The sequence below is a fragment of the Symphodus melops genome, assembly GCF_947650265.1.
Source record: "Symphodus melops genome assembly, chromosome: 7".
NCBI lineage: Eukaryota > Metazoa > Chordata > Actinopteri > Labriformes > Labridae > Symphodus > Symphodus melops.
The window spans coordinates 4,581,260-4,859,176 of NC_136697.1; the positions used below are offsets into that span (position 1 = coordinate 4,581,260).

At 42.6% G+C, this 277,917-nt stretch overlaps 12 protein-coding genes and 2 long non-coding RNA genes across 21 annotated transcripts in view; 9 read left to right on the plus strand and 5 right to left on the minus strand.

The window, feature by feature from the left end:
* Positions 1-3,860, plus strand: part of tox (thymocyte selection-associated high mobility group box) — a 37,139-nt gene extending 33,279 nt beyond the window's left edge. Inside the window, 1 exon segment of the mRNA XM_079347915.1 lies at positions 2,335-3,860. Within this exon segment, the coding sequence (XP_079204041.1) occupies positions 2,335-2,371 (37 nt within the window). The 3' untranslated portion in view covers positions 2,372-3,860.
* A 12,309-nt stretch (positions 3,861-16,169) lies between these two features.
* Positions 16,170-23,294, minus strand: cryz (crystallin, zeta (quinone reductase)). Its single transcript, XM_079347919.1, has 8 exons — positions 23,032-23,294; positions 19,235-19,387; positions 18,277-18,440; positions 18,152-18,203; positions 17,866-18,015; positions 17,559-17,660; positions 16,945-17,040; positions 16,170-16,731 (listed from the first exon to the last, which is right to left on the minus strand). The coding sequence occupies exons 1-8, from the start codon at positions 23,137-23,139 to the stop codon at positions 16,570-16,572; spliced, it is 987 nt and encodes a 328-aa protein (XP_079204045.1). The 5' UTR covers positions 23,140-23,294; the 3' UTR covers positions 16,170-16,569.
* Positions 23,295-23,343: 49 nt separating this feature from the next.
* Positions 23,344-30,616, plus strand: dars2 (aspartyl-tRNA synthetase 2, mitochondrial). The gene is made up of 17 exons (XM_079347914.1): positions 23,344-23,796; positions 24,102-24,201; positions 24,671-24,737; positions 24,816-24,917; positions 25,483-25,578; positions 25,660-25,783; positions 25,874-25,920; positions 26,220-26,326; positions 26,418-26,487; positions 26,753-26,932; positions 27,242-27,349; positions 27,435-27,497; positions 28,052-28,204; positions 28,288-28,506; positions 29,254-29,364; positions 29,462-29,537; positions 30,032-30,616. Exons 1-17 carry the CDS (start codon positions 23,637-23,639, stop codon positions 30,223-30,225), a joined length of 1,977 nt encoding a protein of 658 aa, XP_079204040.1. The 5' UTR covers positions 23,344-23,636; the 3' UTR covers positions 30,226-30,616.
* Positions 30,617-31,621: 1,005 nt separating this feature from the next.
* Positions 31,622-39,793, plus strand: bpnt2 (3'(2'), 5'-bisphosphate nucleotidase 2). The gene is made up of 8 exons (XM_079347916.1): positions 31,622-32,172; positions 33,233-33,305; positions 34,014-34,160; positions 36,619-36,775; positions 37,806-37,901; positions 38,097-38,258; positions 39,046-39,180; positions 39,418-39,793. Exons 1-8 carry the CDS (start codon positions 32,030-32,032, stop codon positions 39,558-39,560), a joined length of 1,056 nt encoding a protein of 351 aa, XP_079204042.1. The 5' UTR covers positions 31,622-32,029; the 3' UTR covers positions 39,561-39,793.
* Positions 39,794-42,163: 2,370 nt separating this feature from the next.
* ankrd45 (ankyrin repeat domain 45) lies at positions 42,164-45,405 on the minus strand. Its single transcript, XM_079347926.1, has 4 exons — positions 44,991-45,405; positions 43,349-43,516; positions 43,159-43,244; positions 42,164-42,735 (listed from the first exon to the last, which is right to left on the minus strand). The coding sequence occupies exons 1-4, from the start codon at positions 45,220-45,222 to the stop codon at positions 42,586-42,588; spliced, it is 636 nt and encodes a 211-aa protein (XP_079204052.1). The 5' UTR covers positions 45,223-45,405; the 3' UTR covers positions 42,164-42,585.
* A 1,457-nt stretch (positions 45,406-46,862) lies between these two features.
* Positions 46,863-54,723, plus strand: trnau1apb (tRNA selenocysteine 1 associated protein 1b). 2 transcript variants are annotated; one of them, XM_079347917.1, is made up of 9 exons: positions 46,863-47,058; positions 48,258-48,355; positions 48,648-48,747; positions 49,523-49,575; positions 50,315-50,443; positions 50,879-50,995; positions 51,780-52,068; positions 52,153-52,198; positions 53,340-54,723. In XM_079347917.1, the coding sequence occupies exons 1-9, from the start codon at positions 47,023-47,025 to the stop codon at positions 53,474-53,476; spliced, it is 1,005 nt and encodes a 334-aa protein (XP_079204043.1). In that variant the 5' UTR covers positions 46,863-47,022; the 3' UTR covers positions 53,477-54,723. The 2 variants fall into 2 exon arrangements, with proteins under 2 accessions (XP_079204043.1, XP_079204044.1); XM_079347918.1 differs by having other exon boundaries at positions 52,156-52,198.
* A 703-nt stretch (positions 54,724-55,426) lies between these two features.
* fitm1l (fat storage inducing transmembrane protein 1, like) lies at positions 55,427-59,293 on the minus strand. The gene is made up of 2 exons (XM_079347920.1): positions 58,383-59,293; positions 55,427-57,250 (listed from the first exon to the last, which is right to left on the minus strand). Exons 1-2 carry the CDS (start codon positions 58,559-58,561, stop codon positions 56,572-56,574), a joined length of 858 nt encoding a protein of 285 aa, XP_079204046.1. The 5' UTR covers positions 58,562-59,293; the 3' UTR covers positions 55,427-56,571.
* A 13,417-nt stretch (positions 59,294-72,710) lies between these two features.
* On the plus strand, positions 72,711-88,123 carry LOC306826155 (myosin-7-like). Its single transcript, XM_079347290.1, has 39 exons — positions 72,711-72,745; positions 72,907-72,967; positions 73,108-73,315; positions 74,478-74,621; positions 75,992-76,148; positions 76,234-76,261; positions 76,371-76,473; positions 76,702-76,794; positions 76,896-76,959; positions 77,060-77,158; positions 77,296-77,399; positions 78,204-78,342; positions 78,425-78,543; positions 78,691-78,840; positions 78,930-79,100; positions 79,187-79,496; positions 79,577-79,656; positions 79,741-79,946; positions 80,077-80,200; positions 80,303-80,439; positions 80,526-80,781; positions 80,861-81,103; positions 81,185-81,361; positions 81,453-81,598; positions 81,685-81,775; positions 81,845-82,234; positions 82,705-82,831; positions 82,912-83,030; positions 83,121-83,317; positions 84,313-84,496; positions 85,368-85,533; positions 85,643-85,767; positions 85,877-86,185; positions 86,261-86,464; positions 86,556-86,852; positions 86,946-87,050; positions 87,132-87,227; positions 87,317-87,451; positions 87,709-88,123. The coding sequence occupies exons 3-39, from the start codon at positions 73,115-73,117 to the stop codon at positions 87,727-87,729; spliced, it is 5,817 nt and encodes a 1,938-aa protein (XP_079203416.1). The 5' UTR covers positions 72,711-72,745; positions 72,907-72,967; positions 73,108-73,114; the 3' UTR covers positions 87,730-88,123.
* Positions 88,124-93,661: 5,538 nt separating this feature from the next.
* Positions 93,662-109,941, plus strand: LOC306826154 (myosin-7-like). Its single transcript, XM_079347289.1, has 39 exons — positions 93,662-94,345; positions 94,438-94,476; positions 94,619-94,831; positions 95,439-95,582; positions 95,675-95,831; positions 95,922-95,949; positions 96,847-96,952; positions 97,048-97,140; positions 97,226-97,289; positions 97,381-97,479; positions 97,571-97,674; positions 98,434-98,572; positions 98,689-98,807; positions 98,924-99,073; positions 99,167-99,337; positions 99,431-99,740; positions 99,849-99,928; positions 100,022-100,227; positions 100,489-100,612; positions 100,957-101,093; positions 101,176-101,431; positions 101,528-101,770; positions 101,856-102,032; positions 102,146-102,291; positions 102,394-102,484; positions 102,567-102,956; positions 103,057-103,183; positions 103,336-103,454; positions 103,554-103,750; positions 103,990-104,173; positions 104,984-105,149; positions 105,259-105,383; positions 105,462-105,770; positions 105,853-106,056; positions 106,883-107,179; positions 107,570-107,674; positions 108,286-108,381; positions 108,706-108,840; positions 109,833-109,941. Exons 3-39 carry the CDS (start codon positions 94,631-94,633, stop codon positions 109,851-109,853), a joined length of 5,820 nt encoding a protein of 1,939 aa, XP_079203415.1. The 5' UTR covers positions 93,662-94,345; positions 94,438-94,476; positions 94,619-94,630; the 3' UTR covers positions 109,854-109,941.
* On the minus strand, positions 108,980-145,732 carry LOC306826156. Its single transcript, XR_013779376.1, has 9 exons — positions 145,598-145,732; positions 135,993-136,135; positions 127,494-127,574; positions 127,230-127,398; positions 118,607-118,743; positions 111,620-111,716; positions 111,252-111,356; positions 109,773-109,911; positions 108,980-109,214 (listed from the first exon to the last, which is right to left on the minus strand). It is a non-coding gene; the product is annotated as an uncharacterized lncRNA (long non-coding RNA).
* LOC306826153 (myosin-7-like) lies at positions 113,208-125,206 on the plus strand. The gene is made up of 38 exons (XM_079347288.1): positions 113,208-113,395; positions 113,558-113,604; positions 113,981-114,189; positions 114,282-114,425; positions 114,518-114,674; positions 114,762-114,789; positions 114,866-114,974; positions 115,101-115,193; positions 115,284-115,347; positions 115,429-115,527; positions 116,068-116,171; positions 116,267-116,405; positions 116,508-116,626; positions 116,706-116,855; positions 116,962-117,132; positions 117,244-117,553; positions 118,314-118,396; positions 118,559-118,764; positions 119,182-119,305; positions 119,511-119,647; positions 120,062-120,317; positions 120,397-120,639; positions 120,725-120,901; positions 121,007-121,152; positions 121,238-121,328; positions 121,442-121,831; positions 121,925-122,170; positions 122,249-122,445; positions 122,526-122,709; positions 122,944-123,109; positions 123,186-123,310; positions 123,415-123,723; positions 123,799-124,002; positions 124,096-124,392; positions 124,467-124,571; positions 124,667-124,762; positions 124,848-124,982; positions 125,082-125,206. The coding sequence occupies exons 3-38, from the start codon at positions 113,989-113,991 to the stop codon at positions 125,097-125,099; spliced, it is 5,823 nt and encodes a 1,940-aa protein (XP_079203414.1). The 5' UTR covers positions 113,208-113,395; positions 113,558-113,604; positions 113,981-113,988; the 3' UTR covers positions 125,100-125,206.
* Positions 130,360-143,388, plus strand: LOC306826152 (myosin-7-like). 2 transcript variants are annotated; one of them, XM_079347287.1, is made up of 38 exons: positions 130,360-130,440; positions 130,531-130,578; positions 130,976-131,184; positions 131,275-131,418; positions 131,511-131,667; positions 131,755-131,782; positions 131,859-131,967; positions 132,094-132,186; positions 132,277-132,340; positions 132,411-132,509; positions 133,647-133,750; positions 133,829-133,967; positions 134,058-134,176; positions 134,248-134,397; positions 134,491-134,661; positions 134,821-135,130; positions 135,266-135,342; positions 135,951-136,156; positions 136,285-136,408; positions 136,496-136,632; positions 136,825-137,080; positions 137,160-137,402; positions 137,488-137,664; positions 137,740-137,885; positions 137,965-138,055; positions 138,141-138,530; positions 138,622-138,867; positions 138,946-139,142; positions 139,223-139,406; positions 139,578-139,743; positions 140,994-141,118; positions 141,223-141,531; positions 141,607-141,810; positions 141,908-142,204; positions 142,312-142,420; positions 142,526-142,617; positions 142,963-143,097; positions 143,268-143,388. In XM_079347287.1, exons 3-38 carry the CDS (start codon positions 130,984-130,986, stop codon positions 143,286-143,288), a joined length of 5,820 nt encoding a protein of 1,939 aa, XP_079203413.1. In that variant the 5' UTR covers positions 130,360-130,440; positions 130,531-130,578; positions 130,976-130,983; the 3' UTR covers positions 143,289-143,388. The 2 variants fall into 2 exon arrangements, with proteins under 2 accessions (XP_079203413.1, XP_079203412.1); XM_079347286.1 differs by having other exon boundaries at positions 134,821-135,342.
* Positions 145,733-149,378: 3,646 nt separating the features above from the next.
* LOC306826563 (uncharacterized protein) lies at positions 149,379-236,181 on the minus strand. Of its 6 annotated transcripts, none has more exons than XM_079347950.1 (17): positions 235,963-236,181; positions 219,592-219,791; positions 207,396-207,482; positions 206,697-206,774; positions 205,502-205,633; positions 197,755-199,101; positions 171,233-171,594; positions 170,350-170,541; positions 169,334-169,448; positions 168,400-168,459; positions 166,440-166,690; positions 162,697-162,756; positions 158,963-159,055; positions 157,711-157,792; positions 157,527-157,636; positions 157,047-157,236; positions 149,379-155,374 (listed from the first exon to the last, which is right to left on the minus strand). In XM_079347950.1, the coding sequence occupies exons 2-17, from the start codon at positions 219,779-219,781 to the stop codon at positions 155,370-155,372; spliced, it is 3,354 nt and encodes a 1,117-aa protein (XP_079204076.1). In that variant the 5' UTR covers positions 219,782-219,791; positions 235,963-236,181; the 3' UTR covers positions 149,379-155,369. The 6 variants fall into 6 exon arrangements, with proteins under 6 accessions (XP_079204076.1, XP_079204074.1, XP_079204077.1 ...); XM_079347948.1 differs by having other exon boundaries at positions 205,394-205,633; XM_079347951.1 differs by lacking the exon at positions 170,350-170,541 and having other exon boundaries at positions 205,394-205,633.
* On the plus strand, positions 192,703-193,644 carry LOC306826564. The gene is made up of 3 exons (XR_013779451.1): positions 192,703-193,003; positions 193,060-193,490; positions 193,550-193,644. It is a non-coding gene; the product is annotated as an uncharacterized lncRNA (long non-coding RNA).
* Positions 236,182-277,917: the final 41,736 nt, after the last annotated feature.

Below are 277,917 nucleotides of genomic sequence, written 5' to 3' on the forward strand. Positions count from 1 at the left end.
AATGAAACAATGAGACTTGAAACAATGAGACTTAAATGAAACAATGAGACTTAAATGAAACAATGAGACTTAAATGAAACAATGAGACTTAAAACAATGAGACTTAAATGAAACAATGAGACTTAAATAAAACAATGAGACTTAAAACAATGAGACTTAAATGAAACAATGAGACTTAAAACAATGAGACTTAAATGAAACAATGAGACTTCAAACAATGAGACTTAAAACAATGAGACTTAAAACAATGAGACTTAAATGAAACAATGAGACTTAAAACAATGAGACTTAAAACAATGAGACTTAAATGAAACAATGAGACTTAAAACAATGAGACTTAAATGAAACAATGAGACTTAAAACAATGAGACTTAAAACAATGAGACTTAAATGAAACAATGAGACTTAAAACAATGAGACTTAAATGAAACAATGAGACTTGAAACAATGAGACTTAAATGAAACAATGAGACTTAAATGAAACAATGAGACTTGAAACAATGAGACTTAAATGAAACAATGAGACTTAAATGAAACAATGAGACTTAAATGAAACAATGAGACTTAAATGAAACAATGAGACTTGAAACAATGAGACTTAAATGAAACAATGAGACTTAAAACAATGAGACTTAAATGAAACAATGAGACTTAAAACAATGAGACTTAAATAAAACAATGAGACTTAAATGAAACAATGAGACTTAAAACAATGAGACTTAAATAAAACAATGAGACTTAAAACAATGAGACTTAAATAAAACAATGAGACTTAAAAAAATGAGACTTAAATAAAACAATGAGACTTAAATGAAACAATGAGACTTAAATGAAACAATGAGACTTGAAACAATGAGACTTAAATGAAACAATGAGACTAAAATTAAACAATAACACTTAAAACAATGAGACTTAAAACAATGAGACTTAAATGAAACAATGAGACTTAAATGAAACAATGAGACTTAAATGAAACAATGAGACTTAAATGAAACAATGAGACTTAAATGAAACAATGAGACTTGAAACAATGAGACTTAAATGAAACAATGAGACTTAAAACAATGAGACTTAAATGAAACAATGAGACTTAAAACAATGAGACTTAAATAAAACAATGAGACTTAAAACAATGAGACTTAAATAAAACAATGAGACTTAAATGAAACAATGAGACTTAAATAAAACAATGAGACTTGAAACAATGAGACTTAAATGAAACAATGAGACTTAAAACAATGAGACTTAAATGAAACAATGAGACTTAAAACAATGAGACTTAAATAAAACAATGAGACTTAAAACAATGAGACTTAAAACAATGAGACTTAAAACAATGAGACTTAAAACAACGAGACTTAAATAAAACAATGAGACTTAAAACAATGAGACTTAAATAAAACAATGAGACTTAAATGAAACAATGAGACTTAAATGAAACAATGAGACTTAAAACAATGAGACTTAAATAGACTTAAATGAAACAATGAGACTTGAAACAATGAGATTTAAATGAAACAATGAGACTAAAATTAAACAATAACACTTAAAACAATGATACTTAAAACAATGAGACTTAAATGAAACAATGAGACTTAAATGAAACAATGAGACTTAAAACAATGAGACTTAAATAAAACAATGAGACTTAAAACAATGAGACTTAAATAAAACAATGAGACTTAAAACAATGAGACTTAAATAAAACAATGAGACTTAAATGAAACAATGAGACTTAAAACAATGAGACTTACATAAAACAATGAGACTTAAATGAAACAATGAGACTAAAATTAAACAATAACACTTAAAACAATGAGACTTAAAACAATGAGACTTAAATGAAACAATGAGACTTAAAACAATGAGACTTAAAACAATGAGACTTAAATAGACTTAAATGAAACAATGAGATTTAAATTAGACTTAAATAAAACAATGAGACTTAAATAAAACAATGAGACTTAAATAGACTTAAATGAAACAATGAGATTTAAATTAGACTTAAATAAAACAATGAGACTTAAATAAAACAATGAGATTTAAATTAGACTTAAATAAAACAATGAGATTTAAATTAGACTTAAATAAAACAATGAGATTTATATGAAACAATGAAACTTAAATAAAACAAAGAGACATAAATAAAACAATGAGACTTAAATAAAACAATGAGACTTAAATGAAATAATGAGATTTAAATGAGACTTAAATAAAACAATGAGACTTAAATAAAACAATGAGATTTAAATTAGACTTAAATAAAATAATGAGATTTAAATATAGCGTAGTGCACTTGTTCCTGTGGACTAACTCTCTCCTTCTTTCCTGCAGAGGTCTTCAGAGAGACAAACATCTGTATCTGAGCTAATCTCAAGACAAAGTGACACCAAACTAACAACCATGCCCTTCTACTGCCACACCGAGGAACCTCTAATCTCATCTTCACATGAAGCCCAGGCCAGCCTGCTGCAACCTCAACCCCCAGAGGACTGAGTGGACTCATCAAACCACTTAAAGTGTGCACTTAGGTGCGAGTGCTTCATACTTAAGGCCAAACAGTAGAAAAATCAGCTCATTACTTGTGTGTCTCAAAAGAGACAACTGTGATGAGAACATGAGGAAGTACTTATATTCAGATCCCTACATCCCATGGCTGGTCTGATGACCCGTATTACTTATTTATAGTCTAAGTGCTATGATTCAAATTGAAAATGTGTGTGTGTACATGAGGAGAGGTGGGGCAGGTCCTGTGCTGTGAACCATGATTATAGGTGTTTATAATGCAGCCTCCCTCAAAAATATATTCTGTCTAGTTTCCTGTCTGCCCTTAAAGTTTACATCTAGCTCCTCGAAACGTAAGGACGGTGTTTACCGTCAGTTCCAAAAGGCTCTGTAGAGCAAGTGTAAATCCTGTAACATAATTGTTTGAGCTGTCTATTAAAGCCAGTTGATTTTGAATCTCCTAGTTGCTGTGTACAGCCATAGTCAAGAGAACACACAGCTCATGAACAGACGGTTAATAACCAAATATTACACCAGTTGTGTTTCTCACTGGCAGTGTGGTTCTACGTCCCACACCGTCTGTAGAGACAGAAATCACACTGTGATTCTGATCAGAAAATAATGAATTCATACTGCTTTATTTAGCTGAAGACAAACAGTAGACAGAGGAGGAACGGCACCTGAAGCAGTTTGTTGTTGTAAAGCCAGCACTGACCGTGAGTAATTGTGTACGATTAAAGAACTGTCCTTGTTCTCTGACAGTGAGGCTCAGATCTGCCTGGTAGGAATCCAATGTATTTTAGTCCTTGAAATAATGAAATGTCAAACAATTCTTTGTTGAAAAAAAAAAAATGAAAAAAAGAAACAAAAATATTTCTTTGTAAGATGACAGCCGCTCCTCCTGGCAAATGTCTGTTGATGGTATTGATTTGGATACAGACGGCGTGAGTGTGTGTGTGTGTGTGTGTGTGTGTGTGTGTGTGTGTGTGTGAGAGAGAGTGTGTGTGAAGTGTTAATGAGAAGAGAGAGTGTTTGATTGGTCTGCATGGTCTCTTTTGTCATCTCTTTTTCTCTGTGTACAGAGGCTATTTAAAAAAAAATACTATAACTGTTGCTGGGTGGGCTGTTTTAATGTTGTTCTTTTACTCAAATCAAGTTTTGTTTTAGTGTTAATTATGATGAAGATAATGAGAGACATCTCTTTCGCCCTGTATCTCTTTGTATTATTGTGTTTTTTTTGGCAGATGAAAGGACTCTGGGCAACAACAACCATGAAGATTTTCTTATTTTTAGATTCTAATAATGTGTTTGAGAATAAAGTCAGGGCTGCATTGATGTGCAGCCATTACTCCCAACCCTGCCTCTTTCATGCTGTTTATTTCTGAACACTTGTGACAGCCGCTTTAATTAACTGCACATAATAATGTACACCTTTAGCTCTGCTGCGACACAGCGCACTTTGTTTTTGTATCCCGCTGGCCTCAAGCAAGCGTAGCCGTAATTTCAAAACAAAAGTCTTTGAAGTCTTAAAAATATGTATTTTTAAACTCTGTAAGTTAGCTCGGATCAGGTCCTGTCAAAAAGTTTTAAATACACTTTTTATTGTAGTTTATAATAAAACTTCCACACCGTCTTTGTTGACTTTGTACAAGCATGAGAGACTGTTGGATCACATATTTTACAGATTGTTTGGGAGTCTTTTTGGAAAGGACAGACACAGAGTGACAGGACGTGTTGGGGTAGAGAGTGGGGAACGACGTGGACCTCATGGTGTCAGGAGTCCAACCCAGGTCTGAAGGGACCAGGACTGTAGTCTCAGTAGATTAGATGCCTGAGCCGGCACCATGTGCGATTACATTTGAACTGTTATTTGATTATTTCTGTTGTTGTAACTGTATTTTTTACTTCAGCACATATTTCAAACAATCCTTCATTATGTACAAAACAAATGAAACATTTTAACGCTCCTTGTCGGATGATATAAAATAACGAGAAAATAAAAGTGCAGTGGTCATAAATGTTACAGCTAGACGGTTACACTCTGCAGGTAGCTCCATCCTTTGACCTTTTTTAAGTGAGATGTTTTCGTCTCCTGTGGCGTGCAGTTTTAACATTTTAAAGCTCGACTAGATATGCATCCCAGATATCTGCAACTCTTCCTTGGCAAGATCAGCTTTTCAGATTTCCACAACAACAGTCTTCCTATCCACAAGTCAGACGCAACCTTGAACTTCAGCGTCGACCTCCGGTGGGAAAAATTTAAGCAAAGGCAAAAGTGCAAAAAAAAACTGCACTTCCTCACGTGTCCACTTGAGGCTGAAGTCATGTCCAGGTTAAAGTCACAGACTGTATATGAAATGTATGTCAAAATGACATTACCCGTTTGTTTCTGAAGCAGGCTGTTTACCCAGCGTTCAGCCACGCCCATAAATATACACAACTCTTTATCTCACAAACATGAAAACGATGCTCTGTTGAAATGCCTTGGAGGCTTGACGCTCGCCTCTTCCTCTGTTGCTAGGTTGACAAAAAGTTTGTTTGAGCCAGCGTTTTCAGTTTGGCCTCAGATATCAGATCTGATCATTGAATGGGTGACATCATTGAGGCCACGCCCATGTGTTGTAGAGTCTGTGGTTAAATCAGCACGCAAAGAAGTTGTGAAATAAAGCATTGTCACATCTGATTTCCCTGTTGATGAAAAGAAGATATAACAGCAGTCAGAGTCAATGGCGTGGTGTTAATGGCTATAAGGAGCTCCAGCTCATATCTGCCTGACTGACACGTGCTGGCATAATAATTAATAATCAATACAGCACAAAGAAAGATAAGAAACTGTGTCCAAGATGAAGGGATGCTCATAGTGTTGAATAAATCATAATTTAAATGCAGTTTCATGTTTCTGAAAGAAAAACCTACCTGCAGTGGGCGTGGAGGTGAGTCAGAGCCCGCCAGGCTCTTTTTTTTTTTCTTTCTTTTTTTTTTATTACGGTTAACGTTTGCATCTCACACACAAATGCCTGGAAACCTTACATCATTGCTTTCAATAGATGGTGTCAGTGCTGTAGTCCAGGCGTAAGATCTTATTGAGTAACACTTCTGTATTTTAGGTGAAGCTGTTCCTGAACAAATAGTCCTGTTCTGATAATCACCACAATCAGGACTGGAACAATGTCCAGAAAAACCTTCAGCTCCACATTATGAAGGTCTTCTGATTCTCATGAGTGACAGTCTTGAACATTGGATAATTTGATATTCTGAAAGGTGAGGCCAGTCATCAGAAACTCCACAGCTGAATGAATCAGTCTTTTGTCTAATATTTAGGTCGTCCACACACCCTTTATCAAACAGATCAGCCACTTCTCTTTGTTTTTGTTTTCCAGTCAGTGACATTTCCCTTCCATCTCTGAAAGAAGATATTCCAGTGACATGGAGGCTCAGAAGGCCTTCGCAGGTGAATACTGCCCCCCTGTGGCAACAAGGAGGAGCTGCACTAAATATCTTTTCAGATCGCAAATAAAAGATACATTCTGCTCAAATCTGGTACAAAGATCATTTCAAAGATGTGTGAAATAAAAAAAAACAAGTCAACAATCTGTCTGTCCATCCGTCCGTCCGTCCGTCCATCCGTCCGTCTGTTAATAACACAGACGAGACCTGCTCTACTTAAAGTGTCACAAAGGAGTTCTTTGTAATTTGGCCTGGTATAAATCTTGATCTTGATCTTGACTTGGTTAATTGTTTAATTGATTCTCTCATAGATTGATTTGTTGGGTCTTAATAAATAATAAAACAACGAGTAAGACCTCTTTTGTAAACTGTCTTAAGATAACCTTTGTTATGAATTTGCTCTGTATAAATAAAATGATCGATTGAGAGGTGGATGCTGGCCTGAACTCTAACATCCCTATCGATATGATGGAGATCTTAATATTAATCTACAACACAGCGTGAACAGGAAGTGTACTACACACAGAACCTTTATACATAAAAACATGTTTATTGTTTGTCAGAGTAGCATGAGGAAACATCAGATGGAATAGGTTTGCTTGGTGTACGCTGAAATGCCAGTAGGCACCATTTAGAGGTCGACAGTGTGACCAGTGAAACCCAACACATTGCAAACAGCCCTCTCCATGCCAAAACTGAAACCTTATCCAGCAGTGACACAGAAGTCCCTGCAAGCTGCTTCAGTCAGCACTCAGCTGTTTCAGTGTAGGTCCTGTTCAGGTTGATGCTCTTTCATTGTCTGCTCATGTATTTTGTCTCATTCATCACAGTTTTGGTGTCACATCCCGTAAAGAGTCCATGAAGTCATCCGTCTCAGTTACACGATCAAACTAGATTTGAAATGAATTGCTTCAAACCTTTTTGAAGCATAAAAAGGACACTAGCGTATTTTCCTCTCCAGTGCAGTAGGCGGTCGGCTGGTCGTCTTCTCAGGAAGAACCAGTCTCAGTTTCCTCCTGGGGGAGGATCCTCCTTCCTCTGACAGATACTCCTGTTGCAGCAGTGCAGGAGTAGCAGCTGCATCGCCTGTGGATGAAACACTCTGTGTAGACATGTTGGGTGCTCCTGTACCTGATTCAGGCACATCTGATGAATGCATGCTCCCTCCTGACACCCCTACCGCAAGTCCTTCAGTTAGAGACACACCTTCAGCTTCATGTCCAGTCTCTGTCTGACTCTTATCGTTGGACAGATTCTCCACAGGGATCACTGGTCCAGGAGCCTGAGGGGTAACCCCAGACAAAACCTCACCCCTAAGAGGGGCCTGAGGAGAGTTAGTGGAGGTCTCTTTGGTGGGCAACTGATGTACTCCATCACCAGTCTGAAGACCTGGTCCCTGGCCTGGATCTAAAGTCAGTGTTGCAACAAGAGGAGGGCTGTCAGGAGGCGGATGGCCCTGCAAAGAGGACTGCACTGGTGCAGCAGCAGCTGGGTTTGCTGTGGAGCTGGAGGCGAGGCCTGCAGGCTGGGAGGTATGAACAGGAAAGGTATGCATGGCACTTGATTGTAAAGGGTCAGCATGCACAGTGTTAGCTTGAAGAGAGGTCGCAGGAGGCACGAGGCCTGCCCCGGACTGTCTGATCAAGCTGTCGGGTGCACCTCTCGGAGCCATGCTGGGAGCAGATAAAGTGTTGGGAAAAGGTGCAGCAGATCTTGGGGTCATGGTGTTGAGAAAAAAATTGCCTCCTTGAGGAGAGAGGGCGCTGCCGCTCAGTTGTGAGCCTGCCGGAGCAAGCAGGGTGGGGTTGGTAGATTGATTCCTGTCAGAGAGGGATAAGGAATGGTGAGCACTCCTGAGAACCAGTTCAGCTCCTTGATTCTGAACATTCCCAGCCTGCAGGCTTTGCCCCTGACCGGCAGCAGGAGCTGATCCCGGTGGGTCACCAGCTTCAGTGGCGTTGCCGGGTGCAGAGTTCTGTTCACCCTGCTTAACCTCAGATCTTCCCTTGCTGCTTCGCTCCTTATTGGAAGACGTTCCAGTCTGCTTTGTGGAGTTTTTGCCCGTCTTTCCTTCTTCGCTCTCTTCTTCTTCCCTTTCTGTCTCACCATCCTCAATCGACTCGTCAGCCTTTGAGGACTTTACAATTTTCTTGTTGCTGCCTTTTTTGTCTTTCCCAGAACTTCCTTTCCCACGCCTCTCTTCCATTTCCGTTCCATCATATCTTTTAGCTTTACTCCTCTTCGGGCTGCTCTTGTCCTTGTTGCCCTGCTCAGTTTTCCTCTTCGGATGGACTTTGCTTTTCCCTAATGGGTTTAAGTTTAATTTAACCTTCAGCAACCGACTTGACTGGACTTTGGCTTTGTGTCTTTTTGCTCTTCCTCTCTCCTTGTCTCCAAAGGTCTCCTCTCCCTCCTCCCGGTTGTCCACGTCTCGACCACGTCTCTGCTCTAGTGTTCTTAACCTCTCCAGGTCAAATGTGACATTTCTGGTTTCTCTTCTCAGATCTCGCTGCCTCATGGTTTCAGACGTGTTGGTGTTTTTGTACCTGTCAGTCTGTCTGTACTGAGAGGGGAAGCCATCAAACACAGCAGAGTCTCTGTGATTCCTCCCTTGCCTCATGTTCTGCTCTGGTGGTCTGTACATTTTGTGGCAGCTCTCACAGTGTACGCTCTCCAACGTCCTGCTTTTTCCTGCCATGTCAGTGCGGAGAGACTCAGGTCTGAAGCTTTCTGTCCGTGGGTGAGAGGAGGAGTTTGTGTTGTTATGAGCGTCCCTGCTTAAGATTCCCAGCTGAGTCCCAAATCTGCTTCTTTCTTCCTCCATCATCGCCTTCATTCTCCTCTTCTCTCTTTCCTCATCTCGCTCCATCCCTCCATTTATCCTGTCGCTCCATCCGTTCAGGTTCAGCCCCATCCCTCTCTGTCCGGCAGTGCTACAATCTGGGCACCTTAAGTGGCGGCTTTGTTCTTCATCCCTGGACCTGAACTGCCCCTCGTCACCATCGCTCCTCCTATCCAACATCACGTCTTCTCTCTCCCAAGGCTTCCTGCCGTTTGTTTGCAAGAAGACTTCTCTCCTCTTTTCACTGACGTCGAAGCGATTGACGTAGAGATGTCCTGCAGTGCTTCTTCCCTCCTCTTCTTCTTTTTGTAGTTCAGTTTCTTTCAGCTTCTTCCTGCGATGTACCTGATAGTAGACCAGGACGACGAGCAGGGTCAATCCGACACCACCTGAAGAGCAGCAGGACAGGATCTTACACACTGACGCCTCTAAAGAATAAATACATTCATGTGCACAGCTCTACAGTAGCATTTCGTCTGCTTGTTAAAATAATCGCCAAAGTCATTTTTTCACGTTTTTAAGGAAACACAAAAAACTGACCAGATGTTAAATGTATGACATTCTTAAATAATTTTACTCAACAAGGTAATGAAAACAGATCACTATTACCATACTAATAACAACGATTGTCAATTATGTAACATGAGGAAAAGAAATGACTTTTTTAACATGTGTCTGTGACGTAGGCTGTTTTATTTTATCTAAGTCACATCAGTCTTTTGACTGAGGCAAAATAAAACAGTTTAAGTCACACTCTTGACAGAGGCCATTAAATTAAAGGTATATATCACATGATCTGTTTAACTGAGGTTATTTTACCAGAGGTGGCCAGCGTCATAAGGAGTTGATTTAGGCAAAACAATAATTTTTCTCAAAAAATGACTTGACTGCAATTATTTTAACAAGGTGACGATGATTTTAATATTTGGTATATTCATTTAATTGTATCCTCATATATTGTTTGGCTGTACATTTTATACACTCTTTGTTTTAAGGCAGGGTTGGTCATTTTATAAAACTACCTCCTGTCAGTTCTTTATGTTTACATTTAGTCGTACAAGTAGAGACGATTACTGCTGTGTGGGTTACAACTACAACTGTTGTCTTTATTTCTCTGCTTTATATAAAGACAGATTTTTTAATAATGGGAGACGTCATGGCCTCCTTAAACTCACCATGTCATGTCACTGAGTTGTTAATATTTCTCACCAATAAAACAGATGACTGCAGTGATGGCCAGATCTCGAGCGTACAACTGAGGCGTCACACTTCCTCTCCTCTCTATCTGCACCGTGATGTTCTGATTGGACGGGACACAGTTGGCCTCAGTCAGCTCCAACACTGTCGTTACGGCCGGGTTGTCGGCGCTCACACACACCATCCTGCGCCCATTATACAGAGTCTGAAAGGCACGAGGTCTTTAAACAACATTACAATAAAACTGATCACACAGTGAAACTTAACGGGACGGTCAATAAACCTGCATGATATGCAACATTTGAAATCTGATCAGATATCAAAGATATCCTGAACTAATGGCTGCACTTGGTCGAAGCACAAAGGGTGTCACAGCTTCAGGTAACGGTGTATATTTTATTCTTTCCTGTTACTGGCTTTTTAAAAAATATATAATTTTGATGCATGTTTTTTTTTACATTTTTATCTAATTTAATTTTGCACTCTGTGATTTTTTTCTGCTATCCTGCTTTGCTGCTGTAACACTGTCTGTGTTTGTGAGATGAATTAAGGATTATCTTATCTTAATAGACATATGACAGAAAGCTTAAACAACCTGCACCAGTGATCAAGAATCAGGACGAATCCCTCTGTTTCTCTCTGAAATGGGCTTCAGCACGTTTCTAGTCTTCTGACTAATCGAAGTCATTTCACACCACATGTCACATTCACACACTGATGGAGGCTGCTGTGTGACACACCTTCACACCCTGCTGACACAGCGGGTGGAGCAATTCTGGCTTTGGTGTCTTACCTAAGGACACTTTCTGTCATGTCCATGTGACTGCTGGGAACCAAACCCCCGACTTTCAGACTTTCAGAGACAACCACAGCTTTTGTTTTATGTCTCCCACCGAGGTCACAGTGTATGTATAGTCCCGTTTCCACACAGCAGTCCGGTACGGATCGGTACAGTTTGGTTCGATTAAGCCTGAACCCGTTCGCGTTTCCACAGCCACCCGAACCCTATTTGGTAGGCAGCGTGTAAGCCGGATTACAGTCAATGGTTTAAACACGGCAGAGTTTTGTTTACCGACGTAACACAGGAAGTGACGATTCTTTCAACCAATCAGTGGACTGCAGTGTTTAGCTCCACCTTTTCAGGTCGGCTCCACATTCTTGGCACCCAAACGGAAGGGTCCCAAAAAGTAGGACGGTACGGATCGGTTAGTTGGGAATCTTTCCCGGGATTAGTCTGTGGAAACGCCGCAAAATGCGCGCTGTACCGAGACGAACCGAGCCGGACCGCTCGGTGGAAACGGGGCTCATGAATCATGTTTAAATTTCAAACTCGTGTTATTAGGGCATCAATCATGTATGTGTGTGTGGTGATCCAGAAACAAGTGAAGCTGTATCTAAAATGTGAACAGGCCGCTCCTGCACCTTGCCTGGTTGTTCTATGAAGCTGGACAAGAAGGTGGCCAGCTCCAGCAGCTGACAGGAGCAGTTCCATGTGTTGAGGTCCACGTTGAGGTTCGTGAGCCAACTGAGGTAGTTAAAGGCGTCGACAGGAGCAGAACTGAGACGGTTTCTGGACAGATCCAGAGTGTGCAGGCTCGATAACCCATCGAAGCTGAGACAAAGAGACATGATCAGGACTACACAAGCTGGTGCTGATTCAACACGAAAAAAAAGGAGAATAAACAGAATTCAGTATGTAACAACCTGTTTCTGTCCAGATGATGGATCAGGTTGTCTGATAGATCCAGACTCTCCAAATCGCTGAGGTCACTTCGAGGGAAAGATCCAGACTCAATACTGGTGAGCAGGTTTCCCTCAAGTTTCAGGCTCCGCAGGGCCCTGTTACCTTTGAGCCAGCCGCCTCGGATCTATGAACCAACTCAGAGGTCAGAGGTCAAACTAGGCTTTTTTATTTCAAACATGTGAAGGAATAGCAAAAAAATATTGAAAGAGTTTAACATGTCTGAAAAGACGTAGTAAGAAGAATAAACTTATTAATAAATAAATAAGACCCCTTCTTCATTCTCAGTCTTAATCACATATTAACTTCCATTTCAATTTATAACATAAAATAAAGTGTAGACAGTTTCCTCGACTCTTTTTCTTTGTTTTAGTTTCTTTACAGTAATCTTTATAGGTCCATTCACTCCCTCTGAGGATCTCACGCAGTATGATGGATGTTGGTTTTTATTAGAATTAGAGGATGACAGATTGTACTGACAAACTTTCTCACTCATTATGACGATGAACAGCCCACTGGATCATCCAAATCCTAAAACACGAGATCATTTCAAATATAGTTCCCTGGTCAAGTACACACCATGCTGATGAGGTTGTGGCCCAGAGCGAGGACCTCCAGCTGGGTCAGATTGGACAGAGCGCCCTCCTGCAGAGCCAGGCTGGTCAGGAGGTTATGGTCCAGCAGTAAGGTGTGGAGAACAGGCAGCGCTCTGAAGGACTGCTCACCCAGCCAGGAGATGTGGTTATGACTCAGGCCTGCATGGTGCACATTCAGACCAGAGCTTTAGTCTTTCTACAGTGCAAGTCACACACACACACACACACACACACACACACACACACACACACACACACACACACACAGGCTGACCTATGACTGTAATGTTGTTGAGGTCAGATAGAGAAGCAGACTGGACTGTGGAGATGGATCCCTCTGTCAGCAGCAGAGCCTGGGTTGTTACTGGAGCGACTAGTCACACACACACACACACACACACACACACACACACACACACACACACACACACAAACACACACACACAGGCTGACCTATGACTGTAATGTTGTTGAGGTCAGATAGAGAAGCAGACTGGACTGTGGAGATGGATCCCTCTGTCAGCAGCAGAGCCTGGGTTGTTACTGGAGCGACTAGTCACGCACACACACACACACACACACACACACACACACGTACACAAAGTGAAAACAAAGTCGTGATCAAATTCTATTACTTTCATTTTGACTGGATTAAAAACACAGAAACGGTCCGTACGTGTGTGTGTGTGTGTGTGTGTGTGTGTGTCACTTTACCTATAATATGAGCCAGTCGATGGCAGATGATGGCGTCTTCAGAACAAACCACACAGGAGGCGGGGCATGACGGGACAGGAGACACTATCAGAGCTCTGATTACTGACAGTGAAAACATCAGCAGAAGCCCTGCAGACAAAAACATGTGTGCAAACTCAATTACACTGTTCTGATTTTATTAACAGACAGACGATGTGATTGGCTCATTTCATGATTTTAGAACTTACTGGTCATGTTGTGTTAGGATACAGGTAACATGGTGATGAGGTGACATCTTTCCCATTCGGCTGGAAGCTGATACAGCTGCATCCCAGGCATGATCCTCATCTGTTCAACCAATCAAAACACATCCTTACAAGTACTCATCATCTGCTGTTTCCCCAGTGAGGCTCTGCACAGGTCAATACAAATAACCCAGGTAAACATCCGCTCGCTCTTCTTTTGGGCTCGACTCGTGTTTGAAAGAAGGATCTTTGGTGATGCTGTTGACCTGTCTCACTAACACTCTCCTCACAAGTCCAGGACCAAGTTCACAGACCTCACAAGTCAGCAAGTCCTCATGTTTGTTCATTGTTTGTTCTGAGTTGCTAGGCAAAACTAACAATGGTGTATTTACTGTCACCAAGCTGTGGTGTGTGTGTGTGTGTGTGTGTGTGTGTGTGTGTGTGTGTGTGTGTGTGTGTGTGTGTGTGTGTGTGTGGTCAGAGGTCGTCCCCAGAGGATGCTGACTGATGGGTGGCAGCCAGACCTTGTAACAGAATGAAGCCTATCATGTTTCTGCTGAAGCTCTTCTCCTAATGGACGTGTCTCTAATGCTCCGTCGTCCTCCAGGGACAAACATGAGACCTCCACACGAGTGAATCCACGAAGCATTAATTATAGATTATTAGAGTTTTTATCATGGTCACTGTCAAAGGACTGAGACAAATAAACACAACCTGCAGGAGTCCAAACAGACCTCAGATGACGTGTGCAGTTTGTTAACATGACACAGACATTTCAAGCCTTTCAGTATTTCAAAGCTTATTTGTGATGGTGGAAATCATGAGCTACAGCATTATAGATTATAGATTATTTAAAGGTTCTCTTCTCTGCGCTCCTGAAAAATAAAATAAAAATAAAGAAACAAAGTCATCGAACGTTTTCTGAGGAGCGTAATGTCTCGTTTGACCCAAAACAAACTAAACCAGTAAAGCTCTTCTACTCCTGCTCATCATCCCTCTCAGTTATCTAAACAATCACCATGACAACCGGACTTTCCAGACGACTTCACTGTGAGATGTAACTTGTGTCCATGTTGGAACCATCCCAATAATCATTAGCCGTTAACTCCACCCTGCTTAGATCTACATGATACTTGAATTCAGAGCTGGTGTAACTGGTTTAACTGGTTTAACTGGTGTAACTGGTTTAACTGGTTTAACTGGTGTAACTGGTGTAAAAAATATAAAATCTCAGAATTCTCAATAAAATGTGTGATGTATTGTTATAGTAGCGTGTTAAACTCTTCAGCTAGGCAGAGTTCAGTTTCAGTACCTGCCTGACATGTGGCTGTAAGAGCAGGGGATTGAACCCACGACCTGCAGCTTGAGAGACGACCACCACTAAACCACAGCCGTCACACACACATTATCTCAAGAGCTGCATTGTGATTAGACATAACATTTATTTCTATAATTTACACATTTGTTTGTTTGTCCAATAATAATTTGGTCAATTAAAATCTATCAACTTGTGATTGGTTGATGGATTGTCATCGTCTTCTGACCTCTCATTGCACTCTTTACACTACATGTCACATGACTCTTGTTTCTTTACAGTACATCTTTATACATTCACCTGTGGAGGTGTCTCCCAGAGGTGAAGAGCGTTACCTTCATCCTTCCTCTCTACACCCTGCAGATAAGACGGGTCAAATGTTTCAAAGGAAAACTACACCAAACCTGAAAACTTTTGTCTGCAAGTTCATCCTTCTGATTTCTTCATCAACATCCATACAGCTCTCTACAACTAGATCACCTCGAGGTTCATTGGACAGCCCTGAACACACAGCGTACCTCTGTGACAGAATCCAAAGGTTCACCTCTGCAGATGATTCACTCCTCATTAATCCATCAGAATGACCCGGAGCTGTGTGGGACGGTCTGCTGTCGGAGGTCGGTGCTCCATCATGAAGAGGTTGCCACGGGCGCTGTGGTAGTTACAGTGTGAATGTTTGTATCCAACCTCTGTTACCTGAGCCCGTCTGGAGCACGCTCAGGAGAGCTCGCTGTCACCCGAGAGGCACACATGTCCTGTGGGACTTCGTGTGGGGAGTCAGGATTAAGTCTTTATCGTCCCTCTTTTAACTTACATTATGAGTTCTGCCACAGATTTAGATTTCCTTTCACATCGAAACATTCAAAAGCTGTTTGTTTTTGGTGCTGTTGTGCTTTCTCTGGGATCTCAAACACGAACCACATTTTGGTCCCTTGATTGTTGAACCAGGTAAATACGTTGAATTGAAGAATTTATGAAGTCATAATGGTATTTGTATAGCTAATGTCATTACATTGACTGTTGGGGAAACACTGTTGTGCTTCAGCTGCTCCACAAACAGAGGTCAGCGCTCTCAGAGAAAGAACAAATATAACTCAATGGACTCCTATTCTCAGACAGAATCCAAAGAAAGTACTGGACAAATCAATTAAAAGAAATATTTATTTTGGTTCTTATTTCGTCCTTTAAACCAAAATAAAGGTGCTTTCATTAATTTGTTGGGGCGGTTGTGGTGCTGTTGTTGGAGGCGAGGGTTCGATTCCCAGCTCCTGCAGCAACATGTCTGACGTGTCATTGGGTAAGACACTTTAACCCCCAGCTGCTCCCGCTGCCCGGTCAGTTCAGTCTGACTGTGTATGAATGGGATTAGTTGTTACTTTACATACAGCAGCAGCCTCTGCCATCAGTCTGTGAAGGTGTCAGTGTGCTCCAGTACTGTCATAACAGTCATCATCCTTTTCTTGAAAATAAATGGTGACATCTTTTTGATAAACTGTGACAGATGTGCAATAGGAAAACATGTGTGTGTGTGTGTGTGTGTGTGTGTATACAGTGTTAGTTAGGAGATGAACACACACTACACCGCAGCATCTCTGCAGCCATTTTTATTTTGTGCTTGTGGTCCAAAACTTTTTTAAACCATCTCTACAAAAATCACTCAAACTCATTTAGGATTGTATTACTTTAAAAGTCGACCGACCCACTTTGAGTCCAAAGCCGATCTTACAAAAGTCAGACTCACTAAAAGAAAGCAGAGCACCAATCAGAATCAGTGAAATCAAGGTAGCGGCGTTAATCTGGCAAACATAAAGCATGTGTGAGTTTAAATCTGATCTTGTTTGATGACAAAGGTTGAATTAGCTGTAAACGTGATTAAAGCTCATTTCTGATATTTAATGATAACCATGCTTTGCTTCATCAGGTCCAGAGGGCTCTCGTGCTTTATGAGAATCAAACCCTGACATGGTAACACTTGACCCGTGACGTGATCACATGATCAGGACCATCTTCCCAGCAGCCCCGGGTGACTCGATGATGTCGTGGTGAGCCTGGGCGACTTTGTCGAGCGGGTACTTGGTGCCAACGACCGGATTAATCCACCCAGCTTCCATCCCTGCGTAGAGCAGCGCGGCACACTGCTTCGTCTCCTCCTGAGGGACCAACATTCACTCACTCATTATTCTAAGCACAGAGTGTAAACCGGAGGCCTGTAAGGTGATAGCAGCATGCTGATTGGCTGCTGCTTGTAGTAAAAAACAACAAATGACCACGTACAGAAAGTGCAGCTGTGATTTATGACAGCTTTAAAAAACGACCACACGTGTGTCATCATATTTATGATTCAAACATCATCACTTATGTACCGGTGTAGTGTTGAAGAGGGACACTCCAGTGATACTGCTCTCCTTCACCATCGTGTCTCTGGGGTTTATCTCTATGGGTCCTCTGGAGCCAACGATCTGAAACACAAAAGACATGAAGAAGAATAAGAAATGCACTAAAATGAGCTGCTCTGTGATTCGACTTCAAACGGAGAAAAAAACTGTGAGAGAGACAAAGGCTCCACTGGAGGAGGGGGTACTGCCTGCAGCAGCTGCTGTATAAATCGTATCTGTCAAACTTCCTGGGTTGAAAGTAGAAAAAAAAATAAAAAAATAAATCAAACTGTTCAGAAAAAGTCTGCTAATGAAAGTGAGGAAACTCAGTGTGGCTGTGCGACATCTCCAGGCTGAATGATTAACAGCTGGCGAGCCCCACTCAGGTTCAAGGCACAAGCAGGGACCCGATGGAGGACTCAGGCAGCGGTTAAGCTCATAGGACCACAGAGCCTGCTCATTTAAGGCTTTAAAAAACAAACAATAAGACCTTTAAATCATGTGTGAGGTCATCCAAGAAAACTGTGAGAGAAGCTGGAAAGAGAGAGCTGGTAGTTATCAGAGGAGTCCTGTGGATACGATGAGAGTGGAAGCATACAGACCATAACACGACCCCCCAGGGCCAGCATCTGCAGGTCTGTACTCAGGTTCACGTTTGCCAGCATCTCCACAATCACATCTATGCCCCTGCCCTCTGTGGCCTCCTGTAACAGTGCACACACACACACACACACACACACACACACACACACACCATAGTCCAGCTGCCATTACTAAGATTAAGCTCAGGAAGGATTAAAGATTAGTTTTTTATTTATATATTTGTTTCTTCTTCCTGGTGTTCCTGAAGAGTGTGTGTGTGTGTGTGTGTGTGTGTGTGTGTGTGTGTGTGTGTGTGTGTGTGTGTACCATGATCTTGTCTGTGTAGCCCTCCTCTCTGTGATTAAAGGCCAGGTGAGCTCCGTTGTTGAGGGCCACCTTCATTCCCTCCGGAGTCCCCGCAGTGCCCAACACCTTCAGACCCAGAGCGCGGGACAACTGGCAAGCTGCCACACCAACCTAAACAAACACACACACACACACACACACACACACACACACACACACACACACACACACTTCAGTGTGTACATGTGTTTGTAACATAGTAAGGAGGTAAAAGAAAGACAGAGAAGAGGGGGGAAACGGAGCGTACCCCTCCACTGGCTCCATGGACGAGGACGGTCTCTCCAGCCTTAGAGTGAGCTCTGCAACGTACAAACACATCAGCTGAAAACACGTGTGACGACAAAGCACACGTTTACAGAGGCTGGCTCTTACTTGTGCACCAGAGCTCTGTAAGCAGTGAAGTACGGGATCCCAATGGCTGCACCCTGTGTGAAATCCAACGCATCGGGCAGTTTGTGCACACAGTGCTCGGCTGCTACCGCGTACTCTGCGTAACCTCCGCTCTCTGTGGCAGTGGTGAACACGCGGTCTCCTGTCTGGAACGCACACGCACACACACACACACACACACACACACACACACACACACACACACACACACGCACACACACGCACACACACACACACGCACACACACTCAAGTCAGATTCCGTCTTTGTGTAAATGTACTCTGCAATAAAACAAGGATTCTTCTTCTGAATTGTTCCATCCAGCCGTCCTGCAGGAGCTGTAAACGTGTCATTACAGGAGAGAAAAGCAGGCATGCTGCAGCGCTCCACACGTCTGCATGTATGCTGCTCCCAGCAGCTGGCCTGATTCAAACCTGCCCCAGCAAACGGAAGAACTCTTTTAACTTAAGAATAAATGTGTCATGTCAGATTTCAGAACTTTCACGTTATGTTGAATTCACAACATTTGTCTGTTTCTTAAACCTGACCTAAAGCAGAAAGAGCTTTAAAGAAACGTGTGAAATCAGGAGTTGATTTGATTGAATGTGCAGGCAGTCATATTCTCCTTCAACCTGTTTTAGTGAAAATAATAAACGTGCACTTTTAGGTGATGTGTGAAGTCAGCTGACTGAACTCAAGCTCAGAATAATGTTTGACATTTAAGATCTTGACTTTTTCGATGATTAAATGCTGAAAAGTATTTGCAGGAGCATCCAGAGTGTGCATGTTTTGATTTAAACTAAAAACTCTTTATAACGTCTGCATTATTGCTGCATAACCCGAAACATCAAACTCATCACCAGTGATGGCACGCTCCACACACACTCAGTGTTCATGAACAACAGGCCAGCTCTACTTGATGTTTGGATGTATTTTCACACCTTCAGAGCGCTGACTCCTTCTCCTACAGTCTCCACCACTCCGGCTACGTCTGAGCCCGGTGTGTACGGCAGGGCAGGCTTACGGGCGTACGTCCCAGAGCGGATGTACGTTTCCACAGGATTGACTCCACAGGCCTGGACACGAATCAGAACCTGCAGGATGCAACACACAGACTGGGTTAACACATGCAGAAGATGCAGGACAGCACCTCCATGTACTTTATGTTTACATCTTTTCTTTACTGATTAATCACTAATCACACCGCTCTCTTTGACCAGGACAGACATTTAACTGCATATTAAAAACATTGTCATAAACTATAACAAGTTCAACACAATTTAATCTGATCCTTTTCATATTCAGAATAATCCACACAGTTTCACTTGATGAGTTACAGTCAGAGATACTTCATAGTTTAAAACCTGGAAGGTGAACAAGATCACATCGATGAACAACAGTACACTTCATGAGTTATACTAGTGGTTTGATGCACTACTCCACTTTATCCTGTTTATAATGTTTACTGGTCTGTTGCACTACTCTGTTTATTATTCTATTACTATGTTCCTACTGGTCTGAAGCCACTTCATTCTGTTAGTTATGTTCATTTATGGTCTTAATGCACTACTCCACTTTATTGTGTCTGATATCAGGTCTTATATTGTATCCATCACAGCACTATGGTCACTTTATGGTGTCTGATATCAGGTCTTATATTGTATCCATCACAGCACTATGGTCACTTTATGGTGTCTGATATCAGGTCTTATATTGTATCCATCACAGCACTATGGTCACTTTATGGTGTCTGATATCAGGTCTTATATTGTATCCATCGCAGCACTATGGTCACTTTATTGTGTCTGATATCAGGTCTTATATTGTATCCATCGCAGCACTATGGTCACTTTATTCTTCAGTATTCATCTTGTTTACACAGAGCGTGTATATATTTAGACTGCTGTTTTTCCTGCCATGCACCACTATCACTTTTATTTTGCTAGTGTGCATTTTAGTATGCACACTAACATCCTGACACTTATTCTAACACACTAACATCCTGACACTTATTCTAACACACTAACACACTAACATCCTGACACTTATTCTAACACACTAACATCCTGACACTTATTCTAACCTGTACTAACACACTAACATCCTGACACTTATTCTAACACACTAACATCCTGACACTTATTCTAACACACTAACATCCTGACACTTATTCTAACACACTAACACACTAACATCCTGACACTTATTCTAACACACTAACACACTAACATCCTGACACTTATTCTAACCTGTACTAACACACTAACATCCTGACACTTATTCTAACACACTAACACACTAACATCCTGACACTTATTCTAACACACTAACATCCTGACACTTATTCTAACACACTAACATCCTGACACTTATTCTAACCTGTACTAACACACTAACATCCTGACACTTATTCTAACACACTAACATCCTGACACTTATTCTAACACACTAACACACTAACATCCTGACACTTATTCTAACACACTAACACACTAACATCCTGACACTTATTCTAACCTGTACTAACACACTAACATCCTGACACTTATTCTAACCTGTACTAACACACTAACATCCTGACACTTATTCTAACACACTAACACACTAACATCCTGACACTTATTCTAACACACTAACACACTAACATCCTGACACTTATTCTAACCTGTACTAACACACTAACACACTGACACTTATTCTAACACACTAACACACTAACATCCTGACACTTATTCTAACCTGTACTAACACACTAACATCCTGACACTTATTCTAACACACTAACACACTAACATCCTGACACTTATTCTAACACACTAACACACTAACATCCTGACACTTATTCTAACACACTAACACACTAACATCCTGACACTTATTCTAACCTGTACTAACACACTAACACACTGACACTTATTCTAACACACTAACACACTAACATCCTGACACTTATTCTAACACACTAACACACTAACATCCTGACACTTATTCTAACCTGTACTAACACACTAACACACTGACACTTATTCTAACACACTAACACACTAACATCCTGACACTTATTCTAACACACTAACACACTAACATCCTGACACTTATTCTAACACACTAACACACTAACATCCTGACACTTATTCTAACCTGTACTAACACACTAACATCCTGACACTTATTCTAACACACTAACACACTAACACACTGACACTTATTCTAACACACTAACACACTAACATCCTGACACTTATTCTAACACACTAACACACTAACATCCTGACACTTATTCTAACACACTAACACACTAACATCCTGACACTTATTCTAACACACTAACACACTAACATCCTGACACTTATTCTAACACACTAACACACTAACACACTGACACTTATTCTAACACACTAACACACTAACATCCTGACACTTATTCTAACACACTAACACACTAACATCCTGACACTTATTCTAACACACTAACACACTAACATCCTGACACTTATTCTAACACACTAACACACTAACATCCTGACACTTATTCTAACACACTAACACACTAACATCCTGACACTTATTCTAACACACTAACACACTAACATCCTGACACTTATTCTAACACACTAACATCCTGACACTTATTCTAACACACTAACACACTAACATCCTGACACTTATTCTAACCTGTACTAACACACTAACACACTGACACTTATTCTAACACACTAACACACTAACATCCTGACACTTATTCTAACCTGTACTAACACACTAACATCCTGACACTTATTCTAACACACTAACACACTAACATCCTGACACTTATTCTAACCTGTACTAACACACTAACACACTGACACTTATTCTAACACACTAACACACTAACATCCTGACACTTATTCTAACCTGTACTAACACACTAACACACTGACACTTATTCTAACACACTAACACACTAACATCCTGACACTTATTCTAACACACTAACACACTAACATCCTGACACTTATTCTAACCTGTACTAACACACTAACATCCTGACACTTATTCTAACACACTAACACACTAACATCCTGACACTTATTCTAACACACTAACACACTAACATCCTGACACTTATTCTAACCTGTACTAACACACTAACATCCTGGTACTTATTCTAACACACTAACACACTAACATCCTGACACTTATTCTAACCTGTACTAACACACTAACATCCTGACACTTATTCTAACACACTAACACACTAACATCCTGACACTTATTCTAACACACTAACACACTAACATCCTGACACTTATTCTAACACACTAACACACTAACATCCTGACACTTATTCTAACACACTAACATCCTGACACTTATTCTAACACACTAACACACTAACACACTGACACTTATTCTAACCTGTACTAACACACTAACATCCTGACACTTATTCTAACCTGTACTAACACACTAACATCCTGACACTTATTCTAACCTGTACTAACACACTAACATCCTGACACTTATTCTTCTTTTACACTTTATTCTTGTTGATAGGTTAAATGTTTTTGTATAGTTGCACTGTCGTTATTTGCTGCTCTGTGTGCCCTGAAACGTTTTTTGAATTGAATTATAATCAGCTGTAAACTACAAAGTGTTGACTGATTTGACTTTTCACTGTGTTTTCAGGTATTGAAGAAAAGGATTACATGAGGAGCTTTAAGGTCAGTCTGGACTTCAACCTGTTTGTACTCACCTGTCTGAGTCCAGGATGAGGGACTGACACATCTGAGCACAGTCTGAGAACTGAAGGAGCTCCAAACTCACTCACTCTGATGGCTCTCATCAGCCTGCAGCCTGACATGTCTGCACACACACACACACACACACACACACACACACACACACACACACACACACACGGAAACACAACGTGCAACTTCAACAACTAACAGACACTTCCTGGTAATCTCTGAAAGTGCGACAGTTCAGTCCAGCTCTGGGTCACCATGAGTGGGCGACAGATTACCGATTTCAATGTTCAAGATCGACTACTTTGGTCTAGAAGTAGGCTGACGTCACATCCCCTGACGTAGAGTGGACTCGTGCACGCATGGACGTGCAACGACGTGCTGTGTGATGTCACTGAGAGTCCATCCACGTGAGCAGAGATCAGCGCATCCACTCAGGATGACCGTGAATGGCGGAAACACGAGCACACGAAGTGACAGCGATCTTCAGCTCTCACCTGTGAGGTGATGATAGAATCCCTCCAGGGAGCCGGTGCTGTCTGTGTCCAGGTAAAGAGACACTGAACAGGTGCATTAAAGCCGCTGCTCACAGAGGTCGTGTTCTCTGAGGATGGCAGCAAGGAGCAGATATGTGCTGCACAGACTGTCAGCTGGACTCAGAGCTCACACGGTCTGCGGTCACAGCTCAGCTCTGACCCCGGGTCCAGGACGCCTGCTGCAGAGACCTCCACTCAGACCTCCACTCAGACCTGCGAGCAGCTCCAGCACAGGTACTAACACCCCTGAAGGGATGTGACAGTTACACTTTACAGATTGTACATCTGAACTCATCAGAGGTGTGTCCACACTGGGGTTTTTTGTTTTTTACGGGGGTGGGTGGTCCAACAGGGACTTCTGTAGGACTCATGAAGTCTGTGTGCACACACTCAGGGATGAATATCCAGAAAGACTCCCACATCTGGACACTGGATCCATCAGAGCAGCTCATGAATGCAGCATAATGCAGTCATTGTTTCACCAAACTTTACAAACTGCACGTCATAACACAGTTCATGATGTTGTGTTTGTGTTCCAGGTCCCAGCAGTCTGTCGTTCAGGAGTCACACCTGTGGAGAGCTGCGGACACATCATGTGGGAGAGACGGTCACTCTGTGTGGATGGGTTCAATACCTCAGGTAAGGCTTCGTCTTTCTGTTTCTTCACTCTGATGAGACAGTTTAGATATGAGCAGAGGACGCTGTCACAGCTGCCCTGAACAGAAGGCCTCGCTGAACTCTACATCCTGGTTCTTTGGTGGGAGTGGTCACCTGGACAGAAACGCTGCTGTGAGAAGAGGACAACAAAGTCAAAAGTCTAAAACAAAAAATTGGACGTGTTAAGATTCTCACCTGACCATTAGGCTCCACAGAGGTCGAACCAGTCAGATACTATGTAATATGAACACACTAACCAGATCCTCCCTGCTGAACTCGTCTGCTGCCGCGTCCAGCAGGAACATGTTTAATCATCTGAATGATAGTGTTGGTCAGGCGGTCCCCGGCGTGCTGTGTAAGTGCACGGGTCTGAAGAAGCGTTTGATTTATGAGCTGCTGGTTGTTTGGAGGTGGGCGTGGCTAACGCTACCTCACTTTTCACCTGTTACAGGCAAGATCTGTTTGTCATCCTGCGAGACTTCAGCGGCTTGACTCAAGTTCTGATACCTCAGGATGACGTAAGGATGAACGCCACGTCCAGTTGGATCATCACGTTAAATGAGCTGAAACTCAGAGCTTTGTTTTTCTTCTTCTAGTCTGCCGCTCATTTGAAAGCAGCGCTGTGTGATCTCACTGTTGAGTCAGTCGTCAAGGTGACAGGAACGGTCAGACCACGGCCAACTGGACAAGAGAACCAGGTCAGTGTTCATTAAACCCCCTCTTCTTTCTGTGAATGACATTGAGCACAGATGAACTTATGAAAAAGGTTGTGGACGTGTGACGTTGTCGTCCAGCAGAGGGCAGCACAGAACTGCATGTTTACACGAGAAGCTGTGTGAGAGTAGATCCGTGTGATGTGATGTTTTATCCCCATAAACTCAAGGCAGTGAGGTGTTGTTTAAAATGGTAGAGACTGTGGCTCAGTGGGCGGAGTCAGTCGTCTCACAACAGGCAGGTCGGGGGTTCGATCCCCGGCTCCTGCAGCCACACGCTCTCTTGTACACTTCACCACACATCGAATGTGTAGTGCTTCAAGTAGTCAGAAGACTAGAATAACTGGAGTCCATGTAGCATTTATTTATTCATTAGCTGTAATTCAAAAAACTTTATTTGTCCCTGTGGGCAGTTACAAAAAAAAAAAAGTAGAATCTGATCCCTGCAGGGAAACACAAATCCTCCTCCCAGCACCATGAAGACAGGTACAGAGATGTTCTTTAGACTCAGGTCTTCAGCTTCCTCTCTCTCTGCTGTGCGCACTCACAGGCCATGGCGACAGGAGACATCGAAATCCTGGCAGAGAGCGTGGAGGTCCTCAACGTGTGCCAGAAGTTACCCTTTGAAATTAAAGACTTTGTCAAGGTGAGTTTCGTGTGAGAAAGGAAACTTGATATCATTCATGGCGCTGATGAACGTTTGTTTGTTTTGAACTCCATGGCGCAGAAGTCGGAGTCTTTGCGGATGCAGTATCGCTACCTGGACCTGAGGTCCTCTCAGATGCAGCAGAACCTCCGCCTGAGATCTGAGCTGGTGATGAGGATGAGAGAGTATCTCTGCAAAGTGCACGGTACAGACAGCAGCCAGCAGTCATGAGGATGCAGATGATCCAGAGCTCGAGCCCACTGAGACTTTCATCCACTGTTTTTCTCATTCGCAGGTTTTGTGGACGTAGAAACTCCGACGTTGTTTAAAAGAACACCAGGGGTAAGAAGGTCTTTGCTGTCTGAACGAGCGCAGCTACAACTGGATTAGACTCATATCGCAACAATAATCATCCACTGGATTTCTGTAGCTCCTTTAAAGGAACTGGAGGACGCAGACAAACAGAAACCAAAGTGAGAGTTAGCAGAAGGATGTGAGGCCACTGGAGAGGCAGAGTCAGACAGGTTTAATGAGAGAGTCACCACGTTTAGATTTAGTCTGAGCTGATCAGGGAGCCATTGTTCATAACAAACTACAGCTCTGTTGTGATGGACAGTGTTTGTTGATCTCCTGTGTTTCAGGGAGCCAAAGAGTTTGTGGTTCCGTCCAGAGAGCCGGGCCGGTTTTACTCTCTGCCTCAGAGTCCGCAGCAGTTCAAACAGCTCCTGATGGTGGCTGGTGTCGACAGGTGAGCGCTGACATTAACCAGGGGAACCTCAAGGTTTAGTTCAGCTCCAGTCGTAGTCGTACTAGCCTGACTGTGGCGTGTCACTCCTCAGGTACTTCCAGGTGGCTCGGTGCTACAGGGACGAAGGCTCCAAACCAGACCGACAGCCCGAGTTCACCCAGGTACCTTCATGTTTCCCCCTCCTCCACTGTTCTGTGACAGTAGGTTCTTCTATACGTGCTCCCAAAGCTTCATGTCCATGCTATGAGACAAGGAAACAAGGGCAGGGTTGCTACTCTTTAAACCATGGGACTGGATATGAGCCTCTTGATGTCTGTGCTCGGACGTTTAGCGTGTTCGTTTCCTGCTCCTCTGCTCTTGGTCCTGGATTAGTTTGGATATTTCTTCATCCGGTGTGAATGTTGGTCCTCTGCTCGTCTCTCCCAGGTGGACATCGAGATGTCTTTTGTGGACCAGGCAGGGATCATGTCTCTGGTGGAGGGTTTGATCCAGTCCTCATGGCCTGCACACAAAGGTCCCGTCCAGGTTCCTTTTCAAACCATGACTTATGAGGAGGCCATGAGGGACTACGGAGTGGACAAGCCTGATACCAGGTTCAGTATGAAGGTGACTTTTTGGTTTGGATTTCTTAATTGACCATCAGCGCTGACTCAAAAAGAACGTCAGCACTTGTCATAGTTGTAAACAAATATAATGTGATCGTCTGTTTTTAAACAGCGTATCTTTGTTCATATTCAAAGTTTGAATCTTTCTTGATTTTCTGTGTCACTCTTCATGTCAACCGGCTTCAACCCGCCTTCTTCTCCTCCTCCTGTCTGTCCGTCTGTCTGTCTGTCTGTCTGTCTGTCTGTCTGTCTGTCTGTCTGTCTGTCTGTCTGTCTGTCTGTCTGTCTGTCTGTCTGTCTGTCTGTCCAGCTGACGGACCTCAGCCACCTCTTCTCTTCTACGGACGTTGACTTCCTCAGATCGGCTCTCAGCCAATCAGAAGGCTGCGTTCAGGCCGTGTGCGTCCCCGGTGGAGCGGTAAGGATGAAACCACTCCCGCCCTGTGCTGACGTAGTGAAGTACTGAACCGATGATGAACTTTCCTTCTTGTGTTTGACTTCAGAAACTTTTGGCTGGGAAAGATCTGGAAGGCCTGAAGGAAACAGCAAAGATTCAGTTTGGTCAGGTTGGTCTGTTTCTTCTCCTCCTCTCTGTCTTTATGTCTGTTTGTATTCATCTGTTCTCATCGTAAGAAATGTGATCATAGGTAAAAGATCAGGATGAAAACATAAAAGAATGAGTGGACACGAGTCCACTCGACTTCATACAAACCACTGCAGTCGATCCCTTAGAAAAAAACAAATGTTTTAAAGTCCCTGTGAAATGAGAAATATTTGTTCCTGGTTTCAGTGTTCCTTTTACATTTTCCTTTAGCTTTGAAACTTTTTCAATAAAGAATTATCTGAATATTTTGACACCAAAAAACAGATTTTTTTTCTCTCTTTGTAAAACGTTTCAAATGTGCGATGACTCGTTCTGCACTCACGTTCACTCATTTTACGACCGATTAAAAAACTTTGTCAAAGCTAACGATCCAATCAAATTCATCCGAACGACGTTACGTCCCACACTGTCGTGTGATTGGTTCAGTCCTGTTTCACTGTGTCATGTTTTTCCCTCTGAGCCCAGATATCCATCCTTACTTCCTGCTTGTGCCCTCTGTGTTTGTTTTGTCTGAAGGAGCTTAGCATGGTGCTGGTCAAAGCAGACGGGACGATAAAGTCTCCGCTAAAGAAGCTGCTGTCGGCCTCATCCACAGAGGAGCTGCTGCAGACGACTGCAGCCAACCCAGGAGACCTGCTGCTGATGGCAGCTGGCTCCCTTCACTCTGTGGTGAGACACACACACACAACTAAACAACTGACTGAATGCTGTTTGCAGCGCATTCATTATCACTCCCGTCTCTGCATCATCAGCGGCCATTGCTGGGGAATCTTCGCCTGCAGTGTGCGCAGCTGCTGGAGTCCCGTGGCGTTTCGGTCCGTGACCCCTTGGCTTTTCACTTCCTGTGGGTTGTGGACTTTCCTCTGTTCTTGCAAAAAGAAAATGAGCCGGAGCAGCTGGAGTCAGCCCATCATCCTTTTACTGCTCCTCTGCCAGAGGACACTCAGTTACTCTACACAGAGCCACACAAGGTAGGCACATCAGCCCTGTTCACACCCGCACCCTCATCCGTCTACACCTGCCGGCTGTGTTCTCCGTCTGCAGCACGGACGCTGGAGAGCAGAGACAGAGGAATACCTGCAGTAATTAAACAGAGTCACTTGTGACAGCATGAGAAAATAGGATGCATGTGGTATAAAACTCTATATAGTCCCTATAAACACATAAAGGTATCTGCTCCCGGCTGCCGGAGCTGAGACGCAGCGCAGTGGAGCCCGTGGAAGCACACACACTGAATAAAGTGAAACCTATCAGCTCCTCTGCTGGTGGAAGTCGGTCGTGAGTTGATGTGAGAACGCAGCAGCATGTAATGACCTTCATTAACCTTCAACCGGTGCACCACCATAGACTGTCCGTATGTTCTTCTGCCCACTCATATTGGGACTCTGTTGAACTACACACAGCATCGGTATGAAGGGAAAAACTCATAGTAGTGTCGTTTAGTGGAGTCCCCCCCCCCCCCCGGCCTGTCTTTGCAAAGTGCTATCAATCTGTAAGAATCCAAATGAATTAAAAAAAAGAGTGATTTGAAATCAGAAATGACTTTGAGGTGCACGAGTGAACGACCAGATCAGGAGGATTTCAGGGGCAGACCATCTGAAATCCTGGAGACTGGTTTTCAGGAGAGCGTGTGTGAAGTGGTCTATGTGAGCACGCTGTGTTCTGTCCTTGCAGGTGTGAAGTGGTCTATGTGAGCACGCTGTGTTCTGTCCTTGCAGGTGCGCGGGCAGCACTATGACCTGGTGCTGAACGGCTGTGAGATAGGAGGAGGCTCCATCCGCATCCACAAGGCCTCAGAGCAGCTTCACGTCCTGAAGAATATCCTCAAAGTCAGCTGTTTCCTCACTTTGCCAGAGCTTGACCACATTTGGATTAACTTGAACAGCTTGCTGATCCTAACAGAGTGTGATTGTGTTTCTGCTGCAGGAGGATCCCAGGCTTCTCTCTCACCTGCTCCAGGCTCTTGATTTTGGAGCTCCACCACACGGAGGCATCGCTCTGGGTAAGCTCAACTCTGCAACCTGACCACAGTGTGAAAGACATGAGGTTTATACCAGAAAATGTGTTTTCTATTTTGAGCACAATTGTTCTGGGTAAACACTTGATTTCTGAAAGGTTAGTTAACCCAAATAATGGGATTTGTTTGAACTTTATTTCATTTCTTTGACTCAGCCTCGCACCCAAAGACAGTGGGAAACAGAACAAGTGGTCTAGATGATGTGTTACTATCCACACCGACCTCGGCCTGTCTTTGCAAAGTGCTATCAATCTGTAAGAATCCAAATTAATTTTAAAAAAAGAGTGATTTGAAATCAGAAATGAACTGAACCTACAGTCGTACTGGAGTTAGTCAAAATGAGAAAAAGTCTGTTATTGTCAGGTGGAAGTGGCGCTGAGCAGAGCGGATAAACTGTAAATAAAAGGTTAAGATCTGGAGTCAGACGAGAGATAAGCACAGTTCAAATGATTCTGTATTTATTCACACGTCTCTTCAAGGCTTGGATCGGCTGGTCTCCATCATGGTCGGGGCTTCCAGCATCCGTGATGTCATCGCCTTCCCCAAGTCATTCAGGGGTCACGACCTCATGAGCTGCGCCCCTGATTCTGTGTCAGAGGAGGATCTGACGTCTTACCACATCTCGGTCAAATGGCCGACTGAGCGAGAAGGAGGAGGAGAGGAGGGGAAGTGAGGGGGCGGAGAAGGTTGTGACGCATCGTGCTGCATTCACAGACCTCCGTAAGCCAGACGACTCTGGAAAGACTGGGAAGATGAGGTGACAGAGGAGAAGAGCACCGGCAGGCAGTCTGTGGAGAGATGTTCACATGTGAGGAGGAGAAGAGAAAGTGGAGAGGAGGTGGCTGCTGTCACTCGTTCTTTGAAATGTCTTTGTTCAGTGACTGAACTCTTGTTATTTTACAACCCTTTTTTAATACATGGATTTATGGACATTTCAAAGGCTTCTCTCTCTCTCTCTCTCTCTCAATGAATTGATCATTCAGGTTTGAGTGACATCTCAAACTGGTGTTCTTGATCAGAAACACTTGTATTGTGTATTGTAATAAAAACAAAGGTTATCTTCAGGAGGCTCTTTCTTCAGTGCAGCCCATAGAGACAGTATTGTTCCACATATTCAAGTATTTCTGATAACGGGGGTTTGTTTATTCTTTTTTAAAATGTATTTATTAAGGAAAAGCGTTCTTCACACAGTGGTAATTACACATGCAGCTTTCAAACATTGGAGAACTTTCTTTGCAGACGCAGGCAGGTATGTGCAGAATATTTTTCATATTTAAGTAACATGACATTACATCAGGTTGTGCTGTTTGTGTACAGTAGTTCCCCGTTATCAAGACTTGACTCCACACAATAAGACTCCATAGACTCGGATGGCTCCCGTCTGACTGACACCAGCTACAGTGAATTAACATTACACATGAAGTCATTTCAGGAAGTCCACATCACCTGTCTTCATGTAATATGTGCACACAGGTTTTGTCTTGTCTGTTATCTTCTCACCTTGTTATTGCACACCTCTCGGTGAGCTCTGCAGCTGCTGACGCTCACCGTGTTATTGAGATTCATGTTTCAGAGTACCGATGTGAACCATCACACCTTTAAATCGATTTATCTCGATTTTACGATTCACATTTTAATCCTTACTCAAAAATACTTCATTCCACCCCATGCAGGAGGAAAGTGCCCAAGTTCAGCCACCCGTCGAAGAAGTCTGCTCCCTAAAAAACAATGAAGTGTGATTGTAGTTGTATTTGTTGTAGATCAGACTGAGTGCACAGAAAGGCTGGACCATATCTAAAAAGAGTTACTTAACAGGCCCAGAGACAAATGTTTAATTTGCAATCATATAAATCAGGACTTGACTTCAAAGGCTCATGGTCATTAATAATTACATTTTAGTCCTATGTTAACATATTTTCATAATAATTTAAAGGACTGGATTTGTAAAATAAATAAATAAATAAAATAAAAAGTACGTTTGTCTTCTTCCGGATATGAACATGAAGGAACACAAAAACAACCAATCAAAAAGGAGTGACGTCGTCAGTGTTAACCCGGAAGAGAAGTTTCCAGCCTGTGACCTCTGCTGTGTACGTATCATCAGAAAGGAAAAATGAGTGAACAGAGGTGTGATTGTTCCGGTTTGCCCTCGACAGCAGTGAACTGAACGAGTTCACAGCGACAGCAAGAGACTGTGTCCGTCCTCCGACATGTCTTCAGAGACGACGCTGTGTTTCCATGCTTTCTGCACACAGACGTCCTCACAGGATTCTGCTAACATCACCTCTCTGAGAGTCTACCTGTCTCCATCATCCACCTTTCAATAAAAAATAAAAAACAAACACCAGATGTGCAGCAGTCAACGCTTCTCTATGAGGACTGTGTGTTAGCCACGTCAGCTAACCGGAGCTTCACCATATTTAGTTTGTTTTTTGTTGCTGTGTTTTCCTGCTCATCCTCCATAAACCTGGACAGTTATGGCTCCGATGGGCATCCGGCTGTCTCCGCTCGGTGTGGCGGTGTTCTGCCTGCTCGGGCTCGGTGTCATCTACCACCTGTACTCCGGAGTCATCTCCAGCCGGCTGGCTGCTTTCAGAGCAGACTCCTCTGTCCTCCTCAGGTCACAACATCTCTTATTGATATTATATTAGAAATATACTCTACCATCTGTTATTGATATTATATTAGAAATATACTCTGCCATCTATTATTGATATTATATTAGAAATATACTCTACCATCTATTATTGACATTATATTAGAAATATACTCTACCATCTATTATTGACATTATATTAGAAATATACCCTTCCATCTATTATTGACATTATATTAGAAATATACTCTACCATCTATTATTGACATTATATTAGAAATATACTCTACCATCTATTATTGACATTATATTAGAAATATACCCTTCCATCTATTATTGACATTATATTAGAAATATACTCTACCATCTATTATTGACATATTAGAAATATACTCTGCCATCTATTATTGACATTATATTAGAAATATACTCTACCATCTATTATTGACATTATATTAGAAATATACCCTTCCATCTATTATTGATATTATATTAGAAATATACTCTACCATCTGTTATTGACATTATATTAGAAATATACCCTTCCATCTGTTATTGACATTATATTAGAAATATACCCTTCCATCTATTATTGATATTATATTAGAAATATACTCTACCATCTGTTATTGACATATTATATAGAAATATACCCTTCCATCTGTTATTGACATATTATATAGAAATATACTCTACCATCTGTTATTGACATATTTTATAGAAATATACTCTACCATCTGTTATTGACATTATATTAGAAATATACTCTACCATCTGTTATTGACATATTATATAGAAATATACTCTACCATCTGTTATTGACATATTATATAGAAATATACTCTACCATCTGTTATTGACATTATATTAGAAATATACTCTACCATCTGTTATTGACATATTGTATAGAAATATACTCTACCATCTGTTATTGACATATTGTATAGAAATATACTCTTCCATCTATTATTGACATATTGTATTGTTTTTACTGTGTGGCTTTGTGAAACACTAATCAGTCTTTGTGAGCTCGTGACAGACAAACTTCCCGGATCTTGATGTTTGTTTGCATTTGTTTGTACAGACAGAAGAGAAGTGTGGACCTGAGGGACCTGCTGGCTGTCTCAGTGGAGGCTGCAGTGTTAGGCGGGAAAGAGGTAAAACACACACACACCACTCATTGAACAAATAAGAGAAGGCCTCACAGTTTGCCCGGTGATTGAGGAGCTCACTTTGAGAAGCTCATAATGACTAAACCAGGCGTGTTTGTCTCGATTGATGGTGGTTTCTGAATCATACGAGTACCTGACAGTAACCGCCTGTTTCAAACTGCCAGGCTGAAGGACGGCGTTTGAAGACACACATTTTTCATGATGTTAATCCAGTTCAGATACGCAGAATGAACGTAATCATTCAACATGTTGACCCTATAGACGTGTGCGTACAGGAGGTCGACCACGAGTCTTCGTCAGGACATCACAGCTGGATCTTCTTTTCTTTTTTCTTCACAGCCCAAACAAAACAAACAAGCAAAACCAACATGACAGCTGGACAGAAAAAACAAACATAAAAATAATTTAAATGATTAAGCTTGATCTTTATAAGACAGTGCCTCAGACTTTCATCTGAGTCTGACATGTCTTCTTTCTCAGCCGTTTGACCTCTCTCCCCTGTCCTGAAAGATCACATGACCCCTGTGTATTTGTTTTGTCGCTTCAAACTGTTTCCAAAGAGGAACTTATTGTTTGTACAGAAAGCCAAAGTGTGTGTTTGTCCTTCTTGTGTGCTCGTCAAGCTTCAGGATGAACTCCACAGTGTGCGTCTCTGCTTCAGTGTGGACGATGTGAACGTTTGTTTCTGTCCAGGTGAAGAGTGTGCGGGAGGAAAACAACCTGAATGAGAAGTCAAAGGGCGAGACGAGGGAGGGAGCCAGCGAGCCTCTGACTTTAGGAGACCTGCAGTCCCACAGAAAAATGTTCAACCTCATAAAGAACACGTTCCCTGACATCACGGTAAGCCCTCCACTCGCTGTGATGTTACAGAGCGTGTCTATGTGGTGAAGGAGGATTTCAGACTGCTACTGTTACCTACTGGAAACTGTCGTGAAGAAGCATTTAAGGTGACTGCTGCAGGGCTGCACGACTTACTGTGTCAGCAATCGAAAACACAAAGTGAACAGGCTGTCAAGTGACACAACTTTACTCATAATAAACCACAGTTGAGGCTTTGATGAATCACAAAAACTTAAAAACCTGTATTTAATTTTTTTTGTTATTTCAAGATGTTTGAAATGTGCAAAAATTAAAATCCAAACAAATCTGCCAGCAGCCCAAAAAGCTGATTTAAGATATCAAGCGTGGGCCGAAGTGGCTGCCCTGGACGTGCCCCAAACAGACAGTGTGTGTTGTGCACAAATATGGAAGCTAGCACAGGATCTCTTAGACAACTGTCTTTGCACGTTGCACAATTTCAACCACAGGTTGCCACACACCCAACTGGAGCACATGAGCGTAGTGTTTGAAGACGATGAACGGCCTGTTTGGTGCAACAGAAGGAGCCTCTTATCGTTCAGAAGTCACAGGTCCCATTGAACGACGCCCCCTACATGCATCAGATGTGACCGGCTAGCTTTTTGCAGTGTTTGTCAGTGACGCTGATTATTTCACTGAAGGAGACGGGAGTCTGCAGCTCTGTCCTTGTACTTGCAGATGAAGCAGGAAAGTCAGATGATTCATGTGCATGAACATTGGCTCTCAGCTCTTGAGCCCACACTAACCGAGAGCAGTGCATACAAAGTCTGCTCGTCAGCTGTGACAGCGAACGCCACTCAAATACCTTCATAGGTGGTGTTGCAGTGATGCTTGAAGTGACAGGTGTGTGTTGTCATCTCATCCTGATAACTTTGAGGCGTATGAGGTCACATGTTTCCTGACAGTCAGAGTCTTGGTATGAACTGGCGCTGTGCAAATAAAGACGGATCGATCAGGGATCTATGAAACACGGGCACAAACATCTCAGAGTACCCCGACCTCTGAGCTCCGTTCACCCCGATGTTACTGTAACTTTCAGATGTGCCATTAACACACAGAGAGAGAGAGAGAGAGAGAGAGAGAGAGAGAGAGAGAGAGAGAGAGAGAGAGAGAGATGTTCACACTAATGACAGACAATGCTCTGAGTCGGCTGAAAGAGTTAACAGGAGCTGTGCGGCGTGCTCACGGATGTTTGACATTACCGGGTGGACGTTAAGTTGGCGTGGCCAAAAAGACACAGACTTAATGATAGCAGAACAAACACAAAGACAATGAGAGCAGCAAAAACAAAGTGTGGTTATGTAACACGCCGCCTTTTACATAGACCATAGTCCTCATTGTAGCAGTCGTGGGTTCGAATCTTTCCTGGGCCCTTTGCTTCTTGTCATTCCCCGCTCTCTCGTCTCCGCTGTCTCTCTTTAGCTGCCCTTTCATTGAAAGGCAACGAGGCCACACAAGGAGAAAAGATACAACTTCTGGTTATGTTTGATCTTTGAAAAATAAGGGACTCACAACACCGTCTGTGTTCACACCGTATTGACCAATATATTTCATATACATGCACACTTTGCTGACGCAGCAGCATTTTGGGTTTCTGTTCGGGGTGGGACTTTAACGCGTTAATTACGATTAATTAATTACAAGAAAATTATGCGTTAAATTTTTTTAACGCATTTAACAGTTTGCCTCATAAACAGCGCGGAACTGTTTGTCATTGCTTCGTGCTAGCTTCGTGCTAGCTTCGTGCTAGCTTTGTGCTAGCTTTGTGCTAGCTTCGCCAGAAGTACAAACAAGAAGCGTTTTGTCTTTAGGACCTAAATTAATAATTCATTGTCTGATAAACTTATAAATTCACTCTCTAAATTGGTCGCTCTGGACTGTAGACCACTGTTAGTGATAGAAGATAAGAGGTTAGAAAATGTGCTACAGATAGCAACGTGTGATCCAACTTTCCCGCTGCTGTGCAGAAAAACTATTTTAAACAAGATCCAACAGATTTATGAAACTGAGAAGTCAGTAACACTGGATCCATTGTTTTCATTCATCCACTAAAATCCATTTTGTTGCTGTTTAGGGCAAATATTGTGATGCACATAAAATGTGATTAATTTCGATTAATTAATTAGAAAGCCCTGAGTTCATTAAGATGTTTTAATCAAGTCCCACCTCTAATTTCTTTGTGTTGCTCTTGAACTTGGGACTCAACATCTGGGTATCGAACCAACGACTGTACCACTGAGCCACTGCTGCACATCATGTGTAACATCAGCGAATCTCCCTTGACCTGATCTTCAGAGTGTTTCTTACACTCGACACAGAGTGGAAGCTAAGAGCCACATTAGACGTGAACTTTTGATTTGCACCCTTCACAACCTGTTCAAGTTTCAAACGCGCCCATGACACTGGACTCATGATTCTGTGTGCGTGTGTTGGCTCTCAGGTGAACAGTGAGGAGCACGACAACGTGGTGGACGAGGTGACCTGGAGTCGAGACGTCCCAGCTGACATACTCGACAAGATCAAGGAGGGACAGGAAAGTCCAGCTGAGAGCATCACGGTGTGGATCGACCCCCTGGACGCTACGCAGGAGTATACAGGTGTGCATTGAAGATCCTCTGAACAGTGTAATGTCCACGTCTCCCCGAGCTGAAGCTGCAGCTGTTTGTGTGAAACATGACGCCGCTCTCTAGAAGGAGATGGAGGCCGTCACATGAAAGGAGGAGGGAAGAGCTGTTTCCAGTCAATATGGATTCATATCCAAAGATTATTTTTTCCAATGCTGTAGAAGCCATTCAGGTTATTATATTATTTAAATCCCAATGATTGAATATTCCTGATATTCCTCAAAAAGAAATTCAAAACAGAGTTATTTTCAATAAAGGTAAAGCATAGAAAGGTTTGATTGTTCTGCAGTTTTTGACAGTTGACTGAAGTTTCCAGCTTGAGCTGCATACAGATTTGCATCATTTCCTATTAAGTGATTAGCTTTATGGAAAGGAATGAGGTGTGTGTGCATGTGTGTGACGAAACCCATGAAATATTTAAATGAATTAAATGTGCAAATGCTAAAACCTCACATTTGCTTTGAACATAGGGACTGTATTCCTCTCCTTTTTCTCCTACGTCTTTTCAGTTGTTTCTTTTTTTAGCATATATATATATATATATATATATATTATATTTGTATATGTCTGCGTGTGTGTCTGTCTGTTTATTTATAAAGACATTTCTGCTGTTTTTTTCCTACTTTTTGGTTGTACAGTAGTAGTAGTTTTGTTTTTATCCTCTTAATTCAACATCCTACGTTAAAAACATGTTTGGAATGAAATGTTAACTACATGAATGAAGCAACTCTTGGAAGAAAATAAAAACTAAAAACAAAGTATATTTAAAAAAAAGTATTCAGCTTTAGATTCATCCGTATTGAGCTGCTGTTAAGTAACGAGCAGGAGTTTAATGTGCTCTTTGAAACAGTGTTGTTCATTGTGACGCTGAGCGTAAAGGTTCAATGCATTTATCTTATTATATGAGGCATGTTGTTCTCCTCTTCGTACATCTGTCCATGTGTCGTCAGGCGTGGCTCTTCTTTGGTTTTTGATTGGCTCGCCCTCTTCTTTCTCTCCATAGAAAATCTGGTGAAGTATGTGACGACGATGGTGTGTGTTGCTGTGGATGGTAAACCTGTGATCGGGGTGATACACCAGCCGTTCTCTGGCTTCACAGGTACACGCTTGTGTCCTCCATGTTTGTAGTCACACTCACACAGAGAGTCATTGTTGTTTGGTTGCTGTTATAGGATCTGTGTTCGTCTCTCTTTATTTTGACAGAAAACATGCAAGACCGATGAAAGTAAAGACACGGATTGAGCTTCTCCTGTGTTAACCCTTTAAGACCTTTGTCTCTCTGTCTCTCTCCCAGCCTGGGCGTTTGTAGGTCAGGGGTCAAACGTGCGTCCTCGGCCCTCCTACAGTATCAGCCCTCCTAAGGTGATTATTTCACGCTCCCACTCTGGAAAAGTCAAAAGTTATATCCAGGATGCTTTTGGAAACAGCACCACGGTGATACCAGCTGGTGGAGCAGGTGGGTAAATCCAGAACCTTCCATGGTGAGAGAAGACCTCAGGACATGAAGTCATTTTCCCTTCCAATCAGCCGGTTGTGTTTATAAAGGGAGTCTTTCCTTCAGTGTCCCACCATGTGAGACATTTTCTCACCTTCCTTCTCTGTCTCAGTGGATGAAGGTTTACAGCCATGTGTGATCTAGTCTTTGTCTCCATCTGGCCTACCAGTCAGCAGCTGGCATGTTGTACCTCAGGGGGTCATGACCTCACAGTTGGGTCTGAGGACATGGACATGGCATGGCTCAAGAGCATCTCATTGGTTGTAATGAAAGAGGTGCAAAGTCACTTGTCCTTATTCAGATGGCTGCTGGATGCAGACCTGCATTGTTTTACAGTAAAAGGAGGCTGCAGGAGTTCATCAAAGATCAACCAACAAATCAGCTCGTCCTCCATCTTCTGATGATGAATTTGAACGGGCCTGTTTTTAGGCCATACATTGGAGCTAGCAGTTATTCATAGGAGCTTTAAAAGGATCCTTTCCTGTGTTGACATCAGTTCAGCTTGCACCTTGAGAAACAAAAAGAAATGTGGTATAGAGCTGTCGCATCTAGGAATGGACAGCAAGGATCATTTTAAAGCAGATGATCTGATTTCTAGAGACAAATAAAAAAGCTCAAGTGTCATCAGACGATGTCAGCAGCTTGGCCGGCAACAGTACATGTATCCGAGAGGTTTTGTTTTTGTTTGTTAAAACAGGGATTGTTTCAAAGAGGGAATCATTGACCTCCGCTCTGCTCTCTCACTCAGGGTATAAGGTCCTGTCACTGTTGGAGATGCCTGTAAGTGATGCAGCTTCGACAGACCAGGCGGATGTTTACGTCCACATCACCTTCATTAAGAAATGGGACATCTGTGCTGGCGCTGCACTTCTCAAAGCACTGGGTAATGTTACAAACATCATACTTCACTCATCAATAGCAACTTTTTAGCTGTTTTTTTTAACCATTCAGTTTAGTATGTCAGGTGCAACACTGCCCCCTAGAGGCTGACCTGGTAGACCTGGGCTGAAGCTATTTCACAGTTTTTAAAATCACTTGAAGCTTTTCACTATGACGGTGTTTGAATGATGAAGGTGTGTTGTGTGTTGTGCACTGTGACAATGTGACACTGTGTTTACAGGAGGCAGCCTGACGACCCTGAAGGGAGAAGACATCGACTACACTGATACACCTCTGAACAAAGGAGGACTGGTGGCCAGTGTTGGTGTGGACCATAAGGCTGTGCTGGAGAGATTACCAGTGTGGGACCCTGAGAAGCACTGAGGATCACTGAGCCACCAGTCGACGGCTCACGCTGTGGTAAAGATAACAGAGGTCTGCATGAATTCATTTCACACCGACCACAGAACAGGACTTCAACGACTCTGAACACACACCTCGAGACATGTGTACATAGCAAGGAGAAAAAAAGTTCCATCATGCGTAAACACACAAACAGGCGCCCGCAGTGATCACAAGAGAACGACCAGCTGAGCCCCTTCACCTTCAGTGTGAATACATCCGAAGAGCACTGTGCTCAACTTCACTCCTCGTCGTTCATCTTCTCAAAGCCCGACTTCATCACAAGTTCTTCCAGTGGAAATACAAGAACGAGGTACGCCATGTTTCCAGGAGGAGCTGAGAATCATTGAAGACAACCTTCAACCCCGTTTACCAGCACCAAGAAACCCACTGGCTTCAAGATTCCTACAGTTTTTATTGATTCAACCTTTGACAAATGTATGAACTGAATCTTTGTCATTGTTCAGATAAACCAACTCAAACTGTAACACCGTCCTAACGAGCCATTTTTCACCTGAGAGCGCCCCCTGCTGAGTCAGGAGAGCAACACGTTCTGAAGGTCATGAGAGGGAAACAAAAACAAAGGTCATGTTACAATATTCAATTCTAAAGAAATAGTCCAAAGTCTTTGGCAAGGGGTCTGCGTTACTAATAGATTTATTTTCTTGACTATGTTGCGGCAGAAAAGGAAATGTTGATGCAAAATAAAGAAAAGTGAAACAATGACAGAGAAGGTGAAGGAAAAGTCCACTTTTTAAATCTTTTGATCGTTTCCCTCAGACTCATCTCAAACACATTTGTCAGTAGGCGTGGAGTCGCTGTGATTGGTGCGTTCCTGACTCTTCCTCTGTTGGAAGAGGTCGTAAACACACCACACTTTGATAACTCCAGGGCGAGTCCATCACAAACTACTGCAGTCAGAATCACTCCAAACGTCAGGCTGGCTCTTGTTGTAAATATGACGGTGGACTGAACTGAATTCATTCTCCAGTTTTTCTTGGTCTCAAGATCAAAGCGGTCACGTCTCCGTCTCCAACACAGCCGGGTGTTGTTGATGGAGAAAGAGGGAACAGGTTCTCTCATAATTCATGACTTGAAATCTCAACAGCAGAAGATAAAAACAGTGTGTCATCAAATGTTTCATCACCAAGGCTACGACAGAAGTGTAAAAGAGCACAACCCTCAAGAGGACTTCCTGTCTCCAGATTGTTTCTCTGAATGAACGTTGTGCTGATGAAACTTTGGGAGCAGTCATGTTGGCGAGGAAGTAAACTTGTTTTTGCATGGTTTGAATATTCCTTCGTCTTTGCTCCGCTGACGTTTCTCACTCTGCGGACGATGTTCCTCGCTGTGAGAATTCACCTTTAACCTCGGTTTCTGCAGATTGCTGTTCTTGTAAACAAACATTTCCACAGCCAACAGTTGTGTCGTGTTTGACAACAGTCGGGTTTTCTTGTTGATGTGAAACCAACTACACCAGCATAATGTGAGCTCCTGTCCCAGGATGAAGAAGACACCGTTGAGGTGTGTGTGATTCATGTGTGGGTATAGATGTGTGTGTATATATATGAACGTGTGTGTGGCGTCTGGATGAAATGCTGCAGGCACGTGAACAGCACAGTGTGATGATCTGAGTGCCTTTTAATCTGAACACATCAACACAGTCACAGGATGGTTCTGTTAGCCACCACGTTTAGCAGGGTTTCGGGTGTTGCTATGGTAACAGTGATTGCTATGCAGGGGGAGCGGGAAGGAAACAGCAGTTGAACACATCGGTGTGTGTTTGTAGGTCTTGAGAAGTACTAATGCATGTGTGAAGAAGTTCTATAAAAGATTTTGTCAACAGCAAGCTGTGTGACGTCTCCAACATTTCTGAGTGACAGAAGCTTGATGCTCAATCTGTGAGGGTTTTTTTTTTTTTTTTATGCATCGTCACCCAACGGTGCAAAGATGAGCAGCCTGACAGCAGATAATGTTCAGGTTGAGAATGGGGGGAACAATGTGTTCTTCTCTACACCCCTGCAGACGGATGTTTCTGCAGTCAAACCCCACAATGAGCAGTGAGAAAAATGAGCAACAACAGAGTCCGCCTTACTTCCTGTTTCAGTGACCGTCAGCTGTCCGTGGCTGCAGCGAGACACACGTGTGTTCCAGGTAACTTTAGATACAGTCTTATGAAAGCACTTCTTCTCTTCATGGTGTTTTAAACTCCAAATACTTTGACATTTTTCGACCAGGCACACTGAAAACAAGTTTAACCGTTTCAGACATTTAAATGAGAACTGAGATTTGGTGATGTTTCCTCTGCGTCAGTCCTTTCCTGCTGCTTTTCAGGCACCTCTGCAGCTGTGGAGACAAATAAGAGGATCACACGTGCTGCAGATTCGGGAAATGGATAAAAAGGTAAAAGAAATAAAGGCTATGACTTCATTTTACATTTGAAACCACAGGATTGGTCCAGAGTCGAGGACGAGTTGAACAGAAAAAATGTGTTGCACGGTGAAAATGACATTTGTTGTAAAACAATGTTTCCTCTGTAGCATCTTCAGGCTGGATCAGAATAATCACATGGGCATACACAGGTGTGTTAACGACACATGACCCTTTATTCTGGAAGCGTGCATCAAAACAATAACATCCACGCAGTAAAGCAAAAAGTACGTTTTTATAAATGTATACACAGTAGTATACAATACTAATGGTAACGTGGGCCCATAGGGAGAGGTGAGTCTCCAGGTCTCTTCACACTCCCCTCTTCATGTTTAGCGTTGGAGGGACAGCTGCAGTATTGAGTTTGACTTTTTCCCCTCATTTTTCATTCACAATAAAATGACAGTAAAGTGATTTGCCGCGGTTCATTGTACGTTCCTGCGACAGGCTGTCACCTTGAGAACATACTGTAGGATGGCTGTGCATGTGGTACCGTGTGGGTCTTTCATTTTGTTAAAAGAGAAATGTGTGTTGATTTCAAATATCCGTTCTGAAGGCTCATCGCTGTGGAGGAATATCAATACTCACATTCTGCTGTCAGCTTGGTGAGGATCGGCTTCAGAGTGTCCTCTACACCTTGTCTTTGCTCTAAGAAGTCGGAGACTGTCGGGTTTGTCGCTCTCTTTATCCAGTCCAACTTGGCCGAGCACACAGCCTTGCAGATTTTCTACACAAGAAAGACCAGAAGATGAAAACAAGAAGCACCTGAGCCGATGGGGAACGCGAAAATTAAACAATAAAAAGGTCAAAATAACTCTAATCTAATTGAAGCCACTATTCCTTCATCTGTATGAATGTGAGAGAAGCAGGTCTAAAATGTGTCTCTTATCTCTTCAAGTAATATTTGAAAACAATGTATTTTTCATTTTCATAACAAACCATTTCTACAGCAGCTATCTGGGAAGCAATCCAAACTTGAACTTTTGTTCACAAAGAGCTCAGAGACTCTCTGAAATAACTGCTGACTAATCTCCGACATGATGAAAATACCTTTGGTGGTGCGAGTGGCAGGCTGACGGATGTTTGAGGATAAAACACTTTCTGATAATAAGATGAGAAAATGCTGTAGGCCTTCAAATAAATGTGTCACCTTCTCCTCTTTTGTCAGGCTCTTCTCTGAATCCGAGGTCATGTCTTTAATGGAGGCCACATATGACAGAAAGTCCTCTTGAACTTCTGCAGCACACACAAACACAACGCTTCGTTTATAACAAAGTACCTCTTTAGTAGTACTGCTTTGTTTTGTCCAAAGATACTGCTATGACGCCCGCTGCACACACCTGCCAGGAGGAGACAGTCAGCCAGGTCAGTCTTGGCGTATTTGTGGGCCAGGTCTATAGGCCTCTCCCCTCTGAAGGTCTTTGCCTGTAGATCGGCTCCTAGTTCCAGTAGAGTCCTCACTGTCTCCAGGTGGCCCCAACAGGCCGCGAGGTGTAGGGCGGAATAACCTGCACAACACAGGAGACTCTCATGGCAATCAAATGTTATGACAGATTATATTTGCTGCATGTGCTGTGACTGACGTACTCTCCTGTAGACTTCATCCTTTTCATGCAGCATAATAAAAATACATCCTTCTTCTTCATGGCTTCCCTGACAGAGGTAGCATCCCTATAGTATTTGATGGGATTGACTACATTGTGTGTTTGATTAGATACTGTTTGGGAAGGGTCCAATGTAGAGTTTAATACTGTGATGGCAGTAAGGCTTTATGTTTTATTGTTCCCCCATTGTAAGTTTTTAAATGGTTAATATCAGCCTTACATCAATCATAATATTAAAGTGAATCTTAGAGCTGCTCCTTTATAATCGACAAATCAACAAAGCCTACTTAGTTTTAGTATTAGCCATTATTACTGACATTGTAGCTATATCTGTCTCTTGATGTTTTTGTCGTTTCAGCAGATTGTTCATCTGGTTCTGCTCGAGGTTATTAAATGAAGTTTTCCTTTCCACTGTAAAGTTGCTAAATGTTGCTGAGTGCTCATGAGGGATTAATGTTGGGTCTTTTAAGATAGTGAGAAGGGTTTAGGTATTTTACCTGCTCTCAAGTGTCGTGGGAGAAAATGGGTCATAACTTGGCGATATAGCTCACAAATAAAGACTGATTGTTTCAGGATTATTTATTCCCTGAGCCCCCGGACCAGAAGGGTTCGTAAACTTAGAGCCTACTGTATAGCCTTTATTAGATATTAGACACCTGCGCTAATATAACCTGCTGGAAGTATTATTATTTTTTCAGAATATATTAAGACGCAGTTTAAAGTGCACCACCATTTTGGGACATAACCTGCCCTCGTGGCTAATAATCAGGAAGGTTTATTCAAAGAGCTGACTATAACTTATTTGTTGCTTCTATTATAATAATATAAGGTTGATTTGATGTATTCAGTGTATGAAGTAGCCTCAGTCCAGGTGGTGAAGAACCGGCTCCCTTATAATCCAGACTGAGTGTGAGGATGGACACAGAAAGTATCCAGGAATACATACAATACAAAGATTAAAATTAATGTAAACAATCTCGTTGTAATTATCTAAATAAATAATATTTTCTAAGGTTATATGCTCTCACTTCTTCATAAGATTATAATATAATTATAATAGACTTATAATAGACTTATAATAGACTTCTATCGCCGTATGTCATGATGTTTATCCTGGATAAAGCAGGATATTACACAGTAAGAGTATTTTACTGTGGTTGAAACCTCGTTCAATTTTAGTTGTGATTTTAAAGTTGTTTCAGTATTTAATGGAGGGTGAAAAAGTTGATAGAACATCAAATTTCACTGTTGATTCAACGATTAACGTGACCCAGTTCGTGTTTGCCTATAGGGCCTCAACAGAGAATCTCCACTGGGCCTAAGCCCACACAGCACTTCCTCTACATTAACCTTAATTAATGAATGTATTATTTCTCACCCGTGACAGTCTGCTCGTTGACCACAGCTCCGTGTCGGCTCAGTTCTCGGACGATGGCGCTCCTCCCTAACATGCTGGAGACCATCAGGACGTTCCTCCCCACCTCGTCCTTCATGCCAAACACCCCTTCTTTCACCTCCTCTGTGACTCCATCGCCTTCAAACAGCTGCCTGACGCTTTCCAAGTCACCACACAGCACACATTTATAAATGTCTTGCTGCAGCGATGCCATACTTGATCATTTTTTGTCCACAAGCTGTCCTGTCCTGCACCGCACTGGACCAAGTGAAATATCTCGTTTCCATGGTTACAGCGTCACACAGTCGGTAAACTTAAAAGAGATCAGGTAAACCAGATCAGTCTAGACCTACTTCTTCAGCTTTCTTAGTTACTTTAACCATCTTGGAGACGGACAGCAACTAAAACCCTGTTATTAAACCTGTTATTAAACCCGTTATTAAACCCTGTTATTAAACCCGTTATTATTGGTGTAAGACGACTAACTTATATATGCTAAAACTGCATTCAGAGTCTGAGTTAGGAATTAGTTAAACATATATAACCTAAAATATCTAACTATGTAGCTAAAGAAAAACTGTCTATCCATATGTGCTTTGAAAATCTTTATGGTAATTACAATCTTTTACAATTTGTTACTCATGGAAGTTTTTTTTAAACGCGTCACGTGTGACTCCCAGCGGTTCCATGGTGTAATGGTTAGCACTCTGGACTCTGAATCCAGCGATCCGAGTTCAAATCTCGGTGGGACCTGATTTTAGGCCCCTTGAGAGGACTGTGCTGATCCTCAACGGTAACACAATTAATATGACAAGTATTATATGACGTATCGTTCTAAATTCAGCCCTCCTAATATAAGATGATAAGCATTTACCCTCCTCTCATGACTCTCTAACCCTTTGACAAAGATCATATATATTAATCAATCACAGGGAGCACATTTTCAATGTATATATTTTTATTTTGATTTCATTGTCTTTGCCATGTTTTATAAACATTTACTTGTTATTGGTCGAATTTCTTGGATTTCTAAATCTGCTTTCATGTCATTTGAATAAGTAATCTAACTTGACTGTTTATCTCATGAACTCCTTGCGTCCTATACTTGAACTCATAGTAGTTGTGGGATCGTTTGTTTAATTGTTGTTGCTTATTTTAAATAGTAGGCTATTGTCATTATTTTTGAATTTGGATGGTTGACTTATACAGAACATATGAATTTTGACTGAAGTCTTGATGTTACTGATTTACTTGACAGTTTTGTTTTGATAGTTTATTTTGTGTATATCTTTTCGTTTTGTCACGTTTGGAAAAATAAAGATAAATAAATAATAATAAATATAATGAATGAATCAATCAATTAATCTTTAATTGCAGTGCTAAGTCATAATAATGTTATATTAAAACATTTGACAGCAGGAGGGAAAATAACTTACTCAATGTTATATTATCTATAAAAACTCCAACATTAATCTATTATTCAGTCTACAACAGTGAGAAACATTTAACGTAGAGGAGAGAAATCCTATCCTCCTTTAAGAGGCAGAACCCTCCAACAGAACCAGACTCATTACGAACAGACAGCTGCAGAAACTGTCGAGGTTAAAAAGCGGGCTATAGACAGACAGAAAAACAACAATGAAAATGTTAGATTCACAATCAGTCAGTGTCAGCGGTAACAGCTACGAGACGCACTGATCAGTTTAAGTAATAAACTCATTTTATTAAACCAAATGGGTTTTTTTATCAGCAGTTCTTTTGGTGATTAAGGATCAACTCTGTAAAACAAACTTAAATGGAGAAAAAAAAGTTTGCAAAGAAATTTTTATTGAAGAAAAGTGTACGCAGCATCCCACCGGAAGTGACGTCAGATCACCTCGAAACGGAAGAAGACTCACGAGTGGATTTGTTTTGCGTGAACCTGTAAAGAACTTTCCCTGTATTTAAGATCTCCATAAAAATAAGCCACAAAAGCCGTGTAGAGTTGGATCCCTCCTCTCACAGCGGCCTGAACATGTTTAACAGACAGACGAGTCTGTGGATGGGTGACGTATGTTTGAATTCTTAACGTTAGCTCCGCGTGCTTACGTAGCTAGCTCAGTTACGTAAAGTTAGCTCCAATATTTCACCACTGTCACCCACAGCTTGTGTTTATAAAGTATCTAATGTTTATAAAGTATCTAATGATAATGAATAAGCGTTAAACATGTAATTTAGTGTCTACAGCCTACTTCCACATAATAGTAGTTAGCTCAGCTCTTCAATCCTGAATGCTAACACACGACTCATCAAACATTTATCATAAATGTTATTTTATTTAAATGTAAGGAGAAGTCCTCCTGCTGCACTGAGTGTTTGTAAAGGGAGGTGACTCTGAGGAAGATAGTTTCCGGTTATTAATAAAGATTAGTGAGGGTAGAAAAGGTGTAAATAGAGCTCGGACATGCAACCCCTTTATGTTTGTTTACTTATATCGTTTGAATACCTTCGATAAATAAAGACACAGCAGTGGCTCACAATAACATCTATGATGATATGTTTTATTATAGTATAGCACCTTTCATACAAGTATGCAGCTCAAAGTGCTTTCCATCAAAACAAGACGATAAAAGCACAAACAAAAGCACACATTCCATAAAACAACAGTGACCATAGTAAAATCAAATTTTAAAAAAGGCATTAAAATCAACATCAAACAGTCACTATGTTGACTCATGTTGTGATATTCTCCATGATATGGTTTCAAAGTGCCTGCTTATTGCATTAAAATGCTGAAGTGACGGAGTCCGTTTTAAGCTTTAATGTAGTGAGCCTGCTTCCCTGATGTCTTTGGAGCAGAGTTTATGAAAGCTGCTTCTCCACTGGTCTTTTGGCTGCTGCTGGAAACCTTCAACAGACTCTAAAGCTTCCCTTTCCACAGTGGACAGAAAAGTCCCTGGTGTATAAAACACATCATATGTCCAGCTTTTTTTTATCTTTTTACATTTCAGTGTTATGTTGAGAAATGCGTCCTTGCAAAGAATTGCCTGCACCTGGTGGAAGTGTTAGGTATTACTGGGCGCAGATATTTGATGACTAACTATGTGAAGTTTGAACTTAATCCAGAGACGAGTTTCCTTTTATATTCTGTATACTCGACTGAATACATGCTTTTATTAACCCACGTAAATATGACCAGCACACAGTGTTTGACTCTAAAGGAGAAAATCCAATGTGATCTGATGACTTTTCCTTTCTTGTTGTGTTTAGTTGGACCCATACATGGATGAAAGCTTTATCAAGCAGGCCTTCAGCGCTATGGGGGAATCACCCTTTGGAGTAAAGATCATCACTCACAGGATAACAGGGTAGGACAAACGTGTCAGCTGCAGGGAGCTGACTGTGGGCTCCACACATGTTTATCAGGGTTTTTGTTAAAGCTCGATCTTCATTGGACGGTCGCTGACGGGAGCCAGGGCCGTGTTCTTCCTCTGATGCTTGAAACACCGATTTCTTGTACACAGCAGAGCTCGTACACTTGATCCTGGGACCACGAGCACTTCTGACACCTGACCCTTGCTCCTCACTTTATGGATGATACTGACTGTTACCTGACATGTGAATGCTGTGTTGTCCTGACGTCTCTGTCCTCCTGTCCAGGGGTTCAGCGGGATATTGCTTCGTGGAGCTGGCAGACGAAGCGAGTGTCGACCGCTGTGTCCAAAGACTGAACGGAAAACTGGTCCCAGGATCAAACCCGGTCAGTTTTATGGTGTCATTAAAAGAATCACAAAACTTAACAGCCGTATGTATATTTAACGTTTCTCCACAAATATATGAATACACAAATACTATTGACAATTTAATACTGCCTTCCTCTTTTCCCAGTCTTTAGAGTAATGTGATCGAGCAGTATTTAATTGTTGATTTGAATGTGGATAGTGGAGCTCAACTTGTCTTGGTCTTCCTTTGTTACGACAGTGACTCACGTTAATTGTTGTTAAATGACTCTGATACGGGTTAGTTAATTAGCTCTTCTCGTTAAACAGATCTCTTATTTGGGGTCTGTTAGTGTTGCTATTGCTAACACTGATTTGTGTTGTAATCAGCCCTGACATGAACGCTGAAGCAGTAACTCTAACGTGTGTGTCTGAGGCGGCTGGTAACGCTGAGGGTCTGTGAACGTAAAGTACTGAAAGTCATGCGTGCACCAGTTGTGAGCTTTAGCTGCTTGCTGCACTGTGAGCCGGCCAAGCTGCTGGGCTCCCCTGTCCACTGGCCTGTACCTGCTGCTGAAGGTGGCTGAGAGGCTGCTTGTACATGAATGCACTTTGTTTGAAGCTGGTGAATAGAGACTCTGGTAGGAACTAACTGAGGAATGGGCTAAAGGCTGGTCTGGGTGGTGGAGGAGGTATGTAAACCCAAATAACAACCATAATAACTCCACTTTTTATTTCCAGCAATATCAGTGTAATACTACACGTCTTTGGTGTGTGACGCCGGCTCAGTGTGTGTTTGTTCTCTCCTCTGTGCAGCCCCGGAAGTTTAAGCTTAACTATGCCACGTACGGGAAGCGACCAGAGGCAGGGTAAGATTTGACTCACCGTCCTTTCAGTCAGAGATGTTTTAAAAGCAAACCAACACGGTGTGCTTGTCACCTTATCTCAGGGTAACACGGCCACCCTATTTTCTGTCTGATGATCTTTGTCACGTCAGGTAAACAGGGGCAGTTTGGCTAAAGTCAGTATCTAAATATAAAGATCAAAAAAACCTCACAGTAATCTAGAAAACCAATTGGAGAAGAGCCTCACCGATGTACCGGACAGAGTCCATTTCTTGAAATAAGAAAAGGTTAAACGTGTATTTGGCTCCACGTTAGTCAAGAACTACAAATTTAAACATGAGAAAGATGTCGGACGTCGGCGATGAAGAATTGAGATCACCTCACCAGTCGGATTTTTAAAAATGTTATCCCTGCTGTTTGAGACAACCGCACCGCACTTAATGTCTAAGTGAGCTTTGGGAAGTCAAGCTGCATTATGGGTAATGTAGGCCCCATCTTTTGACAATAAATATACGTATAAGTATTTAAAAAAAGAATCCGATTTCGATGTTTCACACGTCCAGTGTTTAGTGCTGTGGTAGAGTCTTCTTTAAAGGAAGCTAACTGCTGATTAAAAACACTGACAGGGATTTTCAGGGCTTTTGATCTTTTTATTTGTTGACGTTTTCAGATCCCGTTAATTTAAAACCATGATGTTGGATGTTGTTTTCTTCACTCGCTCACTCTGGTCTGCCTAACATTAACATGTCCTCTCTTCTCTCAGGCCCGAGTTCTCTGTGTTTGTGGGCGATCTGGCCTCTGAGGTGGACGACTTCCAGCTTCACCAAGTTTTCAAAAAGTACCTTTCCTGCAAGGGGGCCAAAGTGGTCACTGACCAGTATGGATACTCCAGGTATGAGGACTGACGAGGGTCCAGCTCTACTGTCCATGTGGCTTCAGAGACAGAACATGTGTTGTTTAGTATTGGGCTCTCACTCTGATTGTTAGAACAGTAATGTGATCATGTGTCCTGGATTCTTGTTGCATTGATATTGTAGATAGCAGTGATGTGGAGCACCAGTACATCTTCATCTGTTTCCAACAAAAGGCTGACAAACTGTTTTCTGTACGTCTTATGCTGAAACTATTGTTTTCCCCATATAGGCTAAGCAAGAGCAACTCACAATTCAAGTGATGCTACCTCATGTTAAAAGTAAAACAACAAGTTTCAGTTCTACCATAATAATACCCATTATATTCTGTTTCTCATTATACGTGGCTGTTGAAATGCCCAGTATAGAGCATGTGGCGTGTTGGAGGGGAGGTGTAACTGTCGTTTGACCCGCAGAGGTTACGGCTTTGTCAAGTTTGGTGAGGAGAGCGAGCAGAAGAAGGCCATCGAGGAGTGCCAGGGCACCATGCTCGGGGGGAAGCCGCTCAGACTGAGCATCGCTGTGGCCAAGAGGTGAGAGCCAACGACTCGTCCTCCTTGTTACGCTCTCGTTGTCTTGTCGGGACATTCAGAAGTGTCCACCCAAACACACGGTGAGTGTATCCTGATGACCTGCCTGCGTCAGGTTTAAGGAGCTCCATCTCTATCCACAAACACACCCCCCTCCTCCATGCTGTCCAGAAAGCTCTCTGGAGCACAACATGTGGAGTAATGTGCAGCTGGAAATATGATGCTCCATGTAGAAAGACCTGTCCAGAATCAAGGCCCGCATTAAACGCACACTGTAAGTCCAAAGGGCTCAATCTGACAAGAAATGAGTCTGATTGGTCGCACAGGGATGTTTCTGTGTACATGAAGTGGATTTAATGTTCTGTATGCTCATCATCAGTTAAAGCGTTTTCAGGGAGGGGTCCGTGTGTGTCTGGATCCTTTAGGTCTGCTGGATGACACAGTGTGCTTCAGTGATCCTGGACTTTGTTTTCTACACTTATTTACCACAGCACAAGTGGAATTATATCACTTTTCTTTCTTTACATGTTTCCTCTGAATTATTGGTACGATTGTTATCAACTCTTGAAAGATATGCATGCTCTCGCTCTTCGCTCCACTTCCGCTGTGTTTCGTATCTCTATGCTCTGTGGCTGCTGCTGCGCTCCTCCTCAGAGTCAATGATTGTGATGTCTCATGTTAAATATGGGCATATCATATATAATATCTCTCATATTTCCTGTTTGAGACCCCTCACATCATCCACCCTTCACATGTTAATGATGCCTTTCTCTTTCTCATGCTGCAGCCAGAAGATGAGCAGCTACCATGGGAGTCAGGGCCAGAATTACAACAGCAACTACGGCCAGTCCCCGTCCAATTACTACGGCAGCAATAACAGCGGGGGTCAGGGGGGTTACTACTCTCAGTGGGGCGGCTATGACCAGTACAGCGGCTACAACAGCGGCTACAACACAGGCTACAACACTGGCTACAACTACAACTACGGGCCCTATGGGTACCCCCCACCAGGCGGCATGATGCCTCCCCCTCCCATGGGGGTGCCACCCACGTCCACGGACATGTCGGCTGTGGAGGTGAGGGGGATACTTCCGTGTTCTTGGAGCAGTAGATGGTTCAGTGTGTGTGAAATATTTACCATGGTGTGATGTCTTCCTCAGCAGAGCCACGAGGAGGCTGAAGGTGTAGACGAAGATAATGTTGAAGGTAAAGACTCCGTCGTTTCTTTCACTAGCAAAATGTTCAGTCACTAAACTGCACCTTTCTTTTTCCTCCCAAAACACACTGCATCTTATACACTATCGCTATATACATGTGTGTGTGTATACATATATATATATACACACACACACGCTGTATTGGACTGTGCTGTTAGTTATGAAATATCTTCAGGTACTGAAGGTGAAACAGCTGATGTAGTGTTTTCTGCTTGCAGAGATGGGCTCTATTTAGACGGCTATTTCAAGCCCTGAGTTCATGCCCCTGTGACCTTTCGCCTTCAGTCTGAATGTCAGGCTGAGGAAGGGGACAAAGTCCCCCCCCCCCCGGTCTGGTAACAGGCGATATAAGCCGAGCAGTACTGGGCCCGGCTTCCTCACCGCCGGCAGCTCAGCATGAATTCTCTGAATCAATATGAAAGCCCAAAGACAAGATGACGGCTGAGCTTTAGTGACAAAACTTCAGGGAACAAAAGCAGTCTGAAAAGAGCTTCTGTTACTTCAGGATAACAAATAAGGCGTCCGATGTTTGCGTTATTGTTGAGTGTGTTTACATGGACTTAAGTATCCCGGTTTACATGCTCACAGAGAAACCTGGTTATTTATATCCCTGTATACATGATCAATAATAGTATCCCGGTCATGAAAACACTGTGGCCTATACATTATCATTTACCACTTTATGACTCCAAAATAAACGAAGTCCCGAAAAAACGTAACGTGATCGATGACAGTTCCGTTTAAATTGTCTTTTTAGTCCACAGAAAAAGAAGGAAGATATCTGCCAATGCAGCTGTTTGCTCCTCTAAAACAAACTCAGTCCATCCACAAAAAGTAGAAAAAATAAGTCCAACAAAGGTAGACGGTCGATCACTGATGCAGAATAAAAAAGAAGCCATCTCACCAGGATGCGTGCCGGATCGGGCCGTATTTATTTTGCCCATGTGCTCTATATTATATCCCATCTTCAATTATAGTTTGTTTTATTAACGAAACAGGATACTTAAAACCTTAAAAAAACCTGGGATACTCAAGTCCATGTAAACACACTGACTGTCTGTAATTCAGTCCTTGGACACATAAATATCTGTTCAAATCATTTAGTGGTGTTTTGTTTATGTTTTTCTCAGAGCCCATAGCAGATTGTGACGTGGAGCAGTGGAACAAGGATTTTATGCAGCGCAGCGAGGAGCTTTACGACGCCATGATGGACTGTCACTGGGAACCTTTGGACTCTGTTAACTCGCCTATTCCCTCCCTGTCTTGATGGTTCCTCTTCTTCTCATCCATATACCACCTTCAAATATTTAAATGTCCAATGAGTTTTTCTACGACCCATAATCTGCCATGGTCTAACCACATCCAGAGGTTCCTCTCTAATCACTGAAGTCCACTCAAACAGTCACTGAGTCTGGTGTACAGCTTGATGGTAATATTTATCTGTTCAGTATGAACTGGTTTAAATCAGTCTGAGCTCACTGTTTCTAAACGTGCTCTCTCTGTGGATCAGGCACACTGTAACTAAAACAGACTGAATGTGACGCCTCAATATTCTCCTTGTGATAATGTCGATGAAGAAAAGCCCACTTCCATCCTCTCCAGATTAATAATCACACCAGCTGAAGTTAAGCATTCTTATTATATCCGGCCCCCACTGTAAGAAAGATTGTCTCCAGACAGAAGTTACGACTATGCCTTAATTGTGTTTGGCCATGTATCGAAGAGCGTCGGTAGAATAAGACACAGATTATCATTCTTTCTTTTCCTGTTTGTTCTTAAAGGCAGGTTTGGTCATTTTTTTTAACTAGCATGATTTTAAAAGTAGCATCCCCTCCGTTCTCTGTCTTCACCCCCCTCCACCCCCCTCTGTGCTCCCTCTAAAGCCCCGCCCCCTCACTGACATGCACGAGCGCCATTGGTCCAGATACGGACCTCAGCTCATGCTTTGAGTGTGAGCTCCTGCATGCATGGTGGAGACCGGGAGGCGTGTGATTGGTTCATCAGATTGGCACCTCATGGCAGACATTGGTTGAAGTTTTTATAGGCTTACAAACTGATACAGACGATGGATTTTCTTTGTTCCTTTTTCAGAGAATGTGAGTTATTAATTTCTGTCAGGACCAAAAGACAATTTTATCCAAAATCTGAAAAAGGTGGATCTGGAGGAAATGACCAATCCTGCCTTTAATGAAGGAAATGTCACCTTCTTTAAATGTATCTGACTGGTCTAAGTGGAGACATGTGAGGACAATACAGTGTAACCAACAGAAATCAATCACCACTATCATCATCGTTTTCCAGACAAGAAGCCGTGTTGATTTTTTTTTTATGTTGAAGATGAATGGTACAACCCTGATACTTCGCAGCGCTGTGACGGTGCAGGAAGAGACTTTCTGACGTGGACCGCTTCACTCAGCCACACGTCCAGGCAGCATTTCTCTTCTGCTCTTTGATGTTTTCTGGATCTTTTCTTCCCTGAGACGTTCAATCAATAAAACACATTTAGGAGGATCACCTTCTTATGTCTTCAGAGGGGAGTGTTACCTCACTGTTTTTGGAAGCTGCACCTTCTTTTGTTTGTTAACATATTGGTTTTCACAGAACTCCTGTAAATATGTAAATCAAATATGTAATGCTCCAGATCCTCTCCTGACCTGGTGTTCTCATGCGCTCCTCACAGAGGGAAAAACAGCCTTTTCTGTTTTCTGTTTCTCCCAGCTGAGTGAAACATTTGATTGTTAAAAGAAAGGGACAACAAAATACGTTTTGTACTCTCAGCAGCTATAAAGAAAATATAAAGTCAAAGAAAGGAATACAGCTGTCACAGGAACATGTGACTGCTTCCATTGTTTTAAATTCAGTACTTTCAGCCAGCTGCTGCTAGCAGGGCTCGGAGTGTTCTTTGTTTCTTTATCTTTTCGGATGTCTTATAAATCAGATGCTCGACTAACAGTCTGTCTTTTAACTTTCTTTTGGCCCCATGAAAGCTTGTTTCTTAAAGTTTCACTTTCTCCCAACTTCTAACCTCTGAAGGATTTGGACTCCCTGTTCTCTTGGAATCCAAAGAATGACTGATAATCATATCCTCTATCGTGTTAACAAGCTAGTCCTGGTTTACAGCTACCCTGCACACAACTGAAGTACACCGTGTTCATTCATTCAGTGCTCATCGTTTCTGTCGGAATAAAAAGGCTTCATTCATTTCCTCGGTGTTTAATTGTGCAGAGACGCATTCACAGCTTGTAACCCTGATAATTAGACAATTTATGACCCGTTTATGATCTTCTTTTGTTCACATTTATTTGGGAAAAAGTTGTTTCAATGCTTCACAGGGGAAATGTTTCTGCAGTCTGGATTCAGTGAAAGTGACCAAACAAACACTCATGAGTTCTCCCACCTTCTCTGTCAAGAAGCATCCATTGAGCACCATCTGTAGTCTGGTATCTCTCAACTGGAAGGTTGTGAGTTCGATCCCCAACTCCTGCAGCTACATGTCCCATGTGGCAGCACGTGCACGTGTGTGAATAGGTAAGTTAACATTTCATATTTTCCATCAGGGTGTGAATGTGGAGTTACGACCTAATGTGTAAAAATCACTGAGTGGTCCAATCAGAAGACTCGTGTACGGAGGCTGCAGGCCTCAAAGTGGGCACCCCGGGTTCAAGTCTGATCTGTAGCTCCTTTCCTGCATATCATCCTCCCCACCCTCCCTGATTTCTGGCTCATTCTACTGACCTGTCTCTCTGTGAAGACACAAAAGCAACAAAATAAAATGCGGAGAAGAAAAAGAAGCTTTCAAATTCATGTAGGCGAGTTCATGAGTTTTCTCTTTCTACACTCATTTCCCATGAGTGTTTGGTTTGTTTAATTGTTGACTATCACACCATAAATCCTTCTAATCACTGAAGTTATTGTCTTTGTATGGCAAACAGTAAGTCTGTATTAAACTGGCAACTACTGTCTCTCATTAAGGCTCCTGAACTCTCTCTCTGTGTGTGTGTGTGTGTGTGTGTGTGTGTGTGTGTGTGTGTGTGTGTGTGTGTGTGTGTGTGTGTGTGTGTGTGTGTGTGTGTGTGTGTGTGTGTGTGTGTGTGTGTGTGTGTGTGTGTGTGTGTGTGTGTGTGTGTGTGTGTGTGTGTGTGTGTGTGTGTGTGTGTGTGTGTGTGTGTGTGTGTGTGTGTGTGTGTGTGTGTGTGAGAGAAATAAAAACATGTTTGCTGTAATAGAAATCATTACATGCTGTTCAGAGTTCAAAACAGTATCTTGTCTTTCTGATAAAAGACGACGACACACTCAAACTGGGACTTGTTCTTCAAACCACCGAGAGTGAAACCTGTCGTTCACCTTTGTGTCTGTTTCCTGTTAATTGCAGTGATCTTGACTCAGCTTTGCTTCCTCTGCTTCAGCACTCCCAGTCTTGGTGTTAAGCAGTCCCAGTCCAGGTCTCCCAGGTGAGCACCAGCTAGGCCCGAGGCGGTACCAGCCCTGGTACAGTCCTCTCCAGCTCAGACACCCCAGAGCCCCCCCGAGCAGCTGGGTGGGGAACTGAGGGAAGTACGCTAAGAGGCAGAGCAGCAGAAAGATCCAGAGGCCGAGCAGGAGGACGCAAAAGAGGAAGAGGATCCTGAGAGGGGCGTCTGAGATCCCACCCAGGCTCAGGTAAGGACCAAACACAGACGTTTCCTCCGCCAGCAGGAGGCAGCAGAGACACAGGAGGAAGACATCCTCTGACACTTCATAACCCCTCCACAGCATCCCGGCTCTGAGGCAATCAGACTTACTCTCGTCTTCTCGCAGCACCAGCAGAGGCTGCCCGTTGGTGACCTCTGGACCGCTGAGTAAAGGTTCATAGCAGCTTCCTGTGGCGTTCTCCAGCAGGTCGAGGAGTTTACAGAAACCCAGCCACAACCCGCCGGCCACCCCGAGCCGTGAGAGGTGACGCATGGAGAGGGACACGGAGCGACGGATGGAGAAGGACAGGAGGAAGACAAATGACCCAACAAAGATGCAGGTCCATCCCCAACCTGAGCGCAAGAACATCCTGGAGAGGAGGAGGAGGAGGAGGAGGAGGAGGAGGAGGGAGAGGAGGAGGAGGAGGAGGAGGAGGAGGAGGAGGAGGAGGAGGGAGAGGAGGAGGAGGAGGAGGAGGAGGAGGAGGAGGAGGAGGAGGAGGAGGAGGGAGAGATGGGAGGAAGTTAGATCAGTGAAATCAAGTCAAGTCATTTACAACCAGGAAACTGTCACTACCGTCCGCACTACCTTAATAACCAACAATCAGAGGGATAATAACCTAATAATAATAATAATGATGTATTTGTGCTTCACAGAGTGTCAGATTGAGTTAATCATCAGGAGCCCTGATCCTTTCTCTGTTGTTCGTCTGGAGCTTCTCTCCCTCATGACAGGAAGTTATCAAGTGTTGAAGGGAAGAAGGTTTGTTTGCTGTACATTTGTAATGATGTGATTCTTTTATTGTCTCGACATGACAAAAAACCTGTAAAATCATGATAATGCTGGAGAGGGGGATGTATCTCAACATGAGGCTCAAAGTTTTTTCATTTTGGTCTGAAGTGTCAAACTATGTGCTCAAAATGAAAAAAAAAAGTAATAGTAAGAAATAGTCCTTATTTAACATATGAGTATTGATTTGTTACCATCAGGTTGACTCAAACATCGTTTCGTTGTTTCAGAGATGTCAAAGTGAACAGAGAGGTCACGTGTCAGCGTGAATACAAAGTGTAATGATCCCAAACAGCAGCACAAACACAGTGTTACATCAAACCTGCTGTCCATGCTGCTCTACAGCAGACAGAAGACGTCACAGCTCGAGACGAAAAAGAGAACTAAGGTCCGACGAGCCCCCTTTATTAAGAGGATGATGTTTTTTTGAAACCATTTCTCTACAGTGTCTGTAAAGGGCGATGTTGTTGAAACACACGTGTGCCGTGCAGCCCCGCGTGGCCACAATCGTACGAGTGCATCAACTGAACAAAATGTTCATGTCTGTCTGAGCGAGTCCTAATCCTGCGTACAAGTGACTGAGCCTTACACCAGACAGACGAGAGGGTTGTTCTGTATTTTCTATTAACAGTAACACAGCAGTGCATTGTGGGTACTTCAGTGGCGTAATAATAGCTTTGGTACAAAGAGGACAAACAGAAGGGCCGGCTCACCTGTACAGGAAGTGACTCCTCTTGGCAAAGATGCTGTGCTGCGAGACCCAGAGGCTCAGTGCAGGACCAAACATCACCACTGCTGACAGCAGCAGGTGGAAGTGCTGCCGGAACACGGTGTTACCCAGGAACCGGGCCGCCAAGTCCGTCAGGACCACCAGCACCGTGTTGAGGAACATCTGGACTCAGGACCAAGCTCTGCTCTGAACTGAGCTTAAACTGAGTTAGCTTCACTTTAACAGATGATTGCTGGCTCTGAATGAAGCAGAGGGTTTGTCTAGGTTATCCTCCTTAAACTAAATACAGCATTCACTGTTCCACGTGAGAGGTCTGTAATCCTGCCCAGAATGCACTAAACACACTGGCTGCTGCTGTGGATTACCTGTTACATATGGGAACAAGAATCCAGCTGGTTATGTAGACAAAAATCAATCCTGTCAAACTGCCTGTCCAAAGGTTGAGCGTGGGTTCATCTTTGACATTGGTTGACGACTCCCGGTGTGAGCTGCTAGTGTTGGGCGTCCATGTGTGAAGTTATTGTAAAACATGAATGGAATGGCAGCTGGCTCCTGGACTGCAAATACACGCACGCTGTGATCCTGACTCAGGGGAGAATATAGTCTCTGCTGCACGTTGTTCTCACCTTGCAGACTTCAACAATGCAACTATTCCACCATCCGACTGGTTTTTCTTCAGTCCTCTCTGACTCTGTGCGGCAGGTTCTTCAAGTCTCTCCTTCCGGTCTGCCTCATGTTGTGCAGCAGATTTCTTCCTCTGGATCAGTTCTGCAGAAAGGCCAATGTTTTCCACTCAGCGATGATGGCCTCCTCTCTCTTCCCTTTGAGACGTGAAAGAGTCAATACAGCAGCATACCTGTCCTGTTCAATCTGTGTCTTCAGTTGCTGTCGCTCTTCTGTGTCACTGACACCCCCCCCCCCCCCCCCACACACACACACACACACACACACACATATACATGAAGACACAGGGTAAGTTCTCGCCCTCTCTTGGGCCGAGGTGTCACATTTCTCCTTCTGAGTTCACTGAGGATTCAGAAGGTTGATCCAATGACATGGAGTCCTTGTTGTTGGCTGCGTGTGTTCGGCCTTCACTGTGAGCAGGAGCTGAGAGTAAGATGAGCAGAATCAGAGTCACAGTGAAGTTGTGAATTGAATGTGTGAGCAATGACTCACATTAGATATTAGAAACAGACTGTTACATTATATGTGCTTAAGTGTGTGCATATTAATAGCTGTAACCTTTGTACTGTATCTGAGCTAAGACTCAGCTGCTGCTGCTGCTGCTGCTGCTGCAGGCTGTTTCTGTCACTCATGAAGATACACACACACACACACACACACACACACACACACACACACACACACACACACACACACACACACACACTGTCCCTTCTTACTTCAGCTTTGCTTACTTTCATTAACTGACACTGGCCCAGGTAATCTGATATCGTTGATGGCATTGGTTCCCAACCTGGGGTCCGGGCCCCTCGGGGTGGTCCGATTACCACGGCTGGTTTTACAATGAAAGATAATCAAATGGATTCATCAAAACATCGTATGGTGCTTCATTAGTCTTTTACAGGTGGCCGTGGTTCAGTGGTCGGGTTGGTCGTCTTTCAAGTGGATCAATCAATCAATCACTCTTTATTTGAGCCAATAAATGAAATGTTTATCTCAATACACTTTACCATTAGCAGATAAAAGACTTTCCCCATTGCTGTTTACTTAACTGGAAGGTCGGGGGTTCGATCCCTTCAGCCCCTGCAGCCACATGGGTTAGGGTCACACTGAACCCCAAATTGCAGCCTGCCGTGTGTGAATGTGTGAATGGCAGTTTGGTATTTAGCATAGAATCGTCTTCCACGCCTGTGTGAACGTGACATCATGTGTTGAAATGATGTGAAAAATGTCGTACACATCCATTCACCACTACATATTTTTCCCCTGGCCCTTTCTGGTCTTTATATTTTCCCTGTCGACGTGTCAGTTTGTGTTTAAAAAGCCGGCAGTCACCAGAAATACAGGCTGACCTGGTTTCTGAGTGTAGAAGCCCCTTCTCCCTTTCCAGCAGTGATCAGCAGCTCAGTTCAGTGGCAGATGGCATGCGACATGTGTAGCCTCTCTGTGTTATGTCACCCCCCCCCCCCTCCTGCATTCTCATCATATTACTGCAGGTCACTGTCTTTAAATCTTCATGTGCCATGGAAGTTACTGAGCACATTGTTAGTCGGTCTCCCCCGACACCACATGGCTTTGAGCTCATGATGAGTTATTGTTGGTTCTAGATAATATAACAGTGAGTAAAGTGTCTTGAGATGACATTATTATGAATTGGCGCTACACAAATACAAATTGATTTATTAATTGATTGAATAGATTTTCTTTCTTGATGCTGTTACTGCGATGATGCTTATAGCTTGCTTGTTTTGAGCTTGTGTCGGGTCTCAGTCTGTGTCTTGTTTTTTGCAGTAGAATCAGAGGATTTCATGACAGAACTTCCCAAACTACCAGGCTGCATGAAGAGTGAAAGACGTAGGAGAGGTCAGAATGCTGCAGCAACACTTTGTAGTATGAAGATCAGCTTTACTAAAAAACTAGGCTGACACGTTTCGACTTGTGGCCTTCATCAGGGTCATGAGGAAGAGATTACAAACATCATTTAAATAAGGTCGGTATGAAACTGAAAGAACCAAATTCATAAAAGGTAAAACGAACCAATCAAATATATCCACATATATGTATATCAGCCAATAGGACACATGCACAGGTAGGCTCATTTATTGGCCAGATGACATGGAGGTGAGGGGGCGGATTCAACTGAAGCAGGTCGGGATCAAGGGGTTAAAAACCTGCACAAGAATCATTTAGGACGGCCCAAACAAAAAGAGCAAGATGAGTAAAGAACATTTCAGAGAGGCTTTGGTCACAAAAAAACACATTACAAAATATTCAAAGACCAAGAAAAAAAGGGATGAAAAAAAGTTCTAAAGGAATTAAAACCATAAAATAAAATAAAGCTTTAAAAATACTAAAAGATTAAACTTTAAAACATTATAGAAACTCAATGATTGAACAATCCTCATTGGTCCCCTGGAAATAAACCTTTGAAATATAAAATCCAAAATGCTTGTCTCTTTTTGCTGATTAAATAAATAACCCCACCTCTTAGATTTAGTTTAATGAAGGGGAGATACGGTGTTTGTTTTCCTTTAAATGTCTTGAAACACAAGCTGATGTCGTTTCTCTCTTCTGTTCTTTACGTTTCATCCACATACTTTTCATCACAGGGACACTGAATCACCACAGTTCATGATTTGCTTGTAATAAAATCCTTAATAGTGTTGTCGTTGATGGTGTGAAGCGGTTCTTGGTACGCTGGCTGTCAATGCAGAAGTTTTATTTGACTGTTTACAGAGGGTTCATATGGTCCGACTCACCGTAGATTCTCTCTGACTTCCAACTCCTGAAACAAAATGGTCTTCAAGTGTTTTTTTGTGAATTTTAGGTAAAATATATAAAGAGGCGTTTAGAGGAAACTAAAAGAAGAATAATGTTGACTCTTTTTGTGAAATATCACCATCAAGAAAACCCACTTTAGTTAAATAAGCATATCTTTAAGTTGTTAATGAAAGGCTGTATTTCAAAGTGGATCATTATGTCCATAATGACCATAGCGCCTCCTTTGTCTGCAGCGTTAATTACAATAGATCCATTACTTTCAAGACTTAGACTTTTTTAGACTTTTAGACTTTTTATTTTATTGTCCCCGAGGGGAAATTCTTTTCCACAGTGTACAGTTTTAAGGGCAGCGCGCCGACAGAGGGTGAACACAGGTCAGACAGTGTTTTGACTTTTTAAGATGGTTTTCAAATTCTAGTTCTACAAAGATGCACCATTTCTAATCACATGCAGATACAATTGCTTTAAGTTTTATTTTAAGTATTTAATAAATCCTTCTTTACGTCTGACATCTTTATGTCTGAGAAGAGTTGACCTACTGATGGGGTTGGATTAAAGGACCCTCTTCAAGCAGCTGTGTGGCTCAGGTTGACACCTGTGCTAAGGATCTGGTCCATGGACGCAGGTCTTGGTCTCTTCCTCTTCCCCCGTGGTGTGCGTCGTCTTGTTTTACGTCTGTTTTCTGGGGTTTCAGAGGGAGAACTGGCTTCAGTCTGAAACAAGGGGCCGGGCCTTCTTCTTGTTAGGTGTGATGGATGGAAGTCTTCTTCTTGTGTTTGTATCCTTCAGGTTTTTTTGTTTCTGTGTTGGATGCTGCACAGATGCAGTGAGGACTTTATTTGTTCACATTGGTTCTGTTGGCAGCAGGGATATATCCCTTCTTGTAGCCCTTTAATCTCACGAATTTGTCTTTTTTTAAATATTTAATTTCATTCTGATATTCAGTCAGTTTCATGTCCACGTCCTCCATTTGTTTAGGTTCATCATTGTTTTCTCTCGCAAGAGTTTTAAGCAGCTGGTCATTCTTTGGTCCTGTTCTGTATATTGTGACGACCATCAGGGCAAAGGAGCAACTATCCCATGCATTGATAAATGCTGAGTTGTCCTTCCTATAGGGCGGCGTCTCCAGGATACACCGGCCCCACTGGATCATTTCTTTCCTGATATGCTCAGACACAGTGATTGCGTGCTACTTGTTTCATAGTATCCTCATCTTATTTTAAGTATTTAAGTGTGAGTCACTGATACGCTTCACAACAAATCTTCTGACCAGTTTCTAAAGTCTGTTTCAGTGTTGATCAATCTTTGGTGAAACAGCGCCTCCGAGAGCAACACTGATGTCTTTACCGTGGCTGGGCCTGCCTCAGCTTTATATTTTATATTACTGACATCTACAGGGAGGAGACGTGAATTACATGAAAAACCAAAAACTGCCCACAGTCAACTAGAAAATGTCACGACACATGTTAGAGGAGACACTGTTAGAAAAACATAAACATTGCTCTTTGAATTGATCATTTATTGGATTCCTTTGGTTTGGTATGACTTTATTGTAGAGAAGAAAAAAAGGAACAAGGCCTAACTAAGCACACGGCCCGAGAAGATGCAACATTTAAACACAGTACAGAAAGAAGCTGCATGAAGAGGGACGCAGCACTACTGGGCTGACTGTGGAGGAGGGCGACGGTGTCAGAGAGAAGGAGCCGAGGTGGAGCACCATCATCCCTCTGCACAGCGTCAGGAGGAGAAGCTGATCTGCTGCAGACTGACCACAGATTCATGTAGCTCTCAGGCTGAGGAGTGATTGTCTTCTTTGGTTTTAGATGCTAACTTACTTGATCATTGTGTACAGAAACATTTGGACCTCAAACTTTGCTCAGACCCATGTTGAGGTTTGCACTCGGTGAGTAAAGACACTGCTGTGCTTTGCCAGATAAAAGCTACAGCTGCATAACAGAAGGTCACTTACATTTTTCTTTTTTCTTTTTTTTAAGGGGGGGGGAGGGGGGGGGGGTGTAGGTTTTTATAGTTTTGCAGGGATGACTGATGTAATAAGTCATGTGTCATGTAATCAGACAGATGCTGAGTAGATTTGGACTTGAGAACTGTGAGGTCTGATGCATCACCTTATCATGAGGTTCTGTAAAAGTACAGCACCTTTGAATACACTTACTTATACTGCTCATGATAAACATGGAGCTTCAGAGGATGTTTCTGCCCCCGTGTGGAGGAACTGTGACATTACAATGTCATCTCTACCGGTGTGTGAAGGGTTCATGACACTCGTCACTTGTTGTGTTTGGCCTGAAGAGTATATAACAGCTGAAATGATCATACAGTGAACATCCTTTGAAGCGCTGGGTTTTTTGGATGATCTGTACTGATCAGTCACAAACACACACACATAACATGTTATAAATATTAGCTAACTACTCAGGCCTGTGTGTTGTTTAATTCTCAGTCAGATAATCTGACACAAACGTTTTAAAGCAACAATATTTAACTTGTCCATCTAAAGATCTCTTTAGATATAGATTTGATACAACAGCAGGCAGAACAGCGTCTCTCCCATGTCTGCAGGTCACCTTGTTTACCTGCTTTAGCGCTGCGGGAGTTTGGCAGCAGGCCGCGGTTCTCTTTCAAGAAGTGCGTCCAGCTTTACGACACACTGGTGAGTAGGCCCGTCTCGGTCCTGATTGGTTGAGGCTCAGACATGGAAGAGGACGGTGACAGATGGATGAGGCTAAGAAGACAGACTAGAGAGTGAGGCGCAGAGTGAACATCTCTGCAAATGTTATTCAGAACAGTGTACCGTGACCGGTGTCATCATTATCTCCTATCGTCACAGACTCACATACAGATCAATAAATAATAAATCCATCTTAAACCAAATGTAGGATTTGTGTGAACTCTGGTAATGTTACTGAATCTCGTCAGCCTTTCCAGCCATAACTCACACTGAGCTCCATAAACAGAGATCACACAACAACAAGTCAAGCAAATGTGTTTTATTAAAAAACAACCAGTGAACTGCTGTTTGACGTCAACAATCTGACGGGAAGTGAAGGTGCTGTGAATCTGTGAGTAACAAATCAAGGTTCACCGGGTGCTCTACATCATACATCATCAGATTCATCATTTTGTTGGCAGAGAGCTTTTCTCATCATGACAGGAAATCAAAAGAGATGAAGAGATGTGATCTTCATGGCCCGGGTTCTGAGCCCAGTTATTTGGTAGCTCAGCCAGGTAAGACGGTGTCAGCCATTAAAAGATTTAAAGGCACCTTTTTTTATTATTAAATCTGTAAGGAACAGGAAGGAGGGGAAAACAAGTGTAATGTTGACCCTCTTCTTCTCTTCCAGTCAGGAGGCGAGCGGCAGCATTTTGAACACATGTACAGTGAATTATTCACACTGATGGTAGAGAGAGGACTGTCTTTATGTCTGGGTGACGTTAAAGGAAAAGAGGATGTAATTCCACATAGTCTCCCATCCCTGTTCAGATCTATTAAAGGGGCTGATATCCGTGTGGCGTCGAGGCAGCCCGAGGGATTGTCAGCTGTTGGATTTGACTTCTAATCCTCCATAAAACACTGACTCACAACAGAAACAGCTGCTCGCCTGATCTGCTCTTTTTTGTGCTGCGAGCCAGAGCAGAGCAGACATGAAGGACACGCAGGAGGCCGTTATCTCGACCAATGTTTTATCAATAGACTGAGTTGGCAACTCTTTTCTCTCTAGTTATGTGGAAGTGAAGTCAAAGACTCTGAATTTAATTAATGTTGCTGTGGTATTGACTTACCTGTTTTTTCTTTGAATGAGGGGCAGGAAAAACAAGATGTAGTCTTCTCAGTGCTCCTTTCTGAACATGGGCATCGTTTTCTATGAAGGATGGCGTGTGTTGATATGTGCGGAACAAATAAAATGACATGAAATAAAATGGTGCTTTTTTACAGTGGTACACATTTACAAACACAATGATGTGTTAAGGAAAACACAGGGAGAGGATCACAGGGTAAATTATGTAACTTAAAGATTTCATCTGAAACAAGGGATCTTTATCTACGCTCATTCTATGTCACACCGTCGTAAGTTAACCCTTTGTGTCTGTAATATACAAACCTACGAAGATCATAGTCATAGTATTTTTCTCTCATTACTGTGTCTCATGTAGACGGTTCAGTTCTTATCTCCCGGCTGTCGTCGGGCTGGAAGTGTCACTGAGTGACGGGTAAACAGACTCAAAGAGTGTTTTTTTGTCGTCTGTCTCTGCAGTCAAGGCCGAGTGGGCTCAAACAAAAGGTTTATTAATATCCCTCACACCCAAAGTATTAATAAGCTGCACATGTGCTTAATGCCAACATGATGAGTGAACCATGGGGAGAGCGCCTTTGTGGGCGTGGCTTGTTTCTCTGAGCGTGGTTACAGAACATGATGGTGTGTGTGAGTGAGGGTTAAAGATGTTCACTGCAGGCTGGCTGATCCAAAGACTCCCCACCAGGGCCGAAATATATCAAACCAAACATGTTTACAAGTAAACCCGGTTCAAAGATATCGACAGCTAATTTCTTTATTGGTACATACTGACTTTTGTAAACATCCAACTTAATGTTATTAAATGTCACATATTCGGCTTTTTCTGGTTTTAGATGCTCTCAAGTGTGTTTTCCAGGTGTCTTATGAATGTTTAGGCACTATGTGCACAAATTCAAGTCATTCAAGTCGAGATTCTCGATTCACCGATTCTCAAGTCTCGACTCCAACAGACTCAGTCAGCCCTATAATTTTAGTAACAGTCAGAAACCACTGTTGAAACATGTACAAATATTGTGGCACATTGTCATATGTTTCCTACTGTCAGTGTTAAATTTGAACATTTTGAGCCACTGCTATGGTTTAAAGTTCATTGGCCCTTGGGGGCCCCCTACTGGCCGAGGGCTTGTAGCGGTAGCCTCCCTTATCTGTGGCTTTGTCATGATAGTCAGTGGGCCTCATTGATAAAGAGCCTTTGAAGACCACTGATAAATGATCTACAGCACGTTTCAAATCTTGACTACTCTCTGTGCTTTTCTGCTACATGTCACACACACACACACACACACACACACACACACACACACACACACACACACGCACACACACACTGAAGGCAGACATGTTGCTTTGTAAAGGGCGAGCCTTGACTCCAGCCTGTCCACTGTCCTCTCTCTCCAATAAAGACACAAAAAGCCCTAACATAAAAATCTTTGAAGTTCTATAAAGTTTTTCAGCCATAAAAAGGTGATCACTACAGAGTCTCTGTAGCTAACACAAATACCACATGTCACGTCCTCTCAGGGAAAACAGCTGCTCTTGACCTTCTGATGAGTACACATGAACGTGGCTGTAGAGAAGCCACCAACAACTGCACATCCATTACTGTGAACTGAGCATGTCACCAGCCCATTGGACTGCAGACAGGAGGTCATGACAGAGCAGTCACTAAAGGGTCAGTAATGGATGAACCTCGACCAGCTCTGAGAGACGAGTGTTAATTTACAGGCGTCAGCACATCACTTAACCCTGCTGTTAAAGGAGGAGTGATGGGAGAGAGCTTCTGTCAAGCCCACACTAATCAGCTTATCATCCACTTTCTTTTTATTCATCATTAACATTGTTGGAAGAGCTTTTTAATACTGATGCAATACATAGAGAATGTAATACCAAAAAAAAACAACTCTAAAAATAACTCCCAACAACCAGAGCATGACTAAAGCAGGAGAGGGTGGGGAGACTTTCTCAGTAACAGGGTTCACAGAGTGAGCGCAACAATCAGGGTGTTTAAATAGATACCAGGGATGCAGCTGTTTGCAAACAACATCATCAGCTAACAGCTAACTGCTTCAACTCTTATATTTGGATTCTGTGTTGATAGTTAAATGTGGGCCTTTTTTGAACATTTGATATGACCTTCATAAGATTCTCAGGCGAAAGGCCGGATCCTAAAGGCATGAGTGTCTGCGAAGCTGCTCTTCAGTTTTGAACCATGACGGTCAGGTGGAGGAAGACGTATTCAGGCTATAATTAAGACAAAGATAAGGACACATGAAGCCAGTCTATATCACATGGAGTCTATAATCCTCTTCTCTTGCCTTTTGCAGCATATTGTATCATTTTGTGGATTGAACATGCCCAGATAAACTTCTTCCATTATATTCTGTATGGGAGGAAAATGTAACGTCAGCATGCAATAAAATGTTCATCTGTGGAGTTGTGATCACTTTTACTCCTGTTAAATCTACAAGTCTCTGGAGTAGTTCATTAATCCCAGTCTTGTAATGACATTTGCTGAATGAAAGGGTGATGTACACTCCAAATGAATTTGAGCTTGTCAAGTGTTTTGCACATTTTAGGTCACACCTCACACTCACACACTGATGCTTAGAGGCTACTGGGTGAAATGTCCATCAAAACCAACCTGATCCACACACACATGCTGCCGACGCAGCAGCATGAGCAAGTTGGGGTTTAGTGTCGTGTCTAAGGACTGCAAGAGCTGAGGAACCTCGGACCCCCGGATGAGAGACGACCGACTACACCGCTGAGCCACAGCTGCCGTACCATGAGAGTTAACATATGTAGCCTCAGATTGAGACCAGTGGACTTTATCTCGATATCACAGGGAAAACATTTAGAACTGCCCATATTTCTGTTTCCTGCAGACTCTGCAGGTTTACTAGAGACCAATCAAACACCACCTTCACCCCCCTGTATGTGGATGTCATTTATATGGTAAGAGCATGTGTTCAATAAGTTCAGAGTAAATGGTGATCCCTATCTTACCACATGATGAGAGGTCATAATCCCATTTGTTCATATCGCGATCATTGGATCTGTTTACATTAATTCCTCCCTTTTCCTAAATGTTGGCCCAGATTTAAAGTTTTGTCAATTTGCAAAAAAAAAGACGGTCATTCAATTTCTTCAAATATGTGTATCACACAGAATTCACCATGCCCAGTGTGTTCGTCTCCGTCTTATATAACCTACATGGTGTTCTTTGAAACCTGCATTGATCCTTCTAACTTCTATCACTGAGGCCTGACAATCAGCTGAAGTCTCTAGAGTCTCTGGAGGACCTGAACAGAGTGACGCTGATCACACAGCAAACATTTTCATCGTCTTTTATGAAAAAATGTGAACAATCACCAAAGATAGAGAACGTTGAAGATGAGCAGCAAGAAAGATAAAACTCCTACAGACTTCAGGTGACCAGAACTACTCGAATACATCAGTGAGGCCGTTCTTCTGCAAACCTCACAGCCACTGGTCTCCACAGTTTTCATATTCAAGATGTGAAAACAAAGAGATTCTGAACCTGAATAAAACGTTCCTAGGTCACAAGCTCGCCCTCCTTTGTAAGGACTCATCCTCCACAGACACAATATGTTTAAGGCTGATGAGCAGTCCATGGTCATGACCTCTCTGAACTCACCTGAGTTTATTTGGATGTTTATCTTCCTTCTGGACTAACAAAGTGTCATCGTTTGCTTTTTTGACATCTCTTTTTCCATTGCTGCTTTCCAACGGTGGGGTTTTGGATTTCCCCGATGACATATGTGATTGGCATCGGCTTCTGGATACACAACGGAGGATTTTGAACTGGACCCAAGAGAGACTGCGTGTGTCCACATTCCAACGGGATAAAGCACCAGTTACTAGAGAGGCTGACTTTAACGACCTCGCGGACAGATTGTCCGTCAGATGTTTTCAGATCACCTCTCTGAACATTTGTGTATAATCCCAGAACAGTGTAATAGCCAAGCTATTAACATGATTTTCTGAGTGTCATGGGTCCCCTGGTAGCTTCAGCATTGTCTTGACGTATTTGAAGGCTCACAAACATACTTTTCCTACAGGAATGTGTTTGGGTGAAAATCAACGTCAAGGAGACTCTGCCTTCACAAGGGAAGTCTCAAATGTCCCAGGGATGAGTCAACCAAAGACCAAGTTTCCAGTTTTGTTTTTCTTTTTTCTTTAGGATTTATGTTTTTCCTAATTTTTTTTTAAATTTTGGAGCATTTTTATTGGGTCCCCCCATGGTACTTTATTTCATTTTGTTCAGGGAGACACAGTTGGAAAATAAAAGAACACTACTCTAATTTGTCATATTTTGATATATTTAGATGACAAGTACTTTTTATTGGGTACATTACATCAGGTAAAAATCACCCTGCGTTATGATAATGTTCTGGGGTTAAAGTGTGTCTTATATAAGTTTTGACCACCAACAATTGTTACAACTCTGCTCCTTCCCCACCCAGAGTGTCGAGAGCATCTTTTAAACATGCACCACGTCTGCCACACGGGCTGCATCTCTTTGAGCTGCAAGTGGCTCTTCAGATTTTTTGGTGCTTAAATTAATTTATTACTAACAATAATGTAAAATTATGCACAATATGAATTACTAATGTAAAAAAACACACTATTTCAAATGTTTATTATATCAACACACTTTTATTTATACACTCTACAGAGCAGGCAGTTGTGTTGCATCCTCTCTTCACATCCTTTTCTCTGCCTCTGTGTTGACCTGCACGCTCCTGTTGATACTGTTTATGGCTCTGTTGTATTGATACAAACACTTGATCTGAACAAGTCTCGTTGTCTCCATGTCCCCTGTACAACAACTGAGGTAACATGCACATCCAAACCAAATACGGCAGGTACAAAAACAAAGATGGCTCATACATATTCAATAAAGATAAGGGTGATGTTTTGAGCACAACTACTCCTCATCAGACAACGTCGAGTCTTTGTCTTTGCTTTAGGTCACCCCTCATTAAAGAAAGTGGGACTAAAAATACTTCTTAAATCAAGGACATCTGACTCAACAGAGATCCATACAATATACTAAAGACACAGTAGACAGTGAACATTAATATGTGGCCAGAAATCAGGCTTGCTGACATTTGTCTTCTCCTGTCGACCACACCCTTATTTATGTATCAATCAAACTTTATATGTAGCACCAATTCATAACAAATGGCATCTCATGAGATTTAACAGTAGAGCACAGAGCTTCCTATTTGTTATATTATGTATAAGACAATGCTCTGTCACTGTTGGGAGTTGGGACTTTATTTTATTTTGACTTTGGGTATAGTATTGGTTGTTTTCTGTGCTTCTTGTTTTGCTGCAGAGGCTGCGAGGTGTCACAGGAGGTGCAGTCCCTAGCTGCTGATATACTCCCTCGAAAGAGTGCTCTGGTTGCAAGTTTGTGCCAGATACTTCAGCGGTATCTCAGCTCTCTAATGAATGCCAGTATCACCAGTTTTTCCGAAGTGTTTCGCCAGTGATTGCCAGGAAACCTCGGCGCCTCCCTCTCCGCCCAGCCTCGCTCCAACAGCACAGGTCAGCGCCCTTCTCACCAGGATTCCTGTGAATCCTTTAAAGTCTGTCATAAACCCATTGGCTAACACAGGTGGTATGTTAAATAACCAATCATCCCAACATTTTTCTGAGTCATAGCCCAGAATGTGACTTAATTCATAAAATCTACGTAACACACCAACAAGGGCATTTCCAAAAACAGAACATGCGGATAAAAAACACCAGCTCAGGTAAATTAAACACGATATAACGTCCTCTGCACTACGGCTTACTGAATAAAAAAAGATGAATATAAAAATAAACTGAATACTGCAGCTGTCCCTCTGCTGCTTAAAGTGACTATTACATAGTATTTTTAAAGGCATCGTTGGATTATATGACTCATGTCATGTTGTTTGATGCAGGGCTAAAGTTGTGGTTTGAGGCTACGAACCCAAATTATCTAAAATGTGATGACTGGTCATGTGACCACATGTATTTGTACGCCTGTGTGATTATGCTAAGCCAACCTGAGGGAGCGACAGGCGAAACGTTCATGTTCAAACAAACCCTTTCACCCATCATCCTCGTCATGAGCCTCGCTTTTAGGCCCTGCTCAAGTCATCGTCACACGTTCTCTTTGTTACATTATCTACTAAGACACAAATCCACCATGAGCACTAAACAACATTTAGCACAGTTAAAGGAGCAGAGCCAGACTCACGGTGAACATCTGCTGCAGCTGTGTCAGGGTTGGAAAGTGAGATAGAGGAAGGTGCAGGAAGAAGGAGGATAGAGCAAGAACAACAAAAACAGCTTGTGATGATGTTGTTTATAGAGGTTGAAGCTGAGCAGCTCTTTGATTCACTTTAATATTCATAATGCCCATCAGTACAAGCTTCATGCAAAGGTTTTATGGACAACTCTTCACCTTAAAACTGTGAAAACCGCTTCAAATGAATACTGTGGCTATCAGTGTGCTAAAGCTAATTCACTGTTTCACTCCAAAAATGACCTTTACTGTATTCAATAACACCATTTTATTTTTGACAATCAAGATATTCATACCTTTCATGTTACACTCATCTTGCTTCTCCTGACAGGCAATAAATAGATCCTGGTTTCTGTCAACAACCGGTCCTCACTCGGGGAAAGAATTCAGTACAAGAAAAAAGTGTGGGAGAATTTGAGATAGAGAGGCTGCGCTGTGGTGATTCATAGAAAAGTTATGCTGGCACTGCTCCCGAATAATCACATTATTGGGTTGGGAGCAGAGAGGCAGCCAAACATCATGAGAGCTATAGTGAGCCCTGTCACAAGTGATGGCGATAAGCACAGTTCGTGTGTGTGTGTGTGTGTGTGTGTGTGTGTGTGTGTGTGTGCAGGTCATGATGATGCCCTTGGCCTTGTAAGGAGGGGTTATCAGGGGTTATATATTTGATCCCTGCCCTCCCTGCAGGTCTAGCAGCTGCTTTCACTTCACCTGGCCTCCGTAAGTCTGCACTGCTGTTTGTATTGTGCTGCTGTAAAGGTATTTACATTTTAATGTATCTTCATTGTACAAAATAGAGTTGATGGGGAAGAACAGTTTTTAATAATTAACACAGAGCTCAGACTGGGATGAAAGCTTAACAAGGTGAATTGAAGGTGTTTGTTTGAGATAAATCATCGGTCTCTCTCTGCCCCCTTCAGGTACATCACTGACGAATACTCTGAAGCCTGAGCTCACCTGCCATCTGACCTGAACCCACAGGTACTTTCTCCTTTCAAAGAAATCTAATGTTAAAGAATTAAAAACAAAACAGTTTCATCGATTTTTGAAAAGTTTAGTTGTAAAGAACAGACACTGTATCAAGCTGGTGTGACGTGTTTATCAATCCTGAATTCATTTAGTGCAGCCATGGGGGACGCAGAGATGTCTGTGTTTGGGCCGGCCGCCCCGTACCTGAGGAAGTCGGATAAGGAGCGCATGGAGGCATCCACGCGTATATTCGACATAAAGAAGGAATGCTTCGTCCCGGATGCAGTGGAAGAGTTTGTGAAGGCATCCATCACCAGCCGAGATGGAGACAAGGTCACTGTGGAGACGCAGAATGGGAAGGTCAGTGGCCATTATGTTTACCTTATCAACATCTCATGCTGTTTCCTTTCTCACAACTTTAAGCTTAAAGTGCACAAAAAAGTGTAAATTAGGTTCAGTTTTGTGTTTAATGAGCTTTCAGTTGGGATCTAATTTATGTGTCTACTAAAGTACATTCACAATCACTAATGATAAAAATAACTGTATTTATATAGCACCTTTAAAAACAACTGTCTACAAAGTGCTTTACATAAAAACAAACACATCAGCATTTTAGAGAGGAACAGAGGTGGACGGATGGTCAAATACATCAGCAACGTTTGAAAAAAGTGTCTGTTTTCATGAACTGCCGCTCCATTTAGACTCTCTCATCTGCCTGTATTTCAAACGCTCAGACTCACCCACAAAGAACAAAAAAAAGGGTCCCTTAGTGTGCCAAGTCTGGTCTGATTGGTTGGCAAAGAATACTGTCCGGTGCTTCTCTGTGTGATAAAAACACAGATAAGAAGCAGACTACTGCTAACAGGAGGTAGGAGAATTTGAATTGTTGCACATAGAGGTGCCTAAACATGCACAAGACACCTGGAAAAACACTGAAAAAAAGAATATGGTGCATTTAAATAAATTGTTGTTGTCATTTTAGAATAACCAGAACTGCAAAGCAGGCTGTGGCCTGATTTGATTCAAAGTTATATTTGATGCTAAAAAGGCCTTCAAGATATTACGAGCAATGCAGAAGTCATATCTCGGCCTGCTTTTCATGTGAAGACATGAGTGAGTGTCAGTTTCAGCTTCTCTTTATTTTGTACATTTGAAACCAATCTGTCAAAATAAGTAATTCTCTTTATTCAGTTTGATGGACAGTGTTACTTCAGTTACTATGAAGCAGATAGAGCAGCAGAATCACATCAGTCTGCATGTGAGGGAGTCTTGTCTGCCAGTGTTAATCTGAGTGTTAATCTGTGGTGAATTTAGAGCCTCTCTCCTTGAGCGAGTGTAAAGTGCCAATGAGAGAGTGACTACAGCATTTAAAGTGTCAGTGCGCTGCTATTGAGTGACGAAACAAAGCAATGCTGCCATTATCAATCTCTGAATCTTCTGATTTCATTAAAACATTTTTGAAGTGAAATGAATGTGTCTATAACAAACATTTAAAAAAATACATGCATTCTTTTCCCCTCAGACTGTGACTGTAAAGGACTCACAGATTCTGCAACAGAATCCCCCAAAGTTTGACAAGATTGAGGACATGGCCATGTTGACCTTCCTCCATGAACCTGCAGTGCTGTTTAACCTCAAAGAGCGTTACGCAGCCTGGATGATCTACGTGAGTGCACCTTGGATCCCAAACGATTGTAAAGAAATGGATCAAAACATGTTAAAAAAAAACGAACAAAGAGCAAAAAAGAGCCGATTCCTGTGAGCTAGCTCAGGTAGTCGTCTGGAGCTGCACTGATTTCACACTTGACATGCGATGTTGTCCACAATCACCTCACAAAAACTTCCCTTCAATAGACCGGAAAAGTGATGACGTATTTTTGTAGGCCAACCTGGAAGTATCTTCTCCATGGCTTCAAATGAGAATTCTCCTATGAGATGTTTTCATTGGATTTTGGATGATTGCAGAAAATAATCTGTGTCAAACACACGTTTCTGATGTGTAGCTGTTTATTTCAGCTGGATAATCTTTACAGATGAACATCATTTATATGAAGTTTGAACAGTTAATGCAGCCCAGAGAAGTAAAAAGCTAACGTTATGCTACAAGCTAACTACACCACGATCGGTTGATTTTGACGCCACGACCGTTATGCTTCATCGATCTACTCAGCGGTTTCAACAAGCTAGCTAAACGTTAGCTTAATAAGTTGTTTAATAACCTAATATTTACAAGAGCTCTGAAAAACATGACTAGAGGCTGTAAGGAGGATTAGTGAGAGAGTTCCCGGCATGATGACGTGTAATGTCTCCATGACAACCACTGTAGTCTCAATTAGCCATTATTAGCAACCGCCACTTTAAGTTCACGGAAAAACTTTCTCTTAGCTAACATAGTTTATCTCGTCTAACAAAATGTCAACATCTCTTAAACTTGTATTAAGCACAGATCTTATTTCAGGCGTCTAAACACAAACCCATTTAGAATCCACATTGACTTTTAGAGTCAGGAACCCATGGTGCTAAAACGCTAACTCACTTCCTGGTTTTACTTGTTCCTTTGCCACTCTATTAGCAGTCTATTTAAGACGCAAAATCTCTCTGTGCTCTTTCAATGGTAGCTTTGACCTGCACTCGTGACTGCACTCCAGCTTCCACCTGTAGGCTCTGACTGAAGGGTTAAAGGTTTCACCTCATCACTCCTCACTTTTCTTCATGTAATTCAAACAGCTATAAGTGATAAGGTCGGAGCCAAGGCGCTAAACACCAACCACGTTTTGCTGTGTCACTAAATATTCTAAATATAAACGTGAGTTCTTTGACTGGCTGGAAACTGTCTACATGTGATACAGTAAGCAGTGTAGTTCCAATTTTATCTTTAAGATGTGAAAATAAACAGACTAAGTCATCAAAAAATAAAAAGAAAGAAGAAAAGCTTTGTTGTGAATAAGCTTAACAGTGTGAAATTTAGTTGTTTCTTTTATGAAAGTGAAATGGTTCATGGTGTTAAAACAGTAATATTTATTCTGTGAATCTCAGACCTACTCGGGGCTCTTCTGTGTGACTGTCAACCCCTACAAGTGGCTGCCAGTCTACAACCAAGAGGTGGTCATCGCCTACAGAGGAAAGAAGAGGAGTGAAGCTCCTCCTCATATCTTCTCCATCTCTGACAATGCCTATCAGTACATGCTGTCAGGTAGAAACAGATATGAAATACAACTTTTCTTACCTGACATTTAATCTTCAAAATAGCAAAACTGTGTTCTCTTTAACTTTTTAAGACCGTGAGAACCAGTCGATTCTGATCACGTATGTAATATCTTCCACTTGAACCACGACACTGTATGCTCTAAAAATAAAGAGAACATTTTCTACCTAATGCCAATGTAAATTCTGATCATGGACTTTGTAATTGCAGCGGAGAATCTGGTGCGGGAAAGACTGTCAACACAAAGAGAGTCATCCAGTATTTTGCAAGTATTGCAGCTGGAGCAAAGAAAGACCCCAATGCCAAAGACAAGGTGAATAATTGCTTTGTCAAGATTTTTGAGATACTAAAGAGGTTCAAATGACTCTCGAACTGGTCAAGAAATACAGATAATACATGTTCAAACAGTACAAAGATGTTCGGCTTCGTCTAAAGTTGGATTATGCACTTTCAGGGACTACTCCGGACGTAATTTGAAATTACAGAAATATTTTAAACCTTCAAAAATGCCTTTGTCTTTGTGTATCTTCATCCTCGACAGGGAACCCTGGAGGATCAAATCATCCAGGCTAATCCTGCTCTGGAGGCCTTTGGGAACGCCAAGACCATCAGGAATGACAACTCCTCCAGATTTGTGAGTGTTGAACATTGACTCCATCTTTGGGATTTTACAGTATTTGTTTTCTACAAGTGAAGCTTCGAGGTATCTTCACAACATTAACATGATTCTTTCAGGGTAAATTCATTCGCATCCATTTTGACACGAGGGGGAAGTTAGCCTCAGCTGATATTGAAACATGTAAGACGAATTCCATTGACTCTTGCACTGTTTATTTTAGGTTGTATTACAGGATTATACGAGTTTTGACCCATGATAATTGTATTGTACTACACTTCAGACCTTCTAGAGAAGTCACGTGTCACCTTCCAGCTTAGAGCTGAGAGAGACTACCACATCTTCTACCAGATTTTGTCCAACAAGAAGCCTGAAATCCTAGGTGAGTACATGACTGTGGAGTTTTTTTATTATACAAAAACAAATAAATAAACATACAAAAATGAAACATGACTTTCTTTGGCTTTTCATTGCTGCTGTGTGTCCTTATGACTGAGCTCGTCTCTCTCTGTCTTCCAGAGATGCTGTTGGTCACTAATAATCCGTACGACTACGCCTTCATCTCTCAGGGGGAAACCCAAGTGGCCTCCATTGATGATGCAGAGGAACTAATGGCAACAGATGTCAGGCTCTTATTCATCCTTATAACAGTCTAAATTTGAGGTTACTGTGTTTGGTGATGCAAGTTTTGAGCATCTGGTGAGACTGTAGAGACTTAAGAAGACCACTCCAGCTCATCAGCTACTTCTGAGTTATTAAATGAATTCCGAAACGTTACATAATGTTTTCGATCCCCAGCTCCTGCAGTCACATGTCAATGTGTGCTTGGGTAAGACACTTAACCCCAAGATGGCAGTGTATGAATGTGTATAAATGGGATAGTTAATACTGATGTGTTGGTGTGACCTGGGCTGTAAATGCACTTTGAGTAGTAGAGAAAAACTATTAAGCTCAAGTCCATTTATCATTTTGGATATTACCACTAGTGATATCTGGAATGAACAATTGCATGGATTTGAATGGCCAATAGTGCACCATGCAGGATGACTTGTGTGAAAGGTGAACAATGTTACAGTATTTAATGTTTTTAATAAATTAAATGCAGCTGAGCTGGAAGGACACCGAGGTCCTGAATCTGCATTTAGAAACCCCAAAACTACTCCATTAAAGCTGCAAACTATTGTCTTTATTCTAACCAGCACATTTGATTTCTTACATTGTGTAAGTGGACATTTGCATACAAGTAGTGATTTGCCTTACTTTAAGCTATAAGTTGAGTGGTGGTCTCACTTTACTAAAATGGTTTGAATCATTTTTGGAATGTCAAAAATGACAAGCAGTTTAACAATGACCAATGTTTTGTCTTGGCCTCTGTTAGCTTTTGAATCTGTGTATGTGCATGTAGTTGACCATGTGCTCCTCCACAGAGTGCCTATGATGTGTTGGGCTTCACTCAAGAGGAAAAAAACTCTGTGTACAAGCTGACGGGTGCTATCATGCACCATGGTAACATGAAGTTTAAGCAGAAGCAGCGAGAGGAGCAGGCAGAGGCTGACGGCACCGAAGGTCAGAGACTTTCTCTTTGTCAGGTTGGACCAACAAGAGAGACACTGGCACAAGTGTTACAGCAATCGTTTTCCTTCTTTAGATGCTGACAAAGTCGCGTACCTGATGGGCCTGAACTCTGCTGACCTGATTAAAGGCCTCTGTCACCCAAGGGTCAAAGTAGGAAACGAGTGGGTCACCAAGGGACAAAATGTCGCTCAGGTGAGACACAGGAAAAATGTTCAACTGGATCTTTGCTGAACACTTGAGGATTCTGTCACCAACGGCAGGAACACTCTGTTTTAATGTGATAACTTCAACATGGGCTTCAAGGTTTCATGGCACAACAAATATCAACTGTTACCACAGGTGACCTATGCTGTTGGGGCTTTATCTAAGGCTGTCTATGAGAAGATGTTTCTCTGGATGGTCATACGAATCAACCAGTCACTGGAGACCAGACAACCACGCCAGTACTTCATTGGTGTGCTGGACATCGCTGGTTTTGAGATCTTTGATGTAAGAAATGTAATTACTAAGCGATAATACAGATACACGTTTCTTGTAACATTTCACAGATTAACAGTCTTTGAATTGTCTTTCTTCAGTTCAACACCTTCGAGCAGCTGTGCATCAACTTCACCAATGAAAAACTGCAACAGTTTTTCAACCACCACATGTTTGTGCTGGAGCAGGAAGAGTACAAGAAAGAGGGCATTGAATGGACTTTCATTGATTTTGGTATGGACCTGCAGGCCTGTATCGACCTCATTGAAAAGGTGAGATCGTAGACTATTACATATTCGGACAAATATAAGGACTGCAAAGACAGTCTTTCAAACCAATCACATTTTGATCCCCTCAGCCCATGGGTATCATGTCCATCCTTGAAGAGGAGTGCATGTTCCCCAAAGCCTCAGACACCACCTTTAAAGCTAAGCTCTACGACAACCATCTGGGGAAATCTGCAAACTTCCAGAAGCCCAGAGTCGTCAAAGGGAAACCAGAGGCCCATTTTGCCCTGATGCATTACGCTGGAACTGTTGATTACAACATCGTCAACTGGCTGGTGAAGAACAAAGATCCGCTCAATGAGACAGTTGTTGGACTCTACCAGAAGTCAAATCTAAAGCTACTCTCTATCCTCTTTGCAAATTATGCTGGATCTGAATCAGGTACCCTTCCATATACATTTTAGGTTTTGTCCATCTTATTTGTTGTTAATCTTTAAGGTTACCCATTTCTTTCTATACAGCTATGAGCGAGGGTACTGAGGGCAAGAAAGAGAAGAAGAGGAAGGGATCCTCATTTCAGACCGTGTCTGCTCTTCATAGGGTAACGTACATGACTCTGTACTGATCTTATCTCAGAATGTAGAATATTTCTTGTCTTTAAATGTATGCATGTGTCCATATAAAGGAGAACCTGAACAAGCTGATGACCAACCTGCGGTCCACTCACCCTCACTTTGTGCGCTGCCTTATCCCCAATGAGACCAAGACTCCTGGGGCCATGGAGAACCCTCTGGTGATGCACCAGCTGCGCTGTAACGGTGTGCTGGAGGGCATCAGGATCTGCAGGAAGGGCTTCCCAAACAGGATCCTCTATGGCGATTTCAAACAGAGGTAGAACCTTATTTATAGGTGTTTAGAAACATCATTTATTGAGCCCTCTTTGTAGCCGAGGTCTATACTGGTGCTGATGGGCAACCTTATAAAGAAAGAAAGACACATTCTTATATATTTTTCTTTGCAGATATCGCATCCTGAATCCTGCTGCCATCCCTGAGGGTCAGTTCATTGACAGCAAAAAGGGAGCAGAGAAACTCCTTGGCTCACTGGATATTGACCACAACCAATACAAGTTTGGACACACAAAGGTACCATCTGAAATGTTTTTTTTTTTTAGGTTTTTGGAAAAGTTTTTTAAAAACGGTGATGAGAAGATGGCACAAAGGCTAAATATCCATTGTTCTCTTTAGGTGTTCTTCAAGGCTGGGCTGCTGGGTCTGCTTGAAGAGATGAGAGATGAGCGTCTCTCTAAAATCATCACTGCTATTCAAGCCAGAGCCCGTGGTCTTTTGTCACGTATTGAGTTTCAGAAAATAGTGGAACGCAGGTATCTTCAGTGTCAAGTTTAAGATGCCAAGGTTTGTCATTTGTACATTTAAGTTAACCTGTCTGTTTTGTTTAAAAACCTTTTAGAGATGCCCTGTTGGTGATCCAATGGAATGTGCGTTCGTTCATGGGGGTCAAGAATTGGCCCTGGATGAAGCTTTATTTCAAGATCAAACCTCTGTTGAGGTCAGCTGAGACTGAGAAAGAGATGGCCAACATGAAGGAAGAATTCCTGAAGCTGAAAGAGGCTTATGCAAAATCTGAAGCCCGCAGGAAGGAACTAGAGGAGAAAATGGTCTCTCTTCTCCAAGACAAGAATGACCTGCAGCTCCAAGTTCAATCGGTTAGATTGGCACTCTAATGCCATACATTTCACATGTCATTAAAGTATGTGCTAATAAGATGAAACTATTTTTGTGCAGGAGCAAGACAATCTTTGTGATGCTGAAGAAAGATGTGAGGGGCTGATCAAAAATAAAATTCAACTTGAGGCAAAATCCAAAGAGCTGACAGAGAGGCTGGAGGATGAGGAGGAGATGAATGCTGAACTTACAGCGAAGAAGAGGAAGCTGGAGGATGAGTGTTCAGAGTTAAAGAAGGACATTGATGACTTAGAGTTAACTCTGGCCAAAGTGGAGAAGGAGAAGCACGCCACTGAGAACAAGGTATGACTCTTAATACTATGAAATGACTGTGTGAGTTCTGAGTAATATTCAAACTGAAGTCCTTGATAATATTGTCCATAGGTTAAAAACCTGACTGAGGAGATGGCAGCTTTGGATGAAATCATTGCTAAGCTGACCAAAGAAAAGAAAGCGTTACAGGAAGCTCATCAGCAAACACTGGATGACCTGCAGAGTGAAGAAGACAAAGTCAACTCTCTGACCAAGGCCAAGACCAAGCTGGAGCAGCAAGTGGATGATGTAAGAGGTCCTGAAAATTGTACTGTTTATATCATATATATAAGATTAAAAATCTAATAATTGAAAATGTTTCTACTTTTGTTGTTGTAAGCTTGAAGGATCTCTGGAGCAAGAGAAGAAAGTGCGTATGGACCTTGAGAGAGCCAAGAGGAAGTTGGAGGGAGACTTAAAGTTGAGCCAGGAGACTGTCATGGATCTGGAGAATGACAAGCAACAACTGGAGGAGCGTCTGAAAAAGTATATAGACATATTGACATTATTTTCTAAGTATGGTCCTTTCATAATGTGTTCACAGCTAACATTGATTTAACAAATTGTTGCAGGAAGGACTTTGAGATCAGCCAGCTGAATGGGAGAATTGAAGATGAACAGGCCATAATCATTCAACTTCAAAAGAAGCTGAAGGAGCTGCAGGTAAAAATGGGCTTCATTTAGAAACGAGGTAGGACTATTACTGCATTCTAACGTGTTTTTGGATAATAGGCTCGCGTTGAGGAGCTGGAGGAAGAGCTGGAGGCCGAGCGAGCCGCTCGAGCTAAGGTGGAGAAGCAAAGAGCAGACCTGGCCAGAGAGCTGGAGGAGATCAGTGAGAGGCTGGAGGAGGCTGGTGGAGCAACATCTGCCCAGATCGAGATGAACAAGAAGAGGGAGGCAGAGTTCCTGAAGCTCCGCAGAGACCTTGAAGAGGCCACTCTGCAGCACGAAGCAACTGCTGCCACTCTCAGGAAGAAACAGGCCGACAGTGTGGCTGACCTGGGAGAGCAGATTGACAACCTGCAGAGAGTCAAACAGAAACTGGAGAAGGAGAAGAGTGAGCTCAGGCTGGAGCTGGATGATGTGGTCTCCAATATGGAACATATTGTCAAGTCAAAGGTAGGTGTGCAGAAAGAGGTGATGTTACTTTTACATACTATGACATACACATTACTTTTTTTTCTTTGGCTAGAAGAACAAGTAAGAGAAACCTGAAATAAAATCTGCCCATGCTACATGAGAGAAGTGAATAAATGTATGGAAGGACATGCTATGAGCACTTGCTCATTTGAAGTCTCATGTCCCAATTCGGAAATTGTTCTGGTAGTTTAAGCGATGCCATTTTCCTGGGCACTGTAGAGATTGCAAGACATTGAACTCGCCCCCTTCACCAGCAGCTCGCTGTGGGCAGCCCCATACTCTGACATCCCTCCATTACTTCATGTCAATTATATCCCTGTTTGTGTAGTACGTTCTACAACCCTCCCTAGAGGGATCAATAAAGTACATCTTCTTCTTCTTTTACATTTCCCCAGAGTATTAGAAGCGTGATTTAAAATGTTATAAACTGTGGTTTGTTGCTTTTGAAGACTATCTTGGAGAAGAGCTGCAGAACTTTGGAGGATCAGATGAATGAGTACAGGGGAAGGTGTGATGAATATCAGAGATCCCTTAATGACTTCAGCACCCAAAAAGCTAAGCTTCAAGCTGAGAATGGTCAGCGTTTTTCTCTTTCCCCTTCAAATAATAAATTTGATTTAAACAGAATAAAGCAATTAAAACATTTGCATTTCTAGATGAGTATTCAAGACAGCTGGAGGAGAAGGAGTCTCTGATCTCTCAGCTGACCAGGGGGAAGAATTCCAACAATCAGCAACTTGAAGATCTCAAGAGACAACTAGAGGAAGAAATCAAGGTGTGGATTTGCTGCAAAATGTAGAATATTTTATGTCTTAAAGAAGTTGTACGTCCATGAGAAACAAATACACCATCAATATGATTTCAGGCCAAGAATGCCCTGGCGCATGCAGTGCAGTCTTCTCGTCATGACTGTGACCTGCTCAGAGAGCAGTATGAAGAAGAGCAGGAGGCCAAGGCTGAACTCCAGCGCGGCATGTCCAAGGCCAACTCTGAGGTGGCTCAGTGGAGAACTAAGTATGAAACTGATGCCATCCAGAGGACCGAGGAACTGGAGGAAGCAAAGTAAGTCCAGGACATACAAGATCTGAAACAATCTGAAACATGTGGACTTAAATGGATTTGTACGAACACAATTTGGTGATAGTTAACCAGTTCCAAGAAAATTAAAAACAGCAAAGCAACAGGTGTTGCAGCGATGGAAGCGGGCAGTGGAAGTGCTTCAGATAGAAGTGATTGTACCCGAGCTAAAAAGCCTCTGCATGTTTCTAATAAGCTCCAGCAGCAGAAAGCTGCTCAAACTAGGATCAATGTTGGAGATGCTTTTGAAACATGGAGAGAGGTTAGAACGCAGAAAGCTTTACAGAGCCATGCAGAGCTGGCTAAACACTGAAGCTACAGTGTCCACCACATGCAGAGCTGGCTAAACACTGAAGCTACAGTGTCCACCACATGCAGAGCTGGCTAAACACTGAAGATACAGTGTCCGTGACATTGCAACCTATGGAATAATGACGCAGAAGGGGGCAGCTCTCTCCAATGTTTTGAATTTGATCTGCAGTAACCATTGATTTTTATGGAAGTAGTGTCAATGGGCCAGGCGACAAAAAGAGGATAGACTCTGAAGGCACCAGGTGGGAAAGGTTTCTTCGATGTAGGTGAACTAACTGTCCTGCATCCATGCTCTGTATCTGTCAGCACCCTCCTTCAAGGGCTCAGACGTGTCTCCAAAGTGCAAGTCTCTTTTTTATGTGATGCAGCCCCCTTTATTGGTACAAATATATATGATCAATCAAAGTGAAGTGACTGTCAAACAGCCCTTCAATGAATAGCCACTGCACTACATCTTTTCCATAGGTGACGGTAAAGCACAACCCTCATAGGTTCATAGATCAGGTTAAATTTGATTTATTCATGAACCGGATGTAGATCGCTCTGCAGTAAGCCATAGTGGAAAGTCTATGAAGTCATCTCATCTCATCATAAACTTTTTAATTACCCTGTTCTTAAAACAAAGTCGAATTTGACCCCAGTGAATAGGTCTTGTTATTCCCTTTCAGGAAGAAGCTGGCAGCACGTCTGCAGGACGCCGAGGAGGCTGTGGAAGCAGTGAATGCTAAATGTTCCTCTCTGGAGAAGACCAAACACAGACTGCAGAATGAGATTGAAGATCTCATGGTGGATGTGGAGAGGTCGAATGCTGCCGCTGCTGCTCTGGACAAGAAGCAAAGAAACTTTGACAAGGTAAATGAATGTTCTTACAATCAAAAAAACATTAGAATCAAAAAAGTCTCTCATAAATTAGCAATGTTTGGATCACATTCATGAAAGTGACTAGCCAGCATTAACACGTTAATCATGATTAATCACATGGTAGTTTTTCTTTTAGGCATCATAGACTTTTGTTCTCAGTGTCTCCCTTTATTTATTTTGTCCCTTCATGCTCTCCGTAGATAGTGGTCCTCAGTGTCTCCTTGTAGTCTCAGTGATGTAAAAGAAGGACCCTGCTGCATCTCATTGACCTTTGCTACCGTTCCTTTGAGCTGTTTGACATCAGTGTGTGAACCCTCACCACTTCCTGTTTCTGTGGTTTAGTTACCTTGGTGACCTTTACTCTATTTCATGATAAAAGCAGTTTTACATTCAAACATCAAGTAAAAAATTCTCAATTTAGAACAGAATTAATGCTTAGCAATTTGTATTTCTTATTTTTAAATGCAAAGCTAGTATTATGTAGCGCTTAATTGACAGCCCGTATAGACTCTAGCTCGGTGGCAAACACATGTTTCTAATGTGTAGCTGTTTAGTACAGCTGGATAATCTTTACACAATTTATATGAAGTTTGAAGAGTTAATGCAGCCGAGAGAAGTAAACAGCTAACGTTGTGATACAAGCTAACTACACCCATGGCGCTAAAATGCTAACTCAGTTCTCGATTTTAGGACTCATTCCTGTACCAGTCTATTGATAACTTATACCTTAATGCACAAAGCACTCGTTTTAGATTCTGGGCGTTAACAAGCTGAAACAGTCTCTACAGATTCTCACTTTTCTAAACTGTGGAGCTCATAATAATGTGATGATTTAAACGTTTGATTGCATCTCAATGTTTAGGTCCTGTCTGAGTGGAAGCAGAAGTATGAGGAGTCTCAGTGCGAGCTGGAGAGCTCTCAGAAGGAGGCCAGGAATCTGAGCACTGAGCTCTTCAAACTGAAGAACTCCTACGAGGAGTCTCTGGATCATCTGGAGACCATGAAGAGGGAGAATAAAAACTTACAGGGTAAGATCAACCACAAGGTTTTCTGTTGAAAAACCATGCAGTGCAGAAAGACAATATAATACTCTAAGAATTAAATTGTGAGATTATCATAATGTTTGATTTTCCACAGAGGAGATCTCTGACCTCACTGAGCAACTTGGTGAGGGAGGAAAAACCATCCATGAGTTGGAGAAGGTCCGTAAGCAGCTCGAGCAAGAGAAGAGTGAGATTCAGTCGGCTCTTGAGGAAGCTGAGGTAAACTGAAACTCAGCTCATCCGTTTCTCAAAAATGTACATTATGTGTTGCAAAGTAACAGTTCAAAACCAAGTCGGACAAAAATAATGGCTTTGATTGTTATCTTAGGCTTCTCTTGAGCATGAAGAGGGCAAGATCCTCAGAGCTCAGCTTGAGTTCAACCAGATAAAGGCAGAGATGGAACGCAAGCTAGCCGAGAAAGATGAGGAGATGGAGCAGTGCAAGAGGAACCTGCAGAGGACCATCGACACTCTGCAGAGCTCTCTTGATGCTGAGACTCGCAGCAGGAACGAGGCCCTCCGTTTGAAGAAGAAGATGGAGGGAGACCTCAATGAGATGGAGATCCAGCTTAGCCAGGCCAACAGGCAGGCGGCTGAGGCCCAGAAACAACTGAAGGCTGTTCATGCACATCTGAAGGTATGAACTATATACACAAAGAGAAATTACAGAGCTAAAGTAACTAGCTTAACAACTCAACATGCACTTACCCAGGATGCTCAGCTCCAGCTGGATGAGTCTCTGCGAACAAACGATGATCTTAAAGAGAACATTGCTATCGTTGAGAGGCGCAACAACCTGCTTCAGGCTGAAGTGGAGGAACTGAGGTCTGCTCTGGAGCAATCTGAGAGAGGACGCAAACTTGCTGAACAAGAGCTGCTGGATGTTAGTGAGAGAGTGCAGCTACTGCACTCACAGGTGAGATACAGTATATGTGCTGACATACTTGAATATCATTACATGTTTAATATTTTCATAATGTAACTCCTGCCTTTTTATGAACAACCAGAACACCAGCCTGATAAACCAAAAGAAGAAGCTGGAGGCGGACACTTCCCAGCTTCAAACTGAAGTGGAGGAAGCGGTGCAGGAGTGCAGGAACGCTGAGGAAAAGGCCAAGAAGGCCATTACTGATGCTGCCATGATGGCAGAGGAGCTGAAGAAAGAACAGGATACCAGCGCCCACCTGGAGCGTATGAAGAAGAACATGGAGCAAACCATCAAAGACCTGCAGCACCGTCTGGATGAAGCTGAGCAGATCGCCTTGAAGGGAGGGAAGAAGCAGCTGCAGAAGCTCGAGGCCAGGGTGAGTATGAATTTTCCCTTTTTTTTTAGAGCATCGAAAGTGATGTTAAATAAGTAATTAAGAAATTAAAATGAAAAACATGTCCCTGACCAGGTGAGAGAGCTGGAAAATGAGGTGGAAATGGAGCAGAAGAAAAGCAGTGAAGCTATAAAGGGAGTCCGCAAATATGAGCGCCGAATCAAGGAGCTTACCTACCAGGTTTGAAGAACAAAAATCCATGTGTGCTCATGGTTCTTTTCATAGAAACTTACATTGTCAACGTGTGTCTCATCTACACAGACTGAGGAGGACCACAAGAATATTGTCAGGCTTCAAGATCTGGTAGATAAGCTGCAGCTGAAAGTTAAAGCCTACAAGAGATCTGCCGAGGAATCTGTAAGTTAAGCAACGTGTCAAGTAAGGTCTTCATGTTCCTTCCCCTGTCAATGTGTGGCTCATTTCATTTTTCCATTTCACCTAAACAGGAGGAACAAGCCAATGTTCACCTCAGCAAGTTCCGCAAGCTGCAGCACGAGCTGGACGAAGCTGAAGAGAGAGCTGACATCGCGGAGACTCAGGTCAACAAGCTACGTGCCAAGAGCCGTGACGCCGGCCCCAAGGTTTGAAGCATGCACTCTGTAACAGGTGCACAGCATCTGACCCTGACACATGCTGCCCTCTGTTGGCTGCATTTAATACGTATGCTGCTCTGCTTTTTCAAGTATTAGTCCAGAACTGTGTAAGGTCCATAGCAGTGCTTTGGTCTTTAATAGTTGGTAAACAAGTACATTGCTTTGAGGCTCTAAAGCAGTACTAATCTGAAGACTAAACAGCTCTCTCTCTTTTCTTTTCCTGTCAACTATCCTGGCTGCCACAGAAAGGGTTTGAGGAGGAGTGAACCTGTGGAACCTTTGGAGAAACCCTTTTGGTGTCCTGTGTGCTGTAGATCCCCTAAACCAGTGGTTCTCAACTGGTGGGCTGGGACCCAAAAGTGGGTCACGGAGCGCTTTTTATTGGGTCACGAATGTGTGACTAGAAAACAAAAAAATTATAAAAAGTCCATGAAGCGCTCTGAAAACATGTTGGTTTTGTTACTTCTCTATGATTTACCCATTGGAGGTCTGAACTAAACTATTTTTCATTCAATAAATCTGATTGGTTGAAATGAAACGTAGGTCACAAATTTAATAAACAAGGTTGTTTGTGGGTCCTTAGAAGAGACCAGTTGAGAACCACTGCCCTAAACTATCACTATTCACATCCTGTAGTCTTTAATAAAACCTCATTCAGCATTGTGTTTTTCTTTTTTTTAATCTTTGGGTTTATGAAATATTTGACTGACATTTAATTTTGTCAACTTCAGTTGAGCGATGTCACACAACAGGGAGTGATGTGCTGAACATGAGCTGATGATATTCAGCACATCTGCCCAAACTGGAGTTTGATTTCACTTTAACACAGCAGTTCTGTGACCGACGTGTTCAAGAAATCAACAACCAAACAACAGACTGTAAGATCTCCATCAGTGGTTACCACACTACTTAGTTTGATGTACTCTTCTTTGTAGGTTTTCATTTAGAGGTCCTATGTTCTGCCCTTTTTGGGGTTTGTACATCTAATTTATGTGTCTACTAAAGTAGGTTCACAATCGCTTTGAATCCTCGACGATCAGGATCCCCACGTGGTCCTAGTCTTTTCTGATTGGTTGGCCATTCTGCTCTGTTGTAATTGGTCAGTCACTCAGCACGGATGTCACATAGGCGTGCAGCACCAGCTTGGTCTTGCTACAACAAGCCAATGGGCTTGTATCAGTGATGTCACTAGCAAGACATCACACAAATTTCTTTGGGGGGGGGGAAAAGGACTACTGCTACAGCTAACAGGAGGACGTAGGAGAAGCCGCATTTCCGTGGACTTTGAATTTGTGCAATGATCATTGATCATAGATCATGAACAAGACACCTGGAAAACACACTAAAGAGGATATAAAACCAGAAAAATGTAGTAAATTACATCGAGTCTATTTTGTGAGTCAGGGGCTCCAACTAGATTAATCAGAGTGAAAAGTCCCAGTGACGTTGTACTTGTGCCTTTCGTCCAATCAGAATACTCTGTTGGAACTAACTGTTTAATCTCGCTCTCTATGAATAATTCTTTATTTGTTTATCACCAATTTATAACAAGTCTCTTTTCAAAAAGACAAAGCAGTATAAAAGACCTTACTGTTTAGCTCTCTTGATGAGTTAAACAGTAAGGTGACATTTAACATTTATTCTAAAGCAGCCATTGACTGTGTAAATCATGTTGCTGTACAGAGCAACACCTTTGGGGGGGAAAAAAATGATGATGGTATTATTTGAAGTAAATCAACTTTGTGGACTCCTCAATGACATAGAAAAAGTCAACAGCAGAGGTGGGTAGCTCGTCTGTAGGTGAGTTTGGTCATGATATGGAGGTCTTAGACTTCACAACCATCCAAATTACCGTAGAGCTCAGCTAGCGTACCGGTAGCTAGCAGCTGCTCATGGTGAACACAGAAGGTACTGCAAAGAGCTGCACAGCTAAACAGAAACTCTAAATGTAACTTTTCTGAAGGCTTTGGAAGTCTTAATGCAGAAAGGTGGTTTAAACCTGTTTACCTCTGGGAGACCCCCCAAAAATGGGGGGGGGGGGGGGGGGAACCAATGAAGTTATTGGGAGACTGCCTAGTAACTGAGAAAGCTGAGGTGGGGCCATTGCTATAACAGGCAGAGATAAAACAAATCTCTAGTTCTTAAAATAGTTAAAGAAAGCCAGAGAGCGTCGGACTCAAGGTCAACAATGAGCCAAAGCGAATACCACTCATAATCACTCGCAGCTGTTTGCCAATCCCTGCTTGAGTCTTTTCCTCTAAAGGGTTAGAACGAGTGTTGTATTCAAGACCACACTAACCAAGACCAAGACATAATCGAGACCAAGGTGCTCCAAGACCGAGACAAGACCAAGAACTGTAGGGATCGAAATCAAATCAAGACCAAGATCAAGGCAGACAAGACCGAGACCATAAATATCAATGAAAAATCATCATCCAGTTATGAGTTATTTGTTCTTTTAGAAAGAGGCATCTCCTTCTAATCACAGTCATAATGTGGTCTTGATTTAAATCTAGAGTCCGCCCAGTCTGAGACAGGACTGAGTAAAAACGCTTTTGATACCGAGTCCTTCAAAAAGTGGTCTCAATACCGACTTCAAGTTTGACAACACTGGATAGAATCAATACTGAAACATGAATTTGAAGCTCCTTTAAAAATTCTTTGAAAATAAAATGACGTGATTTACAAATTCAAAGGAGGGCTATTTTCTCCACCCCTGGACATGAAGTAGTATTTAATCATGCTACAAAGAACCTCCTGATCATACACGTTTTCTTTTATACCCTGAACTTCTAGCTGCTGCTGGAGACGACTGTTATAATGATTTATGACAGGAGGAGGTAGACGAGAGGGAAGTCCCAGACTTGTCCGTGCTCTTCTCTTATTACATTTCATGCCCTTTACTCCCAGAGGTGACGAGCAGGTATCTGTTATCTAATAAATACACATTCACACCTCCGGCTAAAGAGGTGCCCCACATAAAGAACGGTATGTGTCGAGGATTATCAGCATGATTAACAGGACATCTGACCCCACGCTCCAACGAATAAGAAGAGAGACCAAAGATGTAACAGGACACCCTCCACTGTTTGTGCGAAACATAAACAGCATCACTGATGCCTTATCTGGGATTAGGAATCATTCAGAGACGAAGATTTAAGGTTTTATTTAATGCAAAAGCTGTAATGAACACTAAACACTAAATGTGAAGTAGACAAACATGTACATCTCTACAAATGACACATGAAACAAACTCACCACTTCTGATGCACATTAAGCACATTTGTAAATCCTTAGGGTGGCTGTTAATAAAAGCTAAGACAAAAATACTTTTACAGCAAGAATCCAAATGACTGTCTTCCTTTTTAAAAAAATGTTAATAAAATGAGTCAGAGGAGTTTTATGTCAGCCGCCACAAACTGCACACACTCTGATCCTGTCATTGTTATTAACCTCAGACAGTAATGTCACTTCACTTAAAGTCATTCTATACATGTTATTCGTATTACCAGTGATTTTAGTCTGTTGGGGCCCTTGACAAAAATTCACTGGAGGCCCCTCCAAACAGCGTTCGTCAGGATGCTGTCAGATGGGGCCCCCTGAGAGAGGTTTCCTACAGTCATTGCAAAATGTGCTGCTATAGTTTAAAGTTGGTCAGGCCTCAGGGCCCCCTGCTGGCCTGGGGCCCCAAGCAGTTGCCTGCCTTGACTGTTGACAAGCAGCACCTCTGAGTGAATCAGTTCTCGATGAACCTTTAGAAATGATGCGTGATGTCTTTATAAAGCATCATTTCACATTACAACACTTCAGACGTGTTGATATTAGCGGGTAGAAATGCTCATTATAAAGACTGTGACATTTATAAGGCTTATGACCAGAGGAGCTGTTTGTCAACAGGCATGGCAGGCTGCTTGGGGCCCCAGGCCAATAGGGGGCCCCTGGGGGCTCAAAGACTTTAAAGCAAAGCAGTGCGCCTAATTGTGCAAATTTTGCAACGACATTAGGAAACCTCCCTAAAGGGGTCCCATCTGCCAGCACTCCCACCTGTTAGCAAAGTTTTCAACAAAAGTCAACAAAATAAAATCAAGAGGAATAAAAATAATCATGTGGATTACAAGAGGGTCCTTCACGCTGCTCAGTGCTTCGCTCCAGAGATAAAAAAAGAACAAGGAAAAAGTGGAGTCACCCCCAATTTCCTCATTCTCCATTATGCACATTTTATTTTTCAGAGCTTGATTATCAAGTACAATGAATTTTAAAATGTGAACCAAACATGTAAAAAAGATTCTTTAAACCTTTAGTTGTTCTGCTGTACTGAACACTACAACGATATCATGACCTTAAAGTCAACAAGAACAAACTGTTTAAGCACCCTTACAGACTGCTCCCTTTGTTAATGACATAAAGGGGGCGTGGTCTTGACAAAGCCCACAGGCACGGGGCTTTACATTCACCCTTATATGTGGACTTTTATACTGTGAAATGACAGCTTTTTCTTGTGACATAAGCGAAGCATCTTGATGCTGTTTTCTTTCATGAATCGTGTTTTGACCTGTAAGGTCACAGTTATCTTCGCCTGGTCTTTAGCAGCGCTTTGGAATCTCTCACGTCCATTCGGCGCCCTGACGCCGGCTGTCAGTAACGGCACCGGGGAAGTTATCAGAATGGAAATAATCTGAGCACTTGTCAGCAGCTGTTGACCCTTCTTTTTATCTCTTCACCTTTAAAGGAGCTTTGATAACTGGTGCTGGGGACAGACTTTACATTACACTCGCTCTGCAGTGATCATGCAGACGCTGTTAGTTATTACTTATATAGTGCAGCGACAAAGGGAGAGCTTATTATTATTACAGATGGACGGCCCGGGTTCAAATACAACTTTCTGCATCTCATTCCACACTCTCTTTCTGCCTGATTTCTGATTTTATCCGCTGATTTATCCCTAAATTACAGCATAAAAAGCCCCAAAACAAAAACATTTCAGATACTTTGAGCTCTGTTCTGTGAGTGTTTCTCTCCTCTTGTATTGTCGGTCAGTATGGAAATGAGTCTCCTGGGAACAACCCTACTCCACATAAGTTGTACCCTTAAACTTAAAGGCTTGAGGGTCAAGCCTGTCAATCTAAGTGTATTTATGTGAGACGAAGCGCAGTGCCAGGCCGTCGTCTGCCACAGCTGATCTGAGCCTCCGAGGCTGTTCTCCTCAATCACAGCCGGCTTTTCTGCAAGAATTTCACACGGTTATCTTTGTCCTCAAAGACACAATGCCATGTCAACAGCACTGTAACTGGGGGGGGGGGGCAGCTTTCGCTAGCTGCTGTGTGATAATGGGAGAAGGCTTCCACTGTGACCTTGGTGTCACATTGGAGCATGTTGTGCCTGCACAGCCCTCTATTGTGTGCCATGATTACTGCCATCCATTGAATCTCAAGCGCGTCACCTGTGGCCGTCTGTGTAGCCTCGCACTTGTCGTCTGGTTAATCTCACAGACTAGCGTTCTTTATTTAGAGCCACCCACTCTGTATCTGATCGTCGTTCGTGTTACCACAGTCTGTTCAATGATCACTGAATAGAGTACATTACCCATACCTCACTGCGACTCCACTTAAGCTCTCTGGGTATTTGACACCAACTCATGACACAGTCACTGTCTTCTCGTGTTTACATTGCGACGCCAGCCGCTTACATTCATGCTATTACGCCTGTTCTCATCAATCAGTCGAGCAATGTTAATCATCCTTTATTGTTTCATTTGTTTCGCTGCTGTTCAAAGACGCATTAATAGTGTCTACACGACAGCTAACCAACGTGTTATTACAGTGTCATCATTCTGACCGGAGGGTCTCATTTTAAATATTATAGTGCAAACGTATATAAAGGAAAATCACGTGCTGTGGTTATTTTCTGCCAAACTGATGTTGAATGTTGCTTTTTGTAGTTTAATCAGTTTATTTAAATCATGGAGAGTGAAGAGAAAAGATGCTTTTACCAGACTGAGCTAACTAGCTGTTCTCTGTGTGACGATGATGGCAACATTAAAATACAAATCAACCAGTCATGCACACACACACACACACACACACACACACACACACACACACACACACACACACACACACACACACACACACACACACTATGAGAGAGAAGAAAGACAGTCAAATATACAGATATTATAAGCATGTAGGAAAGAAAAAATGATCGTGTGATTGTTGTGTTTGCTGAGTTTGTTCATATTTTCCCTCGTTCAAAGCTCACATCTGCATTAACACGTTTTCATTTTCAACAACATCCATGTCTTTAAATCATGTATGCTTCACCCACTAGTGAGAAGAGTAACTTCTAAAATAACCTGTCTCCAAAGTGATTCAAGTAAATGTGAAATTTTGAGGTTTAGACGTCAAGCATATCACCAGGTTAGCTTCTAATTTAAAGACTTGATTGAATTCAACATTCAAAGACATTTGAACGAGTTTTGGATGAGCATCAGTCTTAGTGAGGATGCTTCTGTTTAGCACATGCATCCTTTCTGTAACAGAAGATGAGTTAAAGCTTGGGATGATGACAAAGGAATTCCTGTCTATTTAAAGCTTGAGTCGCAGTCCCCCGGCTGCTTGAGGATACCTATGATTAATCGTTGCACCGCGTAGACCTCCTAATATGGCCTCGCCAGAAGACCCCATCACTGATAACAGCCTGTCCTGCTGATTTCTATATTGCTCTGTGCCACTCATTAACCCCCTCCCTTTATGTTCCTCTAACCTAACTCAGACACAATAACATTCTTGGACCCTGAAACACTCCTCCATATTTGGTAGAGAGGCTTTGTTTATAAAGAGAACTGATGGTGAAACCACCAGTCGGTCACTATTCTATCTCAAGGTAAGGTACTGGGACAATTTACAGCGTTCATACCAAACATTTACCTGTGTTAGCGTAGACTGCTGATGAGTTTCTATTACTTCCTTCCTCAGGACCGTTACACCTCAGTCTTCTCACAAGGGATTAGAAAGGTAAGAACATCTGGAGATAAACATGAAAGTGATAAAAACATATGAGTGATGTACAGGACATGTTTCTTATTCTGCATCTCCTTTATTTGGAGAAAAAAAAAAAAACAAGTTTGAATTTTGATTAAAATGTGATTCTCTGTAGACAAAGTGAAGGATGGGTGACGCTGCCATGAGAGAGTTTGGGGCAGCAGCTCCGTACCTGAGGAAGTCAGACAGGGAGCGTCTGGAGGCCCAGACGCGAGTCTTCGACATGAAGAAGGAGTGCTTTGTCCCTGACCATGATGAGGAGTACGTGAAGGCTTCCATCACCAGCCGCGACGGGGACAAAGTCACTGCTCAGACTGAGAGAGGAAAGGTCAGTGAGCTGGCAGGAGAGCTGACAAGAGGCCCTCTTTCACCTTTAGTCACACAGCAGGGAAACATAAGACAGACTGACATTCAAATGGAATGATGGACTGAAGATCCTGAGCTTCATCACAGGGTTTTTAAAAAGGGGGGGTCCAACATTTGAGGGAAGATCACTTCATTCGTGACAATAAAATCTCCTATATGTCTTTTAAGTTGTGCTTAATCACCGCAGGTTCAAAATTCTTTGTTTTCATTTTCGATGCCGACTCACAACCTTGTAGCCAATCAGCATGGAGCAGCTGCTGCCCTTGATACTGATGTATCAGAGAGTTGCTGCATCCTCAAAAAAAGAGACACATTGAACGTAGTAAATGAATGAAAAGACAGAAAAAAAACTCAAATGTTTACTGTCACAATTTCTGTTTATTCTTGTGAAGACAGAAATAACAAATGAAAAGACACTGAATGAACAAGTTAAATTAAATAATTTTGCAAGAGAGACTTAACATGGCAACTTTCAGAAAGCCCTCCTTCAACCTCCCTTCAGTGTATTTATATTCAAAAAGTAATCATGTTCTGCTTTATTCATTTCAACTGTATATTTCCTCTTACAGACTGTCACCGTGAAGGAGTGTGACGTTCACCCTCAGAACCCGCCAAAGTTTGATAAAATTGAAGACATGGCGATGTTCACCTTCCTCCACGAGCCCGCTGTGTTGTTTAACCTCAAAGAGCGTTACGCAGCCTGGATGATCTACGTGAGATAACTTTTATACCTTCACCTTTTCTTGTGAATGAGACTCCTCAGCATCTGAAGCAACTGTCCTCCATCCCTCTCTTTACATGGCAGACCTACTCGGGACTCTTCTGTGTCACTATCAACCCCTACAAGTGGCTGCCAGTCTACAACCAAGAGGTGGTCGGTGCCTACAGAGGAAAGAAGAGGAGTGAAGCTCCTCCTCATATCTTCTCCATCTCTGATAATGCCTACCAGTACATGCTTACTGGTAATTTGTCTTCAGTGATATAATCAAAGAGAGATGGGAAAAAGTCACCCTGAACCTGAAATGATACCTTTCTTCTTCTTTTTTTCCCAGACAGAGAAAATCAGTCCATTCTCATCACGTGAGTTATGGTTCTTTTTATTAATACGAATGATATGAAGAAAGTAACATCTGATTGTTAATATGCTTGGGTTATCTCAGTCTTACATGTTGTTACCTTAACCAGTTAAAATGTCAGTGAACTATTAAGTACGTTAATGTCACACTGGACCACGAGATCATGAGGAGTTATTAGAGAAAGAAAATAAATAATTTTTACTCTATTGATCCCGAGGGGGAAATTATGTGTTTACATTACATTGAACATGGAGAGACATCAGAGTGCTCCAGAGCTGATGGGGGGGGGGGGATTCGGTACCTTGCTCAAGGGCATCCCGGCAGTGGTCTGGCACCTCTCAAAGTTCTCTTGAACTTTTTGTTGAATAATTACAAAGGCCTTATTGTTGCACATTTGTAAATTTTGTAACAATCTAAATTGAGGTTACAATATGCACCATTAACTAGTTGCTTATTAGCATGATAGTCTCCTATTGGCTTTGTTTGGGGCCTTTTTTTCCTTTACTGGACAGGACAGATGAAGGTGGACAGGAAATGTTGGGAGGAAAGAGTAGTGGCCAACATGAGGTCAGAGGTCAGAGCCAATGGCTGCTGTGACGAGGACTAAAACCCTTAAACCCTCCCAATCACTGCTTATTGATGTTAAGTTAGGAAGTTGTTGTACATAAATTATGATATTAATTTTGCTTAGTTTGGCCCTTATTAGGTAGTTGTTCCACAACAATAGTTTTTCTTCTTTAATAACTTTCATCTTTGTATCTCAGAGTATGTTCCTGTTTTTAAAGCGAAGTTTGTTCAAAACACTTAATAAAGGCTAATAACTAGCCCGTATGCTACTAATGAGTATGCTAATATACAACTAGTTAACGGTAAATATTCTGGCCTGAAATTCTGTCTTCAGTGGAGAATCCGGTGCTGGGAAAACTGTCAATACCAAGAGAGTTATCCAGTACTTTGCCAGCATTGCAGCTGCAGGAGGGAAGAAGGACGCAAGCGCCGAGAAGAAGGTTAAGAGCTGCCAAAAAAAATCCATCTTGTGACACAAGATATATTTTTCTTTAAGGTTTTCTATTAAACGAAAGGATGTTTTCTCTGTTTTTAGGGAACCCTGGAGGATCAAATCATCCAGGCTAATCCTGCTCTGGAGGCCTTTGGTAATGCTAAAACCATCAGGAACGACAACTCTTCCAGATTTGTGAGTTTCTGTCTGTGCGAATGAAGCCTTTTGCTTTTGACTTTATCTTGAATTTGGTGTTGTTTCTTTTTGCTTTAAATTTTAGGGCAAATTCATCAGAATCCACTTTGCAGCCAGCGGAAAACTGGCCTCAGCTGATATCGAAACATGTAATCTAACCTTTCTTACACTTTTATCATGTCTGTTCATTTTTTCAAAGCGAAGGCCTTCCCATCTAATTGGTATAAATGTCTTTAATAGATCTGCTGGAAAAGTCCCGTGTCACCTTCCAGCTCAAGGCGGAGAGAGATTATCACATCTTCTACCAGATTCTTTCTCAGAAGAAACCCGAGCTGCTTGGTAAATAAAAAACACAAAATCTCTGGACCATTTTCAACTTGTACTTATATCCCCAACAGGACTTTTCTAATATGACTGTTTTGCTTTTCAGAGATGTTGCTCATCACCAACAACCCCTTTGACTACGCCTTCATCTCCCAAGGAGAGACAACCGTAGCCTCCATCAATGATGCTGACGAGCTGATGGCCACTGATGTGAGTAGAGACGTATCATGATGTGGTTTATTGGAACAGGAACTCAGTAATAGTAAAGGTAGCACGTCGAGCAAGTCGACTGAGATAACAGTTGAGTTGATGTTGAGTTGATGCTGATGACATCAACATGCCATCAGCGTCTGTTTAAGAGGAAAAGTCAAGAGTTACCTGAACTACATTTTTTTCTAAACACTTACTCAGATCACAGTCGTGTCCTAAAAAAGGGATTTGTTGCCAAACTAAAAAAACTGTTGATGCAGAACCTGAATTTTAAACTAATCCATATCAAAGTCCACCATATAAATATACTGGGTTGAATCATTTTCGGTGTTTCTTTCAATCATTGAAGCCTGTGTGAAATGAACCATGCAGTGATTGTGATTGTGTGAGGGGAAATGATTCTTTAATGGGTCTGTGGATAAGCAGAGTTGGTTAGGGGGGGTCTTTCGTTGGTGCAAGACACTTAACCCCAAGTTTCTCCTGCTGTCAATGTGTGTTTGTGGAGGATTAATTAATACTGATGGACTCTATGTAAGTAAAGTAGTTGTGACCTGCGGCTTAAAAGCACTTTGAGCAGTCAGACGATGAGAACAATGCTTTGGCTTTCACAACCATTGACAGCCTGGGAGTTTGGGTTGAACCTTGGTGGTTTAGAGTTAGACTGCTTGCACTACGCCTCTTCTGTCACTCTATTAAACACCCAGGTTGAACAAAAAGAGACCATTATATTTAAAATATGATAAACCTGTTTTCATTCAGGATGCCTTCGACGTGCTGGGCTTCACTCAAGAAGAGAAGAACGGTATTTACAAGATGACTGGTGCTATCATGCACCACGGCAACTTGAAGTTCAAGAACAAGCAGCGAGAGGAGCAGGCCGAGGCTGACGGCACTGAAGGTGAAGAAACTCAATGAAACCCTGAAGCATGTTCAGCACGGACAGTTCAGGATCTAATGCATCCGTTTTGTTATTCTTCATATGAGAAAATGTGAATGTTTGAATGTATTTTCCAGTTGCGGACAAAGTCGCGTACCTGATGGGCCTGAACTCTGCTGACCTCATCAAAGGTCTCTGTCACCCGAGGGTCAAAGTAGGAAATGAGTGGGTCACCAAGGGACAAAATGTCCAGCAGGTGAGAATGAAACTTCAGATTTAAATGTATTGTAATGTAATGTGTACACTATATGAATGAAGCAACACTGAGGGAAACACAAGGGCCATGAACTTAAGCTTTGAGACTTTCTTTAGGTGTACTACGCTATCGGAGCACTGGCTAAGTCAGTGTACGAGAAGATGTTTCTCTGGATGGTGGTGAGGATCAACCAATCCCTGGACACCAAGCAGCCACGCCAGTACTTCATTGGTGTACTGGATATCGCTGGATTTGAGATCTTTGATGTGAGCGGCACATTTGATTCATTTTATCCAACCCATCATTTTGACTTTAATTCATGTAAGACATCACTTTGTTGTTTTTACCTTAAATTACAGTTCAACACCTTCGAGCAGCTGTGCATCAACTTCACCAATGAAAAACTGCAACAGTTTTTCAACCACCACATGTTTGTGCTGGAGCAGGAAGAGTACAAGAAAGAGGGCATTGAATGGACTTTCATTGATTTTGGTATGGACCTGCAGGCCTGTATCGACCTCATTGAAAAGGTGAGTTATGAATCAGGATTACATTATAGAAGTCAACTTTCCATTTTGGAACAGTGCAATGAGAACTGTCTTTAAACTGTTGTTTCTTTACAGCCCATGGGTATCATGTCCATCCTTGAAGAGGAGTGCATGTTCCCCAAAGCCTCAGATGCAACCTTTAAAGCTAAGCTCTATGACAACCATCTGGGGAAGTCCAACAACTTCCAGAAGCCCAGAATTGTCAAAGGGAAAGCAGAGGCCCATTTTGCCCTGATGCATTACGCTGGAACTGTTGATTACAACATCAACAACTGGCTGGTGAAGAACAAAGATCCGCTCAATGAGACTGTTGTTGGACTCTACCAGAAGTCAAATCTAAAGCTACTCTCTATCCTCTTTGCAAATTATGCTGGATCTGAATCAGGTAAGAATGAACTGTGTGTATTGTATTAATCTCCCCAGTTAATCTTCTATCAAAATGAAAGCTGCAGGGTGTTGATGCAATATAATGAGTTGTACACCGGATTATTAGGTGACGGTGGAAAAGGCGGTAAAGGAGGAGGAAGCAAGAAAAAGGGTTCATCCTTCCAAACGGTGTCTGCCTTGCACAGGGTAAGTTATAGCATCACATTGACTACTAAGAGATATGAGTCACAAATACCACCTTAACTGGCTGTTTAACACAAAGTAAACTTACCTCCACAGGAGAACCTGAACAAGCTGATGACCAACCTGCGGTCCACTCACCCTCACTTTGTGCGCTGCATCATCCCCAATGAGACCAAGACTCCTGGGGCCATGGAGAACCCTCTGGTGATGCACCAGCTGCGCTGTAACGGTGTGCTGGAGGGCATCAGGATCTGCAGGAAGGGCTTCCCAAACAGGATCCTCTATGGAGATTTCAAACAGAGGTAGAACCTCGTTTCTTTAGAAACATTATTTTTTAAAGACTAATTGGTAAAATGGGATTCAGCTTGTATGTTCTGGTCTCCTGACTTTTCAAAGTGTGTTAAACAGCACATTGGTGTCCAGTGTCTTGCCCCGAATACTCTTAGACATATGACTGCAGGAGCCAAAGGGCCTTATGGTTGAGAGACGACTGACTATACCACTGAACCACTGAGCAACAGTCCCATGAAAATATTCTCCACAACATTTATTTTTAATTACAGATATCGCATCCTGAATCCTGCTGCCATCCCTGAGGGTCAGTTCATTGACAGCAAAAAGGGAGCAGAGAAACTCCTTGGCTCACTGGATATTGACCACAACCAATACAAGTTTGGACACACAAAGGTAATTTATTGTTTTCCATTTTTTAATGTTAGTAATGTAAAGTACTGAAGGGAAACAGTGATGAGGGCAAAATGTTTATACAAGGTTAAAAACATTTACCTGAACAGAACTAATTCTGATAACAAGTAACAACATACTGAAGGAGCTTCACTTAAAAGTAAACCAGTAACACCAGTTCACCTGAATAATATTGGAAATATTCATGTAGCTTCCATCTGCCATCATAAACTGGTTATAATTAACCCATCAAGCCTGTCGCTGAAAAACTAAAATATATATATATATCGTGATGCTTTGAAGACACAATGTAAAACGTGTTTGTACGGTGTTACTCGCTCTTCAAGGTGTTCTTCAAGGCTGGTCTTCTTGGGCAACTTGAGGAGATGAGAGATGACCGTTTGTCACTCATCATCACTGGAATCCAGTCCCGGTCACGAGGTCTCCTGGCCCGAGTGGAGTTCCAGAAGATTGTGGAAAGGAGGTACGAGCGATCAGGAATTATAATAAACCAGTAAATGAAATTAAGTGAAGTGAGGGTAATATGTTGTGTTGATCTTTAACAGGGATGCACTTCTCGTGATCCAGTGGAACATCCGTGCCTTCATGGGAGTCAAGAATTGGCCCTGGATGAAGCTTTATTTCAAGATCAAACCTCTGTTGAGGTCTGCTGAAGCAGAGAAAGAGATGGCCAACATGAAGGAAGAATTCCTGAAGCTGAAAGAGGCTTATGCAAAATCTGAAGCCCGCAGGAAGGAACTAGAGGAGAAAATGGTCTCTCTTCTCCAAGAGAAGAATGACCTGCAGCTCCAAGTTCAGGCTGTAAGTGTGGAGATAACACAAAATCAAAATCAAACCTAAATGTAAGGAAATTGCAACTAAACATGTTCAATTTAATGTATGACCATTTCAATTTAGGAGCAAGATAATCTTGCAGATGCTGAAGAAAGATGTGAGGGGCTGATCAAAAATAAAATCCAGACGGAAGCAAAAGCCAAAGAGCTGACAGAGAGGCTGGAGGATGAGGAGGAGATGAATGCTGAACTTACAGCGAAGAAGAGGAAGCTGGAGGATGAGTGTTCAGAGTTAAAGAAGGACATTGATGACTTAGAGTTAACTCTGGCCAAAGTGGAGAAGGAGAAGCACGCCACTGAGAACAAGGTATGACTCTTATTCAGATTTCTATAAAAGACACGAATGAGTAGCATGACAGAAACACGATTTATTTCTCAATGTAATATCACAGGTGAAGAACCTGGTGGAGGAGATGGCAGCTCTGGATGAAATCATTGCTAAGCTGACCAAAGAAAAGAAAGCGTTACAGGAAGCTCATCAGCAAACACTGGATGACCTGCAGAGTGAAGAAGACAAAGTCAACACTCTGACCAAGGCCAAGGCCAAGCTGGAGCAGCAAGTGGATGATGTAAGAACTTTACTTGTCATTGTTTGGATCATATTCAGGTCTGTTTACCGGGGCTTCCTCCCTTCTTCCCTAATGAAGTGTATACATTGAATTTCCATCATGTTGATGTCCAGCTTGAAGGTTCATTGGAACAAGAGAAGAAGATTAGGATGGACCTTGAGAGAGCCAAGAGGAAGTTGGAGGGAGACTTAAAATTAACCCAAGAGAGCCTAATGGACCTGGAGAATGACAAGCAACAACTGGAGGAGCATATGAAGAAGTAAACACATTATCACACTGTTTCTGAAGCACGTCTGTATCTTAACAGGTACATGTGTTGTTGTATGTGTTGTTCTCATTCTGTTTTTTTTTTCCAAAATAGGAAAGATTTTGAACTGAGTCAGCTCAACGGAAGAATCGAAGATGAGCAGGCGATAACCATTCAGCTTCAAAAGAAACTGAAGGAGCTCCAGGTAATGGATGACAAACGGTACAGTAATGACTCAAAGCTGGTTTTATCCAGAAGGTAGTAGATCTAAAACTTTGTTTGTACAGGCTCGCATTGAGGAGCTGGAGGAAGAGCTGGAGGCCGAGCGAGCCGCTCGAGCTAAGGTGGAGAAGCAAAGAGCAGACCTGGCCAGAGAGCTGGAGGAGATCAGTGAGAGGCTGGAGGAGGCTGGTGGAGCAACATCTGCCCAGATCGAGATGAACAAGAAGAGGGAGGCAGAGTTCCTGAAGCTCCGCAGAGACCTTGAAGAGGCCACTCTGCAGCACGAAGCAACTGCTGCCACTCTCAGGAAGAAACAGGCAGACAGTGTGGCTGACCTGGGAGAGCAGATTGACAACCTGCAGAGAGTCAAACAGAAACTGGAGAAGGAGAAGAGTGAGCTCAGGCTGGAGCTGGATGATGTGGTCTCCAATATGGAACATATTGTCAAGTCGAAGGTAGGCTAAACACAAAAAAGAGTTTTTGTTAATTGTCATATTGTAGAGATGTCCATATCTGTGGTATAAAGTGTACTTAAAATACATATTTTCAATGTAGACAAATCTAGAGAAGACATGCAGGACTGTGGAAGATCAGATGAGTGAATACAAAACCAAATATGAGGAGGCTCAACGCTGCATCAATGACTTCAACATGCAAAAAGCAAAACTTCAAACAGAGAATGGTACTTTTTTTTTCTATGATTCCAATGTACATTTGTTTGCACACACTTCACATGTTTAAAAAGTTACAGTTGAAATGGTGTATGAAAAAGACAACGTCTTGGTGGCTGAGGTCTTTTGGATGGTGAAAAATTCAATATTTTGAAAACACCAGGTGAGCTGTCACGGCAGCTGGAGGACAAGGATTCTCTTGTGTCTCAACTGACGAGAGGAAAGATGTCCTACACTCAACAGATTGAAGACCTCAAGAGACAACTTGAAGAGGAGACCAAGGTAACATAAAGATCCAGAGCCAGGGCAGGGACCTGCACAGTTATTATTATTAAAGATTCATATTTCAGTGTCATCAAGTCATAAACCTTTGTTTGATAGGCCAAGAGTGCCCTGGCTCATGCAGTGCAGTCTTCTCGTCATGACTGTGACCTGCTCAGAGAGCAGTATGAAGAAGAGCAGGAGGCCAAGGCTGAACTCCAGCGCGGCATGTCCAAGGCCAACTCTGAGGTGGCTCAGTGGAGGACTAAGTACGAAACTGATGCCATCCAGAGGACCGAGGAACTGGAGGAAGCAAAGTAAGTCCCCTTGAGAATTTTTTTTTTAAAATGTGATATTTTAATCCTCAGGAGATGTTTAACTTCGTCTAGCAGATCAGCTTTTTGTTTGTGTTATGTTCTGATTAAAATGTAAGACGAACAAAAAGTTTGTCTGTTGCGCGACAGAGCAGCCAGACTTTGTAGTTGAATTGATTAAAATGTTTTAAACAAACTCAACTGCAGGATCATTAAAATAGTTTGAATTAATGATTTTAAAGGAAGAAGCTGGCAGCACGTCTGCAGGATGCCGAGGAGGCTGTGGAAGCAGTGAATGCTAAATGTTCCTCTCTGGAGAAGACCAAACACAGACTGCAGAATGAGATTGAAGATCTCATGGTGGATGTGGAGAGGTCGAATGCTGCCGCTGCTGCTCTGGACAAGAAGCAAAGAAACTTTGACAAGGTGAAGTACTGCTAAGTATTCATGGAAGGTATATTCATCAGGGACCAAAAGCTTTAAGGTTTAAACCATTTGGACCAAAAGGAAAATGAATAATCATGGATTTCTTTCAGCTTTCAGTCTGTTATTTTCAGTCAAGCCAGCTCAAGATCGTTACACATTCACTCGCAGTTAGAAGATTATTTTGGGCAATCTCAGCGAAGACACGATGGGTCAAAAAAACATTTTTTAAAAAGGTCTACTTTGGTACGCATCAGATTTTTGGGGCTGATACTGAGATCTATATTAGATAAAGAAGAATCTGATCAATTACAGCAGATATCTTTCTTTGATCTGTGAAGTCTCATAAATATAGATAAACATGTATTGTGTTGATCACTCAAATGCAGTTATCACATGTTTATGGAAAAGCTATATAATGATTAGAACTTGTAATATCAGCATATATCTGCAATAAAACCAGCCGATACCGGCACTCACTTCAATCTTCACAGATTTATCAGTGGGCTCTGGTACTAAACCAGCTGTACTACCGACAAATTATGTATACTGGGATTATTGGGGAAAGTGAAACACATTCCTGCAGAATTCAAAAGACGCAAGTTAATGTTTGAACGATGTTTGAACAAACTCATTAAAGTGCCTTTAAGAGGGGTCAGTAAAGTCATCAAATGTCAAATAGACACGTTCAAAACAACAAATGTGGTTGATGCAACAGGAACATTTAAAGGTTTGGGTGTGATTTTTTTTTAAACAATGGTCGAGACCTCATCTGACACTGAAATACTCACAGTTTGCTTTTCCTTCTGCTAGGTCCTGTCTGAGTGGAAGCAGAAGTATGAGGAGTCTCAGTGCGAGCTGGAGAGCTCTCAGAAGGAGGCCAGGGCTCTGAGCACTGAGCTCTTCAAACTGAAGAACTCCTACGAGGAGTCTCTGGATCATCTGGAGACCATGAAGAGGGAGAATAAAAACTTACAGGGTAAGATCAACCACAAGGTTTTCTGTTGAAAAACCATGCAGTGCAGAAAGACAATATAATACTCTAAGAATTAAATTGTGAGATTATCATAATGTTTGATTTTCCACAGAGGAGATCTCTGACCTCACTGAGCAACTTGGTGAGGGAGGAAAAACCATCCATGAGTTGGAGAAGGTCCGTAAGCAGCTCGAGCAAGAGAAGAGTGAGATTCAGTCGGCTCTTGAGGAAGCTGAGGTACAGGACGCGTTTGATAATAAGTCACTGTGCAGTAAAGCTGCTCAAATGTTTAACTCTGTACCCTCCCTCCACCAGGCCTCCCTGGAGCATGAAGAGGGTAAAATTCTACGAGCTCAGCTTGAGTTCAACCAAATCAAAGCGGATATCGAACGCAAGCTGGCCGAGAAAGATGAAGAGATGGAGCAGTGCAAGAGGAACCTGCAGAGGACCATCGACACTCTGCAGAGCTCTCTTGAAGCTGAGTGTCGCAGCAGGAACGAGGCCCTCCGTTTGAAGAAGAAGATGGAGGGAGACCTCAATGAGATGGAGATCCAGCTTAGCCAGGCCAACAGGCAGGCGGCTGAGGCCCAGAAACAACTGAAGGCTGTTCATGCACATCTGAAGGTAAAAACTGAAAACGGTCTTTCTTTTTGTTGGCTTCGTTGCTATGGTTTCTCTGTAACTGGAGACATTGAACATTTTCCAGGATGCCCAGCTCCAGCTGGATGAGTCTCAACGAGCCAACGATGATCTTAAAGAGAACATTGCTATCGTTGAGAGGCGCAACAACCTGCTTCAGGCTGAAGTGGAGGAACTGAGGTCTGCTCTGGAGCAAACTGAGAGAGGACGCAAACTTGCTGAACAAGAGCTGCTGGATGTTAGTGAGAGAGTGCAGCTACTGCACTCACAGGTGAGAGCTGACTTCACCACTTCTGATGAAAAAGACAGAGCAGAATAGACTGGTTTAGTGATTACAAATTTTCAGCCAACCCGAAAAAATGGCGCTGGTGGTTCCTACAGGATTTTTGCATTGGATTTTGGATCATTGCAGAAAATAATCTCTGTGTCAAACACAGCTGTTTTGTTCAGATGGATAATCTTTACAGATGAACACCATTTATATGAAGTTTGAAGAGTTAATGCAGCCCAGAGAAGTAAAAGGCTAACGTTATGCTACAAGCTAACTGGACCACGGTCGGTTTATTATAACGTCACAACCGTTATGCTTCATCGATCTAATCAACGTGTTTGACAAGCTAGCTAAACGTTAGCTTAAATCGCGGATTTAACAAGCTATCTAAACGTTTATTGACTTAATATTTGCAAGAACACTAAAAACATGAAGAGAGGCTGTAAGGAGGATTAGTGAGAGAGTTCCCGACGTGATGACGTTTAATGTCTGCGACAACCACTGTAGTCTCAGTTAGCTACTCATTAGCAACCGCTGTTTAAAGTTCACGTAAAAACTTTAAAATACACAAGTGGGGTCTTAGCTAACGTAATTTATCTCAACATTGCAACATCTCTTCATCTTGTGTTAACCACAGACCTTATTTCAGGCATCTAACCACAATCCCATTCAAAATCCAAATTGACTTTTAGAGTTAGGACATGGCGCTATAATGCTAACTCACTTCCTGATTTTAGGACTCAAAACTAAAATTATTCAAAAAGAATAACCTTTAAAAATAAACAACATATTATATTCTCTAATCATACACCTCTGAACTTTATAGAACACCGGCCTGATAAACCAGAAGAAGAAACTTGAGATTGATGCCTCCCAGCTTCAAACTGAAGTGGAGGAAGCAGTGCAGGAGTGCAGGAACGCTGAGGAAAAGGCCAAGAAGGCCATTACTGATGCTGCCATGATGGCGGAGGAGCTGAAGAAAGAACAGGATACCAGCGCCCACCTGGAGCGTATGAAGAAGAACATGGAGCAAACCATCAAAGACCTGCAGCACCGTCTGGATGAAGCTGAGCAGATCGCCTTGAAGGGAGGGAAGAAGCAGCTGCAGAAGCTCGAGGCCAGGGTGAGAAAAACTTGAAGTTCGTTTGCATTACAAAAAAACTTTTCATATGAAGCTTCAGAATCTCACAGTTTACGTCAAAAGATGAAACACATAGCCTTCATACAGTGCTTGCCCTTTTAACTCGTCACAACACTCATCGTTGACTGGTGTTTGAACTCCAGTTCAGTCTCCTCATAATTCAAAGGATCATCGTCTCGTCTTTTGTTTTCTGACACTCAGATTATTTCTAAGTGTGCCACTTACTGTCAGCTGGTTGTTCACTGTGGGTTTATTCAACTTTGAGACTGACCCAGGGAGTTCAGACCTTTAGCATATGACATTGTTGTATGTGAAAGTGTAAAGGTTAATCCAGCCGTGAATTTCTAAAGGAGGATGTTGATTGTTTAACAGGTGAGGGAGCTGGAGAATGAGGTGGAGTTGGAGCAGAAGAAGAGCAGTGAGGCAGTGAAGGGCATCCGCAAATATGAGCGACGCATCAAGGAGCTCACATATCAGGTAAGTTTTTTTTTTAAATTAGTAACAAAGAGCAATATTAAAGTCACGTTTGTTAAAGCTATATTAAAGGCTTTTTTACTTGTTGTTTTTCTTATAAATTCTTCTCATAAAACCTTTTCCAAACATCGGGAATATCTCACCTGAGTGTCGTCACTGTAGGATGCTTGAACGACCTTGTCTAAAGATTTTATTTTTAACCCTGTTTTTAAAGAAGCTGAAACATTGGGGTACAATTATTATCATTATTATTTTAATTGTGAATTGCAATAACCCCATACTAAACAGATAGAGGAGAAAAAGTTCTTTGAGAAATAGGTTAAACAGCTCAGCTTATTATATTACTTTTGACTTCAGTCACTTCAGTTTTGAAAATTGAAACACTCGCTGTGGCTCATTGGTAGATCCGTCATCTCTCAACAGGAAGGTTGGGGGTTCGATCCCCAGCTCCTCCAGCCACATGTCCGATGCTGCTTCATCAGCGATGTATAAAAGTAACAATGGAAAGCCTGCTGATAGTTATTAAAGTCTTTCAGCAGTGATTTAGCATTTCTTTCATTTTGCTTCAGTTACAATATGCTGGTGAGTTGATTCATCGTTTCATTCATTTGCAGACTGACGAAGACCGCAAGAACACGGCACGTCTGCAGGACCTGGTGGACAAACTGCAGCTGAAGGTCAAAGCCTACAAGAGAGCTGCTGAGGAGGCTGTAAGTGTGGAAACAAGTCTTTGTTTCAGACTACATTACATTTTATTCACTTTACAAATAATCTCTAGAGGCTTATGATGACTTGTGAAAGCTGTCATGTGAATAGTAACGAGACCAGCACACATCATCTCAAACTTAACCGCTTACTGTGTTGAATGTTCACCGGGAAATTTTTCTCACTCAATGCTGAGAGTTCTTTTAGACCAACAAACCAAACGTCTAATTCTTTACTTCCCAAATGGCTGTGGATAAATCTGCAATGTGATGCCACTTCAACACCACAGAGTCAATCTTAACAATCTGATGCTCTGGTCCTCCCTGTAGGAGGAGCAGGCCAACACTCATCTCGGCAAGTTCCGTAAACTGCAGCACGAGCTGGATGAGGCCGAAGAGCGAGCTGACATCGCCGAATCTCAGGTCAACAAGCTGCGGGCCAAGAGCCGTGACGTGGGGTCAAAGGTCAGGAGCTCCTCTTGTGACACTTCACATACTGTCCCATCATTTCAGTGTCATCAATTTCAGGTCGTGGCTTATGAGGGGTAGGATTCATTTCACACATGTTAAAGCAATAAATAAATCAGACTAGGATTTTAAAGATCAATTTTATTTTAGGTTTTTATTTTTGGATTGGATGATTTGTGTTAGTGGGTTTTAAAAGGTTAGACAGACTGTGTGCCTTTATTCATGAGTTCAGAGGACTGACAGAGGATGGAGTGAGACAGTGTTTTTAAACATGAAAGAAACGAGACTAAACACAGTCAGGGAGGGGCCGGTCTGTGTCGGGAGGGTAGATCAGCATCTTCACCTCGGCGGCACCAAGGTCCATTTTTTTCCTGCGTGAATAAAAAAAACATGTAAATCCTGCGGGGATTCTGAGTAGATAATACAATTTTAATCAGCCACATTTGTCTCACCTAAATACTGTATCTGGTTCTGAATGAAGACTTTAAAGCTGTGATTACTTTCAAATAAATATAGAGGCGATCCAGCAGCTCCAACCTCAGAGAGAAGTCTAAGAAGTGAGATGCTAAAAGCATGCTGAATCATTCTGAGGCTTCAGAGCGCTGATAGCTTAGCAGTAATCTGAAGAGGCTATAATCCTCGTCACAGCGACCTCAGCCCTTTGCTGCATGTTCATCAACACCTCTCTCTCCTGTCTCTCTTCAGCTGTCCTACCCAGTGAAGGCAAACATCTGAGTCCTTGTTCATTTAATAACCATCTCTATAAACAGTATCTAAAATATCAGAATTATTCATCAGGCTTAGAGTTGTACTTCTTGCCTTCCCTCATACATACATAACTTGACCCTTAATTTATTCAGTATGACACACTTGATATGTTTAGTTTCTCTGTAATGTGTTACTGAGGTGATTTCTTGTGTAACACTCACATGGAGTTTGTTATTCCTCTGTGACTAATCTGTCTCTCTGTGTCATCTCTCTTGTCACAGAAAGGACTGGACGAGGAGTGAAACCGCCTCAGACCTCTGAAACTCCTGAGCTGTAGTCCCCTTAGTCTTCAGAGGAACTCTGTAGAATAAAGCACAGTGCATTCAAAAACATTGAGTCGAGTCTTCTTTGATTTCAATCAGGCAGAACTTTTTAAACAGACAGACAGACAGACAGACAGACAGACAGACAGATATATTTCAGTAACCTCTGTCACTGTTCGAGGAAACCTCAAACCTGCAGTCAGTAAAACAACTTTAAATTTGCTTTTGTCCCCTGTTTACAGAATCTGTTTTTCTTAAATCTATTTTAAGGGTCGTCTCAGCCCATCACACACACTCCTGCCACCTCGTGGTAAGCTTCTCCCACTCTTCCGGAGAGAAGCTGCTCGGTCACTCGCCCCCCCAGAATGAATTTTGCCAGTGTGACGTTTTCTTCAGTGTGATGTCACTGGTCCAAGCCCATTGGCTGGTTCTGCCAAGCCTAGCAGTGACCTCGGGAGCCTCAGTCAAAGGGGCGGGACATTTCTGAGAACCGTGCCAAGCGACTGAAAGAACAGACAGGCCGACCAATCAGATCAGACTTGGCACACGTGGGGACTGGGAACATGGGCAGTATTAAACTACTTTGTCGGCAACAACAACTTCGTAGCTGTCAACCAATAAGCAGAAATAAGGAGGGTGAACTCTGAGCTAAAGCCTCTTTAACTTTAGAGTATGTTCATGCAGAACAAGTGCTGAAGGATTAATAGGCCTGTATGCTACTAATTAGCATGCTAATGAGCAACTAGTTAATGATGAATATTGTGACCTTTATTTAATAGTTGTGTACATACTTTAAAGGTTGAGTTAGATTGAAAGAGAAGCAGAGGGGATAAATAACAGTTCTGTTCAGTGAGTGACTCCATAAATACACAGTTATGGTGCACTGATTGGATGAATAAATACAGGTAGATGTTACAGAGGCTGAAAAGATCTCCAGGTTTTCTGTCGATGAGTCGTCGTTACGATTACCATGTTACCAACTTTTCTAAAGTGCTAACAGATTTTCAGCACATCTTTTAACATTTTTATTTGTATAGCACCAATTCCTAACAACAGACACTTTACATAAAGAAGGTCAAAGTGCTTTCTCTTTGTTACTTTATCTACAGAGACCCAACAGTAATCCATCAGGAGCAATGAGTGGCAAAATATCTGCCATGAAATATTCACATTTTTCAAAAAATCATTCCTTTTATTGAAACACATTTTCTTTTAAAAGCAACATAATTTGATTAAAGAATGAAAAACTAAACAAATGTAAATATAAAGCTCAAAGATAAACACACTTATTTCTAAATGGTTTTTTTTTGTAGAGAATTATTGAGAGGTTGTTTTAAGTACATTTATGTTTATTCTAAAACTGGCTGAGAGACTCACCGTGCGTTCATCGTCCTTCCACAGCAGCACAAAGGACGAGTCGATGTTGTCTGCTAGAGGGAGCCAAGTGAAGCTTGACACGGGGCTCAGGATGGAAGGGGAGCTCTGTCCGTTAAGGGATTGGGACATTTAATTAGATTTTAAACTCGTAGAAAAACAAACACACAAACAAAGCTTAGCAGAAGCTCTGGTTTTGATTATCTGTCTCTTGTAGAACAACCTTTAAGCCTCACTCTGTTTAACAGAGAGTTTACACACCAGCAGGACTTTGGTTTTCGGAAATGCTTCTGGACTCATCTGCAGATGGCACACACCATGATAGCACATCAAGGTGACGCCATTTGTTCTTCGTTGACAGTTGGCCTTACCTCACAGGAGTCTGGTTATAGCTATGTTCCCATACATCGAGGGAGAGCCGGGGAGGAGACACAGGTCAGAGGACGACTCCCACAGGGATGGAGACAGCTGAGAATGAGAATTAGATCAACAATATCAGAGCAAATTCAGATCATGATTTGAAAGCTCCATTGGAAAATGGTCATTATTCCCATTTTACAGGAGTTATTAAAAAATTACATCTTGCACTGTCATAGCTAAATAGTGACAGTGCTAGATCTGATGATAAACAGTCAAAACTATCCAAAAGTTGTTGTTTTTTTGTTTTCCTTGAACTACCAGCACACTAAATCTAAGTGTCCAAGTGGGGCTAACAGGTTCAAATCCAACCCTACTTTCCAACAACTATTTAAACTATTTTAGTTTAAACTATCTAAAAGCGTCTTTTTGAGTAATGTGCCATAAAAGGCAGAGATAAAGTTGCATGCTCTGAAATCAACAACATCAATTAATGAAGTCACAATAGGATCAAAATGAAGATTTCTTTAGGGTGGTTAAAAGGTGTATTTTTAGTGTGATGCACCTGTTCCTCCTCATCCATCATGACATCAGACCGTCTCAAGCAAAAGAGAATCCAGACCAGAATTTCACAGGGTTATCTTTGTCCTCAAGGACAAAGGAAAGTTAACAATGCCATGGACTACAGCACGTGACACAAAGGGTGTCAGAGTGCGGGCCGACAGTGATGAGTGATCATTTAAAGTCTCTGACCTTCGCTTTCACTCGACAACAGCTGCAACTCTTCATCGTCTGAGCAGAGGCCGAAGGAATGTATTTCATCCCCTCTCACATGACTGACCCCAGATGAACTTTTTCTTTTTTATTAAGAATCCTAACGTGATAAGTCATGAGCTGTTATCACTGCACAGTATGCTGATCTTACTGATGTATCAGCCTCTGTTTAGGATGCAGAAAAGAGACACTGACGTGAGCGGGATTTCTTTTTTTAAACAAGAGTTGATCAAATCATTTGATGATCAGCTGCTAATATTTCAATATTTGTTTTTTAAGATTTTTCAGCTCTGGTAAAACATAATGAGCTGCTCTGTTCCTAAAACGTTGAAGAGAATGAGATCATCCCAGCCAAATGTGCAATATGTATGCTCATATAAAGTTCAGGTGGTTTGATATCAGCTCAATATTATATCATTAGATACATGATTCCAATCAAACAATAATGATGTACTTTATGTAACAACACAATACTGCAGATACAAGGTTTGAAAAGACAGAGAGACTCTAATGTGTGAGATAACAAGGGCAACAATAAATAACAATATACATTCACACGTCCTGTAGCGTAGCTTATGGGGCATATTAACCCTGCACCCTGACTGCCACACTCCATTAACATGTGAATGTTGAAACTTAAAAGAAAAAAGAAAAGAAATATATATATATAGCCACTGAATCAAAGAAGTGGTGGGATGAAAGAACACAAATGACCTGACAGGAGCGATGTGAATAAAATAAGAGACACTTGATATCTGCCCTTGATCCCCACCTCTGCCCCCCCCTTACATTTTACCGTCCATTGTCCTCGCCTTGTTTGTCACAAGGTGAAAGCAACAAATAGCAGCCGTACATCCTGCCTAATTAGGAGCCTTTTTATTTTTTTTTTAAATGGGAAGCCTTTCTCCTTAAATTCATCCCATATTTGGCGGATAAATCACCTTTATTAGTGGAAGAAGGGCTGCTGTCAGCCTCAGGGTTCATCACTTCACTTGGTTCTGGGTTGAGAGTTAAAGGTAAGCAAAACATTTGTACCGGTCCTTTCAGATAGAATGTGTTGATGTTTCCTGCTGTAGCTGTAGAAACAATATCCTTTTAGTTTGATTCTTCCAACGTACCTCTGCTGGTGTTTGTACTTCTAAGGGAATAAAGCTTTGCCTTTGTTTTGACAAGTATAGAAATAACCGACTGAGCCGGATTTCCTTTGGATTGCAACGCACCCTTGGTAAAAAAGTGTTTTTTTATTCTCTGTGAAAAGTTTTTTTTTTTTTTTTTTTTTTTTAAATGACTACAACATGTAATCTTAACTTAATAATTTAATTTAAAATCTGGTCACTACACTGGTGGCTCAACTGGTCAATCAATCAACCAGTCTTGATTTGTATGGCACCAATTCATTCCAATGTTTTCTCAACCCGTTACATAAAGACCTTACTCATTGTAATGTTCCAAAGATCCAACATTAATCCATGATGAGCAATAAGCGACATTGCAACGACTTGAAGCGATTCTTATTGCACATCCATCACTAATTATCCATAATGCTTCATGAAAGTTTGATCAATTCACTGAGAAGGAATGCTCTAACGTTTGTTCATCAGGTTGAAACATGGGTGACGCTGTCATGAGAGAGTTTGGGCCCGCTGCTCCTTATCTGAGAAAGTCAGATATGGAGCGTCTGGAGGCTCAGACCCGACCCTTCGACATGAAGAAGGAGTGCTTCGTTACTGACCCTGCGGTCGAGTACGTCAAAGCTTCCATTGTCAGTCGTGATGGTGACAAAGTTACTGCTCAGACTGAATTTGGAAAGGTAGACACGAAAGCTTGAGCAGGGGTGCATATTAGTGGCAGTCTACCTTTGCTTAGTGTGACAGTTAAATTGATATATGTTATTTTTCTTAGACTGTCACTGTGAAGGAGACTGATGTTCACCCTCAGAACCCGCCAAAGTTTGATAAAATTGAAGACATGGCGATGTTCACCTTCCTCCACGAGCCCGCTGTGCTGTTTAACCTCAAAGAGCGTTACGCAGCCTGGATGATCTACGTGAGATAACTTTTATACCTTCACCTTTTCTTGTGAATGAGACTCCTCAGCATCTGAAGCAACTGTCCTCCATCCCTCTCTTTACATGGCAGACTTACTCGGGACTCTTCTGTGTCACTATCAACCCCTACAAGTGGCTGCCAGTCTACAACCAAGATGTGGTCGGTGCCTACAGAGGAAAGAAGAGGAGTGAAGCTCCTCCTCATATCTTCTCCATCTCTGACAATGCCTATCAGTACATGCTGTCAGGTCAATAATCTACTTTCACATTTATGTTGTGGAAATATTCATTTCAACTTAAATACTGAAAATGTGTCACATGTCTCCCGCTCACAGACAGAGAAAACCAGTCGATCCTGATCACGTAAGTAAACCAGCCTTAAAGCTCTTCATTTGATCTTAAAGGCTCTACCTTCAACTTCCTGTCTCTGTTTTCTCAGCGGAGAATCTGGTGCTGGAAAGACTGTCAACACCAAGCGTGTCATTCAGTACTTTGCCAGCATCGCTGCTTCCCCAGGTTTGAAGAAAGATCAAGCTGCTGAGAAGAAGGTGTGTGTTGTCATCATTTCTTAGAAGGGGACAACCAGCTAGTGAATTTAAGTCACAGCTTTGTGAGGACCTTGTCAGTAATAATTGAAAGAATCCTGAAGTTGTACCTTTAATGAACAAAATCAGGGAACCCTGGAGGATCAAATCATCCAGGCTAATCCTGCTCTGGAGGCCTTTGGGAACGCCAAGACCATCAGGAATGACAACTCTTCCAGATTTGTGAGTGTGTGTAGCTGCATCGAAGCAGCCTGATAATCAACAGTGGAGTCATTACTCTTTCTAATAAGTGAACATTTGCTTTATTTTAAGGGTAAATTCATCAGAATTCATTTTGATAACCGAGGGAAACTGGCCTCTGCTGATATTGAAACTTGTAAGTAAACGCTTATGAATCAGACTTGAAGGCATCCAATATCAACTTACCAGAAACACTAATAACAGTTTTGCTTCCCAGACCTTCTGGAAAAGTCTCGTGTGACCTTTCAGCTCAAAGCTGAGAGGGACTATCACATTTTCTACCAGATCTTGTCTCAGAAAAAGCCTGAGCTTCTGGGTGAGTATCTGACATAAATTCTGTTGTTGTCAAGAGCCCTTAATAACTAAACTCTAAGTATATATTACCGGACTCCACCAACTTAATGTGCAAACATACTTGGCCCACTGTCTTCCTTTGGGAAACCTTGTGCAAAGACCCTGTGCGTTTGGATTCAACCTTCAAATTCGACAAATAAATAAACTCAGTTGTTAAAAGTTGTTTCTTCCAACTACTAATCCTAATAAAAATAAAACCATTTATGTCATTCCAAGACACAGAAAAACATACTTTATTACATCCTGCCTGGACTACTGCAACTCTCTCTATATGAGAGACAGCCAGTATTAGCCAATGAACGTGTGAATGTGGGCATTTGTATGTAATTCTTATGTAGGCTACATGTGTATATTGTCTTTCTTTTTTTCTTTGGTTCTGTTTTTTGCACTGCCTGTAAAACACGTTGGTTAGCTGAAGCTGCTTTTAAATGTGCTAAAACAAAAAAACTTGACTGTTCACAGAGCAGGATATTTGGACTAATTTTGGTCATTCCCTCTATAGAGATGTTGCTCATCACCAACAACCCCTTTGACTACGCCTTCATCTCCCAAGGAGAGACAACCGTAGCCTCCATCAATGATGCTGACGAGCTGATGGCCACTGATGTTAGCTAAATCTTCAAATACCAGTCAACAATACATGAATGAATTTATCTTTATAACGCTAGTAGTACCCTTCTGATAAATTATATCAACTTCAGGATGCCTTTGATGTGTTGGGCTTCACTCAAGAAGAGAAGAACGGCATTTACAAGCTGACTGGTGCCATCATGCACCACGGCAACATGAAGTTCAAGAACAAGCAGCGAGAGGAGCAGGCCGAGGCTGACGGCACTGAAGGTGACCGATGTTCTTTGAAACAACCAAATGCTAATCATGCTTAAAAAAACAAAAACAAAATAAGAGTAATGAGGAGTTGAAAATGACACAATTGCTCAACAGATGCGGACAAAGTCGCGTACCTGATGGGCCTGAACTCTGCTGACCTCATCAAAGGCCTCTGTCACCCGAGGGTCAAAGTAGGAAACGAGTGGGTCACCAAGGGACAAAATGTCGCTCAGGTAAGAGATGTTTCAGTTCAATTCCAGAAATAAATTCCAGTTTTTTTAACTAATCAGATTGAATGTATTTCCATCTTAGGTGTACTACGCTGTTGGTGCACTTTCTAAGTCAGTGTATGAGAAGATGTTTCTCTGGATGGTGGTCAGAATTAATAATTCTCTGGAAACCAAGCAGCCACGCCAGTACTTCATTGGCGTACTTGACATTGCTGGATTTGAAATCTTTGATGTGAGTTTCAAACAATACATACTATGAACTAAAAAGTGTGTGAAGTAGTCTTTAAATCAAGGAGAAATCCCCAAGAGTGGCCTTACTGTGGACCATTTCATTACAGTTCAACACCTTCGAGCAGCTGTGCATCAACTTCACCAATGAAAAACTGCAACAGTTTTTCAACCACCACATGTTTGTGCTGGAGCAGGAAGAGTACAAGAAAGAGGGCATTGAATGGACTTTCATTGATTTTGGTATGGACCTGCAGGCCTGTATCGACCTCATTGAAAAGGTGAGTTATGAACAATTCTTTATCAGGATTTCGAGTACATTATAGAAGTCAACTTTCCATTTTGGAACAGTGCAATGAGAACTGTCTTTAAACTCGTGTGTGTCTTTACAGCCCATGGGTATCATGTCCATCCTTGAAGAGGAGTGCATGTTCCCCAAAGCCTCAGACACCACCTTTAAAGCTAAGCTCTACGACAACCATCTGGGGAAAACAAACAACTTCCAGAAGCCCAGAGTCGTCAAAGGGAAACCAGAGGCCCATTTTGCCCTGGTCCACTACGCTGGAACTGTTGATTACAACATCGTCAACTGGCTGGTGAAGAACAAAGATCCGCTCAATGAGACAGTTGTTGGACTCTACCAGAAGTCAAATCTAAAGCTACTTGCCAACTTGTTTGCAAATTATGCTGGATCTGAAGCAGGTAAGAATGAACTGTGTGTATTGAATGAATCTTTCCAGGGGGACGTTAATCTTCTATCAAAATGAAAGCAGCTTTTTTAATGCTTATTGACGCAATATAATAAGTTGGACTTTACCAGAAGTCAACTCTAAAGCAACTTGCTACCCTCTTTAGGCTGACACATTTAGCAAAAGAATTTTCCAATATTCTTGGAAATTGAAATTAGGAAATTAAGTTTAAGCTCACCCCCTTCATGTGGTCATTTGTTGTTCATCAGTTTTCACTGCATGGTCAGGTAGACCTTGAAAACACACTTGGATAGTTTCAGTATCAAGCCTTGAGGAAGTCAACCAGATAAAAAAGACCCACTGAGAAATGTAAGCTGGTCTACCAGCACAAACACATCTAAATGGGTTTTAAAGGTCCACATGACCATGCTGTGAAAATAAAGTCATTTTATTTGTTCAAAAGAGAGTGCCTTGGAGTTTTTCTTGGTTTTTTTCTTTTCTTTCAATGACTCCTTGTTGGTTGAGGCTCAGTGGTAGTCTGTCGTCTTTTAACCAAAACCTTTAACCCCAAGGCGAGTGATTGGTATGACTGGATGAGTTAATACTGATGGATGCTTTACATAGAAGCCTCTACCATCAGTGAATTTGAATTTTCCACTTACCATTAAACCATTTTACCATTTTGGTCCAAATAGCATCTCAAACCTAAGCCCTCCTTTATGTTATACTGTATATTATTTTTCTTGCTTCTTCTACAATATTTTCTCTTTTAGCTCAAGAGTCGGGGGGGAAGGGAAAAGGTGGTGGTAGCAAGAAGAAAGGTTCATCCTTCCAAACTGTATCAGCCTTACACAGGGTAAGTTCAATACAAGTCAGTTTTTGTTCCTCATAGATTCCCTAACTGTATGTCCATGTGGTTTTTTTTGGTTGGTTGGGTTTTTTTTTTACAATTGCAAAGGAACCACTTTGGAAATGGTAATTTGCCCTTCAATGTTGTCCGATGTGATGCATTCTACAGGAGAACCTGAACAAGCTAATGACCAACCTGCGGTCCACTCACCCTCACTTTGTGCGCTGCATCATCCCCAATGAGACCAAGACTCCTGGGGCCATGGAGAACCCTCTGGTGATGCACCAGCTGCGCTGTAACGGTGTGCTGGAGGGCATCAGGATCTGCAGGAAGGGCTTCCCAAACAGGATCCTCTATGGAGATTTCAAACAGAGGTGTCCATCAGATAAACTAATGGGTGACAAATTAAATGTAAAAACAGCAAGTTTCTTTAATGACAAGTTGACTTCTCATTGATATTCAAAGACTCTGCTGTCCTGCTGGATGGACGGAAACCATTTTATATAATAAAGAGGTCAAGAGTTTTGTCAAACGAGTTGCTTCAAAAGCTTAAAAAATTAGGCCAAATTGTGTTGAGATGAGACTAAGAACAAAGCACAACTGAGTATCATAACATTCAGTGATCCTTTTTGCCACATGAGCATTAGTTATGGTTTTCAGGTAACTTTTTCCATTGATTAGTCCCCACTTAGAACAAGAAGTACCAAATTATGATAGTATGGTATACAGTAGTTTGTATATTCTGGTATTGTATAAGGTAGGAAATAACATATTTCTTCTTCATTGCAAAGATACCGCATTTTGAATCCAAGTGCAATCCCTGAGGGGCAGTTCATCGACAACAAAAAAGCTTCAGAGAAGCTTTTGGGATCCTTGGACATAGACCATAATCAGTACAAGCTGGGGCACACCAAGGTAATTGCTGCAGAATAACTTGAACAACTGTATACTTTGGAAACATAGGTTATGACTGCATATATTAGTAATAATAAAGATTTAGCCATAAACAGGTAGGTATGAGACATACTACTTAATACATGTCCAACCCATAGACTGTAAAAAAACCCTACCACGACCAAAATTGTGCTTGCAGCTGCTCATGTCATCTGTTTTTAAAAAGGTGTTCTTCAAGGCTGGGCTTCTTGGTCTGCTGGAGGAGATGCGAGACGACCGTTTAGCTCTAATCATCACCAGGCTCCAGGCAAGGTCTCGAGGTGTTCTGGCAAGAATTGAATTCCAGAAGATTGTGGAACGCAGGTAAATACACAAAAAAGAAAAAAATTATGAGTATCCAATTGATTTCAGTGACTTGGGCATACAGAGGAGCAGCGGGATGGAGGAACCAGTGCACTAAAATCAAAATGGAAAATTAGCCTTTTTAAATGGATATTTTTATTTGCAGTTGACAAAATGACAGTTCCTCTGGAACTCACTAAGCAAGGGAAACTAACTTTTCCTCATGATACAACGATACAGTATATTTTAACATATAATACTTTCAACAGTGGTCAAACATTTTGAGACACTTTGCATTCTTAATGTGTATTAAGCTGCATCGACTAACCTGTACTATATATGCACAAATAGCTGATTGTGTAAAACTGGTGAAGAGTAAATAAATACTCTTAAAGTTCCTCAACACTGAAACCCTTTATGTGTTAATGCATGCAGGGATGCACTCCTTGTGATCCAGTGGAACATCCGTGCCTTCATGGGGGTCAAGAATTGGCCCTGGATGAAGCTTTATTTCAAGATCAAACCTCTGTTGAGGTCAGCTGAGACTGAGAAAGAGATGGCCAACATGAAGGAAGAATTCCTGAAGCTGAAAGAGGCTTATGCAAAATCTGAAGCCCGCAGGAAGGAACTAGAGGAGAAAATGGTCTCTCTTCTCCAAGAGAAGAATGACCTGCAGCTCCAAGTTCAATCTGTATGTTTATAATCAGTCAGTGTTTCATCTGATATAAGAATCAAGCTGTTGCGTGACTGTTTGCCTCATCCTGTAATAGGAGCAAGATAATCTTTGTGATGCTGAAGAAAGATGTGAGGGGCTGATCAAGAGCAAGATACAGCTGGAAGCCAAAATCAAAGAACTGACAGAGAGGCTGGAGGATGAGGAGGAGATGAACTCTGAACTTACAGCGAAGAAGAGGAAGCTGGAGGATGAGTGTTCAGAGTTAAAGAAGGACATTGATGACTTAGAGTTAACTCTGGCCAAAGTGGAGAAGGAGAAGCACGCCACTGAGAACAAGGTATGACTCTTATTTAGATTTCTATAAAAGACACGAATGAGTAGCATGACAGAAACACGATTTATTTCTCAATGTAATATCACAGGTGAAGAACCTGGTGGAGGAGATGGCAGCTCTGGATGAAATCATTGCTAAGCTGACCAAAGAAAAGAAAGCGTTACAGGAAGCTCATCAGCAAACACTGGATGACCTGCAGAGTGAAGAAGACAAAGTCAACTCTCTGACCAAGGCCAAGGCCAAGCTGGAGCAGCAAGTGGATGATGTAAGAACATAATAGTTAGAGAGTTGGTTCTTGAAGAAAAACTTGTATAATTTTTATTTTTATATGTACATTAAACTGGACTACTGTAATCACAATTCGTCACAGCTTGAAGGCTCCCTTGAGCAAGAAAAGAAAATACGGATGGACCTCGAGAGAGCAAAGCGCAAGCTTGAGGGAGACCTGAAGTTAGCTCAAGAAAGTGTCATGGACCTGGAGAATGACAAGCAGCAGCTTGAGGAGAGGCTGAAAAAGTAATAAGAATACTGCACTTAATAAAAATGAATGCATTTGGAAGTTTGTATCATCAGGTACATTACTCGTGTATTAAATCCACAGGAAAGACTTTGAAATCAACCAGCTTAATAGCAAAATAGAAGATGAACAAATGATGAGCGCCCAGCTCCAGAAAAAGCTGAAGGAGTTGCAGGTAATTTGAAATAATGTGAAAAAAGAAAATGTGCTTATTCAGCATGCGTCGTTTCACATTTTACCACATTTCATTGGATATACAATATTAGAATATACTTGACTTTGTTCTAGGCTCGCATCGAGGAGCTGGAGGAAGAGCTGGAGGCCGAGCGAGCCGCTCGAGCTAAGGTGGAGAAGCAAAGAGCAGACCTGGCCAGAGAGCTGGAGGAGATCAGTGAGAGGCTGGAGGAGGCTGGTGGAGCAACATCTGCCCAGATCGAGATGAACAAGAAGAGGGAGGCAGAGTTCCTGAAGCTCCGCAGAGACCTTGAAGAGGCCACTCTGCAGCACGAAGCAACTGCTGCCACTCTCAGGAAGAAACAGGCCGACAGTGTGGCTGACCTGGGAGAGCAGATTGACAACCTGCAGAGAGTCAAACAGAAACTGGAGAAGGAGAAGAGTGAGCTCAGGCTGGAGCTGGATGATGTGGTCTCCAATATGGAACATATTGTCAAGTCAAAGGTAATATATATATATATGTATATATTAGTATTCTCTGTTTTTGTATTCATTGTTTAATTAGTACTAAGCCGTTCATGTGAATTTTATTTTCAGACTCATTTGGAAAAAATGTGCAGGTCTCTTGAAGATCAGATGAATGAATATAAAACAAAGTCTGAGGAGGGGCAGCGTGTCATCAACGACTTCACCATGCAGAAAGCAAAGCTTCAAACTGAGAATGGTGAACTTACAAGGCAGATTGAGGAAAAGGATTCCCTGGTGTCTCAACTCACCAGAGGAAAACAGTCCTACACTCAACAAGTTGAAGACCTTAAAAGACAACTGGAGGAGGAAGTGAAGGTAGCAAATCAATGGTACATCATTTTATTCAGCTGAAATGTTGGACCAAGAGAAGCATTCAGATGTTTTCCATTTCAGGCCAAGAATGCCCTGGCTCATGCAGTTCAGTCTTCTCGTCATGACTGTGACCTGCTCAGAGAGCAGTATGAAGAAGAGCAGGAGGCCAAGGCTGAACTCCAGCGCGGCATGTCCAAGGCCAACTCTGAGGTGGCTCAGTGGAGAACTAAGTATGAAACTGATGCCATCCAGAGGACCGAGGAACTGGAGGAAGCAAAGTGAGTGAAATATGTTGACTTGATCATTGACTCCGATTCTATAACAAAGAATCCTGATCCTAAGTTTGATCCCCATCCAGGAAGAAGCTGGCCCAGCGTCTGCAGGACGCCGAGGAGGCTGTGGAAGCAGTGAATGCTAAATGTTCCTCTCTGGAGAAGACCAAACACAGACTGCAGAATGAGATTGAAGATCTCATGGTGGATGTGGAGAGGTCGAATGCTGCCGCTGCTGCTCTGGACAAGAAGCAAAGAAACTTTGACAAGGTAGAATTGCTCGTCTCTCAACCAGAAGGTCAGGGGTTCAATCCTCAGATCTTGCAGCTACCTCTCTGATGTATCCTTGGGGAAGACCCACGTTGATCCCATTACTTTAGTTGGTGGTGTGTAAATCTGTATGAATTGATTATTTAATACTGTTGGACCATTAGTGTGTGAGTGAATGGAAATGTGTAGGTGTGACTTTTACCATTTGATGAACCTTAAAAATGCATTTTTCAGGTCTTGGCAGAATGGAAGCAGAAGTATGAGGAGTCTCAATGCGAGCTGGAGAGCTGTCAGAAGGAGTCCAGGGCTCTGAGCACTGAGCTCTTCAAACTGAAGAACTCCTTTGAAGAATCTCTGGAACAGCTTGAGACCATGAAGAGGGAGAATAAGAATCTGCAGGGTACGAGTCGTCCAAGTTCAAGCCAGTTTTACAAAATTAGTTTCAACTTTTGCTCATGTCAGATTTTCTTTCTCAGAGGAAATATCTGACCTCACTGAACAAATCGGTGAGGGGGGGAAGAGTATTCATGAGCTTGAGAAGATTCGAAAACAACTGGAACAAGAGAAGTCTGAGATTCAAACAGCGCTCGAGGAAGCTGAGGTACAGCATGTTCAAAGTTCTCAAGGTGGACTTTAGCAACAACAACATACTCAGTATTACTCACATCCAGTCCCTCTCTCTGTTTCAATCCTCTTTCATGAAAGGCCTCACTGGAGCATGAGGAAGGAAAGATTCTCAGAGCTCAGCTTGAGTTCAACCAGATCAAGGCTGATATTGAGCGCAAGCTAGCCGAGAAAGATGAAGAGATGGAGCAAACCAAGAGAAACCAGCAGCGCATGGTGGATACTCTGCAGAGCTCTCTTGATTCTGAGACTCGCAGCAGGAACGAGGCCCTCCGTTTGAAGAAGAAGATGGAGGGAGACCTCAATGAGATGGAGATCCAGCTTAGCCAGGCCAACAGGCAGGCGGCTGAGGCCCAGAAACAACTGAAGGCTGTTCATGCACATCTGAAGGTATGAACTATATACACAAAGAGAAATTACAGAGCTAAAGTAACTAGCTTAACAACTCAACATGCACTTACCCAGGATGCTCAGCTCCAGCTGGATGAGTCTCTGCGAACAAACGATGATCTTAAAGAGAACATTGCTATCGTTGAGAGGCGCAACAACCTGCTTCAGGCTGAAGTGGAGGAACTGAGGTCTGCTCTGGAGCAATCTGAGAGAGGACGCAAACTTGCTGAACAAGAGCTGCTGGATGTTAGTGAGAGAGTGCAGCTACTGCACTCACAGGTGAGATACAGTATTTGTGCTGATTCATACTTGAATATCATTACATGTTTAATATTTTCATAATGCAACTCCTGCCTTTTTATGAACAACCAGAACACCAGCCTGATAAACCAGAAGAAGAAGCTGGAGGCGGACACTTCCCAGCTTCAAACTGAAGTGGAGGAAGCGGTGCAGGAGTGCAGGAACGCTGAGGAAAAGGCCAAGAAGGCCATTACTGATGCTGCCATGATGGCGGAGGAGCTGAAGAAAGAACAGGATACCAGCGCCCACCTGGAGCGTATGAAGAAGAACATGGAGCAAACCATCAAAGACCTGCAGCACCGTCTGGATGAAGCTGAGCAGATCGCCTTGAAGGGAGGGAAGAAGCAGCTGCAGAAGCTCGAGGCCAGGGTGAGTATACCTTTGCACTTATTGAAATAACTAACCCAATCTAAGTTGGCTGACTTCTGCTGCGTCTGCTTCAGGTCAAGGAACTTGAAAATGAGGTTGAAAGTGAACAAAAAAAGGCCAGTGATGCTGTTAAGGGAGTGAGAAAATATGAAAGACGCATCAAGGAGCTTACCTATCAGGTAATAACGTGATGATTTGAATCTACTCTGCCAATGAAATTAGGTTCAGAATCAAAATACGATCATTACTATTTATTTTATGTTTCATGATTTAGACAGAAGAAGACCGTAAAAATCTTGCTCGACTTCAAGATTTGGTGGACAAGCTGCAGCTGAAGGTCAAATCCTACAAAAAGTCCACTGAGGAGGCTGTAAGTACACACTCAAACTCTTTGCAGTGAAAACTAAGATTTGTTTCTCAGTGAATGTATAATGTGTGGTGGGTCTGCGTTACAGGAGGAACAGGCCAACAACAATCTGACCAAGTTCCGTAAGCTGCAACACGAGTTCGATGAAGCTGAAGAGAGAGCTGACATCGCTGAGTCTCAGGTCAACAAGCTACGTGCCAAGAGCCGTGATGTGGGGTCAAAGGTCAGTTTGGTGTCAACACAAGAGTTGAAATGAAAGTAAATGATCCGAAAAACATGGTCGGATTATCTAAATTTCACTGATTGTGTTTGTGTTTTTCAGAAAGGACATGAAGAGTGAAGTTCTCTCAGATAGGATCCATTTCTGAGGCACCTGTTTCCTGGGTTACAGTGTCTCCCTAAAAGTGTTGTTTGTTCAGTAGATTAAACTTTGAGCATCTCAAACTGTTTCTTGACTTTTCATTTAATATATTAAGAAGGCCCTTGTTGGCTAGATCTCTGACTCCATGCAGTACATTTATATTAACCTGTTCTTAAAGGAGCAATCTGTAAGATATGTTGAATGAATTTACTATATCATCAGAGAAGTGCTGCCTTCTTCGACAACAATGCAGCAGCCAGTTTGTTCTCCTCCTAAGTTTAGATAGCTCTGACTCGAGAAGTTAGGAGATGTTAAGGCAACCCCACAAACCGGCGCTGAAAACCGGCATGCAAACTGGTTCAGATAGAAGTGATTGTACCCGAGCTAAAAAGCCTCTGCATGTTTCTAATAAGCTCCAGCAGCAGAAAGCTGCTCAAACTAGGATCAATGTTGGAGATGCTTTTGAAACATGGAGAGAGGTTAGAACGCAGAAAGCTTTACAGACCCATGCAGAGCTGGCTAAACACTGAAGCTACAGTGTCCACCACATGACACATCACCTGTGTGAGCATCCACTAGAGGGGGGGGGGATATGAAAGTAAATCTGACGGCACAGATTTACTTCCATAGGGGTGGTTTGAATTTAGACTGCAGTACCGATCTTTAACAGTAGGTGTCATAGTTACATATTGATCCTTTAAGTATGAGAGAAAAGTATTTAGTTTTTTCATACATTTTTGTGTCACTGATGGAAGTTTCATCATCAAAAACATCAGTTATAACTCAATCAATAAGTGACTGTGTGTTTGTCTGTGTGTGTTTTAAAATGTAGAAAACTTAAATCTCAGCATTGTCCGGTCAATAATCTGTCATTACATTTATTATAAGCCTAAATATCCAAACAAGACAAAACTGATTTGAGTTCCAGTTTTCAAGGTACAAAGTCCACTGGACAAAAAAACACAAAGAAAATGACAGAAGAAGACAAACTCTCATGATCGCAGGGGAAATGCACTTTTTATACTCCTACTACTACTAAGGGGCTGCACGTGGAAGCCAAGGTTGCTCAAGGGCACCTTGGCAGTGAGCTGGCATCTCTCCAACAACAACACCCAATTCCATGCTTTAGTCGACTGGGACTTTAACCGGCGACCCTTTGGCTTTTGAGCTACTGCGGCTTCGACCGGTTAAAGCTGTTTTATTTCTACAGTTTCAATGTGAAGTAAAGATGATTGATTTGAGCGCGGTAAAGTAAACTCCTTCCAAGGTTTATTCGGTGTGTCCTATTCAGTTGATCAGGGCTGGAGCTGATACGAGCAGTGACTGAGGGAGAGAGGCTGATCAGGTGTACGGATAGTTTAAAGTAAAAAAGAAGCTAACAGGTCTTTGGACTGAAGGACGAAGCCAGAGTACACAGAGAGAAACCACTTTAAACAGAGGAAGTGTGTCCCAGTGTTTCATGTTTGGCCTTAAAATTAAATGTCAGAGACTGATAACTAAAAAAATATTATTTAAAGTATTTCGGTAAAATGAGAAAATTGAATAAAGAAATGTTTACATTTCTTCAAGAAAAAAGTTAAAAATGAAGTCTGTTCCCCAGAGCAATGAGGCAAAATATTTTTTTTAGTTAACATGTGGGCACACAAACACAGACAGAACTGAACAACAACATGCTGTGCCCAACAAGTTATAATAAATGCTTTTGTTTCACTGTGCTAAAAATGTGAATGAATATTTTATTTATTCTGGTCACTTCACTTATCCCACATGGAACTGTTTAAACAAATTAGCTGAAAAGGATGTCATTAAATCACGTCGCAATGAGAAGCATTAACACGAGCTGCCCGCCAAACATTAATACTCCAACCAAATCCAAAACGCCCCCCAACACACTGATGCTAAACCAAATGAAGTCTTAGTTCATCGCTTCCAAACATTTCCAGACTCTCTCCTCTTCTTCTCCTCGTTTTAAAGAGATATCCAGACAAATCAAACACATTACCAAAAAGATTTAACTAAATATCAAGAATTTATTTTAAATTGCACCTTCGTCTTTAAAGTACATGTAACTCATCATTTTAATGATTTAAATGTAAAGTTAAAACTCACCTTTCTTATGAAGAGGAGGCCAGTCCATCTCAGTATGAAGCGGGTGGGTGGGGGGAGGGGGGGGGGACTCGTTTAGAAGAGGAGAAAGATACAGATGTGATGAAGATGTCGGACTGACATCAGATACTCTGGATCGCTGTATTCAGGAGAAGAGTCCTTTGAGACACACCTACAGTATCAAGAAACACATTTATATCAATTAACAAAGGTCATGGTGAGTTGTGTAAATCAAACATTGGTTAAATAATTCTAACAAACACTCACCAGAATCCATTTTCTTTCTGTCCTGGTCGTTGCGTTATGAAGAGACGAGCAGCACTCAGGACTTCCTCCCAGATCCACCGTCTGAGTATAAGTGAAAAAAACCCAAGAGAACAATCAAGTCCTGGACTGCACCAGAGCTTTACACCCCCTTAGAAGTGACCTTTCCCAATAACATAGGGCAAGTACTAACAATAGCTCCACTGGCTTCAAGCTTTAATCAGACAAGGTGCCTCACACCTTCCCTTTGGATCTCATGCTACAGTCAAAGACATAAGGACTAAGGACAGCTGGGAATGAGACCTGACATGCACGGCTGAGTGGAGCTTGGAATAGACAGAGGGATTAAATAAAGGAGATGAGAAACAAGCAGGGACAAGACCAAGTCAGACCTGAGAGAGCAGAGTCTCAATTTATTTGATTTCAAATTCAGGGTAGTGAAAGAAAAGGATGTCATGTGTAGAAACGCTGCTGCCTTTCTTTGTGATTGAACGTATTATCCCTCAGAGTTTGACACACTGAACGATGGAGATCTGGTAGTGAAATTAGAAAAGTGAAACAGTTCAATGCTTGATTTTCTAAAGTACATACAGAAATTAACTCAAAGGAAAAAAAAGTGTGTTCCTGAAACTGTTTGGAAATGAAAAGTGATAAGTACTACACGAGAATAACTTGTGTAGTACCTTCAAACAGTGTTAAAGGGAACAAAATGTTTACACACAAACTGTCTTTGTGTTAAAGGGAACACAAAGACAGTTTGTGTGTAAAGTTATGAACATATAACACAGAAGCTGTACACTTCTTGAACTTTCACATGACTTAAACTCCATATTGCACCTTTAAAATGTGGATGAACACGAGGTCATGGATGATTTTTCTTGTAATATTTGGCGTCGTGTTATCTCAGATATCAAAGCTGTTTTTCTTCTTGAGATCTCTGAAAAACAGCTCCTGAAAACCAGCCGAGATGACTGCATAAATAAGTCTAGACCTCGACAAATCAACTTGACTGTATTTGTTATCACAGGAAAACGGAGAAAAACGGCTTTAGGATTCCTCAGCCGATGTAATATTCAAAATATAGTTTTTAAATGTTCTCTCTCAGACTCTCACCTGTCGCTGCTATTCAAAAAAAAAAACAAAAAAAAACCTGTCCTGGCTTCCTGCGTCACAAGCGGTCCCTTAGCGGTTCTCTGAACCAACACCAAGCCCTGAAAGGCAGCCAGCAGGAATTTCACAAGTTATCTTTGTGCTCAAGGACGAAGAGAAGGAAACAATGCTCCAGTAACAGAAGCCGGCCGCGACCACGTGCAACCGGCAACTTTTTGGACCCAAGCCTGGAGTACGAGTAAATAACTGTGACTTTGTGTCAGAGCACAAACATACATGCAATGTTTTCTTTGCATAAAAAACATATATACAGTATATATATATACAAAATTATATACAATTACCATTGCAACAGTTCAAGATTTTATTTGACTAGTAAAACGAAAAATACTAATCTGCCTACCTGGTCTCCTAAAAACTCTGGTTAGACCTCGAACATCGACCACCAACGTGACGGCAAGCTGAATGGACACTTTCTAGGTTCTAGGGTTGTGGACGAATATCTGACTATGTGAATAAATTTGTCACCCTGCCAGCAACAGAATTACTCATCAGTTCAACTGAATGTGAATGTCTTTATTAATTCGAGCCCACAACGTTTGCTTAATGTTACATCCTGTTTCTGTCATTCTAAAGACTCTTTGACTATTTCACAAACTATTATACTTCCTCGACCTTGGGCCCATTATTTATCACGATGTGTTGTTTTTATTTGAATTAGTATTCAGTACAGACTGTTTGCGTGTTTGCAGTCTGGGTTGTTGCGAATGCACTATGCTTCAACCATTAACCAATAGTGTCTGTTTGCCAGCGGTTGCTTGGTAACTTAGTCTCTCACCCGCCTCCAGATGTAAAGTCCCCCATATTACATGAACTCTATCAGAGGTTGATAGAAGAGAGTTTTTTTCAAGTGGATTTCACAGAAGTGGTGGTATTAACACCAAAGGTCCATTGGGTTAAATACAGTATGGATGTTTGATTAAAAATCAAAGAAAATCTTCACTGTGTTATCTACTTCAATACAAAAAAAGGAATCGGAGCTCCAAGTAAGACGGGTTGGACCCAGGGTGTATATCTGTGAACAGTGGTGAGTGTTAATAAAGGGATCCCACAGCTGTGACCTTGGCCTTGTCTTGCCTCTCTGTAGACGACAGCTGCAGCTCTTGATTGTCCCTCTTGAAATGTATTTCACACCCTGTCACTTGACCGACTATTGTTGAAATCAAGAACCTTGTTTGCCTGCTCGCCTCCTTTATTAGCCTGTGATACGCCAAGTGTCGATAATATGACCATCATCATGCAGCATCGTGTTCATTGATCTAAGCAACACAGGCGTCTGCAAAAAGATATGTACTATTCTGGTGCAGACACTAGTTCAGATGTAATGACCATGACTTTGTGACTTGATGTTCGGGTTTATAATCGTGCTGGATGTTTTCTACACTCTTGTGTTGTGACCTAAACAAGACAAATCTCAATTCTGAATTTCTTAACAGGTTTTTTTGAGCCACCGAGTGTAAATGTCATTTCTAATCTGCTTCATATAACGTAGTGAAGCAGGAAAGAAGAACTCAAAGGACTGACCCCCCCCCCCCCCTCCCCCCCCCATGCTGTCATGCCTCATCTGCTGTAATAGGCTGTTGTTCACAAGGTGAGCGCAACAAATAGCAACACAAGGCACTACCCAATTTGGAGAACGCTTTTTGTGATAGGAAACCTGGATGTCATCTCTCTGATATTCATCACCCATATTTGGCTGACAAACAGCCTTTATTAATGGGGGCAGACTGGTGATGCCCACTTGATCCATCATTTCACTCCAGCAGATTGACGGTCAAAGGTAAGAAAAATAACCTACAGCAGTCTGTTTGAACTTTATTTGTCTTGCTTGCACTAAATATGACATTTGGTTTTCTCTCCTGCCCACTAGTTATAAAAAGCACGCAGATCTAATTTCCATTGGAGCGACTCACCTGAGGTAAAACTCAAGACTTCATTCAAGTGAACATGCTTCTTTTATTTTTTATTTTTCATAACTTTTGGACTTCTACAACATCTAGTCCAGTTTGAATTCAAAGTGGCATCTACATGCATGTTAGCAACTAATACATGAGCTTTGTTTTCTGCCATGTGGGGAGATTATTGCTGCGTTAAAAGGACAAGAACAGCCTCAAACATTCAATATGTCCTTCATTTAAAGGACCCCTGACTGAGTTATCCATCATCTAGGAGTTTTATTGATTTACTCCTGCACTTGTTCAACAGGCAATTAGGTTTCTCTTTTTTGAAAGGATACATTATCTTCTGATATGTTCAATCTTATATGACAAAGAAGACAGTCGGTGGCTGTAAAAGACATTTTATTCTGACTGCAGGTTGAAACATGGGTGACGCTGTCATGGCAGAGTTTGGGCCCGCTGCTCCTTTTCTTCGCAAGTCAGATAAGGAGCGTCTAGAGGCCCAAACCCGCATATTTGACATGAAGAAGGAGTGCTTCGTACCCGACCCCGAGGTTGAGTATGTCAAGGCATCCATAACTAGTCGTGATGGTGACAAAGTCACTGCTCAGACTGAATTTGGAAAGGTATGACCACGTTCATGCTCTCGTTCTGTTTAGGAAGGCTTTTAAAACTCTTGAGCTCGTAAAAGAAAGTTTTTGTTCTCCTCCTGACAGACTGTCACCGTGAAGGAGATTGATGTTCACCCTCAGAACCCGCCAAAGTTTGATAAAATTGAAGACATGGCGATGTTCACCTTCCTCCACGAGCCCGCTGTGCTGTTTAACCTCAAAGAGCGTTACGCAGCCTGGATGATCTACGTGAGATAACTTTTATACCTTCACCTTTTCTTGTGAATGAGACTCCTCAGCATCTGAAGCAACTGTCCTCCATCCCTCTCTTTACATGGCAGACCTACTCGGGACTCTTCTGTGTCACTATCAACCCCTACAAGTGGCTGCCAGTCTACAACCAAGAGGTGGTCGTTGCCTACAGAGGAAAGAAGAGGAGTGAAGCTCCTCCTCATATCTTCTCCATCTCTGACAATGCCTATCAGTACATGCTGTCAGGTCAATAATCTACTTTCACATTTATGTTGTGGAAATATTCATTTCAACTTAAATACTGAAAATGTGTCACATGTCTCCCGCTCACAGACAGAGAAAACCAGTCGATCCTGATCACGTAAGTAAACCAGCCTTAAAGCTCTTCATTTGATCTTAAAGGCTCTACCTTCAACTTCCTGTCTCTGTTTTCTCAGCGGAGAATCTGGTGCTGGAAAGACTGTCAACACCAAGCGTGTCATTCAGTACTTTGCCAGCATCGCTGCTTCCCCAGGTTTGAAGAAAGATCAAGCTGCTGAGAAGAAGGTGTGTGTTGTCATCATTTTTTAGAAGGGGACAACCAGCTAGTGAATTTAAGTCACAGCTTTGTGAGGACCTTGTCAGTAATAATTGAAAGAATCCTGAAGTTGTACCTTTAATGAACAAAATCAGGGAACCCTGGAGGATCAAATCATCCAGGCTAATCCTGCTCTGGAGGCCTTTGGGAACGCCAAGACCATCAGGAATGACAACTCTTCCAGATTTGTGAGTGTGTGTAGCTGCATCGAAGCAGCCTGATAATAAACAGTGGAGTCATTACTCTTTCTAATAAGTGAACATTTGCTTTATTTTAAGGGTAAATTCATTAGAATTCATTTTGATAACCGAGGGAAACTGGCCTCTGCTGATATTGAAACTTGTAAGTAAAACAAATCCATGCATACTGTATTTTTACGTGCGTATATATCATTATATTATCACTTTTACAGACCTTCTGGAAAAGTCTCGAGTGACCTATCAGCTCAAAGCTGAGAGGGACTATCACATTTTCTACCAGATCTTGTCTCAGCAAAAGCCTGAGCTTCTGGGTGAGTATACACTGTATAACATTATAGCTACAGTTGTGGTCAAAAGTTTACATACACTTTGTAAAGAACAAATTGTCATGGCTGTCTTGAGTTTCCAATAATTTCTACAACTCTTGTTTTTCTGTGAGTAATTGGAACACATGCTTCTTAGTCACAAAAAAAGTTTGCTTTTCTTCTGAATTTATTATGTATCAACTAAAAATGAGACCAAATCTGCTGGATCAAAATATACATACAGCAACATGAATCAGTAATTTTGGCTGATTTAGAAAGTTGTGTCAATGAAATTAGCTTAATAGCAATGCCTCTTTTTGTGAGTGATTATGAATGATTACAGCTGGTGACTTCTCCAAGCCCATTTAAATAGGGCTCATTTGATACAATCATAAGACCTGCCCACAAACACTACAATGGGCAATGGGATCTGAAAAAGCAAATCATTGACTTGAATGATTTAGTGGTCGTAGTATTATGCTCTGTGGCTGTTTTGTTGCCGATATGCCGAACATTTTTTCAGGATAACCTAAAATCATCAGCCTGAAGGTTGGGTCTTGGGCCCAGTTGGGTGCTCTAACAGGACAATGACCACAAAGACACATCAAAAGTGGTAATGGATGTATAAATCAGGATCGAATTGAGGTTTTAGAAAGGCCTTCCCAAAGTCCTGACTTAAACCCCATTGATAACATGTGAACAATGCTAAAGGAACAAGTACATGTCAGAAATCCAACTAATTTAGTTGAACTGCACCATAACTGTCAAGACAGGTGGTCAAAGGTTCCACCAGAAGCTTGTGGACGGCTACCAAAAGCGTCTAATTGAAGCCAAAATGGCCAAGTGACAAGCTACCAAATATTAGCATCAGTATGTAGCATCAGTATGTAGCATCAGTATGTATATTTTTGACCCAGCAGATTTGGTCTAATTTTCAGTTGATCCATAATAAATTCATAAACGAACCAAACTTCATTAATGTTTGTAAAGTATGTGTTCCAATCACAGAAAAACAAGAGAAACTCAAGACAGCCATGACATTACGTTCTTTACAAGTGTATATAAACTTTTGATCACAACTGTATATCTCTAATGTATTGTACCACAAAATAAACGTTTTCTATTTTCTAAACATCTTTTCAGAGATGTTGCTCATCACCAACAACCCCTATGACTACGCCTTCATCTCCCAGGGAGAGACGACCGTGGCCTCCATCAATGATTCTGAGGAGCTGATGGCCACTGATGTGAGTTGAAGTTTTTTTCAGTCACGATCACTAATGGTTATTAAGGAACACCCAGGAATCATTTTTTAACATCTTCAGGATGCCTTCGACGTGCTGGGCTTCACTCAAGAAGAGAAGAACAGCATTTACAAGCTGACTGGAGCCATCATGCATTATGGAAACATGAAGTTTAAACAGAAGCAGCGAGAGGAGCAGGCCGAGGCTGACGGCACTGAAGGTGAGATGTTTGTTTTGAGATAATCACTATTACTGCCGTTGGTGGTTTTTGCACAGTTTTTCTAACTTCTGTATATTGTCTCTTTAACAGTTGCGGACAAAGTCGCGTACCTGATGGGCCTGAACTCTGCTGACCTCATCAAAGGTCTCTGTCACCCGAGGGTCAAAGTAGGAAATGAGTGGGTCACCAAGGGACAAAATGTTGCTCAGGTAATGACCCGAAATAAACATTTAGTCTTAAATCCACATGTAGTGCTAAAGATGTTTCTTTTCCTCCCAAGGTGTACTACGCTATCGGAGCACTGGCTAAGTCAGTGTACGAGAAGATGTTTCTCTGGATGGTGGTGAGGATCAACCAATCCCTGGACACCAAGCAGCCACGCCAGTACTTCATTGGTGTACTGGATATCGCTGGATTTGAGATCTTTGATGTGAGCGGCACATTTGATTCATTTTATCCAACCCATCATTTTGACTTTAATTCATGTAAGACATCACTTTGTTGTTTTTGCCTTAAATTACAGTTCAACACCTTCGAGCAGATGTGCATCAACTTCACCAATGAAAAACTGCAACAGTTTTTCAATCACCACATGTTTGTGCTGGAGCAGGAAGAGTACAAGAAAGAGGGCATTGAATGGGAGTTCATTGACTTTGGCATGGACCTGCAGGCCTGTATCGACCTCATTGAAAAGGTGAGATCTTTTAGTTCACCCAGGCCAATAAGTACAATTTGTTCTTCACAGATTTCACCCTTGGGTATTGTAGTACTTTTTTTTTTTTTTTTACCCAGAAACCCTTTATTTACTTTATTTGCTTTTTCGCCGCTTTCTTTACTAATTATTTTCCCTCAGCCCATGGGTATCATGTCCATCCTTGAAGAGGAGTGCATGTTCCCCAAAGCCTCAGATGCAACCTTTAAAGCTAAGCTCTACGACAACCATCTGGGGAAATCCAACAACTTCCAGAAGCCCAGAGTCATCAAAGGGAAACCAGAGGCCCATTTCTCCCTGGTTCATTACGCTGGAACTGTTGATTACAACATCAACAACTGGTTGGTGAAGAACAAAGATCCGCTCAATGAGACAGTGGTTGGTCTTTTCCAAAAATCAAACCTCAAGCTTTTAGCCTTGCTCTTTGCTGGATATGCAGGATCTGATTCTGGTACGTTGACACAAAGACTATCCACTAAAGGACAACACAATCTTAGTCAACATATTGATGATGCAGGTTGTTATAATGTAAAGTTTTTGAATAATTGTCTGTTGACTTTCTTATTTTGTTGTGCTTTTTATTCAGTCCAAGAGTCTGGTGGAAAAGGGAAAGGTAGCAAAAAGAAGGGTTCCTCTTTCCAAACTGTTTCGGCTTTGCACAGGGTAAGATAACAAGTCTTATTCATAAACATGTTTCAAATAATGGAGTCTACAATCTAAGTTTTGTCATAAACTCTGAACTCTGACCAAAGGCTATTCCTGGATAGGACACCATCCCGGTCAGATGGACCCAGAAATGGCAGGAAAATAAAGTCTGAAACTCTGATGACAATTTTGATTTTAATACCACTGCTTATTGTGTTTGTCATGACCACAGTATCAAGTAAAGAGCGGAGATGAACAGACTAGCAAACAGAAAACCTGATGGAGCAGTTTCATGTGCACAGAGATTGCAGGTTACAAGTTATAAATATCACCATTGCAAGTGAATTTAACTGCTTCTGTCTCACATGGGCTCGCCCTGACTTCATGCTTTATTAGAGCAATCCATTTGATTGGCAGGAAAACCTCTGGGTGAAGTTGGACTGAAAAATGTGCCTCAGGATGTTTGTGTTCACATATTCAGCTCTAACCAAAAATGATGTTTTAAAGGGTTGTCTTGCACATGTGAACAGGGATGATGTCTATTGAACAATATTGGCTCGTCTTAAATGAAGTAAAAGCAAATCCAAAAGGAAAAAGTATCCTAAATATGTCTGTATTGCTTGTAGGAGAACCTGAACAAGCTGATGACCAACCTGCGGTCCACTCACCCTCACTTTGTGCGCTGCATCATCCCCAATGAGACCAAGACTCCTGGGGCCATGGAGAACCCTCTGGTGATGCACCAGCTGCGCTGTAACGGTGTGCTGGAGGGCATCAGGATCTGCAGGAAGGGCTTCCCAAACAGGATCCTCTATGGAGATTTCAAACAGAGGTTTGCTTATGCCATTCAATCACACACAATTCCATTTACCATTGAACCCATACAGAATAGTTGCAGTGACTTCTAAGATATTTCAAGAGTATGCACTGATTGTCAATATTTTGGATCTTTGTCAAAAGGTACCGAATTTTAAACCCCAATGCCATTCCTGAAGGGCAGTTCATTGACAACAAAAAAGCTGCTGAGAAACTGTTGGGTTCTCTTGATATTGACCACAACCAGTACAAACTGGGACACACCAAGGTAAGAGTTTAAAATGCTGATAAAGGTAGGTTCATTTAGCACAAAGATTTGTCATTACTGACCATCAAATCTACCAATACAAAAAAGGTGTTCTTCAAAGCGGGACTGCTAGGTCTGCTGGAGGAGATGCGAGATGACCGACTAGCATTAATTATCACCGGCATCCAAGCTCGCTCACGAGGTCTTCTGGCAAGAATTGAATTCCAGAAGATTGTTGAACGCAGGTACTTGCTTCTGAAACAACCACATTATGTAAATCAGGTCAAGCCAAGTCACAGTAGTTTTTCTCCATATAGCTCTATGACAACAAACAGGGGGGGAAATGGATTTTAAAAAACAAAAAGTTTTCCATTCTGTCATGACTGTCTTTCTCTCCTGCAGCATACTGTCATACAAATGTGATCTGTTGTCTGCAGGGATGCACTCCTCGTGATCCAGTGGAACATCCGTGCCTTCATGGGGGTCAAGAATTGGCCCTGGATGAAGCTTTATTTCAAGATCAAACCTCTGTTGAGGTCAGCTGAGACTGAGAAAGAGATGGCCAACATGAAGGAAGAATTCCTCAAGCTGAAAGAGGCTTATGCAAAATCTGAAGCCCGCAGGAAGGAACTAGAGGAGAAAATGGTCTCTCTTCTCCAAGAGAAGAATGACCTGCAGCTCCAAGTTCAATCTGTATGTTTATAATCAGTCAGTATTTCACGTGATATAAGAATCAAGCTGTTGCGTGACTGTTTGCCTCATCCTGTAATAGGAGCAAGATAATCTTTGTGATGCTGAAGAAAGATGTGAGGGGCTGATCAAGAGCAAGATACAGCTGGAAGCCAAAATCAAAGAACTGACAGAGAGGCTGGAGGATGAGGAGGAGATGAGCTCTGAACTTACAGCGAAGAAGAGGAAGCTGGAGGATGAGTGTTCAGAGTTAAAGAAGGACATTGATGACTTAGAGTTAACTCTGGCCAAAGTGGAGAAGGAGAAGCACGCCACTGAGAACAAGGTATCATAAACTCTTATTCCTATGAAATGACTATGTGAGTTCTGAGTAATATTCAAACTGAAGTCCTTGATAATATTGGCCATAGGTTAAAAACCTGACTGAGGAGATGGCAGCTTTGGATGAAATCATTGCTAAGCTGACCAAAGAAAAGAAAGCGTTACAGGAAGCTCATCAGCAAACACTGGATGACCTGCAGAGTGAAGAAGACAAAGTCAACTCTCTGACCAAGGCCAAGACCAAGCTGGAGCAGCAAGTGGATGATGTACGAAATCCAAACTTCAGGTGGATTTGAATTTGACAGTAGTAGACAAATCCTTGACATTTTTACATCCCACAGCTTGAAGGATCTCTGGAGCAAGAGAAGAAAGTGCGTATGGACCTTGAGAGAGCAAAGAGGAAGTTGGAGGGAGACTTAAAGTTGAGCCAGGAGACTGTCATGGATCTGGAGAATGACAAGCAACAACTGGAGGAGCGTCTGAAAAAGTAAGGGCAAAAGAAAGCCACCTCTAAAAAAGGGGAATATTTGTTTTGTGAAATGATTAATATCAATTTTTTCCCTCAGGAAAGATTTTGAAGTCAGCCAGCTCCTTAACAAAATTGAGGATGAACAGGCAATGAGTGCACAGCTCCAGAAAAAAATAAAGGAGTTGCAGGTAATAATACGTGAATATTTCATGTTAAGATCACAACTTGCGTCTTTGAAATTTGTACAAAGCTTTCCATTGATTATTCTTCTAGGCTCGCATTGAGGAGCTGGAGGAAGAGCTGGAGGCCGAGCGAGCCGCTCGAGCTAAGGTGGAGAAGCAAAGAGCAGACCTGGCCAGAGAGCTGGAGGAGATCAGTGAGAGGCTGGAGGAGGCTGGTGGAGCAACATCTGCCCAGATCGAGATGAACAAGAAGAGGGAGGCAGAGTTCCTGAAGCTCCGCAGAGACCTTGAAGAGGCCACTCTGCAGCACGAAGCAACTGCTGCCACTCTCAGGAAGAAACAGGCCGACAGTGTGGCTGACCTGGGAGAGCAGATTGACAACCTGCAGAGAGTCAAACAGAAACTGGAGAAGGAGAAGAGTGAGCTCAGGCTGGAGCTGGATGATGTGGTCTCCAATATGGAACATATTGTCAAGTCAAAGGTAATATATATATATGTATATATTAGTATTCTCTGTTTTTGTATTCATTGTTTAATTAGTACTAAGCCGTTCATGTGAATTTTATTTTCAGACTCATTTGGAAAAAATGTGCAGGTCTCTTGAAGATCAGATGAATGAATATAAAACAAAGTCTGAGGAGGGGCAGCGTGTCATCAACGACTTCACCATGCAGAAAGCAAAGCTTCAAACTGAGAATGGTGAACTTACAAGGCAGATTGAGGAAAAGGATTCCCTGGTGTCTCAACTCACCAGAGGAAAACAGTCCTACACTCAACAAGTTGAAGACCTTAAAAGACAACTGGAGGAGGAAGTGAAGGTAGCAAATCAATGGTACATCATTTTATTCAGCTGAAATGTTGGACCAAGAGAAGCATTCAGATGTTTTCCATTTCAGGCCAAGAATGCCCTGGCTCATGCAGTTCAGTCTTCTCGTCATGACTGTGACCTGCTCAGAGAGCAGTATGAAGAAGAGCAGGAGGCCAAGGCTGAACTCCAGCGCGGCATGTCCAAGGCCAACTCTGAGGTGGCTCAGTGGAGGACTAAGTATGAAACTGATGCCATCCAGAGGACCGAGGAACTGGAGGAAGCAAAGTGAGTGAAATATGTTGACTTGATCATTGACTCCGATTCTATAACAAAGAATCCTGATCCTAAGTTTGATCCCCATCCAGGAAGAAGCTGGCCCAGCGTCTGCAGGATGCCGAGGAGGCTGTGGAAGCAGTGAATGCTAAATGTTCCTCTCTGGAGAAGACCAAACACAGACTGCAGAATGAGATTGAAGATCTCATGGTGGATGTGGAGAGGTCGAATGCTGCCGCTGCTGCTCTGGACAAGAAGCAAAGAAACTTTGACAAGGTTGGATTTTAAATATACTAATTTTAATAAACTACGATGATAGAGGTGCCAGCTGTCTCTCATTAGGAGAGTCAGCTTCAACCAGAAGATTGGGGGTCAGAAGACTAGAGAAGTGCTCTCCAAGCTCAAGTCCATCTACCATTCAATGAACCTTAAACGTTCACTTTACAGGTCTTGGCAGAATGGAAGCAGAAGTATGAGGAGTCCCAAACAGAGCTTGAGAGCTCCCAGAAGGAGGCCAGGTCTTTGAGCACTGAGCTCTTCAAACTGAAGAACTCCTTTGAAGAATCTCTGGAACAGCTTGAGACCATGAAGAGGGAGAATAAGAATCTGCAGGGTAAGAGTCGTCCCATGGTCACCCCATGGTTTCCATCTCAGAACCCATCTGAACTCAAGATCGACGATATGTGTCCCTGGGAACGGATGCTTATTTCTCAGTCATTTAAGCCCCGTTTCCACACAGCAGTCCGGTACGGATCAGTACAGTTTAAAGGGCCCTCAGATTAAGCCCGATCCCGTTTGTGTTTCCACAGCCACCCATGCCCTCTTTGGTAGGCGGTGTGTAAGCCGGATGACGATAGCCGCTACGTAAATAGCGTCATATTATAGCAGTTAACAGCTAACCGCTAACTACTAAATTCAACAAAGGAGAAAAACGCTACACAAACGAAACCAACAACGGAAGACATCCAGCAGTTCATCGACTCTGTCACTGACATGTGACTCTTTATAATAAAAACTCAATCAAGCTTTGTTTCAGAGAAGGCTGTGTGCCACGAGGAGAAATACAGATGTAAACAATCGGCTGCGTGTTACAGTCAATGGTTTAAACACGGCGAAGTTTTGTTTGTCACACGGGAAGTGACGATTCTTTCGACCAATCAGTGGACTGCAGTGTTTGGCGCCGCCTTTTCGGGATGGCTCGATATTCTTGGCACCCCAATGGAAGGGTTCCAAAAAGTAAGATGGTGCGGATCGGTTATTTGGGAATCTTTCCCGGGATTAGTCTATGGAAACACCGCAAAATGTGCGCCATACTGAGACAAACTGATCCGATCCGAACCGCTCGGTGGAAACGGGGCTTTAGATGACGCCAGATGACGCTACCTCCAACATTCATGTCTTCAACACTAACACCTTCATGTATAGGTCCATAATATCCTGGAGTTACCACTGTGCAAGGGATGTTTTTTTCTGGGGATGTTCTTGCAAATAGCAGGAATTAAATTTGCTGAGGGAACCTGACTGCTGATTGGTTGTTGTAACAGAGTGGCAAACATATTTTTGGCTCAAAATAAAATTGTTGATCTGTAATTGATTGTCAGCTGGACTTTGTTGTAGAAAAATGTTTAAAGAGACATATTAGTCTATGGCGCAGATGGGTGTTAGCATGTTCAAGAGTGCTGATAAGTAGTTGGTAAATAAAGCTTGGATTACAAATGTACTACAAGTGGAAACAAGAAAACTTTGAGAAAATCCAAACCACCCTGTCCTGATTCTGTCAATAGAGATTAAACCATTTTAAGCTTCTTTTGTAGATACATTCAAATGACAATGTCACTGATTTCTAACACTTTCCTTTCTCAGAGGAAATATCTGACCTCACTGAACAAATCGGTGAGGGGGGGAAGAGTATTCATGAGCTTGAGAAGATTCGAAAACAACTGGAACAAGAGAAGTCTGAGATTCAAACAGCGCTCGAGGAAGCTGAGGTACAGCATGTTCAAAGTTCTCAAGGTGGACTTTAGCAACAACAACATACTCAGTATTACTCACATCCAGTCCCTCTCTCTGTTTCAATCCTCTTTCATGAAAGGCCTCACTGGAGCATGAGGAAGGAAAGATTCTCAGAGCTCAGCTTGAGTTCAACCAGATCAAGGCTGATATTGAGCGCAAGCTAGCCGAGAAAGATGAAGAGATGGAGCAAACCAAGAGAAACCAGCAGCGCATGGTGGATACTCTGCAGAGCTCTCTTGATTCTGAGACTCGCAGCAGGAACGAGGCCCTCCGTTTGAAGAAGAAGATGGAGGGAGACCTCAATGAGATGGAGATCCAGCTTAGCCAGGCCAACAGGCAGGCGGCTGAGGCCCAGAAACAACTGAAGGCTGTTCATGCACATCTGAAGGTATGAACTATATACACAAAGAGAAATTACAGAGCTAAAGTAACTAGCTTAACAACTCAACATGCACTTACCCAGGATGCCCAGCTCCAGCTGGATGAGTCTCTGCGAACAAACGATGATCTTAAAGAGAACATTGCTATCGTTGAGAGGCGCAACAACCTGCTTCAGGCTGAAGTGGAGGAACTGAGGTCTGCTCTGGAGCAAACTGAGAGAGGACGCAAACTTGCTGAACAAGAGCTGCTGGATGTTAGTGAGAGAGTGCAGCTACTGCACTCACAGGTGAGATACAGTCACGACACCATGCACTATTTGCACCACGCACTTTATTGTTGACAATTTATCAAGCAGTTCCAAAATCAAATGTCTATGCAACTAGAACACCAGTCTTCTAAACCAAAAGAAGAAGCTGGAGGCAGACACCTCCCAGCTTCAAACTGAAGTGGAGGAAGCAGTGCAGGAGTGCAGGAACGCTGAGGAAAAGGCCAAGAAGGCCATTACTGATGCTGCCATGATGGCGGAGGAGCTGAAGAAAGAACAGGATACCAGCGCCCACCTGGAGCGTATGAAGAAGAACATGGAGCAAACCATCAAAGACCTGCAGCACCGTCTGGATGAAGCTGAGCAGATCGCCTTGAAGGGAGGGAAGAAGCAGCTGCAGAAGCTCGAGGCCAGGGTGAGTCCCATTATTGTTCAAGAAAATGACTTAAAAGTAGCATTTATGAAAATAAATCCTCAAGATCTGTTCATATTAAAGTGTTTGTTTTGATCTTTCCTCAACAGATCAGAGAACTAGAAATTGAGTTAGAGGCTGAGCAGAGAAAATCAAGCGAATCTGTCAAAGGAGTACGAAAGTATGAGAGAAGAATCAAAGAGTTGACCTATCAGGCAAGTTTGACCCTTTTTTTTTGTTTTTTCCTTACAGAATGTTTTCTCTGTTTGTTTGCTTTACTATCTTAAACGATTGTTTTTTTGTTTTGTTTGCTTTTACAGACAGAAGAAGATCGTAAGAATCTGGCCCGTCTGCAAGATCTGGTAGACAAACTCCAGCTGAAGGTCAAATCGTACAAAAAGTCTGCAGAGGACGCTGTAAGAAGTCTTTTTGTTCCTAAAACAATTTAATAGAGAATCAACTTATAAAAGCACCTGTGCATATTTAATACTATGGCAATCAGCTGACATAATAAAAATAAAGACGTGATGTTAGGCCTGTTTTAGACGCTTCTAAGTGCAAGCAGCACTGTGATGCAGAATTACGTTCCTTTCGGCTTCTTTGGACTGGGAACGTCAAATCACAATTGAAGCTCATTTTGGGGGAAATGGTCACAACAGTATATTTATACTGTCCGGGCAACACCAACTTAATGGACCAAATCAAAATATCATCCACTGTGATTCGAAACATGCCTCACAGATGTTCAAATCATTCAACAGGAGGAACAGGCCAACAACAATCTCACCAAGTTCCGTAAGCTTCAACACGAGTTTGATGAAGCTGAAGAGAGAGCCGACATCGCCGAGTCTCAGGTCAACAAGTTACGTGCCAAGAGCCGTGATGTGGGGTCAAAGGTATGTCAGGGGCATCAACCCTTATTGTGTGGGGAACACTGAATGGGCAGTCAGTTTCTGACTAATGCATTGGTCAATTCATGATATAGAATTATTGATGGAATCTTATAATGCATAAAATACCTTTAAAATATCAATGAACTATGTTTCTTGTTCTTCTCTTGTTTCAGAAAGGACATGTTGAAGAATGAAAGTCATGGGATCTAAGGAGTTTCTGAGGCACCTGACGTCTCAAGTGTCTCCCTAAGCATGTTGTTTGTTCAGTAGAATAAAGTCGAGCTGCATCTCAAACAGTGTCGTGGAGTTTTGTTGACCTTCACCCTATGGGATGACCCCTTATAGTCAAATATTTGGCAATTGCTTTAATAGAGCCTCAGTGGACTGCCGGCCTCCCAGTGGAGCGCAAGGATCACTCCATTCCAGCTTAATGGGGGTGATTAAAGTCTAATTTGATATGGATTCACCTGAATTCTTTAAATCATTCATGGCTCAAAGCCTATCTCAGAGTTCAAGGATATAATTTGGACAACTTAGAATGGCACACATTTGAAAAAAAATATATGCATCTAGTGAAAATGTGCCATTAAACTATGAATACACCGTGTTTGGAAACAGCTCTATTCTGAAGTGTAAGGATCATTTGGTTTGCATCCATTTTGGTGCCTGTGTGGGCAAAGTGATGTCACTTGCTGGTCGCTGATCTGGTCCTGGATTTACATATAATTTAAAGGTGACATAATGCAAAATTCACAACATTATGTAGTTCTACAAACCCCCTAACCATCACGAGAAGAGTCCAGCCTCTCCCTCTTCTGCCTGCTCCACTTTTCAGATAATGTGTGCTCAAACAGGCCGTTTGGAGATTCTCGCTTCATGACATCACAAAGTGCAGTAGCCCCTCCCACAGGTGGGTGACACTCCCACAGCTAGGTGTTTGTTCTGCCCTCTGAGTCCGTCTTCTCAATATAGACTCAGACAATGAGACATGGAGCGAGAAAGCAGCGAGCCCTTCCAGAGAGGGCGTGGTCAGACACAGCTCATTTACATATTTAAAGCCACAGACACAAAAACAGCCTGTTCTGAGCAGGGCTGAAATAAAGGGGTTTATAGACATGATCAAATACAGGATCAGAGTGAATTTAGAACAAGAAACTTTGTTCTGTCTCCGACTGCTCCAATGACAAACTCATGCTTGCTAAAGGTTCCTAGGTATGTACTGAAAGTGCATCAACCGGCAGTGGAGGAATACAGACGCTATTTTGGCTGCATTTGGAGCAGAAGCAGTTTAATGCAAATTTGCGACAATAAAGGGGTTAAAGAAACAGTAACATTATTGTTACTATTTTTGTGTTGCACCTCTGAATACTCACCCAGTATTACTGATGTGGTTATGAGTGTACACTGTGGTGACACACATCCCAAAGTAAACCAGTAAGTCAACACTGAGGGATGAAAACTTAAACCACTAGAGGTCAGCAGAGTCTTGAGTTCATTATAGATGCTGACCACCAACACAGTAACAGCTGCCTGTGATGTTATAAGCTATATTATATAACAGGTAAATCAACATTGGGCTGAGCTGCTTAAATCAGGTTTTGCTGTTAAGTTCTTAAAGATGATAATTCAGATAATTCATGACGTGATTGTAATTAACGCATAGGTCATTCCTATGAGTGATTTTAGCTGCACGGACCAAAAAAGCCTTCTGATACATGTCACAAAAATTTAAATGAATAAGAATTATCTAAATGCCAACTAAAATAAAGATTTATTCTGGTATAAATCCACCACAGAACATTTTGTGTTTTGTGTTTGATCATGAACTCTAACAAAGATACATTTTATGATAACTGACCCCATATGGACTTGTTGCATAAAAGACAAAGAAAACATTATTTGACATAAATCAGAACTTATTTCATAATTTTATCAGTTAAAAAAGGCTCTCTTGTTGGGTGAATGGGTCATTTCATCATGTGTGTCACTTCACAGTAATGGCCTGTGGTTGGTTGGAAAAGAAAAGAAATGCTGAACGTTAATCTCAGCTGTCCTGCTCCCCATCACGCTCTCCACCAGTCTCCACTGTAGTAGTTTTACTCTTTCTACATCATCAGCAATGCAGATTTCATTCTTAATTAGATTTGGTTACTAGTGAACATCAAATTAGTACTCATTAAGTCGAAGGACGTGTGCCTGTGTTGACATTTGACGGACACTGGACGGGAGTGGCTTCCATTCATGCACTGCAAAGATGTAAATCTTAAAAGTGTATCAGTCTCAATCCCAGTGAAAAACTATAAAAAAATATTAGCAACAGAAAGAACCCACACAAACACCTCATTTTAAGATATTATTACTATCAATTAAAAAGTGAATGAGTAAAACTGGCTGACAGAGCAGTAAACAAAAGTTTCTTGTTAAGTTTCTTTTAATGGGCTGAACTACCGGTAGGTCTTATTTAGTCAAGTTTATTGAAATATAAAGGAATCCAAAGCCCTACCTTTTTGTCCTTTTTATTCTCTGTGATGTTCAATGTTTGTCCCTCCTCAACAGAAGAGCCTGCTCGTGTACAGGTCTCATTGTCCCCCAGCTCTGACTGCAGACACACTGACCACTAACTTCACTGTCTGAATGGAGACCAGCAGAAAGGACAAGACAAGACAAGGACACACGAAGGCATGATCTGATTCTTAACACCTCCTCAAGTGACCTTCAGTAAATAACAAGCAATCTAACAATAGCCACTTCATGTGAACACACAGCCGTCTCTGATTTCAAACTTAAGAGAGACAAGGTGGCGCACACCTTCCCTTATGTGTGCATGTGATGCAGAAGGCCCAGATACAAGGACTAATGGACAGCTGAGAATGGGACCTTTGACTGAGGGCTGATTGCTCAACTAATGCTTCGAATAGATGAGAGCTAAGAAAAGGAGTCCAGAGTTCTCTGCTATGAAGGCACACAGCAGCACTGGTTACTGTATGAAGGACAGACTGAAGGCCTTCTTACTGTTATCGTAGCCAAGCAAGGATCACTGATAGGAAAACGGTACATCCAGGCCTTCATAGCTCATTAATGCTCATTGAGGCGGTTGTGGCTCAGTTCGAAGAGTCGTCTTCTCACAACAGGAAGTAATTGCACTTTGGCCGTGGTGTGTGAATGTGTATGAATGAGATGCCTTACATCCAGGGGGTCTAGGGGGGGTCTGAGATTGACACTTGAGCCCCCCTGAAAACCTCAAAAAAGCAACATGTTGGGGGGTCTCTGATTGGTCTCTGGTTGACTTTATCACTGGACATTAACTCTTTAAAATGTCCAGTATCAGCGCCGTGCAGCCAAGTATAAGTGTGTGTGTCATTGAAATGATCCCTCCAGTCCACATGACTGACTAACACTTGGAAAGTTAATATAAAGATTGGATCATGATTGTTTTTCAGAAAATGAACAAAATGATGCATCAAAACTGATCAGAATGCAGGAAAACGAACGTTAGGTGTCCTGGTTACATCTAACAGTGTGTGAATGTGTCGGAGTGACCTGCGGAGTAAAAGAGCTTTGAGTCATCAGACAACTAGAAAAGCGCCACACAGTACAAGCTAAAGTGCATTTGCCATTGATTTAATAGAGTTTCTTGTACGTGTGAAACTATTTGACAATAAACCTGATTGTGAATCTCGCGCATGTTTTCTTCCATATCTGATGAGTTCAATGATAATCTTAAAATCATTGCTCGAGAATCATTTATTATCAGACACCAGAGCTGTTGTCCTTTTTTCACAAGTACTTTATCTGTATGGGAATGAGCTCTGAGCCTGATGACTTTCTATTAATAATCTAAACATTTAAAACGGTAAGACTGGGAGAAAAACCCGTGAAGGGGCAGATCTTCAGGTTCTGTTAATTCAATGGACATTCATTTTAAAATGAGGGTCTTTAATAACTGCATATTAAGTGTCTCCCACTCTGCCTCGTAATACAGTCTGATATCTATCTTGATTCATAGGCAAAGATCTGATTCATTAAAATGCTGTAGTCTATTCTATAAGTCTATAAGTCTATGAGTCTATTCTTATTGATTATGGTCAAGTTGCTGGTTATCTTTTCTTTAAAGCAGGTAGTCGTGGTCAGAGAGCACACACTCGCCTCCCTGCTTGCAGACCGCCTGACCAACACGTGTTTGTACATTATGATGTACATTCATACTCAAACACTCACCAGCTCACTCGCTGTCTTCCATTTTAACAACTCCATTATAACATCCATCTTTCGGCACGTACTCCTGAACCAGGTCGTGACAAGCCAAATCTAGCAGGTGCATGGATCCTTCTCACCTCAAAGACATGAGTGATTATAAATAGTTTGACCTTAAGGCTATTGTCTAGTGAGAAATATACCGTGTGTTACCAGAACCTCACTGTGAATCAATGGAGAGGAAGTAGCGAGGATAAACTCAAAGAGTAATGTTTCTATGTGGAATAAATGTGAAAGGTCACTTCCATGGTGCTGACCTTTCCTCCTGCTTGTTGGTCCTTAGACGAATCAAAAGATGTCACAAAAATCTCAAAGCTATAGTTCCTGCCAGAAAAAAACAAACAAAAAACGTTTGTTTAGACTTTGTCCGAAACTCAGAGAAACTCATCACAAGCTACTGAAGAAAAACACAAAAAAATATTTTTTCCATGCGAGGCTGACTTGATTTACAGCAGCATATTTGTTGTCTGTTTTAGGTGGTTGTGCAGTGAATCATTTTCTGTCTTTGGCTTAAAAACCTGTCGCTGCTCATCTTCATATAAGAAAAAAAAACAACGTAGCTCCTCTGCCATGCATCATAAGCTGTCCCCAAACTGTCCTCAAGCTGTCCCCAAACTGTCTCCTAAATCATCCGAGCTGTGAAGACAGCAAGCATTTCACAGGTTATCTTTGTGCTCAAGAATTAAACGCCACGCCACAAGGCACACACAAGGGTCGACGCAAATTACAACTGGCCTGCAGATACAGCACATACCGCTGAGCTAATGACGCTATGTTGCATCATACTGTGCATGTTTACTAATTAGCACACAAAAAATCTATTAAATCACATCAGTTTAACTTTACTTTTAAACACTAAACTTGTCTAAAGAGCTCAAATTTAAAAACAATTATTTCACATTTTTAGACATTAAAAAAAAAAGCTTTTTGGAGAGAATGTCAGACCGGGACATTTTCATCTCTCAGTGTAACTTCAGTGCCTTCTCCTGACACAGGGTGGCACCTCTCACGTCCCTGTCGTTTGTTTCATTCCAGTTATCCAGAGATGTTTGGGCTTCATTTTTATCATGGCACCATGAGTTCATCAATATCTGCCGAGGCCTCTGGCAGGCTGGCAGCCATGTACCACTTGTCTCTCACTCCGCTGACCCCCATCTTCCATCATTATGAGCCACAGCTCAGTTGGTTGAGTCTGTCAGAGGGTCCCCAGCTCCTGCAGCCGTGTCCAGTGTCTCCTTGGCCAGGACACTTAACCCCAAGTTGCTCCCGCTGCTTTGTCAGTGGCGTCTGAAAGTGTGTGAAGGGGATTGGTTACTTCTGCCTCGACCTTCACTGTGTGAACGTGTAGGTGTGCGCTTTGAGTAGTCGGCAGGTTACGAAAGTGCTCGAGCTCAGTCCCTCAGTGGTTCTGCATTTACCGCCCAAGATGTGTTTGTTTTTATATCTTTCGACGATGTGACTAATCCCAGCTAACAAAGTTAGCCTAGCAACCACAGCCAGTCAGAACAGTCGATAACAGAAAGAGGGAGGTCCCACGTGTGTGCATCATTAAAACCTCTGTCAAGAGGTTCACAGACATACAGTATTTGTGAGAGCCTGCATATTTATGACCCCTCATATTATAATGTAGTATAAGCTTTGTCGCTACCAGGAGCTTGCATGATACGGAGCCTCGACCTGTTGAAAGTGGCAACACTGTTTGGGCAGCGATGACCATGTGGTGTAAGTAGATATGATAAAGAAGCTGTGGGTGTAGGCAGTGAGAACTGGGATTAAGGGGGGTGGTTCTGGGACTGTCCGGCCCCTTTGAAGTGTGGTGGTACAACTTGTACAAAACAATGGTGATGGGAGGAATGTACTTGACAACCCTTAGAGAGACACGTTTTTGCATATTATGTGACCTTCAAGACTAAAATACTGAGTGTTTACTTCAGGTACCCGTTGTAAAACAGTGTACAATAAATCCTCGGTTAAAGGAGTGGAAGTGTATAATGTGCATTCATGAGGAAGAAATGACGCCACTCTGGAACTGTGAGGTATTTTGCTCATCTTTTTATTTTATGATTAATATTCACATCACTGGTTAACAATGAATCACAATGAACATCTCTTTCATACCAAATATTCAGAATTGAAGGGGGGAGATGAGCTCTATCTAAAAGGGCAGATGCCTCTAACAACCAGCAGATTGTTCCTTGTCTTCTGCATGCTCTTGCTATGGTGTTGTGCCCTACTGCGTAATACAGCACACACTACAGTGGATCCACTGCACAGGACTGAAAAGTACACTCTTCTGCTTGTTTGTTATCAATTTGTAAAGTCAGCTGTGGGCATGTAGACGACACCCCTGACTAAAGTACAGTAAGCATGACAAACACAGTCCTTGATTACTCTCACTGGACCACCATCTGATCGTTGCACAGTGCTACTTTTCGGTGCTGTGATTCTTACAGGCCTCTGTAGGTGGGAGACATAGTTAGGGGCTCCGGCTGCGTATCTACCAACACTTTATTTGAATCTCTCTCTTTATATGAATGTTTTTTCAATAGTGTAACTTTAAACACTTCTTCCATTATTGGCTTTGTAACGGACACTGAGAAGAGAATTTGCTCCAAAACGTCCCTTTTTTCAGTCCTGTGTTGGTAGATACGTCAAGGTGTCTATAAAGGAGCGGTCTAATACAGAACGGTATTTTCTACCACATGCCAAAACGAAGGCCGGTTAGTTTGCCGGGGAGGGGGGGAGGAGTGGTGAGTAGGCGGGAGAAAGGTTCTGACCTGTGTGTGTCTTGTGTAACATGTACAGTAGTGCATTTCAAACAGACATTGAAAGCCAATCAGATTTTGATTTTGACGTTTTATAAATGGCTGCCGACTATTTCAGAACCGCTTCTTTAATTTTTTCTGATTCCAAGTTTGTGCGATGCCCCACTTCAGTCACATATCTGACCGTATACAGCAAACACGACACACACCGTCTCCCCCTTCCTGCCCGTCACTTTGAATCCGGTAAACAGTGTTTCCATGTGTGACCTATCTTCCAAAAACAGAACAGAGACAAACCTCGTACATGTATTCATAATCTAGCATCTTTAATACATTTTAAAAACATTCTTGAAACTTCAGGAGCCCTTTTCTTGGAGGGAAAAAGGCAGACTGAAAAAAGAAAAAGTACACTTTTCCTTTCTTTTCCTATCAACCCTATAATAATACCATTATTGATCTTAAACGTAACAGGTTCATGAACGCCAAAGCTCATCTGTCAACATCCACAACACCCTGTTAGGAAGTCAGGTTTTTTTGTCTTTTTTTTTGTTCTATTATTATTTATTCGAGATACTTCTGGGGTGATAAAAACATGGTGGGACTATATACAAGGGCTGGTCAGGTACTGGTGAAAGGAGGAGGGTAAATCAAGCACTATTACGGGGGTGAGTGAGTCTGGTTCTTACTCTTTGTCCAACAGGCTGCTGCTCAGGGATGAGGCAGCAGGTGAGTCAGATCACATCACCTGTCATTACAAAGTCACAACAAATCTTTTTATGCATCGAGATTGACGGATTTCTGTTTGATGCAGATTGATTTTGCATTTCGTATTGCTTCCCTTTTTTCCGGCTAAAAAGTGATAACAGTCTTTCCTAAACCACACACAGTCATCTCTAAAGTCAGAGACATGTGTTTAAGTAAATTTAATCAATCAATTTTAAATTGCAGATTTCATTGCTCTCTATAAGTGTGAATAAAATGGTTGTGTGTGAGTCACGCTGAAAAAGATCTCTGCCCACCTGAATGTGTGGCAGGTGCGTCTGAGGAGGGTCAAACATTAACGACAATTAGAAAGGCTCCCGCTCACGTTCTGATCGTACAACGTGTTGGTCTCGTAGTGACGGTGTGCGGGAGTCAAAACTGCACCTGAGTCTAAGTGATGACCCTAAACTGGAAGTGTTTTAAATTCATGAACTGTAAAACAGATTCAAAAACATCCCTTTCAAAACACCTGTTAGCTGTCCGGCTAACATCACCCACTTTCACACGTTTGACTCAACCGTGAGTCCGTTTTACAGTTTGCAGTTCTTTTTTTCTAATGGGAGACAGAAACCCGCCCAGCCGGGCCGGAGTGTGACTTTGCAGCGTGGTCAAACAGTAATAACCAGTGAATGTTGAGAGAAACCACATGAGGGCAGACTGGAGAGTGTTAAAACATCAGAGCCAACAGAACAACACTGATGAATAAAGCTCCACTAGAATGAATCCTCGAAGCCGACCCCGGTGAAGGGACACGCGACCTCCCATCATCCCTTCACATGGTAACACACCGCGCTCCTTCCAACAAACGTTAAGACTACCACTCCTTCCTACTTCATACAGACGACTGTCTACTATTTTCAAAGTGCTTTCAACCCTTTGTTCTTCTTTCCCCCCAAAGAAAGATTCACATCATCGTCGTTGCATATGATCCACACGCGTCATGTTTCACATAAGTCAGGCAACTCTCATGGGAATGATTGGGAAAAACAGGACAATAATCAATATTCTTATGTGGCATTTTAAGTAGTCGAGTTTTTATTGAACGCTTGATCATCGCCTTGTTGATTATAATAACTTATTCTAGCTACCAAGACTGTTTAGCCCCCAGAAGCACACGTTTACAGTACACAGCTGACAATGTTGGACCCATATACAGTAAAGCAGCTTTTAGAATCACGTCGGTGCGTCGAGAAGGGAACAAGACTGTGTTCAAGGTGCACAAAGACTTGAGAGTTCGAAGGGGAGCTGTACATTATTCATATGATTTAGATACCACTAAGTAATCCAGACACAATAATATAATACACCAAAGCTTGTGTGAATGAGAACATTATACGTAACTCTACTGAGGCGTCTAGTGGGGATGTTTCTCAGCAAGCCTTTGTTAAGTCTCAGACTATCAGTGTTCCAGAGGCTAACAGCGCTCTCTACAGGATGGATGCAGTAGTAACACTTCACACATCTGACAACTACGGCAAAAAGTCACAAACACGTCACTAATCCTTCATCGTTTCAGTGAAGACCTTCAGACCAGCGATGCAAAATGCATAGAATTACAGTGAGTAGATATGACCTTCTCCATTACATTGTCTGCTTTTACGTATTCTACGAGAGTGACACGCGACAGCGCTCCTGGCCAGTAAATCAGAGTCGGTGTACTAAGCTGGCTTTCTAAATCAATACAAACAGGTTGGGAAAAAAAAAAAAAAAAAAAATCTTCTCGATCGATCGCTGAAGATGTTGAACGTCTGTGAAAGCGGATTAAAACGCACTGATTAACCATCGCTGTAGATTTCCAGTGTACTGCCAACCTTGTTTTCGAATTGTTCCTTCGCCGTTGGTGCTTCTGCCTTGCTGACATATTGCTGCATTCATGGCATTTCCTGGCTACGCAGTTCATGTACTCCAGTGAAGTAACTTTACTCATTTTATTTTAAATACATTTTGAACCTTTAGAATTCCAATGATTTTTGTATATCAAGTTATAGTCTATAAAGAACAGAAAAAAGAGGAAACAGTGCATTTATAATGCGTCTATTTACACTACAGATGTTGAGTCAAACACTCGAGACACTAGAAACTACTGTTACCGCGCCGTAGTCACCTTACGTGGCGTGGAAAAAACCCCTCAGTTCAATCGACCACACAGTCACGAGTCAAGAAATCAACCAATCACTAAAAAGCTGCTAATAATGCCGACTTCACACTTGCCATGAATGTAACATTAATCCATTAAACTTACAGTTTCTCCCGCAAGTAAACCCCCTCGTCTCTTAACTACCCGTCAACTCCCGTGGTCGCTCTCCGCCTCCGTCTGTCTTTCTCTATCCGTATGAAATCTGTCTGCTGGGCCGACTACACTCACTGTATTGCTGTCACAAAGTTGGAGATAAAGAGAGACAGAGGGAGTAGATAAGAAAGAGGCAGGATGAAGGCGAGCGATGATGAAAATGTGTGACGATGACTATGAGAGGAGGAACACACCGACACAGCTCATCGTTGTTTTTAACAATATCAGCAGAAAAACCACCGAAAACACGAGAAAGAGGCGGTTTCCTTCCAGGACGGAGAAACGAAGCCATGAAGAGCTGACTGGTGTTAGTGTGTGTGTCTGTGTCTGTGTGTGTGTGTGTGTGTGTGTGCATGCACACTAACAAGCATGTGTGTGTGCTTTCCTGTATATATATACTGTATATATATATTATAGATCTGTGCTTCTGTGTTAATGTGTTTGTGTGTGAAGAGAGTCAGCAGGTCTCCCACGGAGGATTCTGACGCACTGACTCGAGGGAGGACTTAAAAGAGGGTGAAGCTCTTACAGCCCCGCCCTCTCTTCGCTGGGGTGAACCACATGACCAAGAAGTGAAGTGTCACAAGAGAGAAGAAGAGCACCGCGTGTGTGTCCGTCTGCCGTCTCTCTGCCGGGCTCGCATACTGTAAGGGTGCAAGGGTCCAGATCGAGTGATTAGTCATGTTGTTATCGAGCATGAGGACTGTGATCCTACGCTGAAACTCCGTATGACGACACTACACGCCGTGCATGCAGAGTTGGTCCTGATATAAAGAGTAGTGATAGACTGAAGAGGCTGAAATGAGTCTTTGCATTAAAGTGCCTTTTTGATGTCTTTTCAAACTTCCTGCAGCGATTTTAGCCGAAGACAAGGATACTGGGACTAATGACAGACTGGTTATAAAATCACTGAAGAAGAAGAGATCACGTGCTGCAGCTCTCTGAGCTTCTTCCAGTCTCCTCGTACTTTGCCGTCTCTTTCCTTTTAGACCTTTAGTTCACAGGACTGTAAATGAGTTCTACCTTTTCAAGAGAGGAAAAACTTCAACGAGCTGCCAAACCTGCTAAGTGACAGTTAGCATGCTCGGTTGGACCTTAGCTAACCGTTTTGTTCTCTTATGTTGAGCGGTTCTTATTTAATCAGAGGTGGATCATGTGACGCAGCGTACGAGCCGTGACAGCTTCCTACTTGTTCCTTCGATAACTCAGAGGAGCTACGATTACTCGCTTTAGGTCAAAAGTCAAAATGAATGTGTCAAAGTTCTTGACTTCATGCAAACATTGCATGTTAGCTTGTATGCATACATCTAATGTAAATTATGTTGTTGGCCATTTCAGTCCTGGAGTGACCTCATGGGTCAGCTGTTGTTACTTTGTATTAGAGTCCAATGGTGCCGCAGGAAGCATTTACTGTAAGTGGCTTTTAAAGGGGGTTTTAATATTTCCCTTTTCAGCTCGAGTTTGTCTCTTGAAGGTCAAACACTGGAGCGTGAAAGTGCCAAAAATGACCAAACAGGCAACAGAGCTCCCACGTCACCCAACCTCGGACTTTTTTGACGACGATAATGTCGAGCCTGAACGTTTCCTAGTAAACACTGTCAGCGATGACCTCTTTACTAACACTGGACCTTTGTAAAAAGAAAACTTCTGCACCGATTTACTCTGTTTCCATACTTCTGATCTTTCTCTGCACTTTCCAATAAGAGCTTCTCTACGCCTGTCCCTACACATTTTACTGCTGCTTGTGAGAATCATGACATCAGTAAACCACAGGAGAAGGATGCTATGCTTTAGGGATAAGCGAGGGAGAAAAAAGTGGATCAGAATAATTCTGTGCAGTCATTTTAATTTGAGTGATTATTTAGCTGAGCTGTCTGTTGGGGAATTATATGAGTGGAGAAAATACTTGAACCCTGCACAGAGACACACGGACAAAGACACCGAGTGCTCTTCTCTGTTGTGGGCAGAGCCACTGGTTAACAGAGTGGCGTCTAGAGGTCAAAGGTCAGGGTTGGTAGCAGGAAGCTTGTAGGTGGACCCCAGAGAAACACTGAGAGGCGGTCGGTCAGTTCGGTGCTGCGGTGGGCGAGATGAAGGGCGGGGCCAGAGGAAAGTGACTGCGCCGTGGTAGGTTGGTCGGTCGGTTGATTGGCAGGTCGGCGAGGATCATGCCGGTCCCACCCAAATCTACATGTCACTGAGACTCAATCTGTGGAGGGGAAACAGGAAGTCAGGAAACTGGTCAAAAATGATGCAGCGTCAGGATGGGAAACTAATAAAACTGCTTCAGGCAGGTTCATATGAATTTATAGGCTACATGATGAAACACTTCAGCCATCCCAGTTTGTAAACCACATGGGTGGCAGGAGTCTGTGGTCCCTCTGTACTCAGGGGATCTGGAGCTCAGCTGCAGATCCACACATGAACTTGTCCATTCAGAGGGGCGAGTCTCGGCTCTGCAGACCGGTCTGTGATTACATTTAGGAACAAAAGCTATTTTTATCACCTCACTCCTGCAGACAGCTGGCTGGGAGCACGTACACAGGAACATACATGCACACACAAACTCAGCTTTTTCTTTGTCAGACGTTACTGTCGTTGGTTAAATATAACCATCAACATTGAGTCGAGCATGGGAAGGTTTGGATTTCTACACAAAGTGAAGCAGTGCAGATTGTAAGAACTCTGGGCCTGATTCTCATCTAATCCACCTGAGTGAATGACAGAACGACACCATCTCATAAAGGGTTCAATGATCCTCTCAGCCTGCAGCAGACCAAACAGTGTGCAATAAACAATCATTGAAACGAGCATTCGTGCATTCAGAGTCTAAATGGACCATTTTATGCAAAATGAGTCAGTGTAAAAAAACCCATCATATTCACAAGCAGCCGCACTAATGGACAGGTGCACTAATGTCAGTGACAGACGGTGGTAACTTTACTCAAGTACTTCATGGATGATGTGCTCAGATCATTTCCACACTTCAAATGAAATGATCTGTAAAATGTTCCTTCACATCACGATCCTTCAGTAAGGAGACGAGCAGGTTAAATCAGTCAGTGGTGATGTGGAACGTTTTTAAACTGGAGGCAGATAAGTGATAGCGGATGTTTCACATGTACAAAGACTATATTTGTTATATTTGAAGGTTTTATTAGACAGGAGAACTGAAGAGTGACAGGGGGATGACATGCAGCAAAGGGCCGAGGTCAGATTTGAACCCATGAACTATAAGAAAAAGAAATACAGCTGACAACTCAACACAGCCGCCAGGCTGTCCAGCGTCCCAACTTCAACGGTCTTTTGAAAAGATAGGTGAAGCATTTTAAAAATCAAGCCCTGAACAGAATCTGTATTCAGACTGTCGTTTCAAGCTACGTTTTGCCTTCACCTGTGCACCATCTTCAGAGGTGGTGACAGAGGTGGTTCGAGCTGTGTGACCGTGTGTGGATGAGGAGCTCCCACTGTGTCGCGCTTCAAACCCACTGTGGACTCTGACAAGAGCTTCTGTGTTGCTTTGTCATCTGCAAAACTAAACGTTCAAATTCTCCAATGTTACGTTGGAGCTTCTAACATGTCATCAATATTCTCATTCAGCTGATGAGAGAGCTTGAGTGTAAACTGTGAGGTTAAATTACAGTTTATAAAACCTACAAGCAGCATGTTTGTTTGTTTGTTTGAGCACATCGAAACCACTGACTTTAAATAAGAAACCCTCTAGAGCTTTATCGTCTGAAATGTTTAAAATTACCTTCAATATTTAGGCGGTGAACGCGCCTCTGTTATCTGCTAAACTGCTGATGAGCAAAACAAACAGTCCCTAAGGGAGGGTTACTCTGCTCCAATCACAGACGAGCATTCAGTGTCTTTGTACGTACTTGTCTCAGTGATGCGTTTGTCTAAGCTAAGGGGCTCCCTCAGTCCGTCTCCCCCGAAAGGATTAGTCGCAGCCTCCTTCACCCCGTTCTCCTTCGAAACACCTCCTGGTGCGGTTGCCTTGGCAACGCCTGCTGGTCCTGTTGTTGGAGCGCCACTCGGGGGTGAAGATGTCTTCTCTGTTTTCTCCTCCTGTTTCCAAATATAGACACGCAAGGGCATGACACACACACACACACACACACACACACACACACACACACACACACACACACACACACACACACACACACACACACACACACACACACACACACACACACACACACACACACACACACACACACACAGGTTATGCTTCTCTTTTAGAGAGTAATACCTCATGCTACCACACCATCTAGTGGTATTTGGCGGTAAAAGCACAATGAGTCAGCAGTAGTAGGGAAGCGAGCCGTCTGTCAGGATAAATCATGAAGTCTGACCTTGTGTCCGTTGGTCTGTCCGTTTCCTGGCCCAATGTTGTCCATGGATCCAACCTTTGACTTGGCTTTAATGTTTAACTTGTGAGACTCAATCTTCACATCCCCTCCACCTGAGGCCAAACACACAGCTGTGACGTGATACTGAAACCAAGACGCGGAAACAGCAACAGAAAAAGAGACCGACCTGGCTTATACTTCATGTTGTCCTTGGAGCCACATTTGGACGTCACCTTGCTCAAATCAACCTTCTTATTCAGGATCTGCACCTGAGGGAGAGATCCACACTCATTAAGAGCCCTCATCCTCCACAGTGCAGCTGCACTTCCATCCCACCATGCACCTGGAGCATTTATAAATAGACTTTTCTAGACGTGTTGCCGCTCGACGACAGGTACACAGTTTAGCTTCTATGCAAAGCAATGCAACACCAGGAAGAATGGATAAAACACAGCAAATGCAGGACAGTGTAACAGTGCCTTACTCCCTACGTTGACGTGCTGTTGTTATCGAGGCGCTTTAAAAAAAAAAAAAAAAAAAAATTTAGGCGAGTAAATGAGCTCCTAACCGGATTTACAGCAAATCAAATAAATCAAGACAAGCTAAATTGTGAGGATGGGAGAAGGCAGTTATTAAACTATCGTCACATCACGACAGTGATGTGCTCAGGATCACCAGGAGGAATCCTAATTAGTCTGACGGCTGCTGTTATGACGGGTTTAAAGAGCTGGTTAGCGACCAGGCCAGTGTGTGACACTGACATCTTTGATAACATACAGGAGCACGAACAGTGAGCGTCAGAGCAAACAGAGGCTCTGACTGCCTCTGCAGAAATGCCAGGTATCTACAGTATTAAAAGAGAATCTCTGCTGATTGTTGTGAAACGTGTTCATATTAGATAACAGGACTTATCTTTCGTTCAATCGATCATAGGCAGCGAAGTTGTGATTGTGAAAGCAGCGGCAGAGACAGAGTTTGATAGTGCAGCAGGTGTTTGGAGCAGCTGGTGAAAACATCTGGAAGGGTGGGCAGAGCGACCTCTAATCTGTTCACTTAAGCTTGAAATCAATCGCAGCAGCAAACAGAGGGAGCCGAGAACATGCTGATCTTAGATACTCTCCAAATCATCAACCTTGAAATGTTTGATATTCAAGGAAACATTTTGCCCGCTCTTACACGAGGGCTGTGTGTGCGTGTGTGTGTGTGTGTGTGTGTGTGTGTGTGTGTGTGTGTGTGTGTAATGTTGGTTTGTCCTCACGTCACTATGATGGAAGCTTCACATCTTTGGATGTATTTACAGCCCAATGTTAGAGGTTGATCATGCACCCACACACCCTTATTCACCCCTTTAAAGCAAACATGTCTTTAAGCTGAATTGGCATGAAGTTGTATATGCAACCACCCTAGCAGAGTCTGCCTCCAGCTCCAGCAGTACTTACTTTGCCACCTCCAGGGACATGTTTGATATTGTCCTTGGAGCCACAGCGAGACGTGACATGGCTGAAGTCCAGCTTTTTGTGCACTATCTGAACCTAAAGACAAGCAGGCAGACACACGAAAACACACAGAGACAAGCAAGGAAGTGAGGAGATAGAGAGGGAAATGAAAGGAGGAAAAAAAAAAGGGGGAAAATATAAAGAAAAGGAATGACAAGCGGACAGACAAGAGCAGCAGAGAAGAGCGGATCAGCTGGCAGCTTCAGGTAACAGGAAACAAGAGTAGCTCTGCTCTGCAAGTATGGAAGAGATTCTGTCATTCAAATCAAACGATTCCTCTTCACACAAGTTGAGTGACTGTCTGCAGTATGTGATTACTCAAAACATGGCACTGTTTGATGGCTTATGGATATAATATGCAACGGACGAGATTCTTCTGGAAAACGTTTGTAAGTTCTAGTACAAAAAATAAAAAAATGAATGCAGGAGTACAAGTATAAGATGAGGAAACTAAGTGATTAACAACAGAGCGCTTCCATAAACACCAAACTGATCAAGCACAGGACAAACACCGGAGGAGGAGGAGGAGGAGGAGGAGGAGGAGGAGGAGAGAGAGCACATGCAACACGGTACTACACATTACAGGTCAGTGATTGGTGTTAACTCATGCTGCTCTATTCAGAGAAAGCGACTGCGCATGAATGTTACTGAAGAATGAAAGACAGAAGATGTTCCAGGTGGACGCTGCCATGACAAACAGCATGTTGTTCTGCCCTGCCACCAGTCCTACAGTTCGAACAGACAAACGAAGGATGCTCGAGGGAGAGATACTCTTTAAATGTTACACATTCACAAATCAACTTGGTCCAGGGCAAGAAGACCTTTTGCCATGAGTCGTTTTTTTTTTTTTTTTAATCAAAACGACACTAAAAGAGCAAGAAAAGGATAAAACACAAAACGACAAAACATCAATCAGTGACTTCACGAATAAAGTCAGCTGATCAACTACATCTACCAAAAACACAAAGTGCAGATGAAGTGACGGGTAGGGTTAAAATGACTTGCAGTTCAGCCTTGTCACTGTAAAGAGGGTACATGTGAATCAGTGCCTGTTGGGTATCTGAGCAGGTTTTTATTATCTGTGTCCAGATTCCTACGTCAGCTGGTCCCAAGATACAGGAGTGTCTAAAGGAAGCATTTGAGTGCTCGCACGCTGCAGTTCATCAGTTTGATTGCAGAGACTGGACATGAGGCAGACTAACAGGAGACACCCTCTCCTCGTCTCCTCAAGATTAGCTTCTTGAAATTACAGTGTCAGAGATCCTTTGTGTTTGTACTCCTGATTATATTCAAGACACCAACCTTTTTTTTCTCCAGCTACAGTAATTTAGGGACATACACAAGCACTTTACATCCCGCCGTCTGAAGCATGATACGCCCCTCGTTACGCCTCACGCCCGATGTGCAGGTTGGGCAAAGTCGTTACCCCTCCGCTCCACCGCGCTGGTTAGTTAGAGGAGGGGGGATGTTTAACGTGGAATAGCGCTCTGTGTGTGTGTGTGTGTGTGTGTGTGTGAGGACCTCCTGCTGTGTGTTCACACGCCGTATCTCTGTCTGTGGGGATGCAATGTGTGAGTACAAAGGCAGAGGATGACAGCGTTATTCTGTCTCAGCGATGTTATCAAACTGCAATCTTTAAAGTGCTTTTCTCCAATCAGCCTTAGTTCACTGAAATCAGTCACTGGACAACTAGCATTAGCATTAGCATCAGTTTTTAGCTGGCTTCCAATTAAGGTAATGCATGGTGACAGGCAGCATGCGTCACTGACCTACCATAAACATGTGGACAGTCTGACTCCCTCTAATCTCACCATGGTGGCTGTTTTAATAGCTCAGTTAATTAGGAGCATGTGTGCTTTCATCAGACAAGCTCCCATCAATCATCCCACCTCTCCCCCCCAACCCACGACGGCATGATGACGACCACAAGCTTTTGTTCATCTTGTTGTGATAGCAGTTTCATGTTCCCTGCAAACAAAAAAAAAAAAAAAAAAAAATCTAAGGTGTCTTCACCCCCCCCCCCTCTCTTAGTCTCTGTCTCTAGGATGAATATGGTGGAATGACGCAGGTGGCACCCGCAAAGGATGACTCACTAAGAGCACGCACACACACACACACAGAATCTATGGTTTCCCTTTCGTTCGGATTTCACATTGTAAACATCCTTATTGAGTTATGTATACCTGTGTCTTTGCTTCACCATGCTGCCTTCTTTTCGGAGAGTTAAAGGGAAGCTGCAGGACGCTGAACAAAGGGCTAAAATGACCTTTTTTGTTTTTTTTGTAATGCAACCAGACTTACATTACCAGAGAGAGACTACTCAGGTCATTCAGGTCTGAGTTGCTTTTGTAACCATGTGGACACTGTCTGTAATATTTGATGTTTACATACTACAGATTTGTAGTGTGCTGTCCCTCCCTGCCAACTCCTCTCTAGAGTGGACGCTCATGCAGGTCAGCATGTGGTGGACACTGTATCTTCAGTGTTTAGCCAGCTCTGCATGTGGTGGACACTGTATCTTCAGTGTTTAGCCAGCTCTGCATGGGTCTGTAAAGCTTTCTGCGTTCTAACCTCTCTCCATGTTTCAAAAGCATCTCCAACATTGATCCTAGTTTGAGCAGCTTTCTGCTGCTGGAGCTTATTAGAAACATGCAGAGGCTTTTTAGCTCGGGTACAATCACTTCTATCTGAAGCAGTTCCACTGCCCGCTTCCATCGCTGCAACACCTGTTCACCTGATAACTGCTCTCATATCTGGCAAACCCAGGGGCGTCCAAAACGGCCTTCAAAGCCCCGCCTACCTTCTCTGGTCCAATCAAATCCAGAGCATTCAGGAGCAGGATCTAAAGTTAGAAGGATGACATACTGGCTGCTGCTTTGTTGAAGAGAAGCTTCAACACAGCACGTTTCCTTCATGTCTGATGGTATATTAAGCTCACTTTATTATTTAATTCATAAGACTTCTTAGAGATTGGACCTTTAAAGTCACATCAACATTAGAAGCACTTTCTTTACATTTTGTTCCATATTTCTTTGTCTCTGGTATTCTCAACATATCTTCGATCTAATTTCAGCAGAAGTCCCTCGAGCAGCTCGAAGATATGATCCTTATTGTTCCAGTGAGGGATCAGTGCCACAAAGGCTGGCTACACCTTAGACGGTTTTAGTCCTGAAAAGATCTGAACCGGAGCTTTAATTTCCTGCCTGATTCCTTTGTGTGAATTAGTTTTTTTTTTTTTTAAATGTATTTTAAAGAGAGTTAAACCAAACTTAAAGAGGTTTCCTATTTAACCACTTGTTTACTTTCTCTGGTACTGATTTCTGGAATCTTTACAGTCACATAAACTAAACCTTGTGTCAATACAGGAGCATCATTTCCTTTAAACATTCAAAGGTAATCATTGAAGTAAGTTCAATCCTTGTGGCCACAGTGACCACTCACGAGACGTTCATCTAAATAAAACCCATCAAGATGGAGAGATGGAAAGTGTATTTCAGGTCGAACAATCTCGACATACGGTGCAAACTACAGTGCTACCTTTTGACTGGTGTAGAGTTAAAGATAGAGACAACAGGGTGTGTCCAGAGAAGATGTAGAGTGGGCTGTGTATGCAGTGAATGCAGAGAGAAGGTGCGAGGATGTCCTGGTGTGTGACGGTGCAGATGGGAGGGACTCACTCTGGCCTTGGCGGCAGGGTTGGAGGGGTCTGAGGTCTTGTTGTTCGGGGTGGAGGAGACCTGTAGGGGACAAGCACCCCTTGGTCAATAGAAGCCGCCAACCAACCACACACCACAACACAGGGTGCAAAAGTAGGTGGATGGGTGGTGACAGGGGAACGTGTGCTAGTGAGCAACTCGACCAATCAGATGAGTGGATGGGTTAGTGCGGCCAATCAAACGGGGAGTATTGGACTGAATTGAAAACATTATCAGCAAACGGAATCAAGTGTTATAATCACGATCAATAAACACATGTCATTAAAGGAATACAACCCATTAAACCCACAACCTCGAAATGAAGGACTTAACCACCGGCCAATCAAATGACAGCAATAATAAACAAGTATGTGACATGTGTTTGAAGAGTGGGCCAATCAGATGCACAGTGTATCATTGATTTTAATAAGCAATAGTAGTCTGAGCAGGTGAAACACGACATGGAATATAATATAACATAACATAATATAAGTAAATTAGTCACAATTAAATAGACATTTTCTTCAAATATGAGCACAAACAGGAGTTCAAGGAAAATAACAAAAAATCAGAAACAACAAAATCACAGCTGTTGAGTTTGTCTCATTCAGACACATAACAACCAGTCCTATAAATAAAACGGATGAAGAGGTTGTTAGAGCTCCTGTCCAAAGGAAAATATGAATAAATCTAATAACCTAACCAGGATGTGTTCGCCGGGGTGAGTCAGCAGCAGATATTGTGATGCGGAGCAGGAATGTGTTTGTGAGCGCTTCACTCTTCAGGCTGATTACAAAAAAAGAGCAGCATCGTGGTTTTGTAATGATGGAGAAACAACACAGCACGAGCAAAACCTGCGACTGCTAAACACAGTGTGGTTAGGCCAATTTCACAGAAACAGCTGCTTCTCTTCACTAACCCCACTTCGGTGTGCCATGTGATCGGGTCTAAGCGATACAGGTTGAGGAAGAGAGCAATCTCTGTGATCTTGAAACAAGGTGCTGCTAAACAGGAAGGTGAAGGAGCTCTACTAAGCAGATTTAAATACACACATGTACAGGTAATGTGACATGACTGGATGTCCTGCTGCTCTGAACGAGACGTTACGAGAACTGGGCGAGACCTGACCAGAGCCCGACGTATTAGAGCAAAGCATGGAGCGCAGCTGTAAGGACACGCCCACCACAGCAGCTCCCTGCGACTGCAAACAGAGCTGGCCAATTAGAGAACAGTGGGCACATGGGTCTTAAAGGGACAGCAGCTTAAAATGCAGCGTCTGGGCAATTAGGGGATGCTTACTGACGCTAGCATCAGATAAATAAAGATGTTTATTTAGCTGCGCTTCTTAAACAGTTTTTTAATCATGTACTGTTTATCATGACGTGTGCTGCTGCTGCCTTCTTGTCCAGGTAATGATTAGAAAGTTAATGGTGCGAGTGAGTATAATAGTTCTCCTTTAATGCGATAAGGATGGATGCATCTGGATACAACATAAACACCTAATGAGTGTATCAGTATCTTACAGCAGAACAGGAAGACGCCTGTAAAACACAAACATAAAGGCATCTATCCCTCACAAACAAAAGAGCAACATCTTTAATCTTTTGACCTTTAAACGCAGATCTTGTTCCTTCGGATTATACTGAGCATGAAAGCAAGACGCTTCATGTTGCACATTTATTGTTTGATGAAGAAGAACTCCGTGGAGATGGAAACCTGATAAACCTGACAGACAGACAAATCACATCATGCAACAGGACGGATGGAGAGCAGCTGATCCACACAGCCTCCACCCCAGGCGCCCCCTCACAAGCATTAGCTATACAAACACCATGACGTGCTTTGCACATTCATCCCGAGGGAGTGAAGGTGGCAGTGTGCGTTCTCCTGGACCGTTCACACTGCGTGTGTTCGTGGAGCTGCACAGGGGACTCTGACACTCTGTAAGAAAGGTGGGTCTTGCAGGATGGTGGGAAGTGTGTGAGAAACTGTTTCTCATCATCAGGAAGTGATGGAAAAACAAAAAGGACGATGCAACATGCTGACTTCATAAACAGACAAAGGTAGATGGAAGAAACCGTTAAATAAGGAGAGATTAGAGGGACGGTCATGTTGAAGGCAGCATGGAGACACGAAGACCAAAATAGAAACACAGATAGTTTCCATCTCCTTCATTAGTATGCAATGTTAATGACCTCTAAAAACAATGTCTGCAGGCTGCAGATGAGGTATTTCTGACTCATGTGAGCTGTGCACGTCTGGAGGGGGCTGAGGATGTTTACCTCTTGCATTTTCACGTCCTCTTCATTTCAAAAACCCATTTGTTCAAATTTGAGGAAAACTCCTCTCCTCTATCTGATGTTCTTTATAAGTCCTGCAGCCACACATAGACCAACTTAAGATAGAGAGTGCTGCATCTGTTCATCTGTTTACTGTCGTCAGTATATACTGTAGACTCTGTTAGAAAGGGAGCGGCTCATTGTGGACTGAAAGAAAAAAAGATGTAATATAAAACTTTGATTTATCGTGAAGCCAAATGTTCCTCTGTGGAGTACTGTGTCAGAACTACCCTGCTGACTGGACTCTATACTGTTAATGAAACAGACACAAGGCGAGCGTCATTGATCACACATTGACAATAAAACCAGCTTTTCTTCCCACTTTGAGTGAGATTGTAAAAGTGTCTCATTACGGTGCTGCATGTGAAGTTATCACAGCAAGTGGAGCCATTACATCATAGCCACCTTCCCATAATAACTCCATAAAATAATATAATAGATAAATAGATAATAGATAAATTAACTCCATATGTAAAAGCAACACTTTGCTTGGTGCAATGTCTCAAAACGCTGGTAAGGTTAGTTAAACACAAACTGGGTGGTGTAAGTGAGTTTGACTTGCTTCTGCGAGGAGATATAAACGTCTCATCAACAGTTAGGCAGATGAGCACGTCTGTCAAATGTCTGACACCAGAGTGCATGGACGCTACGGTTTGATGTGTGACCCTGACAGCTGGCCACTTTGAGCCGAAAGCCTCCGAGCTTTTCGACAACAGCTGTTGAAAACAAAAAAGTCCTAATGTTGTCCGCTTCCTGTTTTCATGCCTCTGAAAGTGGCACAGTTAACATGGTGACTCTTTAAACCGTAACACCTGTCAGCAGAGAAACATGAACGAGACCAGCTTCTCCAAAGTGGAGGTCATAATGAGGGGAAGGACAGTTCAAGGACGGTTCAACAAGCTGGGCTAAAATCCCGTGACTTGAACGACTTGTTGAACCCGTCGATGTTGTCGAGTCCTGTGATGTTCTGCTGATGTTGAATTGGATGGAGTTCGCCTCTGGCTATCATTCAGGTGATTCTTTCCTTGAGGCCTTAGGGCTCTAGTTTTGGACTTTTAATTTAAGATCAGGTTGATTAGTCTTTTGTTCGGCTTATTTGAAAGATGTCGTTTGTTTGCGTACCCTTGTCTTTAGTTTGTTCATAAATCCTTTTGAACTTTTCCTGTATTAAGTTGCTCCTTCTTTTCTCTGGGTCATATTTTATTGTTAATAAAAACCCCTCTAAGCCTCTCAGGGAACATAACCAGTGTGCAGCCGTGCTGAAAAGAAGAGCGTTATTGTGTTGTACAACAAATAGTCACGTGCCAGAGCTAAAAGAAGAAGGTCCCTGTGCAGCAGGCCTGAGTTATTCACAGACCTTTGTCCGTACTGGCGGGTTTGTCTTACCTTTCCTCCACCTGGCTGGTACTTTATGTTGTCGATCGATCCGATCTTGGAGCGGACGTTCTTCAGGTCAGGTGTCGGGGCGTTGATGGGTCGGGGGGTTCGAGGAGCACGGGGCACTGGCGGCTTCTTTTCCATCGGGGTCTGCTTGGGCACAGGGGGTTTGGTGATGACCCTGCGGCGGTGGCTGGTTTCCCCGTTGGTTGAAGCAGCCTGAGAAGCCGGAGTGGTGGAGGAGGCCGGGCGAGGACGAGCTACCGAGGAAGAATGAATTCATTTCATGTGAAAGAAAAGATTTATTTTGGTTGTGATGAACTGTTTGAAAGTTTAAAAGTAAACTGATGAGAAAACAACATCAGCTTGGCTCAAGAGTGATGAATATGAATTACATCAAGACATTCGTTCATCTTCTCACATGTTCCTGTGATGTGTGACATCGTCACATTAAATTCTGTCTCGTGAGGGAAAAGAAGAGGAGCTTTTGTCTTCGTGACACACTCAGTGGTATTCTGTGACACATGTTTCTCAAAGACAGTTTTGTAATAAGTTTTTATCCTGATTGTTTGGGTTAATCTTTTTTTAAGTTTCTTTTGTATCAGTCATTCGATGTTTTAAAAAGGTCTTAAATCCTGTGATTGACAGCTCTGTGGATGAGCTCCCGCGGCGGAGTAGAGCAGAACACATTGGACTTCTATAACCGTGAGCGCCTACTGCACACTCTCTGGATCAAAACCCACAAACTGTCAGCGTGCCGTGTCATTTTAGTACAACACGAGTTGGTATATTTATATACAGTTCATAGCATAGACGGGTCTGGAAACAATATGCAGGTCTGGGATTATATGATGTACTGGTGCTGGTTCACTCTTGAAGACGAGGCTCTCCTACAGACAATGAAGCGGACATGTCATCTCTGGAGATTATAAACTGGACTCGTCACAACTCTTCCTGCACGACTCGTCATCTATCTGGGGGTGGAACTGAACTCTGCCAGCGTGAGGTCTTGCAGCGGAGAGTGGAGGTGTCGACAGCTCTACTTGGCAATCAGTCACATGACAAGAGCAAAATGTGGCCAGCCCCCCTCACTCCGCCAAATCTCCATTAGTGCGTGTCAGTAGGATCCAGTTTGTTGAACAACAGAGTGTACAAAATTGAATTTCTCCTCGCAGGATTTAATAAAGTCTGTCTTCTTTTAGCACAAAGGGGACACGGGTACGCTGAGCAACCCGAGTGCCTCATCATATCCCCCCAAAAAGTGATGAAAAACATTCTAACGGTCTGAATCCATCATTCAGTCAAACATAGTTTTCAGTCTTTCTACATGTCCAAAGCAACTCAACACATATATAATGTTCTCATCGATAAGCGACTGATTTTTTTTCTCACAAACTGGAAAGTGTCTGCCCAGATGTTGTACCCAGATGTGCTCCTAACAGCTTCTTAACTGGGTATATATGCCTCTTAATAACCTTATTATTATTATTTTAAAGGCAGGGTAGGTAATTTCCTCCAGATCCACCTTTTAAGATTTTGGTTGAATCCTGACAGGGATTAATAATAATAATAATAAAAAAAAAAAAACCCACAAAAAAGTATCTGTAAAGTCATCTGTAGCAGCTGTAAACTCGTAAAAACTTCAACCAATGACGGCACTCGACCACGTTTTATAAACCAATCAAGCCTTTCTACTCCATGCATGCAGGAGCCCACACTCAAAGTATGAGCTGAGCTCTGCTTCTGGACCAATGGCACTGGTGCATGTAAGTGAGGGGGCGGGGCTTTAGAGGGAGCACAGAGGGGAGGAGGTGAAGACGGAGAACGGAGAGGATGCTACTTTCTAAATCATGCGAGTTTTAGTAAATTACCTACCCCGCCTTTAAAGGCCATGAAGACTTATAAGGACACAAAGTGCGAGTAAAGTTGTGTTCTCACTGACTGTGTATCTTTTCTTTTGGGTCCTTACCTGTAGTCCTGGGTTTCTTGGCCTCTCCTGTCTTACTCTCGTTCTTCTCATTCTTATTTGCTGTAGGAAGAAAAAACAATGAATTTAGAAACGGTTGAAGTAAAATTTGGATCCTTCACTTGAGTACCAGAGTCAACAATTTTAGTGTAGCTCTGGTCTGGTACCTCGTGATCAGACTAAAGAACGCAGGGTTGATGGGTGCCAAGAATCTACTGCACTTATCGTATTGTGATGATAAATTACCATTTGGACATTTAAGGCTCCTGAAGATGTGACCTCAGGTTCTTTCACTGGTAATGTCGGTGTCACGGCAGGTACATTATTAAAAACTGTTCTGTATGTCATCATGCAACTGTAACTTTACTGAATCCAGAAACAAACTGCTGCCATCAGGGAAACAGTCCCAAAAGTAATACAGTTCACTCATGTAATAAATGAAATATGCACCTTCCAGACCATCACTGTGAAATCGCAGAATGAATAATATCCTCAGAGGATGCTGAGCTCAAATGCACAAAAAGCACAAAGCCTGTTTGACTAACAGCACTCAGACTGAGTCATAGCTCTGTCGCTTAGAGAGGTGAGATAGTGTTTGGGATGCGCAGATAAAAATACCCGACTGCTGTCTTCCAAGCTTCCGCCGAAATCTGATAAAGTGCAACATATGGCAGCGACTCAGTTAGCCTGCTGCCTCCAGAGGTGCCAGTCTACATGTGAGTCACTGTTCCAGCTCCTGCAGCGAGTTCGGGTCCTGTTGTAGAGGTCATGTTGCTCTGGCACTGTTATGAACTAACGAAGGCTCAGTGGGGATTCTGTCTGTGACAACATCCTGGCTATCACACAATCAGGGATAGAGGGCAGACAGGCACTGGAGATTTAACACAGAGGATTTTTATTTAACAAGCTGTGTGTGTGTGTGTGTTTATCCACATACCTGCAGGTTTACTGGCAGCATTTGCAGAGGAGCCATTCTTATTGGCCGTCGGACGAGGTGTGGGCGTGGCCTTTTGCGCAGGTGGGCGTTTCTCAGCTGCGCCGTTTTCTGGAGTCTGAAAATCAGAGGAGAGACGATAAAAAAAGCTGTGGGTTGTGTTTTGACAGGTTTAGAGTTCCTGTGTATGTAAACATGTAAAGTGCTGCTGTGTGGATGAAAGCTTAGTTAGACTCTTTTCGACGTTATGAGGCGACGTAAACCAAGACGGAGGAAGAGAATGACAGCAATGCAAAGAAAGAAGGGGCATGTGAAAAACAGGAGGAAAGGATTGAAGGACGGAGGACTTTGGAAAAATTAAACATAACAGAACCCTTCAGTCAAAAAAAAGCCTTTTTCAGGTAGTTTGTTTAAAACATGAGTGAATACATCAAATACTCTAACATAAAAAAAACAACCCTGATTTCTTTGGCTGTTGAAAGCTTGTTCTGATTAGTCGCTGATCTGCCTGTGTAGCAACTTGGCTGCATTCCCCTGATGTGCTCATCGTGCAGAGTGTTCTAAAAAGCGAGGATGCTAGGATGTTGGCTAAAGCTAGCAGGCAGGCTGAAGAATTGGCAGAGACAGGTAGCTTGATGCCATTACGATAACAACGACAACAAAGGCCTGTGCTCCTCTCGTCAGTCTGTCTTTTACACTTGACCTCCACCTGTAGTCACACAGAGGAGGTTTACATGTACTTCTTCTTGTTCCTCCAAAGACTCAAAGTTTAATTATTTGGCAGCTTCACTGAGAGGACTCTGAAGTCATGCCGTGTGCTCCAGTCAGGTGAGCCAGGCTCTGGTGGATCAGCACAACTGTTCAAGATTAGCCAACGCTGTGCAGAATCTCAATCATCGTTGCAAATGTAGTGCCTTTGAAATGTGTTTGACTTCCTCTGACGCCACGCTTACACATGAAGTAGTGCATTCATCCGCTGTGCACACACAAAATACATCACTCATGTGTCTTTAACTTACCTTAGCAGCCTTGGCAGAGCCAGCTGGTGGCCGCTTGGCAGCGGTGGGTGTGGTCGCCTTGGGGACAGGACTTTTTTTATTGGCTGGGGCTGTGGAGGGGGAGGGGTGTTTGGCTGAAGTGGCCACGCCATTGGTGGAGAGGGTGGATGGGCGGGAACTGGCTGAGTTTGGTTTGGATGAAACCGTCTCAGGCTGGTGATAATGGAATGGAAAAGCGTAAAAGGAGTAGAGGGAAGAAAAGAGTAAAACAAGGGGGGCAGATAGAGACAGGAGAGGGGAGAGCAGACATGAAACCACTGATTGCAATGACAGTGTGATATTGCAACACAGCCATTTAACAATCTGAAATCAATTCTGAAATCTGAGAATCAGAATTTTTCACCTGGGTTGTGAATCATAAAGTTGAAAGTGTCAAATCTGATGAAATGAGCAGCAGTCCAAACTAAATGCATGATATAGAGACCATGTCTCAGTTTATGTGAATGAACATCTGATATCGAAGACAGGCACTCAGGGGCCTGTCCAACAGGGGTCGCTTGGGCCCCCCTTGAAATGTGATTGGCCAGCCCAAATTCCAAATCTATGAAGGAAAATGTTCTGCTGCACAAGCTTGAGCCTGAGCGTCTTTGAGTGTGTGTGTGTGTGTGTGTGTGTGTGTGTGTGTGTGTCTGGGCAGGGTTCGTGAGTCCGGCTCAAGGACACAAGCTGTTGTTGGACACAGGCTGTGGTCGAGTTCACAGCTGGGAGCTTTCCGTGACTGGCCTGTTTCTGTAACCACTGGACACTGGCCCTTTAAGTGTGTAGATCAGCCTGCAGGAGATGTGTGTGTGTGTGTGTGTGTGTGTGTGTGTGTGTGTGTGTGTTTGGCATGAGCGTGACCCACCTTGCTCTTGCTGTCAGGGCTCGGCAGGGTTTTGCCACCGTTTCCTGTTGGGGACTTGGCTGTCCCTTTCCCTCCCTTCTCCTCCTTCTTCTCCGCTGGCTTCTTCTCCTCTTCCTTCTTCTCGTCTTTGTTGCTCTTCTCCGGCTTGTCGACTTTCTCCGCCTTCTCGTTGGCCTTGTTGTTTTTCTCCGCGTTCATCTTGTCCATTTTTTCATCATCTTTGACGATCTTCTCGGACTTCTGATTTTTGTCCGCGCTGTTGTCCTTCTTCTGCTGCTCCTCTTTCTCTTTCTTGTCGAAGGTGTCGGTCTTGCTGGACATGAAGTCCGTCTTCTCTTGTTTGTCCTTGTTGTCAGATTTCACTGTGAGAGAAAAAAAAGTTGTTTTCATGATGCAGCACGTGAATAGAGTTGAAAGCCCATTGACATCAAACATTGGTTACTAAATAGCATTCTAAAGCCTGAAGTATATCATCCCCATCTGGGCTCTTTGGGACCAAATGGGCCGACGCTATATTGTCTATAGTACACTAATTGACTGCATCATTTATAAAGTGAAGATAACATGGATCGAAGAAGACTTGCTACATCTACAAGCAAGTTAAGGCAGGCGACACGCTCACATGCATCCTTCAAAACAACCTCACAATCACATCCTTCCACACTGTTTACGTTGAGTGTTTCCAGCTCCGCCCGGCGACAGTACTGCAGCCCCACCAGCAGCGTTACACTCCTGTGCTTTCTTCACTTCAAACGGGGAAATGAGTGGCAAGAAACATCCTTAACAGAACCCTCCATCTACTCTCAACCTTTTGACCCTTTCTGCATGATAACAATGCACATAAGTATAATGTTCCTTTTTCAACGGGATGCCATTAGAGATCCTTGTCACGTTTACTAAGAGAAGGTTGTTTAAGGGGTTTGAATTCCTGACAAACACTGAAGCGCAGAGTCAAGCAGCTGACTAACATGACGCAGTCTGAAATAAATATGGAAACCAAAAAACATCAAATACTGTATTTTTCTTTTGTTTTCATTGATTAGATTGAGCTGGTGGATGATTTGATGAGGGTTGCGTCAGTAGATATTTCAGGGTCTGTTTGATTTGATTGCTGTGCATTATTAAAGTGCCCACTGTGGTGATGCTGTATCCTTTAAGTCCCTGTCATTGACAAAACGAAGGCGCTGAACAGACTGTTCTACTGTATGTTTCTCACCTGCACACAGTGCACAGCTCAGAAAGCTTTAGGACTCTTTTCCTACGTTTCAAACTCTGACCCTCCTCTGTTCTTCTGCACCCTCTTTTTTTATTCCATTTATTACTTTGCTTCTGTCGTTTCTTCTCTTGTAGGGTGCTGAGCAACAAAAGCAACTTCCTGTCTCTCCATCGACTTCATCAACATGGACATAGTCTCAGTGACATCACCCACTGGTTTAGGAAGTAGACTTTTGAGGCCCATCAATGGGGGTCGCCATACTGAACATATGGTCTCAACTTTTGGTCAACCTAGTAACAGATAAAGAGTTTTATCTGAGGCTTGTTTTTTTTATACCAGGCAGTGAACATGTTTATGTAAAAACAGGGTTTTCAATGGGTGTGTATGTGACTTTATGTATGTATGTATTTTACAGCCAGCCTCAAGTGGACACTAGAGGAACTGCAGTTTTTCCGGCTTCAGTGTTCCTCGGAGGTTGAAACTTGTTCCCCTCAAAACAAATCCTTTCATAATTGTTCAAACTCCTCTTGCAGATGGCGTGGTCCTTTGTTTATGATTGTTTTGACTCGTTGTAGCAAGTACCAGCTCCCCTCGGACTGATCGTAGCATTCCCAATATGGTAAAAGGGGCGGGACATATGTGAGGACAAAGACGAACGACTGACTGACGAGAGAGCTGATCGGCCGAACCAATCAGATCAGACTTGGCACAGGTGATGTGTTCGAAATACAGGGAGATGAGAGACGCTGCATGGAGAGACAGTACATGAAAACAGACTTTCTTCAAACATTAGTGATTGTGAACGTACTTTAGTAAACACAAAGATTAGATATATGAACCCCAAAGAGGGCAGAATATGGGAGCTTTAAAACCCTTGTTACTGCAGTAGTGATATATATTTTCACGTGACCTCTGAGTGTTTCTATGATCAAACTGTTGTCGCACTGCAGGAAGTCAGAGAGGTCTCCTTAGACTTCAGGGTTCTGTCTTGTCTTTATGTTGTGGTTTTGAAAATGATCTGTCCTTTCCGTGTTCTTAATCTTTGTGCCAGGATTATAAAAACACCATTTGGGGACATCCATCCTCCTCAGCAGGTCAAACTGAGCGGCAGCACCAAGCCTGCCAACAGCTGATTCATGAGATGAGCAAGAGAAGAAGAGGACGAAACGAACGAGGGAAACATGACGGGAGAAAGAACATGAGCGGAGGAAAACCGAAGCCAAAAGAGTTCATGGGGTTAAGGACACAGAGCCGGCAGACTGAGGGACAGACAGGGACTCTTTGTTGCCACCAAGAAAACTCTTACATAAGAATGACCGCGGCCAGGCCCGGCTCGCTGCACCCTGATGTCCCCTCGTTTCCCGTTCCTCTGACGTTTTCTGTTCGATAACTGCTCTTGCTCCACTTAAACAATGCCAATTTGCTGCTGCTTGTTGTGTGATGTCAGGCAGATGGCGTGAACAAGGTCCCTTTTGAACAGGCGCTGCCAGCTAACAAGACGCATTTTGTGGTTTATGCTCTGACATGTTGATCCTGGAGCCCAAATGAGACACAGGCGACGATGATGAGCACCTGAAGGCTCACATGCAAAGAAAGTCCACATACAGAATGACTCATTACAGGTATCGAACACGACACCAGTGTTGTGTTTAATCAGGCTGTGAGGTGAAGACGATGTTCATACAAACTCATCACTTAACGCAGCTGCAGAGCCACTAACTTGTTTCATTAATTTTAATGTCCCTTTGTCAAAGAGACTTGCAGGGTTTTGCTCATGACTCATGCTTGGTGTCTAACAGGGAAAGTTGGAGTTGATCTGTTATCCCACAGCAGTGACACATTTGAAAATAGCTCTATTCTCTCTAATGCGCATATCGACAGCGATCCTTTGATGCTTCTGGTTGGTCACGACGACGGAGCATGCTCGCTCTACTCATGTGCCTGCAAGTTGAATTTTTCCTCACTGCCAAAGTTAACAAAGATTACGTGGGATAGGTCAATCTTTGAGACAACACCGTCCTTATTAAAGGATGTGTTGACAGAGTCTGTAAATGGATTAAGGGTTGACAGTACTTAAGGATTAAAACAACATTGTGCCATTTTAATTATGAGCTTCTGAGATGCAGATCGATGATCTCACAGGTTGATTAATTCATTTATTTATAAGAACTGAAACTGTACTGACATTTTACATCCATTACAGTTCACTGACTCCCTGCCTACCTCAACTTTAAAGATATGTGATCAAATGTGAATTTAAATCCAAAAAATGTCCGACCTCAGCACCGGTCTGTCAGACTGAAACAAAACTTTGTCAGTACACCACGTCCCCTGAAACCCTGCCTCTCCCGTATGCCTCCGAAAAGGATTCTGCCATTCTTCCAGTCTTATAAGTTTATTGCAAGATGAACTATGCACGGTATCATGATGTTGGGTACATCATGTATGTCGAGCAAATGCAAATGCAAATGATTTCAGTGGATGCATAGCAATACTAAACATGCCCCTTTAGTGTAATTATGAATATGAATATGGGATGATTTTACTGTACTTTTGGAGTAAAATATGGTCAAACTTGACTCATAAGATGTAATGGAATTGTCTTTTCCCAGTTACACTCAAGGACATGTCTAGGATTGAAACAGGAGCTGCTGGTCGCTCGCCTATTTGTAGAGCGACTCTGGTAGTTCTGTTATTTAACCCATAAAAACAAGTGTGAAGTGTTCATGTTTTATTGGGCATTAATGTGAATTTTTAGTAACATAGCTGACTATGTGGCACAATAACAAGTGTCAAATATTGATGTGAATTTAGGTTACTCATCAGCATTGTCTTATACAATGGCAGGAACAAGCAGCAGCTTCATTCAGCTGACGTGTGCTATCATAGGTAAAGAAATGTTGGAGACCCCTGATGTACATGATGAGGAGCCAAGTGATTCGTACGCAACATCGTCAGTGTGCATCAACCTGATCGAGCTGAGGTTGTCATGGCGGCCGGCAGAAAGCGAGCTCCTGCCGATAATGTCAATCATGTGCATCAAAAAGAAGAAAGAGGAGGGATAATTAATGTGGGCATCGTCGTGGCAACAGGTGGGATCTAAAGAGAGCTTGAAGTCTGGCACCGGAGTCCTTGTGCTGATCATGTCATGTTGCATAAACGTGCATCGCAAACATGTTGAATTCAAGAAGAAGGAGTAATCTCTTTCACCTTGTAGTTTAATAGATAGACGTGCCAATCGTTTCTTATCATCTCAAGAGCCTGTGACCTTACAGTTGGGTTGTTAAGTCACTCTGTTAGCTAAAGAGCACGAGTTAGTGGTTTGAAGGTTTGTACTTTGAATTTGTTTTTTTTTAGACCCAGAGTTTAACAGGGAGACACAGCCAGGCCCGCTGTCCTCTGGGACCCAAAAGTGGGTCACCGAGCTGTTTTCAGTGGGTCATGAATGTGTGCCTGAAAAAAAAATCAAAAATCTATACTGCGTATATTTAGTTCAATTTCAAGTGCAATCGCCACCATTTTTCTCATGAAGATACATTTGCTTGGTTGAATTTTCTCATTCTGAAGGAGGTGGCGATCAGTCATGGTGCCAAGACCTGTCCAGAACCTCTGCTCAATGCAGTCACTTTATTTTTCAAGTCAGTTAAAATTGTTATTATTTTACATAAAAAGGAAAAAAACTAAAACAAATGTGCAAAATATTTGAAAGAAGCAATAGCAATAAAAGAAACAAATGTAGGGCTTTGGCTCTTCTTGCTGCTCGATAAAGAAACAGAGAGGAGGCTTTATCTCTCATGCTCCAGTATCCCTCATCACTGTATCACCACCCTGCAACACCAGCAATGTGACTCATCTAACATGAAACTGCTGGCTGAGAACACACTGGATCCATCTAATACCACGCTACAGTACACAGCCACTGGCAACCAGCTGGGTGTGTGTGTGTGTGTGTGTGTGTGTGTGTGTGAGAGCGAAAGGCAAAGAAAAATAGTGAGTTGACTGTCACATAATTCAGAGCATGACGAACATACACAGACATTGAACTGGTGGGAAGATATTTTACTGCAGGGCCAGTGGCACACATACTCAAACACACACACACACACACACACACACACACACACACACACGAACGCACGCACACACACACACACACACACACACGCACACACACACGCACAAACTCAAATGGATTATTGAGCGCCATAGCTCCTGCTTCCTAGCATGATAGCTATCAAAGCAGCCCTCGGACAGACAGGACAATCGATAGACACAGAAATAGTCCATGTGACTTTTCACTCCTAAACAGGACACACAAACTGATCTTTTGCTCTGTGACACAGCGTAGAAAAAAAAAAAAATATTAACTGGCTTTTATTTTGAAGAAAAAACAATGTTATGTACAGAGTTTGTTTTTCTCACTTTGTATGTAAATAGTTTTGTTTCTTCCCTTCAGCCTGTGAACAAATAATAGTAATTTAGCAAACCAGTGTATGAGAGACATGCTAAAAGCCATCACTACTCTATAACACACTAACATTAAAAGTAACACACTGTATTCGTATTGCACTTTTGTTGAAGTTAAAGCACACACCGATTCCTCAGCACTTTTCAGAGTAAAACGATGAAGATCTATTCAGTGTATTTACACTTGAAAATGTTCTCACTTCCAGCTCGTTGCATGAAGCAGCTTCGGAAGACGTCCCACACTTTACAATCCGAGGATGTGGATATCGCTACAGTGTCAGTTTTACACTTGCAGAGAAGGTGTCATGACAGTTTTGATTTCCTGTTCTTGTTTTAGTTCTCATTTTTTCCATAGTGCGTTATTTTGAAACCTTCGATGTTGTCTGTAATATTGTTTTGTGTTTAGGTTCTTATTTTAAAGTTTAGTGTTCTTTGCTACTTGTGTGTTTCCCGCCTGTCTGATTGTCCTGATCCTCCTCACCTGGGTTTGATCACCCCTGTGTTTATTTAGTCTCCGTGTTCATTCCCTTCTGTGTCATTGTGTTTTTTTGTACATGTCAGATGTTCCCTCGTGTTCCCTGCTCCTGTGTCTTTTGGTTTTTGGATTATTATTTAGTAAGTTTCTGTTGTTGCCTTTTGTTTATATAAATCATGAGTTTTACCTGCAAGTGGCTCCTCCTCCCTGTGTTTCTACCTGTGTCTTTGGTTTTTAAGAAGTTCTGATGTAATTCAAGCAATAAACCTGTCGTGTTACGTACATTAACAAAGTCACAAAGACGTCCGTGAAGGCTGCTCTCATGCCTACATGTTCCGCCTCTTCTCCTTAAAGCAACAATAATACACGTCTTAAAATAGCATCTTCAAAGTCCATCTACAACTCTTTCCCACAGGGAGAGTTGCTGATCTCATTACCACGGAGCAGCACAGTCGCCTGTTTTCAGCACTACGAGCCTTTGGGAACCTTAGTTCACACAGCAGCCCTCGGTACTGTTTGATACGCTAGCTGAGGCTAAGAGACGGAAGAGGACGATGACGGATGAAGCTATCAGGAGACAAAGAGAGCGAGTAAGTGCTGGTTGTGTGTGGAGCGGTGAAATCAAACTTTAGAGCTTTGCTCTTATTAAACCTTCTCTCGACTTCACTTTGGTTTAGATGAGATGCGTGCTAACCCTGTAGCTCATGGTGGGTGGCATAAGTCTGATGACATCACGACTTCTGCTGTGCTATTACATGCTAATCAGGCTAATGTCAGATGTTTCCTTGTGTTCCCTGCTCCTGTGACTTTTAGTTTTTGGATTATTATTTATTAGATTTTTACCTGCGATTGGGTCCTCCTCCCCTGTTTTTCGACCTGTGTCTCTCTTACTGCTCACTATTACTCTCCAACCACATTATCGTGTTGTCAGTCTGACTTTAAAAAAATGCATTTATTACAGTTTCAGCCAAACAAACAGTTTTACTTGCATTTTAATAGTCTGGTTTTAGTGGAGTTAAACTTTTTCTGACAGCATAAGCGTACTGAATAACCCAGCAAGAAGCTGGACAACAGTAAATATTTGACTTGCTTTTTCATGTTGGCGAGAGCTTCATGAAACTGTGGGCTCAAAGTCGGACACAGAGCAGGCGGAGTCAACACACTGTTTTATATGGTTGCAGAGAGAGACAGTCAGGATCCCCCAAAGTGCACCAAATCCAATTCCTCCATTATGTTGCTTTGAAGAGCACTTTTTTTTTTAAATCAGGTTGTTGTTTTCTATGATTTCATTTTTTTCGAGATTTTCTATCCCCTTACCCTCCCTGCATGACTCAAAGAAAGGGTCCAACATAAAGCCTTTCAGATCATGACTGCTCATTTGTCTTCGTGTAAACATGGTTTAAATTCTGTTTTCTGTTCGAGCTGTGAGACTCTCACTTGCCTCCCTCTTCTCTTACAGCTGTGCACTTCGTTGTGCATGTGCGTGTACCTCTGTGCAGCTGGGTTCTATTTCTGTTCAAAACGACAAAAAAAAACAAACACCTGAAGTTGCAGACTCCCTGTCTACTGTCAATGTGCCAGTGGGGGCGTGTGCCTTTAAAATCTGGAGGATTCACGTCAGTTTAAGCTCTTAACATACACACACACACTCACCCAACACACACACACACACACACAGGATGCTTAAAATAGCTGTTCTATATTTGAATGAGTACAGTCGGAGTCAATGTCTAATCAATGCCCCAGCTTTTCTCTGTCTAACTGCAGTCTGAAAATGCAAACACACTGCTGGATGAACTTACAACTCGTTATTTGGCCAAACGATATTTAATTTGTGAAGAGAATATATTAAAATGTAGAGGAAAAAGCAAAGATGAATTGTCTTTGAACTACTTTGTTAAATATAGTCCTAAAGACTTCAATAATCCAAATCCTTTATTTAAAATTCTAAGCCCTAGGTTTGTCATTTCATAATCCCCTGCAGGCTCTCTTATTATATCCAATATCGTCTTTTTCTGAGAAATCAACATCGACTTCATCCAGCGAGAATTTCATCCACGTGTCCTTCAAATCATCAAATGTCCATTTCAAAGAAAGCAATAAAGAAAAGATGCAATTTCTGACAGATGTTCTTGAAAAGGAAATCAGGGAAAACCTAATTAAACAACCAATATTGACTGGCCTTATTAACAACCCTGTTAGAGCAGGAGAGAACGATTAAAAGAGCATTAACCTTGGAGCAGACTGAAATGAAGACAAGCCTCATTTTCTGATCTGAGTCAATCAAGCACAGAACTCATCACACCCAAACAAGTAAAAAGCAGTGTTGAAGGCAAGACCCCACTAACCGAGACCAGTTACCAAGACTTGTCGGGATCGAGATCGAGTAAAGACCAACACCATGAATGTTGATAAAAATCATCATCTTATGTGCAGCAGAAGTGTCACTCACTGAAACACCAGGAAGGTTGCAGCTGTGACCGAGGGTTCAAAATCAAACAATTTGTTCTTTTAGAAAGAGCCTTTTTCCTTGTAATCACAGTAATGACTTGGAAAAATAGCCTGCCAGTGGTGATCTTGACATATCTTATCTGGGTTGGCAAATCTGGAGTCCGCCCAGTCCAAGACAGAAACAAGACCAAGTAAAAATGCTTTCCATTTTGAGTCTTGAGAGCAAGTACCACAACATGAGTAGTGTAAGTGCGACTCATCTGACACCAAGATTATTGGGTTCTTAGTTATTTAAAGTATTTTTGAGCAAACAACATATTTGTATATTCTTTGGGTTGGAAAGTCTGTTGGTTCTCCAGCAATTATTCACTTCGAAGGAGGGGCTGACTTAAAGAATATGTGAAATGTGGAACAGGTTTTAGCATGACAGACATGAACATGCTAACCGCTAGGCTCCAAACTGTCCATTGATTAAAAATGACAGCTAATACCAGGAGGATGTCACCAGTATCTTCTAAGTTGATAAGTCTGTGTAAAAAAATGTTTCAAACTTAGAACAACAACAGTTACATCATTGTCAAAAATGCTGTTTTAATCTGCTCATGTGAAACGATGTGAGGCTTTCCTCCGAAGCTTTGCCATGTTTCTGTTCTCGGTGCATAGTGCGAGATAATGAAAAGAAAGTAATGGCTTAAAAGGCTCTTTTACATCCATGCGAGGTGCCACCATCTTAGCAGGAGGATAAATCCAACTGTGGCAAAGAGAAACAAAAAGAAACAGAATGGATATCCACAGGCGGATAATGATGGTGGGCAGCCCTGGAAGTGGCTCCTATAAAGACGTACAATAGAAATCTTCAGTGCCAATTACCTTACCCAGAGACAGCGTGTTACAAGCATAGTGTATGTGTTTTCTACCGAAGAGGCAACCAGCATTGTGGCAGCCTCCTACTGATACAATAACAAAAACAACTTCTATTTTTAGGTTTAACTTATGTTGGAAAATAAGGACTAGCCAACAGCCGACACTTCACCAAATGCAGACTGAGGTTCGATTCCATGGCTCGCAACATGCAAAGGACGAAAAATATACCTGCAGGCACGACCAATCTCACCTGTATCATCATGATATTTACTTTCTATACAACCCCTTATGAAGAAAACATAAATACAAACCCCAGGACTTTAAATTCTTCAGTTAGATGTAAGTGTAAGAACAAAATGTGCATTTAAAAGTAAAATTACCAAAAAAGACAATGGGTCATGTTATAGCAACACTGTGAAACTACACCTGCTTAAAGCTGTTGGGGGTTAGTTAAGATTATTTGATTTAAAAAAAAAATAGTGCCTTTATGTTAAAAGGGCAGAGGCATACTTCTGTCAGAGCGTACGTTTCCAGAGTGAACTAAAGTATAACGAATAACCAAGAAAAAATGATGTCTTAGCCCTGCTGAAGACGCATACAAGCATTACTTTGTTGTGTCATTGTCTTGAAAACAAGAAGAAGTTAGCAGGCGAAGAGTGATCAATGGAAATGTGTTTCCTGCACGCATTTACATTTCTGAGCTCCAACTGCTCAGTCAACTCAGTCGACAACTAGCAAAACTATTATTGCTGCAAATCAAACTTCCTCTGTATCACTGTGAACGGAAGAACTTAGGATAGATTACAAAAGCAATCATGAATACACATAGACGTACTGGGACATCAATCTGTGTTGGGTTTTTCATTTGCATATCAGTAGTGTGAGTCATTTTGGAAACAGCGATCAAGTAGCTTCACCCCAGACCTCGATGACTCCTTGAACAAATCAGGAATCTGTGCAAGGATTCACAGATGGGTAGCTCTACCATCTGTGCATCAATCTACTGGATATATCAGTTCTACATTGACCTACACACAGAGACTAGAAGAAGCTCTTACCCGCTGTGGTCAGTTTACTATCCTGGATGCTGTTTGCTGATGCTCCTGTAGGGGGAGGAACCGGGAGTAAGACATTGTTCTCACAGCTTCCAAGATGCCTCTTAGGAGGAGGCGATGAGGGCATCACGGGTGATGTAAATAACGGTGATGACATCATTGTCATCATTGCAGCTGCAGCGTCGGTGCTGTCGGTGACGGTGAGAGAGCGTCGGACGGCCACGTGTGGGTACGGCGCCCTTGGTGGGCCAACAGTTCCCATTAGGGAAAAGTTTTGTATGTTGGGTGTCATTCCTGATTGGACACCCATACAAGTAGGGTATGCTCCCGTCATTACCATGGGAACAGACAGGTGAGAACAGTCGGACATTGCACGCCTCACCGCAGTCCTCTGTGGCAGTTCACTGCTTTGGCTAGGTTTTGTCTCTCTGTTTAAGGTACCACATGATCCCACTCTCCCATCCTCATCCCGATTTAAATTCTGGGTTGCATCTTCTCTTGTCCCCTTCTCAGTATGGCTTAAGGTTTTCCTCTCCACTCCACTCGGCTCTGCTAGACCTCCCTCAACGTGAGCTTTCATGGCTGAGCCTGGAGTTGGCTCTGCTGAAGGCGCTGAAGTGCAAACGGCTTTATTGCATGTTAAGTCAGCAACAAGATGAGTATGACCAGAAGGATGGGCATCAACACTTTGCTTTGCTAAAGATGACTTGAGAGCTGCTATCGAATTATCTTCCACACTTCCCAGTAGGCCTCCATATGTAGCGGACGGAACAGATTTCTTTTCATCCACTTTAATGCTTTGACTACTATTTCCAGTGGAGCAAGGGCTCAGTAAATTTCTCTCCCCAAGCCGTGAGGCCTGTTTCGGGGAAGAAACTGAGCCCCGGCCTTGGGCAGACATTTGAGATCCCTGGATGTAAAGTCCGTCTTGAAGTTGCGCCGTGGTTTGATGGATTAGCTCAGAACTCGGAATGGATCTCCCTGGTGAGATAGATGGGGAAGGTAATGAAGAGCAAGGTGAGGAGTGGGAAGACAGGGGGCTGCTGGGGCTTTGTCCTGCACTTCCCAACGACCCCCCTGACACTCCCACTCTGCGCCCCTCCTCCAAAGACTGTCCTCCTCCAGACCCCTCATCCTCTATCTTCAGCACTGGCATCTTTAGTTTAGGCGTTCCTGGCACCTCTGCCTCCATCCCAAATAATGTTCCCTCAGTCCTGCGTTGCCCTAATTTCACCTCCTCTTCCTTCAAAGTTATTTCTGACCCTTCCTGTGAGGCTATGGCAGCCGGCCCCCCTATTGCCATCTGGCCTTGGCAGTGCCAGCCGCTGTGCCGGTCAGAGGCCGGGCTTGGGGTTGACAGTGGAGATGAGGCCACGGCCACAGGGATGGTGGCAGTAGAGAGGGCACCAGGAGATATCTCCTGCTGCTGCTGCTGTTGATGCTCATTGGTCAGTTGTCCGTACCTGCTGCTGCTGCCATTTATAATGCCAGGCTGCTGCCAGGGTGTGCCAGACAGGAAGGACATTCTCCCTCTGTTTCCAGGTCCTCCTGTCCCTCTTCTTACGCTGGGCCTCAATGTCTTCTGTTCTCTCTTGTTTAGTCCTTCTTGTTTTTGTAGTTTTATTTCTTCTTTTAATCTGTCTTCAGATTCCTGCTTTTTGTCCACTTCCAGTCGTGTCAGAGATGCAGCGATGTCCTTAGTATCCAAACTGTTATGAGCTTAGAAAGTAGAGGAAAACATTCATCCTTTCTTTTGTCAACGTGACAGCCTGCAGTTGTGTGTTTGTAACTAAGCTGATGAGCGTGAAGTGCATGAATGTATGCAAAGTGCATGTGTGTATGTGTGTGTTTACAGGCGAGGCAAAAAAAAAAAGAAGTGCGAGTGAGAGTGAGAATGAATGTGTGTGTCTGGTCGTCTCGGCTTCTCTCTGAGCACTGCACGGATCAGCTGTGGGGCTAAATTGCACCTTCTCTCTCTCTCTCTCTCTCTCTCTGTCTCTCTCTCTCGTGCGCTCTCTGTTTTCCTTCTCTCTCTTTGACATCACAGTCACATGACAGACGGGAATATTGCCTCATTCGCTGGAGCTAAATTTCTGTATCATCCCATAGCGACATGTAGAAATAAAATTTCACGAACAAATGCATGGTGACACACACACACACACACACACATGCACGCACACACACACACACACATGCACGCACACACACACACACACACACACACACACACACACACACACACATGAACAGATCAATGGCTGCCACAGTTACTCAGCTGCCATATGACAGCCACTGTTCACATGTTGATGCAGACTCAGACACCTCTGGAAGCTGTAATCATCCAGACTACACTGATTGGCCTATTTCTCCAGAGTCTGAATTAAAGACAACAAAGACATAATGCTAAAATGTATCACAATGATAATACATTCAAACAGCTGATCTTTTCCTGTCTTCATTAATTTGTGCATTTCTCTGATATTTAAATTTGTGCTGCACTGCAGAGTTTATAATCTTCTTACGTTGAGCTGAATTACAATGACTGTTAGAAATACCTCAGATGTAAAGCATGAAAAGCGGAGTGCAGGGACATTTTCAAAAGTTTAAATTGTAAGCACTTCTTTTGGCTTGACTGGCAAAAAGTGATACTCTTCCAATGTTCCTTACGTTGTTTCAAAGGACCAAATGTATGTAACTCTGAAACCCATGTCCATGTTCAAAACATTGGACATAGAACTAGTTCTTGATAGATTAACTAAAACCCTTTTTTTCAGCTGTATCTCACTCATCGTCTCTTATTCAGAAGGTCGTAGGTTTCATCCGCAGCTCCTCCAGCAACATGTCTGATGTGTCCTTGGGAAAGACACTTGACCCTACATTGTCAGCGGCACATGAATCCATATGAGTGGGATTAGTTACTTATAATAGTGCCAAGTTTGCACCACAGATGGTTGGCACGGGACTGTCCTCTCTCGTAGTTGTGTTTTTCTTTAACTGCACTATTATCTCATTAGGTCTTCTACATATTAGTCTTTAATTACATGTTTATATTTTTCTTGTTATTATTTCATGTTTGCATTTGTACATAGAGCACAGTCTACCGAAGTTAAATTCCTTGTGCATTAAACATACCTGGCCAATAAAGGTGATTCTGATGATGGTCTCACTACATATGAAGTCCATTGATCATTGAGCTGAAACCCAAGTTGGTCAAATCTTGAGTCCAAAGTATTTGAATTCTTTATACTGTGTTTGAAATATGAGACTAATAGAGACTAATAAGAGACTGATCTTTACTGGCTGAAATCCGTCTAACCACAACCCTTTGGTTCCCAACCCAATTCCTCACGGACTGAGCTACTGCCGCACAAATGGATTAATAACCGAGCTAAACATGTATGTGCTGCGTTTTCTTCTAGATTTCTCGGCTATAATCTTCAGTGCGTAATGGACACTGGATGATGAGATGTTAATGACACTCAGTAGGCTAATGTATAAGAATTATAAATCCAACTCACTGCTGCAGGATAGCGTGTGTGTGTGTGTGTGTGTGTGTGTGTGTGTGTGTGTGTGTGTGTTAGGCATCAAAGAGGCCGTGGTGAGCGCTTCATCACGTTCTGATATCAGCAGACCGGGCGAGTGTAAAAAGGAGAATAAAGCTGACAGGAGTGGAGTAGGATCCTGTTAATCCTGTGTGTGTGTGTGTGTGTGTCTCTGTGTGTGTGTGTGTGTGTGTGTGTGTGTGTGTGTGTGTGGAGCCTCAGTGGAAGTACTATTGGGTCCTCTTAATAACTGGAACAAAATGCAACACAGGTTTAATGTGGTCTAAGGCAGCAGAGGAAGACAACAACACCTCTGGGTGCTAATGGAAGCCCACATCTGTCTCTATACAAATACATGTCATATAAATAAACTCAATTTGATATGTAGGCAACATCCCAGGTGCTTTTACAAGTTCTTAAGTTCTGAGGCACGGCTTCATTTTAGAGTTCGAACCTGCACATTTACTTCTGCTGTTCTAGTATAGAGCTGTACAGCTTAAAGCATAAGCACAGAAACAAAACTGTAATCAATGGTGCAGAAGGCATTTATGAATTGTTTGTATCAAACAGTTTTGAACAGGAAACAGTGGACTCTTTATGTGTCTTGGTCTGAGTGAGGGATACTGGCACACATTCGTCTGTCACACACGACATGATGGGTTCAGGTTTGACTCTTTGTTTATTTAGGCGAGTTTTCTGATTTGAACTCTCAAGAACAGCTGCAGATGTTGTCGTTGATGATAAAATATGATCTTTATTTTAAACCTTGCTTTGCCTCTGTTCACTTCCTGTCAGGACGTGTGTGTCTCATTGTGTGTCGCACTAAATGTGTCCTCTACTCTCCATCGTTGCTCGTGCATTACTAACTCTCTGAAGCACGTCGCTTTGCACAAAAGCATCTGCTAAAAGAAAAGTAGCCTTGTGGACTTGTGACATCATTTTGATGTCACGTCCTGTCTCCTGACCGACCCACCCTTCTTTCTTTTCATCCCAGAAATCAGCTTCATGCTGTGAAGGACCCGTGTTGATAACAACTTTGGGACATTTTTTTGTGGCAGGCCGACCTCAAAATGGTCATGAGTTTGTGAAAACCGCTCAAGAAGATAACGGAGAGCAGGCAGAGGGAGGAGGTACTGACAGCTACAAGATGTGCTAACGGAAATAAAAATCTCTATTTATCTGTCAGAAGCCTGCAGAGGGTCTCGACCCTGCTTTTGAAACACCATTTTCAACAAACGCCTGACGAAAAATGTGACATCTAAACTAACGCTGACGTTTTCCACTGCTCATGACAAATGGTCCCGGAGTCAGAGACCCTGCTTCACCCCATCACCCCCCAGAGGCCTGAGCCAAAATAACAAGAGCACTTTGTCAGACATGACTGACACTGAATGAGTATCATTACATAATCCTCCACAGACACTTTGTCTACTGTAACCTCAGAGAGAGGAGCAGCTAGAGAGCAGAAGAGGAAGTCATTAGACCAATGTTCACTTATCAATACATGAGGACAGGTCGGCATCAGGTCAGTGCTTCTCTTCAAGTAGGACTCAGCTGGGGACTTTTGGAAAGGCTAAAGGGAGGGTAGGTAATCTTTCAGATCTCCCTGTAATTAATAATCCATGTGCTCTGAAAAAGAAACAACAAAACTCTGTCATCTGTAGCAGTTTGTAAACACGTAAAAACTTTGACCAACGTCTGCACTCGACCACGTTTTATAAACCAATCAAGCCTCTCTACTCCATGCATGCAGGTGCCCACACTGAGCTGAAATCTGCTTCTGGACCAATGGTGCGAGTGCGTGTAAGTGAGGGGGCGGGGCTTGTGAGGGAGCACAGAGCGGAAGGGGTGAATACGGAGAACGGAGAGGATGCTACTTTCAAAATCATGCTGGTTTTCAAAAAAAATGACTGACCCTGCCTTTTAAGGTTAAAGGTCCAATATTCAAGGTGTCTACTGATTTAAATTATAAACTCACAATATTACAGTATCATGGATTTGTTTGGACCAGAGAAGGTAGACAGTTTTTAAGTGTCTGCGACGTGGCAACCTGCATGAGGAACAGCTCTAAGAAAAACACTCAGAGAACTCATTTCTCTGCATTTCATTCTCAAGGTCACCTTCATGTAATTAAGGATGAAATCACAACACACAACCTTTGATGTCAGAGAGCTGACCTTTAGCTGTAGATGTGGGTTTCACCTAATCTGGCTTCAGAGATGTCATTTAGCTTTTTTTTCACACTGCTGTCAAAATGTCTCAATGGTTGAAGTAGCACAAGCTTTCCTTCTATTCCCTGATTTGTCTCTGAAAATCAGACCGGTGCACAACCATACATTTGTTTTTGTGTGAACATTTATGGAAGCAGGGGGGGTCTAGGGAGAAAAGCATAATCGGGGCTATTTCCCTTTAGTCCTTGCAGTAACCGTTCGGGCTGTATAGACAGGATTAAAGCATTCAAGCAGATGAGCATATTTGACAAATGTCAGACAGCAGTCACAGGGTACTGAGAGGGAACATGAAGAAGTCGACTGAAACGTCTCTTTATTTAGTTTTAATTTAATACCTGACGATCATTTTGATTAATATTGAGAAATATACAAGAGGCCTTGGTGAGCACTCTTGCTGTTGTCATGCAGCTGAAGGTCGTCAGTGACAGATAACATGGTCACACCTGTTAGCAGAGTCGGCTTAGAAACTGTAATATGTAAAGCTTTAAGAGCAGCTTGAAAAAAGTGGAAGGCTTATTGATGAGAAGAGCAAATGATGTCATCAAATGACTGCCTGACGCCTAACTCTAGCAGACTGATGCATGACAAGCTCAACCAGATTGAAACTTTGGGATATAAAGAAGACAAGTAAAGTGAAAAAGCAGGAAAACAAAAACGAGCCAGGTCTTATGTTTGCGAGAAGCCGCCGGCGTCTCAATTTAAATGTCCTTATTCGCGTGAGGATCAAAGAGGTCACTGTTGGTTCTCCTTTTGAAGGTCACAGATTGTTGAACATCAGCAAGAGATGGAGGAAACGGAGGATGCTACAGCTGGTTGCCCGTAGCGCTAAGCAGAGAAAAAAAAAGACGAAGGATGGGGGGGCTGATGGAAGGGGGAGGGGGGGGGGGGGGGATCTTGTCAGAGCGTTTCTATTTTTACTCTTCGACCTCACTGACTGTCACACCCAGTCCACCCCTTCTCTATCCCTTCATCCCTCACACGCCGAGTCTCTTTGTTTCCACGGCAACCGCCTCCCATGTCTCCTTGACAACAAACCCTCCCCCCACCCCTCCACAAACCCCTTACCCCCCCACCCCCTACACACACACACACACACACACACACACACACACAGTCTCCGATGCAGTGATTATCATGGTGCTGCAGCGACGCAGGGAGTCTGGGCAGGAGAGGGGAAGACGTGACGTGGAAGCAGGAGACAGAAAGGGCAAAGGGATGGAAGGGTGAGGGTGGAGGGAGGGAAAGAAAGGGCAGGAAGAGAAGGAGAGGGGCAGAAGTATGGATCACATATCGGATATAGATACAGAGAGAGAGCGAGGCAGACAGAGGTAAGAGATGGGAGATGATGAAGGGCAGCAGATGCAGAAACATGGAGGAGGGGAGGAAAGTACGGTGGAAGTAGAAAAGTGGTGTTCATGAAGTAATCACGTAGAGGAGACAGTGTCAACAGGACAGAAGAAAGAGCAACAGAGAGGAGGACAAGAAGAACATACAGCGCTGGAAGTCTTCTTGCTTTAACATGTTCTGGTGTGAAGAAAACATTATTAAATGAGAGATCTGAGAACAAGTGTGTTTACTTAGCGTTGTTTTCATAATCAACCCGACATAAAGAGGATTCGAGCCACTTGTCTGGTAGCCTCTTTTTAAAGGACTGTCTATGAGTCAGAGTGAGCAGCAGGAAGAAAAAAAAACTTCCAGTGATTTTTCGAGCCAGCAGAAAAAAATAAATCCCCAAACTTTAGTTGACATGTGCAGAAGATACAGACATGGACGGGCAAACGCACCAGACAGAATGAAGAAGAGGAAAGATAACAGACTTCTGGTGTCAACCTTCACCAGTCAACAGTCAAGTGTCATAAATGAGCTCCTGCAGTTTCAGGGACCAAAGTTTGTGCCTTTAAAGAGAAGACGGTTTCATTAACCCAGCATGCTCAGCCACTGATGGATGATCCTCTCCTCCTATTATTATCCCAGTTGCCACGACTGCACCTTAAAGGGACAAGTCCCCCCAAATGAAAATCCTTTATTCCACCCTGACCCAGATATCATTGTTGCTAATTATTTAAGTTTAATTCAAACGAGTCAAATATACTGCTGAAGTATCCGCCCTTCTCAACGGCAATGCATGTCGAACGTTCAGACACACGAGCAGCATTTCTTCAACGGATAAGACTCACAGTTTAACCTTTGATTGTTTTTTTTTTAACCGATTTCACACGATGCCACTTGCTGGAACATTTGTTTGTGCACAGCTCCAGCTGCAGATGTTTGCTGTGCAGGCTGCAGTCCTCCATGCAGACACCAGGTGGAGCCAACGAGCAGAGCTGAGTCTCAACAAGCACCCAGTGCAAACCTGGTTGTCAATCTGCAACCACACACACACACACACACACACACACACACACACACACACACACACACACACACACACACACACACACACACACACACACACACACACGTGGGTCCCCAGTGGTCGACTTTATTCATAGTTTTCACTTTGATTCAGGCTCACATTTACTCTCAAGGACGATACCAAGGTCATTCCATCGTTTGTGTGTTTTCAGAGCCAAGATCTCACTCACGGGTAAAAGGTGGTTTCAGCTCTGCTTTAAAGGAAAGAAAACTTTCTCTGTCTCTCACTCACAGTTTATCTAGATGAATGATCACCATGTGATACACACACACACACACACACACACACACACACACACATAAACCTATAAATGTGCAGACATAGAGCTGGCAGCTCGCTTTTTTTCCATTTTACACACACGCACGCTAACACTGAGGCTGTGCTTGCCTTATGTAAGGGTGAATATAGCCAAAGCCATCAATAATGTAGTCAAGAGATGTTAGAGAGATATAAAGGTTCAACACATGGCTGAAAATAGAGACATGCACGATAAAGCCAGGAAAAAGAAATAGACCCAGATAGACTAACAGAGCTGCTGCTGTTCACCAAACCTGCTGTCAGCTGACTGAAACTCAATGTGACAACTGAGATCAAGAAGTGTCGACCCAAAGTGACAAAATGTCATCACTTTTATTTCATTTACTGAGAGAAAAGCAGGTTTACACTCTTTTGATTGAGAGACAAGCTTCTCACACACGACATGCACAAACACCTCAGCAGCACACAGGAAGTGCCCCGGCACCTCTCCAGCTACCAGACCAGAATCCAGATTACATCCCGCATCTGGACCTGACCCCAATGGACTGAGCTACTGCCGACCCTTCTATGAAGACTTGCAGCCAAACATTACATCTTTCATGTCAACGAATCCAGTCTGAAGTGATTTTGTAAAAAAGACCACTGTTGCTGCGGGAGGTTTATATTCAGACACCGTCTGACATGCTACAAAGCCCCCGCTAAACTTGGGTTTTTTTTCAAGCAATGTTCACCTACGCTCATAAGGAGGCTCTGGCAGCCTGTTGACAGCTGGCATTAATGATGCTGTGCTGAAATGTATGTGGGTTTGGGTTTCAAAGATCAAACTGAAGTGAAGACCAGGACAAGCTTTCAAAGTTTTTTCAAAATATCATTTCAAAATGTGCCTCTGGGTTTTAACTATGTTGGGTCCAGCCAGGATGGCAAAGTTCAGGCTGTGTATGTTTGGAGAACTACAACAAAAGACTCTTTATCCCAGCATGCCTTGCAGGTACTCCCAGAATGCTTTGCCACACCTAACACAGAGGTGTGAAGTCTGGGAGGTATAAAGCCGGCCATGTCTCATTGTTCTGCCTCTTTCAAACGTCGTCTGGCGACGTCCGAGGATACCCAACTCTGTTCCTGTTTCCAGCACGCTGCTCTTTGTTTAAGTTTTGGCGCGCAGCTGATCCAAGGCCTTGAAGCACACCGACGTCCTAATTCCCGAGCCTAGATCATCCACTTGAACGCATCTCAGAAGTATAGCGTTCTATTTCTCCCGTATCAAAACGGCATTGAGAGAGACTGTAAGGATTACGTCTCGTTCCGTCCTTTAAAGAAAGGACACCCACGGAGATCACCTCGCTCGACAGAGGACACGACGGCCCTGCTCAACCCCACTGGACACGCACCGCCATCACCTTACAACTGCAGAAAGGCCGCGCCAGAACCTCTTTTCTTCCTTTCATCAACTGTGGACAAACGGTTCCAAGTGAGGCTTAGCTAGGTCTGGGCAGTTAGATATAGAGAGTGTGTTTAATAACTGAGTTATTATTGGGAAACGGTGATAATATTTGCTTGGTGTTTGACCACTGTGTCTTAGATTTTATGAGAGTAAAACCTCTTTTGTTCTCCTTATTTGTGCCGCTGTGTCCCGGGTGTTCATCTGTGAGCTCCCACGTCATAACCGGGTAATAGACTCACTATCAGAAAGACTAGTGTGAACGCCGTCTGATACAAATCCGGCCACTCGCTTCTGGTACGCGACGTAAACTGTGCTCTGAGTTGTGGTGAGCTCCAGTCCGAGATTGAGCTGTCGAGGTGCGTTGTTTTCTCTCGCTCTCTCGCCTTTACACACACACCTTTCGGTAGACACACACACATAGAGACCTGTGGCTTTCCAGACGCTGCTGAAACGTAGATCACGTTCTGTGTCCGCCATCACGTGACCACGCGTGGTCGTCGCCATTTTGATCTGTCTCTGTCTGTCTGTCCCTCCCCCTCTCTCTTTCTCTCTCTCACACACGCGCACACACACACACATGTGCCACGCTTGTTTGTTTTGTTTGTTAATTGTAGTTTGGCTTATGATGGTTATTTGTTTGATTGGGTTTCATTGATTTACTTGATGTTTCTTTGTTAAATAAATTCTATTATATCTTAAAAAGTCGTTGTTTGTGATCACTGTGAATTTGCTTTGTGACTTAGGCTGGGTGAAAGGGCTTTGTGTTCGAATTTCACACCTTCAATTAAATACAGATTATTAATTATTAATGATATTGGTATTTAATTAAATAATTTGAGACTGATATTGGTAATATTTTGGTTGTTCCCTGTTTACAGGGTGGTGCCCCGAGGTTTATTAAACGCAGTTTAATAACAATTATTGATTTAGATTAATAATTAAATAAACTTAATTATTAATTTATTTTGACAATCAAATTTTACGTCATAAACCCCAACATAACCGTTGGTCAGGTATTCGCTCCTGAAAATTCCCAACAACTATGAAGTGACGACGTGCTATACATCCGTTAAACTGAAGAGCAGGTATCGTTTACTGCACTGTGGTTGATCAGGTGTGGAAAAGAGCGCCATCTAGGGATTCCTAAGCGTCAGTTTGAACCTCACATATTTAGGCTGTGAGCAGAACTTTAGTCAAGACAACCACTGAGGGACGACTCAGTGATGTTTCAATAAGCAAAGGAGACAGCCTGGATGGAGCTCTCCTCTTCACTAACAACCGACACAGGCAACAAGCTGTGGGACAAAGACGAAACACAGAGCGTCTTCAACTGATTCCACACGTGTGTGTGTGTGTGTGTGTGTGTGTGTGTGTGTGTGTGTGTGTGTCAGCTGAAGGTTGTTGAAAGTACGAGGCCTCACTTATTGAACGGAGGGTCTAACAACAATTCATGTGGTGTGAAATGTAACATCATTGTCATCACAGTGAAGCCATGTGGTCCCACTGGAGGGCATGCCATGTTGAGAAACAGCCCAGTAAGATGATTCAGCTTTAACTTCATTCTCCTGCAGCCTCCGCTGACGTGGGAGGAGACATAAAGCAACAACAACTTCTTAATCACAGACTGAGACTGTTTGGATTCTTCACAAATCAAACACAGCACTGTCTCACTCTCTCTCTCTCTCTCAGAGGGCGAGAGAGAGAGAGAGAGAGAGAGTCATATACAAAACAGTGCTTTAGAATAATGCATTTATTCATGCAGCTCTATCTGCTGGAATAGGCCATGATCACTTAAACTTGTGAAATGTTACTTAGATAAGGTTTGTGAAGCTCAGCCTGGTGTTGCATTTCAAAGAGACAAATGGAGCTCAGCGTAGACGACGGTTTATTTCATTTAGCCCCTCCCTCTTTTCCTCTCCCTCCGCCTCCCTGCTCTGCTGATCAGCTGATCATTAACTCTTGAAGTAATCAACCAACCCGACTCTCGACCAATCATCCTCTCTCTCTTCCACAGTCACTTTGTCATTTCAGTGTGATCACTAAGACCCTCCCCGTCGTCTGCTGAGGAAGGTGCTGCAGTGGACACTGAAAACCTGTAATAAATATATATATACATGAAAACATGTAGAACTTCACCAATAATAGACATTATAGGAGCCGATTATCCATATGATATGTGGTGTTTGTGTCTGTCACGATTGTCTATATAAGGTAGGAACCTTTGTTGGTGTTAAAATATGGAAATGTTGAGCCAAACAGACAACAATAAACCAATGGTATGGTTAACGACAAAGTTTTCACATGGACTTTCATTCATGAAACAAGGTAATGTCAATTATTAATTGTAAATAGTACCACTGTATTCCATCTGTGATGGCCCTATAGCCAACAATCTTCCTTTCATGCTTTTATCATCATCAAAAGCACAAATTCTTTCATATATTTATCAGCGTATCAGCTGGACTATCTGTCCTGGTCTGTCCTGGTCACCTCCAAAAACCCAGACCTCATCACATCCTGCATCCTTCTGTTACCAGCACCACCGGGGTCTGGACTCCAGAGGGGGGTATCCTATCCTGCTGTCGGCCTCACTCCCCCTCTGAGTGCATGAAGTCATCATCTTATCATGTTATTATCTTTTCCTAAAGTGTTCAATTGTAAATTCTTTGAGTCTCTCCGGATTGAAATGTGATGAAGTGACTTCAACTTACCTTTCCTATATTCTCATATTGTATGTTTTCAATTTTTTTTGCAGGCCCGAGTTCATTTTCAAGACAAACACATTAACAAAGCATGAGGAGCCCAGGTTTAAAAAGAAGAAGAAGAAGGCTTGTCAGTGAGTTTGTGTTTCAGCACCTTGTAAACCGACCCGCCTGACCTGCAGAGCCAGGACCCAGAGTACTGAGGTCAAAGGTCCTCGCAGCAGCTGTGTCAGCTCTCGCTTCCTAACATTTAATGCCACTCTTCAGCTCTCCTTCTCCCTTCAGATAAAATGCCATAAAAACAAAGTTAGACCTATTCCACCTGTTATTTTCCTGCTTTCAAGCCTCAAACGTCTGATGAGAAAAGTGTTTCATACTCTGCATGGTAAAAAAATATGTTTGTTATTATGATACTTATTGATTGACTTCTACAAATGATTAACTACTTCAGGTTGTTATTCACATATTCACTTAAAAAACGCTGAAGTTTTTCAACGTCTCTCTTGTAATATGTCCAACATTACACATTTTTAAATGACTGCATGCTGCCATCTAGTGCCGTCACACAGTGCAGTGCTAATGCTAGTGCTAATTGGCAGCATGAGGCCGTGGACACTGAGAGCAGAGGAGCCTCCTGAAGCAGTTTAGAGGAAAGTTGTACACCTGGGTGCAGTGGCTGCTACATGAAGGTTAGATGAGATGATGGCAATCAAGACTCGGCATTTCATAATGTAAGTCACATATGATGGTGCGAAAAATCTCTCTCTCTTTTTTTTAAATTTTTTACAACAAACCTGTCTGTGCTTGATTTTTTTTTAAAGAATTCAGTCTTTCTTTTTGTGTTTTTAAAACATTTATTTTTTTTCTTTTTATGCCTTCATTCCAGGGACAGGACAGAGACAGAAATCGGGAGACGAGAGACGCGGGAACAGAGGACACTGCCAACAACCACCAGGCCTACAGCGCCCGGGATTCAGTCAACTCCTAATCAGCAAATCCTTCACTGACTTTTGAAAGTGTAAATGAATGCATTGACCACGAAACAGGACTCACAGGACTGTAGAGTGACTTTTTTTATAAAGTGAAAAAAGGGAAACATGTCTTACCTGTTGGTCGAGGTCACGTGGATGAAGCCAATGTGAGAGACAGAGGGGAAGGGAGAGAGCATATGAATATAATGGTCAGTCACACAGAACAGCCTTTGCATCAGTAAACACAATAATCCAACATTGGCCCTCATCATATGTCAGCGTTAGAACGTGTTAAAGCAAAGTGAAATCAGGACGCTGCTTCAGCACCTGCTGCAGGATCTCTTAAAGCTACAGGACATTTCTTATTATTAATGCTCACGAGCCAACACTGTGCAGGTGAATGTAACTGTGTTAGAGTTGTAATCTAGAGGCAGACTGATTTTAAAACACACACGTCAGCTTTTAGAGTTAAGAAAGGGCTGAGGAGAAGCAGAGAGAGAGTCACACCAGAAGAAAAGCATCTTTCAGCAGACTGCGAGATGGAGCAAGGCAGAGCACTCAGGATCGTTCCCCGTTATTATCAGGAGTAAGGAAGCAGTACACGGGGGTCATGTCAGGGTTTTCCCCAGTGTCCCAGAGGTCAAACAGGCCAAAAGGGCAGCTGGCTTAGCACCAGACATCATGCTGTAAATGTTGGTTACCCTCGTAGAGGGAGGAACAATGGTGTCTGTAGAGTGGTCGTTCTTTCGTTATAACTGGGGGAAATCCTGATTTTCTAACGTGTCTTTAATGTAGGAGAACAAACTGGACAAGCAGATCGTCACTTGGATTTAAAAGGAAACAAAAACAGATTCTTTAGATGATAAACTGCACTGGATCTTTGCATTGCAGAATAAAGATCACAAGAAGTTTAAATGAATCACACCAGTGAAGACAGTGGAACTGTTTCTCAAGATCTACGAGATGCCTCGTTGTTCTGTACAATCCGGCAGAAGCTCTACTTAGTGATATTGATTAAGTCAATTGATCATATTTGGAGGGTCCTCTACTAAATAAATAGACAGAGAAGGCACACTGTTCTTCTTTTTTACAAGCTGATGTCTGTTCATGCGTCTGGTTCTTCTCGAGGTTTCTACAGTACTAAATGTTGCTTCGTGTTCATGATGGATCAATGTTGGGTCTTTGTAATACAAGACAAGTCAATTAATTTGTTATGAATTTGTACAAATGAACGAATGATTGTTGATTCTGGGGTCTGTTGAGGCCCCAGGTAATAACTAATCAGGGGCCCCTACAACCAGCGTTTTTTATTATTTCCCTTTTTTTTCACAGACAACTCCTCTTTATTTTCCTTTATTGATACATTTCAGTTTTCACAGGAATGATGCTGAAATGTTCGGCAGGGCATAAAGAGTGAGTGCTCTCAGATTAGGCAGGTTTTCTAATGTTGTTACAAAATGTGCACATTTTGAGGCAATGCTTTTGTTTAAAGTTTGCGCCCCCCCCCCCCCCCCCCAACTGACCTGGGGCCCCAAGCAGTTTCCTGCTCTGCCTGTTGACATGCAGCTCCTCTACGAATAAAGACTTAATGGCTTTAAGAGCAGCCGAGGAGAAAATTAACTAAATTATTATTCAGATTCTGTGTCGACAAAATCTGAAGAAAACTGAAGAAAAAATGTGAATATAATGTAGAGCTGTTGTTCTGAAATGCATATTCACATCCCTATTCACATCATGGTGTAGAGGCAGGAGTTACCAAAATACAGATATATCATTAAATGTAAACGCTGGTACGTCAAGCAAACTGGATATTTGACAGTTGTGCCTAACTATCCAAAAAGATTCTGGGCATCTTGTCTTGATTTTAACGTCTCTACCTCGACATTAACAAAGAAGCGTTTTGCGATGCAAGGACCCAGGTTGTGTTTGTGAGAAGATGTCAGGAGGTTACACAGAAACTGACAATCAGACGGACATTAGACAGTGGAGCAAGCATAGTTACTGGCATTATTAGCAGGTCAAGTCATTAAAGTTGTTATGATCATGATAACGGACACACAGAGGCAGGCAGAGGGAAATCAAATCACACAACTTGCACTTTTGTTAAAATAGGGCCCGACCAGCACTTCTGCTGTATTCTGATTTACTTAATTATCCGGCACATTTGTGTCACATTTAAAAAGACAGATGTGTGTAGCTTTATTATCAGAATACGTATATTTAAAAAATACATTTACCTGTCGGGCCCTGGTTATCACAAATACATAAGATTACAGGATCAAGCACCAAGCAGGCCTGGTGCTCAATCAACAGACAAAGAGCCATGCATACAGGAAGACAAATAGAAGCTACTTCCTGGTTTCCTAACCTAAAATAATTGTACTCAAATTAGCCCCATGTAATTAATAATCTTCCCTGTAGTTCACCAACCTTCCAGTGGGGGGAGCTGTGGCGACGAGGACTCCTGGTGCTCTGAGAGTGCAGGGAGAGAGGAAGGGGCAGCAGGGGTGATGGAGGGAGGGGGAGTGACTGTCGCTGCACTAAGTGGCGTGGCTACACTCTGGAGGGGAGTGTCCTTGGGTGGAGTGGGAGTGGCTTCATTCTTAAAGGGGGAAGCTGAGGAACTAAGGGGCACGGCTGACATGGCAGTGGATGCAGCAGGAATGCTTCCAATTGAGGCTGCTGCGGTGCTAACGACTGGAGCAGCTGTTTCCATACTGGGTGTGGCCAGAGAGGCCATGAGAGAGGCTGAGGGGACAAAAGGTTTGGCGTCAGCGTTAAGGGCTGAGCCGACTGTAGCTTTTGGAGGGTGCTTGTCTGAAGCAGCCGAGGGTGAAGTGATGGGGGACAAAGCATAAGTGGAAAGAGGGTCTGGAGTGATCTTAGAAGGACTTAGAGCAGAACTGACTTGTGAAGCAGGGGAGGTGCTCTCTGTTGGGGTGGTCTTTGTTAAGGGCGCAGTAGCAAGGGAAGGGGTGTTGGTGATTGGGGTGGTGGTCTGGGAGTCGGAAGTGGAGCCTGGAGGAGTCTGGAGGACTGAGTCCAGAAAAGAGAAGGTCTGGGAGACTGGGCTCAGATTGTCTCCTGTCATAATTGCTAGACTACTACTTGCATCTCCAGCCAAACTGCTCTTGGTGGCAGCGCTAGCGGCTACGCTAATGTTGGGTGCAGGTTTATTGGTTGAAACGTTCTCTTCTTTTGCTTTTTGACCGGCTTTAGCAGATACGGGGAAATCGTCCACGCACATTGGCTCATAGGAGCGTGGTGGGGAATCTGTTACGAGGCTAGCATGGGAACTGTTGGTGAAACTTGTGGGTATTTGTATATGGGCAGAGGGTAAAACAGGATTTGGAGTTTGGGAGTCAGAAGGACCAGAGTTGGCAGTTGTCGCCCAGTCTGGAGCGACTGAAGCGAGGGTCGGAGAGATGGGCTGCTGAGGTGCTCCCCACTCCTGTGGAAGTCTGGCCCGAGTCTTAGTCTTCTTGCCTTTTACTCTACCCCCTCCTCCGCTCTCTCTGATCTCCCACTCCCAGTTTTCATCCTCGTCCTCCTCTGCCTCCTTATCCTGAATCCCATGCTTATCTGACTGGTCGACATTATTCTTCTGGCTATCCGAGAAGTTGTTGTTATTGTGGCTCTTCCTCTTCTTCTTCTTGCGTCTCTGCTGTTGCTTGCCAGCCTCGCCCCCTGGCCCCACTCTCTCAGGACTGAGGGGTTCGGAGGTAGAGGAAGTGGTACTGCTGTCGTCCATTGAGCCGCTGGGAGAAAGGGCGGGAGCTGCCGAGGGGGGAAGGGCTTTATAAGAGGAGGAACCAATCACATACTTTGTCAGAGACTCACCTGCCAAAAAGCCATCAGATTCAGGTTACCATAGGAGGTTCTCTAACTTTAAGTCTAAATTGTTCACTGTTTCACCTCAGTGTAACGATACTAATGAGGTGACTTTTTGAAGAAGGGGAGCTTATGATTCGTCCAATAACTTCAGTAGAGCATGTTTTTTTTGAATCACAGTGTTTTTAGGATAGACTCGTACATAATCAGGTTTTGCCTCTGTTCCAGTCAGCAAAATTCATGATTTTTTTTTTTTTACACATTTACAATGCAGTTTAAGGGAATAGGATACTTGTGACTTCTTGATTATGTGTTAGAATTTGTCAGGTTGTGCTCAAGACTTGATCCAGTCCGTTCAGTTGCTTGCTCATTTAAAGATATGCAAAGGATGAGATGTCCTTATTGTTTGGTGGTTTATATGCACATGATGTTTTGGTGTATATGTTGCACAACAGCATGTCAGCCACAAAAGCCGCTCAATTACATTATTTCATATTTGAGTCCCTGACAGGCGGCAAGCGATGCATTGCATAGCAGCACAACACAATGCCCCGTTTATTCCCCGACGCCCGTTTCTATTTTATTTTTCTGTTGCTAACGTAGACATGGACGAGGAATGAGGAACAAGGGAGCTGGACAAGGTGTCAGCAGTGTCCTTCACTGATTGATTTACTTGATTTTCTTTCCCTTTTCAACAGAGGTTGTTAGCTTGTTTCGCTAAATTGAGATCGCAGTATGATATCCATATCCACGATTGAAACGTTGTGCTTTGACTTGTGTTAGCACAACTGCTCGTCAGAACAAAACACGAGATGTAATACTATTTACAAGGGGAAACAGAAATTCCCTGACAGCGAGCGTCCGATGGCTTAAGGCAGACCAGGAATTATAATCTCATATGGAGTTTAATTGTTTTAATTTTTGCTGAATTGTATTTGCATATTGTATTATTTAATTGTTTGCCCATTTCCTGTCAACGGACAAAAAATGTACGTTAGCAGGCTATGATGCCAATATTTAACATTTCAAGATAATTTTTATCTCTGTTGGTGTTTGTATCATTTCTTTACTGTTAGGTATAATCTGTGAAACCTCAACATATGTTAGTAGGTTGATGGTACATTAATGGTGAAAATGAGCACCTGGCCTATCCAGCATGGCGTTCGCCGCTTGTCTATAAAACAAGACGTGCCAATCAAGCTCCTCAGAAGGAAACTCTTGCTCTTCAGCCACTCCAGAAAGGAAAGGTCAGCGCTCTCAGAGAAGGACCTTAGACATTCAAAATAATATTCAGTGGACTCTTTCTCTCAGGCAGAATCCCAAGAAAATACTGTCTGTTTTCAGCAGCACGCTGTCTTCGGACGCCTCCTCAGTGACAGCAAAGATAGGCGTTTAAATTTACAACATGGAAACAGTTCCCCCTTGATGGTCTCGTTTGCTTTTGTAGCTCATTCCAGAGCATCAATTTTAACTTTGATCTGTTTTATAACCAGACTCCTCACAAGGGGCTTCAAGTATGTTTTCCCCCTTGATGTTTTTTTTTTTTTTTGGCCATGGTAACCATAGTAACCGAAATCTGACAGCTTTAAGGCTCCTCTTAGCACAACCATCTTATAATTTCCTCATGAAAAAAAGATTGTATGTGACGGTGCCTGCTTTTATAAATTCATCTAATTTGTAATCTAATCTGATACAGACTAATTCAAGGTTCAGCCAGGATGACTTACTATCAAGACAAATATGTACAGGTGCGGTGTGAGCGCACATTAAGAGATCAGGAATGGGTGCTCAGCTGTGTCATGTCTGCAAAGATTTGGATTACATTTACAGATCTGTAGCATCAAAGTGGTGTATCTATGTCTACATTTCTATCTTTAAGAATGACCTAATGCTGTCATCATCCTCATTTGGTCATTACTGATTTAACCAACATGAATCTTCATTAAAACTGTGAAAATGGGAGAGAAGATCAATCATCTCGTCATGTCACAATCGAGTCTGGAATTGGCCGTTTCAAGACGGCATTATTCTGTCCAAACATTTTTTTTGAGTGTTTCGCACTGTCTTGAAAATAATTTGAATGCCCTACTTTAAACATCATCATCATCATCATCATTATCATCATCATCATCACCCAAATATGAGGGCAGGAATGGTCGTCTGAATGGAGCAAACCCGACACAGCAACAAAACACAAAAGCTCAAAAGCAACTCAACACGAGACATGAGTCACATCGAGGTGAGGCATGCATGATTTTTAAAATGTGCGCATGCATGCATGAATTTGAAATCATGGTAATGAATGAGTCGTTGTCAGACATGCAGAGATCTTAAAATGATCCAAAGTAAGATCGAACATGTCACAGGATGACGAGACAATAACGAACATTGCAAATGCACATGCAAGTTTTAGCAGACAACAAAAGATTCCATCTTGCATGATCCCTTCATGTTTCTGCTCCCACCACACTCTCTTCTTTAAGGATGAGGTCCGCATGTTTGGAAAGGAGTTTTTTTTTTTTTTCTCTGAAGCCATTCATTGATTATTCTTGATGAGCAGTTCATCAGCTCAGAGAGAATGTGAGGCAGAAAGATGAACAAATGGATTCAACTGGACAGACAGAAGGAGAGATCAAATAACAGTGTTGGACCTATACAGCCCCTCTTAGTCTGCTCATCATGCCGCCTCACCTTTCTTCTCCCATCTCCTCTTTCTCCATATTACACCAAAGGATGTCATTGCGAATCCAGAAAATGGTGCAGTACCTTCGTAACCTGGCATCTCTCCCTGTCTTTCTAAAGTGATTGAAGTTGCTATTTTCTCCTTTTGGCGAGAACGCTTCCCTGGCTATAAACAGCATGGACACGGGTCATTATCATCCATATTTAATGTGCTTATTTAACTCAATAAGGTATTTAATGGGAGTACCTCTTAATCTGGAGTCAGGCAAATTGCCAAGGGAGACATTAATGTTGGCTGCCTCAAACACACTGCCTGTGCAAAAGTCCAGTGTCAGAGTTAATCCAGAAAGTTGTGCATGATGACACCTGAGCAGGCAGAAGTACAAGTGTGTAGAAGAGTCTGAAGTCCAGGCACTGAAAAGCACTTTGAGAAGAGGCGGTAAACGTCTGTGTTGTGTATGCTTCGTTTAGCTCCAGAAATGTGATTTGGCCTCGACTGTACGTTTTACACATGAGTTCAAAGAGTCACAAAAATGGTTCTTGAGGTGATGATATTCTTAGGGCCTGATTTACAAAGATCATTAATAAAGAGTAATAAACTGCGTGTTCACTCCAAAAGATTGAACGTTTGGTTTGTGGGCTTTTGTGGGTGATCGACGAAGAGAATTTGCGGGATTAATAACAGGTGCAAATCTTGTGGCGGCGGTAGTATTTAAGTTAGACTTGCGTGTTCTACTGGTTTACATCACGGAGAGTTTGGACGGAAAGCAGGACGACTGCAAACGCAAACTACGTATTAATGTGAGAGGCAAATGAACGTCCAGTAACTTAGAGTTAAAGCAGAAGAATAACTGAATGCTACATTTGGTTCATAAGAAAGCCTCGGCAGTAAACATGGCCTCTCTTTTCTTCCCTCCATCTTTTGAATGAATTGTTTCATACACTGTGCAGGAGGTGCAAGCTGCGCCACTCGGACCATTGATGCGCACCAGCGGCTGACCAGCGTGGTGCCTGATCGGACATAAACGCTCTGGCAAAGACGTTCGAAGACGGGGGTACAAGCTGTGGCGAGGTCCCCCAATCCAAGCGTCCTACAGCGTAACAGCACGGGGCAACACGGGGCAACACGGGGCAACACGGGGCAACACGGGGCAACACGGGAAAAAGGAAATGCCCAGTTTAAAATATTGTTGGGGCAATAGGACGACATAAATGTCAATGTTGAAATTCTTTAGAACGTAGAGGCTGTGAATGTTCAGGTATATTAATTGAATGAAAAATAAATGCACATTATTTACAGACACTTAATGTTGTTATCAACACTTCACCTCCATCAGTATTTATATGCAGAGGTAACTGGGAAGATTTCTTCCTGAGAAAATCATCACTTGTTACGCGTGTGACTAAAAAGCAACAACAACACGGATCGATATTATAAATCCAAACTAATCATTGTCTCTAATGTTGAATAGATGCCATCTACTAAATCTACTAAGAGACATTGGTAGTTAAACAGGCTGCCGTGCTAAGGGGCCACTTTTTATATAACATTTGACAAACAAGGAAGGATTTGTAAAAGCTAGATGAGAGAATGACTTCCCTTATCTGAGGCTTACGTTTAACTCTGCATTGTTGTCATCCTGGTTATGTAAGGGGACGGCCACCATCACAGGATGTCTGCAGGTACTTTGTGTGAGAGAGTGCTTAGCTAACCACAACATTTATAAATAGCAGCATGTGGTTACATCACTATAGTCTTTTCCCTGAAAATGTGATGGGCAGTAGGCATATAAAAAACAACAAGCATAACTTTCATTTAAAGTCCTGCAGGTGAACTGCACGCTGAAGCACTCTTACTGGTGATATCTGACAGTTTTACCTGAACTCATTCCTGCTTTCTACAGAGTTTTTATCCGTGTAGCTGATGTGAAATCTGCTTCAAAATTGACTGAATAGTTCATGTTGACATAAAGCATGTATTGCTAGTTGTCTTCATGCAGTGAGGAGAGATAAAAATAAAACCCTGAATAAAAGTGTTCTGAATGATTAATAGATCCTGCAGGAGTGAAACTCAGACATTTGAAAGTTCACAGTGCTTCGAGGTACTGTCGATACAATCTTCAGTTTTCTCCGCTGAGTTGGGCCGACAGTCTGAGAGAAAGACGTTTCTTTTAGACGATGAATCAAAAATGTCTCTGTTTCGCTTTTGGGCTCAGAATAAAGGATGGCATCGTGTGTTGGTTTGTCTTTGTTGAGGTATACTCCTGTGGGGTTTTCTTTTGTTTTTCTGCCAACGTTCAGCTGCTGTTCACTGAAGCAGCTTCTGATGACAACGGAGCCTCTTTATCTCTGATAGGAGGAAACTAAACATGGTATGGGGAACATTAAGATCCCCACAGAGGAATCTGCGTTCATGACATGCTTAAGCCCCATGTGTCTGTCATTCTCTTCTTCAATCATCAAACAGTGTTCAGGGTTCACAGAGGCAACCAGCGGACAAAGAGCACTGCTCAAACTGTTTCACCTTGAGAGCGAACAACTAGAAAATAGCGCCCTCTGCTGCCGAAAGAAGTTTCAGTGCGATTCAGGCTTTAACTCTTCTCCGGTCTCCAGCCGACCCCTTGTGCTCTGCTACAGAACCCATGGCTTCTTTCTTGAGTTAGGGGCGAGTAATGTTAGCATAATATTTAGAGAAAATGAAACCTAATGAATGAGTGGGATCTTAGCTGTTTAACTTTGGGACAGGCTTTTATCAATGCTCTTTATAACGTTGGTACATAGTTCTGTCATCAGACTGCCTGACTCTGTAAAGGATTCTTGAGCTGGTTCAAAATGCTGCAGTATTAGAAATAAGACCAGATCCGGGAGGCAGACAAACCTTCTCTCTGTTTTTAAAGAGGCTGAAAACATAAAGCTAATGAAGAGGGTCGTGTCAGGCTTGGAGTTATGCTGCTCTAGGCTTAGACTCGGTGGGGCGTCGAGGTCGCTCTCTCTGTCCCTGAGCTCCCTTGTTCCGTAGGTTCCTCTGGATCATAGCTGCAGATGTGAACTGTTACGTCCATTATCATTTACATAATCGTTTAAGTGAAGCTTAGACTACATTCACACCTCCCTTTTTTATTTCTGTTATAGCTGTTAAAGTTAGACTGATCTGTCGTTCTGATCGTACTTTGCTGCTCCTGCTGTTACCGCACATTCTCTCACCAGTATCATTAGCCAGAGATCTGTTTAAATTGTTGCTGTTGTTGATCCTGTTGGTTCGTTTTCTTTTGTCTCTCTGTTTCCAAGCCCAACACAGTCCCAGATATTTGGCTTTTCAGCATGACTCTGGTTCTGCTCAAGACTTCTTGCCTCTGTTGCGCTGCGCTCACGGTGGGTTCATGAAGGAGTTACGCTCTTTTACTTGCTCTTTTTGTAAAGTTTCCTGAGATAACATTATCTGTACTATAAAAATAAAGATTGATTCATTTACATTTGACTTCCTACTCTGTCCATAGCACCCTCCCTTGCTGCCCCTGCTGACAGTAACACATGCATCCAGGCCTCGCTCTGATACCTGTAGAGTGATCCATAGAGAGGATTCCTTGGCCACCAGAGGAAAACAGATCACTGGTTTTAAAGGGGCTGCTTCCACCTGTGTTACTGGTGTTTTTGTTGTCCATACCAAACAGGCCGGAACTCTTCTGGGTATCCATGGCTGAACCCATCCCGGTCTGGCCGAGAGTGGACCCCATAGAGGTCTGGAAGGGTGGCAGTCCGGTCCCCATGGTCCCTCCCATTCCAGACTGAGAGAAGCCTGACACAGAACAGAGTCCTCAATATCAGACAGCTGAACAAATGGACACACTGCTGCTATACAGCAAACACACAGGCAGACAAGATAACAATCATTTAAATATAACCTTCAATATATAATCTTCACCACGCCAACTCAAATTAAGAGTCAAACGGTGGACATTCTCACGATTAAAAAACATCACAAGCTTGGTGGGAAGCAGTCAGAATATCTCTTTATTGGTCCAAACATAGACGACACCTGTGGCAGCATTGTACCCAAACTTTTACCAACATGTCTATCTCTGTTTGTCACCCCAGGCTATGTAAGATTAAACACTGAATTTAAGCAATAAAAAAAGACAGCTGTTTATTTTATAACCCTGCTCATCAGGGTCACTTACATTAGCTCAACAGGGGGGTGGGGGGGTTAAAGCCCAGAATCCAACACACTCTGAGCATGAAGATAATTCATCTCTCTCAGCAATGCTCAAGGTTTCCGTTTCACTTTTTCGTACTTATTTTTGCAGTTATATTAATATTTAAAGGTCACATATTCTCCTCCTTTTCAACCGGTGTAAAACAGTCCCAGAGCTCCCGTGAACATACGTTGATACGAAAATATGTTAATGAGCTGTGTCTGACCACACCCCCTCTCTGGAATTGTCTTTCTATATATTGTTTGTTTGCCTTCTGATGCATGCTCAACTTATTTAATGCTGATATTGCACAGGAATAAATCAGTTACCAAATGATATTGTCACGTCAATAAAAATGTGGTTTGTATCAAAAAGATTCATGCTTTTTTAAACGGTTTAAATAATAAATAATACAAAACAGTAATAATACAAACCTTGTTTCATCATTAGATGTTTTATGCACAAAATTGTGCAATGTCAGCCAAATTGTCAGATTCTATGTGTATCTAGATCTAGCTGAGCACTGAGAGTTATACCATCTGAAAACATGTATGCCTTATCAACACATCTTATTAAATGAAGCTCTGAATCCTTTTGATGACCAATGACCAAGCTTTTCACATTCACCACACGGGAGACACAGAAGGTGAAAAAAGTGAGGAGGACCTAGAAATGAGTCGGGCATGCTGCTGTCTTTTGCCTTGTTCAAGCTCCACTGATCTGTCTTCCCTCCCATCATGGGACCTGAGAAAGAGAGAGAGGGGAAGGAGATACAACCAGGAAGAAGGAGAGAATGAAAGAGAAGGAAGGAAGGAAATAAGGAAGTAAGGAAGTAAGAAAGAAGGAAAGGGGAGGAAAGGAGTGACCAAGAGACAAACATTGGACAGTCAACAAGACAGTGAGAGCAGAGAGCCTGTGAGCAAGTCAAACTTAGTACGAGCAGAGACTCTGCAGAGACGAAGAGCAGATTGAAGGAGCCAGGTGGAAATGTAATGGGGCAAAACAAAACGTGAAGCTTTAAATGTATCCAACTGGATAAAACAAGAACATCCACTGTTTGATGTTACAGTCAAAGTGAGAGCATGTGATGTTAAAGAAAGAACTGTGAGTCCTCAGGACATCACGTTGTTGTTCACTGACAGCTCGACAACATGAATGAAGGCTGAATTTCTGGCATTATAAATGTTGAAAGCAATTCATAAAGCTTTGTGTTTCTCAAACGTGACCAGCACAGAGAAACAGAATACTAATAGGATCAATAATAATATGAATAGAATACTAAAAGAATAATAGAAGAAGTACTAAAGAGTCTGAGACTGTTGCTCCTTTAGGTATCTGCAAATGAAAATGTCCCTTCATGCTTACCTGACAGATAGTCAGAGCTGAAGGCAGACTGTCCTGGTGGGTCCTGGCGTCCCCCTGATGACATCATTGATGACATCATTCCTTGACCTAAAGGAGACAAAAAGCAGAATCACCAAAGAGTCTCTTGAAAAAAGATTGATACCCAACGCCCGACACTCATGACCTTCATATTTTGACAGGTACAGTGGAGCGTCCTGCAGCCTCTCCTCATGAGTGTGTCTGTCTGTCACTCTGCACTACATCAAAAAATACATCTTAAATAATACATCTTCAATTGAACAAAACGTACGTCCATTGGCCAGAAGTAGTAAAAGTAGAGGAAGTGCTGACATCAGAAACACTTCACAGATAGACAGGGACCAAAATGGCCAAAAGAAATATCATAAAATGTGTTTAAAATGTTTTCAGACATGACATGTTTACTGTTGCCATGGAAACATAACATACTTCTCATAAGGAAGCGTGAACTGCTGCCTTACTGTTGCTGTATGTGCTGCTGTGATACTGTACTTGGATACATCAGCTCGTCAGTAAACATGATCTCTGCCTCAGGTCGGTCTCGACCTTTCGTCGTCTTGACTACGGTCAACTCAGAGGTCATTTTCATCGTGGGTGGGGGGAGTAAAGAGAGACTCACTCCAATGATTCCCCATCAGCCTCGACATCATCTTTCCATACTGTTTTGATTGAGAGCCCCCTGGTGGCAGAACTGACATACTGCATGTAAAGATCTTCTAAGCAGCTCACAGCGAGCAGAGAGACACATGTATTATGATTCTTCATTAAACTCCAGCACAGTAAAGATGCATGTGATGTCACATGTAAATCATGGACACTTTTCTTCAAAGTTCACCACAAGCGTGAGCTGCTGAAAAACCACATGTAGTATAATGAAGTGAGCGTCTGTCCGTGGTCCTGAAATATACACAGCCTCTATCAAATCATTCTGTTTGGACCCTCGAGCATCATGATGACTGATCATCAAAGGAGAGTCCGTCCAAGAGGTTTACTGATAAAAACAGGATTCATCACATATTTTCAGGGGAAATGAGGACACTGATGTCTGGTGCAGTCCCAGTATCAGTGAAGTGAGTCTCATCAATAATGGAGACGAGTGAGTTTGTCTCTCACACTCTTTCTTTACTGTCGTTTCTATTTTGGGGATTTTAAAGTAGAAAACACACACACACACACACACACACACACACACACACACACACACACACACACACACATACACACACACACACACACACATACACACAGACAGACAGACAGACACACACATACACACACACACATACACACACAGACACACAGATAGACACACACACACACACACACACACACACACACACACACAGTCACTCACACACACACACACACACACATACACAGACACACACACATACACACACAGTCACTCACACACACACACAAACTGCAGAGTCATGGCAGACACAAAGCCTCATGAGTCTCCAGTTTTCTCCTCTACCTGCCGGGTACACACACACTTACACAACACTTGAACATAACAGTAAATTTAACATCATTTCAACCACACACACAAACACACACAACCCCACAGAGTGTGTGTGTGAGAGAGCGGTCGGACCCCAGACAGTCACCATCCAGGCCTGAAGGTCAAACAACAGGATTTTAAGGCATTTATGCATCACTGGGCTGGAAGCACTTTAGCAAACATCAAGCAGGAGAAACAAGCAGGCACCACTAAAAACAGATATCACAGGCTCGTTCACTGGGCTCACTATTGTCCTGGACAGGTTGTACTCTTTCATCGCTCACTGCAGTGTTCGGTTAGACGCAGCTTCTATTTTCACCTTGTTTAATCATCTTAAACTGGGATGACAGGAAAGGAATACTGATGATCAATTAGTATTCAGACCTGCTCTGAGTGAGTTCTCTTTGAGTGAAATATTAAAGGAGCAATATCCAACTCTGACATCTAGTGTTAAAAATAGGTACTGCAGTCAAAACACGAGAGTACACTAGCTTTTAACGACATGAACGAGAACACATGACATCAGCCTTGCTTATCCTTGCCCATGTACAATGCGTGTTACAGGAGGATTCCACCAGAGGGAGCACCACATTAATCAGACGCTTTAAAACACAGAAGTCAAGATGATCCGTCGCCGGCTCCTTTGGTCCGCATGTTTGCTGCCTCTGCAGCAGCAGTGACACATCCTTGTGTGGGTAGTTGCAGACTTGATCTATGAACTCTTCTTTAAGACTTTCCACCATTGTTGTCGTGGCTCTCTGGTGCCATCACCATGCAACTCTGCACTGCTCCTAGCGGTTGTGTCCATATTGCATCTCAAAGACGCGTAGCGGTAATTTCTGAGGACATGCACAACCAACGCTCGCAGGCTGCCGTGTGCTGGACACTGAAGCTTCAGTGTTTAGCCAGCTCTGCACGGCTCTGTAAATCTTTCTCTTTTCTAACCTCTCTCCATTTTTCAAAAGCATCTCCCATATTTACATCACATGTATCAGCATAAAATGACATGAGTGACACCTGGCCTTTCTTAAGGAGTCTGATTCTACCTGTCCGACACTCTCTGACTCACTCGCATAAGTTACCATGGTAACTCAGTGGGGATCATACAGGCTGCAGTGAGGGTGCAACAACTCACTCTGAAAAAAGCCAGACAAATGGAAGTAAGAGAGGATTCTCCTGAATCCTGCTTCACGGGAAACCCCTCTGGTGTCTCTGTCCTTCTCCCCACGTTGCCCTTTGTCTGTTCTTTCTGTCAGTGCGTGTTAGAGGAGGCGTGGCTGGCTCACTCTCTCTCCTCTGGAGCTGCAGCAGAGTCACACCTGCTCCATTAAAGACGGATCAAGACTCCACCACTCTGACAGATAAGTTGGTCTTATTTTGTAGTGCTGTTTGTAAATCTTTGTTCACAGTGATTTCTGGTGCTTTTTTTTAATGTTGTGTTTTGTGTTTACTAAATGCGTTTGTTTTTGGGACTTTTGAAATGTGGCGTTCCCCAGCTGCCTCTCCAGGCTGCGGGGAAACCCCTCAAGGTTTTAAAAAGTTAAATTCAAAGAACTAGCTGACTGACTTTGTATCTCATTTTCCAAATGTTCAAAAGCAGAAAACCTCCGCCTCTCTCCATCAGGATCTCCTGATGTTGTCCTTGGCCCGGCCCTGCCCCCCAAGCAGCCTGCACTTTCTGAGGCTAATATTGACGTGCATTAATGCTTAAGTCTGTCCAGCTCTCTTCTCTGCATGCCAAGGACAGAGGAGGTTACTGTGAACTCGCCATGCTCAGTCACAGCTGTCACTCCTGTGTCTCAGGGGAGGGGATGCACTTAGAGAAAGGGAGCGAGGAGTGAGGAGGAATGTAAGGGAGTGAGGAGGCTGAATCTTAGGAAGTGAGGAGTGAGGAGGAGGTTGAATTTGAGCGAGTGAGTAATGAAAACGTGTTTTCATTTCGGCTGTCCAACGACTAGAATTTTAAAAAGCGCTTATTCGCATCTTTAATCGCATCACTCAGACGACAGGGAGACACTGAGGAGCACTATCTACGGAGAGCCTGAGGGATTTGTGCCGAACATTCCTGGAAACTTTTTGTATTCTTTGTGACATCAACGTCACTAAAATGTTTGATCCAACACATTTTCACTCCATACTCATACTTGCCGGTTTGGGCAGTTGCTCTAATTTTCAGACTGCAGCCACATCAGACATATTATTCAATAATCCACTAGACTTAAAAAGCGGTGTCTGTTAGATGAAAAGAATAGCACTCTAGACTCTTGGACTCAGATTAACATCGGACAAAAAGATGAGGATCTGGTTTAAGAAAATTGAATGTAGCTGTTAATAAAGCTCTTTAAAAGACATTTCCTGTATGTGTTTGACCCATAGACCCCACACACACACACACACACACACACACACACACACACACACACACAGACACACACGCACTCCCCCTGAAGACACACACATTTCTCAGATCAGAGAATTTGCTGAACTGAAAATATGAACTTATGAGATAACTGCATTGATCCCTGAAGGGAAACTAAGTGTTCACACTGAACGAGTGAGCTGCCCCCTGCAGGCGCTCCTGAGGTATCGAACCCTCAACCTTCTGATTGATAGACAATGACTCTACCCACTGAGCCACAGCCGCCCCTGAACTATGTCCTGAACACCTTCTGCTCTAGTTCATGTTCACATCTTCACCACTCCATGTTGTATGCTTGGCTTGACTGTTGGCATGGTAACTACCTGTTGGACTGGGCCGGTTTGAAGTCCATCTGACTCTGATCTCAGCAGCTGTTAAACTGCTGAGTCTATAATCATCATGTTCAAACTGTAACCACTTCATTCTCCTCTGTCTGTCTCTCTGTCTGTCTGTCCATCTGTCTGTTTGTCTGTCCATCTGTCTGTTTGTCTGTCCGTCTGTCCGTCCGTCCATCCGTCCGTCTGTCCGTCTGTCCGTCTGTCTAAGAGTACATCTTGTACTCCAGAAGTGCTGTCAAAGCTTCACTTGCATTACATTCACTTCAACCTATCTGCTGAAGTCAGCACACACACACACACACACACACACATACACACACACACACACACACACACACACACACACACACACACACACTCACACACACACTCACACACTCACACACACACACACACAGGCAGTGACAGCCAAGGTGTGTGTGTGGTGACCTCACCAACACTGCATGTGTGTATAGCTGCTGTATTGATGCTCCACTGTACTGCAGTCACATGTGACTGTCTCACACACACACACACACACACACACACACACACACACACACACACACACACACACACACACACACACACACGTCTCATAGACTTAGATACAAACGTAAACATACACTACAAAAAAGTGACTTTGATGGTCACAAACACACACGACACTTCCCGATGCAGTGCCTCTCTCTCTCTCTCTCTCTCTCTGTCTCTCTCTCTCTCTCTCTCTCTCTGTCTCTCTCTCTCTCTGTCTCTCTCTGTCTCTCTCTCTGTCTCTCTCTCTCTCTCTCTCTCTCTGTCTCTCTCTCTCTCTCTCTCTCTCTCTCTGTCTCTGTCTCTCTCTCTCTCTCTCTCTCTCTCTCTGTCTCTCTCTCTCTGTCTCTCTCTCTCTCTGTCTCTCTCTCCTCTACCTCGCTCACACACACACACACACACACAGTGAAAGTACACACACTGCAGGGATGTGTTAGCATGCCTCAGTAAACACAGCTCCTTCCCAGCTTGACAGAAACACGAGCAGACTGCAGCAGAACTTCTTGGGCCGTTACATATGTGCTGGGATCATATGCAGAGGAGAAGTCCTTCAACGCACACCAATGAACATCCTCCAGAATCCTCCAAAGAGGGACGCTGGATTTCTTTTTCTTCATTATCTGTCAGTGTGTTTACATGCAATTTAGACAAAAAATTACAGTGTTGGACTGACAAAAACCCGACTTTTAAAATACATGTTAACATGTTCATCGGGATGAAATCAAACAAAGATAAAGTTCCCAAGGTCGGACAATCTAACCAAGGTCATTTAATGATGACTTTACTCTTACATATACGCCTCAATCGGACCCGAGCTAGACGAGACATTCTGCCCAAGCTCATCAGTCCCAGCACCGGTCTTTGACCCAGAGAGCTGCATCAATGTGGAGCACAGCAGGAGTCACATGGACGTTTGTCTTCAGATACCACCTTTAACACAGCAAAGTGTAGAAGGACATTCGCCTGATCAGATGACCTGATCGGACTTCAACTGTAGCTCGCAGCGTAATTTAACGTGTGTTCTCACAATGCAGTTCATTTTTATATATACTATCCAGCATCAGACTCTCAGGAGTGTCAGGCTGCACACTAGATGACTGGATCATCAAACCTAAGTGTCCACCTCGCGTTTGAGGCTTGTCCACTTCCTGTCAAATGAAACTTTTAGGACTCAGTGACGAGGAGTGACATGTGCAGAATAAGAGTGAGACTTCTTGGCTCCCTGCTCGTCCGACTCCGAGCTCGACCACAGTCCATGACTTGTCATCTCAGCACTCAGCCAACTAATGAGTCATTCAAACAGCAGCATCCCTATCAGGCCTGCAGCTCCACTGTGGCCGCAGCACTGTTAATAAATAATGTAATAATCCGACCTGAAGATGATGAGCACGCCAGCTGCAAACACAGTAATCCCATGAGGCCTGAACAAGAAGTCCTCTCACACCTTCCTTTCTCACAAACTCACAGCGAGCCAAATGTTAGCATCATGTGAGTCAACGTCCATCTAAAGAACATCTGACATCACAAGAGAGTCAGGTCACCTGTTCCCACTTTGTCGATGTTAGCAGGAGCACAAATCAGACAAATGACTAAATCTGTACTAAAGTGCGTGAGGCCCACGCCAAGTCAGCAGCTGACTTGTAGACTTCAGATTCATTTGTCCCTCTTGATGTTTTGGCACATTTCTTATTCATTGTTTGGAGCTTGTAGCATATTTGTGTTTCAAAAGATGCTAGCAAGAAAGCTATTAGCTAACGCTAACTAAATGGGCACTTCTTTTTTAATCTTCTGTTGCTTAAATGGACTGGAACAGACAGTTTGTCAGGAATATTAAACAAAAAGTGTAACATGTTTGTAAACTATAGTGCATGTGTGAAAGGGTCTTCAGCCCCCTGATGAAGCACCTACAGTCACTGAAAACATGGTAGAGGTTAAAGACAGCTCTTCATAGAAGCCATTTTAAATGATCTTCTACAGTTTAAGTCTAAGCACAAATACAAAGCACCACTGCAGCTCAAACGATGACCCTACGAAGGATCTTTGCACAGTTCAGTCATATTTATAACACGTGTTATTATCTTTCATGATGTACCTCTAGAGGTCAATCATTACAAAAAGAAAAGTGTTTGATTTTGTGATTAAAGGTGTGTGCTCCCTGACGTGGACGACAGACGGGCTTCTGGTTTCCCATGCCTCTCTCAGCTGTTCTCAAGGAGGTGCACAACACTCTACTACATGAGCACACCATCAAACACAGAGTCAATCAAAGCACGAGGCAAGAAAGGAGGGGGGTAAGGGAGGAGATGTGAGAAACACAAACGATGAGAGGACTCAGGGACAGATCTGTAACAGAGATGAAGCTGTTCAAACAGGAGGGGAGATGAGATGGTCTCAGACTGAATCCACCCAGACCATCTGTGAGCTGTCCAACATGAGGTGATCGTCTTTGTGCTGCACATCCAGTATGAAGTCTATGAACATGATGCAGCTGTTCCACTGTGTGGTGTCGTCCATCTCAAATCAACCATCTCCATAGTCAATGCTGTCTGCCAACTTTATCCTCCAAAAAGCCCTCAACACTTTTTTCAAGACAATAAAACTCTGCTCTAAAATATATATGTCGGCCATCTTGCAGAAGTCGTCACAGTTTCAATGCACCAGCACAGATACAGTAACTGATTCTGTCTCAACACCCAAATAACTAAAGACCGACTATATTTTCATTATGGGACAGAAACAGAAAGCTACTGGCATCGTTGTGCTAATAATAAAGGGATGAACACATTAACTGACCTCTCATTCGCTCAGGACCAACAGGTACGGCATGTACACAGTCGATGAGGAGAGTTATGGGGTTTTCACACATTTAGCAGCTTGTTAGCAACCAGCGTTTTACGTACACGGAAAAACTTTATAATTCACAAGTGTGGGTCTTAGCTAACGTAGTTTATCTCATCTAATAAAACATCTCTTCAGCTTGTGTTAACCACAGACCTTATTTCAGGCGTCTAAACACAAACACATTCAAAATCCACAGTGACTTTTAGAGTTAGGAACCCATGGAGCTAAAATGCTAACTCACTTCCTGGTTTTAGGACTCGTTCCTGTGCCAGTGTATCCTCACTTTTAACGTTCAATAACGCATCAAGCAAACTAAAATCCATCGTCCTGTTAGTCATATTGTTTCTTATTATGTTGTTGTTGCTTTTTTTCTATGGGGTTTTTTTTATCTGCGCTTCCCAGCACGCTGGATTAACGGTGCTGTGTGTACATATATAGATGAAGTTGGGTTGAGTTAATGCTGTGTAGGTGCCAAATATCCAACCAGAAACTTCATGTCAGAGGAACTTGGCACAAACCATAAACCGTCTTCACATGTTTGTAGTCACAACACAAAGACAAATGTTCAACGATGTGTAGTGTGAATGCCTGAATAATCAAACCCTCCACTTCTTTCGTCAACATATCTGTCCCCATGTCCTTAAACAATACTGTTTCATTCTTGTGACACATGGAAACTCCTGAGCAAGCTCCATTCATAAAGAAGAGTGGAAAGATGGAGATGAAGACTCCGACCTTTAGCCAGGGCTTCCTGCAGGGATGAAAATGTTCGTGCAGTAATGCATGTGAAGTTTAGGATCTGGAATACATAACATCCGAGTCAGCCTGTGGTCAAACATCTGCTGTCAGCACACACACTGTCTCCTCCTCAGTATTTCACAGGGACACCCATCTTCCCTCCACCAAGCCTGCAGGCATATATAGTCACCAGCTTTAAATAGACACACACACACACACACACACACACACACACACACACACACACACACACACACACATCGCTAGAGGATGTGTCCCTGCTTTTGGTGATCATTATCATACCAGCTGTGCATGAGCATATCAGAAAGTACGTGAGACGATACGACAGTCTGACGGTTTATCACAAAGGATTAAAACAAACACACGCAGGCCGGTTCGATGTGCCATCTGTGTTCAGAGTCATAACCATCAAACCCATCACCCAGATCCCATCGCTCCGTCTGGACCCACGCTGTGAGATCTGTCTTCCATCTTCCTGTAAGTGTCACCTCATCAACATGTATGAGGATGTATTAGGTCATTATCAAACAGCAGTGTTGCATAAGCCATGACCGTTTTTATTTAGGTGACATAACAGCCATGTGAGGTGATCTGAAGAGCTGCTTGATTTAAACTGACCTGTCATTACCGTGTCGTATAAAAACCTGCTTCCAACGTCTGCTGCATAACGTCTAGTTTTATTACTACTTTATTAACATATGGAGTTAGATTTGTGTATTTATTACATGTGAGAAAATAAATGATCTGAGAGGGGGAAAAAAATGTCTCAGAGAAAAAGTTTTTTATATCAAAAGCAAAAAAAAAATATTTGAGAATAAAAAAGTTTTGAGAGAAAATATTTTTATTTCTGAGAAAAAAAATCTCTCAAAATACTTTTTCTCTCAAATCTTTATTATTTGCTCTGAGTTTAAAAATATTATCTCAAAAAAAAAAAAAAAAAAAAGTGTTTCTCTTGAAACGTTTTTCTTCTTGATCTCAAAACCAAAGTCTTTGCTATCGATTCAGTTTTTTTCAGGATTCAGGATTTTGCTCTCGCTGTGAAAATTGTGTCATGTGCGGGCTCACGTTCCTATTGGCTCGATTTGAGAGTGAAAAAAAGGATTTTGAGAGAGAACATTATTATTTTTTGTTATTGTTATGAAAATGTTTTCTCTTAAACATTATTTTTTCTCTCAGATCTTTGATTTTCTCGCGTGTAATAAAGACACAAATCTAATAAAAAACATGGAGACAGAACAGTTGAGGGTTGTAGAGTGAAAGAGGTGTGTCATTTACATTCTCAGCTTCAGACTGCTTCAGTTTGTCAACGTTCAACAACTTTGGAGAGAAGTCTGATTTTGACTTCTGCGTTGGATCTGCACCGTTGTGAGCACTACATGTGCGTCGTCGTGGCGATGCAGTACTCCCACATACAAACGCTCGTTGGCAGTTGCTAGTTCTATGCTAGTCACATCGCCAGTTTTGGGTTCTGACACATTCTCTGCATGTTTGTGAAACGGAAACCATGGCAACTGAAGCTGAGTGCATAATGTTGGAGTTGGAGACGATAAACATTGAGCTGCAGGTGATTATTCTGCTATTATTTGCCATGAAGACAAGAGAGGAGACATCGGAGGAGGTGAAAGAGGGAATGCTGTGAATGCAGGAAATACACAGAAAACTGCTGCACATGCATTTTTGAAGAGTAGCACATCAGGCTACGAAGATATAGACTTCTGTGTGGGAACAGGGCAACGCGAAGCTACGCTGTCTGCTACGGCGTAGACTGCAGGAGGGCCGGCTTCCTCACACCGTTCGTCTCCCTGAATCCAATGAGGCTCCTGCAGAGCTCCATGACAACACGTTGGTTTAAAGCAGGTGCGTTGGAGCAGTCTCAGGTATCTGGCTCTCCAGGACTGGAGTCTGACACTCCAGGACTGGAGTCTGACACTCCAGGACTGGAGTCTGACACTCCAGGCGTAGAGCCTGAAGTGGAAGCTGTATTTCATAAATGAAAAATGGTAAATGGACCTGAGCTCTTCTGACAACTCAAAGTGTTTTCACACCTCCACATTCACACACTGATGACAGAGGCTGCAGAGTAATATCAATAACTTGTCATATTCATTCACATTTAATAGCTGCATCTGTTGCAGAGCCTCTCAACTGGAAGGTCGAGGGTTCGATTCCCTGCTCCTGCAGCCACGTGTCCCAAAATGTTTGGGCAAGACGCTTCAGTGTTGCTCCCTCTGCTTCGTCAGCGGCGTGTGAATATGTATGAATGGGATGAGTTACTGATGGTCTCTCTACCGTCAGTGTGAGAATGTGGAGGTGTGACCTGCGGTGTAAAAGAGCTTTGAGAAGTCAGAAGACTAGAAAAGCGCTTTACAAGCTAAGGACATACTCTGTCAAAAACACGCCAACTTTGGAAAAGGAAACACAAGGACACAAGGTCTTCAGACGATCACGACAGTATCTACAGAGCAGCCAGCCGTACCTGCTGGACCAAACAGCCAGCGGGCTGAGTGGTCACGGAGGAGCAGGAGAAGAGGTGAGAGCTAATTATGACAAGAAACTGCTTTTATTGCAAAGCCGATTTTCATTTGAAAGGAACTTAGTTAGCGTACTGTTGATATCTAACTGTCGCCTGCTTTGGTTTGTCGTCTTGTGAGTGACCCTTACGTAAGGTAGGTGAAGGAGTTCAGCATAAAAATAAATCATCAGCAAGGAATCTACAAGTGCGAGGGGTGAAAGCTGCTGCCAAACTCCGCTTCCTTCCCTTTGCGTGTCAAACACTGACAGCTAACATTCAACTCATTGGAGCAGACTCTGCCTCTGGCAGGCTGCTAATGTTGTGTTTGTTTGAGTGTGTGTGTGTGGTCATGATAATGATGCTAATACAGCACTAGCTGTCTCCAGGCTGACACAGCACAACAATGACAGACAGAAAGAGAGACGGAGAGAAGTGGAGGAACGACGATGCACAGAAACAGTGAAGAAGAATGGGAAGGAGGAAAAAAGGAAATATAGACTGAAAAAACAAAAAAAGGGACTAAATAAAATGAAGTAATAGGACAGACAGTCCTGCAGCTGGTTTACATCAGTGATGAAGAAATTAAAGTGCGGAGTGTGTCTGCAGTCAGTCAATCGTCTGATGTCGTCGTGTCTGTATTTCTAAAGCGACACTCATCAAAGGAGTGAGTTCAGCTGCTGACTGCATTCAAATCAGCAGCTCCTCACACAGGCGTGAAAAACATGTTTCTTTACACTGCTGAAAACGACATCACGTCTCTTACCAAGCAGAGCCTTCTTAGTGCAGTGTGTGAAAACTGAGTATCATGTCTATATCAATAGACTTGAGCTTCTCTCGTCTTCTGATTACTCAACACCGACACATTCACACGCTGATGACAGAGGCTGCTGTGGAAAGTGACCATTCATTCACATTCATGCAGCACAGACGAAACAGCAGGTTCACCTTGGGGTCAAAGGTCATGGACACGTGGGACATGTTGCTGAAGGAGCTGGGGATCGAATTCCAACCTTCCGGTTTAGAGGGATCTTTTATGAGGTAAACAAGCGTGACCAGCGTAGCCGCATAGTTTTACAAACTGATGGTTCCTCTTATCCGTTAAAAGTCGTTTTAACAAAACATCTCAAACTGGAGCCCAATTACGTCAACTTTTATAAACAGCTGATTTTGCCTCCTCTGTAAGCTCCCCGAGGAGAGAGAGAGCGTCCCTTCAGGGATCAACATCACATTAGACAGGCAAGCATCACTTCCTCCTCACGTCTCTGTGTATACGAGCGCTGACGGCGACTCACCGCTCTTCATGTCCTTTCCATCCAGCAAGGGTCGGTAGTCGCTCTTGGAGATGCTCTCTCCCACCTTGTCATCAAAGCTCTCCTTCTCCAGCGATGCCACAAAGTCTCTCTTCAGCAGGGCTTCAGCAGGGGCCCCACCTGGCCCCCCGTGTCCCCCCCCACCCAGTGCATCTCGCAGGCTCAGGTCCATAGTCCTGTTACTGGAGACAAACAGGAAGTGACACGTGTGATTACTTTTCATTCAGTTCAATTTCAACTTTATTTGTGAAGGACAGTGTGCTATAAAAGAAACATGAATGTAAATATTTGATGCATTGCACCAGAGTTAGTCAGGTAACAAAACAACATACATACAACATACATCACTCAGCAAGTAACAAACAGCCATATATACATAAAGTGTCCCTTGCAGACACACCAACACACACAACAGGACTTGTCCGCCCCATGAGGGGATTAAAGAAAAAAAAATGAGTGAGACGAAAATCAATAAAGAGTCAATGACTAATGAAAATTAGTGAGTTTTTGCTTTTTTTTTAGGTGATTTTTTAGATTAGCTTTGAAGCTACCAAACAACTAACAGGTTTTGATATTGTCTGGAATAGTACTCTATTGTGTGATGACTTTTATTATGTTATGTCAGTCTGCTTTGCTTTAAAAAAAAATAAAGTCAAGGTCAGTTTAAAAGACGAGTTTCTCTGAAAAGCCGAGCGGGTCCAGTTTGATCACCTGAGCACAATGAAAGTGTCCTTGACGTCTAAACCAACATGAACTTCATGTGCAGACAATATGACCTGAGATAATGGAGCGGTGCATTAGTGAGATAGGCTGATAATTAAAACGTTCACATTGAAGAAAAACACTCCATCTGTGGAGGCCGAGTGTGGCTCAGAGCTGGAGCTGGATTCAGTACACCTGCTGAGTGCATCAGACATGAAGCAGGACTGGTGACAGTGTGACCCCTGAACAAACTCTGCTATCTCTCTGTGTCCCTCTTTTCTGTTTGCCTCTATCCCTGCTCCCAGCAAACAAGCTGTCATTGTCCTGCCACGATACCACACACACACACACAAACACACACACACACACACACACACACACACACACACACACACACACACACACACACACACACACACACACACACACACACACACACACACACACACACACACACACACACACACAAGATGGCCAGTAGCCAGTATGAGGACATACAGTAGAGTGTGAGCAGGCCTCGAGTGGAACTGTAGGCCATTGTTTCAGAGGAGGGACACAGGACAGTGAACACCTCACACACTCACCATCTACTCACATCTGATGTCCTGTTGTTGACTCTTAACTTTTATCATGTTTCTCTTAAAGATGCAAAATCCACTTGTACAGTGTTTTTGAACGTTTACGTGGGTAACCTATAGCAGGTATTTGGGTCACATGACATTTAAGGAGACACACACACCAAAACGGAGCGTTCAGAGAGAGCTGGTTTCTACAGGGTCACAAACCTCCTCTGCTGCTTGATTCATGTTATATTTGGACCAAAGCTCAGAAACACAGATGTTTCATTAAGACCACAGGGGGGACTGTTTGAAACGTTGTGAAAGGAAGAGAATCTGTCCTCTTTAAATACTAACAATGACTGATTAGTCACTGCGATGTGCCACCACTCATGTTTTAACTTTTAATGTCACACTAATAGATAAACACATACGCTCACTGACCCTGCACTCAATGATTTCATCACTCCAATTATAAAAATGAAACAATCAGAAGAAGAGGCTTCCTAACCTCTGTTACCCTCTTAGTGTATTATGCTGCAGAATTTATCGCTCCATTGGAGAGGTTTCATAAGCCAGAATATTCAGCGGCCCGTCGCTGGTGCTCTTTGTTTCTCTCATTGCACACAGTCCTCCATAATATTTGTGTAAACACTAAAGCACCTCTTATCCATGGATGTGTGACAGACGCAATGTTTTACTCCTGCTGCGGCTCTAAGTCAGGTTAGTGAAGGATGTAAAAGTCAATCTGAGGTGAAGGTCGGGGGGGCTGATGAGTCAAACTCATCTAAAGAAGTTCATACAGAAGAAACGTAGCTAGCATACGTACACATGAAAGTCATAAACTATCATACAATGTTCAAAGCTTTTTTTGTGGAGATCTGAGCCGGTGATAGCTTTATTTTGAAAAACCAGCCGAGCTACCCAACCATGCCCCGGAAAGCTACTAAGCGTTGGAGAATCAAATTATTGTTTAAGTGTGTCAGACTCCGCTGTAGGAGGCTAAATGAGCCTTTTCAGCGCGTCACTGTTAACCTGTCGCGTCACATACAAAACAATCACCAAACACGTTAGCGAGAGGCTAACTGGCTAACATGAAACAGTGGAAAGACACATCTATTGATCCACTTCCAGGTTCAAAGCCAGATGTGGAAACTGTTGATCATGTGCATGAAACCAAGACCAGCGTAAACATTCAAGTATAAATCCATCCCTGACCACATGATCAGAGCGGAGGCGCTGAGAACGGCCTCAAAGAGTCATTTACCCATCAATCTGTTTTTACGCTAACACCAAACCTTGTCTGATAACGGTGTTTCACAACACTGAGAAGAAAATGTGTCAGTAAAGCTGCGGTCATATGATGTTAAAGAAACAACACGTGTTCTCTGGCTGAACTAAACGTGCAGCAGCATGCTGCAGGCTTTGTGTTGGTATTGTTTTATTTTACCAGTTGTTCACAAACAGCCTGTCAGCTTGTTGTAAATATAACGACAGGACACCGAGTCCACTCACTGTGATACAGACGACCAGCAGTCTGTACGTCGTGTTTTATTTTGAAGTTGTCCGGATGCTCTCCTCGTCGGACTTCCTGTCAGGGTGGATGTATTCTGTTCATCTTGAGGAGTGCTTACAGCGAGCTCCATAAATAAATAGACTCCATCCATATTTGCTTTCACTGTGACTTTTTAAGCCATCGTTGATTCAACACTGAGGTCAGGCTGGCCTCAAACTGCAGCTTCAAGGCCAACAATGAATTTAACAGACAGAAAGAGGAGACTTCTTCACATAGAATAATACTGTGATCAACTTTAACATGGTATTAATGATACTTATAAACACTATGATGTCAATGACATTTCATCTGTGAATGTGTGTGAGAAAAACACAGGAAGAGAGAGGGAGAGAGATATGATGATGATGATGATGATGATGGTGGTTCGTTGGGTTGAGACAGCTGTTGCGCAGGGATTAAAAACTATATCTGTACCCACAATCCTCTGCTTCAGCAAACACCACCTCTCCCTCCCTGACTCCAACCGTCTGCTACGTAATCACCTCATCCTCCAGAACACTGACAGTTCACACGCAAGTATACACAAACACACACACACACACACACACACACACACACACACACACACACACACACACACACACACACACACACACACACACACACACACACACACACACACACACACACACACACACACACACACACACACACACACACAGGCAGGAAATCTAACACGTTACTGTATCACCAAAACACAGGACAGATTGCTGTGTTTTCTGAGTATGTGTGAACATAAAATGAAGCTCCTGTTACATCACTTCACTCTACACATCTCAGCTAACCTTCTGAGTTGATACTGCACTGGGTAAGCATCGATGGATAATACCCATCTACCTCACCAAAGATTGTTTCTCCTTCTCTTCTGTCACTTTAGGATCCAAATGAAAGACTTCTTCTTCTGTGGTGTCTCCTCAGGGCTCAGTGTACATGTTACCTTTGGCTCATTTACTTGATTGTTGTTGTGGTAGCTCTCATCATTGTTCTGCTGACCAACAACTCTCTTTCTCCATCAAGCCTTCTCATCTTATTAACCTCACCAGTTTTTAGCTGTTGTTACAAATTAGACGTCTGAACATGTGTTTCACCTTCATTCTAACAGGACTCAGTGATCAGCCCCGAGTGCTTCACACAGGAGGTCAGGCTTTTTTTTCAGTCGATAATTATTTCTAAAATAAAACCTATGTTGAACACTACAGACTGTTGTCACTCCCTCTTCTCTGGGATCACACAATCCTCTTTAATCCTTCCTCAGTACCTTTAAAAATGCAGCAGCAAGTCTGCTGACAAAACAATGTTGTCAGTCACACAATACTCCGACTGGCTACCTGTTCTCCAGAGAATCCCCCTTTAAACTCTTATTCATCCCACATGAAGCCCTGCATGTCCATCACTGTCTGCTGTAGGAGCCTCAATTAATCTGAGATATCAACATGTGGATACATTACCTCATAGCTATGCATCCTGCATGCCTTTTTCTCCCACTTGCATTGAAAACATATATATATATATATATATATATATATATATATATATATATATATATAAACTAAGATCAAAATCACTAATTCAAATTACAATAAGTACATCCAAACATCGCAGAGCGGCATTAGACATAATGAGCAATTAAAAAAAAAAAAACTAAACGCTGCTGCATCGGGCATATATATATATGGATCTTTGCAAGACTTTACAACATAACAGTTTAAATGCCAACATCGACACAACATAATGAAAATCCCTCAGAGCAGCTTTAAATGAGCTCCAGCAGGTGTCTTTAGGTAATTATTATTTTTAAAGTTTAGTCTGAAACAGCAGCTTGTATCATACAAATGAACACTATGAGACAATCTTGTGTAGGTTTGGCATGTGCAGGGCTTTGCTGCAGTATACAGTAACACATGTGCAAAAAACAAGCAGGGCCTCTTTACTAAACTCTCTCTGTGTTTGCACAGGTTTAATTGTTCATATCTTCATACAAAGTGAATATTTTTAATAACTGTTTGACTCCTGGTTAGTATTTGAGGATTCACAGCCACACATTGAGCTCAACGTTATGTTTGGTAAGAACTTCAAAATAAAGCTCACGGAGAATATATTCTGATTAAATATGTATAAAAAATTCTCAACGATCTAAAACGTGTTTTTGAGAAGGACGATAGACTAGAGGTCCGATGAAACGATATTATTACGATACTACGATTTCAAACATTCGGTGATATGCTGACAACTGTGATATACATAGTGATTTACATTTTTTAATTGCACATTATGTCCACAAAAACAAAATCAAGAACTTTTTTTGTTAAATATGAAAACAGTCTTAGTCTCTTTATCTCCCTTTGGGGTTTTTACTTCTATCCAGTGGGAGTCAGGCTGCATGCACCTCACAATCTGAGCTGTTAGCATTTCAGTCTAATCGAGCTAAACTGAACACAGACATGTTTGGACGACTGGACAACTGAAGTCATTGTACAACTCCTTCGGCAATGAAACTTTTAATATAATTAAAATATCAATACTTGCCTTGAGACGATATAATATCTCCACATTAAATCGAGGGATACTATGCTGAATTGTTTTTCTCATCTCTACAACAGACCTCAGCGAACATCCCACACGTGTAAATATGATCCACAACATAACAGAACACAGCTGTTTCTGCTGCACAGCATGATACCCTTGGACTTCACAGCCAGGCCCGAGGTCTGTTCAGCCCAGTGATGAGTCACAGTACGATATCTAAGTCTGAGTTAATGATGTAACAGCAGTGAATGGAGAGGAGAGTGGCCCCGAGGAGCTCGCTCTGCCTGCATTCACGGCCTTTTTGTTCGCTGTAAACACAAAAACAGAATCATTTGTGGTCATTGAGAACATGCTGCAACAACATCACCTTGTTTCAGCTCATGCTAGGAGTTTGTCATTCTACATTTCTCTTCATAGCTACACAACATTACACGCTAAACATATCACGCTAAATTCATGTACAACAACAACCGTTATCTCGAGGCACTTTACAAAAGAACACGTGGGATAATATACGAGCAACAATCCTTCCTGCATCATCCCTTATCCCAGTTTTCTTCAGTAAGATAATAAAGTAGTATTGTTTACCTGCTGTTTTGTAAAGTGTCTCAAGATAACATTTGTTATGAATTGGTGCTATAAAAATATTGATTGATTGATCTTTAGAGCAGTCAGCTAGTCGGAAGGTAAATAAAACAGTTTACATATTTAACTCAGGAGTGGGTGGAGACCCAAACGGAGCTCAAATTTAAAGTGAATAAAAGTGAGAAAGTATAGTTGGGACTTCTCCTGACAAAGACACACTTTAAAAAATATCCCGTTTTCCAATAAAATGACGAATCTTCTTATTGTTCTGTTTCTCAGGGTTTTGTCTTCCGTCGTTGAAGGGGGTTACATACTGAGATTATAAGACCACCTTTGGGCCATATTCCCCATTGTGACAATCCGACTCCTGATTATTGATGGTCCTTCAGGTTATCTTCACAGACAAGTTGATGATCCAGCCCCTGATGCCCTCTGTGTGTGTCTCCTGAAGGACACATCTCATCTCCAGCTCGTCTTCATGTTCGGAGACTACAGTCTGCAGCACAGCGGCTGTGGGTTCAAATCTGACCTCAGCCCCTTGCTGCACTCTGCCCTCTCAACATTTCCTGTCTCTTCAGCTGTCCTCGTCAATAAAGGCCCAAAAAACATCGGAAAAAATAAAACATGAACAGCCCATATTTTCATTTTTTTTCTTTTGACTTTAAAGTTAAGGGACTTCCTGCCCGTCGTCCGCCATGTTTGTTTCCTCTAAAGTCATGTTTGAGCTCCAGACATTTTGTCAGATTTCCAGTCTAGAGAGTCAGGGCTCTGACTGGGCGTCGGGGAATGGGATCAGTTATTGTGTGCTGTTTTGGTTCCATCCTTGATCTTCACACTTCTTAAAACTGGGAACAATTCTTGTTTGCTTTCACACAAAGATCGTGCAGCCATGTCTGAAAGAACACAGTCTGAAGGGTTCATTTGTCTGAGATGACAGGGCACAGAGTCTGATTCAGTTAGGAGCTCCAACGTAGACAGCTGAAATGTGAGAGAGTCGATGAGAGCGCTCCGAAGTGTCCAGTGATGCTCACGTTGGATTCATCAGGTTACATCATTCGAAGGGAGGAGTTCCTTCATCTCCCTCTTTTATCATCTTTTTTATGAGAACCTTCATCAACACAAACACTGTAATGATGCAGAGTGATCAAAGGATGCTGTTTACTGGCACTTAATTCAACCCATTCACTTTAAGGGTTAAAATCCAGCCAGTCGTCATGGTGACTCAGCAGCTCCTCGCTGTCGCCTTCTTGATGGTCAGACGCTCTGACACACACACACACACACACACACACACACACACACACACACACACACACATGCAGAGTGTGTTGATGAGCAGCAGTTTAGATTACTGCTGACATTACACTGTGTCAACCTTTCCACACAGCGTCAGTATATGAGGGGTCGCTGCAGACGGTCAGCCTGCTCACTCGCCAGCACATATCTGTAGACGCGGCGCTGTGCTGCGTGTGCACGAGCTGCCTCCGAGATCATCCAGTAAAGCAGGTAGGATGGAGAGGTGAGACGAGAGAGAAGCGTGGCGTGTCATCTGTTCCTGTTTATACTGCGGCTGAAAGTGTGATGTTGTGTTGTTGTTTTGTTCCCATCAGAGCGTGGACGGACAACACAACACATGAGTTCACATTCATCTGTTTCTGCTTCTGACATACTGCCTGTCCAAAGCCCACTGACATATAAAGACTACAAACCTTCATCATGTAATGTTTGTTATTTCACTGTTAAAAATGGCAGACGCTATATTTTCAGACTTAAAGCAACAATATGTAACTTTTCCACCTGAAAAAAAGAAGTTGTTTCAAAGTCGATCTTGTAGTACGATGAACATTTCACATGTCCACAGATCGCTCTGCTTTATGTACGTTTGGACGAGGTTTTTACACCTTCGCAGCAGCAGCAGCCAGTTAGCCTGTCTCTGTGATGATTGGCTGACTCTAAGAGACGGAGAGGTCGGTGCCAGATGACGCCACGAGCTGAAAAAGAGAGAGTGATGCAGAGCGTCCATTCCTGCAGAGATTATTCAGAGCAGATGGCGACTTAACGTTAGACTGTATCCTTATCTGTGTCATCGCTGTCGCGTGTTTAGCAGCTTCACCACGTCCAGAAAGTTATTGAACTCAAGTTATGTCTCAGGTTTGTGTACAAATGAATAAATAAATCCATCTGAGCCAAAAAGTTGTCTCTGCAACATTATTGTAATAACAGAGCTCAACATAGTTAACTCTGATAATGCAGACAAAGTTAGTTTGTGAGTTAACGTGAAAAGATGTAGTTCAGAAAGCTTAGTAGAGCACACGGAGAGCCTCTGATATCATTCACGCCCGACTGTCGTAAAGGCGTCGTGACGTGAATAAAGAAAGAACCACGTCACCTGACAGGGTCTAATATTTGCTCCTGTCCTTCTTCTTGCTCGGTCACTCCCTCTTTTTGTCTCCTGCGTTTCATCCGTCCTCTTTTAGCCTCATCATCAAACAGTTCAGAGACGGGCTAACCGGCTTCTTTTGACCTCGGGGCTGCTACGTGAATTAGCGCCGTACGTTACGATATTCTCCCTGTTAAATGTTAGCATAACAGGATATCTACTTTAAAGGGACTGTTTTATGGTTGCGTGTTGCTGAGATGCCTGACAGTCCTCAGGAGGACATTTTGTTCATGTTCCTCTCTCTCTACTGTACATCAGATGTCAGTGTGCTCTGAATGTCAGCCCCTTCGATCTGCAGGACAGAGAAGACCTTTGCTTGGTTCAGAACACAAACACACACCGATGGAAGCTCACTGCAGGAGGAGGAGGATGAAAATGAGAAGACAAGCGTCCTCCCCCTCCTCCCCGGCTCCACAGTCGAGCGTATGATGTCAGGTCCGATCTGAATCTCTGCCGCCTCCCTCAGCAGGAGACATCGACCTTTGTTTCCTGTGCAGCCTCTGTTTGATGTGTTTACTGCAGCTATGACAGTCATAATGGTACCCAGCTTTGTTTGATATTCAGTGCTTACAGAAACTCCTGTTCCACATCGAACACAAGACTTTCAGCTCGTCTGAGAACAAATCTGCACTTGTTTCATTTTAGTGAATGGTTTGGATTTCTGTACTGTAGAGCTGAAACGATTCCTCGAATAACTCGAATAATTCGATTACAAAAATTCATCGGGAATTTTCGCTGCCTCGAGGCTTCGTTAAGTTTTTTTTTTTTTTTTTGCGTCATCAAAACTTTGGTATGAGTATAAAACACGTTTAATGTAGCTGCAGCTACCTGCTCCTCTCTCTTACACACAGACACTTCAACACGCGAGCGCGGCGTGCCCCTTTTAACTTTTAGTCAGCACACAGTTGATCCGTGATCCATACGACGGGAACACGTGATCCGGTCAAACGGTCGGCTTTTCTCCGTTCACTCTCTCCGTGTTTGCAGCTAACATAACGATAGCAACGTCCTCACAGTCTCTGTCATAGACATACTGTATGTCTATGGTCTCTGTAGTCTGTGAGCGTGCCGACAGAGAGCAGTTAAGGAGCAGACAGAGATACACTTTTAATAATGAACAGGCTGATTATATTAAATCTCTAATGTCTTCAAAGCTAAATCAAGAGATAACTTGTTTGTGGAATAATAATTTAGCAAATATATATTTAAAGTTTCTCAATCTCCTGATCTGACATAATGATTGATTCTGTGATTGATTCAACAGAACATAATGCTTTCTCAATTAAATACTGTAATAGATGTGTAGGCTACACAAAACAGTATTTGTTATTTCAGCCATTAAAACGTGTTTGGCCTGTATTTTTCATCTATCTGCCGCCTTGACCAGTGAATCAAAAAGTGAATTTGGGACCCTGTCAGTAATATGGTGAGTGTCAGCAGCTGTGGAGCAGAGGTGGTTGGCTGTAACAAGCAGGCGTTACCACGGTAACTGCAAAGAAGCAGGTTTGTAGGGACGACCCAAGACGAGTTAAAACTTAATTAAGCAAAAGTATGATTTATTCGATTACTCGATTAATCGACAGGATATTCGATAGAATACTCGATTACTAAAATATTCGATAGCTGCAGCTCTACTGTACTGGGTTACTGTCAGGTAATCAATAGATGATTTCGTGTTAAATGGTGCTGATGGACTTGAACCTGTAGTCAAGCCATGAAGCACATTCTTCGTCCTCTGATTACTCAAAGCATTTTTACACAACAGGTCACACCAACACATTCACACACTGATGGTAGAGGCTGCTGGGTAAAAAGTCAGCTTTAGACAATCCAATTCATACACATTCATACATGTTGCTGCAGGAGCTGGGGATCGAACCCTCAACCATCCAGTTGAGAGATGACTGACTCCAATGAATGTGTGTGAATGTGTCGGTGTGACCTGCAGTGTCAAAAGGGTCACTACTAACCAAAACATGTTGGGATGGCACGTATAAGAGTTTGACCCGACAGTATCAGATGTGGTGCTTTAAACACGCCAGCTGTGCCTTTTAACCGAGGTACTTTACAGGTCCTGTAACTGGCGTACCTGACATGACATAGCTCAACAATCTTCCATCTCCATCTCCTACCTGTCACTTCAACAACAGCTGAGTCCAGAATTTAAACTTTGTTATGATAAAAGTAAATATCTGCTTCATTACCACCGCAGCAAAGACACACATGTTACCCAATTTAGAATCTTGTTTTTAATGACCAAAAAAAACCAAGCAATGTCGTGCAGACGCCCCGAACGCATCACCTCTGACTTCCCACTTTCTCAAGTGAAGTTATAAAGCACTCACACTTTAAGAAACTTTAGTTTGTTAAAATAAAACAGACTGTTTTAAAAGACTTGGTATCAAGAAGTATGTCAGTATTCAACATTGTGACGACCTTACTTTCAATCTGATATCGTGATTCTCTGAGGGATAAGGGGATACAAGTCCTGAAGGCTGATTGGTCAGCTGATGAGAACCTGGTGTGGTGTTTACTTTCTCTTTCCTGTGCCGACATTAAAAATAATGCATTTGTGCCTGAAACGAGACGTATCATCCGACAGAGGACAGTCTCTAAGGGACACCACACAGACATCCAGCCAATCCAAAACTATGTTCTAACATATCTTTAGGCACAAATGGTGGAACATATCACCTGCTGTATATTGGACCATCAAACACCTGAGTGCATTTCTGAGTAATGTGTTAAAGTTTATATCCCTCAGAGTGAAGGTTTCTGCCTCACAAAGCAACATGGTGGGTCTTCAAGTCTTTCCATTTTCAAAGGTGATTCAACAAAACCATTCACCAAAACAGGAAGCAACAGGACGTTTATAAAAGGAGCATCTTTTGTTTTCTTCACCGTCACTGATGAGCCGATGAGTCATCATGAATGTCTGCAGTGATTTTAGGCCCCAAAATCTCCACCATGCAGTGAACAAAGAAAGATAGATCACCAAACTTACTTTTATATCAACAGATTCTTGAAAGTAGGCCTATAGTTGCCATCCGACATTAAAGTGAAGAAGAAAAAGACGACAAACAGCCAATCATGTTGCAGGGATATGGGTAGACGGGCTTCCAGACATTTGGAGCAGAATTAAAAGTCAGCTGAGATGAGAAGCTGAGCGTTAGCGACACTGAAGAAAACACTGAGCCAACCAGCTCACAGCATCGTCGACAAGAAAGGACGCTCGACTTCAGGAGTTTGGAGACGTTTTGGCTTTTGACGGTCCGACAAAAGTGAGTAAAGTGCTCCGTTAGCTGTGCCGCTAAAACGGGAAACACCAGCAACATTTTTGACGAGGTGACCTGTTAGAACCCACGGAGGGAAAGAAATCACCAAACTCTTCCAGCCCCGTGCACTGATGGTGAAATGTTCCTGTTCAATGAAATGATGTGATAATAAAGAAAAGTTAAACCGTAATTAACCATCTGGTTTCTTCAACGCTCACTCAGGAGCAAAAATCAGCTTTTAAAGAATCAATAATTTAACATCTATCAGGATAATTATCAACATCAAGTGAGGTGATTTTTTTTATTTGTAAGATGTTAATTGACTTGAACTTGGCCAGCGTCTTCTGAATACTTGAAGAGCTTTTCATACCACATGTCACATTTACCCATTCATACATATTCACACAAAGTGGGGTTCAGTGTCTCAATGACACAGCAGGAGCTGCAGATTGAACGGCTGAGAGTTAAACTTTACGACTGGACCCCAACAGTTAATCCAACTTCCAACTTAGTAGGACATGGGTTGGAATAACGTGGAGACAAAAAGTATTACGTAACAAAAATGACCTCCAACTTTTTGAGAAAACGTTGTTCTGCATTTATTCATTTGAATCTAACCATTTACATAAGGCAGGAGCTCAGTCTGTAGGGGTTTGGACTTAGAGGGTTGCTTGTTCAAGTCCCGGTGCAGACCAAGTCTGAAAATTGGTCTAGTAGCTAGAGAGGTGCAAGTTCCTTTGCCCTTGAGCAAGGCCTCGGACCCCCCCAGGGTCCTCTGACCTAAATATAAGTAAATAAGTATTTCAGCGTTGAGTCAAGTCAGTCCTTCCTTATCTTCAAACTGCAGAAAAAGAAGCGTTGGAGGGATTTGATGTCCAACTATAACTTACTCTGATTGTTTAACTAACACTAACACTGTCACTCGTTAATGTGTTGATAAAGGACCATTTTGGAGGAAACTGAATTCATTCTCTCAGTTAACATTCACTATTTTAAGATAGAGGTGCAACATGTTAAACATAAATACAGCAGAAATCCAGTCTGTCCAGCTGGCCGGTATAAAAGTTGTTTAATTGAGGGACTAGAGAAAAGAAGAATAACTTACTGTACTCACTGCTTATTTGAATGTAATTGTGAAGCGCATACAGATCATGGTTTCTTGTAACGCAGTGTGAAGCAAACTAAAGAGCGCTAACGTTAGCATGCTGGAAGAACAACGCAGCTCGAGTTGTTTTGGTTTCATGCTGGAGCTCAAGGGCGACATACTGGATCAAAAAACCACGACCCAATCATCTACTGTAGCACGCCTGTTGACTTATTCAGTGAATAAAGGGGCTACACATTTCCTGCTGATTATAACTAACGTTGTTAGGACGTGATACCGTGAGTGGATGACTGGATACTTTCTGTTTCAGTGGAAACTGAAAGACACTCTGAATGGCGGACTGCCTGGACTGAAAATGCTGAGTTTACCTGCTTGGATGAGTGTAAGCATGATTTCTTGTTTGCTTGGCTTGTAATCTGTGAGGGATTGCATGTAATCCCACCAATCCCTAAAGCAGAAATCATGGCATCATCATTACAACGAGCATGCTCTAGAACATCTCTGATAATCCATCCAGCTTCCTGCTTGTGGTCTTAGGCCTCGTCACTGGGTCTGGTTTTTTTTTTTCCGATTTCACCATGCTAGCTATGGCGCCAACATTCAAGGATACCAACAGAAGTGCAATGCCAAAGCATGCTGGCTGCAATCCAGAAATACACTTGAGATCTAAAGTGTTCCGTCGTTTGGCTCATTCGTCTAATTTTCTGCTGCCCAGTTTCTCAAAATGTGTATTTCAGTGCAAACAGGACTGACGACATTACATGTTCTCCTCAGCTCATTAGCTAATCAGTCATAATTAGCCTCTCTGAGGGGTGTTGAGATGCCATGAGTTATGAGATCGAGTACACCAACCCCTTCCCATAAAAACACCTCTTTGATTTATCTCCATCTGAAGCTCAGCGGTCATGCGTGAATATTCTCTGCACGTTCTTTAAACAAATCTACACCTGACGTTTCATATGATCAATCCACCCTGCGTAAAGGATCCTGCTCTTTTTCTGATTGTGCGTCTCTTAACGTCAGTCGCAGCAGTTCTCTGTATCATGGATGAGTCTGGTTCTGCTCGAGGTCTCTGCCTGTCAGAAGACTGTCTCTCCTTGCCGACTGCTTGCTCATCATGGCGGACGACAAACAGTCGAGGTGGGCCTGAATGTGAAGTGTTGTGACTCCAATGTTGCTGTCAGCTCCTCGTGATGTATCTGACTAATTCCTTCTTTCCAGCTCTGTGTATGACTTTATTCTCTGCTGTCCATCACTGATCAAAGCACGCTGTTTAAGAGAGCTGCTGCTGAAAGAAGAGCTGAGAGAGGGAGCTTTTCCTTCAGTCTTCAGTCAACACAGTAAGCAGTTACAACAGATTAGACACTGTGTATTGTGGAATGACTACAAAGATGGATGCCCCTTAATATGCTGCTGACGACTATTTAAGTCATTGATCACATATCAGCATTAAAGTGGTCTCTAATTATCAAAGTTCGTACAGGCCAACCCCTGTGTGCAACATGAAAGATGAAAGCTTTTAGCTCCTGGGACGATGCTGTGTGACAACACAATTACAAGTTGGTTAAATTAGTCGTGGTTTTTAATAATTCAATTTACCTACGTTAGTTAAATGTTGTGTGTACGCTGGAATACTGCAGCCCACCACCAGCTGTGGCTGTAGCTCTAATGCTCCACAGATGGCATCTCATAACACACAGCAGCATCACACAAGAGTTTCACCGGCATATAAGCCCAAGTCTGTCTGTCTGGTGAGTGTTTTCGTAACTTCAGACGAGCGACGAGTGTGATGTCAGAGGAAGTGAGTGAACTTCATTCAGCCTCTCTGTTTTAAATACCTCCTTTATGCACACAGTTCATTGTTTTATCTTAATAGGTGAGTGAGAGTTTATGGACACTGGAGGATGCTGGGTAATAGAGGGCAGCGAGCGTTCCTCCACAAACCCCCACAACCTAAACAAGATACAACATGGAACTGCTTAAACGGTTGTTTTGCATTTCAGTTAAAGTTGACATAAATTACTTTAATTTGCCATCCATACTGTTTGTTTGAACCTTCTCATACGGCCTCTGTCTGCCCGGTCTATGTCACGCAGTCATGACCAAAACTAAACAATCCCACTCAAGATGATCTATTGCATTTCAAGAGAGAGAGAGAGAGAGACGGAGGCTGATCTGTAAAGCACAACAATCACGCAAATGCAAGTCGACACAAACAATGCCGGCCTCGAGCTGGTGCATCTCTATTAGCATTTACCCTGACTCACAGAATACTTACCTCAACTTTTCAAACACACCAAAACATGTCCCATTTATTTACTCTCACGGTCCAAACCTCAAAATATGTCCTTTTTATACCATGGTGCAGCCTGTGTCTTTGGGCTTAAACATCACGCGAGGGATGATGCAACACGCAGACACCGATCAGGCCCTGAATCAGACCCTGATCAGGCCCTGATCAAAACTCAATCAGGCCCTAATCAAACCTCGATCAGGCCCTGAATCAGACCCCTGTTAGACCCCAGTCAGACCCCGCTGTCTTCTTTAACTTTAGAGGCACTTCCCCTGCACGGGACATGTCTGAATGATGGTCCTTGTCTGTCCGTATTAATGCAGCGTTTCTGTCTGTGCTGTGGTAGTACATTTTTCAATGAGTCTACAATGCATTTATTATCCTCAAACACCAATTTCCCTTGTGAAATATACTGAAGACTGCAAACAGAGACAGGCAGACAGAGACTAAGACGAGCATAAATAGAACAATGTGTACTAATCCACGCAGAGACAAGGGATGCAGTGTGTGTCCCTGTTAAATGTGTGTGTCCGTGTGTGTGAGCATGTGTGTGTGTGTGTACAGTGGGGAGGGGGTATTATTGTATAACATCAGGCTATATGCCTATAGAAAATCACAGTCTTCCTAAAAGTGGTGTAGGCTCAGTAAGATCAGATCTGAAAACACTTTACATAACAAGGCCTGGACTGATCTGGAGCTGCACCTGACTGCCTTTGAGAAAAACACACTGCTGTAGTAGAAATCAAGTAGACTGAACCACTAACATCATAGTCTGCAGGCCGAGGAGGTCCTGTAAGAGTATATAGAGTAAAAAGTGTGAAATAGGTCACTACACAGTCATTAATGGTTGCTAGGGAGCACAAGGAGCTCGTGCATGGATAATAAGGGAATTTTTACGGAGCACTCGAGCCCAGTGATTTTTCAGCAGGAGGGTGTACCATCCCGACTGCGGCACCACCATAACAAAGAGACACGAATCCACGGAGCTCTGCATGGCAGTGATCCCCCCCTTACACGCCCACTCTCTCCTCCACCATTAAGATGGGAACCACCGCGCGCAAGCAATGCCCACATTTGCAGTGCGCCATATAAGAAGCTAAATTTAGGCCCACGTCTGTGCCCCTGCAACGCCAGACCTCAATAACGCCATGAATATGACATGAATTTCATCATTCATTCAGCAGTGCACGAGAGGATGGCGCAGCGCGAGGATACAGTAGACGCACAGTCACGCGATGACAAGACATAAATCAGATATCAATCGGACAGCAGGATGATATTAATATCTACTCACCGTTTGTCGCGCAGAGTGTGTCCGTGTGTGTTTGCGTGTGTGTGACAGTCACAGAGTGTGATGGTGAAAAGTCTCTCCACCTTTCACTGCTTGCGGAGCAGACTGGTGCCAGGACTCGGACTAAAGCCACGCCCCCCTCCTCAACAAGCTCAGCCAATCAGGACGCGGAAGCAAAAAGGAATCTGCAGGCAGCAACAATACTACTGCTGCCTTCAGGTGCTGCGGTAAAAACAGAGATTTTGTGATGCACAGTGTCATGCAAAATAAAGCGCAGGGATGATACGTTCAAATGGAGACACTATAGACCGTACATGGGAAACACTGAGGCGTTCAAAGACACTCAAACCAAATATTGTACAGTAATGAATTAATCATCAGTAAAAAAAAACGTAATACAACATAAATATTTGGATACAAATATGGATACATGACCAACAACAGAATATAAAGCTTTTTGTTCTAACAATTACATAATTATTAATCAGCCTCCTTTCATCACAGATGCCTTAAAGAGTTATTTTTGGAAATGATCGCCTCAGCATAGCCAGTTGACCTGTTAGATGTCTGTTTCTCCATGTGGACACGGATGTAGACCTGCTGGATTTCTTTAGTTCTGCTCCAGAACTTTTGTTTCTGTTCTGTTTAACAACAAGTAAACAACAATATGCAGAGTGTTAGCGATACAGTTTGTTAAATGCTTAAAGGAAACATCAGCAATGCAGCTGTGGCTCAGTTGGCAGAGTCGTCATCTCTCCACCCGACGGTCTGGGGTTCGTCCTCCACCTCCTGCAGCCACATGTCTGATGTGTCCTTGAGCAAGACACTTAACCCTGAGTTGTTCCTTCGTTGGCGCATGAAGGCGAATGCATGGGTTCCTTCTGACGTTCTGACTACATAGCGGGTGAATGTGTTGGTGTGACCTGCAGTGTAAAAGCACCCTGAGTAGTCAGAAGACTAGAAAAGCTATTATTACATTATAAGCTACTATTTACCATATTTATTATCACAGATAGTGTGACAACAAAACCCTCCAATATATGGTCTGCCCCAGTGATGTCAGCGATGACATCATGAACCCTATATATTATTGATAGTGTGATAGTCCTTCCAGCAGGGCCTGCTCTCGTGCTTTACCTTCTGTCTGTATAACTGGACAGACATGGCCAGTCTCACAGGTGCAGGCTGTTTGAAACCGGGCTGATTGCTGTCATAAACCGTTTGGTTAAAAACTGCACTAAACTGTACTGTACTTGTAAGAGTCGGGTCGTGAAAATAGAAACTTAGACAAGATGGATGGTCATGTCACATGTAATTTTCAACTCTGTTGTGAAAGATCATTTCAGAGCACTTATTACACGGCTCTGATGTGTGATTCTGATAGGTCAATTACGCATAACAATTGGCCATTTTCACTCGATGGACAGATAGTATTGTTGGGAAGAACAACATGTCACTTATAAAGGAAGACGGTAGATGGGGATGCAGATCTAATCACGAGGTCTATAAACATATCATTCAGTAAGAACTCACTTATCAGTTTATTTTCCATGGGAAAAAGCAACAAAGACAAGAACAGCAGACAAAAAGAGGGAAAAACATAAAAACGGCTCGTTTTGACAGAGAAATCAACAGAAGATAGCACATGGAGAGCTCTAGGTATAAGGCTAAGTTAAAAACTGCTGAATGACCGGGATGAGGCTGGAAAAAGAGCCCTCCAGAGCTGCACTGATTCTTGCAGGCCTATGTGTCTTATTTCATTTGAGTAATAAAAGCTGACTTGGCTCATAGTGAGAAGGCTACAGAGGCTGCGTTGACATAGGCACAGCTCTAATTTGAACTAATAGGGGCTATTTAGCGCGAGACAAACTAAGATCAAAATCACAAATTCAAATCACAATAAGTACATCCAATCATCACAGAGCGGCATTAGACATAATGAGCAATTTAAAGAAAAGCTAAACGCTGCTGCATCGGGCAGATTGTTCTTAATACATTTTCAAATCCATATTTTGTTTTTAAGAATTGATTTCCTCAAGGACAGTCAGCAGGATGTTACTACCAAGGAGCTCTGCAGGCTAAGACAAGACCCCTCCAAGTTCTTCCCGTAGGTCAAGGGTCATCAACTACACCAGACTTTAAAACATGCTTGCTCTTAAGCCTGAGAGATGTCAAGCCCGAAGTGTTTCAGCCTCGTGAGTTTATTTCTATGTTTCTTGTTAAATCTTTGTGACAAAGTGGGTGAGACGCTCTGTAGTTGTTCATCACTTATGACTTAAATCTTCATTTAATACCAAATCATATTAATTATTTAGATACAATGGTGTCCTTCGCTATAATGTATCGCTTGCTTGTGTAACATTGAGCCACTTACTATCCTGGGTTTGTTTGTGTCAGCATTAAGTTACATCAAAGTATAAATCACCTTAAAGCAAACACACAGTCTTGATTTAGTTCAATAATTTTTTAGTTTCTGGAATTTTTAATTGATCTCAGTTTGTCTGATATACATACTTACTTCTGTTTGTTCTGTTGTCCATGTGCTCCATGCAGATTAAAAGGGATGACCCAGCACTTCCTGGAAATATATAGGGTTCATGATGTCATTGCTGACATCACTGGGGCAGACCATATATGGGAGGGTTTTGTTGTGCAGTGTTTTCACTTCATTTAGTAGAATAAATGTTCTTTTGTTGAAGGTAAGACTTTATTTGGATTTCTTTGAGGTGACAGAAAACTGAAACTCCCGAGGTGAGTCGTGATGGACCCAGGTGCGGCCATTTTAGGGCAGTCTATATAGACCTGCTGTCCTTAATTTGATTTCGGTAAGTGTTAATTTACCTTATTATTTGTCATTAGACTTCTGTTGTTTTATGAAGTTGGAATTATCACTGTAAATAAATGTTCACCTCTGGAAAAATGTCATCTGCTGAGTTTGCCTTTTTATCACCTTCTAAAACACTTTCATCAAACTACTTTACAATCACCCAAGATCTTTTATATTCTGGGGGCCAGATAGTTCATTTTGGGGTGCCTGATGTTGGCCACCAGGGATCCTCGCTGTAGGGGCTCCATCCTGCGATAACAGAAAACAACCTGCTCACTACTGTCTCTCACTCGAAGCCCACCAAGAGTTTAACAGGAAAACATATTCAGTATTGAAAACACTGTGGACGCTGCTACTGTAGCCCGATGAGTGACTGGATGCTGGAGAGGCGGAGGTTTCAATAGGATTATCTGGGATTATGGCTCCCGTTTGATTTGGTGGGTTTGTTTGTAATCTCCCAAATACCTAATACTGTCCACAGCAGAACACAAGCACAAAAACAGTGTCAACAAAAACACACATCACAAAAATGTTTCATTCAGAAGACATTGTTTCACTGATGTGTGTTTTTGTCCATCAGACTTCCATCCCAGAATACAGTGTGAACAAGCGGGCATGAAGTCAGTGAAGAAGAGCACAAAACTGAGCACAAATGAACATGTTAAGAGGCCGGTTCAAAATCAGATTTGGTCTCAACTGCTCATTTACCCGTTTAGATTGTTATTAAACCGACACAGTAATTCATACAGTCAGAGTGAGGCTGATTGGAGGGATTGAAGCTTTGCTAAAAGGCTCATGGTCCACCTCGTTTGATCCAAAATCAGACAGAGCATTTCCAACACGGTGACCTCCATCGTTGGCTGCCACTGGCCTCTGTCAGTCAAGACGTCATATATGACTGTAACGTAATCAGCCATGAGCCATCACTTTTCTTTGTTCGTATGTGCAGAAACCATGAGCACTGAGCAACATTCAGCAACGTTTCAGTGGAGAGAAAAGAAAGGTCTTTTAGGAGGCAGAAAGCTCGAGCAGAACAGACGTCTGTAGAGACTGTGTCGGGTTGTTAAGTGAGATGGAGACAGAACAACAACAATGAATGAGATGTACAGTGAGTGATAATGGTAACGTATGAGTAGAGAAGCTCCCTGTGTGACATGAGTTGAGTAACAGGTAGACTTACAGCAGGGGTCCCCAAACTTTTTCCTGTGAGGGCCACATAACTTTTCCCTTCTCTGATGGGGGGCTGGTGTCAGTTTGTTACAGAAAAAGTGTGACGATCGTAGGGGAGCTTAAAAAATGTATTGTTTTCCAGAAAGCCACACATAACCAAATAACCCTTTCCAGGTTCTTTACAGAAAAAAAGTCAGGAAACAAATAATAACACTACTAATGAAATAAATAATAACTAAATAACCCTCTCTGAGTTCTTCACAGAAAAAACAGGAAATAAATAACACTATTTATGAAATAAATAATAACTAAATAACTCTCTCTGGGTTCTTCATAGAAAAAATAGCCATGGAACATTAACTTTCTGTTGTGCCATGCACAATCTTAACAGATAAAAGTTCAGCTCAGTTGTCAGAGCAGAATCTCTCTGACACATATGAGCAGTCTCTTAAAGTTCTTGTGTTCCTTCGTTATAATCCTTTTGTAGGTTCCAGTAGGCTTGTAGACACCGCTGTTTGCAGCTCTCTCTCATCAACTTCCCTGTGAAAACCACAAAGGAAGCAGGTTGAGAAACTGAACTAAGTGATACAACACCTACACAGCACAATACATTTCACTACCAGTATGGTTGTAAAGATGGATTTTATCCCAGTAGATTTTATTATGATTATATTTGTTTATGCTCAGAATGACTCATTCAAGTCAGAAAAGTGAGCTTACCTATGTATGTTCATCAGTGTGAACTGTGGGCCTGCATCTGGCTGGTGAGAAGTTGAATATCAGGTTCCATTCTAGTTACAGCCAGTCTCAAGCACTGATGCAAATGTTCATCTGTCAATCTTGATCTCATCGGAGTTTTCAGCAGTTTCATGCGAGAAAAGGTTTTCTCGCAGATATACGTGCTGCCAAAAACTGTGGACATTTTCATTGCGTGTTTTTTGATGTTTGGATATGTGTCGTTTGGGAGGGCGGCATAGAAGTCAATGAGACTGTTGGGCTTGAATGCGTCTTTCAGAACATCACAGTTCTGTAACTCAGCCAACTCAAACTGATATGAAGGCTGGGCTTCATCAATGTCGGCAACAAAGGGGTTCTGAAAAAGACGGATTTCTTTTGCATGAACATGTAGTTCACTGAATCGCACACCGAACTCCGCCTTCAGCATTTCCAGTGCTTCCACGCACTTTTCAGCTGGGAACGGAACCGCTGGGTTCTCTGTCGACAGGTTTTGGGTAGCAGGAAGATGGACGAAGTTGCGCTTTTTCACTTGTTCCAATTTTCATTCTGAATCAATTTTTCTCTTACCTAACCTTTTCGCCATTATTCCGTTCTCTCTTTGACAGGGCCGGGCCTAGGATTTTTTTTCTGGAGGCCAAATAGGAAAAAAATCCGATAGCGTCTCTGGTATTGTTCAGAGGGCCGGGCCAAATGTGCTGACGGGCCGTATCCGGCCCGCGGGCCGTAGTTTGGTGACCACTGACTTACAGTAATGTGAATGCACAGAGTGAGTCTCTTGACCCTTTACTTTGTGATTTCACCCACAGTTAATGTACAGTTACTGTATGAGTGCAGCTTTATTTAATTGGAAGAAGATTTACTTTATTGATCCTCAAAGGAGAATTAGGTTTTTACACTCTTTGGAACCAAGCTACACACTCATGGGCTGATATATACAGTACACGTGCACAAACAGGATCCTATGGACACGCACTAATGGAGAGATGTCAGAGTTAGGTGGTTGGGGGGGGGGGGGGGGGGGGCTCAAACCAGCGACCCTCTAGTTCTCAACCCAAGTCTCTTTGGACTGGGCTACTGCCGTGTAGTGTTCAAAGATACTGAGTCATATTTCTAGTAATAAGGTGATTGTCCTCTCATTGAGCTTGAGATGATCCGTTGTTACTGTCGTATATGTAGAGTCTTATGTTCATTCACACAGATCACTGTGACTCGGCTCATTGTTTCCTCTTCTGATGCAGCAGCAGCTATCGCCTCTGACTCAAAGCAGAGGGGAGTGACTACAGGTCAGTCATCATCCTCTTCATTCAGACTGCGTCACCGCCCTTCCTTTAGTTTATCCTCCTCTCCTGCTCCTCTCTCTCTCTCTCTCATCAATGTCGTTCTTGTCTGATCAAAACTCAGTCTCTACCCTCTCTCCTAATACTCCGTCATGTCTCCTCTCTCAGTCCTGCTTCTCGTGTTTTTCCTTTGCTGTCAGCGTTGTGACCTCACTCAGCAGCAGACGTCCTTTACCTTTACGACCCTCTGTTTCCATAACTTTTACTGTTAATTGTACTTTAATCAAGTCAGGCAACATGTTTATTTTTAAGTTCAGCTTCAGCTTAGAGCTGGGGAAATGTACTTCTTTTACCTCCTTAAAAATTTAATTTTAATACTTTAATTTAAACAGAGAAAATCCCTTCACCAATTTTCACCCAATTTTTATGGCAGGAATAAAAATCTTTACAGCCAGGTTTAAAAAAAAAAAAGGATTTTTTTCCTGTCTTTACCTGTGCACACGGCACACTGTTTACATGTTTTATTTTATCAGTCACCAGTTTTAATTTGATGAGTAATAAGAGATCTGCAGTAAGTGGTGTATCTGAACTGACTGATGGACAGTTGTGGGACTTTTTCAGCCACATGGTGACTGCCACAGTTAGGCTTCATCACTGCACTTCAGAAACCAATGGCTGACATTACCAAGACGACAGTCTAGTGTCTTTGGACCTCTTCTTTCACTGAGGAACATGGCCTTCAGGAAGGAGGGTTATCTGGTATTACAGAGGGCGTGGCCTGGGGTTTTCCTTGATACAGGTGTAGCTTTAGATCTGCAATACTTGACTGAAGAGGTTCAAGACTTTTTTCATTTTAACAGGGGGGGCATGGTCTTGTTATTAGTGTGTGTGTGTGTGTGTGTGTGTGTGTGTGTGTGTGTATGTATGTATGTATGTATGTATGTGTACTACTCACAATAAGTCAGGGACATTGTGAGCTCCTCAGTGGGTTTCATACATAAGGTTTGTTTCACGTCAGTGATTTTTGGGATAGGGAGGCAATTGTTATAGACGCCTTTACAAAGTGCCATCACTTTCAACATTCTGGGGGTATAAAAAGCTGCTATTGTCTGTAAGTCATTCCCAGTTCAGCCCTGAACACTCAACGTCACTTAACGGATGAGCAACGCCACCTGGCCTTAACGCGCCTTCAGGTCGGTAGCAGGCAGTCAGATGTCTCAAAGTGTCATCAGCAGACACGACTGGCAGTGTTTGTGACAGACCCAGGAGTGGAGCCCCACAAGTGATGATGACCAGGACCTCAGGACCTCAGGACCTCAGCACTCAGACACCGTTATGCTCCTGCCACACAGCTGCAGGTCTGTTTACAGGTTTCCAGACAAACCATTCACAACCCACTCCACCGCTTTAGCTTGAATGTCAGACGACCGTTGCAGGTGACTCCACTGACACCAAGACTGACCGTTTGAAGTGGGCACAAGACCATGTGACCTGGGCAATGCAGCAGTGCTCTACCGTCCTGATCGGGTCACTTTGAACAAAACAAACAAGTGCTATAAAAGCTTAAGTCCATTTATCGTCCTTTGTAGACGTTCCTCTCTGAAGAACGGTTCCTGTAGTCTCCACCTCTGTAGAGTGCTGTGCAGGATTTAGGCCAGCTGTTGGAGTCTAAATCAGTGGAGTTTTTAGTCTGCATGAATCCAGAGGAGTTTAACTCTTTAACCATCTGATGACCTAAATAAAGAGTGAACCCCTGCAGAGCCGAGGCTTAGCACAGGGATTGACACACTGATATACTGGATATACCATATTAACACTGGTTAACAACTCCCATTCACACACACACACCCACCCACCCACCCACACACACACACACACACACACTTGTGCAAATCCCATGACACACATGCTGGAATGAAATGTACAATAAAGCATGTATAGGGATGCATCCATCTGATGGAACATAAAACATGCTTCCTTGTTTCCTGATACGGAGCTAACAGTTCATATTAAATGTCTCAAAATGATGTTGAGGAGGAGGGTTAAGCTTTTAGTGATGTGCATCATGAAGAGATGGGGGGGGGGTCGATTAGAAGAGAGAGTTTTAAGGTTGAAGGGGGATTTGGGGCGAGGCTGCACAGGGGGTGTCTGGGTTAGAGGGCGAGACGTGGGGGAGAAGGGAGATGGAAGTGTGACTGCAGAAAATAATGACAACGGAAACTTTCAAATAAAAATAAATAAATACAACACAGTGACAAAGAGATACAGCACGAATCAAAGGAAGTCAAAACAGACGAGTGTTCACTAAGAAGAGGTGAAACCAACAACAGAAACAAGGCAATGAAGGATAAACCAGATCATTTATGAAGCACACGAGGTGATTCCCTGTAGTTTGCAGAAGACATCAAATCGTCATCACAAAGGGAAAAAACCCAACACAACAGAAGAAAACCTGGAGAGGACTCATTCAAAAGACAATTCTGACTTTAATCATTTTATGTTCAGACTGCTGCCCAATTCAGATTTTTCTTTTTTATTTCATGATAGTGTCGCATTGCGAGTGATGCAGAAGACACATTGAAGCGACCGAGACGTTCAGATTGAGACAGATCTGTAGGAACCACATTTCAAACCACCTGTTTAAGTGGTTTGAATCAGATTTGGAAAAGATCTTTGGGAGCTGGAGCTGAGGCGGGTTGTAAGCACCCTGACATCGCGTTACATCGCTCCTGTCCGTCAATCAAAACTGACGACTTAACCAAAAGTCAGACTTTATTCAGCAGAAATGTTCACACATTGATTGGATGAGTTTTGTTTGGATTCTAAAACATACGCCGTTAACTTGTTCAATATGTTGTTTCAAATATGTTTCATGAAAATAAAAACAAACAGTTCATTTCAAACCTTTTATTCCCCTATCTGAGACTCTATTCTTCATTTTCTGACGGCTTTTGTTATTGTTTACGTCTTTGTTAAAATATTATCCATGTCAAAATGTACCCAATATACAATATTAATGTGTATTTTATTTTGAAATACATCTGTTTTTGATTGAGAAGAAATGTGGAAAATAAAGTTATTAATATTTCATGCACAAATGATGAGCAATAATTTACTGTAAGCCCCAATATGTATAATTATTGTACAGTCAAGTACACATTACGTCCCTATAGATGCATCTATAAACAGTTTGAATGTTTTTCTTTCTTTATCTTTTTCTAAATGAAAAATCTTGTGAGTGTCACTGAGTGTCGTTCTCCATTTTTAAAGCTGTTATAAGGTCCCATGGGTTCATGCCGTCTGTCCCCTCATTAATTATTTGTGCAGTGCATGTATCTGGTTGTATCTATCAGGGTTTCTCACTGAGGACGCAGAGGAAGACTGCGTTTCAAATATGATCTGTCTAGTTTAATACAAAGGGCCAACGACTGACCCCACGAGCAAAACCGAAGATAGAAGTGCTGTGGAATATTTTCAGAATACAACACTGAGCCATCTGTGAAGAAGGGAAGAACAACACGGTTTACAAAGTGATTTGTGAGAGTATCGTCGTAGACCTCAAAGGGGATCAAATCAAAAGTGATCAAGAGTCAAGTCCATGAATCCCTGATGATCAGTCTAATAAAGCTGATCTTCTTACTACAAGTGTTGCTCTTCAAGACGCAGCATCTGTCATTCAACCGTCAGCGTGCAACCTGACTCAGAGCTGCTTTTGTGCTGTTTGAATTTTGTTCAAAATGTAAGTTCATTTTGTGAAATGATCTGAGGAACATCAAACATTCCTGAGAGCTAGATTTTTAAAAAAGTCAATTTCCTCCTGCTCCATCTTCTTACCTAACACCTGCCCTGAGGTCGACCATCCGCCATTACTGCGGCGGCATCTCCCATCAACAGCTGCAGCTCTGAATATGAGCTGCTGATACGTGAAAACAGTGCTGCTGTTTATGGTCATTTTTATGTAACTTTACCTTTTACAATAACCTGAAGGACTTCAGCAACAAACCTGTAGACCTTCACAGTTCACGAAGACACTGTATGAGAGGCGTACACTCTGCATACATCTGTGCAGAGGACTGATACGGTCTTCAGGTCAGGAGGTTGACCCTCCTGACCCTCCTGCAGGTTGACATTCGTGCTGTCAGGGTTCACTGCATCCACTGAAGCAAAAACACCAAACAAAATGCTCTTTGCTCAAACCGCTGACTTTGTTTTTGTTGTAAAAACAGCAAAAGGTCAGAGAAGATTTAGAACAAGAAACTTCACACACATGCTTTGAGAAACTCTGAGAATTATTGAAACTTGTGGAAAAGGACCCTTAAAGGACATTTTATAATGCAGTGTGAGTCTCAGCACTATCAAGTCTTACACAGGGGACATACAATCTGGTTCAATCTTCATTTTTTCTAAACAAAAACAAAACTGTGAACAACACAGATCCTGACATCCTGCATGGACACACAGCACCATCTAGTGGGCAAAATGCATCACACAACCTCAAGAGGATTTTACAGTGTTTCCCCTTCATCTTCCTCCTGCTCACCCTTCATGGCAGTGTGTTGGCCTCCTCTTCCTCTCTCTCTTCCTCTGCTCTTATCGTCATCTGTTTATGCCACTTCAGCTCTCTTTTATACTCTGACACGTGATTAAAGCATTCTTACATTTGAGTTTGCACGGGCTCAACACTCGGTAAATAAATAGATATCTATCTATTTACAGTATTGCGTGACGCATGAATATTAGAAGACGAAGCCTGAGTGATGTCACCATCTTTTTATGATGATGTCATCACATGACAGTCATAAAAAGTAACATACAGACAGGACAGGAGAAAGAGATCATACAGATTAAACGGATTGAAATCAGTATACAGTTCAGTGTGATAGAAAATCCTCAAAGGTTTTTGTTAAGGAAACAGGTACTTGGTTTGTCAGAGACAGACAAGGAAAAATGTTTTTTTATTGTTATAAATTAATTGCAAATGATGAAATACAATCATGCAAACAAATAAGAAGTATAAGCAAAAAGTAGGAAAAAAACACAAAAACAAATAGGATCCTCAGCACCAAACAAATGAGTCAAATAATATAGTTCAGGTTAAATGGGGAAGAAGTTACAAAAAAACACCCCTTCTCACTTAATTAGTAAGCTTAGTAAACTTATCATAATAATTATAGAAATGCAACATCTGTGAGCGAGTTCAGGCAGTCGATTCGAGCTGCACTTATTAATGCAGCCATTTTACATTCCTTCATTGACTGCTTAACGACTGTACTCACACCTCTGGCACTACCTCCAACACCTCTGTACATGCACATGTAACTAGTTTCTAGAAGGTCAGCACTTTGTTTCTAAGGTTCCTTAACTGTTTACAGGTCTCTTTTAACCAGCACATGTTTTTCTCTCCTCACAGGTTATGTACATTATGCTATATAAGTTTTAAGTCTAGTTGCTAATGCTAACTGCACAGGTTCAACACATAATTATGTTTATTCTTAGTCACATAGGGGCTGCTATATCTTGTTTGGGGGATTATTGCATACAGAGGGGGGGGGGGGGACAGCGGGTGTGTATTGTAACTAATGTCTTGTGTCCTGCCTGTCTGTATACTGCTACTGGATGCCTTGAATTTCCCTCGGGATCAATAAAGTATCTATCTATCTATCTATCTATCTATCTATCTATCTATCTATCTATCTATCTATTTCACACTTGATGCTTATCCACACTCAGCTCCAGCATCCAATCAGGGTCAATCAGGTCATCCATGCGCCATCCATGAAGCACTGTCCTTCAGAAAATTGAAACAGACGAGTTATTACGATAAAAAGTGAATTTATTTCACCCCCGTACAATGTGACCTGATGAGGACAATAACTAACGAGACCTATTTCACTTTTTTAAACCAGGCTGGATGTTAATTGCTGGTTTTTTCAAATGGTGTGACTTCTGGGTCTTTTGGAGAAAGCCTCCAGTGGACACTCGAAGAACTGCAGGTTTCAGCTGTGCATTATTTTAAAGTGTGTACGCTATAGTGAATAAACTTCTTTTAATGAGGAGTTTTATGAGTCTCTTCCTTTTGGCTGAAATGAGAGTGAGGATGTGTTTGTTAGATGTTTGATGTTTAATTTCTCGCTCTCACTGACTCACACGCTCCTTTTCTCCCTCGGCTCTCTCTGACTCTTTTTTCTGTCATCGATCCATTCACTCTGGTTTCCTCTTTCACCTCCATGTTTGTATGATTAAGCCTCCAGGCCGTGCATTCTTCAATGAGTCGATGCTTTCTGCTTTTCAGCACCTCCCTGCTCTTTACATTACTTAAGAAGCACACGCATACACGCAGAGAGACAGACGGACATCGGTGAGACAAATGTAAAATATCCTCCTTAATGGGAGAAGGAAACGTATGAATGTGCCTGCCATTGTCTCTGAAACAATCTGCTACTCTCACACTTCAGAGAAAAGAAAAGATCATTACCACTGGCTTCAAAGCGTCTCGCTGACTGAATGTAAGAAAAACACAGACACAGGATATAAAGCTTTAAAGGTTTATAAAGAGGTTTGGCCTCTAACGAGAGAGCCATCAGTGTTTAAAGGGGAACGCTGGGTAAATAAGACACAATATAATTAATATGACCTCCTGGACAACTAACGTGTTTATGTGTAAGGTCACACGTTCTCCTCCTGTCCCGGCATAAGTAAATCTCAGAGCTCAACCGGCCCAGTGCTCCAGATTGGACCTGTCGATACCTCTGACAATAGAGAGACAGAAGCAGTTCATAGTGTGGTCTGCTGTCTGCCATGTGTCCTGGTTTTATTGGGGGGGGTTTCTGAATTTCTCTGTAAATATTGTAAGTGAACGCACACATTCTGGGTGTTGCACCTTATTGTATGTGATGTAGTTTGCTCTTAAGGTCAGTCTTACACTTAGCGTCAAGAGAGAAAACTTGAAGAAACGCCAGATGTCCGATGTGTCCTTGTTTAAGACAAGATAATCCTTCATTCATCTCGCAAGAGGAGAAATGTTCAGTGTTACAGCAGCAAAGCAGGATAGCAGAAGAAAATCACACAGTGCAAAAAAATTAAAGTGTAGAAAGAAAAAAATATGCATCAAAAAAGGAACAGCAGAAATACCAGTAACTTAAAGATGTTAGTCTGTGTTAACAGTATGAACACTATCATGCACACAGTGCGTATAAGGATGGACGTGATATTGCACAATATATATATATTTTTTGTGTTATATGTGTGTTATATGTGTGAGTATGGTGTCCCCCTGCCTGTACTGCTGTGAAAATGAATTTGCCCACGGGAACAATAAAGTAACTAACTAAATTGCCCCATGAATAAATATTGCAATGCAATCAAATTTAAAAATAAAAATACAAGACCCTTAACCCCCAGTTATTCTGCTGCTTTAGCGCTGATGTATGAATGGATTAGTTTAGTTTATATTAGAGTGTGTGAATGTGTAAGTGTGACCTGAGGTGTAAAAGTGCTTTGAGTAATCAGAAGAAAAAAAACAGCTCAACTCGCTCAACTTTCTTCATTAGAGGTGGAAGAAGCAGACCTCTCTCTCTAACACACATACATAGTTTCCCAGTGTGTGTGTGTGTGTGTGTGTGTGTGTGTGTGTGTGTGTGTGTGTCAGTGAACGTAGTTTTACATCTGTAGGATCTCTTACTTTGGTGCAGCCACAGGAACTCCTGCTGTTTCCTGACTGTGTTTTTTTTATCACAATAGAAATGGTTCCGTGATGAAGATAAAAGGAGCTCGTCAGGAACACGTCAGAGCTCTGGACATTTTCCAGCAGGTCATTTCATTAAAAGGCTGAGACACGCTAACATCCTTCATGCATCAGAGCAACTCAACACAGACTCTCGATTACGTGTGTATTACTGTAAAGAGTAAAGCATGCTTTATACTTCAGCTACACCGTAATGAGTGACCTACGCCGTCGACCTGGTCTGCCTATAGCTCCGCCTACAAACACTGTTTGGAGCGGCGATTTCTATGCTCGTTACATCGCTGGTTTCTGGTTCTGCCTCAATCTCTGCTTGTTTGTGTCCAAACAAAAAAAAGAATCGCAGAATTTGAATATGGCAGCAACACCACTATACAGACTGTAAATACTGTATGATGCTACTTTTTTATCATGCTGGACTTGGTATTCTAAATGTTTGTACTATCTTAATGGGGTTACTTTACTTCCTGTTTGGACTTAAACCTGCTTTTATTTTGAAATAAAGTGAGGAACTTTCCTTACCTGCTCTTTTATAAATTCTTTGAAGATAACATATTATGAATTGAGATTAAAAAAAATACATAAAATACAGTCGGTCATTTTTAAACCATCCACTACACCCTACCACTCCCTCTCCGTTCGCACGTCCACGCGGAGGGCCCGCCATATTAAGTCCTTCCCAAACCTATTAGGGGGGAGTGTTAGTGGGCTATAAAACCCTCCACCAGCGAATCTGCTCTGATGCTGACTTAAAGATCGTGTGTAACGCCTATTGCGTCCAGTCATTACGGAAGAAGGGACCAATACGAATGTAAGTTCTGTGTAAGTACAAACACTGTTCCAACTAAGATGGACATTTAATACGGTCATAACAACTTCACCTGTTTATTATTTTGAGGATCAAATAAAAGCCTCCTCTTCTTTTCTTCCTTCTGTTGACGTATATTAGATTTTTTATATTTAAAGGGACTGTTGCAAAAACTAAAGAATATTAAATTATGTTGCAGACAACTTCTCACTGTTATTTATTTATCATTGTTTTACTTTTGATTTCTTTGTAAAACTTAATTTAAGCTACAAAAAATAAACGTTTTGCTGCTGTGATGTTCATTTATATCATCCTCGTCTGTGCTTTCATTTAAGACAACCTGTTCTTTAAATTACAATAAATTAACTAAACGTTCAAATAATAAATTACAATAACGAATGTGGGCTCCATCTGATCGTTTTGCTATAAGTCTACACTTTTATTATTTACTAGAGAAAAACAAGAATTTTGCACAATGCATTTGTTATATAACTGCTCTGTTCACGTTTCTTACTGATGTCCACAGTAGCCATGGAACATGGTGGAACACCGTGAAAACTAAAATAAGAGACAAATAATATGTTTCAAACTCATATTTATCAACATTTACATTAATCACACATTAGGTTGTAACAGAGCAACAAAGGACTTTACCGTGTGCGCCTGATTGACCAGCAGTAGAATGGAGGGAATCCTTGTCGTGTCTTATTTTACAGACCTCTCTGACCCTTTTTCTCCATTCCTTTCACGTACGTCTCTCTCGTCTTTTCTCCTGCTGTTGGTCACTCGTACTTCCAACTTCTGGTCATTTGCACTCATCAAGAGTATTTGAGTCATTCCTGCTATTCGGTGCCATTTCAGCATGACACCTTTTTATTAAAAAAAAATGTCAAAATGTTCCTGATTTCAACATTTGATCTGAAGTTGGGCTTTAAAAACTGTCAGAAAATTAGTCCAGCTCAGGATTTTATAATCTATTAATTTTAAATAGATTCTTTCCATGTGACAGAGGTCAAATGTCCAAATTGTTACCAGACATTATCATCTCTATTACGTTCCTATTATTAAAGAAGTACAATTCATCTACCCCACCCCCTGACCCAAAACTTGTTCTTGAATACATCAGTCTTCTGATGCACCTGAACACATCATCAGTGATGTTACCTAAGATCATCAGATGTTTCGGGTCTTTCAAACATCTTACCGGGCTTGTGTTCAGGTGGCATTCACTTTTCCCCATGGTTCTCCTCTCCGAATCCAGAGCCATCTTGAGGCTTTCTCAACCGCTTCGGCGATGTTCTTGATGGCTCTGCTCCTTGCTGTTCCTTTGATGCCCAGGGCACTTAGGGCTTTGTGGAGCGAGTGCCCCACAAATCCTCTACTGCCGACTTCGATGGGCATACACCTAGCCTTGCAGCCCTGGTCATGACAGTCAATGACCAGGTTTTCATACTTGGTCCTCTTCCTTTCATGGGCCTCCCCCAAGCGGTCCTCCCATGGCACCGATGATTCCAATGATCTTTGTGCTCTCTGAGACCAGAAGGATATCTGGCCTCAGGGCAGAGCGGACAATGTGCTGAGGGAACCACAACTGCTTCCCAGTCTTGTGCTGAGGCCAGGATCTCGGCTGGTGGCTTCTTATGGCCTGCCTTTGGCTGATCTCCTGCTCTGACAAAAGTGATTGGGCAGGTGTTGTTGACCCTAACCCAATAAACAAAAGGTAAAAGATTACTGTTACTAACCCAACAGGTGTTTGAGGAAACGCTAACTATTTTCCTAACCAGATACCAAGATTCTTTTCTAAGAAACTCCATAAGTGTCTTCTCAAGCTGGAAAGACCTCTTATTCCGAGGTAGTGGCTCCTTCATAAGGCACGCAATCTGGTCATCTCTGGACCAGCTGATGTCCTCTCGTGGACTTGGCCAGAAAAACGTGTTGCCCCCGTTCGTATGCATGGATGATTCCTGGGTAACGCTTCCCATCATAGCCGACAATGCACCACTGCCCGATGCACTCGGTGGAGATGATCTCTGGCCTTGATGGTTCTTCAGAGGAATGTCCGCTGTCCTCTTCTTCAAGTCAAACCTCTTTCAGATCAAAACATGCACACTCAATCACATCTTTGTCTGCTTGGCAAAAGCAATTTATTTCCCGGTGTTTAATTTTCCCCGGAGAGAGACTGATGACTTGATGGATTTTCATGGTTCCTTTCACAAGTGGTACATTCATTATCTCTTGAACTTTCCTCTCAACCTCTGCTTCTTCTACAAGAAGAAAAGTTCAACTGCAGTGCCCATGTTCTTCAAGTGATGGAACATAGCTTCTGCATTTGGAATATCTCCTCCATGAAGGACAATTGTGTCAGCTGATCTTTTAAGGCTCCCTCAAACACCATCTGGAGCCCCCTTGCCATGACGAGCCTCAAAGAAATTCCAATTTATGCTTTTAAAGCCTTTTCTGAAAGACTCTTTCAACAAGAGATAAACATTTCCTGTTTGTACTGAGTCGCTGGACCGTCGCTGAAGACATGGAGGCAATTGATCAGAGGACATTTCTCCTTCACCATGTAACTAAACACTAATACAGGACTGAGGTGGACCCAGATTGCTGGTGGGTCATGCGCCTAAAAGGGGAGATGGTGCAGAACCAGGGATTAAAATTTTCTGTCTACATGACGGAATTCCATCAAATTAAAATTATGAGACGGAAAAACAATTCGAATAGATTGGTGTGAATGTACGTAAGCGTAAGCATTCGTTTGCAGTGTGAATCCACGTACCTGGTCTCCGTCCGGTTCTAGCACCCTCTATCAGCTGTCATACAGCCTATGGCTGAACAAATCAATGTAGCTCCTTTCCTCTATAGCAACCAATCAGAAACAGAGTCCGCCCCTGTGAGAATGGCGCGCTGAACGTCAAGTGTTTAGTTATTTACATCGTGATGACTCATATCTGTTGTAGGCCTAACTCAAAAGCAATAGCTGTGTGGATACAGACCTGATATGGATATGGTTGGGCCATGGATAAAGATCTGTTTGTACGGTAAGTTAAAAAATTTCCTGCCTTTCACGTTGACATTTTGCCGTTCTGCAGTAGCCTAGTAGGCATTAGTAGCAGGCTAAGCAGTTGAATGTGTAATCTCCAGTGCAGCAGTAGACATTTTGCTATTCTACTGTAATGTTTTCTGTGCAGAAAGACACAGGTGAAGTGTGCCGACTGGATTTCTTGTGAATACTTGCAGGAGTAGTTCTTACTAAAATCAATGTGAATTCATTGTTCCTCAGATTCTGCCAGCTGATATTGAAGATGTGCCGCCTACGTCTGAATAATCTGTAGTGTAATTCACCGGCAAGTTCATCCTCTGTTGTCTTCACAGTGAGTATTGACCTTTTTCCAGTCTCCTCATACACATTTACATTTTCCTCCAGAGACCACTGGGTAAAGGCTTTGGTGGTCGACATGAGCGGGTGGCGGTTGATCGCGTGAAGCCTGCCCATCAGGACCCGGACGGCGTGACGGTGCCTGCTCTTCCTCCTCGTCGTGGCCGGCCGCGGGCAACAATTGCGGACACTGTTCCTTCATTGGACAGACAGGCTGAATTGCCCGCTATTCCGGGCCAGGCTCGCCGCCAGCGGGGTCATCCCCGCGTGGAGGCGTCGTGTTTACCCGAGGGTACTGGGCAAGTTAGCCGCTATGGGCGTCCAATTAACCCTCCTAGAAGGATTTGATTATGTGTTTTTGTGGTTTGTTTCTGTTTCCTCCTGTTGCTTTGCAGTTTGGTTTCTTTATGCCAAATCTGGTGTTTCGGGGGGGGCCTGTGTGGCAGTCCACTAGGGGTGCTCATCACCAGATGGGATTGGCAGATAGGCCAGAGGAAAGCGGATATAAGGGGTAGCACTTCCGGGTGAATGCTGTTATTGTTTTGATGGAAGTCTGAGAATAAACTCACCGGCTCCGGAATCTCGTTCTCTCGTCTCGTTCTTTCGACTTCCACAGTCTTGTGTTTGCAGGAGGTCTAAGTAATGTATGTGTTGAGCTGACACAGTCTTTGCACAAACCATATGTACAGATTTTAGAGTTGGGATCGTACATCGTCCCATCCACCATCTTCTCGAGGTTAGTTGTTTCTAATAGACCTTGCCTGTTGAGGGTGTTGGCCATGAACTGCAAATCGTCGTGGATTTTACACAAACAGGTTTTCACGGTCAGCCTCTGTAGGCACCACAACCCAAAAGGGTCTCAATGTGCAGAAGCAAGAGTAAGAGACTCTGTTTGTTCTCTGAAAGAAACCTTTGGTGAAGATTTTCCATGGTATCAGAAAGCAAACGTTTCTGTTTTTTAATCTTCTTCTGTGTTAAAGTTTGTTTTCTGCCCGTAGTTATTTGACTGACACCATCTCTTAGAAAGAAATTCTTCACTTTCTTTTTACAAGGTCAAGTTTCACTCTATTGTCTTCAACACTTAATGCTAATCTACTCCTCAATAGTTGGGTACTTAACGATAATCACCCAAATCACTCCTGGTTTCATCTTATTGTCTAGGACACGTAATGCTAATCACTGCTCCTTTAAGTTGGTGAGCCAATTTACATTCCTGCATTGACTGTTTAACGACTGTACTCACCTCTGGCATAAGCTCAAACACCCTGTACATGCACATGTAACTAGTTTCTAGAAGGCCAGCACTTTGTTTCTAAGGCTCTTTAACTGTTTACAGGTCCCTTTTAACCAACATGTTTTTCTCTCCTCACAGGTTATGTACATTATGCTATATAAGTTTTAAGTCTAATTGCCAATGCTAACTGCACAGGTTTAACATATAATCATGTTTACTCTTAGTCACATAGGGGCTGCTAAATCTTGTTTGGGGGATTATTGTATACAGAGGGGAGGGGGGACAGCGGGTGTGTATTGTAACTAATGTCTTGTGTCCTGCCTGTCTGTATACTGCTACTGGATGCCTTGAATTTCCCTCGGGATCAATAAAGTATCTATCTATCTATCTATCTATCTATCTATCTATCTATCTATCTATCTATCTATCTATCTATCTATCTATCTATCTATCTATCAACAATCTTCTCCTTATTGTTGCGTTCACTGGTTGATGACGGAGCAGTGCATTTATTGTAGAGCGTGGTGATTTTTCCCCTTTTGTCAAACGGTGGTACCTCTTTTTGTATTTCTCTTTCTTTCTTTTTTCTCTTTCCAACAAGACTCAGTTTTTCAGTTTCATTTTGTCGCCCTTTTTCTCACCTGTCTAGCATTTCTCCTTCCAACAACACATTGCCTAACATACAGAAAACAAAGAAATTGTTAGAGTTCAAAGCTTAAATTTAAAGTTAAAAAGTTAAATGCTCTTGTTCAAGTTCGTTAAAGCAAAGCTGTTCCTACACTGATTATAAAACAATCTCTTTTGTTTGACCATCCCTTTATTCCATGCATTAAGTTTTAAAGCACATTACACATATTATGTATCCAAAGCACACACAAACACATGCACACACTTTAAAAATTAAATCTGCCTTTTACCTAAACAAAGAAACACTCAACACTGACTTTCATCTGACCTTGTGGGCCCTGGCTGTGGGACATTTTCTGGACTTGGAGGAAGAGTGGTCATTCCCTAAAGGGTTATGCTGGCTCTGGCACTTTCTCTCTGCTTTCCCTTTTTGACTCGTCATTTCTTTCTCTGTGTTCTCTTCTCTCTTTCACTTTGTTCTGATCATTTCTTTTTCCTTCCTTCCTCCCTGTCTCTTCTCCTCCCTGTAACGCTGCTGCTTTTCCGCAGCAGACATTGGTGCCATTTCCTAACAAATAAATGAATACTGATTTAAATAATTGATTTTGAAATATTAATTATAATACATAATACACTTATAACAAATACTGTAAACACAATTTCATTCACTGTGTCCACCCTGTTACTGAACAGTAACAGGGTGGACATTTTATGCTAAACCTAGCCATTTCTACTCCTGTGATGGAAAAACAAGCTGTCCAAAGGGACTCTCACCAGAGTAACAGGGTGGACAGTCAATTCAGTCTTTAATGATTTTATGCATTAAAATATATGCATAAATATATTAATTTTATTTATTATTAATTTATTAGAATTAATGTAACATGTTTGGACATTTATAGTGAAATGGCTTTCTTCATTCCTGTTTGTCACACACTATTTAGTGCCAAAAAGAGATATTTTTTTTACAGTGTTGTTAAAGGGTTGTTATTTGTATCCTCAACTCAAAAAAAGGGTTAGGGTTAGAGTTTGTGTGTTTTTGGTCTGTGGCAGTCACACTCACTGTTTGTGCCACGGCTGCAGAAGCATGACAGCTCTCTATGTCTTATCTTCCCTGGAGTCACAGACACAATCTGATGGATTTTCATTGTGCCTTTTATTACTGGAAGCTTTTCTGGAACAGCTTCATCATGTTAAGAATGTCCTCCTCTGATATCCAGAAGTATTTCATGCTTGAACTTGTGCTTATTAATGTGTTGTAAATGTCTCTGGGTGTCTGGATGGCAGCACCCATTTTAACCTTTTGATCTGCAGCACGTTTTACAGCACCACCAACTTCGTCTGGTGCACTTTTTCCGTGGGCCTTTCCAGCTAATTCCAGCTAACCTCTTTAAAGCCCATAATGGAGGGAAGTGTGCTCATGAGTCACAGGCCCATCGCTCATAAACTGGACAGTAGTCAAATTGGTGTTGTACATCTTAATGTCCTTTAAAATACACTCCATGTGTCCCCACACAGCTCACTCCACATGCCTGAGGCTGTCTGAAATTGTTGTAAAGCACTGTACCCCCTCGGACGTGTAGGCTACACTCGTACTAGTACTCTCTTTCTCTCAAGATACTCAGCCCTAGCTTGTGGCTCAGCATTCTTCCTGGCCCTGAAAAGCAAAGTTCTCCAAGATGGCGGCGCGGGTGCACGCAGCGGCTCCTCTCTCTCCCGGCAAACCTGCGTTTTTATGTTTTTTAGGCTGTTTATCTGTGTGTAATTGTCTGTCTTCGTCGCGTCCACTAACCCCACTAACCCCAAGGCGCACATTCACCCGTGAGGTTCTGCTTGACATCGGTAAAACCACAAATACGGAGGTTAATGCAGTGCTAGCGGAAGAGCTACGGGACTGCGGTCTGCTCCGGAGGCCTGCTCGATCACCGACCCCCACTCCTGCAACCAGCCCACAGTGGAAGCGCCACTGTCGGAATACAAGGAAGCAGAAGAGGGGGAAGCGTGGAGGTATCCGGGCTAGGCTAGAGGCTAGCCCTCACCGGCCGGCTATCCCGACCATCACTCTGGCCAACGTACGCTCGCTGGACAATAAACTAGATTATATTCGCTTGCTCCGGACAACTTCCAGGACTGTGAGTGAGTCTTGTGTTTTTGTTTTTGTGGAAACATGGCTTCATGACAGTGTTCCGGACCATGCTATTCAGCTAGCCGGGCTAACATGCTACCGGGCAGACAGAGTGCTCGTCGAGGGTGGTAAAACTCGCGGCGGGGGTCTGTGTGTTTACATCAGTGATGCCTGGTGCCGTGACGCGGTGGTAGTATGTAAGCACTGCTCACCAGTCGTGGAGTTTATGGTTATTAAATGCCGGCCATTCTACCTGCCGAGGGAATTTAGTGCCATATTGCTGGTAGCAATTTACATCCCTCCTGGCTCCACCAACAACAGGAGTGAGGCTCTGAATTATCTCCACAAACACATCAGTGAGCAGCAGACAGCACACCCTGATGCTTTTCTCATCCTGGCTGGGGATTTCAACCACGCAAACCCCAAGAGTGTGCTTCCACAACTTCATGGTCACATCAAGTTTCCCACTAGAGGTAACAATATTCTGGACAATGTTTACACTGTAAACAAAGGGGCCTACAAAGCCCTCCCCCTCCCCCACCTCGGAGCCTCAGACCACACCACTGTTATGCTAATGCCAGCATACAGGCCACTGGTTAAAGTCACCAAACCAGTTAGGAAGCGGGTACGGGTGTGGCCTGAGGGGTCCACAGAAGCACTCCAGGACTGCTTCTCCACCACTGACTGGAACATGTTTAAACAAGCAGCCACCAACAACAACATCACCGACCTCCAGGAGTACACAGAGACCGTCACGTCCTACATGGAAAAGTGCATGGACGATGTCACGGTAACCAAGACCTTCACCATTCGGGCCAATCAGAAGCCATGGCTGACAGGTGAAGTCCACAGGCTCCTGAAGGCCAGGAACACTGCCTTCAGAGCTGGGGACGCGGTGGGCCTAAGGACTGCCAGGGCCAACCTGTCACGAGGCATCAGATTGGCCAGGAGGCAATACTCCAGGAGGATCGCAGACCGGTTCACCGACAGCAGAGACACCAGGAACCTGTGGCGGGGGGTCCAGACCATCACGGACTACAAGCCCCCTCCGCAGACCTGTGACAGCTCCACCTCTCTGCTAAACAACCTCAACAACTTCTTTGCTCGTTTTGAGGCAGACAACAGCACCCCAGCACAGAAGACGCCACCTTCTCCTGGCGACCAGGTACTGACGCTTTCCCGGGATAGCGTGAAGCGATCCCTCAAGAGAACAAATGCACGGAAAGCGCCAGGTCCTGACAACATCCCAGGTCGTGTCCTGAGAGACTGTGCTGAGGAGCTCACAGATGTCCTCACCGACATCTTCAACACGTCACTGAGCCAAGCTGTTGTCCCCACATGCTTCAAAGCCACCACCATCATCCCGGTCCCCAAGAAGTCGTCTCCATCCTGCTACAATGACTACCGCCCGGTCGCACTAACCCCCATCCTCATGAAGTGCTTCGAGCGGCTGGTCATGCAGCACATCAAGTCTGCCCTCCCCTCCACCCTGGACCCCTACCAGTTTGCATATCGGCCTAACCGATCGACTGACGACGCCATCTCCACTGCCCTCCACTCAGCCCTCACCCACCTGGAGACCAAGGACGCCCACGTCAGAATGCTGTTCATCGACTTCAGCTCAGCATTCAACACTATCATCCCGCAGCAGCTCATCCACAAACTGGACAACCTGGGCCTAAGCACCTCCATGTGCAACTGGCTGCTGGACTTCCTGACAGGGAGACCACAGGCAGTCCGGGTCGGCAGCAACACCTCCAGCACCATCATGATGAACACGGGGGCCCCCCAAGGATGTGTGCTGAGCCCCCTCCTCTTCACTCTGCTGACCCATGACTGCGCCCCATCTTCCAGCTCCAACCTCTTTGTTAAGTTTGCGGACGACACGACTGTGGTGGGTCTCATCAACAACAACGATGAGTCAATCTACAGGAGTGAGGTGAGCAGACTGGCCTCGTGGTGCAAGGACAATAATCTCCATCTGAACGTGGAGAAGACGAAGGAGATTGTTGTGGACTTCAGGAGAACGCACACCCAGCATGCTCCTCTGACCATCGACGGTGCTGCAGTGGAGAGGGTGAGCAGCACCAAGTTCCTGGGTGTGCACATCTCCGAAGACCTGTCCTGGAGCCTCAACTCTGCATCACTGGCCAAAAAAGCTAATCAGCGCCTTTACTTCCTCCGCAAACTGAGGAGAGCAAGAGCCCCATCCTCCATCCTGCACACGTTCTACAGAGGCACCATTGAGAGCATCATGTCCAGCTGCATCACCGTGTGGTGATGCAGCTGCCCTCTGCCCCCCATCCCCCCCCCCCCCCACTTCATCCTGCCACAGTCTGCCCCTACAGGACCTGGCATCACCCCCCTCCTCCACCCCCCGCATGCTCCAATAATTCACGCACCCTAAAAACTCTGCACAGCCGTTATTGAACTGTATTGACTATGCTATTGCACTATTGCACACTACCTCACTTTAACGTTGTATTTTTAATCTGCACTCTGTTTATATTGTTAATACTGAAATCTATCTACCTCATAGTAATTTTGCTACTTGCACTTGCACTATTGCACACTACCTAACTTTAACCTCGTATTTTAATCTGCACTCTGTCTATATTGTTAATACTGTAATTTATCTACCTCATAGTAATTTGCTATTTGCACTACTGCACACTACCTCACTTTAACTTCGTATTTTAATCTGCACTCTGTTTATATTGTTAATACTGTAATTTATCTACCTCATAGTAATTTATCCACATTCTACCTCAAAGCGTAACACTCACAAGTGCCCTTGTCTGTCTATTGTCTGTTGTTCGTTATTTGTTGTCCAAATGTCTTTAGTTAAGTTATTTGTTGTCTGTTGTTCGTTATTTGTTGTCCAAATGTCTTTAGTTAAGTTATTTGTTGTCTGTTGTTCGTTATTTGTTGTCCAAATGTCTTTAGTTAAGTTATTTGTTGTACAGTATTGCTAGTTTTTCTTTAGTGCTCTTTTATGCACTGCAGGTTTGCACTGGGGGGGGGGGGAATGCAATTTCATCTGTGCTGTATGTTTAACATGTGGCATATTTGACAAATAAAGAACCTTGAACCTTGAACCTTGAACCTTGAAAAGTCTCTGTCTTTCTTTGTTAGACAGTGGCATCTGCAAGGTTAAAACTGACCCTTAAAGATCAAAAGCTATACTAACACTTTATTAAAAAACAATAAGATTAATTCATAGTATGTAGTACATATAAAAGACATTTATTAGATAGCACAGTTGAGAGAGATAGGAAACGGGTAATGTTCTGTGGCGCTATCATTGAAAAAGATAAAAAAAACACCATAAAAGTTCAAAAGTACATGATATTGCCTCATTAATCGTTTAATTAATCATTAATAATAATATGATTTGATGTTGTAATGTTACAATAATTTAACATTACAACATCAAATCAATGCCAAAAAAGCTACAGATACTGATACTAATCTGAATTGATTAACAGGTTCTTTCTGGATAAAAGAGGACATGTCCTGGGAAACAGAATATCTTTGTTATCCAGGGAGGACAAACAAACAAAATTGCCTTCATAATCAGGCACTAACTGAGTCTACTGCATAAAATATTAGCTTAATCTTTAATCAATGTCATATTTCACATGAAATAGGTCATTTTAAAAAGTAAAAAAAAAATAGAAATGGTTTATTCGCGTTATCCAGAAAGACATGACTTTAGGATGTCATGTGCAACCTACCGAAAAGGTAAAATATCAACATTTTAAGACAGACTGACCTTGTGATCTGCCTTGGGGGTCCTTCAGAGTCTGATGGCTGATGCAACACCCTGCTATAGACTGGTGTAGTTTTGAGTCCTAAAACCAGGAACCGAGTTAGCATTTTAGCACCATGGGTTCCTAACTCTAAAAGTCAATGGGGATTTTGAATGGGTTTGTGTTTAGATGCCGGAAATAAGGTCTGTGGTTAACACAAGCTGAAAAGACGTTTTGTTCGACGAGAAAAACTGCGTTAGCTAAGACCCCCACTTGTGAATTTCAAAGTTTTTACGCAAACTTTAAGCAGCGGTTGCTAATGAGTAGCTAACTGAAACCACAGTGGTTGTTGCAGACATTAAACGTCATCACGCCGGGAACTCTCTCACTAATCCTCCTTACAGCCTCTAGTCATGTTTTTCAGTGTTCTTGCAAATATTAGGTTAATAAACAACTTATTAAGCTAACGTTTCACTAGCTTGTCAAATCCGTTGATTGGATCGATGAAGCATGACCGCGGTGTACTTTGCTACGTTAGCTTTTTACTTCTCTCGGCTGCATTAACTCTTCAAACTTCATATAAATGATGTTCATCTGTAAAGATTATGTTTGACACAGCTTATTTTCTGCAATGCTCCAAAATCCACAAAAAAATACGTCATTACTAAATCCGTCTATAGTATCAGCTCCAAGCTACATTAATAATAAGCCGTTCCCCCAAGATGCCGCTGAGAAACCATGGTAACACACACTTCCTTTTTCTGCCTGAGAGAGTGAAGTTTGTCCCAAAGCCTGTCGCTGTATTTCCACCCTACACCTGGATGGAGGGGACTTCATAAATCTGCGAGTGTGACTTCTGACGGAGTGCACTCCGTCACGGAGGGGGAGTGTGGAGGGGTTGGTTTGAAAAAGGGTCCAGGGAGACGCTAAGGAACATGAAGGGACAAAATAGCCTGAGACTTTATATGTATGTGGTTATTTCAGACCTTAATTGTGATTAATGCCTAATGATGATGCCTAATGCCTAGTTTTTAGTAAGTACTTTAATGCTAACTCGTGTCTTTGATGCTGTGAACTGGACTGAAATCATGGATGCCAGATGCAGCGGCGTTTAGCTTTTCTTTGAATTGCTCATTATGTCTAATGCCGCTCTGTGATGTTTGGATGTACTTATTGTAATTTGAATTAGTGATTTTTAACTTAGTAACTCATGTATTTAATGCACTACAAGTGAGCAAAAAAACATACTGCAGGTTACTTATGTGAGAAAGGGACAAATAAAATGAATGTGTTTTAGTCTTTATTTCAAACTGCACAACACAGACTGCAGTTTTTATATCGACACAGGGCTCTGACCCTTGGCATGATCACTTAGTCTTCAGACACACACACACACACACACACACACACTATGCCTATAGGTCTATAATGATTTCATCATGTAGCAGGATATCCTACCAGCACTATATAAACACTCAGAGAGGGCCCAGAGGTCTCTCCTGACTTCCTCTCCCCTGTATCCCTTTCTCCTTTCTTCAGTCTCCCCTCGTCTCTTTTACCCTCTGAACCCATGACACGTCGGGTCGTTTCAAATGGACAGCAGTACTCGTCCCCGCTGTTGTGACTTGAATCTTTCTTGGATTTGTCTTGGAACCTTTACATTGATTAAAGCCTCAACGTTAAATGGTAAATTGACCTTAGCATGTTTAGTTTTTCTGTCCTTCTGATACTCTTCTGTTACAAAAGGAAATGCGTGTGATAACATTGCAACCAAATTAAACAACAGAAAGCAGCAGTGCTTTGATTATGTCCTTGTTATCAACATTGTTCCACTGACAGGAGGATTAAATAAACTCAAACATTTTAGCATTTTTGGGTTCTGGATAGCCCCCTGTATGGAGGCCATATAGTCTTCATCACAAGCGGGGGTGGGTTTAAATCCGACCCTCTGCCCTTTGCTTCATGTCGCCCCCCACTCTCTCTCCTCCCAACATTTCCTGTCTATCTTCTAAAAAAAACCAAATGCATTATATGTTTCAGTTCTTTGACACCGGGCACTGATTTAAACAACAGTGGGTCACAGAAAAGAGAGTCAGTACGTTGCACGGTCCAATCAAACTTGAGTTATAGCTCGATTAGTCATTTTAGCGCCTGTCCTTGTGTTCAAGCAGTGGGGAGAATGGATCTATTGATGGAAGCACGTTTGACTCCGCTCGGGTAGGTGGCAGTATACCTCCTTTGAGTGAGCCTCTTCTGGTTGACCTATTCAGCCACAAATTAAACACAAAAGATACTCACTGTGTTGTATTTGAAACAGTGAAATAAACATTCATACAAAATCCACATGCACTTATATATCTTCAAGCAGGCGTAACGTTTTTAGTTTTAGTCAGACGCTGCCGCAGAAATCATGTTGGAAGCCATATTCCCTCATTCACAGTTCACATGCATTCACGTTCTTCTTGTCTGCGGTCAGTCTGCATGCAGGGTAAAGATGAGGTTCTCTGAGTCTAATGCATTGTGACTTTGGTTGGTTTTTGTTGGCTCACAGTTTGACTAAATAACTCAGAGCATCCCAGCCCTTCTACAGAATCGTCTTCCACTCTCGGAGAAGAACAGAGCCTCACACACTCCCTCTCTTTCTCTCTCTTTCTTGTGTGATTGTCCCACTTGGCCTAACAGTGACAGAACACAAACATGAGTTTCTTTTTAAACAGGATAGCTTAGCATTATCATTAACATGCAATTAAATATTGTGCTTATCTCTACTCAACCAGGGTTTCCCTCTGGTGTTGTAGAGAAATTAGCGTGACAGTCACTGCCTTGGTTGTCCCTCTGTTCCTTGAGGATTTGGCTCATCCAATTTAGAGCAACTGGGCCTGTTGCTCTCAGGGCATAGAAGCCCGACCCCAGGGTGGCTCTCTCTCTCTCTCTCTCTCTCTCTCTCTCTCTCTCTCTCTCTCTCTCTCTCTCTCATGCCTTGGTGCCTAGTGAACATGGACTTACATCTAACACAATCACACATTTTGGACACTCCACAACACCCCACACTTCATTTAGGTCACACAGACATAGAAATCTGAATGATGCTACTTCAGTGTATAATTATTGTAGTTACATAGCCTGGGAACCGTACAAATCTGTTGGCATATATGTATTCAATCTGGCAGTTCCATATGATCCCCTCTCCATCAGGCCGAGTTCCATTTAACCTCAATAAAACAGACAGAAACAAAGAGTTGGAGGTTATCAGTAAACACATTTTTCAAAACATCTAATGTGAAGATATGTCAGAAGGGAATCATTTCAAGTTGCTCCGGTGTTAAATGATCTGGAAGGAAGTTCATGTTTCATGGAACTTGCATGGACTTACAGGGACTGCTGTAAAATGAGTTCAATCCTTTTTGTTAGATTGAGCTCACGATAAATCCTCCGCACACCAAAGTTAGCCATGGAGTGCCACAAGGTTCAGTGCTTTGACCTTTTAAGTTATTGACAGTTCTAACTGGAGACACACTCAACCAGAAAACAGGATTGCAGTCAGATGAATCCACTTTATGTGAACATAAATGAAGATGCACGGATGATTGTCATGGTTCAGAAGAATGGAAAAATTATCATGATATCTGTCTAAACAAATCATATGGACTATCATTAAATTAGGTTAATTATATGCATCTGTAAGGTTAAAGTTCTATACATGTTCAAATAATAATGAGCCCTATATCACAAGAAAATACATCATATTACTAATTAACTTTAATGTCAATTCTCCTCAAGCAAAAAGAAATCTTAACTCACACTGATGGTCATTTAAAAGACACATGGCAAACAGAAAGGTGAGAAGTGCTACCAAGTACACCTGACCACTGCACGGTGTATCCTAATAGTGCGCAGCGGAATTAACTTGCTGTTTTTCACAGATCTGATAACATTGTGATAACTAAAAACCATCAAATCGATGAATGCCTGAGAGTCCCTGCATGGATCTGTGCAGCAGTGTGTTTATTATGAACAAGAAGCTATATGAATTATATATCAAAACCAGCCAACTAATCCAGCAGCCTTCATTGTGTTAGACGTTTCATTGCTGTGATTGGTTGAAGTGTACTAATACCATACCTCTGTCCTCTTTCCTCCCAAATAAATTTATCCCAACATGTATTCACATCTTTACTATCAGTCTATTCCTTCACAGCGGGACACCTGGGGTCCTTCTGGTTTTACATATAACCTTTAAAGCGTTACATTTTTTATTTGTTATATGAGGTACAAACATCTTGTCACTAAAGAGACAAAGTCCTGCACTGGAAGCAAGGCCTCAATCCACTCCTTGAACATCTCCAAAATAAGACACCAGAATGGATGAACCATGTAAATTCACAGATCATATGGGCCCAAGTCTTTCACACACTTCCAGCCCTCATCACTATTAGCAGTTTCCATCTGATCTAGTTGGTGTCCTGTGATAGCTGTGTAATATTGTGTTGTGAATAAGTTTTGCTGGGGCCTGTCTGATGTTTTTGACCATTTTTACAATACAAACCATTATTGTGCTGCTTCTGTGAAAATAGAAGGAAAAAGAGGGTTAGCTCAGTTTGTGAGAACTTGAGCTGAGTACCAGACGGTCGCTGGTTCAACTTCTCACACAGACTGAGTGTTTGGACTGGTTTCTAAAAAAGTGGTTCGTCTGGTTTCTACTCTACCAGTACTGCCAATGTGTGCTTAAGAAAGGCTCTGTGACAAGAAACTCTGGTTAGTTCCTTTAAGTCTTTTCTTGACAACTTAGTGATACAAGAGTGAAACGCAAAATCCCTTGAAGCACTTTAAACTGAATTAGAAATGACACTACTCAGTGTTTTTTTGACGTTTTCTCTCCACCACTATCTCCAGTAACTCTTCATCTCAGAGAGCATCCAGCCATAACACTGAAAGGTCCAACGAGTGAGATAAGAGAAAAGACACGCACAGATAGCTCTAACACAGCGATGTGACAATGTGTGGCCTTTTTAAGATGCACACACACACTGTACACACACACACACATCCCATATAACCCTTATTTACCCTTCAAATGTAGCAGTGTGGCCTCTGTCTGAGCCTGTGAAGAGATTATCTCCAGTGTCTGCGACAGCAGTCTGTCAGAAAGTCAGAGGTATACAGTGTGGTGAATGGACTTGAGCCTGTCTTCTGACTTACTTTAACCCTGCAGGTCACACCTAGCCATTCACACACTGATGGTAGAGGCTCCTATGTAAAGTGCCCATCAGTATTAACTATAGTGACACACATTCACACGCCTCCGACAAAACTTGGGGAAGACAGCTGGGAATCGAATCCCTGACCTTCCAGTTGGGAGATTACCGACTCTACCACTAAACCACAGGCTCACCTTTGACTGGGAGCTATGGGTGAAGACACGTAGCAGTGGCTGGAAGTCGCCATGTTTGTTTTGTGGACACTCGGCCTGTACAGGAAGTCATCAGCCATGCCACAGTGTCCAGTGTTTTATGTCTGAGTTCCCCGGCTGGAAACTTTTTGTTTCTAAAAACATGGTTGGAGTCAGTTAAATGATGTTCAGCCTAATCCAGCAGATCGTAGAGTCAGATGTAGCTGGGAGGAGAACAAAGACAACCATCAGCTCAGTTAAATACATATAGGCAGATAAATACGGTTATTGTGAGAAAATACTAAGCTTCAGTGGCTTTCTCTGCCAGGACCTTCAGGCCTTTTGTTTGTGTACCACCCAGCCAAGTGACCGGACGTTTACCTCCATTACCTCGCTTTGTTTACCTCCACACTTTGCCCAGAATAACCTGTCACTCAGCACCCACTATTCAACCATTTCCTCCAATGGCGTGACTGTGTAGTACAAGGAGGCGGGAACTTCGTTAAAACAGGATAGAATGAGGAAAACAAGATGTGACAGAGAGGAGGGTTTCACAAAGGACAGGAAACACAGAGACATGTTTCAAGAGAACAAGAGGGAGAGATGGAAGGAGAGATAGAAGGAGAGCAGGCGGCGGGAGTAAGTCAACGGGAGAGAAAAGAGAGGAGAGACAGACAGAATCAAAACTAGAGAGAGGAAGTACAGAAATAAATAAAAACAGAAAAAAGAAGCAAATTGGAGTTCCACTTTTAACTACAAAGTGGTTTTGTTGTCGTTATGATATGATATACTAACAGTAGGGGCTAGCTCTGAGTGCGCTGGCAGATGAAGTGATGAAAGTTTTCTAACAACACAAGTGAGTCAAAGCTTTGAGTTTTTAACAGCACGACTCAGCAGGCTGACAGACGCAGCTTTGATGTCGAACGCTGATTCTCAGCATGCAGACCCGGGGACAAACTGAAGACTGTTACACATCACAAACACACAACTCTGAGGGCATCAAACACACACGCACACAAAAAAAGTTTCACATATTCAATATCCTCAATCATTAAAAAATTAACGTGACTTCAACATCTTTTAAATTGTGTTTTGTTTATTTTTAAAGTGAAGTAATACGTTTTCAAACCCAGACTTGTACAAGACGTACTGGGTCAAATAGTAGGAAGATAAACGACGCAGAAATAGGCACGACAGTAATGGGGCGGCTGGGGTTCAGTGGGAGAGTCAGTTGTCTCTCAATCTGAAGGTTGGGGGTTCAAACCGATGTCTGATGTGTTCTCGGGCAAGACAGTCAACCCCAAGCTGCTCCCGCTGCTTCGTTGGTGGCATATGACTAAGAACAGTTAAAACTGATGGACACTTGACACAGCAGCCTCTTCGATCAGTGTGTGATTGTGTAGCTAACCTTTAAGGTGACATACCAGGGGAAATAAAAAAAGTAGTGTTTCTTACCAAACTTCTATCTCTGTAAAGTCCTGTATAAATTAGATTCTGATGGTATTTTATTTTGAAAGGTAACTAACTTGTGACGAGGAGCAGAGGGTTTTTCCCAGCAGCCTTGTGTTTGCCATTAAACTTTCCCAATGTCACTCTTGTTACCTTACACCGGCTGTAGATTGAGGTTGTGGCTGCTGTTTCCACCTCATCATGATGATTTGTCATATTTAAAAAAATATATTCTTCATATTTTGTAGATTAAGGGTAGATTAATACTGTTAGGGCCTGATTTACTAAAGGTTTGCATTAAAACGTGTGCAGACTTGATACCACCAGCAAAAAACGTGCTATCTGATTTACTAACAGCGTGCAGTGAGGATTGCGTCTTTCATATGAGCAAAACAATACGTACTGTTCATTTAGTACGTTTGCCTTAATGAATATGCAAAACAAGGAGTTTCTGCCTCAGAGTGCAAAATACTGGGAGGAGAAAATGAAGTTAAGTTAGTACACACAATGTGATTTACCAAGCCAGGTAAAGACTGCGGTGGTTGTGACGGTGTCTGAATTTAACATCTTTGAAAAGAACGTGCTAATCCAAGAGCCCCAGTGTTACACACTGCAGGCTGCAGTTAGGAGGAGACATAGGCACAATAAAAGACGTGTTAACATGTTTCAATGACAGAAAAATAAATGGTATGCATTTATTTTGTGTCTTGCTTCAATAATAGTTTAAAAGAAACGCCATGATTAAACTGTGAACATTCACAGCGTCTGCATTCTAAAGAATTTCAACATTGACACTAATGTCGTCCTATTTCCCTCTTCTCACCAACATTACATTTTAAACTGGGCATTTCATTTTCTTTAAAGGTTACGTGTCTCTGGTGCGCTCCAGAGACACGTCTCTTCACTCTACAGCCCCCTCCCCTGCTGCTGCGCTGTGGGACGCTTGAATGGGGGGCTCACCATGCTTGTACCCCCAACTTCAGTACCTGTTGCCAGACACAGCGCAGCGAGGTTTTCTTATAAGCCACTTTTTCCTTTTGTTATATTCATATTTATCTGCTATTACTTGAAAATACTGGACGTTCATTTGCCTCTAACTAATACCTATTTTGCGCCTGCAGTCGTCCAGCTTTCCGTCCAAACTCTCTGTGACGTAAACCAGTAGAACACGCAAAAGCCTGACAGAAATACTACCGCCTCCACAAGGTTTGCACCTGACGTCATTCATGCAAATGTTCTTAGTAAATCACCCGCAAAACGCCCACAAGCCAAACGTGCAAACTTTTGGAATGAGCACGCAATTTAGTACTCTTTAATTGAGATCTAAGTAAATCAGGCCCTGAGTCTCTTCAGAGACAGTTGAGACACCTGAGGCGGCACGATAATGAACTTTGCATCAAGAAAAATGCTGGTCACTGATTGGTCACATAAAGTTTAAACTTCATTCCTTAAACAATATTTTGGTTAGTTGAGATGTTACACTCTCAGATGAACTTCATGACTTCAGGTTGCAACCAAACAATGACACAAGATGGATGGATGGATGGATGGATGGATGCATGGATGGATGGATGGATGGATGGATGGATAGATGGATGGATGGATAGATGAATGGATGGATGGATGGATGCATGGATGGATGGATGGATGGATGGATGCATGGATGGATGGATGGATGGATGGATGGATGCATGGATGGATGGATGGATGGATGGATGGATAGATAGATGGATGGATGGATAGATGAATGGATGGATGGATGGATGGATGGATGGATGGATAGATGGATGGATGCATGGATGGATGGATGGATGGATGGATGGATAGATGAATGGATGGATGGATGGATGCATGGATGGATGGATGGATGGATGGATAGATGAATGGATGGACAGATGGATGGATGGATGGATGGATGGATAATGCATTCGACACGCATTGGGAGTGAGTGCTGTCAGATGGGGCCTCATTAGGGAAGTTTCCTACTGTCTTTGCAAAACTTTTACATTTTGAGGCAATGCTGTGGTTTAAAGTTTGTCAGCCGTTTTGGGGCCCCCCTACTGGCCTGGGGCCCAAAGCAGTGGCCTTTCTTGCCTGTTGACTAGCAGCGCCTCTGCCTTCAGGGAAAGGGTTCTTTAAGGTTTACTTAGTGTCCATGGACGTCTCTAGAAACTCAAAGAGCCTCAGTATTACATGATCTGAAGATAAAGCATTTTCTTTGGCTTGTTTGAAGTTCTCTTAGTTTTGTTACACAAGAGTGAAACACGTAGGAAGTATCTTGATGGCTATCAAACATGCGGGCCAAAATACACAGACATTTAGGGGAATTTTCGCCTGCGGCTCTCAGATTTATTGTAATGTATCTGCGTGTGCCAGAAGAGGCATACAGAAGTAAGATGAAAGTGGCCTGTCAACACCAACAGGAGGCCTTTTAGTGCGTTTAAACGTTGGTGTTTGAGTCTCGTTGGCGAGCCAATCGACTGGGAGAGCTGTGTAGCTGCAGCCTCAGCACTCGGCACCACAGCGAGGCCTTTGGGCATACTTGGAAAGACATCACGGAAAATATCTGTTTGACTTGATCAAGGAAGTTCTGCAGTTTATGTGTTGAAACGAAAGTAATATAAAAATCCTCCTGCCATTATCTTTTAACTGTCATTTATGATAAAAAAAAAAAGCATCTGCACTGAGGTGTAAGTCTGATTTTTAAAGAGAAATAGTGAAGTAAAGAAAATAAACTACGGACTAATACTGAGGTAGATCATTTATAGAGTTTATGAACTTTGGAGCGCCGATTCTTTTCTTCCAGCATCTCTTGTGCCTCACACATCATGGCAGCGGTTGGTTCTTTACATGTGTATATTTAATTGTTCAGAAAGCATGAACCCTTTATTTTGTGTATCTGTATACTGTCTTTCATGTGTTTAGTTGTTGGTGTTTCCTGTTTTATTTTGTAGTACTTGCCCCAGTGATTCATGTGATACCTACCTTTGTGATTGTGTGCCCTGCCCTCGTTGTGTTCGTCTGTATCGTAGCCTGTGGTGCTGCCCTGCTGTGTTAGTCTGAAGTGTTTGACCTTCTGCATGGCTTAACTGCAAATTCCTTTAGCATACAGGCCCAATGACGTTTAAGGATAAGTAAAAACTGAACAAAACCACCAGGCAGATGACAGCTTCATCCATAATTCATGACGTGAGTATTTAAGCGTCTCCATCAGAGACACTGTGAATGCCTCCAATGTTGCAGTAAAGCCTTCGACTGACTGCGGTAATCTCAGGAGAGAGCTAGCATGCTAACTTGCCTCCTAGGTGAGAACACTGCTTCCTTTGGAGCAGTGAGGGAGGTTTTAAGTATTCACTGGCTGAAATAAAGATCCAGGGAGTTCTGACTACGGATGACGGGGGACAAAAACACAACACAACGTGATGATATCTCAGCGTAGTGTCGATTTTTCACAAGTTGGAGATGACAGACGTTCAGTCACTGAAGACATAGTTGAGCAAACCTTTCTTTGACCTTTAAATGTATGATTAGTAAAACATGTTTCCATGTAACCTATGTTGTTTTTTGTTGAGTACTTACATTACCTCTAATATTTCCAACAGTTTTCAAAACAAGAAAAATCCTTCATTTGGTGGCAGCCAACATGACAGACACAACAGGTTTATCATTGCCTTGGTAACACTGGACTTATGTCAAAGACCACTGCATAAGGAAGCTAATGTAAGCTGCCATACTGTTACTGTGTGTGCTGCGGAGGTAAAAAATGTCATGTCAGTTAAACTCAGATACAGCTCCTCTGTTAACTAATCATCTTCCTCAGGTCTGTTTCACCCGGTCGCAGGGCCAAGTGGGGGCCCTAAGCAGGATTTTATTTTGGGGCCCACCTTCCAATAACATAATAATAATAAATTACAGTTACTAACGAATCAAATGAACAGTCTCTATCAACAGTGGAACAATAAAAGCATAGATTGATAGGCTATAAACCTGAGCTAACATATGACCACCAACTGGTCAATTAAAAACTCATTTTTTTCAATAAAGCTGAAAATATTGAGTTAACAAGACATTTAATAAATGGTCATCAGGGCTGTTTGAAAATGTAATCTCCAGTCCACATCTCAACACAGTTATCATCTCTTCTGTCTCATGATTAGCACGAGCAGACATGCCAGCAGTTTATGTTTATATGCCACTAAGTTTTTTTCTTTTTATTTTAACAACATACCCACCTTCAAGCACGAGCCTCTTCTTGTTTGGACTTTTTATTTCTTTTGCTAGCTCCTGAATCGTATTGACGTTTGGAAGTCATCTCTCGCTGATTGGTCAGATGGTGATGCTTCGCACTGTCAATCATTGCGTCTCTTTATTTTTTCTCTCCTGCCTCGGGCTGACTTGGTGGCAGTGCTCTACGCGCACCTCTCAGCAAAATGCACGCGCATCCTTTGCGCATTTACAGAGAATGAAGATACTTTATTGATCCCGAGGGAAATTCAATTCACTTGCGCAAAATGGGCCCCCCCATGGATCGCGGGGCCCTACGCACAGCGCGTGTTCTGCGTTTAGGGAGGGATGGGCCTGCCCGGTCGTCTTGGCTACGGTCAACTCCCATGATTCCCGCCAGCCATTTTTGATGTTGTTTTGATTGGTGGCAAAATGTTCATTCTGTGTGTCTTAACTCTAGTTTTAATGATCCTTATCTTCCTCAGTCTGCTGGTGATCCTACTGTACATGTGCTGATGACCTCACAAAGCACTTCCTTACTCCAATCAACAGCTCTGACCTTTTTACTGCTCTCTTCAGTTGCAGAATTATGTATCCTGCTGTCGTGTTTACATTACCAGTCACCAGACTCCTCCCACTAACTAGTTAGCCTAAATCCATCCAGGTAAAGTAATGGCTCTACAAGGGCCCAGCGATCAGCTCCCCTCGATGATGTCATTTCCCTCCCGGTCCAAATAGTCCTCCATCCCGCTCTCCACTGTGTCACTTTGCAAAGAACAAGTCATCTGTCATTGGCCCTTGATGCTAATGAGGTCCAGATGTTGCAGTGCCATGTTCCATCCAGCCATACCCCTTTATCTTTTGTTGTCGATGCAGTACACTACCCACAATCCCTCTGTTTATTTTGGTTTTCTTGGGGATGGGGTACTGTAGCTGAGAGCTTAATCTAAAAGGGGCAACATTGACAGATCAGTTTGTTAGAATGCAAGCTGATGCTATCTGATGCAAACAACGTAAAAAAAAAAAAACTAAAGACTTGAGTGACTAACAGAAATCTTGGCTCCTCTGTCCGTCTTATGTTATGGTCTTAGGGGCTGCTAACACATTTATCTGTTGTTGTTGAACATTTGCAAATGACATTCAGTGGGCTATAGGTGCCATGATAAGAACTATTAGGGCTGTCACACTTGCAGAAAACTCCTGACAATTGCCGGAGGAGCTGATGTGAGAATGCTGCAGGATTTTCTCTGGAGAATTCACCTCGAGCCAGTGGGAGGGGGAGTGACGTGACTGCTGCACGGTGCACGACCACTATGATCTCTGTGCGCATCATTTACCGGCTTCATTATGTATTCAGTTCATCAGCATGTTGTTCTCCGCTCTTGGTTTATGATGTGTGATTCTGTTGAACTACACGGAGCATTGATAGAAACGCAAATATTTTATTCGTCTACTTCTTCTTCTTATCCGTCTTTTTTTATGTATCATGTATCTTGTCTTTCCTCGGTTGAACCCCCGACCGCCTGACAGGGACAGTCTCCTGCTGTGAGGTGCGTATGAGATTTTATATATATATATATCCAGAGCACTCCTCGTAAAATTATATTTTCAGGAGTGCAAATCTGAAAACAGCTTAAGTTAAGTCCAGAACTAGTGTTAAATATCGGAGTCCCCTGCTGCTGGTGCTCTTTGTGTTTAAGCTCACTACAAATACTTCGGGATGTTTCAGGAGGTTTTTGCAAGAGTGAACACAGCTTTAAATAGCTTATCATTATTGCAGTTATGAGTAATATTAGACATTTTCACTACTAATATTTGCACTGTTATCATCAGCCTTTATAACCTTTGTTGTTTGTGTTACTGTATATACTTATCTCTGTCTGTTCCCCTCTCTCTCTCTCTCTCTCTCTCTCTCTCTCTATCCCATTTTCTCAGCCGATCCAGTCACCTCAGATGAGTGTTCACCATGAGTCTGGTTCTGCGTGAGGTCTCTGCCTGGGATGGGCAGCCTTATGCAGCCTCATGCTACACATTATTCACAATCTTGATTTGATGTCTGAGAACAGGGATGAGACCGCTCAGATATTACAAGTAAAATAGTTCAAATAAGTTTTATAAAGATTGTGCATATCATGAACCACACACACACACACACACACACACACACACACTAACTTATCTAATTGTAACCACCTGTGCTGTACTGAGTGAAAGGACCACCATCTTCCAGTCATACCTGTCACAACCCAACACTTCCTGTCAGCGTCAGGTAGCCAATGAGACATGGGAGTTGGCGCAAGGGACCGTCCCTGACATCAAGCTAAGTGATCTCAGATGTGCTTTCGACAGAACACACACACACACACACACACACACACACACACTCTCTCAGCTTCAGAGTGACACACCCCTATCATTACACTGGAGGCACAGAGATAAGCACGGCATGTCATGACCTAACCAAAAGCAACTGTTGCCTTTAACTCAAAACAAGCGTGAGTTTTGTGCTACGCTGGGATGTTTTTGGCTGAGGAGGGAAACCAAGCCCTCAGACAAACACTGCCACCGTCACGAACCCCCACGACATGATGAGAAAAAAAAAACTCGCCTGAGCTTCTATTATTATTCGAAATCAATCAATGTGAATTTTACAGAGACGTTGATTTTTACATAAATGAAAACATCAAATCTGCTAATTCAACATTCGGTCAGTTTTTGTATTTGTGTTTTTTATAGAGGCTATAGTCCTCCAAGCGGGAGGCCCAGGCTCAACTCTGACCTGTTGCTCCTTCCCACATATGGTTACCTTCTCTCTCTCTCTCTCTCTCTCTCTCTCTCTCTCTCTCTCTCTCTCTCTCTCTCTCTCTCTCTCTCTCTCTGTCCAATTTCTGTCTCCATCTGCTTTTCTTTCTCTGAAACAAGGAAACAACAACAAAAATCAGTTTAATTCTGTTCAATAAAACCAACCGAGGTGATGAAGAAAATGCAGGCTCAGAAAGATATCTGCCATTTGGATAATTTCCTTTGGAGGCAGATGCAGGTCAAATTAAAAGATGTAATCCTTCTTGTCAATGACAGTTTACATCTCAGATTTGACAGCTCCATTAGTCACCACCACTCGTAAGGAGCAGGTGTCTGCAGCGTGTTTGTTGTCCAGAGCTCTCGGTCCTTCTTAAGTCAATGATGTTTGAGAAGAAATGGATATAAAAGCAGCTGCATCATTTCTCTAATCCGGAGTTTTTGAGCGAGGGAAAGCGTTCATGTCAGCAGACAACCACAGGACGGCACGCAAAATCATAATATATGAAGTGGCTTTTTTTAATCTTCACATTTGCAGTAGCACTGACAGCTACACTGGATGTTATAATAATTAAAAATACTACAATTATCTGCTCTGAATTGAAAGGGGAAGAATCCTTTCAGGAGCCGTCACTCAGAGTTAAATCCCATAACTCAGACTCCCCACTCCTCTTTCAGTCCAGCAGCAGATGCCGTCTGCGTGAGTGTTGTCCTAAATCCTCCAAGAGGATTAGGGAGCGGTGCAGTGGAGAGGTCTGCCACAGGTGAGAGACAATGGGAAAGTCAAAGTGAGATCTGCCGTCTGCCTGCTGGAACAGACTCATTTAAAAAAAAAAAAAAAATGAATGAGGACAAAAATGTCCACATTCATTTACAGTGCAGAAACAACAACACAGAACAGTGTCATTGATTCACTTCAACATTAGTTCAGTATGTTTGTTCGTCTAAGTATCAGAATAATCAGTTTGTCATCACACTCTGTTACTGCTGATTTCAAACTGGGTTCATTATTATTGGTTGTTGCTTGTTTGTGTCCCCATCCATCCATCTCTCTCTTCCTGCTTCTCCCTCTATCCCACTTTAGAACCCCGACAGCAGACAGCAGACAGCTAGACAACATGAGTCTGGTTCTCCTCGAGGTCTCTTCCTCTGAAAGGAACCTTTTTCTTCTTCTTCCCATTGTAACACATGATGGATTAATGTTGGGTCTTTGTAAATAGTTGCTCGTCTCTCAACCAAATGGTCGGGGGTTCGATCCCCAGCTCCTGCATCCACATGTCCGATGTGTCCTTGACCGAGACCAGGAACCCCAAGTTGCTTCTCTGCTTCATCGGCTCAACATTCACACTACACTGTCTGTGTGACCTACAAGCTTAAATCCATTTCAAGCTCCTGGAGTCTTTAAAATTAGTCAAATCAACAATAATATTGAGGATATAAAAACCATGTTAAGTTCTGAAACTTACGTGCTGTACGTGGTGAAACTCTGTAACCTTTACTTCAGATTACAGGAGAGGAAACTGATGGTTTCTAGATTCAAGACTTAGTGTCAAGCTGAGGCAACAACAGAAGTTTGGCTTAATGTTATCGATCTTTCTTCATGGAAAGGATGAATCTGTTTGAGCCTATCACTGATTTGGCATCCCTGAAGCCGTCAGAAAAAAGGCAGATGTTTGAAAACGTCAACAAGAAAATGTCTAATTTTTATAGCTTAGATATAATGACACAGTCAGTATTTGTTTTTTGCGCTTAACTTACACCACGTTGGAGCTAATTCTTTCATTCCTAACAACAGTTTTTCTGTGAAAAGTTAAACTTCTATAAACACACTATGTACAAACATTCAAACAGCTGTACTGATGGGAAGCAAAACGAAACAAAAACAGATTCTCAGCGACTGGAAGACAGCGACTCCACCCTGCTTGCGTGAGCTGGTGTTAGCACGTGTTTTCACGGATTCATTCATCTTGATCATTTTGTGAATGTGTCTTTTAATTGTGTCAACCATCTGAGACTAATTCTTGTTTTAGGTTTGTGAAGCTGTAATACAGACAACAGGATGACAACATTTGTTTCCATATATGGATTGTTGTATTTTCTGTTTTGTTTATGGATAGTATCATTAATAGCTTGGATTTAACACACATGGATGATAAATAATGATGTGTATGCTCTTGTATTCTTCTATTCTCCTTTATATTTTTTATTTTTGTTTGGATTATATTGTCATCAAAATGAGTCGATGAAAATAAATGTTTAAAAATCACATGCTGTTAAACTTTCTCATAGACATGCAGTTAAAAAAGGCTCGGAGGTCTGAGGGATCAGGTTGCCGACATATAAGGCCCAAAGGATTCTGGACCCAGTCTCTTTCCTCTCTCCATTCACAAAGTGCCCTCTGAGACATTTCATTCATGCC

What these genes read in the sequence shown, in the direction of transcription:
- LOC306826153 (XM_079347288.1), top strand. Translation starts at nt 113,989, where the DNA reads ATGGGTGACGCTGTCATGAGAGAGTTTGGGCCCGCTGCTCCTTATCTG. An exon ending in AACCAGTCGATCCTGATCAC is followed by an intron (nt 114,790 to 114,865) that starts GTAAGTAAACCA and finishes CTGTTTTCTCAG; the next exon opens with CGGAGAATCTGGTGCTGGAA. An exon ending in AAAAGTCCACTGAGGAGGCT is followed by an intron (nt 124,763 to 124,847) that starts GTAAGTACACAC and finishes TCTGCGTTACAG; the next exon opens with GAGGAACAGGCCAACAACAA.
- fitm1l (XM_079347920.1), bottom strand. Translation starts at nt 58,561, where the DNA reads ATGTTCCTCAACACGGTGCTGGTGGTCCTGACGGACTTGGCGGCCCGG. An exon ending in AGGAGTCACTTCCTGTACAG is followed by an intron (nt 57,251 to 58,382) that starts GTGAGCCGGCCC and finishes CCTCCTCTCCAG; the next exon opens with GATGTTCTTGCGCTCAGGTT.
- ankrd45 (XM_079347926.1), bottom strand. Translation starts at nt 45,222, where the DNA reads ATGGCATCGCTGCAGCAAGACATTTATAAATGTGTGCTGTGTGGTGAC. An exon ending in CAACGAGCAGACTGTCACGG is followed by an intron (nt 43,517 to 44,990) that starts GTGAGAAATAAT and finishes TGTGTTGTGCAG; the next exon opens with GTTATTCCGCCCTACACCTC. An exon ending in GCCTGACAAAAGAGGAGAAG is followed by an intron (nt 42,736 to 43,158) that starts GTGACACATTTA and finishes TTTCTTGTGTAG; the next exon opens with AAAATCTGCAAGGCTGTGTG.
- dars2 (XM_079347914.1), top strand. Translation starts at nt 23,637, where the DNA reads ATGGCAGCAAGGAGCAGATATGTGCTGCACAGACTGTCAGCTGGACTC. An exon ending in TGCGAGCAGCTCCAGCACAG is followed by an intron (nt 23,797 to 24,101) that starts GTACTAACACCC and finishes TTTGTGTTCCAG; the next exon opens with GTCCCAGCAGTCTGTCGTTC. An exon ending in TCTACACAGAGCCACACAAG is followed by an intron (nt 28,507 to 29,253) that starts GTAGGCACATCA and finishes CTGTCCTTGCAG; the next exon opens with GTGCGCGGGCAGCACTATGA.
- cryz (XM_079347919.1), bottom strand. Translation starts at nt 23,139, where the DNA reads ATGTCAGGCTGCAGGCTGATGAGAGCCATCAGAGTGAGTGAGTTTGGA. An exon ending in CTCATCCTGGACTCAGACAG is followed by an intron (nt 19,388 to 23,031) that starts GTGAGTACAAAC and finishes TGCATCCTGCAG; the next exon opens with GTTCTGATTCGTGTCCAGGC. An exon ending in TCCATGGAGCCAGTGGAGGG is followed by an intron (nt 18,016 to 18,151) that starts GTACGCTCCGTT and finishes GTGTTTGTTTAG; the next exon opens with GTTGGTGTGGCAGCTTGCCA.
- LOC306826154 (XM_079347289.1), top strand. Translation starts at nt 94,631, where the DNA reads ATGGGTGACGCTGCCATGAGAGAGTTTGGGGCAGCAGCTCCGTACCTG. An exon ending in CTGGATTTGAGATCTTTGAT is followed by an intron (nt 99,074 to 99,166) that starts GTGAGCGGCACA and finishes CTTAAATTACAG; the next exon opens with TTCAACACCTTCGAGCAGCT. An exon ending in ACAAGTTTGGACACACAAAG is followed by an intron (nt 100,613 to 100,956) that starts GTAATTTATTGT and finishes TCGCTCTTCAAG; the next exon opens with GTGTTCTTCAAGGCTGGTCT.
- bpnt2 (XM_079347916.1), top strand. Translation starts at nt 32,030, where the DNA reads ATGGCTCCGATGGGCATCCGGCTGTCTCCGCTCGGTGTGGCGGTGTTC. An exon ending in CAGTGTTAGGCGGGAAAGAG is followed by an intron (nt 33,306 to 34,013) that starts GTAAAACACACA and finishes GTTTCTGTCCAG; the next exon opens with GTGAAGAGTGTGCGGGAGGA. An exon ending in GATACCAGCTGGTGGAGCAG is followed by an intron (nt 38,259 to 39,045) that starts GTGGGTAAATCC and finishes TCTCTCACTCAG; the next exon opens with GGTATAAGGTCCTGTCACTG.
- LOC306826155 (XM_079347290.1), top strand. Translation starts at nt 73,115, where the DNA reads ATGGGGGACGCAGAGATGTCTGTGTTTGGGCCGGCCGCCCCGTACCTG. An exon ending in CTATCAGTACATGCTGTCAG is followed by an intron (nt 76,149 to 76,233) that starts GTAGAAACAGAT and finishes TAACTTTTTAAG; the next exon opens with ACCGTGAGAACCAGTCGATT. An exon ending in ACAAGTTTGGACACACAAAG is followed by an intron (nt 80,201 to 80,302) that starts GTACCATCTGAA and finishes TGTTCTCTTTAG; the next exon opens with GTGTTCTTCAAGGCTGGGCT.
- LOC306826563 (XM_079347948.1), bottom strand. Translation starts at nt 219,781, where the DNA reads ATGGACCTGAGCCTGCGAGATGCACTGGGTGGGGGGGGACACGGGGGG. An exon ending in CTCTATGGATCACTCTACAG is followed by an intron (nt 199,102 to 205,393) that starts GTATCAGAGCGA and finishes CCCCCTCGGCAG; the next exon opens with CTCCCGCCCTTTCTCCCAGC. An exon ending in CAAGAAACCCAGGACTACAG is followed by an intron (nt 166,691 to 168,399) that starts GTAAGGACCCAA and finishes CTTCCTCGGTAG; the next exon opens with CTCGTCCTCGCCCGGCCTCC.
- trnau1apb (XM_079347917.1), top strand. Translation starts at nt 47,023, where the DNA reads ATGTTTAACAGACAGACGAGTCTGTGGATGGGTGAC. An exon ending in GACCAGTATGGATACTCCAG is followed by an intron (nt 50,444 to 50,878) that starts GTATGAGGACTG and finishes TTTGACCCGCAG; the next exon opens with AGGTTACGGCTTTGTCAAGT. An exon ending in AGACGAAGATAATGTTGAAG is followed by an intron (nt 52,199 to 53,339) that starts GTAAAGACTCCG and finishes TGTTTTTCTCAG; the next exon opens with AGCCCATAGCAGATTGTGAC.
- LOC306826152 (XM_079347286.1), top strand. Translation starts at nt 130,984, where the DNA reads ATGGGTGACGCTGTCATGGCAGAGTTTGGGCCCGCTGCTCCTTTTCTT. An exon ending in CGAGGCTGACGGCACTGAAG is followed by an intron (nt 133,968 to 134,057) that starts GTGAGATGTTTG and finishes TCTCTTTAACAG; the next exon opens with TTGCGGACAAAGTCGCGTAC. An exon ending in AAAAGTCTGCAGAGGACGCT is followed by an intron (nt 142,618 to 142,962) that starts GTAAGAAGTCTT and finishes ATCATTCAACAG; the next exon opens with GAGGAACAGGCCAACAACAA.